General features: G+C 37.5%; 1 long non-coding RNA gene across 2 annotated transcripts, besides 1 other annotated feature; it reads right to left on the bottom strand.

Annotated features, from left to right (window-relative positions):
• Positions 1 to 245: part of an enhancer, noted in NCBI's record as "H3K27ac hESC enhancer chr3:6325607-6326107 (GRCh37/hg19 assembly coordinates)", that runs on past the window's edge. NCBI's record gives its function as "activates a minimal SCP1, AML or CMV promoter by ChIP-STARR-seq in naive H9 embryonic stem cells {active_cell/tissue: H9 hESC(naive)}" and the evidence as "EXISTENCE:reporter gene assay evidence [ECO:0000049][PMID:30033119]".
• LOC105376942 (uncharacterized) lies at positions 67,010 to 217,201 on the bottom strand. Of its 2 annotated transcripts, none has more exons than XR_940578.3 (4): positions 216,709 to 217,201; positions 210,820 to 210,908; positions 159,992 to 160,189; positions 67,010 to 69,255 (listed from the first exon to the last, which is right to left on the bottom strand). It is a non-coding gene; the product is annotated as an uncharacterized LOC105376942 (long non-coding RNA). The 2 variants fall into 2 exon arrangements; XR_940579.2 differs by lacking the exon at positions 67,010 to 69,255 and adding an exon at positions 157,297 to 157,383.
• Between the last annotated feature and the right edge of the window lie 71,157 nt (positions 217,202 to 288,358).

Genomic DNA, 288,358 nt, shown 5'->3' with positions numbered 1-288,358 from the left:
TCCTCTATGCTTAGCAGAATCAGAGCAGATTGTGGTATGTCTGCAGGCCATCTGTTGATGCAGTAATTCAAGGGGAGGGAATCTCCAGGAGGGACGGCGTTGCCATGGGCATGTAGCTGGTGTGGCACCCACAGCCCATGGTTTTTGTTTTGCTGAGCAGACAGCTGTGGGGACTACTTAACTAACTCTCCCTTGACCAGGTCTCCTTCTGGTGGCTGCCCCAGAATCTGGTCTGACCTGCTAGTTTTTTCCAAGCCTTCTGCACCCAGATTGCTGAGTTATTAGGTGTTCCAGGCTGTGGTGCTCCCTTAGGGACAGGTTGTGGCTAGCAGGCAGGTCACATTCTTCCTAGACTGGCCTTGTAGAGGGAGGCATACCCAGCTACCACACCAGTCCATAAACTTGCATCTCACTCTTCTCAGTGTTCTGAGAGTAGGGACTCTTCCTCCTCTCAAGTGCCAGACACAGATTTCAGCTCAGCACTCCTGAGCTCTAACCCTTGGTGTTAGGACTGGGCTGTCAGCTTTTGTCCCCTGGATCCTCAGAGTCAGTCTGTGCTATAAGGGCTGATGTGCTCTCGGGATACCAGCAAAGTACTCAGGCTGGGCAGTCGATGCTGTACTGTCTATATGTTCTTGCAGGAGTGTTCAGGCAGGAGCCTTAGACAGGTGGGTACACAGAGCCAATGTGTCCCAGTCTTGCAGGAAAGACAGCCCTACTCTCTCCTGGCCCAGAGTTAGTGGTTAGAGTCAGTTCAAGGAAGATGGAGAGCCTTAGGGGATGGGCACTCATGGCCACATTTTGCTACAACAGCCCCATGTGCAAAACTCCCTGGGCTACGTGCAGGTTCCAGCTCCATCTCTGCCTACTCTCTGGGTATAGATCCTGCTGCCAATTCAAATGTCTATGGAAGTCATGGGATCTCCTGCAGTGAAGATCCCCGAGGTCTAAAAGAGAATAAGTTGCCCTGCCATCGCTTCACTCAGCCTTCCTTAAGAGCTGCTTAGGATCAGGAGCCAGTTCTGGTGCTCAGCGACCCCGTGCAGGGCTCCCAGCTTCCTTCCTCTTTAGCCTCAGAGTCTGTGTCACTTCTCTGTTGGCTCTCAGAGTTTTCTCTTACAACATCTGTTCACAATATGTTAGTTTACTCAATATTTTTGTCTCTCTTAGTGGAAGAGGTGCTTCCTGGCTGCATCTAGTCAGCCATCTTGTGCTGAATCTGGTCTGTAATTTAAATCTCTGAGCTTTCAAGAGTCAAGAAGGCACGACTGTCTTTGTGGAAAAAAGAAGAAAAGATACAGGGCAAAATAAATAATTGATGTATTAATGCATTCTCCAGTCACACATGCGTACTCCAAGGGGAGAATATGATTTGACTTTTAATGTCATATAAACAACTAATGATCATAACAATGTCACTGCAAGAGGACTTATTTTTATCTTACGTTTTTACATTGGTATTTATTACCATAGGTAAAAAACCTAACATATGAGTCTCTGTAAACACATAGACCACTGAAAATATGCTTTTGTTTATTATTGCATTGGCAACAAAAATATATTTTGAGCATCAACTCAATAATAGATCTTTTCTAGAAACTAAAGTTTAGTTCTAGAAACTAAACCAAGCAGATGAGATTCACTACCTTCATGGAGGCTTCAGCTGCCAGATGAGATTCACTACCTTCGTGGAGGCTTCAGGTGCAAGAAAGAGAAAATACAATAAATGCATAAAATGCCTGATACCTTAAATGATGAAAGAGCAATACAAATATAAAGCTATAAAAGAACAAATGTAAGAAAATTAATTAGGAAATGAGCTGTTCAGGAAATTCAAAGTATTTCTAATTCTGGCTAATATTGCACATTAACATTCCTTCGGCAGATATTGCTAATTATTCCCGGATATCTACTTCCTAAATTTTGCCAGGGCCTGTGGCTACCAGTTAGAAACCACTTTCCTTCGCAGCTAGGTGTGCTAGGTGGCTATGCTTTGTCCAGTGGCACATGGGTGACATGTGAGCAATTTCTGCATTGAGTTCTTAAAATCCTGCTGCTTGCCTCCAACCCACTCTCTTTTCTTTTCCTGCTTTTTCAAAATTGTTATAGATGGAGCAGTCCTTAGACCTGAAGAGACAACAAAATTCAGGGCCACTTGGCATCCACCAACTTCTCACCTCTGCATCATGTGAGACAAACAAACTTCTTTCTTATTTAAGTGTCTGTATTTGGAAATGTCTTTGTTAAAGCAGATTTGCAGCACACTAGCACACCTGCTGCCCCAGATTAATTATTATCAGTTCCCCATTTCATGCTTGAAAGTGTCCTGGATTAGACAACAAATGACATAATCACTATAGCTCTAAACACACAAGTGGTTATTACTATATCATGCACTCATTCTCCAACCTTGAGAAATATTTTGCTCCATAAGCATTATTATTCAACTATGCTATTTGTTATAAGAAGCATTCCCATATGTGAACACACTGAAGGGCAGAGAGTGATGTCTTTTTATGTTTTGAAAGTGAGTCCAGACAAACTCTACAAAGCCTTTGAAAATAAAGACAGGACAATAAAGCAGCTCAGCACAATCTTTATTCTTGAAAAACATGGCTTTCAGAGTTATGAAAAACATGGCTTTCAGAGTTATATTGCCATCTTAGAGTTGCAGTGGCTTTCAACTTGACGATTGCCTGCCTACTAAAAATTTTAAGAAAATCCAGTGACTCCATGGGGTCAGCAAGATCCTAGCCCAGAGTTAAAAGCAAGAGCAAGAAATGAGACCAACCACGGTCTTGGAGAAGGGTAGGACTTTTAAGAATTAGATTGCATTTGAGAATTAAAGTAACTTAGCACTTTAAACATTTCTTGAAGATCTTGGGTGGAAGGCAAAAATCATATGACACAACACTGCAAATCAGAACTGGAGACAAATGTTGAAAACGATTAAGGACCGTGGTCCTGTTCTTGCTTAGGAACATGTGGGCAAGACTACCATTCCTCCCTTCTCTCCAACAAGCAACACTTCACCACCACCTGCCTTGTGCCCATCAAGACTAACCTTATGCCTTTTATTCTTGTTTTCATCAAGCACTGGGAATCCCATATAAATCTTCAGTTTCATTTTCAATTTCTTTCCATGCATTCTCTTTTCTTTGTCCTTCTACTGCCAATGTCCAGCTCCCAAAAGCTTTATCAGTGTGCTGGAACTGAGGGTCATGTATGAGCAAAACCTCCTACATTCTCAGTCTCTGTGCTGAGTGTTAATTTTACCTTCTTGCTGACACCTGATTTCCATTTAAGAATGCTGCTTCCTTACAGTTCTCTCAGTTGGTGACTTTTTTTTCCATATTCTTATTTATACCTAGAGGTGTGTAAGGGTTCTCTTTTATATTTATGATTGTTTTCAGATATCTCCTTCCTTTTTTCCTAAAAAAATCCTCAGATTGGAAGTTTTAACCATTAGACTACATTAACCATTACCCAACCTTTTCTGGGTTATTTCATATTTTAACTCCCTGGAGATTTTATCACCCAATTTAAAATTACTTCTAAATTCTCTAAAATTACTTCTCTAAATTCTTGGTAAATTAAATATATCTGTGAGTGATTCTTCTAATTCCTTGGTCTCTCAATTCTTTTACTTCCTTTGCTCCAGAGATGTTGGTCCAAGATTTTGTTCCAATGCATAGTAATTCACTCTCACTGGTATTTCCTGGGTCTTAATACTAATAAATGTATCCCTCCATAATATAATTTAGCTACCCCATTCAACAAGTAACATCTATCTTTGTAATATGCCTAATACAGGATTTCTTTAACTACAACTGCAGTCCTTTGAGCCTACCAACTTTTTAGTCTTTTTCATTCTCCTCATGTCCTTCTTCCTACTTTAATGAGCTTCATTATATTCTATGATTAATTATTATAATATTTCCTTTGTATACATGCTCAATTTCCTTCTACCTCACTCTACTTGTTACTCTTAGCTTGTACAGCTTCAATCTTGATTAAATCAGATTTTCTACTTATTTGGCACAGAGAAATTATTTGAAAGAACACACAATGTATTACATGGTCTTACATTTTCATGACCACTATCTTAGTTTGGTTAAGCTGTTCTAACAAAATACTATAAACTAGGTGGCTTAAAATTAACAAAAATGTATGTCTTACAGTTCTGAAGACTGGAAAGTCCAAGATCAAGGCCAACTCAGAGTCTGATGAGGAACTCCTTTCTGGCTCATAGACAATGCTTCCTTGCTGTTTCCTTACATGGTGGATGGGTCTAGCTAGCTCTCTGGGGTATCTTTTACCTCAGGCACTCATTCTATTTGTGAAGGTTCCACCTTCATAACCGAATTACTGCCCTATCTCTTAATACCGTCACCTTAGGGTTTAGGATTGCAACATATAAGTCTGGGGGGACATAAGCATTTAGACCATAGCAACAAATAGTATCAGATAGTCCCTTAGTGCTTTCCCAAAGTAAGCACACTATGGTCCCAAGAGCCAAATCTAATCCATTGTTTGATTTTCTTTTTAAGTTTTGTTAAAACATAGCCACACCCATTTGTATATGTATCTATGGCTGCTTTTGCTGTTATGCAGGGCTGAGTAGTTGTGAAAAAAACCAGATGGGCACAAAGCATAAAATAAAATATTTATATTTATTATCTGATCCTTCACAGAAAGTTTGCTGACCTCTTTTCTTATTTATTCAGTCTCTCATTCTCCTGGAGGACAATTTTTAGCCTTGTGTATCTTCTTCTTAACTTTCCCACCATACTTTCTGAATTCTCACTTTCAACTGATGCTTTTGATTCAATTTTATTTAGTAAAAAAGAAGCAGTAAACATGGAAGATCTACATTACCACCATTTCTCTTTCTGCCTACTACTATGTATGTTAGTTTAATTGACACTTTTTGTTTCAATTGACAATTTTCTATTTGTTATTACAGAGAAACATGCATGCTGGCATTTGCTCTAAATCCACTTTCCTCTAGTCTACTCAAGATTGTCACTCTAGCAAATTAATTATTTACTCTACTGAGTTATCCATTTTCCCATCTTTACTGGATCATTCACTTTAGCATACAAACATGCTGCAAATTATTTCATGTTCAAAATTTCTTCATCTGACTTTCATCTAGTAACCTGCTTTCCAGTCCTTGTTACAGAAAACCTTCTCAAAAGGGCTGTCACCATCTCTATATTCTCTTCTTGAGCTCATTTCTCTCAGACTTCTCCCATTCTCAGTCAATGGGAACTCAACTGAGTGAGAATGAAAATTTTCTTATCGGGATTACTCAGGACCTCCATCTGCTAAATCCAGTGGTCAATTTTAAGTTTTTCTTATACCTGATCTACTAGCAGCATATAATAGAGTGAGTCCCTCCATTTTTCTGCAAAGTCTTTCTTAAGCAGGCTTCTAGAACACCATACTCTCTGATGACTTTCTTCTTACTTGACCAGCCACTTCTCTTCCTCTCCCTGACTGCTCCACTTTAATGCGACTCAAACATACTTCACAGAGCTCCGTACTCTCTCTTTGGGTCACCTCATCCACTCTCATAGCTTTTGGTACCATCTCTACCTGATAACTCCCAGACCGCTCATCTGAAGTCCAGATAGAGACAACCAACTATCTAAAGGTTTAAAGGAAACTTCAAATGTTGCATGTCCAAAATCAAACCCCTGACACTCATCTACCAAAATGTGATTCTGCCAAGAATCTTACCTATCCTAGACAGTGGCATCTCCTCCCACCTGGTTTCTGTGGCCATAAAGGCTTCATTCATCTGGGTCCTTTTATATCTTATTCTTTCTTATGGCAGAAGCTAAGTCCTTACAGTGGACTGCAAGGTTCTAGGATTTGACTCTGATCCCCTCTGTAAGTCACCTCTAACTATTTTTCCCTTGCTCTATTTGTCCCAACTCTATAGCTCTTGATTTGAACTTCTAGGAATGTTTTGACCTCAGGGCCATACTTATTTCTCCTTCCTATATCCTACTGACACTTCATAACTGGTATTTCTGCTTTATTTTTCTTCTTATTTTTAACACATTCTGGTGTAGTTTGTTTTAATAATATATTTTTCTCCCTCCACCCACTAGAATGTAAACTTTATAAAATAAGAATTTTAACATTTTGTTTTTGTCATTTTTTTCAGTGAATTATCTCCTGCACTTGGAATAGTCTCTGTAGAAAGCTTTCATGCCATATTTCTTAAATTAAAAAATGCATTAACATTCATTAAAGACTGCAAAAGTCAGCAGGCATAAAAAAATGATGGAGGAGAGAGAATAAGATGGTTTTCTCAAAAAGACATCCTTTCTGGTCTGACCCTGAAATGCTAGTAAATACAATTAGTCACAAGGTTGTGTGTGCATATTTACTAATTTATATTCTGTTTAATAAAGTATAAGCTGTCAGTTCTGAAAGCTTTTGTTATGGGACCGGAAGTGGAAAATCGGCTGCCTTGCATATTTTCCTTCTTGTGAGTCGAGTTTGGGAGAAATCCCTTATGGTTACACTGAATATGTTCTATTAGGTTGACTTGGCTTACAGAGTAGTTTACAGGCTTTTAATTCGCATTCACTATGTCTAATCCAACATATGTCTAAGCTATAAAATGTTCCATTTTTCCCCAGGAAAAAAATGGATTATCGATCATGCATCTGCTTGGGATGGTCCAGGTTGCCTTTGAAAAAATCATGTAAGTAAAGCCCTCACTATCACAGGAAGAGTCAAATGATACAAAACAACAGCTTCTATCAATCTGTGGTATGAAGGTGTTCATTGAAATAATCAATCTCTGAACACTATTTTAGTGGATGGACAAGAGACACAGCCCAAGAGTTTACAAGATTGCCATTTTAGTGCAATTGATTCATTCACTTACTGAATTCATTTCCACTCAATTCTCCAACTAAAATTTTTTGTGCGTCTACTACATGCCAATCCACTGTATAAGGAATTGTGGAATTAATAGGATATATATATCCTATTGCTTCTGTCCCTCTGGAGAACCCTGACTAACACACTATAGAAACCAAAAATTCCTGTCTTCCTATTCCACCCATCTGATGCCCATCCACACAATGCCAGAAAACAATTCTCTGGTTTTGAGGCTTTCGGACTTGGACTAAGCCGTGCTACTGGCTTCTCTCTTTCCCCAGCTTGCAGGCAGCTTATCGTGGGACTTTGCCTTGTAATCATGTGATGGGATGTGGTAATAAATAAGACTTCATAATGAGTCACCATTATTATGGAGTTTAAATTCTATTAGATGAAAATATAATATGCTAACAAAAAGAAAATGTCAAATAGCAATTGTAATTTTGATGTACATAAAATGGTGATGTGATTGATTGGAGAGCTACTATAGAGTGTTTCAGTGAGTCCTCATAACGATGAGTTCTAATGACAAGATGAGGCCTAAATGATCAGGAGAGAAATAAGAAGGTATTGGAAAGGATTATTCCTAGCAAAAGGAACCATCAGTCCCTTTGGACTAGGTACTAAGACTTCCAAGCAGGAATAAATACTAAATGTACAGGTGTGTACATTTATGACCAAATAATAGATTAGCCACTACAAATCTCCTCCTAAAGAAAACTTCATTAAATATATATTAATAAAGCAGACAATTACTATAGAAACATGGGCAATGCAGGCCAATAGAAAGTAGTTAAACAAAAACCATATATATTACCACCACCAAAAGATAAGTTACAATGTTCTTTTTTTTTTTTTTTTTTGAGATGGAGTCTCACTCTATTGCCCAGGCTGGAGTGCAGTGGTACAATCTCAGCTCACTGCAAGCTCTGCCTCCTGGGGTCATGCCATTCTCCTGCCTCAGCCTCACGAGTAGTTGGGACTACAGGTGCCCGCCACCACGCCCGGCTAATTTTTTGTATTTTTAGTAGAGACAGGGTTTCACTGTGTTAGCCAGGATGGTCTCGATCTCCTGACCACATGATCTGCCTGCCTCGGCCTCTCAAAGTGCTGGAATTACAGGCGTGAGCCACCACGCCCAGCCAAGTTACAATTTTCTATGAATATGTAATGTGTGCATTTTTATTTATATAATGTGATGAGCATACCTTATTAAATGTATTGTCTCTCTCTCTCTTTTTTTTTTCTTTTTGAGACAGGCTCTTGTTCTGTTGTCCAGGCTCGAGTGCAGTGGTCTGATCATGGGTAAAGCCCTAAGGCCTCTTCCTGCCTCGGCCGCCTGAGTAGCAGGGACTACAGGCATGCACCACCAAGCCTGGCTATTTTTATTTTTGTAGACACGGGTTCTCAGTATGTTGTCCAGCCTGGTCTCAAATGTTATCCAGCCTGGTCTTGAATTCCTAGGCTCAAGTGATCCATCCCCCTTGGCCTCCCAAAGATCTGGGATTACAGGCATGAGCCACTGTGCCTGGCCATATTATATGGATTCTCTAAGAGGAAAACTCCCATTAACCAGATTCCAAGTTCGGTGTTTATGATTATGACGGACTTAGCCAGTAATTCTGGAATTCTGACAGTGGTCTACCAACTTGTATCCTACAATCATGGCAATATTTTTCAATTTTGATTTAATTTAATTTTTGTTCATATTAAACACTTACCTTATGCAAATGTCATAACTATATGTGATTATTAATATTAGGTGTCCAATTTGACTGGATTGAGCGATGCCTGGATAGCTGGTGAAGTAGTTTGTGGGGGTGTCTCTGAGGATGTTCCCAGTGGACACTGACTTTTGAATCAGTGGACTAGAAGAGAAATACCCACGCTCAGTGTGAGTGGACACCATCCAACCAGCTTCCAGTGTGACTGGAACAAAGCAGGCAGAAGAAGGGGAGTAATTAAATTGCCTGCTGAGTCTGCTTGCTTTTTTCTTCCCATGCCATGCCAGATGCTTGGCTTGCTTTCCTCCTGCCCTTGGACATTAGACTCCAAGTACTTTGGCCTTTGGACTCTGGGACTAGCATCAGCAACCTCCCAGGGGCTCTCAGGCCTTCAGCCTCAGGGTAAGGACCGCACTGTCAGCTTCCCTAGTTTTGAAACTTTTGGACTCGGACGGAGCTATGCTACCAGCTTCCTTCTTTCCCCATTTTGCAGATGGCTTATTGTGGGACTTTGCCTTGTAATCAGGTGAACCAATTCTTCCTAATAAACCCCCTTATATAAATGAGAATTTGTACAAAAACTAAAACATGATACTCATATTTAAGACGTAGTGCATCTAATTTTCATATCTATAGTGCACAATGTAAAAAGATGCACATGCCGTCATTACCAAAGCTATTAGGATATTGTCTTCAGCCATTTGAAACTTTCTTTTTTAAACAAAAATTTCAAACTTATTCTAGGCTAATGCTTAGGTCAGCTGGAAACAAACTACATAAAAACTCAGGGTAGAGATTCATCTAACATGGATTCTCCCTTTGCAGGTTCTCTCATTTCAGCAAGTAGAAAGCAAAAGAAACTTGTTTGAACTGCTTTGTTGTTGTTGTTGTTGCCATTGTTGTTATTTGCTTAATGGGAATTCTTTAGCAAAAGATCTAATCAGTTATTCGTACTGATTGGTTAATTGGAATGCATTTAACCAAGTGCAAAACATCTGGTCAATTTGACTCTATTATTTAAGCTGCCAATTTTATTTTAAAGAAAGAAAACTGATAGCCACACTTGCATCATTACAGCCCCAAATTCCTAAATGGTTTGAATTACTCCCTTTCCTCTTTTGGTGAGAATGTCTGGTAGACTTAGCAACCAGCATAAGTATTCAAGTTCAATTATCTAAATAGAAATGGTACCCCAAATTTGTGTACTTCAAACTAAAACAAAGCCAGCAAGGACAAGAAAACATGTTGCTAAAAATAGTTGACTCTGTTCTGATCTCTCAAAGCAGATGGACCGGACCATGGTAAGGGTGGGGAGAGCAACCTAGGCAACAGGCTTGCTCCATGATTGCTTTAATCCCAGCCCAGCTAACACATTACCTCAGAAGAAAGAGCCTCTTTCTCTGCCCATTCTAAGACTTATTTCACATAGTCATTCTGACTAGTGAACACCGAACAATGCAATTTGCAATTACATGAAGTATTAACCACATTGATCTCACTAGTATCGGTGGGAGAAGTGCCCAGACATTCTCAAATGCATGCTTGAACTGATCATCAAAAATCTCTACTTCCTTTGTTACAGCATTTTTTAAAAAGCTTAAATGTGAATGTAAAAATGCATTTTTGTCAGTTTCACACTTCATTATTTCACTCTGGACAAGAGTAATACCAGTAGCTGCAAGTAATTTTACATGGTTAATCTCCCCTGTTACCTTCATTTGATAGAAGATGGTACCTAGGCTTGGAGGGGCTAAGTAAGTAACTTGTGCAAGGTTAGAGAGCTACTAGCTGATGGAACTGAATTCAAGCTTGTGTCATCCAACTCCACAGCAAGTGTGATTAGCTGCTGTATTAGAATGTTCATGAGAATAGAGATCTGAAAACACCAGTAATAATTTCAAGAGTGTGACGATGCTTAGAAATATATTTCATTAATTTACATTAAATAATTAGAGGTTAAGCATTCATTATCCAAAAAGCTTGGGACTAAAAGTGTTTTAGATTTTGGACGTTTTCTGGTTTTGGAATATTTTCGTGTACATAATGAGATATCTTGGGGATGAAACGCAAACGTGAATTCATTTATGATGTTTCATATATACCATATACACACAGCATGAAGGTAATTTTATACAATATTTTAAATAATTTTGGGCATGAAACAAAGTTTGTGTACATTAAATCATCAGAAAGCAAAGGTGTTGCTAAGCTGCCAACGTGGACGATTGGTTGTTTAAAATCATCAGAAAGCAAAGGTGTCGCTAAGCTGCCAATGTGGACGATTGGTTGTTTAGCATCACCATCATTCCTGACTTGCAATTTGTATGCTCCTGATGAGCAATCATTTTCTTACATTTATTCACATATAAGTACTTAACAGCAAAAATATGACATACTGTTATTATGGCAAAAAATGTGTTCAAGGTGACTAAGCAGTACATTAGCATCACCAGAATACCTGTATCAGCTGTTAAACAATAGCAACAATAAATGGGAGGCTGGAGCCAAGATGGCCGAATAGGAACAGCTCCAGTCTACAGCTCCCAGCATGAGGGACGCAGAAGACGGGTGATTTCTGCATTTCCATCTGAGGTACCAGGTTCATCTCACTAGGGAGTGCCAGACAGTGGGCGCAGGACAGGGGGTGCAGCGCACCGTGCGTGAGCTGAAGCAGGGCTAGGCATTGCCTCACTCGGGAAGCGCAAGGGGTCAGGGGAGTTCCCTTTCCTAGTCAAAGAAAGGGGTGACAGACGGCACCTGGAAAATCGGGTCACTCCCACCCTAATACTGTGCTTTTCTGACAGGCTTAAAAAACAGCACACCAGGAGATTATATCCCACACCTGGCTCGGAGGGTCCTACGCCCACGGAGTCTCGCTGATTGCTAGCACAGCAGTCTGAGATCAAACTGCAAGGCGGCAGCGAGGCTGGGGGAGGGGCGCCTGCCATTGCCCAGGCTTGATTAGGTAAACAAAGCAGCCTGGAAGCTCGAACTGGGTGGAGCCCATCACAGCTCAAGGAGGCCTGCCTGCTTCTGTAGGCTCCACCTCTGGCGACAGGGCACAGACAAGCAAAAAGCAGTAACCTCTGCAGACTTAAATGTCCCTGACAGCTTTGAAGAGAGCAGTGGTTCTCCCAGCACGCAGCTGGAGATCTGAGAATGGGCAGACTGCCTCCCCTAGTGGGTCCCTGACCCCTGACCCCCGAGCAGCCTAACTAGGAGGCACCCCCCAGTAGGGGCAGACTGACACCTCACATGGCCGGGTACTCCTCTGAGACAAAACTTCCAGAGGAACGATCAGACAGCAGCATTCCCGGTTCACGAAAATCTGCTGTTCTGCAGCCACCACTGCCGGTGCCCAGGCAAACAGGTTCTGGAGTGGACCTCTAGCAAACTCCAACAGACCTGCAGCTGAGAGTCCTGTCTGTTTGTTAGAAGGAAAACTAACAAACAGAAAGGACATCCACACCAAAAACCCATCTGTACATCACCATCATCAAAAGTAGATAAAACCACAAAGATGGGGAAAAAACAGAGCAGAAAAACTGGAAACTCTAAAAAGCAGAGTGCCTCTCCTACTCCAAAGGAACGCAGCTCCTCACCAGCAACGGAACAAAGCTGGATGGAGAATGACTTTGACGAGTTGAGAGAAGAAGGCTTCAGATGATCAAACTACTCCGAGCTACAGGAGGAAATTCAAACCAAAGGCAAAGAAGCTGAAAACTTTGAAAAAAATTTAGAAGAATGTATAACTAGAATAACCAACACAGAGAAGTGCTTAAAGGAGCTGATGGAGCTGAAAGCCAAGCCTCGAGAACTACGTGAAGAATGCAGAAGCCTCAGGAGCCGATGCGATCAACTGGAAGAAAGGGTATCAGTGATGGAAGATGAAATGAATGAAATGAAGTGAGAAGGGAAGTTTAGAGAAAAAAGAATAAAAAGAAATGAACAAAGCCTCCAAGAAATATGGGACTATGTGAAAAGACCAAATCTATGTCTGATTGGTGTACCTGAAAGTGAAGGGGAGAATGGAACCAAGTTGGAAAACACTCTGCAGGATATTATCCAGGAGAACTTCCCCAATCTAGCAAGGCAGGCCAACGTTCAGATTCAGGAAATACAGAGAACGCCACAAAGATACTCCTCGAGAAGAGCAACTCCAAGACACATAATTGTCAGATTCACCAAAGTTGAAATGAAGGAAAAAATGTTAAGGGCAGCCAGAGAGAAAGGTCGAGTTACCCACAAAGGGAAGCCCATCAGACTAACAGCGGATCTCTTGGCAGAAACTCTACAAGCCAGAAGAGACTGGGGGCCAATATTCAACATTCTTAAAGAAAAGAATTTTCAACCCAGAATTTCATATCCAGCCAAACTAAGCTTCATAAGTGAAAGAGAAATAAAATACTTTAAGGACAAGCAAATGCTGAGAGATTTCATCACCACCAGGCCTGCCCTAAAAGAGCTCCTGAAGGAAGCACTAAACATGGAAAGGAACAACCGGTACCAGCCACTGCAAAATCATGCCAAATTGTAAAGACCATCGAGGCTAGGAGGAAACTGCATCAACTAACAAGCAAAATAACCAGCTAACATCATAATGACAGGATCAAATTTACACATAACAATATTAACTTTAAATGGACTAAATGCTCCAATTAAAAGACACAGACTGGCAAATTGGATAAAGAGTCAAGAGCCATCAGTGGGCTGTGTTCAGGAAACCCATCTCATGTGCAGAGACACACATAGGCTCAAAATAAAAGGATGGAGGAAGATCTCCCAAGCAAATGGAAAACAAAAAAAGGCAGGGGTCGCAATCCTACTCTCTGATAAAACAGACTTTAAACCAACAAAGATCAAAAGAGACAAAGAAAGCCATTACATAATGGTAAAGGGATCAATTCAACAAGAAGAGCTAACTATCCTAAATATATATGCACCCAATACAGGAGCACCCAGATTCATAAAGCAAGTCCTGAGTGACCTGCAAAGAGACTTAGACTCCCACACAATAATAATGGGAGACTTTAACACCCCACTGTCAACATTAGACAGATCAACGAGACAGAAAGTTAACAAGGATACCCAGGAATTGAACTCAGCTCTGCATCAGGCGGACCTAATAGACATCTACAGAACTCTCCATCCCAAATCAACAGAATATACATTTTTTCAGCACCACACCACACCTATTCCAAAATTGACCGCATAGTTGGAAGTAAAGCTCTCCTCAGCAAATGTAAAAGAACACAAATTAAACTGTCTCACAGACCACAGTGCAATCAAACTAGAACTCAGGATTAAGAAACTCGCTCAAAACCGCTCAACTACATGGAAACTGAACAACCTGCTCCTGAAAGACTACTGGGTGCATAACGAAATGAAGGCAGAAATAAAGATGTTCTTTGAAACCAACGAGAACAAAGACACAACATACCAGAATCTCTGGGACACATTCAAAGCAGTGTGTAGAGGGAAATTTATAGCACTAAATGCCCACAAGAGAAAGCAGGAAAGATCCAAAATTGACACGCTAACATCACAATTAAAAGAACTAGAAAAGCAAGAGCAAACACATTCAAAAGCTAGCCCAAGGCAAGAAATAAATCAGAGCAGAACTGAAGGAAATAGAGACACAAAAAACCCTTCAAGGAATTAATGAATCCAGGAGCTGGTTTTTTGAAAGGATCAACAAAATAGATCGAGAGCAAGACTAATAAAGAAGAAAAGAGAGAAGAATCAAATAGACACAATACAAAATGATAAAGGGGATATCACCACCGATCCCACAGAAATACAAACTACCATCAGAGAATACTACAAACACCTCTACGCAAATAAACTAGAAAATCTAGAAGAAATGGTTAAATTCCTGGACACGTACACTCTCCCAAGACTAAACCAGGAAGAAGTTGAATCTCTGAAGAGACCAATAACAGGATCTGAAATTGTGGCAATAATCAATAGCTTACCAACCAAAAAGAGTCCAGGACCAGATGGATTCACAACCGAATTCTACCAGAGGTACAAGGAGGAACTGGTACCATTCCTTCTGAAACTATTCCAATCAATAGAAAAAGAGGGAATCCTCCCTAACTCACTTTATGAGGCCAGCATCATCCTGATACCAAAGCCGGGCAGAGACACAACCAAAAAAGAGAATTTTAGACCAATATCCTTGATGAACATTGATGCAAAAATCCTCAATTAAATACTGGCAAACCGAATCCAGCAGCACATCAAAAAGCTTATCCACCATGATCAAGTGGGCTTCATCCCTGGGATGCAAGCCTGGTTCAACATATGCAAATCAATAAACGTAATCCATCATATAAACAGAACCAAAGACAAAAACCACATGATTATCTCAATAGATGCAGAAAAGGCCTTTGACAAAATTCAACAGCCCTTCCTGCTAAAAACTCTCAATAAATTAAGTATTGATGGGACGTATCTCAAAATAATAAGAGCTATCTATGACAGACCCACAGCCAATATCATACTGAATGGGCAAAAACTGGAAGCATTCCCTTTGAAAACTGGCACAAGACAGGGATGCCCTCTCTCACCACTCCTACTCAACATAGTGTTAGAAGTTCTGGCCAGGGCTATTAGGCAGGAGAAGGAAATAAAGGATATTCAATTAGGAAAAGAGGAAGTCAAATTGTCCCTGTTTGCAGATGACATGACCGTATATCTAGAAAACCCCATTGTCTCAGCCCAAAATCTCCTTAAGCTGATAAGCAACTTCAGCAAAGTCTCAGGATACAAAATCAATGTACAAAAATCACAAGCATTCTTATACACCAATAACAGACTAACAGAGAGCCAAATCATGAGTGAACTCCCATTCACAATTGCTTCAAAGAGAATAAGATACCTAGGAATCCAACTTACAAGGGATGTGAAGGACCTCTTCAAGGAGAACTACAAACCACTGCTCAATGAAGTAAAAGAGGATACAAACAAATGGAAGAACATTCCATGCTCATGGGTAGGAAGAATCAATATACTGAAAATGGCCATACTGCCCAAGGTAATTTATAGATTCAATGCCATCCCCATCAGGCTACCAATGACTTTCTTCACAGAATTGGAAAAAACTACTTTAAAGTTCATATGGAACCAAAAAAGAGCCCGCATCGCCAAGTCAATCCTAAGCCAAAAGAACAAAGCTGGAGGCATCACACTACCTGACTTCAAACTATACTACAAGGCTACAGTAACCAAAACAGCATGGTACTGGTACCAAAACAGAGATATAGATCAATGGAACAGAACAGAGCCCTCAGAAATAATGCCACATATCTACCACTATCTGATCTTTGACAAACCTGAGAAAAACAAGCAATGGGGAAAGGATTCCCTATTTAATAAATGGTGCTGGGAAAACTGGCTAGCCCTATGTAGAAAGCTGAAACTGGATCCCTTCCTTACACCTTATACAAAAATTAATTCAAGATGGATTAAAGACTTAAATGTTAGACCTAAAACCATAAAAACCGTAAAAACCCTAGAAGAAAACCTAGGCATTACCATTCAGGACATAGGCATAGGCAAGGACTTCATGTCTAAAACACCAAAAGCAATGGCAACAAAAGCCAAAATTGACAAATGGGATCTAATTAAACTAAAGAGCTTCTGCACAGCAAAAGAAACTACCATCAGAGTGAACAGGCAACCTACAAAATGGGAGAAAATTTTCACAACCTACTCATCTGACAAAGGGCTAATATCCAGAATCTACAATGAACTCAAACAAATTTACAAGAAACAAACAACCCCATCAAAAAGTGGGCAAAGGTCATGAACAGACACTTCTCAAAAGAAGACATTTATGTAGCCAAAAAACATGAAAAAATGCTCACCATCACTGGCCATCAGAGAAATGCAAATCAAAACCACAATGAGATACCATCGCACTCCAGTTAGAACGGCAATCATTAAAAAGTCAGGAAACAACAGGTGCTGAAGAGGATGTGGAGAAATAGGAACACTTTTACACTGTTGGTGGGACTGTAAACTAGTTCAGCCATTGTGGAAGTCAGTGTGGCGATTCCTCAGGGATCTAGAACTAGAAATACCATTTGACCCAGCCATCCCATTACTGAGTATATACCCAAAGGACTATAAATCATGCTGCTATAAAGACACATGCAGACGTATGTTTACTGTGGCACTATTCACAATAGCAAAGACTTGAACCAACCCAAATGTCCAACAATGATAGACTGGATTAAGAAAATGTGGCACATATACACCATGGAATACTATGCAGCCATAAAAAATGATGAGTTCATGTCCTTTGTAGGGACATGGATGAAATTGGAAATCATCATTCTCAGTAAACTATCACAAGAACAAAAAACCAAACACCTCATGTTCTCACTCATAGGTGGGAATGGAACAATGAGAACACATGGACACAGGAAGGGGAACATCACACTCTGGGGACGGTTGTGGGGTGGGGGGAGGGATAGCTTTAGGAGATATACCTAATGCTACGTGATGAGTTAATGGGTGCAGCACACCAGCATGGCACATGTATACATATGTAACTGACCTGCACATTGTGCACATGTACCCTTAAACTTAAAGTTTAATAATAATAAAATAAAAACAGTAAATGATGGCAGGCTTTTTTCTCCACTTACAGTGTTTTTTTTTTTTTAATTTAAAAGGTTACTGTATACTTTATTAATATTATTTTTTTTTAGATGGGAAAACATCAGAAATAGCTGAGGGACCAGAAGGTGTATCACATAGGGATGAGGAGGCATTCTGCTGGATGGCTTTTTAAAATGCTTCTTCCAGACTCATCTGTCTTAGTAACAACAGTTTTGTCTTAGAAGACTCTCTGATTTTATAAACTGACATGACTTCTTATTCTGTTACAACTCCATGCTGCTCTAATCCTTCAACAGGTCCATCACACATTTTTCCTATGTTGTCTACAGGCACTTTTTCTGCAGTGTTAATAAAGTCATTTTTATCATTGCTATTATTACGATCATCTAGATTCAAAAGCATATTGGCTATGTCACCATCAGTGAATGAATGAACAACTGAAGTCTCATTATCAATGTTAAACAAGTTCTTCAATATTCACTTCTTCCAGCTTACTGATGGACTCTGAAGGTGTATTTTGTGCTTTTGTAAGGAGGTTAGACATCAGTTTTTTTCGTCACGTGATGTATGGAATTCTTCAAAGTTACTACCTCGTTCATCATCACTGAACATAGTCACAAGGCAGAGGTTGTGCCAGACATGCACAACTGTGTCCTCAGTCACTGTGTTCCAAGCACTGGCAATGGTATATGTGGCATCCTTCATGCTAAAGTCCTTTTGAAAACCTTCCAGACCCATGTCTCTGTTCACTGCTGCTAGCGTGGTATTCAAGAAAATACTTTTATGTTTACTTTTCATTGATCTAAGGAGATCCTGGTCACATGACTTAATAGTCACGTTTGAGGAAAAGTATATGACATAAACATTTGTTTTAATGAGAATTTCAGCTGGAAGAGGAGCAGAATAGTTGTCAAGGGAGAACAAAATATTGCAGTCATCATTCAGTCCACCTTCCCTGCAGTGAACATGAGCCACTGCTACAAAGTATTTGTGAAACCAATCAGAAAAGATATCCCTGATAATATTTGTCTATGTGTTAGCATAAAAAATGGACTGGCAACACGCTTACTACTTGAAAACAGTGAGGCTGCAAGCTTTTGTCTATCACAGCAAGTTTATGTTTATGTCTGTCTGCTGCATTCGCACATCCCAGCATAGTTATTCTCTCCTTGACATCCATAATTCTTATTGGGACTGTCTCATCTGCTAAACTTGGTATCTTTCTGAAGCAATAATGCCAAAACAGTGATGTTTCATCAGCATTATAGAGTTGTTCTGGCATCAGATTTCATCAACAATGACTTTGGTAAACTTGTCAATGAAATTCTTCACTGATTCATGATCAGCAGATACTTTATCAACAAAAATCTTTAAAAAATAATGCCACATATTTTCCTAAATTTTCTGCAATCGGCCTGTTGAATATTTAGGTTGCTTTCAATTTTCAGTTCATTGTTATATATCTTTGTCTGTTTCATGATCAGCATGCTCTTAAGTGGCACGTGTTCACCGTGACTCTGACATTTCAATACACAATTGAGATCTTCATTTTTAGCTATACAGAGTATTTTAAAAAATGTTTTTTAACTTATGTTCATCACTTTCAGCATAAAACTTCAACGGTTTGTCCTTCTCTTTCTTCAGGTCATGTACAATAGCCACTCCAACACCATACTCTACTGTAAGGCATTTCAGATTGATACTGCTGTCCAGTTGTTCTCCAACAGCTTGACTTTCTGTCCTATAGATAGACATAAATGTTTCCCCTTTTTAAAATCCCTGTTACTAATTAATAGGGGTATCTGCAGGTCTGTTGACCTTTTCAACAATATCTTTTATCACAGAGAACAAGCAAAACAAAATGAGTAATGCACACAGATCTTGTCCCCATGTAGGGCATTGTGGGGAACCTACCACTAGTGTGTCTGGCCTGCACACATGCCATTTTAATATCCTTTGTGGATGTATTTCCATGGGGAAATCTGGGCTGATGTGGCATAGATATATCACAGATGAAGGTGTTTTTTTTCCCTTGGGGAAACTGAACAAGCTGCGCCATTGCCTGCATTTTGACTGCGAGGTCAGGGGTAGAATTTTCCATTTGTGGCATCATGCCAGGATTCAAAAAGTTTCAGATTTTGGAGCATTTCAGGTTTCAGATTTTTGGATTAGGGATTCTCAACCTGTATAGTCATCATATGCTTTTATCAGTTATCAAATGAAATTGTGAAGTCTATTCTATTTTGAACTACTTTATGTTATACCTGTCTTCCCCAGTCTTGATAAGCTCCTTGCACATGTTTCCATTAGCAAGGCCAGGTGACCTGTTCCTCCTCGATCTTGAGCTCTGCAAAGTCAAAGAATTTTTTCTTTTTCTTGTGTCTCCAGTAACTGTCACAGTCTTGGAAGCATAGTCGTAGAGTCTTAAATGCAGTGAAATAATGGGTGCTGAATAAATTTTGCTACTTACACTCAGAAGAATAAACAAGATGACCTTTGAGTATCTCCCAACTTTGTTATTTCTTAACACAGGTCTTCATAGAAAACTTACCGTTTCTAACAGCTATTTAAAACACTGAAATGTCTTACTAGAGTAATACATTCAGATATTTAGGAAAGTTCATTAGTCAACTTTAATATAGCTGAAAATGACTATTTCTCAGCATGATTCAGCAATTTTCATATGTTGGTATAGCAATGGGGTTGGCAAAATTAAATACATATATTAATTTCCTAATGATAGGATAACTATTCTTAGGCAAATAACAGGGTTTTTAAATGTTCACCTGACACAGGGTCTGAGAGCACAGAAACCCTTCACATAGTTCTGTTTGTGTGTGTGTGTGTCCAAAAACAGAAGAACATGGCGCTGGAATCAAACTTTTTATTTGAAAGCTAAGTCCACCAACTTCCAGATATAGAAACTTGGCACATTTTGGAAGCCATTTGCCTTAGTTTTCCGTAAGATGCTTGTGGGGATCAAATGAATTAAGCTATGTAAAGCACTTAGCACAATGTCTGGCACAAAGACCTTAATATAATTTGTCTAACTTCATGTCATTTTAAAATTCAGAATATCAATAATTATGAGAATTATCCCTTTTTACATTTGCTTTAGAACTACAACATGAAAAGACAACTACACAACAATGGCACTTTTGTCTCAAAATGTGTTTTCTGACTACAGCTTTATGTCTGAGTTCAATGAAAGGGAAGGTGAGGGGATCTACCACCTGTCAAGCATTGTCCCTGTTTGTGTGAACTTATCTAATCCTCAAATAATCTTCATAAATGAGGCTTAGAGAAATTAATTTATTCAGAGTCATCCAGCTTGTCAGTGGCTAAGTTCAGATTTAAACGCAGGTCTCTCTCATTTATTAAACAATTCTCTAGAGCAATGTGTTTCATTAGGTGGGCTGAAGAGCTTTTAGGGACACTGGAGTTATTGCAACAGGTTATTTAATCTACACGTGCAAAAAGTACTGTCTGCAAACTGAAGTGCTGCTATGTTTCATACAGACATGAAACAGAATTTTAGCATGCTGTTAAGAATAAATACAAACATAGTATTTTAATAAATTCATAAAATCTTGTTCTTATGTGGCACTCAACTAACAGATCATAAAAATAAAACTGTCATCATGTAGAGAGATCCATGAAATTTTTCATTTAGAGAAAGTTATAAGGCTCTGCTACAGATCTTCCTGTAAGACATGGAGGAGAACTACATAACTAGAGGGAACAGAGTCACAGTTTATATCATAGAGAAGACTTATAATGGACCTAGAAGAAAGGTGAGGCTCAATATAGTAAGTGTCTACCATCATGGATTTTTATTGAATGAATAAATGAATGCATATGTAGATTCACATATAGAAACAGAAATGGTCAGTTTGTTTAAAGTTGTGGAACCTGCCTAAGAACACTTAGGATGACTTCATTAGCAAGGAAACTATAATTTATCTCCCCTTTTCCTGCTCATGAGAAGATCTAAAATAGCTTTCCCCAGAAATGTCCATTCCAGGAAGGTGAGAATTTGTATTTCTTCATGGAAAGTTTTGTGTGGTCAAGTAAGTTGGCAAATGCTGTACTCTATAGCCATCTTTTGGAGATTTGCCAGGCACATAAGTAAATTCCAGGCTCTGAGAAATCTTATGGTTAAAAAAAAAGAAAACTCAGAAATTCTCTAACCTGTTTTATCACAGAAGCCCATTCTCCTGTAACACCTATTAGCCTTCTGCAGAACTAGTTATCCAAAGTGCATAATTTGGTAAACAATCTTCTACATCATTCTTATCCATCAAGGTGCCAGTCAGTTCCCTTTTGATACTTCATGTGATTAGGCTATTAGTCTTTCTAGTATTTAAAGATGAGGGGGGCTATTAGATAGTCTTTCTAGTATTTAAATTTGAGGAGGTAAACTCTCTCACAGAAAGGAAACATGCAATTTCTAAAATGGGTCTATACATTTCAGAAGCTAGAAAAGCAAGACCCCTGGTCTTTGTGATGAGAGCTTATGAGTATCCAGTCAGTGGCACTTCATCTCACTAAGTGCCCTTTCTCTGTGTGTTCAGTTGTGTGCTAAGGTTCACCTTCCCCAGGGGAAGATAGCTCTGGGGATTGTTAGCAGGTCACACAGCTGAGTCAACTGCAAAGCTGCTAGGAGGAATGTAATGCTTTTGCAGGTTGGGGAAGAAAATAAACAAAACAACTACTCCTGGGAAACCCTATGACCCGATATAATCGGTAGCAGGTGCCACAAACTTTCCACTATGGAACCTCTCTTTCCACAGCTGCTAGTCTCTGAAAGCCTTGCAGCTGGTGCCACTTAACAGAGACAGGGAGGCTTTGAGATCTTTCCAGGACCTACTGAGGTGTTGAGAGCAAAGATGTCTGTTTCCAGAGGGTGATCAAAGTGATACCTTCCAAATCCATTTAAAGAAGGTATGACATCCAGGTGTATGGCCTGATCCCAGGATTCCCTAAGAACATAAAAAGCTGAAGGAAAGCCACAAGCTGATATGCTCGGATCTTATCCATAAACCCTCAAACTTTTGCTTATTGGAAACTACATTCTCTGGACTAAGTCAGCTCTGTTGAGAGGTAGAAAGTGAGGAGCATAATGTTCTCTCCTTTGCCCCTCAGTGAACTTACAGCTTATTTTGGTAAGATAATGTGGATGCACTTTAAATAGATAAATTATTATGCAAAGCAATTCATCACTAGCATCTGGCAAATGGAATGGGTGCAACTGCCAGAGGAGGATAGTCCAGGTGGGGAGAATAGTTTTGAGCAAAAACTGGAAGGAAGAAATACATCAGCTCAGTGGAGAAAGAAGAGTTTGGATGTAGAGAAGTTTGAAGGGGAGACATGATATGAAAATGGATCTTGGATATCAGGCTAAAGAGTGCAGTGTAGGCATTAATATTTAATAAACAAAAAATGAGCTAGCTCCATCTATCTCTAATGTTACACCCTCTTCCCCTAAAAGCATAATCTCATTGCTCTGTTCATACCCAACAATACGCTATTACCCACATACATCATGTTTTCTCATGCTTTTGTCTGTCAACACTATTCTCACTCTTTAGAATGACGATTCTAACTTTGCCTCTTGCTGACTACACCCTATGGTTTAGGTAACTCAAATATTCCAGGTGAACTGTTATTCAATACAACTGAGGTCATATAGCACCAATGCTCAGATTCCCAGAGTATTTAGCTCTGCCTATGTGATCATTAGCCATCAGCCCCCTCTCAGCATCTTTCCTGCTATTTCTAAGAGTTCTCATGAGACGTGTTCGCATCACAATTTATTTTTTATTTTAATCTGTTGCCCACAGGCCAAGTACTCTTTGGAGGACTGTCTCTCCTGCTGGTGACTGAGCCATCATTCAGCAGTGACCATGCTAAGCTCTCAAAGGGCCAGAGCTCATGAACTAGGAATAGCAGGGTTGGGGACAGGTGGTGTGGGAGAACAGGCATTGTGCTAGTTTTTTCTCACCCAAGTTTTCTTTGAGAAACTGAACTTAAAATTATTAAGCCATACAACAAATTTCTCGGCTTTCATAACTGAAAAGTTCATTCAGTCGTGGCTGGATTCAAGACCTTGCATGATGTCACTGGGACCTGAACTTAGTCACTCCTTCTATGTCCTGGCTTTGAGTTTCATTTGTCTGCTTCAGGCTCAGGCACATGTACAGCTGCATCACCAGCCACAGAAGAGCTTCTCTTTCACAGGCATGTCAAAAAAATGTACCGAGATGACCTCTGCTTTACCTGCCTTGTTTCACATTCCCAACCCTGAACCAAAAGCAATAGAAATGGAACATACTGACCAAATAGGATTGTATCTTGTTTTACCGATGCACCAAGGGTGAATAAATCCTGCCCCTCCTTGTGAAATGAGAAAACCCTGCTTCCTAATAATAAAAGAGAAACTTGGCGAATATTACCACAAAATTAATAAGTAGATGTGAACGAAATAAACATATTTCACTCCACAGTATAATTCTTTGACATATTTTGAGACGGCTATCGGGGCCAGCAAACAGAAGTTGCCTTGCAAAGCTGTCTTTTGTGGAGGAGATTTACATCTGTAGAGAATTTGCCTTAATGCAGCCAGTCCTTCTCTTGTCCAAATCCAGGAAAGATTAAATAAGAGTCTGACACCTTTAAAGGTATGAAAGAAAATTTACCATCCATTCTCTCTGAGGGCTGCTACTTGTGAGGTTTCTTCTACATAAGACAATCTTTGCTAGCTAAAATTAACTCATGATGAATTAAAGATTTAAACATAAAACCTCAAACTGTAAGAATCCTGGAAGAAAATATAGAAAATACCATTCTGGATGTCAGCCTTGGGAAAGAATTTATGGTAAGTCTTCCAAAAAATGGTAATAAACCCAAAAATTGACAAGTGGAAACTAATTAAACTAAAGAGTTTCTGCAGAACAAAAGAAAAGATCAACAATGTAAATAGACAAGCTACAGAAAGAGAGAAAATATTCACAAACTAAGCATCTGATAAATGCATAATATCCAGAATCTATAAGAATATTAATCAGTTGAATAAGCGAAAAACAACCCCATTAAAAAGTGGGCAAAGGACATGAACAGACACTTCTCAAAAGGAGACATACAAGTGACCAACAAACATGAGAAACTGCTCAACATCTCTAATCACCAGAGAAATGCAAGCCAAAACCCAAATGAAATGCCATCTCATACCTGTCAGAATGGCTATCATTAAAAAGTAGAAAAACAACAGATGCTGATGAGGATGCAGAGAAAAAGGAATGCTTATACACTGTTGGTGGGAACACAAATTAGTTCAGCCACTGTGGGAAGCAGTTTGGACATTTCTCAAAGAACTTAAAACAGAACTACCATTTGACTCACCAATCCCATTGCTGAGTGCATATCCAAAAGAAAAGAAATCACTCTACCCAAAAGACACATGCACTTGTATGTTCATCATGGCACTATTCACAATAGCAAAAAAAAAAAAAAAAAAAAAAAAAAAAAAAAAAAAAAAAAAGGAATCAATCTAGGTGCTCATCAATGGTGGATAAGAAAAATAAAATATTGTACGTATGCATGGTGGAATACTAAACAGCCATAAACAGAAAGAAATAATGTCCTTAGCAGCAATATGGATGCAGCTGAAGGCCATTATCCTAAATTAATTAACACGAGAACAGAAAACAAAATACTGCATGTTCTCACTTATAAGTGGGAGCTAAACACTGGGTACTCATGGACATAAAGATGGCAATAACAGACGCTGAAGAGCACTAGAAGAGGAAGTGGGGAAGGGTGGAAAATCTAACTGTTGGGTACTATGCTCACTTCCTGGGTGACAGGTACAACTGTACCCCAAATTTCAGCATCATACAATATACCTATGTAACAAACCTGCACAGGTACCCCCGAATGTAAAATAAAAGTTGACATTCTTCTAAAAAAGCAAAAGAAACAAAGATGATAACAGCCCCTTTCTGAAACAAAGCCCTTCCTTGCTTGTGGACAAGACCACCTTTGTAAAACTAGCAAATTAGCCACAAGATTATAAATGGTGCAGGGGAGTCATGCAGCCAGAGGTCACAAGATTCCTGAGCTCCCCAATTGCTCCTATAGATAACATCACAATTGTAAAACCTAAGATTGATGTTTGAAGTATTTTTGAGACCCTCCTTTCTGATGGACCAGCTGGCAGCACCCAGACAGTTGAACTGGCTCATCTGGTCTTGTAGCCCCCACCCAGGAACTGACTCAGCACAAGAAAACAGGCTCTGACTTCCCATGATTTCTTCTCCAACAGAAACAATCAGCATTCTCCATTCCCTAGCCCCCTTCTTGCCAAACTATCCTTCAAAAACTCTAGCTCTGAATTTTCAGGGAGGCTGATTTGAGTAATAATAAAACTCCTGTTCTTCCACTTAGCTGGCTCTGCATTGTTTAAATTTCTTTTTGCAAAAACCTGCTGCTATCAGTGCATCAACTTTTCTGGGTAGCAGCCAAGATGAACCTATTGAGTGAGTACATAGGTTTTATTATTTATTATATATATATGATAGCGATGCAGCTGTACATATGCCTGAGTCTGAAGCAGACAGACGAAAATCAAAGCCAAGACATAGAATGAGTGACCAAGTTCAGCGTGTGATGAAGTCATAAAAGCTCTTGAATCCAGCCATGACTGAATGAACTCTTCAGTTATGAAAGCCAAGAAATTATTTTTATGACTTAATAATTTTAAGTTTGGTTTCTCAAAGAAAACTTGGGTGAGAAAGGAGTTAGCTCAATGTTTGTTCTCCCATAAGACCCATCCCCACATGTATAAAAAAGAGAACCTATGTACTCACCCATGTATGTGTGTGTGTGTGTATATGTATTACATTTAAGTGTATACACATATATTACATTTAAGTGAACTGTAAAATATTATAGATTTATATTGTAATCACAGCAGAAACCTCTAACAATATGCAAACATCTAGAGCTAAAATGCTAATAAAGGGATTGAGTAGAATACTTAAAAATAGTTAACCCAAAAAGAAAGAAGGAAATAGAAAGATGAACTAAGAATAGATGGGACAAATAGAAAAGAAAGAGAAAAAAAGTTAGGCAAATGCCAATCATAATATTAATTATATTAAACACAAATAAGATACACACACCTTCAAAGAGGTGACGATCATAAGATAATATTAAAAAGTGAGAGCTATGTGCTGTCTAAAATAATTGCACTTTAAATATAAAGAACTAGATGCCTGAAAGTCCAAGGATAAAAAAAGTTAAGCCGTTTGAACAGTAAGCATAAGAAAGATTCTATTAACATCAAAGTGGAACTCAGAAAAGCTGATTTTTTTAAAATGTGAATTATCTTATAGTTGAGTGAAATATTCTATAAATATTAATTGGGTACAGCTGGTTGATAGTACTGTTCAAGTCGTCAATATTCTTACTGGGTAGTAAGAATTCAAGTGAAATTGAAAACTAATATTTTGAGATTATTATTAGCATTTTTTAGCAATAAAGTGTTTTCAATTAGGGTATTTACATTGCTGTTTTAGACATAATGCTATTGCATTCTTAATACACTACAATATAGTGTAAATATAGCTTTATGCACTGGGAAACCAAACTATTCATATGACTCGCTTGATTGCAGTCATTTGTTTTATTGCAGTAGTCTGGACCCAGACTCACAATACCGCCAAGTGTATTAGGGTTCTCTAGAGGGACAGAACTAATAGGGTAGTTGTACGTATAAAGGGGAGTGTATTAAGGAGTATTGAGTCACACAATCACAAGGCAACCTCCCACAATAGGCTGTCTGTGCAAGCCAATCCGAGTTCCAGAGCTGAAGAACTTGGAGTCCAATGATTGAGGGCAGGAAGCATCTAGCATGGGAGAAAGATGTAGCCTGGAAGACTAAAGCAATCTAGTCTTTTCACGTTCTTCTGCCTGCTTTTATTTCTGGCCACGCTGGCAGCTGATTAGATTGTTCCCACCCAAATTGAGAGTGGGTCTACCCTTCCCAGTCCACTGACTCAAATGTTAACCACCTTTGGTAACACCCTCACAGACACACCCAGGAACAATACTTTGCATTCTTCAATCCAATCAAGGTGACACTCAGTATTAACCATCACACTGAGGTATACTTTGAAGCCTTTTGTGACTTTGGGTCTTTCTATGAAGAATCGATTTTGGAAGTCACATCCTATGACTATCCTTGGAAGTCACTTAGCATTACTTCCAAAATACTTTGTTCACTAGCCACCAAGTCCAGCTCACATTCACAGAATAAGTAGATTTAACTTTGAAGAGAGAAGTATCAAATAATTTGGGGACAAACTTTGAAATACTGCACTTGACAAGGAATTCGAACAAGGGAAGTTTTGTAAATATTTAATGGTTTTTGGTTAACATACCTTGATTCTCTATCTCACAATGAAGGATTTAATCATGTTTTTTTTTTTTTTTTTTTTTTTTGAGATGGAGTCTCGCTCTGTCGCCCAGGCTGGAGTGCAGTGGCGCGATCTCGGCTCACTGCAAGCTCCGCCCCCCGGGTTCACGCCATTCTCCTGCCTCAGCCTCCCGGAGTAGCTGGGACTACAGGCGCCCGCACCACGCCTGGCTAATTTTTTGTATTTTTAGTAGAGACGGGGTTTCACCGTGTTAGCCAGGATGGTCTCGATCTCCTGACCTCGTGATCCACCCGCCTCGGCCTCCCAAAGTGCTGGGATTACAGGCGTGAGCCACAGCGCCCGGCCGATTTAATCATGTTTAATGGTCCTGGTATGCTTGAAATCCTTTGTCTATAGATTTTCCCATTTGTTAGTGTTTGGATGGGCACTGTCTTTATTTGCTTCTGAAGAGAATGGAGACTAATGAGAGAGTGTATTCCAATCAATGCATGTGCAAACAGGCCATTCAGAGAATTCAGTATGAATGAAATATGGGACATAAATGAGGGGATAATGGCAAATGCAGTCACATAGATAGTACCCCACAGTTTCTTCTCTTCTCCTTTCACCTTCAGTTTTTGTCATTTTTACTTTTACATTTTCAAGGGTGATATCATTTATTTTCTATAACCATAATTGTTTTGTAATTTGTAAGTTAATTCTTTTTTTCTTTTTCACCTTTTATTTTAAATTCTGGGGGTATTAGAGTAGGCAAACTGGATACCTAGACATGAGCCCCTGAGAAAAAGGGGGTCTGGAAAATCTCACACCTCAGTGATCTCCAGAAATATGCATGCTAGATATGAGCAGAGAGCAGAGGAAATACCTATGCAGGAAGGAACGCCCCGTAAGATGCCCAGTAATCGCTCACTCTGCAGTCAGTCTGTCCGAATGTAGCTAGCAGCATGCTGATAAAGAAGGAAGAGGACAAAGGAGAAACTCCTAAGAGATACACAGATGAAATAAGTATAGATTTGACCTCTATACAACCATCCTGGGGTGGCGGTAATGAGCAATGCAGCCATTAGGTAGAATTCACATCTAACACCGGAGCCATGCATGTGAACCAATTAATAGTAAGGGAGGATCCCACAAGCTTGGGGTGGGAACTAGGTAAGAAAAAGGAGGGGACTTAAGGCAGAAGTGGGAAAACTAGATAAAAAAAAAAAAAAGTTGAAGACTTAAGACAGAGTTGGGAACTTCAAGGAAAAATCCACCATCATAAAAACCCAATGCAGAACCCTCGGGGGCTGCTGGCTTATTCTGTTTCAGTAGCCTGCTCTGCCTCATCTTTCAGAGTGTACTGTCTCTTTAAATAACCTTTCTGCTCTTTCCCTTTAATAAATTCGTTTTGGCTAAATTGTCTCTTGGCTGAAATCTTTCTCCCAAGATGACTAAAGACCAAGGATTCCCCCACTTCCTGGCAGCAGGGGTCCATGTGCAAGTTTGTTACAAAGGCATGTTGCCTGATGTTTGGAGTATGATTGACCCCTCATCCAGGAAGTGAGCATAGTACCCAATAGGTAGTTTTTCAACCCTTGTCCCACTCCTTCCCTCCCCCATCTTTTATTCCCCAGTATCTATTGTTCACATCTTTATGTTATGTGTACCCAATGTTTAGTTCTCATTTATAAGTAAGCACATGTGGTATTTGTTTTCTGTTTCTGTTTCTTCACTTAGGATAATGGCCTGCAGTTGCATCCATGTTGCTGCAAAGGACATAATTTCATTCATCTTCATGGCTGCATAGTATTCCATGGTGTATCTGTACCACATTTTCATTATCCAATCCACCACTGATAGGCACCTGGGTTGATTCTATGTCTTTGCTACTGTGAATAGTACTGCAATGAACATAAGCGTGCATATGCCCTTTTTGTGGAATGATTTATTTTCCTTTGGGTATATAGCCAGTAGTGAGATTGCTGGGTTGAATGGTAGTTTGACTCAGCTCTTTGAGATATCTTCAAACTGCTCTCCACAGTGGATGAACTAATTTACATTCCCAGCAACAGTGATATTAATTCCTTTCTCTCCACAGCCCTGCCAATGCCTGTTATTTTTTGACTTTTAAATAAAAGCCATATAATTGTTGTAAGATGGTATCTCATTTTGGTGTTTATTTGCATTTCTCTGATGATTAGTGATGATGAGCATTTTTTTATGTGCTTGTCGGCCACTTGTATATCTTCTTTTGAGAAGTGTCTGCTCACATCCTTTGCCTATTTATTGATGAGATTATTTGGGTTTTTTGCTTGATTAATTGTTTAAGTTCCTAATAGATTCTGGATACTAGGCTTCTATTGGATGTGTAGTTCACAAATATTTTCTCTCACTCAGTAGGTTGTGTGTTTATGCCATTGATAAGTTTCTTTTGCTATACAGAATATCTTCAATTTAATTAGGTACCACTTGTCAATTTTCAGATAGCAAAACAATATTAACTATTCAAAATGAAGTATAAAATGTTTTAAAAGTCAACTTGTTCTATTAACTTCTGAAAAAACAGTCTTGAACTCTTCAACTATAATTACAGATTTGTCTGGTTTTTCCTTTTAGGCTTTATTCATTTCTGCTGCACGTATGCTGAACCTCTGCTTTTAAGTGCATGCTCATTTGAGTTTGCTGTATCTTCTTTAGGAAATGACACTTTTTTATTATTCCTCTTTATTCCTGGAAATATTTTAAATTATAAAGTCTGCTTAGTCTGACATTAACATAGCCACTTCAGTTTTCCTTTGATGGGTGTTCTAATACTATATATTTTCTCATCATTTTACTTTAATTGATCAGTCCTCATAGTCCCTTGTATCATTCTTATGCCTTTGCAACCTCATAGTTTAGCTTCCACTTATAAGTGAGAACATAAGATGTTTGGTTTACCATTCCTGAGTTACTTCACTTAGAATAATGGTCTCCAATTCCATCCAGGTCACTGTGAGCCATTATTTTGTTTCTTTTTATGGTTGAGTAGTATTCCATGGTATAGGTGTGTGTGTGTGTGTGTGTGCACACACACACACACACATATATATATATACACACACACACACATATTGATTGATGGACTTTTTTATCCACTTTGATTGATGGACATTTGGGCTGGTTCCATATTTTTGCAATTGCGAATTGTGCTGTTATAAACATGTGTATGCATGTATCTTGTTAGTATAATGACTTCTTCCCCTATGGGTAAATATTCAGCAGTGGGATTGCTGGATCAAATGGTAGTTCTACTTTTAGTTCTTTAAGGAATCTCCACACTGGTTTCCAATAGTGGTTGTACTAGTTTATATTCCCACCAGCAGTGTAAAATTGTTCCCTGTTCACTGCATCCCCATCAACATTTATTATTTTTTTGATTTTTTGATTATGGCCATTCTTGCAGGAGTAAGGTGGTATCGCACTGTGGTTTTGATTTGCATTTATCTGATCATTAGTGATAGTGAGCATTTTTTATTTGTTTGTCATTTGTATATCAAAATGTATGACAGTACCTTTTGAGAATTGTCTATTCATGTCCTTAGCCTACTTTTTGATGGGATCTTTTGCTTTTTTCTTGCTAATTTATTTGAGTCCTTGTAGATTCTGGGTATTAGTCTTTTATCAGATTTATAGATGGCAAAGACTTTCTCTCACTCTGTTGGTTGTCTGTTTACTTGCAGACACATAAAGAGACACATCAAGAAATTCAAAACTCACTGCACTTTTTTTTTTTTATAAATTTGACATTTGACTTTGGAAACATCTTACTTCCTGTCTTTCCAAGTACCTGTCTTTTGACTCATCTGTGAGTATCTATTTTGCAGGATTGCTCCTGTTACCAATTTTTTTATTAGTCGGGGCCCAATCAAGACACAGACAGCACTGCAGTTATTTTAACGGAAATAACTTAAGGATGCATTTGTTTGCTGGGTAACTAAAAAGGCAAAAAGAGAGCATTAAAATATTGTGAAGGCTGCAACTATAGGAAATGGCTATGACCCGTAGAGCTGAGGAAACAACAACAAAAAAAAGAGGTTGGAAATTTTAAAAATTAGTAGCTTGGAGCAGAGGTCTGAAATTGGAGCTGCAACTTAGACTTCTCAGGGGACAACATCATTCAGCTTGTGCTGGTTCTCTGAGCTCAGAGAGGATGAGCCCATGGGGTTGTGACCCAGATCCCTGAGGATGGAACACTGACTAATGCTGATATCTCTGAGAGAGGCACAATAAGGCTGAGTCTGCAAGAATTAAAAAGAATGTGAGCTAGATTCCTGAGCTGCCATAGGAATGAACTTATTTGCCACTGCTGGGTGGAGAAGCAAGGCTGGGGCAATGCTGATAAAGAGCGTGTTAGGAGCAGGGAGCAGACATGAATCCTGCTGGAAGGCAACAAGGAGCAGAAAAGAAGGAGAATGTCCTTTCTTCTCTTCCAGCCTTGAGTCTTCCTCTAGAACCCCCAATAGTCATGGCCTAATAGGGAGCCAGATGGAAAGGCAGAAAAGTAGTTTTCAGACTTCAAGCCCAGGCATCATCAAGTAGAGGATAGAAGCATGAATTTGGAGCTGAGAGACCATAGCTTAATACGTGCACACCCTCCTTGACATTTTCATTTTCCACTTGATTGAGAAGACCTTAAAGGCAGCAACACTTCTTATTCACTTCTACTTCCTATGTGTCTAGTGTGGTGTCAAACTGAAAGGGGCATTCAATTTTTTCTTTCATTTAAAATAAATATTAAAGTGTATATGTGAGAAAGAGACAGAGACAGGCTGGCAGAGACAAGAGAGAGTATGTACTATGTGCTGGACATTTTCTTTCAGTTGACTGAACAGTGAAGAAAACAAATGCCCTGCTTCGATGGAGTTTATATGCTCAATAAGTGTTGAATTAATAAATACCTGATACTGCCAATTTCTCCTCTTCTCTAAAATGTTTCCCTACAAGCCACATTGCCTTGCCTTCTTCTACCTCTTGATGGTGCCTCTGGGGATCCTTGGTGGCTCCTCTTTCTACCTCCAGTCCTAGACATAAATATTTCTCAAGTTTCACTTGCCATGCCTCTGCTCTTTCCTTTCTCTGCTCTCACCCTCTGAGATCTCATCAATTCTTACAGATTAGACTGTCATGCGTATTGTCCCAATTCAAATGCTTCATCAATTGCCTGCTGGAAATGTCAATTAGGACATCCACCCGTAACTTTGAACTCAGCATATCTAATGAAAGCTCATCTCCTCTCCCCTTGAGACCACTCATAAATAGTGAAGGTAAATTTCTGGCTTTAAGAATTTCACAGAAAGAATTTCAGTTTATATGTATGTATATAAACACATATGTGTGTATATATGTGTGAATAGATGTATATGTGTGTGCGTATACATGTGTGTGTGTTCATATACGATGGATGAACAAAATATATTTTCTACTATGAGCTGTGGCCAAAAATATTTGAAAGCCAATGGAGTATATGAGCTCCAAATTCCAAGAACTTAAAAACATGATATGTTAACATACCTTAAACTCACAAGAATTCAATTATTATAGCAAAATTTATAGCCATTCTACCATGTATTCTGCTGTGCTAAGTGCTGGGATCACTGGTGATGTGCTTGTTTACTGTTTTTTTTCCTGATGAGAAGGCACCTTTTCCCAGGGTTGGGCGGCACCCTTTCCCAGGTGCCTTCTCATCAGGAAAAGAAACAGTAAACCAGCAAATAGGGCAAAATAACTTGACAGATATTATATATTTATATATGATTTAGATGTTTCTGCTGTGGCCCAATATATGTGTTTCTGGAAAATCTTTTGTTGTACAAAATTGAACATGAAAACAGCAGGGCTTATATGACTAGTAAAAATCAGAGTAGATCAACACAATATTTTAATCAAAGCAATAACAAAAACAACAATTTATATGCCACCTGATAGCTTGGATATCCTAGACAAGCTACTTTGGCAAATTATAAAAGTTCACATAAAAGAACAGCCTTGGAGAGCTGGCTTGCAGGTACTGAATAAAAGCAGCAGATAGAAATGGAGCTCTGAATCAGCAGGGTTGTTGTTAAGGTGAACAGAGGAGGAAGTGAAACCTGTCTTTAGCAGAGAGTCACACAGGCTAGGGTTCATACCTCTGTGAGGAAGGAGACTGAGCACACACATTTATTTTTATTTTATATTTATTATTTATTATTTTATAATTTGTATTATAATTTGTATTTTATTTGTAGTTGACACATAATAATTGTCCATATTTACATGATATACAGTGATATTCCAATGCATGTATACAATGTGTAGTGATCAAATCTGGGTAATTAGCATATCCATCATTTATCATTTCTTTGTTTTGTGGACATTTAAAATCTTTCCACTATCTTTTTTGGAAATATAAACCAAAATATTATTTTTAAATGTCCCTTTCTTCCCTAAAGCTCTTCAGCCCTAAAGTAGAACTAAAATATCTCTGTGCAGCAAGTCGAGCGTGGAGCATTTCCTTTTTTCTCGGTAAAGTTTTAAACTCTGCTGTAGTTATTGTGTCTCTCCTTGCCTAGAAAAAAATCACAAATGAACAAACACTCTTTCCCCACCAGAATATCACTATGACTCCCCTGTCCATATGTCTACCTTGTTTTGCCTCAAGTCTGTGGTGCTGGCATAGTTATTAATAGCACCCCTTTCATTCTCAAAAGTATCTGAGTTTGCACCACAGATTAAATGGCCATCCTAATTATTTTGATATTTAACAATCTATTGTAGCAGGGAAGACTGAAAATTCTGGATAATAGGTTGTGATCAATGCAGTGATAATATTAAGCATGTGTTGATAGGACTAACAAGAAAGACGCATGTAAAACGTTTTAGCACTAGCTTCATGGAGAAGACGTTTAAACTGAACCATAAGAGGGAACCGCCAGAGAAGTTGTTGCCAATGGAAAAGGAAACAGAGGAAATTGCCTGTGCAAAGTCTCTGTGGTGAGAAACAGTCTGGCAGGTTAGAAGAACTGAAAGGCAGCCAGTGTAACTGGATGTGGAGGGAAGGGAGCCAAGGATGGTGGCTTGAACTTAGGTCATCTCAAGGTGGACAGTGGGTGCCATGAGGAGGTTTGGAAATACAAATGGCAGAACTTATCAACAGATTAAAAGAGTCATAAGGGAGAGAAAGGAGACAGGATGACTCCCGAGTTTTTAGAATAAACTCAAGAGATAAGGATTCGATTTCTAGCTCTCTTTCTTAATTCTTAGATATTTTTAGTGAGATCACTTCCCTCTGGGACTCAGTTATCACATCTACGAACAGAAGACGAGCCATATGATATCCAAGCATTCTACCAAGTTTGGCATTTTACTATTATAATTGCATTTCTCTAAGCACTTGGTTCATGTGCATATTGGGGCATGTTCCTTCATGCGCATTCGTCCCTTTAAAGGAGTAAATAAAACATTTATCTCAACAAGTAAACTTATCCTTCTGCACATTTTCTCAGTGTAATTCCTCCAGGTTTCTCTCTGTTGTAATGCATTTCTTCTCCTTCCCCTTTAATTCTAAATCTACTCCTTTTAGCCTTTCAAACTTGGCTGGGCTTTCCATAGATGGGAATGAAGATTGGCATAGATAGTCCAGAATCAATTGGCTTTTACCACCCACCTTAAAAAAATAACACAGAAAACATTAGCAAGCAAACTGGAACCCTGACGGAAGGTCACCTCCCACTGCATTCTACTGCTGATGAATCTCCCTGGAGTAATTTGATTAAACACATTCAATTTACTTTGCAGAGACAGGCTCTGCTTCTATTGGCACTCACAGACTCTGGGGGGAGTTTTCAACATTTAAAGAAATGTGTCTATTTATTTAACAGAGTTTTATTTTCTCCAAAAAACAATCCTGCTTCAATTACTCTAGCGTATTCTTTCTAGGTACCTAGAAAATGTACAAACTAAAACCAAAGTGAATGTACGTGTACACACAGGCATATAAGCAAGTTTATGCCATTGTTGCTTTCAAGGCTAGATATTAAAGTGCATTGATAAAGCACACAGTGGTGCTACTGAAGTAGCGCAGGCTTAGAGAGGAGCTGACCAGAGAACATAAACACTTTAAGTTTCCAGTCTTCCAGCTTTTCCCAGAGGAAATGCCCCCAAGGCAAAAGGAGAAAGAGTGAATTAAGAACAGATCTGTTCAACGTGTGATCTGAAGACAATGTGCTTTATTTAAAACTGTTGATTCCTGAGCCCTATGACAGAATGGTTGATGCAGAATCTCAGGAGGCAGGAACAAGGTACAAACTTTCTCAATGGTGTACGTGTACGTGTACGTGACTCATCTGAGGATCTTGTTAGAAACATAGATTCAGACCCAGGAGGCCTGGGATGGGGCGGGAGATGATGCCTTTCTCAAAGCTCCCAGGTACTACTACATGCTGGTAGTCCATGGACCACACTCTAAGGAACAAGGCACTCAAGTTTGGTCACTAATGTGAGGTCTAGTAATAGTGTCCTGCCATTAGCAGATTCCTCTTGTCAGCTTCATTTCAAAGGTAATTGACTCACTGCTGAAGACCTGAGGAGCAATACATAGCGGAGAATGCTTCAGATCATAAGACTCATTAGAAATGGTTCAAAAAACAATATGATCATTTCTACAATTTGAAAATGCCTATGCAATTTATCTTAACACATCAAGCATAGAAAGGCTCAGCGAGATTTCATCCACCTGTCCAATTTATTTCCTGAGCAATCGTTGTCCAGCATTGCCTGTATCACCTTTGTTACTATCACAGACAGCAAAGTGGCACAAGCTGTGAGTCAGACTTTGTAGTCTTTGATGAAGGAAAATTCAGCTTCTCAACACTGATTCTCAGCTTTTTATCACTGATGGCCCCTCAGCAAAGTAAATTCAGTCTTAAATCAGACAGCCTTTTATGTTAACACGGCTGGGAAGGGCAAGAGGTACCTGCAATATTAGCATTTATTCTTTTTTTTTTTTTTTTTTCAGATGGAGTCTGGCTCTGTCCCCCAGGCTGGAGTGCAGTTGCGTGATCTTGGCTTGCTGCAGCCTCCACCTCCCAGGGCTCACTGCAACCTCTTGCCTCCCAGGTTCAAGTGATTGTCGTGCCTCAGCCTCCCAAGTAGTTGGGACTGCAGGCGCCCGCCACCACACCTGGCTAATTTTTGTATTTTTAGTAGAAACAGGGTTTCACCATGTTGACAGGGCTGGTCTCCAACTCCTTACCTCAAGTGATCTGCCTGCCTCAGCCTCCCAAAGTGTTGGGATTACAGGCATGAGCCACCGCACCTGGCCCACATTTATTCTTAAGCTAACTCACATGCTGCTCTTTTGCTGTGGCATTTTAACATTTGAGATGCTGGCTTCCATGCTTGCACTATTTTTAAGGAAAATCACTTCATCTGAATGTGCTCACCAACTCCTACATGTGTTGATTTTTTGCATAGTACTGACTGAAGTTGCCAAAAATAAAGGTAGGAACTAACATTGATCAATTTCTAATTAGGTAAACAACACCTACACCTTTATCTGATGTAACCTTCATAGTAATACTCTAGGTATGTTTAGCTACTTCCATTTTCAAATATAAAGAAACTAGGCCAGCAAGCTTAATGGAACCAGTAATGGAACTAGTAATGGAAATAATGGGAAAGTCAACTCAGGCCTAGATACCTCATTTTCAAACCCACATATTCCTCTACAGGTACCTAGGCCTTCCGGATACTAGAATTAAGTGAGATGAGATGATATTAACCACTGGTCAGAGATTTACAGGCAATGTTTATGTAGGAGACATTTGAGCAAAATGGTCTCAAAAGATTCTTTATAATTCTAATATTCTAATACTTTGTCAACACATGAATAAAATATTTTCTTCATTATGGATTGTAAATAACGTGTTCCACTGAATCACACACAAACTTAATTAAGTAAGCTGACAAAAACTTAATAAGTGATTTAAGTTAGAAGGAAGTAGAACAAAACAAAGTTTATCCTAGAACATCAAAATCACCAATAAGTGCAGGATAAAGGAGACGTCATAGTTTGGGAACAATTTATGTTAAGAAAACAGGTAAATAAAAACCCTGGGTTTATTTGACCACAAAGTCAATATTATCCAACAATAAAATATGTTTTCTTTAAAAAGCCAAGAGTACTTTAGGGTCATTTAATGAAAGAGTAGATTAACTTCCGTATAGAGAGAAACAGTGTTGCTAAGTTCTGAACTAGTTATACTGTAAAATGGGTTTAACAGAGTAGGAACCCTGTTTTTCACCTGTAAGGATCTGAAATTATAATGATGCATGAAGTTCTTGAACAATAACAAAGTACATTTTAAAAATCAAAATCGGTCACTTATATCTAAAATAGTGTGAATCAAGGATTCCAAGCTCAAGTGCTGGTGGGGAAGAGGCAGGTAAGATAATTGAGTACAATCAACTTCGTAGAGATTGGGATAAACTGGGGTATACTGTTCTCATGGAGAGGAAACCTGACCAATACTTCAGATAATCAATGCATTGGAAGTAATTAGCCAAGGTCAGTTTGTGAAAATATCAATGAACAGAAATGACCACTTCTCCAAGGTTATCTCACATAATAAATGTACTGAGTAATGATTTACCAGATTACTGGTTCATCAGAAATTTGTTTCTATTAACCAACTTCTATGGATTAGAGCAATTTGTGTTGCTTGTATGTTCTAAAATCAATCTTTGGAATATTTTTTGTACAATTTGAGAGGAATGAGCTTCTTCTGAATTTAGATTTTAAGTGCTGCGCGTTGTTCCGTGTGTAAAAGATTTTATCAATGTTAGGTAGGGCAGGTATCTCTTTTCTAATTCATTTTCAATTAAATCCACTGTGTTTTGTACTTTTCTCATTTAATGGTTTTGCTTTCTTGAGTGGGACAAAAAGGAAGGGTTAACAACTAATGCATGGGAATTAGGACTTGAAGTATCTGCCTGAAACAATAAGAATAGTCGTAATTGTTTTAAGGGATTGTTGGAGAATCAAACCAGGCAAGTTATCTTAAAGTTCATAGTAATTAGAAAGCGAGCAATAAATGTACAATTAGGCATTCATTTCTTCATCTGCCCATAGAGAAATATCATCTATGTATTCTTAGAAAAGCAAGGAAAAATTGCTTCAATAAAATCTTTGCATTAAATTTCTCATAATTCATATTTCTACTCTGTGCAGGGAAGGCCAGGCCTCACAATGCCAAGAAGAAGCCAGTACTATAAAGATAAGAAAGAATACTAACATATTTGAAGCAGAAACAAAAAAAACCCCGTCATTTTAGGAAGTTTTTTAAAATGTATGCAAACATGTCACAACCTGATTCTTTAACAACAATCTTAATATGTTGATAGAAGATTTTGAAGGATATTCACTAACAAATACAGAGAGAAGAAATAGAATGGAGTGCTGCAGAACAGTAACAGATGACAAGACAAAAGATGGAGAAGGGAAGATAGCAAAAAGTAATTCCATTCCAGGTGGATTAGACATTGAAATGTTTTTAAAATCTTCTATACCCTTTAAGATAGAATATTGAAAAATATGCTTATCATATTTCCACAAGGAAAAGTTTTCTAAAGCAGCCATAGAAAGCACGAATATAAAGGAAAAGATAAGTAAGTTTAACTACAGAAATTAAATGGAACAAAGGACAGCCTTTACCAAGTCCTCAAAAAAGCAACTGCTTTAGAGAATGGATTTGCAACCCGTATCAAAGAAAACTGATTAACGTCTGTTGTAGTTAAAGAACTCCTCCAAATTAGTTTTAAGAGGCTAATAATCCGTTAGAGACGTGAGCAAACAATGAATGAACAATTCCCAGAGGAAGAATCCTGCTTGGACTATAAATACACGCAGAATATTAATACCAGTAGTTATTTGGGACACACAAATTTTAAAAAGGTAATATTTCTCTCCCACTAGATTAGAGAAACTTCAAGGAAACTGACAACATCAAGTGTTGGATAAGATGAGGGAATAACGATCATGCAGTTTGTATAAAAAACAAATACTTTAGAGAATATCTTGGCAAAATTCGCTTTCATTCTTTCTTTGCTATGTCAGAAGAACTCTTCTAAAAGTACATGTAAAGACATATGCAAATATATTTGAAACAATATTTATGGCACTAAACATTTGGAAAAAATATTATCATCTAAGTAAGAAGAAAGACTATCCAAATAACCAAAATGTGGTATGTCACCCAATAGAAGACCATATAGCAACTACCGTAAAGAACTCAGCCTACCTGCATCAACTCGGATGATTCATAAACACATTATTAAATTTAAAAAACCTAATGATGATATATAAACCATGCACTATTTTTAACAATTTTCAAATATAATAAAACAATAGTAAATATCGGTTTTTGAGAGGCTCTTGTGGAATAAAACCAAAAACCTAGGCAAGAAGGAAGGAATGCAACTTCAGCATAGCAATTACCAGGAGGAGTATGAATAGGACTTCACTGTTTTTCTCTGTATTCAAAATCTTTTATTTCCTCCAAAAATATGAAAAGTTTATACCAAACCATTTTTTTAAAAACCGAGATAGGTTTATAAGTGTTTCCTTGTATTTATCCTGATATTTTCCAAATGAAATATTTGAAATAATTCATAATTAGAAGGGAGGGGGAGAGAAAAATGAAAGAAAGAGGGTTGTAGTGTGAGACAAAGTAAATAGTCAAGAGAAAGACTATGACTAGGAAAGAAGAAATAGAGATTAAAAAAAAAAAAACAAGAGAGGGCATGGCGGTTCAGATCTGTAATTCTAGTACATTGGGAGGCTGAGGCGGGCGGGTCCTTTGAGCTCAGGAGTTTGAGAACAACCTGGGCAACACAGTGCGATCCCGTCTCTGCAAAAATACAAAAATTAGCCAGGTGTGGTGGTGCATGTTTGTAGTCCCAGCTACTTGGGAGGCTGAGGTGGGAGGATCCCTTGAGCACAGGAAGCCAAGGCTGCAGTGAGCTGAGATTATGCCACTGCACTCCAGGCTGAGTGACAGAGTGAGACCCTGTCTCAACAACAACAACAACAAAAGAGCCGGGGTGTGGGGGTGGGAGGCATGGGAAAGAAAAAGAAATAAAAGAGAACAAGAACAAAAGGATACTGTAGCGTGGAACAAAGTCTCAAGCACTACCCCTTGGTTGGGGCTCAATTTCTCCCCTTTCTTGCATCCTTTTTCCGTTTTCCCCAGGTTCTTTTTCATAGGACTTAAAAATATGCAACATACTTAAAACCAAGCTATTTTTGCAACCTTATCTTATACACAAATGTGTTCACATGTTATAGTCTGAAATAAAATCCTCTGAGGAAGCCCCACAGCAAGTGTGTGCCGTGAAGCAGTGTTGCTTCATGACAAGTTAAGGACAGAAACTGGGCATGTTTAGAAACTTCCATAGCAATTTGACAGAGTAATTGTATGTCCCTTGTCATAACAATACAAAGTGTAGGCTTGTATTTTACATACCTTTTAATTTCATTGTTCTATTATGTTATGTTTATTATATTTTAGAGGCATCTGCAACAGGTTGAAAATTTAAAATAATAATAAAATAATAATAATAAGGGGTTTTTGAACAGATTGATAAGCACTACTCTAAAAATCAGAAAAACAGAATTGTTCCCTTGGGGGATGTGTGCGTGCGTGTGTGTGTGTGTGTGTGTGTGTGTGTGTACTCACACACGTGGAAATTTGAGTTTAAGGAGGGGCTGTTGTTTCTCAGTGCTCCCTGGAGTACTTTTATTCATTCTTAGGTCTAAGTTAGTCACGGAAAACCTAAACAACCAAATAAACTAAAATACCATTAATCCATTCCTCAACCGAAAGGACCTTTACATTTAATTTACAAACACCTTTACTAAGGATTAGGAGAGAACCGAACCATCCTCAAACCAACGAAAATGCAGAGCCGCCTATACCTGCTTAGGAGACTAAAATCCAGCCTGTTTGGAAAGCCAGTGTTGTCCAGTGACGGGATTTTTTTTCTTCCACACTACATCCCCTTCCTGTGACTTTCACCAAGAAAGCACTTTCTTCAGATCTTGAAGCAATGCTCTTCAGTTGCTGGCATTGCTAGCAACCCCTTCTTCAGGGAGGATGACCAGACAGGAAAAGATAGCAGAGTGCTTAAAAGTCTAAGCTTTGGCGCCAGATCAAACTAGTTTCGTAACTGGCCTAGGCTACTTTAGGTAATTTTTGGAAGAATTTTTTAACCATCCTGGGCTTCAGTTTCCTAACACATAAATAGAAAAGTGAGGATAATGTACACCTCTCTCAGAAGGTCACTGTGAAGAAAGAAGCAGCTGATATACAAAAGTGCTCTTCTCAGTGACTGAAAGGGTCAGTTATTACTATTTCTACTACACTATTATTATTATTATTCTATTAGGAGCCGTGTCTGTAACCATCCCTCAGGAGAATATGGGTCATACTCAGAGAAAGAATAATATCACTGTGCATTTACTCCAAATTATATAAGATATAAATTTTTAGCAGTTGAAAGTTTTGAGAAACTTGCAATAAAAGCAAATTCAGCAAACATGTAAGAATTATCTTCTGGGATTTTACAAACTATCATAGTTAAGGGTGAATAGACACTCTAGGCTGCTTAAGAAGTCAAAACATGAATCAGTGGGTGAACTTAAAGGGTGGCAGGTTTTGAATCAAACAAATGGCTTTCTTAAATACTAGAATTCCAATACAGAGAAATGGATTGATACACAAGGGAGTACACCTATATACTCATACAAACATACATACACACAAACACACACACACACACACGCATACAAACAGAGAAAAAGAGAGAAATTTATATATCAGGCTATTTGGAATGCTTTCCATGTAATATATTGTCTCATTCAGTTTCTCAAATGTCTTGATATTTTCTACTCAGTAGGTAAACCTGGACTTCAGTTCCTTTTAGGGATTGTTTGCTCTATTTGCCCCACTGTTCTGAGAAAAGTAATTCTCCATGTAAATGCATGTTACAAGTCACTGGAAAACTCCAGGCATTCTGTTTTTTCCTGCTGCACCGCATCTTGGAAATTGCCCACCGTTGTGGTTCGGCTATTTTAGGAGCAGGAGCAGAAGGCAGCCCTGCATTTTCTGTGAGAGGGCCCCATAGGCTTCATTAGGGCAAGACATTTCCCCATGAATTTCCACCTCTTCCACTGAGACTCCAGCTCCAAGCTGCTTGTGGCTGGCAGAGGAAAATGAGAGAGATTTGAAGGCATCAACAAAGCTTCCCTGGCAGGCAGAAACCTGCCTTTGACACAAAGCTATGGCTTGCTGTATGCCTAAGATGTGGGTAGGCACCAACTGATTTTAGCACCTGTATCATGATTCTATTATCATAATTGAAGCCCTTACAATATGGAAAAGTGGCTTACTACCTTCAATAGATTCATCTATAGAACACTAGAAAAAATAATCTTTATAAGATCTTCTTTATCTTTGAGGAAAATTAAACTATTTTAAATTCTTGAACTTTTTGTAAACCAATACAAATGCAAAGGTGAAGATTTATATAAAAATAAAAATCATAGAAAAAATCACAGAAAGTTTAAAACTGAGAAATACTTTTAAAGACTTTAACTTAGTATTTTACATGAGAAAAGTTTCTTTTTTAAATGACTAAGTGTGAGTTTATTTGAGCCCAATGCCTGAGGATGGTCACCTGGTAGAAGATTCAAGTTGCCCTTAATAAACACTCCTGAGTAAAGTTTTTGACTATAACAAATGTTAAATGTGTATTTGTCAATAAATCTAACCATCAATCAATGAATTTTAAATTTCTGTCAAATTATAACTAGTCACTGTAACACCTATCCATGATTTAGTGAAGATCCATCTCATTAAAATGTCAAGGCCTAAAATGAAATGTTAATAATAGTCATAAATAATTTACATGTTAAAAGTTTATTTTGTGCCAGGCACAGTGTTAAGTGCTTTACGTGACAAATCACATTTAATTTGCACAAAACTCCTATGGGGTAGGATGCAAAATTAATGTTCCCCTTTTATAGACAAGAAAGCATTTATTTGTTCACACGTGTCAAATACATCGAGTTGGTTCACAACTAGCTATGAACCCATGTCTACCTGAATCTAAAGCTTATCCTCCAAACCACTATGTTGTAGTCTGAATGTGTCAGTCGTACTATCTCAATTTGAATTTGTACTTACTGAGTAAACTGGTATGGAGGTACCTGTTAGGATTTATCCCTCAGGAGTCACTTATTTAAGTAAAAATCCTAGAAAGCCTAACTCAGCCTGGAGGGAGTGTCTACATGCCCCCAGAGCCATACACAGCATCAGGGAGGATTGTGTCTGAGGCATCCAATCTCCTCAACTGCTTGGGTGTCATCTTGCTGTTCTGCTTAACTTGTACACGCAAGAGGTTCATAGCTATTATCCTAAGTAAGTTGTAACTGTGTTTGTATTCTCCCTATAACTGGGCTGGATTATTCCTGAGCTCCTGGGATCCTGGTTGGTTTCATTGCTTGTGGACTTTTTATACTGCATCTTGAACTCTCAGCTCTGTAGAGGCTTAACTGACCCCAGGTAATCTTATTCAACAAGTCAAGGGAGAGCCATTTTATTTGAATTTCACATTCACAGAAGATTTCAAATGTACAGTTCTGACATCATCTGCAAATAGTGGAGACACATCTGCAGGACTGATACATTCGCAGGACTTGAGCATAATATGCTTATCATACATCTTTAAATGTGCGTTCCATTACCTGACCATGCCACTGTAATGTATTGACAACTATTTTTAAGAATTATGTAACTATTATGTAAATTGTATAGTCAAACTGCATTATACTTTGTGTTAAAATTATTTTTAAAGAAAACTTTTAAATTATATCAGCTTTGGTAGCCATATTTTGGCATTTGCTGTTTTTTTAGATTCTTATCTATCTCAGTAAAAGCAAGTGGCATGAGCTTCTTTCGTCTTGTAAAGAAACTTGTGTATCTATCCTTGAGTTCTATATGCACTAACTCATAATGCAAGGGGCAAGCCTCAAGAGGGGAGTAAAACACAATGATAGGAATAAAGAAGGAAAACTGGTGGCATGTCATAGTTATCTTTCTTACTAAATTAGAATTTCCTTGAGAGTAGGCATTCTATTTAATTTTTATACAGCCATCATGTTTTACAGAATGTAAGTTTTTATTCTGTTTCTACTTGGTGGGTTCTGAAGGATGATTTAGTCCATTTTATAAGATATAAGAATGCCACACACTGGGTAATTCATAATGAACATGAATTTGTTTGGCTCATGATTCTGGAGGCTGGAAACTCCAAGAGCATGGCACTGGCTTCATGATGCATCATCCCATGGCAGAAAGCATAACAGCAAGAGAGCAACAGGAGGCTAAACTTCCTTTCATAACAAACCCAATCTGGTGATAACACACCTACTTCTGGGGTAATGACATTAATGTACTCATAAAGGCAGAGCCCTCATGACCTAATCACTTCTTAAAGCCTCACCTATCAAAATTGTTGCAATGGGGATTAAGTGTTCAACACATGAACTTTGGGGGACTCATTCAAACCATAGCATTATGCCCCTGGCCTGCAAAATCCATGTCCTTCCCAATGCAAAATACAACCATCCCATCCCAATAGTCCCCAAAGTCTTAACTCTTTCCAACATCAACTTAAAAATGAACAGCTCAAAGCTTCATTTAAATCAGATATGGGTGAAAGGGCACAATTTATCCTGAAACAAATTATCTCCAGCTATGAAGTCAAAACAAGTTATCTTATTTGGAGATAACTTGATAACTTGTTTAAAATGCAACGATGGGACAGGCATAGGAAAGAGACAAATAAGCAGAAAAATGGGGTAATTGATTGCAAATAAATCTAAAATTCACCAGGGTTTACAAAATTAGATTTTAAGACTTCAGTATATACTTTTTTGACTCTGTGTCCTGCCTTCTGGGCACACTGTGGTAGAAGTTGGGCTTCTCAGGCCTCAGGCAGTCCCACCCCTATAGCTTTGCTGGGCTCAGCCCACCCAGCTACTCTCATTTACTGGCATTGCAAGCTGGCAGCGCTGCAGTTTTGGGGTCTCAGGGGTGACCTCTCTTTCACTGAGTGGCCGCAGTGTCCATTCTCACTAGGGCATTATCCTAGTGGAGACTCTCTGCAGAGGTCCCATTCCCACAGCTATGCTGGACGTTGCTCTAGTGGGGGCTTTTGGCAGTGGCTTTGTCATGCAACAGCTGTTTGCAGCATCCTTTGCAATCTAGGTGGAGGCCACAATGAACCCACAGTTCCTGAATCCCACACACCTGCATAATTAGAACCACTTGGATGTTGCCAAGGTTTACAGCTTGTACTTTCTGGAGTGGTGGGTTGAGCCGCACCTGGATTTAGTTGAGCCATGGCTGGTGCAGCAAAGGAGGCTGTGCTGGAGTGTGAAAAGCATTGTCCTGCAGCAGCACAAGGCAGCAGATGCTGAGATCCCACAGACACTTCTCTGGAAACCTTGCCCTGAAGGTCCTAGTTTGCCTTGAAGATCATTTAAATGTTTTCATGGTTATTCTTTGATTGTCTTGATGAACAGAACTTGGCTTCCTTTTACCTATATTAATCTCTTTAGCAAATGGTCACTTGTTCATATCTTTGGTTTGCTCTCCTAAAGACTCCTTTTCATTATTTACATGACCAGGCTGCAAATTTTCCAAATCTTTTCACTCTGCTTCTCACTTAATTCAACGTTTTGTTTTAAATTATTCATTTCCTATGGTATCTTACTATATGTGGTTAAAAGTAGCCACACAGCTCCTTCAATATTTTGTTTAGAAATTTCTTTGACCAGATACACTCGTTTATTGCTATTAAAGTCCACCTTCCATAAAGTGCTAAGGCATGAACATAATTCAGCCAACTTCTTTGGCAATTTATAACAAGGAAGGCCTTTACTCCAGTTGTTAACAAGATATTCCTCACTTCTATCTGAGACATCACCATAATGGCCTTTACTGTGCATATTTCTAACGACATTCAGGTCACAACCACTGAAGTAATCACTACAAAGATTTAGGCTTTCCACAGCTCTTGTCTTCTTCTGAGCCTTCACTATAATTTCACTTAATGCTCCATTCGCGGCAATCTAGGCTTTTCTAAGTCTGCTCCTCCAAATTAATTCAGCCTCTAACCATTACCCAGTCAAAAGCCATATTCACATTTTAAAGTATTTGTTATAGTAATAGTCCTGCTTCTTATTATTAGTTTTCTTTCTTAGTCTGTTTTACGATGCTATGAAAGAAAACCACAGACTGAGTAATTAATAATGTACAAGAATTTACTTGGCTCATAGTTCTGGAGGCTGGGAAGTCCAAGAGCGTGGCACCAGCCTCCGGAGAAGGCCTTTGTGACTGTCTCATGACGAAAGGCAGAAGGGCAAGAGAGGATGAGAGCAAGAGAGGAAGAGAGTGTTAAACTCACTTTTGTAACAAACCCACTCCCACAATAACAACATTAATACATTCATGAGGGAAGAGACCTCATGACCTAATAACCTCCCAAAGGTCCCACCTCTCAATACTGTTGCGCTGGAAATTAAGTTTCCAACACACAATCTTGGAGGACACATTCAAACCACAGCAATGACAATAAGCTCTTCTAATCTCATCAACTTTATTCACAGGGAGACTTTAATGGGACAAATTATATTTTACCCAGTTGTAATTATTTCAAGCTTTTTTCTACCCTCTCTACAGTAAGATAGAAGCAACATATTGGAGTGCCAGAAAAAGACAGCAACAAGATGCCAAAAAAAGTGAAGATGGTAAAATTATTGAAATAAAAATATGCGTAAGACATGACCAGCCATTTCCTCAAAGCAAATACACTGATTCGAAAAGAGTACATGAAAATAAATTAAACATATTTAACCATTATATAAATGCAAACTAAAACCACAATGAGATAACAATGACAGATAATGCATGTATCAGAAGGGCTAAAATAAAAAACAGTGACAACACCAAAGGCTGTCAAGAATACAGAGAAACTGGATCACTCATATGTTCCTGTGAATGCAACTCAACTCAATGATTTGGCAGTTTCTTTAAAAACTAAACATACCACTACCACTTTACCCAGCAATTGTATTCCTAGGCTTTTATACCAGATAAATGAAAACTTATGTTTACACAAAAACTTATACACAAGTTTTCAAAGAGGCTTTATTTATAATAGCAAAATATTGGAAACAACCCAATTTGCTTCAGTGGGTACACAGTTAAACTGCTATATTTACATACAATGGAATAGTATATTTTCAGGAAAAAGGATTGAAATGTTGATACACACAACACATTGGATGAATCTCTAGAGAATTATGCTAAGAGAAGAAAGCCAATTCTAAAAGGTGACTGTATTAGTTCTTTCTCACGCTAATAAAGACATAATCAAGACTGGGTAATTTATATAAAAAAAGAGGTTTGATGGACTCACAGTTTCACATGGCTGGGGAGGCCTCATAATCATGGCAGAAGGTGAAGGAGGAGAAAGGCATGTCTTACGTGGAGGCAGACAAAGGAGCATGTAGAGGGAAATTCCCCTTCATAAAACCATCAAATCTTGTGAGGCTTTTCACTATCACGAGAACAGTATGGGAAAACCCATCCCCAAGATGCAGTTACCTCCCACTGGGTCCCTCCCGTGACATGTGGGAATTATGGCAGCTACATTTCAAAATGAGATTTGGGTGGGGACACAGCCAAACCACATCAGTAACATACTGTATGATTCCATTTGTAAAATATTCTAAAAATGACAAAATTATAGAAATGGAGAAGAGATTAGTGGGTGCCAGGGATGAAGGTGTAAGAGCTGGGTAATGGAACTGTTGTTTGTCTTAACTGTATCAATGTCAACATTCTGGTTGTGCTATTACAGTATAGTGTTAAAAAATGTTACCAGGGAAAATTAGATATAGACTACATGAGATATCTTTGTATCATTTCTTACAACTACATGTGAATCTAAAATGATGTCTACTTGAAAAAATTTAAAGAAAAAAAGGGCTTTAAATATTTTCAGTTTTGCAGGCCATGTGGTTTCTGTTGCAACTACTCACCTCTGTTTGAGCAGTGTGAAAGGAGCGATAGACAAGAGTAAGTGGATAAACGTGCTGTGTTTCAATAAAACATTATTCACCTAGACAGGTAGCAATAAGATTTGCTTCATGGCCTGTAGTTTGTAGATGCCTGCCCTCAATTAAACAACTCCTAGAAAGATGATTATATGTAACCCTTAAAAAATATCATACACCTGGTCCAATTCTAGTCATGTTGCATTCAAAGAGACAATTCAGCAGCCAGAAGAGAAATTTAAAGAATGAATACTTTGTTTATATTTATAATACTACAAAAGAACATTTATATACTACAGCAAATTCTCCATTTCTCTCCTTTACATTTTTCTTGCACATTGTAGGTGCTTTTTCACTTCTCCTATTCCAAATTCTTGAAAAATTCCTTTTTAATCTCCTGCTCTCATGGTTTTAACTCTTTCTATGTCTTTCTCCCCAGTCTTAATAAACAGATTGGCAAATTATTTTGCTAAATCACCCCCTTTCTCTGTTACCCATCTGGTCCTGTTCTCCACCCATAACCATCAATTTTTCATTAGCCCAAAAGAACAAATCTGTCCAGAAAGATCCATCTTTAAAGAAGGGGTGAGGGGAAGAAAATGAAATAGCAAAGTAACAAGACTCCATAATGGTGGAGGGCAAGGTAAAAATTGGCAAAAATCCGTACATTAACCATATCAGTCTGTTCAGGTTGCTATAATAAAGTATCATAGTCTGGGTGGCTTATAAACAACAGCATATTTTTTCCTCACAGTTCTGGAAGTCTGGAAGTCTAAGATCAGATACTAGCATGGTTGGGTTCTTGTAAGGGTCCTCTTTCAAGTTGCAGACCGTGAGCTTCTTGCTGTGTTTTTACATGGCAGAAGGAGCAAACAAGCTCCCCTGGCCTCTTTTACAAGTGCACCAACCCCATTCATGAGAAAAGAGCCCTCCCAAAAGGCCCTACTTCTTAATACCATCACCTTGGGGATTAGAATTTCAATACATAAATTCTGAGGGACACAAACACTCAAACCATAGCAAGTAATTGTTGTGATGCCTCTGAAAATCATAACTGGTTTAAGTGGGTCATACCCACCTATTTAAGAATGCCTCTTGTACAGGTAAGCTGTTCATAGATTACTGTTTTAACAGTTCTGTACTACGCAATGCTACACACTAAGTGCATCAGGACAAATTCTTATGACATACGTGGATTGGAAGATAACTAATCCCACATTTAATTTTGTTACAAGAGGGTAAGGAAGTTTTTTTTTTTTTTTTGTCTGTTTCATATTTGTTTTTGTATAAAGTCTGATCTCTGTGAATCCAACAAATTTAGCCATGGAGGGCATTTTGTGTTTATTATGAATGATGACACCCTAAATTCCTTCTTGCATGTTACAAGTCCAACTCTCACTTTAAACCCTTTGGCACTGCACATTTTCATCCATCTTGAAATAGAATGCCCTAAATCGATGAAAGAAAGAAATGAGGCAATCAAATAATGCCTGTCAGAAAACGAGATATGCACAGCATATTTCTTCTCATTACTGCATATTATGAGGGCTAATGACAGAGATGAATATCTCTAGTCACAGCCACTTATATAGGAATTTACATTTAAAAGTAATTGCTATAGAACATAATTGGTTGATTAGGTGTTCTCAACTCCTTAGGCCCTTTTCAAACCTTAACTGTATGATACATGGCAGGCTTTCAGAGGACAAATTTGTGTAAAAAGAAATGTAATTTGTCCCTTATAAATATCAAGTTAGAAAATGTTATCAGCTACTCCACATCCTCCCGAGGCTAGTCATTGCCTTGCACGGTAGCAGTCATTGGTTACCAGGATGGGCGTAATTGATGTGGAGATATAAATTATAGACTTGGTTCCAAATCCATCTAATGTGACTGAGCGATTACATAAGTTACTTTAAGAAAAATCCAGTAACATTATTTTATTAATCTTAGGAATCACAAGTCTCCATATCATTAGGGAGTTCATGATATCCCTCTTATGGTTTCACCTTCTCAAATTTCATAAGCTCCAATAGGCTTCGTATTAGGGGTGGGGGCAGTTGGACTTCTTTTTTTCTTTCTTTTTTTTTTTGGAGGGTGGGGAGAGAGAGTCTTGCTCTGCTTCTCAGGCTGGAGTGCAGTGGCGCGATCTCGGCTCACTGCAACCTCCGCCTCCCGGATTCAAGCAATTCCCTACCTCAGCCTCCCGAGTAGCTGAGATTACAGGCACCCACCACTACACCCGGCTAATTTTTGTATTTTTAGTAGAGGCAGAGCTTCACCATCTTGGCCAGGCTTGTCTTGAACTCCTAACCTCGTGATCCACGTGCCTTGGCCTCCCAAAGTGTTGGGATTACAGGCGTGAGCCACCGCGCCTGGCCAGTTGGGCTTCTATACTGCAACAGGAAAAAAAAAAAAAATTGGCATCTTGGTATTTCATCAGTCCTCTATTGTCTTGCTTTTTGTTGCTACCCAGGCTCTGTGTCATCTATGGGCTCTATCCAGCCCCAAAGAGGAGGGTACACTACTGAGATAACAGTTCAGAGACCTGAAACTCACATAGATAATCCTTGATGTTTCTAGAGGAGACAATCTCTCTACTCAATGCCAAACTCAAACCTAAATACCCTGCCATAGGGTTCGTGGAGTTACATCCCAAGTCATTTTATCCTTCCAATTCACATTCGCATCCTTAAAGCACAGCAGCAAAAAGGACAGAACTAGTGTTTGTACTCTGCACCTCATGGACCTAGAATTCCCAACTCTGCTCTCTGCAGAGATTTGGCTATAAAAGTCAATCAGGCCTGGTGCAGTGGCTCACGCCTGTAATACCAGCATATTGGGAGGCCATGGTGGATGGATCACTTGAGGCCAGGAGCTTGAGATCAGCCTGATCAACATGGTGAAACCCCATCTCTACTAAAAACACAAAAATTAGCCAGGTGTGATAGTGCGCGCCTGTAGTCCCAGCTACTTGGGAGACTGAGGCCGGATAATCGGTTGAACTCAGGAGGTGGAGGTTGCAGTGAGCCAAGATTGCACTGCTATATTCCAGCCTGGGTGGCAGAGTAAGACACTGTCTCAAAAACAATCAAACAAACAAGAAAAACCTCAAACAACAACAACAATAACAAAAACCCCAAAAGTCAATCAGATGTTTTTTCTCCACAGTTAAAAATTAATAGGGCTAGTCATATTCATTTCCTTGGACAATAAATCCACTTTCTCAAAAAAGACTCCCTTTGAGTAATTTGTAGGTGACATAGTCTAAGAAAAGCTTCTTTCAAGTGATTCCAAGGTAATTTTTCTGTTACTACTCTTACTTAGAAAAGAGAGATTAAAAAAAAAAGCCACAAATTTAATCCCAATGAAAGTAATTTGCTACCATGCACCTAGTATTATTTCAGTGAAATAAAGTCTTCCTGCATTAAAGGTATCTCTTATAAACCTCCTGTGCCTTATTGGTGCTTTATTAATTGAGGCTATTTATATATTTATTTGTATCTGATATGGTTTGGCTCTCTGTCCCCACCCGGATTTCATCTCGAATTTCAATCCCTATGTGTCAAAAGTAGAAACTGTAATCCTCACATGTCCAGGGAGAGAGGTAATTGGATCATGGGAGCAGTCTCCCCTGTGCTATTCTCATGATGGTGAGTGAGTTCTCACGAGATCTAATGGTTTTATGTGTTTGACAGTTCCTCCTTCACACTCAGTCTCCCTCTCTCTCTCCTGCTGCCATGTAAGATGTGCCTGCTTCCCCTTCCGCCACGATTGAATGTTTCCTGAGGCCTCCCCAGCCATGTGCAACTGAGTCAATTAAACTTCTTTTCTTTATAAATTACTGAGTCTTGGGTATTTCTTTTTAGCAGTGTGATAACAGACTAATACAATATCTCACTTAATTTCACACATTTTATAACCTGAATTATTTCATATTTTCAATCCTCGCATTATTTCCTCTCAATGAAAGTTAAGAAAGGTCTCTTCCAACAGAACATTTATTTGTGTTATGTTTGTCACCATGTTGGCCTGCCCAAGAAGATTCCTAGGCAGGGCCTGTGCCATTTCACCCTTTTATCCACAGTCCTCGGCACACTGCCTAGCACTTTAAGATGTTAAGCCATTCTTAGCAAAAATGTGTTCATTTATGGATAAGAGGGAAGACAGACAGAATAGAGAGAGGGAGAGGGAAGAAGAGAATGAGGGAGGGAGGTAGCCATAATGATTTATGCCGTTGTTTCATGTCATTTTAGTCTCTAGATATCTTCTAATCAAAATAAAAATAAATTCTGGAAAGTAACAGTGATTATATTATTAGTTGCAAAGACATTGATGGGGAATTCTTTACCTGATTTTATAGTAGCGACAACTTCCTCAGTAAGATGGATACCAGTAAGTAAAGCTGTCAATAATGGAAACTAGAGCATGACAGAGGGCAGGTGTGACCAGCAGACCACAGTCCAAGGACTTTTGTACAACTAAGGCCACTGTGAGATTCCAGACACAGGGATGAATGTCAAAAAGCGGGTAGGAGAGTTGAGAGGCTAGGGAAAAAAATTACTGATAACTCTTCCTCCTATGTACCAGCTTATGAACTTTGGGCTTAGAAGTAACGTACCCATCACACAATGCATCCTGTCTGTTTCATTAGGTGAAAAGGAGCAATGGATGCCAGGAATGATTTAGGAGGAGGATCAGACTTGGAAACAGAAGAATTGGGCTTGGGAATACCTCCACCACTTCCCTACTGTCTGTTAGCTTACCTGAACCTATAAAAATGTACATAATCATAACAGACCTCCTAGGGCTGTTGTAAGTACAGAATCAAATAATATACCTGAAGCCTGCTGATGAATGTTCAAGCACTGGGCAGACCCAGTGAGGTGTTTTTGTTGCCCGGAGATAATTGAAACTAAAATCACTTTTGAGAGACAACTGAAAGTTTTCACACTTTGATCTCGTATGTATAATTTGGAAAATTATAGTGCATGGTCAGTTCTGAAACAGAGGAGGTAACTACTTATCTTTGACTTTCAAGGATTTGGGATGAAATTTGAAACCAAAAATCAAAGAATTACCTTGTGAAACATGCAGAAATCCCAGCCCTTAGCTGTGAAAAGCAAACTCATTTTAACTCTGAAATCCCCCACTATGGGAAATTTCAGAATATTCTCTTTGCGTAAAAAATGCACTGATTATAGACCAGAAACCACTGTAAATTCCAATTTCTGAAAAAGAAAACTACCCTGTGGGACAACCGCTATTTGTTTTTCTTTTAAAGAATAGGTGGTTGATTAAGACAGAAACAAATGCGCGTGGTGGCTCTTTAATTCTCACCAAAAAAGATCTGCTAATGACTAAACAAGTATGTGTAGCAGTTGAGTCTCTGGAAATTAAAAAATCAGCTTCACACAGACTTTCCAGAAATGAAACATCATGTGTAGCTAGCTATTCCTTCATTCTTACTTAAGTCACTAAGTGTTAAGTATGTCCACCAAAACCTATTAACAGCTAGAGAGTAACTGATAAGAACAATATTCACTACAACTGAGTAGTTAATGGCACAGACTTTACCAATCTCAGATCTGAACATATGGTCAAGATTTGATATCTGCCACACAAATGTGGGAATGTTCTTTTAATCTGAAAGTCTCAGTCTCATCCATAAAATAGGGATAATAATAGCCACCTCATAGTGTTGTGAAGGCCAAATGAGGTGGAGCAGGCAGAGCATTTGTCACAATGCCTGGCACAGGGTAGGTCCTCAGTAAGCCTTAGCTATGAAAATAAACACACTTAGACCTAAGCATCCGGGTATACAGCCCTAAGTTAGCCCACAGTACTATCATAATACAGGTCGATGCTATATTTGCCTTCATAATATGTTTCTACCTATTGAATTCTAAAGGTAAATTTCTTCCAAATCATCAAGCCAAATGGACATTTCAGAAAAAGAAGCTGTGACTGTCCTATAGATTTTTCTAATTATGAGTATGGAAGTCCCAAGCACAGGTTAAGTAAACACCTTGCAGCCAAGAACCCAAATATTTTGGTTTGTGTGCTCAGTATTGAAAGTTTGAACATGAAAGTTAAAATGGAAAGAGAATTTGGCAAATCAGTTTCCTTCTGACAGTAGGATGATCTCATTTCACATACGAACCCATTTAATGACTTGAGTCACATAACTAAAATCAATCACGTATTTTACCTAATGTAATCTAGTTCAACCAAGAAAGAATTACCATAGAAGACCTGGGCTTACTGCTGGAAATAATACTAGAATACAAAATGTATTAACCCCACAAAAGAGCTCAAACTCATGATGATTTTGCATTTTATTTCTGAAATGAATCGTAATTACCTGTCCCCTTACACCTGTTCAACCCTTTACTCCCAAATAAATCATAGGAACATGGATTGGAAATAGCCTTAAATAAAACATATTTAATGCAGCAAATACAGCACCCCAGTCCACGTAAGTTCTGACAAATATAGTCTTATGATTTCTAACAGCTTTGCAGGAGATGACAAGTGCCCCTTTGAAGCACTGTCATTGTTCCATGTTGGAGAATGGAGTATACTGGTATACAAGCTCTCCCTGACTGTGGCTAGATGAAATGGCATTGCCCAGGAAAGAAATAATGGGACAAATCATTGCTATAAACACAACGTTATAATATTCTACAGAGCTTCATTATAATTCTTTCAGCATTTTCTCACTCTATTTTGGGGCTCCTCTATTCTATTACACTGTATTGCTGCCTCAAGTTTATGGGGCTCCCTATCTCAGGATAATATCTCCAAAATCACTAACTTGCCTGGAAAAATTAATGCTTCCCATTATTTCATGTAACTTGAGAATCAAATCAATGTGGAATGAAACAGATCCTGCTGCTTACTAGACATGAGAACTTGAGCAAATATCTTAGCTTCTTTGTGTCTTTTATTCCTTACTTGGGATAATATTGTTCTGATGATGAAATGAAGTAAGAATTCCAGAGAGTCCAGCATAATGTCTAGGATGTCATGATGTGCCAAATAACCAATAGTTTTCTCTTTTTTTTCCACTCTGGTTCATAACCCAACACTCCCAGAAATTTTATCAGGCTAGATTCTGGAGAGGTAGATCTTTACAAATTGAAAGTCCATGTTTCTGATTAAAACAATGGCCTGCGTCCAAAAATAATGGTAAGAGTATATACTTCCTGGTATCACATTTTACATGTTTAATCCCATTCAATACTCTCAGAACGCTTGTGAGGCAGATATCAACATTATTTCTTTTATAAAGGTATAAAAGCTGAAGCTCATAAGGGTTAATCATTTGCCTTCTGTCTCCCAGCAAATAAGTGAAAAAGTTAGAATGCGAACTTAGCTCTCTCTGCCTCGAACTCCTTCCTTATTTGTATATTAGTAGTTACTGAGTAGTAACGTAAGAATTGGGCTCCAAGCAGTATTCTTTAAAGTAGAGCCCTTGAAATCACCTGCATCAAAATCAATTGTGGTACTTATCAAAAATTCAGATTCAGGGACTATCTCCAGTCGTACTAAAGCAAAATCTATGGGGCTTTGGGACCTCACATTTTTCACTTTTAGTAAGTTGTCCAGACGTTTCTTCTGCTAAGTAAACTATCAAAGGCTTTCTTGTAGTCTATTGCAGATGTCTGTCTTAGTTATCTTGGGCTGCTATAATAAAAATACCATAGACTGGGTGGCTTAAAGAACAAACATTTATTTCGCACAGTTCTGGAGACTGAGAACTTCTAGAAGCATTCCAGGAAATTCCTTGACTGGTGAGGGCCCTCATTTTGGTTTGCCATCTTCTCATTGTATCTTCCCATGGGTGGGGGGAGAGAAAGAGAGAAAGAGAGGGATTGAGAGAGAGAGAGAGAGAGGGAGAGAGCACTAGTGCTCTGTATCCTCCAGCCACTTATGAGAATACCAATCCCAACATGGGGGCTCCACTCCCAGGATGTTATCCAAACACAGTTACCTCCCAAATACTTTATCTCCAAATACCATCCCATATCTCCAAATACCATCCCATCTCAACATATATCCAAATATATCTTCAAATACCATCCCATCTCAACACATACATTTTGAGAAAACACAAATATTCAGTCCATAGTATTCTGCCCCTGGCCTCCCAAAATTTATGTTCTTCCCACATGCAAAACACATTCATTCCATTGCAACAGCCCCAAAAGTCTCACCTAGTTCCAGCCTCAACTCTCAAGTCTGAAGTCCAAAGTGCCATCAAAATATTATTTAATTCAGATATGAGTGAGAGGCAAGGTAAAATTTCCTCCTAGCTGTGAAACCAGATAAGTCATGTGTTTGCAAAATACAATGGTGGGACAGGGATAGGATGAGTATGTCAATTCCAAAGGGAGAAGAAAAAAAGTGGTGATGATTCCCAAGATTAAAGTTTCACAGGAAAAACTCTATTAAAGCTTAAGGCTTGAGAAAAATCCATGTTGGCTTGAGGGTCTGCCTGTGGACCTAGTGGATTCATTAGGTCTCACCCCAGGGCCCTCTCTGCTTAGCTCCTGTTCCATGAAGTCTAGTACAGGATTGGCCAGTTGGTCTCTAGTGAAGTGACAAATGTCCACAGGTTTTACTCAATTAAAAAATAATTGAAAAAAAATAAAAGTTTGCAGCCCTAAAACTCTTTTGGTGCCACAAGCAGAACAGCAGACTGGATTTTCCATTGGTCCTTATTTCCACGTTTCTACCCAGTGGAGAACTTGGCAGTGTAGGATTCTAGTTTGCATACCTACATACATAGTCCAACAGAAATATGCAGGCTTAATTATTTTGCCCTTTTCATTACATTAGAAAACTGTGTTTCAATTATAGGAGAAAACTTTCTTCTTAAGAAAGAGATGGAGACTGATAAGAATAGATACTACACTGGATTGGTGGCTCATGCCTATAATCCCAGCACTTTGGAAGGCCGAGGCGGGTGGATCACGTGAGGTCAGGAGTTCGAGACCAGCCTGACCAACACGGTGAAACCCCATCTCTACTAAAAAATACGAAAATTAGCCATGCTGCTGGCAGGCGCCTGTAATCCCAGCTACTTGGGTGGCTTAGGCAGGAGAATTGCTTGAACCCAGGAGGCGGAGGTTGCAGTGAGCCGAGATCATGCCATTGCACTCCAGCCTGGGCAACAGAGCAGGACTCTGTCTCCAAAAAAAAAAAAAAAAAAAAAAAAAAAGAAGCAGAAAAGGAAAGAAAAGAAAAAAGAAAGGGATGGAGAAGCTGGATTTTAACATTTCTTTCTTCTTCCTTTCTTGTCTTCCCAGTTGTTTTTTTTTTTTTTTTTTTTGTAGAAGTATACTTACTTGCGGAAAACTATATTACTCAGTTAAGTAGTTTACATTTAAAGTTAAGGCTTTCAATGGGGAACAAATATGTCATGAAGACTCTAAAATATTACTGTGAATCAGCAAAAGGCAGTTCTGGGTTTCAGGTGCTAGAAATGTACTGAAGCATATATTACAGAGTCTGTGCTACCAAAAGAACATCCCGAAGAAACAAATAGATCTATTTATCCTGAGTCCTGCCTGCTTCAGCCTGCAAGATGTGATTTGCTGAATGACAGAACTTATTTCTATGAACTAACAAAAGCCAGAAAGGGGTCATTAGGGAGCCAGAGATTGCTGAATTTCCATTCCAGACCTTGAACTGCATATAATAAATGGTGAAAGGGAAAAGATGCAAAGACCAAGAATCATTGATTGGTACTTTTGTGAAGATGTTCTCATAACTCAGGGAAAAGATATCGAAGTCTTCCTTCTTCATCCTCCAGAGGCTTCCTGACTCAGTGAGTTGAAAGGCAAGTGAGAAAACCAGCAGCTCTGGAGGACTGATTTGGCTTGTCACAAGATCTGGGTCTAAAGACAAATGGTTCCCTCAGCTTGAAAATGGATGTGACCAAGCTAACCATCCTTTTGTCTCCTGGGTTAGGAGGTGAATGGGAGTTACCTCTAAAGGCAGACAAAAACCTATTACAAGCAGTGGATGAAAAATATTTTTAGAAATAAAATGAACTAAGCTGGACACAGTGGCTCACGCCTGTAATCCAAGCGCTTTGGGAGGCTGAGGTGGGCAGATTACGAGGTCAAGAGATGGAGACCATCCTGGTCAACATGGCGAAACCCCGTCGCTACTAAAAATACAAAAATTAGCTGGGTGTGGTGGCGCGTGCCTATAGTTCCAGCTACTCAGGAGGTTGAGGTAGGAGAATCACTTGAACCCGGGAGGTGGAGGTTGCAGTGAGCCGAGACTGCACCACTGTACTCCAGCCTGGTGACAGAACGAGACTCCGTCTCAAAAAAAAAAAAAAAAAGAAATAAAATGAACTATAGTGAGCATTGGTGGAATATAGTCTTCAGTTCCTGGAGTGGGTGATAGTTGGCCTAGGTCAATCAGCGTAGGCCATCCTGTTACAAACAGTAATTTGTTCAGGTCCTTAAACATTCAGGACATGGCACTTGCCTAGCCAGAATGCCAGATATTTTTATTCATCTGTCTGTCTGTTTATCTATCTATCTATCTATCTATCTATCTATCTATCTATCTGTCTTCTGTCAATCCACCATATATCTCTATTCAATCACTGTATTATGAAAATTATCAAACATCCCACACAGTTAAAAAATTCTATCCCTTCTTATTTTTTATGCATTTCAAAATAAATGTTTGAAGTCAAAGACCTTCACTATAAATAATACACACTTAATTATTTGATTTTAAATGTTTTCATCTTCAGATATAAAATTTACATGTAATATACTTGCAGATGTTTTCTTGCGGAATAAAAAGTAAAGGAAATAAAAATTTAAATTTACATAGAATAAAATGCACAAACTTCAAATGCATATTGTCTACATTTTGACAAAAGTGTACATCTCTGTATCACAAACCTTAGCAAGATATTGAACATGACCAGGATCCAAGAAAGTATTCCCACCCATGCTCAGTCAAATCTTTTCATGCTCCTTTGGAGATGACCATCGTTCTGATTATTTTGCACCGCAGTATGAGTTTTCTTTTCTTGAATTTTTGTGTAAGTGGAATCACACACAGCATATTCTTACGTAAAGCATCTTCTAATTAACCTCATATTTTTCAGGTTCATCCAATGATGTTGAATGTGACAGTAATTTTTTTCAACTACTGTGTAATATTCCATTATATGAACATATCACAGTTTGTTATGCATTTGCCTGTAATTTCTATACCTAGGGTGTTCCAGGTTTTTGAATAAAGCTATCAAAATTATTTTACAATAAGAGTGTCAGCGTGCATAGGAAAGTCTTCTCCAACGGAGAGGAGCTATTTTAACACTAACATTGTTTAGAATTGACAGAGCGTAGTGATAAAAAGCAGGCTGATTTTACTCATTTTTATTCTTGTTCTTAAATTCTCTATATACAATGCAACAGCTTGTAGCTTGCACTTAGGACAAGCTGTTTCCACTGCCCACCACATCCTCTGTTTTAGAACATCACTGACTGACACCATATCTGCTTGGTTTATTTTTATTTGTCCACTGTCTAGTGTAGTGTCTGGCACATCCTTGGCTCAATAAATACTTATCAACTTGCTAAATGAATGATCTTTAATTCACAATGGTAGAGAAAAGCAGGAGAAATCAAGTGACCCTTCTGTTTTTAAAGTCTATATTATACCCTGGTATACTTCTCTACTAGAATAAATATGCCAAAACATGAGTTAACACTTTTACTTTCATGAAAATACTTCTCAGAAATTCCCCTGGAGATTTTTTTTATTTTAGTTAGGCAAATCATATCTCGTATCATTATATTTGACATTAGTTTAAGTGACATATTACCCCAGTTTTTGGAAATTTAAAATGCATTTCCATTAAATGAGTTTTTTCTAACCGTTTAACTCCAGCTCTTAAAAAATAGCCACAACTTATTTTCATAGTCTTCAGAGGAATTTTTACCTATGTAAATAAGTGGCTTAAGTTTCAGAAACTTAATTTGAAATATTGTATTTGGCTATTTTCAGGGCTGTCTTTACTAAGTGAGAGAGCCGATGTAAAATGTCACCATATATTTGAACAAATACAAATTGTATTCTTAAAATTATACTGAATCATTAAGTGTGCACAGATAATAACCAGATATTTATTTGTAATTAATATGCTGTTATATTTGAAATCCGAATTTCTTGCATTTTTCTGATCTCCTACCTGTGTTTTTTCAACAAATAAATTACTTTATGTAATGCTTCATTAAGGGAAATGGCTAGCAAATGCACACAAAACACAGAATTGCTCTTTCCCTAAAATGAGCACAAAATTACTGCTGAAGATTTAAAGACAAAATTTAGGATTTAATTTTTTATAATAAAGGAAGGTTGATTGCAGACTGTGGATTCAAACATTCTGCTTTTCAGACCCAGTCTCACCATTTCCTGTTTGTATGAGCTTGAGAAAGTTACTGAACTTCCTGGTGATTTATCTCCTTTTAAAGCAGAGGTGATATACACTGAACCTAAGTCATAGGATGGTTGTGAGTGCCAAATGTGTTCGTACACGGACCACACTCAGTATGAGGACAACTGAGTGCTGGGCACATGAAATGTGGCGATGTCCTCTTGCTTACTATTGTTTTGTCTTTATCCCTTGAGAGCAGAGATGTATTCTTTACATCTCGCACACATTCAAAGTGCTCACAGTTAGTAGGTACTTAATAAACACCTATTGATTCATCTACACTCACATTCCACAACAACTACCCCTTGTACGTGACCTCTATCCACACCTCGGCACACCTGGTATGTGTCAGAGCCTCAGATTATCTCTTTCAATGTTCAACATCCAACAACCTTTCTTCAATGTCAACAGGCAAGGTCTGAAGAATTATAGAACTTTTACAGATAAAGTCATTGTGGCTTTGAAAGGCTGGAGTAGTATTAATGGCTTTCTGGGTCTGAAACTCTATCTCTTCACTTCACACTCTGTTCCCACGCAATTACATAATAGCTAAATAAACAGGGTCAAGGCTTTTTTACTGTTCTACTAGTGCCCCAAAAAAGGAGTTTTACTGCATTTAATAAGTTCATAACATCATAAGTTTGGTAGAAATTCCCCTGCCTCAAGTTTTACTTAAAAATTGAAGAAGTAAAGTTATTCAGAATAGATTATCATGTTCAGTAAGCTAAGAAAACTGGCTTTTCCTGAAATGAAATATGCAAAATTTGCCTGAATGTTTGAAATTTAAGACCATACCATGTAGGCCCCTGCATTTCACTATCTTTGATTTCATAGGCAAGATAAATTCTCCAAAACACATTCATATATCTCCAAAGAACAAAATCTTCTCAAATTTATTGGACTGGTTGTGTCATATGCCATTTGATTTCAGTATTGCCACCTTGCTTTCTTAAGGATCATACATAGACAGAATGTTACACAAGTGTAGTATTGAGACACATTGCCATACATACTTTCCTGAGTCCTATTCAATGGTCAAATGTGGAAGGTGAAAATAAATATATAATCCTCAGATAGGAAAAAGAATCAGTGAGGCAGAGAATTCTGAATCATTAATCTTTGGCCTGCTTGACAGGCAGGGAAAATGTAAGCTAATGATGTGTAAAAGGTACAAATCCATTTCTAGATTACTATCTGTCTTCAGAATGATGGCTCAGAGACACCCAAAATGAGAAGGCACAATCTGGCGAGACACACATGGCTCTAACATCTTCCCTGCCATCTTTTCTTTTTCAGTGGGTAAACCCGTTTAAAGAAAACATATTTCACATCTAGGAGTAGGAGGGGCTTTGTGATTTAGGATATATGGTGCCTGATTGTAATTTTTTAGAAACTAGAAATCTAATATGCAGAGAGAAAATAAAACTACTTAAATATCATCTGAATTTGAGTTTACAATTTAGAAACAGCTGCATGTTCTTCTGTAATTTCTTTAAGCCTCCCACTTGGGCAACGTCTGTTTACATACCACATGTTTTCCAAGTACCTTTTTCTATTCATCTAATCTGTTCCAGAATAAGACAGATTTTCACTAAAATAGGGTTTGGTTAAATATGAAATTGTCTCCAATAGTGGATTCGTGTGTCCAGATTATTAAACAATCCTGACATGAGACTCAAGCCTGTGGTTGGGTTGTTCCCCTTCTTTCTCCTACTGTTCACTCTTGGGTTACAATTTTTCAAGAAAACAAGAGTGAAACGTAGGCAGGCACAACTTCATAGGTGTACAAGCTGGAAAATTGCCCTATTAAAATTGTTATTCATTTTATCTTTAAACTTGTGCTTTGCATGTGAAGTCTGATGAGGCAAGAAAGCAGGTGCATGAGCAAAGGATATACATGCAATATGCACCTCTGCCACTGTTCCATGCCACCCTATTTGCATACAGTGTCATTAATGGCCCATAAGCACAGAATTCCAATGGACCTACAACATGTGAGAGTGCAACCGGACTAAAAGTAAATGCAAGGTAAGCATATTTTATGATTGAGTGAGTGGGGTGTTCTCATTTCTGAGAAACCACACCTTCTGTTCAAACTAGAACTTGCTTTGAAGACAGAAAGAAGGCAACAGCATTCTAAGAGACATGAGTGGCTAAGAAATCTGTCATGTATTTCCTTACTTTATATGACTTTATTAATAGCCACTTATGGAAAACTGCTGACACATAAGAAAAGGGAAATAAAGGGCAACACATAGTTTCCTTTTTTTTCAGTTCCTCCTTCCTCATTTCTAAGCCAAAGATAGCATTGATAGAAGGTGTGCGTATCAAATTAAATAAGAACAGGTGAATTAGTTTATGAATAGTCTCTATTCGATTCTTCAGCTAAGAATGAAATACATATGCATATAAGCTGGAAAATAGTACTTGTGTAATTTTCATTATTCCATCTATAAGTTAATTGCTTCTACATTTGCATTTAAAATTGGCATTGTACAATATAAAGATGAATGACAAAAGCCATGCTAATAATGTTAAAATTTAAATTTTTTACTTAAGGCTTTAACTAATGAATAATCATGACAAATGAGAGTAATAGTCTGCAAACTAAAAAAAAGCTGTAGATTTAGTAGCTTTAATGGCATTTTTACCTGGTTTTTGTTTGTTTTTTAAGGTGAGGATCTGAACTTTCATTTTGCACAGGAAATGATACACTACCCACATGGTCCTGAATGAATGGGAATCGTTTTAGCTATTAGAACAAAATACTATTCCTAGAAAGAGTTGTAAGTGTTTTGTGGATCCAAGAGGAATATATTAACTATAAAGTAGATGATTTAGGAAAAAAAAGGAATTTATATAATCTCACTCCTCCTTCAAAACTGTGTTCTGCACAGTACATAAATTGGCCTTATTCTGTCCTCATCTTATTCTAAGATCTCTATATGTCACTAACTAAAACTAGCTTTGAATATTATTTAATCAAGGTCAAGAACAATGCTGTATTGGTTTGTTTATTTTTAGGGGGATGACTTAAAAGTTTTAAATGATGGCCAAACTCAACTCCTGATAAACATTTTGTTGTCTCTTCCCTTTGTCAGGAAACAAAATGTCCCAGGAAAGGTGGAGTGGATCATCTTGGTAGATTAACTTGTGATCGACATTACGTCAGATGGTTGGGAATGTAGATTTTGGCAGATTTCCATAGATATAAATATCATATTCAGAAACAAGCATATGCCAATCGTTGTCCCATATAAACCGTAGTTTTGGATATGCCCATGATAGGCCCTGCACCAGAGCTTGCTTTCTAAGCTTAAAATTTTTTTTTTTTTTTTTTAAGGAGCAGTAGTAAAATTGTGAATGAACAATACGAAAGGATTAGAAGCTGAGTAGCAAGCAAACCTCATGGGCCCATGTCCTTTTATTAGCGAACTAATGTTCTATGATATTCATTCAAATATTTGCTGAGCATCTGCTCTGGAAAATGTACGATGGAAATTCCAAGAATGATGACGGTAGCTCAATGGGTCAGGAAAGATTTGGGAATGATCACATCTCTCTATATAAGTCAGCTTTATTTGTATCCCAGTTGTTAACTTATTTCTCCACTTTATCTTCAATGAGATTCTAATCAAAGTAGAACTAGAATAATTATATCTAAAACAAGCAAAAATATTTTTGCTGCACAGTAGAGCTCTAATCAAATACAAAGATAGCATATTTCGGAGAAAAAGTAAACCAGCAGGAGTTAGACTGGAGCTTGAATGCTTCAATTGCCTACTAATGTGGATTAATTCTGGCTGTTTCATACAAAAATGCATAGACAATATCACAGGAGAAGCATGCGTGCCTGAAACAAAAACAGGTAGGCAAAGTGGCCCTAACACCAACTCCAGTCTTCTAAGAACATTTTGTTTGAAAGAAGGGGTGAGTGGCTTTACATAAAAAATAACAAGAAACTCCTGGAGAAGAAAACGATAGGTCTAGAAAAATAGAGAATAAAGTATAAAGGGATTTAGGAAGCTATCAAAAAGATGGAGGTAGATGACTATAAACAAAGAGATGTAAACAAAAGAAGATAACAATTACTATGAGAAACGCAATTACAGAAGAGTATTTTTAGGAAGATTTTCTGTGTATTGCATGATGCAATTTCTCAACTGTTACCTCTTGCAGAATTCTTTTGTACAGATTCACGTTACTTATCAAGGCCTCGTAAATTACCATTTGAATTTATTTTCCAATGCAACATTTTACCTTAAGGTGGCTTGTCATATTTACATCAAACTGAAAAACACAGTGAAGAAGATAGAAGTAGGCAATGCCCATGGCAGAGAATAAAAGTAGGGGAGGTTAGAAGTTAACAAATTGACAACAGAGGAAACGAAAAAAAATGCGAAGAAAATGAGATTTCACCGTCTTAGGAGGACAGAGCAGGTAGCCCCGTAAACAATCATACAATTCTTTGAATTTATAGGAATTTAGAAAATAGAGTGGGAGAAAAAGAGGAAAACACTAAAACCTTAATTTTGCCCTACTGAAGACAGTTCAGTGTATTTAGAAAATTATCTGCCAATGAATAAGTCAAGCAAAATAATGTAAAAAAATAAACAGGCTTGGGGGTCAAATTGAATTATACATCTTCCACTTGCTAGTTATTTTTCACTCTCTTTGAGAGTCCGTGTTCTAGTGAGAAATGGATAATCATTCATATTTGTTGGTTTAGAGGATAAAATGAACAAATATGCATATTAACGTAGAACAGTGTCTAACACTAGCTCAATAGATGTTAGATCCTATTATTAATTTTTTGAGAAAACATTGTGACCTCATTCATTCAGAATTTAGATTTTCTAGTTTAGAAAATTAATATAGTACATATACCACCGGGGGGGGGGGGGTCTCAGGCAGCAATCCATAGTTGAATATTAATATTTCTGCAGCCAAAGTTATGAATATACAAAATATTGTTTAAAATAAGTATCATAGTCTCTCATTAGATGAGATCAGTTCTTATTGCCAGATAAGTTATAAAAACAAAACCAAAAATTGTTTTTCAGATTCTTTTTCAATTCTATAATTATAGATAAAGGATATTGAATCTGAACTTAAGCCATGGTATCATTTTCGTGACATGATATGATTCATTCAATTATATGTTTTCGACCATCTTCTTGTGAATCTCTACCACACCAATATCACTACCATATCAATAATGGATATGAACTGAAAGGAAAGTGAAAATAAATTTTATTTTGTATACTCCTTAAGAAATTCGAGGCAGGTGGATCAATCACGAGGTCAGGAGATCGAGACCATCCTGGCTAACATGGTGAAACCCCGTCTCTACTAAAAAAAAAATACAAAAAAAAAATTAGCCGGATGTGGTGGCGGGCGCCTGTAGTCCCAGCAACTCAGGAGGCTGGGGCAGGAAAATGGTGGGAACCTGGGAGGCAGAGCTTGCAGTGAGCTGAGATCTCGCCACTGCACTCCAGCCTGGGCAACAGAGCGAGACCCCGTCTCAAAAAAAAAAAAAAAAATTAGTAAGACAATATAAGATTTTTCTAAAATAATGAAAGTATTTAAAAGATGTAAATAATATAAAAAATTTAATGACATGGAACACTGTTTAACTCTTAAATGAAAAAGCAATTTAACAAAATTATATAAACTTGAATGTTTATGCTAAAATGGCAAAATATGGATATCACTAAATAATGAGATTAGAAGCAAGGTATATTTTTAATCTGTTTTTCTGTGTTCAGACTTTCTACAATAAGCTTTGTTGGTTACATTTTTAGATATTTTAAGGTATATAAAGTGAGCTGGGAAACTAGAGGGGAGGTTGACATAGGAAATATTTTTGACACTGCTATAACAAGATGTGGATGGAACATTGATAATTCCCCAGCGAAATTGGCCAATACTGAATGACCAAGTTGCCATTTAAGAAACACTGTATGTGATGCAATAAAGATGACTTTAAACTCTTTGGCATTTTTCCCGTTGGCAGAGGGGGACAATTTCTTCTTCTTTTGAATGTGACTCACTTATAACCATACAGTGAGATATCTGAGATGAAGTTAGAAGACACCTGGCAGCTTTTTCTTTGATTTCCTTGAATATTTGCCTTTTAGCTGCTCCCTCTTGGGACACCTGTCTTGGAACAAAGTTGTCATGCTGTGAGACTCCCATTACCCATGGAGAGGCCACACGAAGGTGCCCCAGAACAGCCAGCAATTTGTTACCAGCTGTGAGAGTGAGAGAGCTTGAATGTTGCAGCCCAGGCAAATCTTCAGTTGATGATGATAGGCTCAGCAATCTGGAGACTTCCTGAGCCCTCAAAGTATGAGAGAAATAGAATAGTTATTTTAATCCATTAAGTTTTGAAGCAATTTGTTATGCAGCCAGAAATAACCTTGAAAAGATCAGGTGCAATGTCCTTGCTGAAGTCTTATCCCAAAGCACAGTTATATAATCCCTACTGTTTGTACTTCTAATACAAATAGGAAAAACTAGATGGTCAAGTAATCAGGAGGATTTTTTGCTGAAAAGCTATCATGGGATTCCAAAAGACAACATTTTTTTAAAAAAGACCATAGACATATGCAATTAAATATATGCTGGAATCACTAGGGAAGTTTTCCCCAATCAGCATGTTTGAAGTTTCAAAATTCACCAGAGGCACGTCACTCTCACTGTGAATCACTGCATGCATAGTTTGAGAAAAATTATATTAATGCAATGCATAAAACTTCCCCAAGGGCTGTTTATTAATTATTATCCAACTTTATAACTATAGTAATAGTAGAAGATGGAATTTTTTTTCTTTTCAATGGGCTTTTGCTCTCTCCTTTTTAAAATCAAAGAAAGGCATATTTGATTAAAATCTACTCTCTAAGAATCAGTAAAATACTGATCTGTACAACCACTACTTTTTAAATGTCTATTACAATTTAATTTCTGAGAACAGAATAGAGTAGAAATGTAGAGCAAACTTCTTGTTTGAACATGGATCTATTCAATTCCCCAATTTGTAGGGTGCTGACATACCACAGAGATAAGCATGTAATCTGTTTATCTACTTCTAACCAGTAGAACTTTCTACCTTATTTATAGGCGTAATTCTTTCAGGCTCCACAGACAAAGACAAGAATAAAAACTCTGAAGAGTGACTGCAGCAAAGGCTGATTGAGAATACAGCTATGAATACTTTTCTTACTAATAAGAAGAAATTCTTACCAAATTCAAAGTCAGAATATTCGGAGGACTAACTGTATACCTTGCAACTAGATTGCTTTGCATTCCTTTTGCTTTTTGGAATGGATTTATTTTTATCAAACTTGGCCATAATACAAACATGTCAAGAAAACCTGCTTCCCTCTATCTATCCAATGTCTTTGAATCCTAGAAGATGAAAATTGGAAATAACAGAGGTTTTCTAGCTCTGTGTTTTTAAAACTCTTTCTATGGATTTCTGTGGATTTTTTTATAGGTTCCAAAACTTTTGGATCTGCATTTTTTTAAATATATTTCACTTACTTTAAACAATGTAAACATAATCTATATTAAAGATACATAATTATTATATTAAAAATCCAATCATCTGGACAGACATCTGACAGAAGAAGATACACAGATGGCAATTAAGCACATGAAAAGATGTTCAACATTATGTATATTTAGAGTACTGCAAATTAAAGCAACAATGAGATAGAACAACACTCAGCATACTCTTTTCCTATGAAGTTGCTGAACCGTTTTGCAAAGGGTCTGTATCATTTTGCATTTCCACCAGCAATGAATGAGAGCTACTGCTATTTCGCATCCTTGCCACATTTGGTGTTGCCAGTGTTTTGGATATTGGCCGTTCTAATGAGTGTTGCTCTAAAAAAAAGAAAAAAAAAAAAAAGTTAAAATTAAAAAATTAAAAATAGAAAAGCAATAAAGAAAACCTATATAAGCAAAACTGCCTCTTTCAAAAAATCCTTAATGTTTATCATTTTTTAATCTTTTAGGAGATGATCAAATAATATTTTCATGATTAAATATGTGTTAAAATATACAATGTGTAGTTGTTTTACATAGAGTGGTTAGAGCCAACTTCTCTAAGAACCTAATATTTGAGATGAGCTCTGGATAATAAAAAGAACCATCCAGGCCGGGCGCGGTGGCTCACGCCTGTAAACCCAGCACTTTGGGAGGCCGAGGCGGGCGGATCACGAGGTTAGGAGATGGAGACCATCCTGGCTAACATGGTGAAACTCTGTCTCTACTAAAAATACAAAAAAATTAGCCGGGCGTGGTGTTGGGCGCCTGTAGTCCCAGCTACTCGGGAGGCGGAGGCAGGAGAATGGTGTGAACCCGGGAGGCGGAGCTCGCAGTGAGCCGAGATGGCGCCACCGCACTCCAGCCTGGGCGACAGAGCGAGACTCCGTCTCAAAAAAAAAAAAAAAAAAAAAAAAGAACCATCCATTCAAATGTCTAAAGGAAAAGTGTCCCTGGTAGGGTGACATCTTTACAATGTAAAAACAGGCATAAGCTTACTTCTAATGTCTGCGTAAAACAATAACCTCGCCAGTATAATTTGCATATTAGTGCTCTCTGTTTTGTTTCGGTTTATTTTATTAATAAACTATATTTCTTAGAGCAGTTTTGAGTTCACAGTAAAATTCAGTGAAAGGTACAGAGTTCCCATATATCCCCTACCTCTACACATGCACTACTTCCCCACTCTCGACATCCCACACAAGAGTGATCCCACACAATTGTTCCAGTGGAAGAACCTACGTCGACACATTATTATCACCTGAAATTCATAGTTTACAATAGCGTTTACTCTTGGTGTTGCACATGCTGTGGGTTTGGAAAAATGTGTAATGATATATATCTGCCATTATAGTATCTTACAGGGCATTTTCACTGCCCTAAAAGTTGTCTGTACTCTGCCTGTTCATCCCTCTTTCCCCCAACTGGTGACAACCACTAATCTTTTTACTGATTCGATAGTTTCGCCTTTTCCAGAAAGTCAGAAATCCTTTTCAAATCGGCGTCTTTCATTTAGTAATATCTAAGTGTCTTTTCAGGGTTTAATAGCTCATTTCTTTTCGGCACGAAATCATATTCCACTGTTTGGCTGTACCACAGTTTATCCACTCACACACTGAAGGACATCTTCGTTGTTTCCAAGTTTTGCTGATTATGAATAAAGTTACTATACACATCTGTGTCCAAGTTATTATGTGGACATATGCTTTCAACTCCTTTGGGTAAATACTAAGGAGTATTTTTTTTTTTTTTTTTTTTTTTTGAGACAGACTCTCGCTCTGTCGGCCAGGCTGGAGTGCAGTGTCATGATCTCAGCTCACTACAACCTCAGCCTCCTGTGCTCAAGCAACTCTCCTGCCTCATGAGTAGCTGGGATTACAGGTGTGTGCCACCACGCCTGGCTAATTTTCATATTTTTAGTAGAGATGGGGTTTCACCATGTTGGCCAGGCTGGTCTCGATCTCTTGACCTCAGGTAATCCGCCTGCCTTGGCCTCCCAAAGTGCTGGGATTACAGGCATGAGCCACCGCGCCCAGTGTTAACTTTTATCTTTTTTTCATTTTGTTTACTTGGAGTTTAACTTGCCCTTCTTTTACTCATTTTTTTTTTTATAGGATAAAGATTTAGGTTGCTGATCTAAGACTTTCCTTTTATCCTAATAAGTACATTTAATGCTAAACTTTTCCTGTAAGGACATGGTTTTATCTGCATCCCCTGAATTCTGAATGTAGTATTTTCATTTTTAAGAAGCTCAAAATATTTTTTTACTTGCCTTGAGACTTCTTCTTTGACCAAAGGGTTATTTAGACGTGTGTTGTTTAATTTTCTAATGTTTGGGGTCTTTCCAGGTATTCTTATTTTATTAATTTCTAGTTTAATTTTATTATGGCCTGAAGACACATTTTGTATCTTTTTTTTCTTTAAAATATACTATGGTTGTTTTGTACCACTGGATATATCTATCTTGGTGAATGATCCATTTTAACTTGAGAAAAATGCTTATCATTGCATGGAATGCTCTATAAATGCTAAGTTGTTTATACCAAGTTCATTTACAGCATTGTCCAGGTCATTGCTCTTCTTTCTGGTTTTCTGCCTTCTTATTATATACTTCGATGAAAATGTTAATAGCTCCAACTACAACTGTGGGCTCGTCAATTTCTCTTTTCAGTTCTATCGGGTTTTGTGTCATGTAACTTGAAGCTTTGTTATTAGCATTAGATGCATGCACCTAATAACTTAAACAGGATTGTGTGTTTTCTTGGAGAATTGACTTTATCACTGCCTAACATGTCTGTATATCTTTGATACTATTTCTTGTTCTGAGGCGTATTTTGTCTGATACTGACATTGCTACTTTAGCTTGTTTTTTGATTAGTGTTTGCTTAGTACATCTTGTTTCATCCTTTTACATTTAATTGATCAATGTCTTATATTCAAAGCAGTTTTCCTATGGATAGAATATAGTTGGGTTTAGTTTTTTTATCAATTTGACAGCCTCTGATTTTGTAATTACAGTATTTAGACCTCACATAATTAATAAGATTATTGATATGGTTGAATTAAAATAAATCTTCACCGGGCTTGGTGGCTCATGCCTGTAATCCCAGCGCTTTGGGAGGCCGAGGGGGGCGGATCACCTGAGGTCGGGAGTTCCAGACCAGCCTGACCAACATGGAGAAACCCTGTCCCTACTAAAAAGACAAAGTTAGCCGGGTGTGGTGGCACATGCCTGGAATCCCAGCTACGTGGGAGGCTGAGACAGGAGAATCGCTTCAACCTGGGAGGCAGAGGTTGCCCTGAGCTGAGATCACGCCATTGCACTCCAGCCTGGGCAACAAGAGCAAAACTCCGTCTCAAAAATAAAAATAAAATAAAATAAATCTTCAAGCTATTTTCAGTTTATTTCATCTCTTTTTCCCCCTGTTTTTCTGCCTTAAGTTGGATGCACATTTTTTATTATTCTATGCTATCTCCATTATTAACTTTTTTTTTTAGTGGTTGTTTGGGGTTAACAATACACCTCTGAAATTAATCAGAATCTTTCTTCAAATGTGTAGTTTAAGGACCTTACAACAGTATAGTCTCAGTTTCTTCCTCCACACTTGGCACTGTTGTTGCCATATATTTTACTTATACTATGTTATAAACTCACAATATTGCTACTATTTCTTACTTAGAGAATCAGTTATCTTTTAGAGCAATTAAAAATAAGAAAAAGAAATATATTATTTTACCCTCGTGTATTTGATTTAGAGCATTTGACATTTTTTGTGTAGATTCCTGTTTCATCTAGTATCCTATTCCTTCTCCCTAAAGAACTTTCTTTAATGTTCGTTGTAGTGTAGGTCTGCTGGCAATAAATTCTCTCCATCTTTGTTACTCATGAAGTCTTTATTTTTCCTGTGTTCTTAAAAGATATTTTCACTGGATATAGAGTTCTGTGTTCACTTTTATTTCTTTCAACACTTTAAAGCTGTCACTCCATTACCTTATGGATTGAATAGTTTCTGATAAGAAGTCTGCTATAACCCTTAAGCTTTGCTCATTCTTTTATTTTTTATTTTTTCTTTTTTCATTTTTATCATTTCCACCCGGATACCTTCAGGACATTCTTATTGCTTTTTATTTTCAACAGTCTGAAGATTATATGCACAGGTGTGAATTTTATTTTTAATCCTGCTTGGTTTTCACTGAGATTATTGTGTCTGTCATTAACTTTGGAAAATTCTGTTAAATCTTTAATAATTCTGCTCCTTCTCTTTTTGTCTATTATTTTGATTACATGTGTCGTAGATTGTCTGATATTACCCCACAGCTTTTGGATGCTCTGTTATTTTTCACTCTTTATTCGCTTTGTAATTCAGTTGTGGTAATTTCTACTGACCTATCTTCACGTTCAGTGAATCTTTCTTTACTTGTGTCATCTCTTCTGATTAGCCCTTTGGAGGTGATCTTTATTACTGCTATTGTGTTTTTCCTTTTTAACATTCGCAAGTAATTTTTTACTTATAGTTTCCATCTTTCTTCTAAAATAGCATTTGTTCTTGGATGTTGTCAACCTTTTCCATTGGTAACTTTAACATATTACAAATATTTTAAACTGCATTTCAGTCCCCAGACGTGTGTCAAATCTGAGTTTGGTTCTGCTGATTGATTTGTCCTTTTGGGGAATGCTTTCTCAGTTTTTAAAAACTTCTGTTTGTGTCTTTTTATGCTGAGTAGTTTTTTGTTGTTGCAGGTAAGGCCACAGAGATTGGGGGAAGCAGCTTTTATGCTCGGAAAACAGCATTCCTTTTCTTCTGCTGGGCATTTGGTGTAGGTCGTTTTTCTTAACTCCTGGTCAAGAGTTAAGCTGGGTTTAGAGGTTCGTTGTTGCTTTAGTCATCTTGAGTACACCACAGGCTTCAAATTCCTTTAGAGATATCTTATGTTTAGGGTAACAGCTGGTTTTTCCAGAGGGCTTTCGTCAAGATCACCCTGAATTTCAGTTTTAGATCCTCCATTCATGCTGTGCCTCAGTGGGAGTCTGTCTCTTCCAACTCTTCTGGCAGTATTTCATGGTTACTTGCTATTCAATGCCCCTCAGCCTGATGATGGGGATCAGTGGGGAGCATACACTGGTGATTCTGATTAATCTTCTGCCTTCGGAAAGCACTGTGTTCCTGAAATCATGGTGTAGCCTATTCAGTGTTCCAGCTTTTTCTACCACAGTGGTTCCTCTTGCACGTATCCCTACCTCTCCCTGGTAATACAAGGGTTTGTTTTTGTTTTTGTTTCTTAGTCCCTTTTTCCCATTACCCTAGGGGAGATGGTTTATGTTGCCATTGCCCCTCAGATTAAAGCTTTTCTTTCCATCCAGGCAATGGGGAGAAGAGCACAGGGGAGTTCAGTGACTCTTACACAGCAGCTGTTATCGCCCTTTATTATTTCAGCCCAACAAGGGAAGCTTTATCAGCATCTTCCACGGTCTTCCCTGGGCGCAACTGGTGGAGTTCAAGGTAGAAAAGGCTGTGAGATTATGTGAACCATCTCCCATACGACATCCCTAGGGGTTGAAAACTCTCCAAGGCCTTCACTCAAGACCCACCGATTCATCAACTATTTTTACTTCACTCAGCGTCGACGAGAAAGTGGGGATATAGTGGTGCTCAGAAGTGACTGAATGCGGGAGTTGAGACTGGAATTCCAAAAAACTGCACTGTCCGCTTCCCACCTGGACTGAAGATCAGTAGCCATTTCTTTCCTTTAGGCATACTTTTTTTCCCTTAGAATTGAAATTCACCTTTATTAATAATAAAAAACACAAATTCAGAAGTAGGTTAGTTCACTCACATATTATTTCAGTGAGTATTATTGCACAGTCACACCAAATAGTTCATTTCTCTTTGTTACAAAAAATTATTTGTTTGTAGCTAAAATATGTTCATGCATCATTCCTTCTACTCCTACCCTCAAAATTCCATTGTCTTTTAAATTCCATTTTCTTCTTTATTGTATTTGGAGTTCCAGGTGGTATATCTGCTGTTACTCACAAACAAATTACTTTTCTATGGCTTAACAGAGGCATAATTGAATATAAAAACAAGGTCTATAAAGTAATTTCAGTACTCTAATACAACTCTGATTTCATAATGATAGAGTAAAAAGCACAAGAGTGAAAATTCAAGAGGACTCAATAGCCATGTAAAGACCAACTGGCAGAATGAGTGAGTGTTAGTACATAAAGGCACATCAGAAACAGTGCCTTGTTGTTTCCCACTTTTCCTAAAACATGTAATGAGAGGTAATAAAATGGAGGCATTTAAAATGTTTCTGCAGCTTTTCAAGTGATTCTTCAAACTTTCTTTACTCATCAACATTAATGTCAGGGATTAGAGAAATGAAATAGCTACAATAACATTCAAAATAATTTTATAGAAAATTTTATTTATTTAAAAAGTCTTCATTAAAATGTGTTTTCTTATTCCCAAATCACCTTTAATATTTTCATTGAATTAACTCAGAGCATATATAACTCCAAAAAGTCAAAAATAGAGATTCAGTTTTATAGTAAAGATGGCCAAAGGCTAGGTAATAGAAACTTGCTGAGGTATTCTGGCTATTGTTGTTAAAATCCTGATCAGCCTGGATGCTGAAACTCTCCACCATAGCACGCTTATGGACCCATCATTGCACCATCTAATAAACTGGGTCACCAACTCTCAACCTTTTAATTTTTTCTACTGAATAATAGATTTCAGAAAATACAGACAACTTATATAGTTGCTTCTCAGAGGGATCAGACAGGCAGTAACTCTTCAGGGTTTCCAGTGGCTCCTACCAGGGTTTGCACCCAAAGTCACCCAAATTACAAACAAATTACTTTTATATGGCTTAATAATTCCAGTATTTAGGTCCACGGTGGCCATAATGCACCAAGGGCAAGACAAAATCATTTTCATTTCTGCACCACCAAATCACAGTTTATCTCAGATATCTATTATCATTCATTATAAAGGATACAACTCTGGAGCAGTCAAATAGAAGAGAAGCATGGGGCAAGGTGTGGCGGAAGTGAAACAGAGCTTCCATGCCCTCTCTGGGATGCCACTCTCTTAGCACCTCCATGTGTTCGGTGTTCATCAACTCAACTGCTCTATATTTTTTCTTTTCGGTCATAAAACAGTTGCTTATTCATACATTTTTAAATTTATCTTAAAGAAAATTGATATGTTGAGGAATGTTATTATATATAAGGGGTGCCAAAGAAAAGATGAGAGGACACCAAAAAGACACCTTCATCTTAACTTCTTTGATCAGATAACATTTTTCTTCCCCAGGTGTAACTTTTTCTGAGATTTAATGCTTCCTGAATCATGTGCTATGGGAAAAACAGTGATAGAACTTAAGGAAGTATCCTTCATACCTATGAATGAAAAAAATAAAATTTAGTCAGCAAGACTACAAACCCTATAACCCTGCAATGAGTATCTCAAAAAATAAATTTTCCTTGAAGTTTTAGAAACACTAATTGACCATTGTAAGTAGGAGAGGTAATGAACTCTGCAAAATGCATATACCACATGCCCCAGGTAAGTAAGTGCTTCCATCACAGATTTGTTTCCCTCAAGGCATCTGTCTCTCCCCAGATTTTCTTCTAGTTGATTGTTTTGAGATTTCAGCTCAATCGCAATTTCCATAAAAGTTATGAACTTGCATTTTGTCTGACTTTTTTCTTGTAATTGTTGGGACAGCACTACTTCTGACTCTCTACTGTGGTAGGCATTGTGTGGGAAATAAAGAGAGAAAGACAACATAATCCCTCCTGACAAAGATGCATGCATTAACAAGGAAAGTAAGCCATAGCCAAAGTAAAAGTATCACCAATTTGGACCCGTGACCTTCCTAAAGAGACCATCTAAGACTTCAATGACGAGATAACATTTGGGCTGGACCTCAAAAATGAAGAATTTTATCAACTGGAGAAGCATGGTGAAGATGGTCTGGGGGAAGGCAAGGGAATGAATAAAGCCTAAGTTGGGGGGATTCAGAAGATGCCAGCTTAGTTGATGTATAAGACCCAGGAAAATGTGTAGTGGCAATAAGACTGAGAAAGGGACTTGGGATCATGTCATGGAGAGCTTCAAACCTGAAGCAAGACAGTTTGCATTCTTTGTGTCTATCCCTACACCCTAAATCTTCCCAGGGGAACCCTTTTATAGTAGGCAAAAGATCTATTTCTAGAAATCAATCTGAAAGTCCAAAGATGTATGAGCATTACAGGAAAGTAAAGTAAAAAGGGGGTGTCTTCCATCTATTCAAATTCTGAGCCAACTATCACAACGACAAAAAACCAAATACAGCAGGTTCTCACTCATAGGTGGGAATTGAAGAATGAGAACACGTGGACACAGGAAGGGGAACATCACACACCGTGGCCTGTCATGGGGTGGGGGGGAAGGGGAAGGGATAGCATTAGGAGATATACCTAATGTAAATGACGAGTTAGTGGGTGCAGCACACCAACATGGCACATGTATACACATGTAACAAACCTGCATGTTGTGCACATGTACCCTAGAACTTAAAGTATAAAAAAAAAAACAAAAAACCCAAAGTCTGGGAATGTTCCACTGACAGCCAAATATGTGAGCTCTGCAACGCAAGTCCTTGTCTGGCCAGATTGTGACTGCATACCAATTTCATTTTTAGCATGCTCACCTCTCTCCCCAGTAGACCCTCTGTGCTGAAACTCATGCCTTCCATATGTTCAGCAGATATATTAATAGGGCAATGATACTTTAAGCAGAGGCTACTGCTAGTACTTGTTCTTATCTGTGTGATCATGAGTAACTCTCAGAATAAAGTGGAATAGCATTGTTCCAGGACTCATTCAAGCATATAATACAGTTCCAGTAAATTACAGCAGGCTCCTACTGAGAGTACCATTTGGTTAGTTATTTTCTTGAAAGGGTTGGACCATTCTTTTTACGCACTTTGGTAGACAGGCTTCTGCAACCTGGGATGTATGGAGTTAGATTTATGTTTTCCTTGAGGTATCAGCAGGGTGCATCAGTACCTGCATCCATTAGCATTGTCTAAGGGGTGATTCAAGGGAGAATTGAAGAACCGCCCTCTTTACCTGCTGAGAAGCATAAAATTCTTTCTTAGAGAATCAATGGAACCATGACTTAGTAAGTAGGAGTTATCCATCTATTCCATCTGCCTTTGCATTAAGGCTTTACCTCATCTTCAAAATCCCCTGTTAAATAGAAAATCCTGGCATGGTAACATGTAATTAATAAAATCTCTTCTTCATGGGGCTTAGCTTATTATAATAGTTTGCAGGGTTTGCTTTTCTTCCTTAACTCAGTTGAGGAATGATGTTACTCCCATTAATGCCAGTAGCTCACTAATTATATCATCATGAGAATGAAATAAGAGGGGGAAGAAAAAAAGGTGGAGAATATTGATAATTATATCTAATACATTGATTGCTTATCATGTGCTAGATTTTATTTCTAATTAATTTTAAATATTGTCATCTGAGCATCTCAATAACTTCACTGGTTAGGAACTATTATTATTACCATTTTAATTAGCATTGATGATTAAAGATCTTAAATTTGTTTTTGTTTTTGTTTTTTTTGAGACAGAGTCGCATTCTGTCACCAGGCTGGAGTGCAGTGGCGCAATTTCAGCGCACTGCAACCGCCGCCTCCCGGGTTCAAGCGATTCTCCTGTCTCAGCCTCTGGAGTAGCTGGGACTACAGGCATGCATCACCACACCCAGCTAATTTTTGTATTTTTAGTAGAGACGGGGTTTCACCATGTTGGCCGGGATGGTCTCCAGCTCTTGACCTCATGATCCACCCGCCTCGGCCTCCCAAAGTGCTGGGATTACAGGCGTGAGCCACCATGCACAGCCAATTGTTTTCTTAAATTACACATTAGGATGATGGATATGTTAATTAGTTTAATGCAGTGATTCACAATGTACATGCATGTCAAATCATCATATGGTACATCTTAAATATATATCATTTTTGCCAATTATACATCAGTTAAGTTAAAAAAAGTTAAATAAAACAAACAGGTTTTTAATAAATGACACAATAGGGCGTGGCAAAATCAGAATGCACCTCTCTATCTGATTTTGCTGTGTTATTCTGCCTCCTACTGGGGGAAAAAGCATTCCATCATAAAGCTGCTCAGGATGATTGATACATCAAAGTGAAATTTTTGAGAATTGATACTTATGAGAATATTTCACTGAATGGGGACACAAAGAGGAATGCAACCATCCTCAGAAGTGGCCTAGGGCAGGAAGAAGAACTAGAACTCTAGGACACATCACTGTCCACTCCCCAGATGGCTGAAGATCAGCAGCTATTTCATTCCTTCTGTGTGTTTGGCACGCATTTCTTTAATTTTATCTTGAAGAAGTGAGACATGTTAAGGAAAACTAGTATAGACAAAAGAAAGCAAAGAGAACACTAGTCCACACCGAAAAGACATCTTCAGTTTAACTTTTTAAATCAGGTTCCCTTTCTGGGGCATACTTTTTTTCTGAGATCTAATGATTGATTTCAGAGGAATGAAGCTTTTCATGGATCATGTGTTATGGAGAAGACAGTGAAATTGAGGGAGCACTCCTCACACTTATAAATAAGAAATGTAGTCATCAAGACTACAAAACCTATCATCTCAGGCTGATTATCTCAAAACAAAAATTATCCCTGAAGTTCTACAAGTACTTATTGACCACGGTAAGGAGAGGTAATGAACTTTAGAAAAATGGATGTACTTCCTAAGAATAAAGAAAATAGTCATTTATCCATTTAACTGGCCAAGGTAATTTGTTTGGCTGTTTTGCTCTTCAGAGTGTGTTCATATATTTTGTGGTAATGATTTCACATTATTCAGTAAACAAAATTAAACTAACTAGTTTTCAACGGCAAAAATAAACATAGCATTTGAAGAACTACCCCTTTTGTCACTATTATCATCATCAGGTAAAAATTTCTGGGCTATGTGCTATTACCCATTTTTAAAGGAAAACATCTGACAATTCCTTCAGATTTTTTCCATAATTAAATATTTTTCTTCTTATCAAATAGCTTGTTTGCCATGTTTCTTCAGATTTTTTCCATAATTAAGTATTTTTTCTTATTATCAAATATTGTTTGTTTGCCAAGGTCAGAAACACAACTCACACTTGTTTCAAGAAAAGACAGAAAGAGGAGAAAAGGAGAGAGAGAGAGAACAAAGATAAATTATTTGCTAATGTAATTAAACAAACAATATGATTGATAGTTTACTGGATTCAGATAAAACTGTATCCAGGCATTCGAACCAGTCCTCCACTCTGTCTGTCTCTTCTGCCTTTTCAGTAATCCCTCTCACCATTCTCCTACCTTTTTTCCCCTCTCTGTCCTGCTTAGCTTTCATTGACTTGATTTACTAACACGCCCTCAACACATACTACAAAACATGTCTCCTACAAACTCCAAGATTATATAGTTCTTACAGCTTAAATCTGGGAAAGATACAGACTTTCTCAATTCTGAAAAAAAAAATGGATGCTGATTAGTCTTGCTTGAGAAGGAGCTCACGCATTGTTCACTGAAAGTCTTTGAAGGTCTATTCTTGCTCATGTGTTCTCTTTTGACATGTAGAATCTTGAGAGAAAACACTTCCAAAATCACCCAGGAGAAACAGATGCAAAACGCAATGTTTCAGGGCAGAAGAAGACAATACCAGTCATCTTTTAATCTACTTTAAATAAGAGAGGCAGTCTCTTCTAATTCATCTATTTCTACTTGGGTCTGTTTGGTGCATGTAAAGATGTATCCATGCTTACTTTTAATCAATAGCTCCATTCTCTTTATTACTAATTATGAAATATCCAGGTATTATAATATACGCAATTTGGATTAACACAATTCACTTTGAAGAGGCTCATATTCTCTCGGAGAAGACAGATATCATAATTGTGGCAAATTCAGTGGTCTTAGGACCACCAATACCATATGAGTTTGGGGGGAATAAAAAATACCACCATGTTCAATGTACACAGTAATTCTAAAATGCATACCAATAAATTAAGATGCATACTTTCTCATGGTCCAATACAGTGAGTAGAAAATATTACTGTCAGTAATAGGAAATAAAAGAAACTTGTAGGAATACTATAGGAGTATATTATAGCTAGCAAATAATTATTCTAGCATAATCCAGAAAAGCTGCACAGTGGAATGACATTTGACATGCTTGGATAATTTTGGAAAATAAGAGAAATCATGTCATGGGTGTTCAGAAAGCTTGATGCAGGTATACAGTTGGTCCTCTGTATCCATGGGTTCTGCATCAATGGATTCAACCTACCACGTATCAAAATATTTTTAAAAAGTGTGTCTGTACTGAAGAAGTACATACTTTTTTGTCATTATTTTCCATATGATACAGTATAACAGCTATTTACGTAGCATTTAAACAGTATGTATTATGTATCATAAGTAGTCTTGGGATGATTTAAAGTATATGAGAGGATGTGCATAGTTTATGTGCAAATACTACGACATTTTATATCAGGGACTTGAGCATCTGTGGATTTTGGTATCCAAGGGAGGTTCTGGAACCAATCCCCATGAATATCAAGGCATGACTATACTTCACTTTAAAAAGAACAAAATTCATACACAAAAATTTTTAATATCATTTAGCCCTGGTATGTCTTAAAAGCAAAGACTATGTTATCAGGAAACTCTAATCAGGAGGAAATGAAAGACAAGAGTGTTTCTTCAATCATGAAAATGAACAGCAAATGAAGTTAGATTTCCACATTTCTAAATTTGCCTCAATGTCCTCATCCACAGGAGACCATTTCTTTTCAATGAAAAGGCTCCCTCCAAATGAAATTGAGCAATAAGCAGGATTTCTATTGAATTTTGTGATCTAGGCATTTTTAACTTCTGTGTTAAAAAGATAAGTGACTTCCTTGGTATGGATTCCATATTTTAATGGATACAGTTTTTGTGAGGAAAAAACTCACTTGTTTATATAAACACTGTATTTTGGAACTTGTTTTAAGTGAGATGAATGGAAAGACATTTTACATCTTTAGTGTACACACAGAAATGCAAATCTGTAAGTCTAGTAGTAGATTTCAGAAAAGTTGACTAAAGAGGAGAAATAGTTTTGGATGAAAAGCTCTGTGTGTTTTTTTGGAGCTAATATCAAAGATAAGTTCGTTAAATACATAAGCAATGTAATGAAAACAAGAAGTTTGACAAGACTGAAATACATTGGATATTTTTTAAGAAAACAGAACTGACAGCCATCCACTCACCATAATAGAAGTGTGTTTACTAAACACAATGACAGAGGCAACTCCATCTCAGAAATAAATGCAGTGCATTATGCTCTTTAACAGTGTCTTCCAACTACGTGATATTTTATGTGTGAAAATTATACAGGGAACAATTGCACGTCTGCTTCTGTGTTCTTATAAATAATGAAGGGGAACTATTTCTTAATGATGTAGACTCTCACAAATGTGCTCAGGTCAAACCAATTGTGACCCAATTTTTCAAAATTTCAAGGCCACCCTTCAGCTCCAGTTGTGACATAAAATATTTATGGGATTGATGAAGGAACTGAGGATCTTTCAATTAGAAATACTCTGCCCTACTGTTGTGAAGCACAGAGCATGGAAGCAAATCCTATCATAGCTTTGCAGTTGTCTGGTGAGAGGGGGTCAATCAGAAAGAAACAACTTTATTCATTGGTAAAACTGATCAGAAAACAAAAATAAAACTTAATTGTGGATCAAGTCACATGAAATCAGGTGCAAGCAAAACTCATAAGCAGCATTCAGTTTTATCCAATCAAATCATAGTTCAGAAAGAAAATGGAGCTCTAAAATTCATAGTACTGTATGGGTTCCTTGAAGCATTGAAGCACTCTGAAAACATGCCTCAGTAGAATTTTGTAACATCAAGACAGAATGTTGAGCCTCCTATCTTCCTTCTCTGTTTAACCAAAGCAACTCTGCTTTTTTGTGTGTGACGTACAAGGCTCCCATGAGGTTTTCACTGGAGGAAGGGTTCCATGGCTTTAAAAACTTTGAAGTCAACTGGCCAATATCTCACAAAGTATAGAATAGTGAAGGACTTGCTAGAAGTCACAAATCAATCATTGATAGAGATGAAACTCATGTCTCCTGACCACAAAACGTGTGTGTGTGTGTGTCTGTGTGTGTGTGTGTGCTTGCTTGTTCATTATTTTTCCTCACTCTGGCCAATATTTTGTAAACTTGACTTAAATTAGAATCACTTGAAGACTTCTTATAAATTCCTATACCCAGGGTACAAAACGGTCCCATCATTCAAAACTTCTGGGAACAAGACCAAGACCCCGCATGTTTTTTGTTTTTTGTTTTCGTTTTTGAGGAACAAGGAATTAAGCCCCAACAGGAGAAATAGCAGAGTTGTTGTGTTTTTTGTAACATCTTTATTTATTTATTTATTTTAAGTTCTTGGGTACATGTGCAGGATGTACAGGTTTGTTTTACAGGTAAACGGGTTTGCTGCACCTAGCAGGCCATCACCTAGACATTAGGCCCAGCATGCATTAGTTTTACTGATGCTCTCCCTTTACCCTTTGCTGTCCCCCAACAGACCCCAGTGTGTGTTGTTCCCCTCCCTGTGTCCATGTGTTCTCATCATTCAGCTCCCACTTATAAGTGAGAAGATATGGTGTCTGGGTTTTTGTTTTTGTTGTTTTTTTTTTTAGATGGAGTCTCACTCTGTTGCTTAGGCTGGAGTACAGTGGCACGATCTCAGCTCACTGCAATTTCCACCTCCTGGGTTCAAGCGATTCTCCTGCCTCAGCCTCCCGAGTAGCTGGGATCACAGGTGCCCACCACTATGCCCGGCTGATTTTTTGTATATTTAGTAGAGATTGGGTTTCACTATGTTGGCCAGGCTGATCTTGAACTCCTGACCTCATAATCCACCTGCCTCGGCCTCCCAAAGTGCTGGGATTACAGGCATAAGCCACCGCGCCCGGCCTGATGTTTGGTTTTCTATTCCTGAGGATAATGACTTCCAGCTGCATCCATGTCCCTGCAAAGGACATGATCTCGTTCCTTTTTATGGCTACGTAGCATTCCGTGATGTATATGTACCACATTTTCTTTATCCTGTCTATCATTGATGGGCATTTGGGTTGATTCCATAAGACCCCTATTTTTCAAAGCATCCCAGGTGATCCCAATGTGTAAAGTGAAGAACCAGCACCCTCAGCAAAAATTTTGATTCTATGTTTCTCAATAAACAAGTCCTAAGCTGCCAAAACTTAAGCACTGAGTGATGTCTTAAGGTCTCAGTTTTCCCTTTAAAGCATGATGAAACTGGATTAGATCCGTGTTTTTTAGCTCTGCCCTTGGAAACTCTTATGATTTCTGAAAACACATTCTGAAGGGAATGAAAACAGTAGGACAGACAAGAATAGATAAAATTCGGGAACTTTAGCCCACCACCCACCTTTATCTTTTCCCAAAAACATTCCTAAACTGAGATTTTGTTTGAAGAAAAAAAAATGGCTTTTTTTTTTTAAGGTTTTAACATTACAGGGCTAGACTCCTTAAGTTTCTTCTAAATTTAATACCCAGAGATGGTAGAATTCTGTGAAGAACTAATCAATTAGCGGCTTCAAGGTCAGACTTCTTTACTTTTCTTTTCTTTTCTTTCTTTTTTTGGAGACCAAAAAAAAGAAACAAGTCTTGCTCTGTTGCCCAGGCTGGAGTGCAGTGGCATAGTTATGGCCCACTGCAACCTTAACCACCTGGATTCAAGCAATCCTCCTGCCTCAGCCTCCAGAGTAGCTGGGACCACAGGCACACGTGCCAGCATGCCTGGCTATTTTTTAAAAAAATTTTTGTGGAGATGAGGTCTCCCTATGTTGCTCAGGCTGTTTTCAAACTCCTGGCCTCAAACAATTCTCAGCCTCCCAAAAAGCTGGGATTACAAGCATAAACCACTGTGCCTGGCTGAGGTCAGAATTCTTGAACTAGTGTTTACAGATCTCTCACGCTTACTAGCGTGTTCTCGTCACATACTGGGGAGAAAGGGGTAGACCTAGAGAAGCATTAATGTTAATTACCCCTGGTTACCTAGTACTTAATCCAATCCTTCCTTCTAGATACCTGATAGCTTCTAGGGACACCAACTATGCAAGTTTACTCAGGACTGTCTAATTTAAGCACTGAGAGTCTCAAGTTCCAGGTAATCAATCGCTCAGTCCTGGAATAGTGGAAACAGCCATTGGATGACTAGCAGAGAGCTAGGGGCAGCTGTACTCCATTTATGAATTCGTCCCACAGACTTCTGTGTCTACCCAATTCATGGAATGCAGGGGCCTGGATAGATGAGTTGTTATAACCAAGAAATCAGCCATCTCCTTTCTTCTGAAGGTCTTTGGAGGGCGTCAACAGTAGCTATATAGAGAGAAGAAAGCTATAATAATCCATTATGTTTGGGTAGCACTTAGGTAATAAAGGCAATTTCCAGAAATAATATCTCACTGAACTGGGCTTTGTATATTTTACATTAGAAAAGAACTTTCATTATATCAATTTCTATAACTTCCTCAAGTCGGCACAATATGAGCCTTCAGACATGTATGCATTGCTTCCAGTGAGTATATACTAAAAATCCTATTTTCTTCCCTTCTTGTTTTTCTCTCAGGCTTCTAGTCTATCTTTCTTTCCTATTTTATTATTATTATTTTAGTTTTGGAATGTGTTTCTACACTTGAATTGTTCTGCTGTGTCAGGAAGTCTTTATGCCTAATGTTGTGATACTTTCTCCTGCCTTCCTCAGCATAGCAACAGTAATTCCTGTCATTTGAGGGCTTATTATGAACCAGGTACCGTGTTAAGCAGCTTTGATTACATTATCTTATTTGATGTTCACAATAATCCTAGGGGATTAATATTTATATTTTTCTTTTGCTGATAAGCAAATAATGGCTTTGCAAAATTAAGGATCTGGCTAAAGTTTACATGGAAAAAAAAGCAAAAGTAGGATTTGAATTCCTGTAATCCAAATCATCACACTAATTTGCCTCCCCAAACATATTCATGTTGCCATGTGCTCCTACTTCTTCCTATACTATTTATCAGTTGCCTCAAAACATGCATCGCTCCTCACAACCACTTTATGCTGAATTGGGCAGGTATTATTATTCCCATATAACAGATAGGGTGACAGAGACACAGACTTTCCTAAGATGAAAAGACCAGAGCCAAGAATCTTAACTCACTTAACTCTTTAAGATGTTTCTAAAAATCAAAATTCTGTTGCCTCTGGGAGGTTTAGGAATGAGTTTTAGGAGTTTATGAATTCTCCTAGACTTTATTTTAATATTTCCTGTCTTTAGTTCAATAATAACAAGAGACAACCATATAAAGAATTCTTTATCATTGTGGTCTAATAAAAATTTCTGTGAATGTAAAAATATTCCATATAGAAATACTACCTATATGCATTGTTTCAATATGGTAGTCACTAGCCATATGTGGTTCTCAAACATTTTAATATGGTAATGCAACTGAGGAACAAAAATTTTTAATTGCACTTAAATTCAGTGTCAATAGTCACATGTGTCTAATGGCTACCATGTTGAACAGCACAATATCTAAATCAGAGGTCCACAAACTACAGCCCATAGGTCAAATTTGGCCTGCTGACTGTTTTGTCAATAAAGTTTAAGAGGAACACAGGCACACATTTTTATACCTTATCTATGGCTGCTTTTGTGCTACCATGGCACAGTTTAGTAGTTATGATGGAAGCCATGTAACCCTCAAAACCTAAAATATTCACTATATGGCTCTTAACAGAGAAAGGTTGTCGACCCCTGGTCTAGATGGCCACTTCCGGTATGCCTAGCTTTGCATTTGTGTTTACAATAGTCTTGTGCCGTTGTAATTTGAAAAAGAAAAAAATGTGATAGGAAAAATGAGTAAATCACAATAGCACAGGCATACTGAATGCTTAATAACCTGCCCCATAGATGTCAGTTCTATATTCAAATAGCAATAGAGATAATGAGTTGGTCTCAACTTTGTAACCGTTTACTATAGAACATTAATAGAAAATATGATGGTACTAAGTACACAATTAAAATTTTTTCTGTCCCTAATTTATTCACTAACTAGATTGGATATTAATGTAATTTGGATTTTTTTTTTTTTTTTTTTTTGAGACAGAGTCTCACCCTGTCGCCCAGGCTGGAGTGCAGTGGCGCGATCTCAGCTCACTGCAAGCTCCGCTTCCTGGGTTCATGCCATTCTCCCGCCTCAGCCTCCTGAGTAGCTGGGACTACAGGCGCCTGCCACCGCGCCCGGCTAATTTTTTGTATTTTTAGTAGAGACCGCGCCCGGCTAATTTGGATTTTAATAGTACTGTAACACTACCATTACCTTCAATTAAACAAGACCTTTGGGTGTACATACATATGTATGTATGTATGTATGTTAAAAGCAGCACTTGAGCACTGATCAATAACAGAATTTGGGTTAAAGATGAATTTGAATACCCTAAATTTAGCTAATGTTATTCATGTTTTATATAACACCTTATAAAGATAAGCATTAGTTTTGTCCAAGAAAAAAACAACACAGAAATAAGTTAAGTACCAAAATAGACCTAAATTTCTATATTCCTCTTATTAACCTTGAAATTTTGTTTCAGTCAAACAAGATTATCTATCACATTTAATTAGTAGTGGTTATTTGAAATTTATCTGATTTATTTATTTATTGCATTTATTTTGTACATGTATTTCACATCTGCAAGGAAAGGAAAAGAAAAAAGAAGACTGGGAAAAATAGATGTGAGTGGAAAGTGATACAAGACATTGACAGTGAATTCAAGGGACCCTCAGAGTTTGAGAATTTTCTGATTTGGGTGCATCACAGAGACCTCTCTCCTGAACTCTTCTTTCCACCCTTTCCTGTAGTTATAATGACTTTAGAATGAATATGGAATCACAAGCTTTATAATAAAATATTTCTTATAAAATTTAAAAACTTCTGTCTGTAAAATATTTGGAGATGTTCAGATGAAAGAGACAGTGCAAGAACAAAGTATCATTATGGTTAATAAAATTGCATAAATAGCTGCAGTGACCCACAAAAGAAGCCAGGTTTAGAGTTTCACACCAAAGCAAAAAGCACCAGACATTGAGCCCTTTCTACAACCTCCATTTTGCTGAAAAGATTAAAAAACGCTTCAGACTTTTGCTGTAGTCATAATCTGCTCACTCGATAAAAAGCAGAGATGGAAATATCCCCAACCTACTGCCACAATCTATTAAAATCGCAACAAGAGGTGATGATTTTTCAACTAACTGATTTTATATTATTGGTATAAGTAAGATATAAGCAACATTGTCACAAGATAGTCAGCACAAAAGGTTTTAGAATATGAATAGGAAAAAAGAATCTAAGCCCATCTGCTAATTTAGGATGACATCTGATCACCAGTCATCAGAACATTATTCTACATTTCATACTATGACATTTTATAATAGGTTTAACCCTTTTTTCATAATACCTAAAGTGAGTAAGAAATAAGATCTAAGAAGATAGTTTAGTTATAACTCTGTTAACAAATGTCTAATGTTCTAGAGGCTAAGAGAGAGAGAAAACAGAAGAAGGGAATTATGGACCTATTTCTTGAGCTCATAGTTAATCACTAACCCTCATTTTTAGGCTCACCAAATAAATCTCCGCCCAATTCCCACAAAGAATGTAAGAAAAAATATCACAAATTATTTGACTCATACATAATATTAGACACCATTTGATCCTGCAGCATCAAGCTTTTAAGAGCCGATAGAAACAGTAAGTATCTTGGAAGTATGTCCATTACTAAATTTTGCTGAAAAATGTCTTTCCTACACTAATAAGGAAGTACATCTCCTAAAGTTATGTACATACTAAGTGTTTCACTTCAGAGATGCTTCCTTTATACTATACTAAATAAGAGATTGAGAATGGTTACTCAATTGCATATATTAAGCCTGATTGATGTTAATCCTTTTTATACTTAATAAATCTCCAAATCATTGCTATTTAAGACTTCATCATATAAGGAATAGGAAATGTTTTCAACTCTCAAAAATGCTCAAGGGAAAAAAAATCTACACTCACATAGAAAAAAAAAAAACATGCATACTCATATTGAAATAGGAATGGAATGTTAATGCATTAAATCTACAAATAAAATATATCCCAAATTATTGATGTTTCAGTAAGAAAGTAAAACTCCATTAACCTTTTAAAGGGAGGTCACACTGCACCTATATTCAACTTGGAAAAAAATTATCCCAATTATTGACTGCCTAAAACTGAGGTGATGGAATTATTCCTGAGCTCCATGGTTTCAAGGCTATTTGGTTTGATTGGCATGGGTATGTGGGGAGCTTCCCTGAGGTGCATACATTAAGCTCTCTTGCACTGAAATAGAGTAACCATTGATAAGGATGCTAAGAATTCCATAGTTTTAAATGCAGACATTTATAGTTCTTAACTGAGAAAAAGGAAGCTGAAGAGAAGGGCTCGTTTGCTAAAAATCAGTTCATGCCTACCATGTGACAGTTACTCTCTCAGGTATATAGTTCTGAGTAAAATCACATGCAGTTTCTGTCATGAATAAGTAGAGAGGAGAAATAAATATAAATCAAGTAACTGGCATATTGTGACATACACACACAGAAGATAAAATGACCACAAATACTATCAAAGCAAGTTATATTTTGCCAATAATACATAATATGCGCAATTCAGCCTAGTCAGAGAGGTTAAAGTTAATGCTTCAAGGAAGAACATTCCAAGCAGGGTAATGTAAAAGTTGAAGAAGGAAGAAACACGAAAAGCAGCTCAACAGTCAAAGACAGGTTTATTTTGGAGGAAAAACTCGAGAGGGGCTTTTGGCCAAGTTAGGTCAGGAGCACTCTCTCTTACAGACTAAGAGTATTTAAGGGTTCAGGGTGGGAGAGCTTATCATAGGCTCAGAATGTTTGTCTCCTTGTCTTGCTTATCTGGGAGGAAGAGTTTTGTATCTGTTGCCATACATCTTCCTGCAGCTGCAGGTATACCCAGAGAGTCTACCTTATCTTCCCTACCTTAGTGCACTTAAAGGGGAAGGAATGTGCTTACTAGGGACACTGTTTTATTGGGGCCCATTGTATGAGTGTGAAGTTTGGTGGTTACCCAAGAGACTTTCCCACCTCCCTCTGTGCCGGAGCTCTCTTAGCTATGTTTTACTGTCTGCTCTTTCTGACTGCTTGTTGTTTGAATAGAAGTGATTTCCTTTAAATTTATGAGGTTAGAAAGGGAGCTGGAACTTAAAATGGTGGTGGTTGTCCAAGATGAAGGTGCTCCTGCTCTGTCAGGGAGAGTGGTATATCCAAAGGTACTGGGACAAGAGAAACAATGGCATATTCAAATGGCTGGAGGAAGTCCAGTGTTGTTAGAGAGGATAGACTAAAAAGACTCATGAAAAGCAAGTGTCTGACTTTAGGTTTCTAGTTAAACATGTAAACAGCTCATAAGTCATCTCTCCTGTCCTTGAACAAACTGGCAAATCACACTTCTTCTAAGATCCATGGAAAGTTGAGATCACAAGACAAACTATCAATTCAAAAATAGGAAAGACAAGAAAATAAGGATAAAATTTACCAGAAGCAAAAACTATAGCTCTCTTCTGGCAGGAACACACAAAGCTTAATTGACTTATTGCTAAACAATAGGTATGGACTAATTGATAGAGAAAATCTCATGGGGGGTCATCCTTAGGGGAACCTCCACACTTTTTTGTGAGTATTACTTCTAAAAGTCCCACATTTTCATGAGTTTTACCTCTAAAAGCCCTCACCAGCTTCTCAGGATGATGACTGCACAAAAATCCCCTCTTGTTTTTGGCAGGAGGAGGGGAAAATTTACCATTTGAAATACATCCAGAGCATTATATTCTCAATTAGCAAAGGCTTGTGTCATAGAAAAAAATACTACTAGAGCCAACAACCATGAGCTAGAGCCTAACTGACACAGAAAAATGGAAATGCCTAACTCCAGGACCTTTGGACATTCCTATTACACTTAAGCAGGGAAGGGGAGGAAGAGATGTGAGAAGCACCTTGAAGAGGTACAGCCCACTAAAAAACCAATGCCTGATTACAGGAATATGGAGTGGCTTTCCTCCCCACACTGCACTACCCCATTAACAAGGCTTCTGGATAATAACAGGATTACAGCTGAAGAAAAGCAGAAACTCAGGCTCCAGTTCAGAGAAAGTCTCTAGGAAAACATAAAGGTAACAGGGGAGGCAAAAGCAAGGACACAGAGGAAATTTTAGATTCTAACATCTACAGGTATAATAACAATACACCTGTCTAACTACTAAATGTAGTCTAACTAGTGGCCAGATAAAAGTAAACCTCACTCAGTAGCCCTTTTCCCCAATACATCATGTCTGACATTCAAAAGTCTTGCAAGGCATGCTAACAGGCAAATAACACAGTCTGAAGAAATGGAGCAAACACCATAACCGGATTCAGATATAGTACAGACTGTGGAAATAATCAGACTTGGAATTAAAATAACTATAATTAATATGCTGAAGGTTCTAATGGGAAAAGTGGACAGCCTGTAAGAACACTTGGGTAAGCATATTGGTAGAAACTTTTAAGAAAAAAAATCAAAAGCAATGCTACAGAAATGAAGAATGCCTTTAATTTTGATCCATAGATTGAACACAGCCAAGGAAAAGATTCAGTGAGTTTGAGTTTATGTCAATGGAAACTTAGCAAACTAAAAATAAATTAAAGAGAAAAATAGAGCTTAATATTCAAGAACTGCGAGATGATTACAAAAGGTGTAACATATGCACAATGAGAATACTAGAAGGGGAAGAAAAAAATAGAGGAAATATTTGAAGAAATAATGCCCGAGAATTTTCCAAAATTAATAGAAGCAAGCGAAGTATAGATCCTCAGATAACACCAATCAAGATAAATACCAAAACACACCAAAAAAAAAAAAAATCTATACCTAGACATGTCATATTCAAACTACCAACATTCAAAGACAAAGAGAAAAGTTTTAAAGAAGCAAGTTATAAAAATGTTGCCTATAGAGGAACAAGGACAAGAATTACATTGGACTATTCTTTAGAAACCGTGACATCAAAAGTGAGTGGAGTAACATATTTGCAGTATGGAAAGAAAAGAAAAACCAAACCACCATGGCACATGTTTACCCATGTAACAAACCTGCATGTTCTGCACATGTATCCCGGAACATAAAGTAAAATAAAATTAAAAAAAAAAAGAAAAGAACAACACCTACTGCAACAAAACACCAAATGATAATTCTGCATACAGTCAAATGATCCTTCACAAATAAAATTGAAGTACTTTTTCAGACAAACAAAATTGAGGAAATTGTTACCAGTGGACTTACCTTTTAAGAACTGATAAAAGAAGTTCTGCAGAAATAAGGAAAATGATGTGTCAGAAATATGAGTCTACAAACAGGAGGAGCATTAGGGAAGGAATTTTTGATTTATTTATTTATTTATTTTATTTTATTTTTGAGACGGAATTTCGCCTTCATGCCCAGGCTGGAGGAGTGCAATCTCAGCTGACTGCAACCTCCATCTCCTGGGTTCAAGTGATTCTCCCGTCTCAGCCTCCCAGGTAGCTGGGATTACAGGTGCATGCCACCACGCCTGGCTAATTTTTGTATTTTTAGTAGAGATTGGGTTTCATCATATTGGTCTGGCTGGTCTTGAACTCCTGACCTCAAATTATCTGCCCGCCTCAGCCACCCAATGTGCTGGGATACAGGCATGAGCTACCATGCCCAGCTATTTTTTTTTATTCTTAATTGATCTAAAAGATGACAGTTTGTTCAAAGTAATAACAGCAACAACATACAGGGTAATGATTGATAGCTTATGTAAGTAAAGTGAATGACAGCAATATTTAAGGTATAGGAGGGAGGAACTGGAAACTGTCCTTTAGAGGCACATGCAGTACACATGAAAAACTATAGTATTCCATTGGTCTATGTGTCTGTTTGTGTACCATGCTGTTTTGGTTACTGCTGCCTTATAGTATAGTTTGAAGTCCAATAATGTGATGTCTCTGGCTTTGTTCTTTTTGCTTAGGATTGCTTTGGCTATTTGGGATCTTTTTTGGTTCCATACTGATTTTAGAGTAGTTTTTTTTTCCAGTTCCATGATGTTGGTAGTTTGATAGGAATAGTGTTGAATCTGTAAATTGCTGTGGGCAATATAGCCATTTTAATGAGATTGATTATTCCAATCCATGAGCATGGGATGTTTTTCCACTTATTTGTGTCGTCTCTGATTTCTTTTAGCAGTGTCTTGTAGTTCTCCTCGTAGAGATTTTTCACCTCAGTGGTTAATTGTATTCCTAGGTATTTTATTCTTTTTGTAGCAATTGTAACTGGAATTGCATATTTTTTCTTTTTATTTGATACATCGTTGCTGGTTTGAATGGAATTGCACTCTTTATTTGGTTCTCAGCTTGAATGTTTTTGGTGTATAGAAATGCTACTGAATTTTGTATATTCATTTTATATCCTGAAAATTTACTGAAGTCATTTATCAGTTCTAGGAGGACAGATAACCCAGAAATGAAACAGCACCGCTACAACCACCTGATCTTTGAAAAACTTGACAAAAATAAGAAATGGGGAATAGAATCAATAAATGGTGATGGGATAGCTGGCTAGCCATATTGTAGAAGTTTGAAACTGGACCCTTACCTATTGCCATATATAAATTTAAATGTAAGACCACAAACTGTAAAAATATCAGAAGGAAAACTAGGAAACACTCTTCTCCAAATCCGCGTTGGCAAAGAATTTATGGGTAACTCCTCAAAAGTAATTGCAACAAAAACAAAAATTGATAGGTGGGAACTAATTAAACTAAAGAGCTTCTGCACAGCAAGAGAAACTATGAATAGAGTAAACAGCCTATAGAATGGAAGAAAATATTCACATACTATGCATCTTACAAAGGTCTAATATTCAGAATCTACAAGGAAATTAACAAATCAACAAGAAAAATTCAATAACCCCATTAAAGAGTCATCAAAAAATATGAGCAGATACTTTTCAAAAGAAGACATACAAGTTCCAACAAAACATATGAAAAGTGCTCATTATCACTAATTATCAGAGAAATGTAAATGAAAACCACAATGAGATACCATCTCACACCAGTCAGAAAGGCTTTTGTTAAAAAGTAAAAACAAACAAACAAAAACACAGATGCTGGTGAGGTTGTAAAGGAAAGGAAATATTTATATATTGTTGGTGGGGATGTAAATTAGTCCAGCCACTGTGGATAGTAGTTTGGAGATTTCTCAAAGAACTAAGAGTTGAACTATCAGTTGACCCAGGAGTTCCGTGGCTGAATATATACCAAAAGGAAAATAAATTGTTCTACTAAAAGGACACATGCACTTGTATGTTCATCAGAGCACTATTAACAATAGCAAAAACATAAAATGAAGCCAAATGCCCATGAACAGTGGATTGAATAAAGAAAATGTGGTACATATACACTGTGGAGTACTATGCAGCCATAAAAAAGAACAAAATCATGCCCTTTGCAGCAACATGAATGCATCTTGAGGCCATTATCCCAAGCAAACTAATGCAGACAGTCAGATACTACATATTCTCACTCATAAGTGGCAGCTAAACATTGGGTATATATGGAGATAAAGATGGAAACAAAGATACTGGGGTCTAGTAGAGAGGGCAAAGAGAGAGGGAACAACGGCTAAAAAATTACCTATTGGGCACTGTGCTCCCCATTTGGGTGACAGGTTCAATCACATCCTAAACCTTAGCATCATGCAATATACCTTTGTAACAAACCTGCACATAAAACCCCTGATTCTAAAATAAAAGTTGAAAAAGAAAAAAATATATATACATAGTGTTAATTGAAAGTGGACTTACATTAGTTATAAATATATATTGAAGTCTTTGTCAGCTAGGGCTTCCATAACAAAAGACTTGAGCAACAGAAATTTGTTTTCTCACTCTTCTGGAGGCTAGCAGTCCAAAAAGAAGTTGTCAGTATGACTGAATTCTGGTAGGGGCTCTCTCACTGTGTTGCAGACAGCTGCCTTCTTGCTGCGTTTACATGGAGGAGGGGGAGAGAGAGAGAGACAGAGATAGAGAGAGAGAGAACCAGATCTCTGGTGTCTCTTCTCATAAGATGCTAATCCCGTCATGACAGTTTCACCCTCAATACCTCATCTAAATCTAATTATCTCCCACATATCTATCTCCAAATACCATCAAGTTAGAGGTTAATGTTTCAACATATGCATTTTTCGGCGACATAATTCAGTCCATAGCAACTGCGATCTCTAGGGCAACTACTAAATTATTTTAAAAAGAAATATAGGCTAAGAGAGGAGAAAAATTGAGTCACATAAAATACAAAATTAAAACCAAAGATGGCATCGAATCCCCATCTCCAATCAGCATATCAGCAAATAAAAAGTGGCATTTTTATTCTTATATGACTGTTTTCTGAGAGAATAAGGAATGTTATTTACTAATCCTCTTAAAACATCAATTGGTTATAAAAAGCCAGGAGTACAGGAGGGCAAAACAATTGCAGGGTCCACAATGACTTGACCTAGGGTGATAGCAGTGGGAATTAGAGATATGAGCAGATTCTATTAGCATTATTTTATGTCTTAACAACTTTATTTTCTCCCATTTAAAAATGTAACAATAGCATATTATATAACAGTCATACTGAATAGTTGAACATTTCCAAATATTTCTAGCCTCTCAAAACAGTAACATATTATCATTAACATTACTCATGTCCTTAAAACAAACAAAGTCCCTGAAATTTAAAATAGCTAAACAAAATAAAAGGGAACGGAAAAATTGGACTTCAGTGTAACCAGACCTAGATGACCTACTATGTGTTTTTTAAAGGTGTAATAACTAATTAGCAAAGGTATATTCCTTCAAATTATGCAATTTATACCAGATTAAGTTTTGATTTTGAAGATCTTTAAGAATGTATGACATAAGAGCACATGATAGATATTTGTACATCCAGGTTTATAGCAGCATTACTCACAATAGCTAAAAGATGGATGCGACTGAAGTCCAAAAACAGATACATACATAATGGAATATTATTCCGTTTTAAAGAGGAAAGACATTGTAAAACACACTGCAACATGGAGGACCCTTGAAGATAATAGGCAAATGGGAGAAGCCAGTCACAAAAAGACAAATATTGTGTAATTTGAGACCTCATATGGTAACTAAAGAGGTCAAATTAATACATACAGAAAGTGTAACGGTTGTTGTTAGGGGTTGGGAAAAGAGGAAAGTGGGGATTTATTGCTTAATGGATGTGGAGTTTCAGCTTGAGAAAAAGAAAAATTTCGGGAAGGATGATGTTGATGGTTGCACAATAATGTGAATAATGTGAATGTACTAATGCCACTGAATTGTAAACTTAAAAATGGTTAAAGTTTATGCTATGTGTATTTCACCACCATTAAAAAATAAAAATATGGCCGGGTACGGTGGCTCACGCCTGTAATCCCAGCACTTTGGGAGGCCGGGGCAGGCGGATCACGAGGTCAGGAGATCGAGACCATCCTGGCTAACACGGAGAAACCCCTTCTCTACTAAAAATACAAAAAATTAGCTGCGCCTGGTGGCGGGCGCCTGTAGTCCCAGCTACTCGGGAGGCTGAGGCAGGAGAATGGCGTGAACCCGGGAGGCGGAGTTTGCAGTGAGCCGAGATTGCGCCACTGCACTCCAGCCTGGGCGACAGAGCGAGACTCCGTCTCAGAAAAAAAAAAATAATAATAATAAAAATATAAAAAACTTCTGGAGCTGAATGCCGTTGATGGTTTTATAGCAGTGTGAATTTATTTAATGCCAGTGAACTGTACACCTAAAAAGGTTAAAATGGTAAATGTTATGATATGTGTATCATAATATGCATATGTCGCACAGTAAAAAAGTATATGTATATGTTACTACAGTAAAAAAGGTCCATGAACATTGAACAGGACAGAGAGAAGGCAGAAAATAATGCAGGATAAAAAAGGAAATATGTGCAAGTCAATTGATTTTTATTTATCAGCAATGAACGACTGGAATTTAAAAATTAAAACACATTAACACACAAATAATTAACAAAATATGTGTATTTAACAAAATATGTAGATGATATATATGTGGAAAACTACAAAATTTAAGCAAAGCAATCAAAGAGGATCTGAATAAATGGAAAGCTGTTATATATTCATGATTAAGAAGTCTCAATATTGTCAATATGTCACTTCTTACCAACTTAATCTATAGATATAGTGCCATCTCAACCAAAATCCCAGCAAGTTAATTCATGCATATGGAAAATATGATTCTAAAGTTTATATGGAGAGGCAAAAGTCCCAGAATAGCCAACGTAATAGTGAAAGGGAAGAACAAAGTCAGAGGACTGACACTATCAGACTTCAAGGTTTACCACACAAGTACAGTAATCAAGACAGATGGTATTGGTGAAAGAACAGACAACTAGATCAGTGGAACAGCAGAGAGAGTTCAGAAACAGGCTCACACAAATAAAATCAGCTTGTCTTTGACAAAAAAGCAAAGGCAATTCCATGGAAAAAGTATAGTTTTTTCAACAAATAGTGCTGGAACAACTGTATATCTACATCGAAAAATAAATATAGACAAATAACTTACAACTTTCACAAAAATTAAGTCAAATGAATCATGGACCTAAATGTAAAACTGTAAAACTTCTAGAGGATAACAAAAGAGAAAATCTAGGTGACTGAATTTGGTGATGACTTTTTAGATAGCACATCAAAGGTAGAATCCAGGAAAGAACAGTTGATAATTTGGGTTTCACTAAATTCAAACACTTCTGCTCTGAAAGACATTGTTAAGATAACAAAAAGCTAAACAAAAGATAACTAAAAGATAAGCTACAGGCTGGGATAAAATACTCTCAAAACACACATCTGATAAAGAATTTATCCCAAACATAAAAAGAATTATTAAAACTCAACAATAACAACACATTTTAAAAATGTGCAAAAGATCTGAACAGACATCTCACCCAAGGAGACATACAGGTGGCAAATAAGCACATGAAAAGATGGGCAACATTATATATCCTTAGGGAATTGCAAATTTAAACAATATGATACCATGTGTAACTATTAAAATGGCTAAAATCCCAAACATTTACAACATCAAGTGCCAACAGTTTGCAGAGCATGAGGAATTCTCATTCATTGCTGATGGAAATGCAAAATGGTACAAAATCCCCCAGTTTGGAAGACAATGTGGGGGTGCCCTATTAAGCAAAATATGGTCTTACCATAGAATCCCAGCAATCATGCTCCTTGGCATTTAGTCAAGTTTAAGTTGAAAACTTATGCCCACACAAAAACATGTACAGAAACATTTATAAGAGCTATATTCATAATTGTCCCAAATTGGAAGCAATCAGATGTACTTTAATAGGCAAACGGATAAACCACCTTTGATACATCCATACAATCAAATATTATTCAATGATAAAAAGTCACAAAAATACACAAAGGAAATTTAAATGCATATTACTAATTGGAAGAAGCCAGTCTGAAAAAGCCACCTATTATATGATTCTAACCATATGATATTCTCGAAAAGGCAAAACTATAGAGAGAGTAGACAGATTAGTGGTTGCCAGGATTCAGAGAGAAAAGGGAGATGAAAGGCTAAGCACTGGAGATACAGGGCAGTGAAGCTGTTCTGTGTAATACTGTAAGTGTGGATCATGACATTATGCATTTGTCAAGAATCCATAGCACTGTGTAACCCAAACCATGAACCCTAACATAAGCTGTGAACTTCTGTTAATAATAATGTAATTATTGGTTCAATTTTTAAAATATGACACACTAATGCAAGATGTTAATAATATGGGAAACTATGTGATTGGATGGGTGGGACAAGGGTACATGGCAGCTCTCTATACTTTCTGCCCAATTCCTCTGTAAATATAAAACTCCTCGAAAAGAGTAAAGTCTATTAATGAAAAGCAACAAGACTAGAAAAATAAAGATTAGGTCATGTCAGATTTTGTAGACTGCATGGAATTTTGTCTTACTCTTAAATGCAATGGAATAGTAAAGGTTTGTCAGAGACAAGGAGGGAAGAATGGTCCAATCTATATTTCAAAGAGGTAATACTGCCTGCTCTGCGCAGAAAAGTTTGGCAGGTGTGTAGAGTGAAAGTGATGATAAATCACCAATAAGATGATTGCAATATTCCAGGTGTGAGGTTAGAGTTCATGAATGACAGAGATAGAGAAAAGTAGATAGATATGAAATATATTTAGAAGGCAAAATAAAGAGAACTCAGTGATTCATGCTTTCATGTAGTGTGAGATGAACATAAGCGATGTAAAAATGTTGGCTCCTGGGACATTTACTGAGATAAGTCTATGTTAGTGTTCTAGGGCCGCTATAACCCATTACCACTAACTGGGTGGCTCAAAACAACGGAAATTTGTTTTCTTGAAGTTCTGGAGGCCAGTTGTCAAAAATCAAGGTATAAGCAGGGTTCCCTCCGAAAGTTCCGTGGGACAATTGTTCCGTGTCTCTTCCAGCTTCTGGAAGCTCCAGACATTTTTGGTTGTGACAGCAGAATTCTAATTTCTGCCTCTGTTTCCACATGATCTTCACAGAAGGGCTGTGTCTTCTCCCTGATGTCTTTTATGAGGTCACCTTTGATTGGATCTAGGTTCCACCCAGATAACCCTAGATTACCCCATCTCGAAATTCTTAACTTGATTACATCTGCCAAGACCCTTATTCCAAATAAGCTTATGTTTATAGGTTCTTGATGTTAGAATATAGACATGCCTTTTTGAGGTCCACAATTTAAAAACCACTGCGTTAAGAACAACTAAACTTTCATCAAAAATTTGGTGTCGGATTTTGAACCTATTAAGTTAATGTGCCTTTATGACCACTAAGAGAAGACGACAGGCAGGTAATTGATTTTGTGAGTTTAAACTTCAAGGGACAAAGAGAAGTCAAACATATAAATGCAACATCTACATAGTTTATCAACTTCTTTAAAAATGACCAAGAAAACAGAGAGCACACTTGTGTTTTTTCTATATAATTTGTGAATTTTAGAAATAACTCAAGCTACTTTTCCAAGCAGATAAGGTAAGCCATTCTAGTGTACAATGCATGCTCATGATCTTATCAAATCAAAAACACAGGGATTTATTGAGGTATTTCAGTGAGATGTTTACTTTATTCCTTTGAAATTGGGGTTGAAATGCTGCATTATAGCAAGAAGAGTTCGTTCTGAGACTACCAGGAGAGGATACAGAACTTCCAGAAATAGAGGTTGGCAAAGTAACATCACTCAGAGCTGAAGAGATGAGAGGAAGTTATGCTTCGTCACAGGAAGAGAGACAACTTTTTCATAGTGTGGCCATTTTTATCCAAATGGTCTTCAAAATTATTTGAAAATTAACATGCCGAAGTAGACCAAATAAAATACAATTCCCCCACTAGTTCACCTGCTAATGCAATGTTGAGTATTTCCAGAATGTATTTATTGAAGTTTGATTTATATAACTGAATAGGCCTTTATTTGTTCAATTCTTGGCAAACATTGGCAAAAAAGCATTGCAATGTGAAGCTCTTCAAAACAGATCTTCTCTCATTCCTCTTTCCAGTCTTATACTATATGCTTTAAATTACAGTCAGATCTGACTCCTGGCCATGGGATAACTTAGGCCTGCATTTCCACCTTTAAAATTCTTTGTTGATACATTAACACCAAATGATACGCTTTGCCTGTGATTTTAGTTTTCAGTCTTCAACAGTTTTAATCTATGTTAAATGCCATTTCCTCCAGCAAGCTTTATCCATCCACTCCTAATACACTATCTTCAGCCCCATTAAAAGTTGCTCTGTCTCTATTTAGTTTTTCCAGAATGTATTTATTGAAGTTTTATTTACATAACTGAATAGACCTTTATTTGTTCAGTGATTTGGCACACATTTATATTTGCAAGTTGCCTAATAAATACACATCAGATAAAAGGGACTTCGTTTAATCATCTTTTTTATCTTTTATTTTTCTAAATAACTTCAACTTTTATTTTAGATTCAGGGGGTACATGAGCAGGCTTGTTACCTGGGTATGTTGTGTGATGCTGAGGTTTGGGGTATGATTGATCCTGTCACCCAGGTAGTGAGCACGGTACCTAATAGTTTTTCTATCCTTGCCCCCTTCCCTCCCAGTATCTGTCGTTCCTGTCTTTATGTCTGTGAGTGCTCGATGTTTAGGAGGTTTAGCTCCTACTTCTAAGTGAGAACATGTGACGTTTGGTTTTCTTTTCCTGTGTTAATTCACTTATAATGGCCTCCAGCTGCATCCATGTTGCTGCGAAGGGTATGCTTTTGTTCCTTTCTATGGCTGAACAATGTGAGCATTTCCTTTTCTCCACAACCTCACAAGCATGTGTTGTTTTTTTGACTCTTTAACACAAGCCATTCTGACTGCTGTGAGATGGTATCTTGTTGTGATTTGATTTGCATTTTTCTGGTGATTAGCAATGATGAGCATTTTGTCATATGTTTGTTGGCCCCTTGTATGTCTTCTTTTGATAAGTGTTTGTTCATGTCTTTGGCCCAATTTTTATGGGGTTATTTGTTTTTCACTTGTTCAATTTTTAAATTCCTTACAGATTCTGGATATTAGACCTTTATTGGATCCATAGTATTTGAATATTTTCTCCCTTTCTGTAGGTTGTCTGTTTACTCCATTGATAATTTCTTTTGCTGTGCAGAACCTCTTTAATTAGGTCCCACTCGACAATTTTTGTTTTTGTTGTTTCTTATCCTTATGTCTTTAGAGACAGCAAAACTGTACTTGAAATCTGCACTTATCATGGCCACACAGTATGTAACATTTCACCCAACAAGACCAGGAGCCTATATCTTCTTTATGCAAATCTGAGTGGGCTGTGTGATTGCCTTGACTTATGGAACTTAGAAGTGACGCAGTGCCAGCATCTGGACCTAGGTCTTAAGACACTGGTAATACCTACTTCCTGTCTTTTCAAATGCACAGTCTTGGAACCCAGTTGCCATGCTGTGAGGAAGAAGTGATATGAAGAGGCCCATGTGGAGAAAATATTCCCTAGTTGTCCACCAACATGAAATTGCATACCGTCTAAGTAAGGTATCTTGGAGGTGGATTCTCCAGCCAAGGTGAGCTCCTGGGGCTGACACTACATGAATAGGAGAGGAGTCATTTCTTCAAGTCCTGTTCCAATTAAAGATTGAGAGCAAAATAAGTGGTTGTTTAAGTCAGTAAGATTTGTCCAGACAATGGGTTATAAGCAGAAAAGACACATCAATTCTAGGCCACAGCAACTAATAGCTGTTGCAAGAGGCCCTTCCCATCTCTCTATTCTGTCAAGAGGGTTTAGATGAGACTTTTGTTGAAGCCTAGCTGACTCTCTGTTCAGAGATTCCTGAGGCTTAGTCTTTATTTTAATACACTTTTACAATAGAGAATCTTGAGAATGTTGGAACTTAAAAATAAGTTTTCCAACTGACTTACAAAAGAATAAAACTATTTAGGAGGACAGAGAGGATTGTACAGTCAATATACATATTGGGATGGGGAGAAAATTGAATTTGTCTTTCTGTGAATGCTGCTAATTATTTTTGGACTATCAAACTAACTTAAAAACCTATCTAAGGTTACAGGTGCAATAAACAAATGAAAATAACAAACAAACAAAAATCTTAAACCAGTGCTCTGATTTGATTTTTTAAAACAGGACAGAAATTTTTCAAATATAAATGCATGCCTTGTATGTTTAAGTAAAATATTTTAAAGAGGCCTTGCTGTTATTTTTTAAAAACTTACTATGGAAATTGTGAGAAGTTGCAAAGGCTGTCAGGCTGTGGTAAGCATGAACTAATTACCAAATATTTTTAAATTTGGTAGAATTGAGAAGGCCCTGTACTTTCAAAATGTTTCATGATTCCAATAAAATTATTATGCTGTAGCAATAATATTAATCTCCCCTCTCCAAAACAAAACAAAATAACAAACAAACAAGCAAAAAACCTCATCGAGGACACTTTTTTCCTGGGGAATATTTATGGTACAAATAAAAAATAAAGATATGTTATCCCTGATTCTTTTCTTGTTGCATCTCCAGAACTCATTTCCATCTCAATAAAAGGCATCTTCGTTTACCCAGATAGTTGGCTCTGCACAAAAATATCTTAAGAGTCCTCATTGATTCCTCTTTTCTCACAGACCACTTCCAGTTTGACAGCTCCAACTTTAAAACACTATCATATCCTACCGTATTTTCTACCCATGATTCCCATTCTGAGGCAATATCACGTCTCCTGTGGAAATTACAGCAGTCTCTGGCCTAGAGCACTCATAGGCCTTATGCAGTCCTCTCCACCCAAAAGCTAGAAGGAATTTTTTTTCCGAATATAAATCAGGTAGTTCATGTCCCTTCTCTGGTCAATACCTTCCAATGGAAACACAAACCCCTACCCTGGCTCACAAGGCCCTGAGTGATCAGACACAAACCCACTTCTCCAAGTGTATCTTCTTTCACTTCATGTTTGACTAATTCCCTTCTAGCCTCATGGGCTTAAGCACATCCCACAGGTCCCTATCCAGAAATACTCTTCTCCCTGTTAACCCCTGGCTCACTTGGTCCATGAGTCAGCTTAAATGCCACACCTCAGAGAGGATTCTTGGACCACTGTATCTAAAACCACAGCACACTCTCTATTCTTTTCCCTATATTACTTTTTCTTCAATTATCTCTCCCTCAACACAATGAATAAATCACTCTGGGTATTTTTGTTTACATTTATTAAAATGTAGGTGTTATATTGCTTCATTTTTATGAAAAGTATACTATAACTTCAGTTTTTTAAATGAAGAATATATTCTGAAGATTTCACCATAACAGCAGAAAGAAATATTCCTCATTATTCATCCATTATGTTTATGGCTTCTTCTTCCTCTCTTAAGTTGTAACATTCCTCCGTTGCTTATGTATCCAAAGGGAACAAAGAAGAAGAGGCCTTTGGTCAGTGACTCATTCTGACCATGGCTGAGACACTCATTGAGGTAGGACCACTCTGCATGTGGCATGCTCTTCCTCCATGCCAAATGCAGGAGCCTATCGGAAGAGGGGGCACCATGAATAAGGAAGGCACAGGTCCTTCCTACTCTCACAGCAGTGGCTCTCTCTGTACTCCCAGTCTTAAAGGATCCATCTTGTAGGCCTATCTCACGCTTCTCCAACCACAACTTCAGAGTTCTCCCCTTCTGAAAGAAATCATCCACACTGCTTCCATGAATCTAAACTTTCACTGGAACAGTTGATTTATTCTCCTTCCAGAGCTGAAGGATACAGAGGCCTAACTCTCTTCCAGAGCTGAAGGATACAAAGGCCTAACTCTCTTCTGTGGAGGAAATAGAAAAGGTAATAATTTTTTTTTCCTCTGATGGAATAATGGCAACATTAAATGAGACAGCAATTAGTTTTGTTTTAATTTATCCTTATGTGGAAGTAATATCACAGTCAATGGCCATTCACGTTATACAATGGATTTAGTAGGGTTAAGGACAGAGAAATTTTGCCTAGTTCTAGACTAGAGGAACTCGCTCTACTTCTGCTTATATTTTTCTGAAAAGAGTACCATAAATGAGGTTTTTAAATTCTTAAAGATACTAATAATGGATGGAAATAGATCAATTTAAGTCTGTAATGAAATGTCAGACAGATCAAGTAAAATTGAAATGATATCTAATACATTATAAGAAATTGCCATGTGCTGGTCAAATAGCTGTGATTTGTATTACTTATATAGAAAGGAACTTGAGACTTAAGGGATTTAAACACCTTTCCAGCAGCACAAATTTAGTAAATATATCAAGGTTAAAATTGAAACTCATATATCATATTTTTCTCACTATTAGTGATTTTCTTGAATAAAATGAATACTTGGATACTATATGAGACAATATCATAATGGTCTAAATAAATTTCAGCTTAATGACATCATTTTTAAACATTAATAAAACTGCTATTAAACTTTATGCCACTTTTGGGAAGTCGGGGCTCAGAGCTAAATTAGATTTGATTTAGAAACAACAAATATTTGTAATGTTTGGCTCCTCAAATGTCCTATATTGAATATTAGCTGATACACTTCAATCCACACGGCCTATTCTGTTGGCTGGCTTTCTTTTCTTCCTCTCTCAGTCTTGAGCCTCAAGATCTGTGCCTATAATATCTTCAATATTCATATGTTTGAATTTTCTCCTCTTCAGTCAAACAGCAACCATCACATCTTATTAATCAGTCTGGCGCATAACCTCTGACAGATCCAACCACAGTGACTTCAGCAACAGAAAAAAAAAGTTCAGTGGATTGCTCAATAATATTTAACTTTTCGCTAGCCCTTGAGTCATTGGAAGTTATATGTACGCTTTCAAAGTACCTTTTATAAGACAAAATAAAAATAATGGATATATATAGATGTGTATGTGTATATATATATATATATAGATGTATATATATAGATGTATATATATATAGATGTATATATATAGATGTATATATAGATGTATATATATAGATGTAGGAAATTTTAAGAAAGCTGTAGCAACTGATCTAATAAACATTAAAATGAAGGATTAATAATGGACACACAGGCATTTCTTCTAAAATTTAATCAACCTTCTTGTTGAATATCATGTTTCTTAAAACTGGGTTTTTAAGCATTAATCGACAATTATTTTTTCAAATAATAATTTAATAATAAGTTCACAATATTATTTCTCTCACTGATTTTTCTAATTTCTACATACTCTTGGCTTTTATTAAAAAATAGTTCTTGACACTTAGAAATTATGTAAAGTCATTATTTGCGTGGAGGATTTGTTTTGTTTAATACCATTGTCTCACAGACCTGTGCTCTCAGGATCAAGTTGTTTATAGGGTAAGCATCTCTGAATAAAATGCTCCCTTTCTCTATTTTATCCTTGCACATAAAAGATTAGGATAATTCTGAGTCACATCTTTGTCTCCTCTAAAAATCACCATGATAGCTCCCTTGGCTACCAAAGAAATCCAGGTTTATATTGCACCTTGCAGTCTACAATTTTTCTCTATCATTTGCCCTGTTCATTTGATCTTTGCAACAATTGTGAGGCAGAAAAAAAATGAGTCTCAGAAAAGCTGAGATCTCCTGTTCCATGACATACGTTTAGGAGATAGATGGCCCAGGACATGAGGTCTGACCAAGTTTTCCAACTCCAAATTAGCCCTCCTTTCCTCAGCATTTATGTCTGAGAAAAACACCAAATAAGGTGAAGGTGACAAACAGGTTCATAGTAAGGTTAACAATCAAATCAGTCTAGCTATTACTGACAATAAAGTTTTACTGAAACACAGCCACACCCATTCATTGTAGATGCTTTCATCACACAATGGCAGAATTGAGTACTTGGGATTAAGATTTTATGGCTCACAGGACCATATTTACTTTAGGACTCTACAGAAAAATGTTTTCTTACCTGGCATTTATACACACAGACATTTATATACCTGGAGCAATGTGATCAATTTATTAAGAACTTAAGCATGGGTGGAACTTACATTTGATTGAGCTTTGTTATTATTGAGAACTATAATGTTTGGAAAAAGCTCTCAGAATTTTCTTAAATTGAGCCTCCCTTCCCACTCCAGTTGCTATGTAATAAAAATGTATGTAAAATAGTTTATGGTCTGTGATATACAAATCACTATTCCAAATTTCTATACTAATGATGTAAGACCTATTATTAGAGATATAAGAATACTTTTTAATGGAAATTTGCTTGAATACTTTGTGTAAGAAGTGTGAAGTTAATATAATCTAAAATAGTTCTTTTGAGAAGTGTCTGTTCATATCCTTTGCCCACTTTTTGATGGGGTTGTTTGTTTTTTTCTTGTAAATTTGTTGGAGTTCATTGTAGATTCTGGATATTAGCCCTTTGTCAGATGAGTAGATTGCAAAAATTTTCTCCCATTCTGTAGGTTGCCTGTTCACTCTGATGGTAGTTTCGTTGGCTGTGCAGAAGCTCTTTAGTTTAATTAGATCCCATTTGTCAATTTTGGCTTTTGTTGCCATTGCTTTTGGTGTTTTAGACATGAAGTCCTTGCCCATGCCTGTGTCCTGAATGGTATTGCCTAGGCTTTCTTCTAGGGTTTTTGTGGTTTTAGGTCGAAGATTTAAGTCTTTAATCCATCTTGAATTAATTTTTGTATAAGGTGTAAGGAAGGGATCCAGTTTCAGCTTTCTACATATGGCTAGCCAGTTTTCCCAGCACCCTTCATTAAATAGGGAATCATTTCCCCATTTCTTGTTTTTGTCAGGTTTGCCAAAGATTGTATGGTTGTAGATATGCAGCATTATTTCTGAGGGCTCTGTTCTGTTCCATTGGTCTATATCTCTGTTTTGGTACCAGTACCATGCTGTTTTGGTTACTGTAGCCTTGTAGTATAGTTTGAAGTCAGGTAGTGTGATGCCTCCAGCTTTGTTCTTTTGGCTTAGGATTGACTTGGCAATGTGGGCTGTTTTTTCGTTCCATATGAACTTTAAAGTAGTTTTTTTCCAATTCTGTGAAGAAAGTCATTGGTAGCTTGATGGGGATGGCATTGAATCTATAAATTACCCTGGGCAGTATGGCCATTTTCACGATATTGATTCTTCCTATCCATGAGCATGGAATATTTTTCCATTTGTTTGTATCCTCTTTTATTTCATTGAGCAGTGGTTTGTAGTTCTCCTTGAAGAGGTCCTTCACATCCCTTGTAAGTTGGATTCCTAGGTATTTTATTCTCTTTGAAGCAATTGTGAATGGGAGTTCACTTATGATTTGGCTCTGTTTGTCTGTTATTGGTGTATAAGAATGCTTGTGATTTTTGCACATGGATTTTGTATCCTGAGACTTTGCTGAAGTTGCCTATCAGCTTAAAGAGATTTTGGGCTGTGATGATGGGGTTTTCTAGATATAGAATCATGTCATCTGCAAACAGGGAGAATTTGACTTCCTCTTTTCCTAATTGAATACCCTTTATTTCCTTCTCCTGCCTGATTGCCCTGGCCAGAACTTCCAACACTATGTTGAATAGGAGTGGTGAGAGAGGGCATCCCTGTCTTGTGCCAGTTGTCAAAGGGAAAGCTTCCAGTTTTTGCCCATTCAGTATCCCATTACTGGGTATATACCCAAAGGATTATAAATCATGCTGCTATAAAGACACACGTACACATATGTTTATTGCGGCACTATTCACAGTAGCAAAGACTTGGAACCTAGCCAAATGTACAACAGTGATAGACTGGATTAAGAAAATGTGGCACATATACACCATGGAATACTATGCAGCCACAAAAAATGATGAGTTCATGTCCTTTGTAGGGACATGGATGAAGCTGGAAACCATCATTCTCAGCAAACTATCGCAAGGACAAAAAACCAAACACCGCATGTTCTCACTCATAGGTTGGAATTGAACCATGAGAACACATGGACACAGGAAGGGGAACATCACACTCTGGGGACTGTTGTGGGGTGGGGGGAGCGGGGAGGGATAGCATTAGGAGATATACCTAATGTTAAATGACGAGTTTAATGGGTGCAGCAAACCAACATGGCACATGTATACATGTGTAACAAACCTGCACGTTGTGCACATGTATCCTAAAACTTAAAGTATAATAAAAAAATAGTTCTTTAACTATTGGGCAGCTCTAATGCTTGAAAGTTTCTTTGTATTGCCAAAAACTTATATTTTAATGAAAATACATCAAACACTGGCAAATCTTGCAATAGCTGAGAAGAATTTAAATATATTTTAGGTTCAACTAAAAGTTTTTAGAAACGTACAATATTCAAGGCCCTGAAATAGACATGTTAACATATTGTGATGATTAAATATGATTATATATGTCAATGTTTGTTATATTTTCCCATTTTAAAAATTAGAAATCAATTTCATTATCACTCTGCAAGTAAGTGATAAGATCAGAATTTAAATCCAACTTTTCTAGGAATTCAAATCTGAGGCTTTTTTTTTGCCCCAGTGATTTTCTACTTTCTGGCTTTTTTCCATGCTATTTTTCTTTATCTACCAGTTATCCACTCAAAACTCTTGTTTTCTCTCCTTCCTTTAAGTAGACAAAATAATGGCCCTTTTTCTTGTCTAGCTGAGCTTTTGTCTATCTGACCTATTTCCTTTTGCAAAATTATGAAAGCATAGAGCCTCCATATTTGTTAAGTCCTTTCTGGTGTTACAGGAATTTGTACTTTTCAAGTATTAGCTCTGTCCAGATTCTATCCTGATATTATTTTGAATAACTGCTCAGTGATGTTAGCTATGCCTTGATTTGTTGGTTCATCTAGTTGTCTGATATATATGTATTGAACATCCTTCAGTATCCACCCAGGACTAGGCACTAGGAAAATACAGGAATAAGTAAGCCATTGCCCCTGCTCTTAAGAACCTTAACATTTACTCTGAGTGAAGAAACTAAATCCTAACTGAAACAGGTATTGAATTTAAACTGTCAACCCTTTCTCTAAGGGACTATTTCAACAAACAGAAAATTGGGAAAATTATTAATAATATGAATCACAATATCTAACATTTTATTGGGTAATTTTTCTGTTTCAGCCATTGTTCTAAGACTTTATGGAAATTATTTCATTCATTTCTTACAATCATCTAAAAAGGTGTTGTTCTTATTATCCCTATTTTACAGATGAGGAAACGAGGGCATAGATAAGTTAAATAATCTACTCTATAACCTGTAGAGTACACAGGCTATTTGTGAAATGTCCCAAACCCTTGGACAAATAAATCAGAATCTTAGGTAATGTTTACCTGTGCATTGTTTTTTTTTTTTTTTTTTTTTAAAAAAAACTTTCCAGATGATACTAATGTGCTATCCAAATTAAGATCCATAGCTTTTCTCAAATCTCTTTCTTTCCTATCCTAAAGGTCTGGTGTGTTCTAGTCCTTAAAACATGAACTTTCCGGTCTCTCTTGTGGAAAGAAGAAAAGCTCCTCTTTCATTAAAGCTTTTACGTTCCAATGTCAAATACGGGTATAAATGATGAGCTCATAATTAGGAGAACACACTTTTTCCTCTCAACCATGATAAGGTTGATATTTGTCCTTGGACAAGGCTTTTCTGCCTTGGAGGAATTCAGTTTCCTCCTGCCTGTAAACTTTCTGGGAGTTTTTAAAAGGACAGAGTTATGGACCTCATTCTTTTGGATTTGGGTGTATCAGTCAGCCCAGGGTAGATTTACGTTGCAATGATACCAAATCTCAGTGGATTAAAACAAAAATCAATAAAACCTTTCCCTACCTATAAAAACTTTGTAGGATTTTTGGTGTGAGTGGTAATGACAGCGAATTAAAATAACACTGAAATTGGTTGGTATGACTTCACTGGAAGTCAAAAATGACAAAAAAAAAAAAAAAAAAAAGGCAATTACCAGAGTCCACCCCTCCTGTCTCTTGTTAAAGATCAGCTACTCATCACGGGAAGCAGGTTGTCATGGTAACGGAAGTAAAATGGGCATGTCATAGAAATAATGGGCAAGAGGTTATTTATAACTTCTTTATTAATATATTTTTCTCAGCCCGGTATGGAACATTGCCTCACCTGTCCTCTCATGAGGGAAGGATGTTTTTCAACATCAATCAAGTCTCCCAAGGAACCAGCCTCTCTGTCTTTTCTAAATTAATCCAGAATTTTGAAAGGCTACAACCATAGGCTGAGTATGGTGGCACCAAAAGAATTGGGCATATCCAAGCTGCCTTAGGCAAGGAGAAGTTAATGAGGCAGATGAGAAACAGAGTTCCAAGCAAAACACCACAAACAAAAAAACAACATGGTGTTCCAAAAAAAAACAACAACCATGGAAACACAGGAAAGCATGATACATTTTGGAAAACTGCAGTCATTTCCTATGGCTGAATAGGCTAGACAATATAAGACCTCATATATCATGTTAAAAAAATTTGTACTTTGTCTAGAAAAACAATTTTAAGTTGACTTGCTCAAAGTTATACATCGAGTTGAGAGCAGAATATTGATAAGACCATTTGGCTCTCCTCATTCCTAGGTTAGTAGACATGTTCGTAAAGACATATGATACCTATTTAATAGCCATCTCAAATGAGGGGACACATCTGTATGAAACACTGATATCCTAATTTCAGTGTTTGACATATTAGTGAATTGCAGCATACACTGTCCAAGGAGTAAACATCACTCACTTAGATCCTTAATTTTTTATTATTGGCATATATTAAGCCCCTTTGAAGCTGGAAAATACATGTAAATACATTCTTTTTTACTTTTTTCTTTTCTCACTGCAAATGCTAAAACTTCTCCCCTGCCATTCCAGAGACATTTAGACAACTACTATCCCTTTTATTTGCTTCATTGCTGAGTCTTGACAACTTCAATGATATCACCAAAAACTGCCACAACTCTAGGATCACTGTGTTGTGAAAATTCCCATTAATTCACTCTAAAGTGCAACTCTTTAAACAACAGGGACATATGTTTGATATTTTAAAACTCACTAGCAATGGCAAAGTAAAAATTCACCAAAAATCTAATATTAGTCAAATACTAACATTAGGCTTCAGCAGCAAAGACCAGTCATTTCTCATGAGCTGCAAATCATCTATGTATCCTGTCTGGAGACATTTTCTCTCAGGTGACAGTCATTTAAACCAAGAGGTGACATTATGTATAGGATGAGAGGGTAAGCAACTATGAAGCTTCTGACTTACAGGCCTTCCACTCTCCTGTTACATGAATCAATAATGAGTTGAGCTGTCGTTAGCAGTAGCAATGGATTTATAAGAGTATAATACAAAAAGAGCTTTTCAGAATCCTGAAGCATATCAGGGTGTAGAGGTAGGGGTAAGATGGCAAAAATGGAGACGTAATGACAAGTCTGTTCCATTCCCATCTTCACCATCTTGTCCAGAGGGTTTGCATTAAAGCAGGACAACAGAGGAGAAGAAGGGGGCCAGCTACAAATATTGTCATTTGACAGGCAGGTCCATGAAGCCCTCAACTGATACATCTTCCTCTGTAACCCCAAAGTTCAATGCCCTATCCTCACTTAGGTATCTTATAATTTATGTGATCCAGAAAATGAATATGCAAATGGCAGTTACTCTAATCAGATCAAAAGCAATAGTCACACAAAACAAACACATTTATGTTTAGTATGAGAAAGAATAAGATAAATTAATTACTGGTCAGTACTGTTATTAGGGTTCTCTAGAGAAATAAAACACACACACACACACACACATTGATTATAAGGGAAGAAAAGAAAGAAAAAGGAAAAAGGAGAGTGAGAGAGAGACAGAAAGATTGAGGTTTATTATTAGAAATTGAGTTACCATGTAATTGCAGAGCCTGAGAAGTCCACAATCTCCTGTCTGCAAGCTGGAGACCCAGGAAAACTAGCGCCAAGGCCAATCAGAAAAGCCAAGGTTATAAATCCCAGTTTGAAGGCAGGAGAAGATGAGATGACCCAGCTCAAGCAGTGAAGCAAGAAAAAAGGGCAAATTCCTTTTTCCTCCACCTTTTATTCTAGTCAGACTCTCAATCGATTGGAGGATAGGTACCCACATCGGAGAAGGAATTCCACCTTATCCATCTCCTGTGGAAACACCCTCTTAGACCCAGAAACAATGTTTAATCAGGCACCCCAGCCCACTCAAGTTGACACAGAAAACAAACCAAGACATATACTATCTTGCTTAGTTGCACACACCTTTATTTTCACTTTTTTTTTTGTCCATCCCAAGATGGAAGCTTATTTACTCTCAATAAATGCTTTCTAATAGCTATTAACAGGTGCCCCACATTCCTTGCCTAAATTCTACCCCTATCTCTAGCTCTGTGTTGTCTAGTTTTAGGATATTGGAAATGAAAAATAAAGAGTTAACAATCTACTATACAGGTCTCCTGCTTCACACCTCCAAGACACTTCTCGTTTTCTATACTTGGAGATGAACTCCATGGTAACCTATCAGCCAAGTGCTGATGTAACATCTTACAAAATTCACACTGACACCTTCCCATCACTGTGTTAGCTTCTCTCCTCACCCAGAAATGTCTTTTTATTTTAGAGTCACCCATTCCGATATCAGGGTACAGACAAATAAGACCCTTCTAATATGCCCAGAGACAGTTAAGCCCACTGTCCACTGTCTACTTGTATATACCTTTAAGAGACACAAACAGAACGTTCATCCCTTTATCATTGACCATAAGCTTGTTTTTAAAATATTTTTTTGTTTTGTTTTGTTTTGCTTTTTGAGACGGAGTCTTGCACTGTGGCCCAGGCTGGAGTGCTGTGGCACAATCCTGGCTCACTGCAAGCTCCGCCTCCTGGGTTTACGCCATTCTCCTGCCTCAGCCTCCTGAGTAGCTGGGACTACAGGTGCCCAACACCACGCCCGGCTAATTTTTTGTACTTTTAGTAGAGATGGGGTTTCACCATGTTAGCCACGATGGTCTTGATCTCCTGACCTCGTGATCCGTCCGCCTATTGTTTTTAAAATGTTTTAATTTTTTTTTTGTTTTTAAGCTTTATTGAGGTGTAGTTGATATGTAAAAAGTGCTCATATTTAATGAATAATACATTTTGATGAGTTTGGGTATATGCATATACCCATAATACCATCACCACAATCAAAGTACTAAACTAAACATCGATCACCTCCAATTTTCCTGTATCCTTTTGTGTTTTGTTTTCTGTTAAGAAAATTTAATATGAGATCTCTCCTCTGAACTTGTTTTAAAGGGTACAATGTCATATTATTCACAATAGGTATTATGCTGTACAGCAGATCACTAGAAATTAATCATTTTGTATAATGAAATGCGAAAGACATTGTGTGACAACTTCCCATTTCTGTCTCACCTCAACTGCTGGCAACCACCTTTCTATCCTCTGCTTTTGAGTTTGACTCTTTTAGCTTCCTCATACTGATTCTTAAGGGTAGCCATTAAATGCATTCATCTTTGTGTCCCCAGTCACGACCATGATTTACATGTAATATAAAAGATCCCTCAAAAAAATAGTGGCTGAATAAATAATGAGAAGATTAAGTAGCTTTGTGAAGTCTCTTAGCTTCTTCATAAATTAAACTTAGACTGAAATGTCTCAGAATTCTCTATACTAGCCCAGAAAGGATGCATTGTTTAAGGTAAATACCACCATGGCCAAATAGGTTTCTTTTAAACTCTGTCTATTGAAAGATTCTAACACTCTACCTTTTACCTCCTTTATTAACATCAGACATTTTAACACATTATATGAAAACTTAAAACATTGCATGTAGCCAAGTCTGCATAAACTGACACCACAACAGAAACATACTATTTCTTGGCAGGGGGGTGGAGGGAATAGACTTCAGGACGGTTTATAAGCTCAGGCCCCAGACACAAGCTACCTGAGTTCAATCTCCAGCTTTACTTCCTAAAGAAGACTTTGGGAAAATTGCGTAGCCTCTCTGTGCATTAATTTCCTCATCTGCAAAGTGGCATCAATTCATAGGATGAAAGAAGTGACCAGTGCATAGGATTGCTATAGGGATAAATAAACTAAGGCATGGAAAACAGCAAGGAGCCAGGCATGTGGCTTTAGATGTTATTAATAGTCTGAGTATACCATAATGTGAGAGCAACATTCACAGTGTATGTATGATTTTCCACATTAGATGTATGAGAATGTCCCAACAATCCTTTCGTAGCGTGTCCTGCTTTTGCAGACGTGTTTTCAATAACATGATGCTCCTTCAGACAGCTGCTGTCAGAATCAAGCCTTTCAGCTGCCCTGCTTCCTTCCCAATTTCTACCGGGTATGCTACCTGATATGTTCTCCAGCTGGCAGTTGGAGAATCGATAGCTCAACACTACCACCCTCATTGGCTAATTTTCTGCATTAGTTCCCTGATGAAAGAAACAAACACAGAATTCAACTGAAACTAATTCTTAAGGAGATTATGGTAGGAATTGTCCCTGTGGGACATGGTCAGAGAGTGCTGTAAACAGAACTAGCCTCTCTAAGGAATAGAGTGATTTCTATTAACCTGTAATAGTCTCCAAATTTTGTTCTTTGCGGCCATGTGATTTAGAAAAAAGAAACAGAGGTCCGGGTGTCCGGATGCCACTTTCCTAACTTAGGACCTCCATGATTGAGCAGGAGTACGTATATGCAGTGTTTACAGTCCTAGCTTCCTGCTTACCACCTAGGATGAGCTCAATACATGGTTGCTGAATGATTGAACTAAGGTGAGTCCCTTAACACTGAGTTTCTTACTCTGTTATCACACTGAAGCAAAGATACTACCTGAGACTGGGTAATTCATAAAGGAAAGAGGTGTAATTGACTCACAGTTTAGCTTGACTGGGAGGCCTCAGGAAACGCACAATCATGGCGAAAGGGGAAGCAAACACATCCTTCTTTACAGGGCAGCAGGAAGGAGAATTAATGAGGGCCTAGTGAAACGGGAAGCCCCTTATAAAACCACCAGATCTCGTGAGAACTCACTCACTATCACAAGAACAGGATGCGGGAAGCCACCTCCATGATTCAATTATCTCCACCTGGTCCCTCCCACGACACGTGGGGATAATAGAAACCATAATTCAAGAGGAGATTTGGGTGGAGACACTGCAAACCATATCACGGAGGTTTTCCCTTCTGAAAAGAGAAGTGGTAATACCTAATTTGTAATGCAGTATTGGTGACATGAGAAAATACAAATTTGGGAAATGTGGATGATGTTGAAGCATTTTAATTTTCTCTTATCTCTCCAATCAGAGTTTATTCTACAGACACTATTTTTACACACCTCTTGTGAATTGGAAGGAGGTAGAGAACCCCGATGTCACAGAGTACATTCGTCAAACTTCCGTCAGCCTTGTCCAGAGAGACAGACCTTGTTTCAAAAGGCACATATGACTTCAAATCTAATAATTCCTGTCTAACTGGTGACAGACCTAATTATGCCAGTCCAAGTATATTCACCACTTATAAACCAGCACCCAAAGTTTTTCCTTTTCATTCTTTTATTAAAACCGTTTATTTCTGTAAGAAAGACTTGAACAGTAGTCTAAAGGTTATAGTTGTCGTAGCAGTAGTTGTTGTATTTTAGCAAAATAATGGTGATAATATTGAAGACAGTAATGACAGTAAGTTAATATTGAACAAGCTCCTCTTTTGAGCTAGAGGCTGCACACTTGCTATGGTCATCTGGCGTGCTTGTTCTTCCAGCATTGATCATCCCTTCTTCATCCTTTCTTGGTGAAGGTGGTCTAGGTTGCCCCTCCCTGCTCTCTGGTAACAGGAATGAACATTTAACCTACACCCGGCCAATATGCACATGCCCATCCTCCTGGCAATTTAAGCCTGATGATTTCATGAAATAATGAAAATGAGAAACTTCTCTTTTCCCTCAATTTGACAAAAGAGAGGATACAAGCCTGACTTGCTGGCATGCCTTCCATTACATCACAGGGATAACTCATTTGATGAAGCAAAAGAAACTACAACCAAGAAATAGAACAGATTTCTGATTTCATCCTTTGAATTCCTAGAACCAGCTGTACCAGAAGCCAACTAATCAGGTGCTTTTAAGCCATATGAGCCAATAAAGCTCCCTTTTTACTTAAGCGACTTTGAACTCAGTTTCTCTCATTTATCACCTAGAGATCAAAATTGTTGGGAGCAAGCCCCCCAAAGTCTGGCCATAAACTGGCTCCAAAACTGGCCATAAATAAAATCTCTGCAGCACTGTAACATGTCCATAACGGCCCTAACACCCAAGCTGGAAGGTTGTGGGTTTACGGGAATGAGGACAAGGAACACCTGGCCCGCCCAGGGTGGAAAACTGCTTAAAGGCATTCTTAAGCCACAAACAATAACATGAGAGATCTGTGTCTTAAGGGCGTGTTCTTGCTGCAATTAATTCGGCCCATCCCTTCCTTTCCCATGAGGGATACTTTTTGTTAATTTAACATCTATAGAAGCAATGCTAATGACTGGTTTGCTGTTAATAAACACGTGGGTAAATCTCTGTTCGGGCTCTCAGCTCTGAAGGCTGTGAGACCCTTGATTTCCCACTTCACAGCTCTATATTTCTGTGTGTGTGTCTTTAATTCCTCTAGCGCCGCTGGGTTAGGGTCTCCCCGACCAAGCTGGTCTTGGCAAAAATAGCTATCCCAATTTTTTTTAAATCAAGAATGACCATACAAGCCATGGGACTTTATCACTCTATGGATTTAACATTCCTACCGAATTCTCATGAAGGCAACTTCAAGAAACTCCTACAGAATTTGTATCAAAGTACATAATTCCAGCCTCCTGAATACCACACTATGCATTATTGGGTTGCTAGACAAGATTCTCAGGATCATCTTTTACCCTTCCAAAATATATCCACCAGCAGTAATTTGAAACTGTGAGTCTCCATTTCAGGAAGTCTATAAACAAAAATATTTTAAAATTCTGCAATAAAATACAATTTTGAATATGTGATGCTCCTCAAATATAAGCCTTGTATTTAACACTGATTTATGGTTGAATTGTAGAGAATGTGACTGGGAATCAGAGCAATGGATTCTGGCTTTTGTCCTAGTAGCTGCAAGTTTCAGCAAGTCACTTTACTTCTCTTATTCTCTGCTCTCTCACTTATGAAATAGGAGTAAGGGTAATAGCCACTTCACATGGGAGTAGTAAGAATCACAGAGACGAGCAGCTAAACTTCGCTGGAAAATGTCTGGGAGCCACTCAGCCATCATGTAAGAGGCAAAAACGTGCAGCAATATCTCTAGACTTAGCTGTCCACTGTACAGAGGAGGAAACAAAACATCAAAAGGGTGAAGGGATTTGTCTAGGTTTATTGAAGTAGCCGCGAAGCTGCCCAGAGGCTCCCTAGGTTTTTCTCTTTGCTGTGTTTTTGAACTTGCATAATCAATCCATACATAATCTTTCTTCGAATCCCATTCTCTCAGCAACATCCCTGTTCTGTGAACTACCTGAATGTTGTTTAAAATGCTATTTTTTAAGTCTCTACTCTAATATGTTCTAATTTTGAGTCTGAAATCAGGCCCAGATATCTGAGTTTTTAACAACCAGGCCTGGAATTTCTGATAAAGGGAGGCCACACACCAAACTTGGAGCAGCATTCAGTCTATCCTATATGTTTGAAAAGTTAAAAAAAAAAAATCATTTTCTCTTGGTTTATAATTATCCTAAAGTATTTAGATTTAAAACTGACAGGTCCTGGCCACATGCACTACAAAGGCTCCAAGAAAGATCTTAATATAAAAATTCTTTGGAGAAAATCTCCCCGTCCAGTGCACATTATGAGCAAAATTCCATTTAAAAATTGCCTATACTTCAGGAAACATGTGAGGTAGTATTATTGTACTCTTCATGTGGCTAATGTTAGAGTCAAGAGAAGGTAAACTGAAAAAAATATATCATTTGTCTGACTAATACTGTAATTGAAAACCACCAATTCCTGCAGAGCATTTTGTATCCTCCTGCAGCTAGGCATGTGGACTATAAATTAATATGCTGCAAAGCAACAAGCTTTCTGAATGAATGAGTGCCTATGTTGCTTAAGGAAAAACAGCTTCAAGCGTTGTTTATAAATATTCATATTTTCTTTCAAATACTGAATGCTACTTCTTTATTGAATTTTTAGGAAACAAAGCAATTTTTTAACCTACAACTTAAAGGAAACTAACATTGTGTTTATTCAGAATTGAAGGGGACCTGTGTCAAAATGTTTTAACAGAATTTTATTCACTTTATTTCCAAGTATTTTTGGAAGACTGGAATGAAGGATGAGCAGAGTACTTGTTGTTGTCCTCCTTCCACCTTTCTAGTTTTCCATTTGCGAGCATTATGGCTTAAATTCAACCTGTAAAGCAGAAAGGAGCCATGGAGGTAATCTGCCCTGACATCTTGGCTTTATCTGTAAAGACGAGGAGGGAGGGTCACATCAATTCAGCAATGGAGCTGCAGGCACCAAATCAATTACATCAGTCAGATTAAACCCAGAACTTCCTCCTGAGCCAATTTTTCCCATTTCCTGAACAGAGCTTCCCAAAGGAGAAGAAAAAAGAAGTGAATAGCTGTTTTCTTGAGGCCAAGGACTTGCCTTGACTACATGGTCCTTTGCTTTCATATTTGGCACTCTTAGCTGAGTAGGTTCATACTATTTGTATTAGTCTGTTCTCATGCTGCTTTGAATACCTGAGACAGAGTAATTTATAAAGGAAAAGGGTTTAATCGACTCACAAATCCACATGGCTGGGGAGGCCTCAGGAAACTTACAATCATGGTGGAAGGCACCTCTTCACAGGGTGGCAGGAGAGAGAGTGAAGGCCAGCAGGGGAAATGACAGACACTTATAAAACCAACAGATCTTGAGAGAACTCACTCACTATCATGGGAACAGCATGGGAGAAACTACCCCCGTGATAGAATTACCTGCCACCTGGTCCCTTCCACAACACGTGAGGATTATGGGGATTATAATTCAAGATGAGATTTGGGTGGGGACACAGCCAAACCATATCACTGTTCTATCCTGTGGCAGTGCTAATATTATTTTTCAAAGACAAATGTATCCCATGGTGAAATTCATTAGGTTCCTACAAAAAAATACCGCTTCATACTTGCATCAAGTTGAAAAGCATGTTTCTCTTTTGTAAGGTAATCAACTGAAAGTAGATTGTGGGGAGATCCCCCAGCTCAGATGACCAGAGCTCAGAGAGGCTAAATGCCTTGGCTAGACTCCTGGCTTATGTTGCAAGTAGATTTATGACTCGTGGTACCTGCTCTTGTACTGAATTGCCATTAAGCAGCCCATTTCACATGGCCAACCACCACACAGGACATGAGTCCTTTCTATACAGGTTCAGATGATATCGCATCTTGAATCAGTTTGTTTCTCTAGATTACTCAAGGACTTTGAAAAGTCACAAATGCATTGATCTGATGAAAAGATCCCCTAATACATAAACAGAGACAATATGGACTTTTCTAGCCGGGCCTTGACAGTTACAGTCAAGCTGAGCAGGACGAACAACATATTATTGCCTTGCTTTGCAGTTTCTCTTTTCTCATTTTGGTCTAAAAAACAGGTAGACCAAAATCATCCTCATATAAATCAGTCGCACCTATCTGAATTCAGTATCTCTGGGCTATTTGACCTGTAGTCAGAGAATCATAACTTGTATCTTAGCCAACCATAAGACTGGGAAATCCTAGGCTTTAGCCTCATAACAGAGGATTTTCTTTGAAGGTTTATTACTCCTATTCTTCAGGTGCTTGCGAGAATTACCCACCCTGTTGTTCTAACAGTACACAAAGACCACAAATTGAAAGGAAAATATCCCTTTGTTTTCTTCTGTCCCGAATCACTAGCCATTAAAAGGAAAAACTCAATTTTTACCCAACCTCATAATAGTGATCACAGGTTACAATATAGTCTTTAAAATGAAGAGTAACCTTGGGTCCAGATTTATACACAGTGTTGGCTGACAGGAGGAAAACACTCCCACACACATATACTACTCTCCTTTGGATTAAGCCTGAGATATAGAGAGCTAAAAGAATTTAAAATGAAATTGAAGTAAAAGTAGAACTTTCAAGGAAAATCAACAGGAGTGGGGGAAGTGGAGAAACAGATGGCAAAAGAATAGAGCGATAAAATTGGACACTGGTATGGACAAAACCGTATCTGTTCTAACTTCTCTGGAATCTGCCCTACAAAATGGGAATGATATTACTTTCCAGATCATCAGGCAAGATATAATGCATATCTGCTTAGCTGTTACATTAAGACAAAGACATATTGGTTGCATTGACTTTTTGTAATATTGATTTGCCCTCCCTTTCTGTAATCTAAGTACTTGGAAAACTAGTAACAAAGTCTCTTAGGAGGCATTATGGAAGGAATTGATTAATATTTGCTGCCATGTAGTCAATTCTGATTATTTATCATGGTCACTTTCTAAATCAGCACTCAAGCAGATACACACACTCCAGTGAGCCTTCTGGGTATTAGTTGATGTACAGAAGTACTTTGCTCAAGCACAGGGTTTCTAAGGAGAAACAAGTTACTTTCTTTTCAGAAAGATCAGGATTCTGTTTTTACCCATCAACACATTCTGCTATTTGTAAAGCACTGACTAATAATATTTTTCTCTTGTGCATAATTTCAGATCAAATAGCATTGTATGACCTGAATTTAAGATGGGATAAATATACCTGGGTAAAAAGCCAAGCAGCACTATTTATGAACTGGGTGACCTTGTATAAGTTCTTAAACCTCTTTGAGCCTCAATTTTTTAAATCAATGAAATTCAGTAGTCACTACCTTATAAGGTTCCTGAGGCAGGTGAATTGGAAGCCTCAATAAATGTTAACATTATGTTAGGTTTTTGGTCATTATTTTAGGGTCAACATTCTGCTTCCACAGAGGTTTTAGTAGAAATAGAAAGTAAACTTTCAGCATATGGAATGGCCTCCTCAAAACTGACAACTAAGACCCCTTTAACCAGGAGTTGTTAGCTTTGTCTGCATATTGGAGTCACCTAGGGAGCTTTTAAAATTCCTAGTATTTAGTATGTCTACCAAGCCAAAGAAATTGAGATTCTCCTGGGCTTGAGATTTAGGTATCAGTATTTTTAAATGTTCCCCCGGAAATAATTCCAATTGACGGTAAGGTTGAGAATTACTCTTTTAAAAATATTGGAGATCATGTAGCCCAGACCAGAGGCACACCCTGTGGAAGGTTTTCTCCATGCCTTCTGGTATATCTCTTTCTATGGATTGATTTCTCTGAAAGAGAATTGGAGTCAGTAGGAATCTTCTTACTCCATCCACAAAGTGCAACGATCTTTAAACATTTTGTGATGGCATTTTTTCTCATTGAACTCTTCCATGAGAAAACAGTATTCTATTAGAATAAAATAATTTATGACTTATGCCATTGTATTATTAAATTAGTAACAAAATTGGGAATCTTTAGATGAACACAAACTTTGTATGTGGGTGTTTTGATAAAAAGTAGCCTCTTTTGGACTCAACATCTCAATTATTACTGTGTTTATTGTTATAGCATAAAGCCAAGCAAATTTTGATTTTCAAAGTATTCCTTGACAATGGTAACAGCTTTTTTTCTCTTATTTGTATTTTTTTAAAAAACAGTTGCAATCATGAGATATTCTTTAATTCACTAAATTAGATAACCGAAAGGATATCAGTACTAGGGGATTGTTTCAAATGTGTCTACTAAAAACACCTAACACTCATATGTCATAAATATAAGTTACACAAGTACTAAAATTTAAAATAATTGCTTAAACTATTCAGAATATAATTTGTCAGGGACTGACAAGAGAATTCCTGATATGTAGATAATGTTCTTAGGTCTTGCATAATATTTAAGAAAATGTAATGCCCATGAACTATATAATTTTGTGTGAGAGGATATGCAATTTTAAAGTAAGTGGACATGCAAAAGCCTTAGATTAAAAAGAGAGAAAAATATGGCCTTACAACATTTCCTACCAATGTATATATTTTAAAAGTAAATAAAAACTCAAATATATGCATTAGGATGGAAGAAGCAGTTTCATTCAGAAGCTGGTACTGCTTTGCTTAAGTTAAAGCATTGGTAGTTGGCTGAGAATGGTGATGAGTGACTGTAGTCCCCAGCTACTCAGGAGGCTGAGGAAGGAGGATTGCTTGAATTAAGGAGTTTGAGGCTGCAGTGAGCTGTGATAGCACCACTGCATCCAGCCCGGATGACAGAGCAAGACCCCATCTCTTAGGGAAAAAAATTTTAAAGCATTGGTAATTTCCAGTGTTTTAAGTTTTCATATGATTATTACACATGTTGGTTCATTACTTAAGAATTCAATTTAATGAGATGCTTTGATAACCTCAGGAGTATTTCATGAGAACTTCAATCAGAGACATTCATGGTGAAAATTACTACTAATATCACCAGCTTATAAAAAACAACATTGACAAGCTAGCAGGCTATGTATGCCATGGTCCTCATTTACATTCTTACACATTACTCAAAAACACCCTTTCGGGAAAGTACAATATTTATTCCTGAGATGTCAACATTAACATGTACAAGACTAATACCCTGCAAACAGGCCATCCCCAGAAGGAATCTATCTTATTTCTAGCAAAACAGGAACACTTTTGGAGGCCAACAGATGGACCCACTGGCTCGGGTTATATTCTGCCCCACCTCTGGGTTACCTTTAATCAGAGCCAAATTGGCTTCACTGAAGTTCCCTGTTTTGTATTCACAACTGCTCTTTCCCCCCAACAAACTCTTTTTTTTTCCAAATGCTTCAAGTTTACCCCTTTTCTGCTTTTTTTTTTTTGAGATAGCAAGTTATGTTTCCCACGATCATGCTACCCTCAGGTTTACTTAACATTAAACCCTGCTTTTGCTTGAGACTCAAATTCTCTCAAATGGATCACCTTTAATACAAACAACATGTTGACTCCTTGTCCCCAAACTCATCTTTTGGAGGGACAGCTTTTAAAGCTAAAAAGAAAAAGGAAAGAAAGAAAGTTATATTTTTATAAAATGTATAAAGACCATCGCTATTAGGTTTGACATATAAAACTAATCATACGCTTTCACTGTCCCTGTGTAAAAGAAGACTGAGAACTAGCAAAAATAACTTAGCTCCTTGCTCCAGCAAATGCAACTCTGGAAGATAAGGCTTTCAACTAAATAAAATAGCATCCTTTTCAAGACTGAGAGCTTCCTCATCGAGAGTCACTTCAAGAGACTCACCTTGCTATGTCCACAATTCCAACACCATTATGTCATAAACTCAGTCTCATTTCATGCAGTTCTCCCCCTTGCAAGATCAGCTTCAAATCATCCACAGCAGATCCTAAATCACTGTTACCTCTGAATCCCCTTTTTCAAGACATGACAGATATTCTATCAATGTGGCCTTCTTCCTTATGCAATAGGCTTAAGATGCTAAGTTTTGCTTGATCAACAGGTTTTTCTAATGGTCTTCTGGAGAACGGGAATGAATAGCCAGACTTAACACTTTAAAAATGGAAAAAAAGAACAATGAGGTATAAAAGTGGTAAAGGGCACGAGCAGGTAATTTATAAAAGAACCCCATAAAGTCATGGAATACACTCAAAAGAGGGAGAGTATTTCTAAATAATGCAAAAATAAAAGATGAAATACAGATGAAAATACACAGAAAACATTCAAACTTAGTTTCTTTTGAAGGGCAGGATTTCCACAATCTGAATGAGAGGTGGATGACACAATCTAATTCGTTGAGGCCAAAAAGGTCGGGACTACTACAGAAAATTAAAATATCTGGTGGGGTTAGTAGGACAGTCTTGCAGGTCAAAAAGAAGCAGGTTACAAAGAGCTGAAAAGCAGATCGTGAAGGGTCTGGAGTTATTCTGAAGATATAATATAAAGCAGATGGCAGTCCCATACTTGCACTTCATTCTCAGGTTGCTGTTTAACTCTACAGGAGTCTCTGCCTTGTTTGCTCAGGTGGGCTAGAAGGTCCATCAGGACAGGGAAGACAGGGATTTTGCTGTGAAATATAGCATCCACCATTCTAAGCTAGTGCCCTAGACACAGAGATTTGAAAGCATAGACTGAAAAAAGTGAATACAGCAATTATCTTTTACTAGTGTCTGGTATTTGTGCAAGAAATTCATAGCAGCTTAGTGAGGGAGGGAGGCAAGGCGAGTCTTCTTCCTTGACAAATGATCAAATTACGCTTTCAAGAAGAACAGAGAAGCAATTGTGAACCACCTGCAATGCGGTCCTGTGTGTGCATGTGAATTCATACTTGTTTATGCCTATATGTACATGTATGTACATGTATGCACACACACTTTTCTTGTTAGTGCTACAAGTCTATAAGGAAGGTTTTGTTGTTATCTTTTCAAAAACAATCTGATGCTTAATTGATATCTTTCCAATCTCAGTTGGTGGGGCTGACACTGGAACTCAGATTGCCTGACTCCTAGTCTGGTATTCACTTCATTATACCATGTTCCTTCCTTTATCTTGTCATTTTCTGCAGCTATTTTCTAAGACTGCTTTTATTTCCCTTCCTCCAAAGCAGAAACAGATCTAATATTTGAGCCAATCTCCCTTGACATGTCCTGGGCAGACACTGCCAGTTGTGCTGACTTACTTATGGTTTTAAAGGAAAGAGACCTTTCCACTGGGTACAGACTTAAGACTCAAGAATACCTGGACTCAGACCCCTGTCTCCAAAGACAGGTGTGTGTAATGTTCAGCCTGTAAGTAAAACCTGGGATGTGAATGTGCTTTTCCTAGCAAGCTTAGACAAGCTCTGTGACTCTAGTTCAAGCTTCTGTCACCAGCTTCTTACAAAAAAAAAATATAATAATATTTTGAGAAGACACCCAACTATCAAATGTATTCAATTTCTCATAAAACTGGAAAGAATTTACCTTCACTGGCATTTTGCAACAGATATGAAAAGTAGGCCTTTTTTAGGAGAGATACAGAGGTTATTTTAATAAGAATTTCTAATTACAGCAGCATCAAACACCCTGCTTACGGAAAAAGTCTGAGTTTAATCAGTAAATAGCATGGATTCCACTGCCCCCTGCCTTATCTCACTTTTCACTGACTATCAACTCTTTTATCTGCACCTTAAATTTCTCCTCATGATTACATAATCCTTGACATATAGTAGTTTGCCACATTTTTAAGTGATATGTTTGCAAAGCACGATATGATGAACTATCTATCTCCTTTTCCAAACGAGCTCTTGAACATTTCTCTATGTCAGCAACCTTAGCATCTGATTCATAATAGGACAAATATGGGTCAATTAATTAATTTTAAAAGATTAATTGAGAAGTGGTATTTAGAACCAGAATTTTCAAATGCTATCCAATGTATTTAAAAGAAATATACCAACCCATCAACCCAAGGTCAATAGTTATTTTGAGATACCTACTGAATATAGTCATAAGTAAACCAGTGTAATTTCAGGCAAAAGCTATGAGTTAAGATGTAGAAGGAGAGCAGGAAATCTGATTTTCCTCTATTTTTAAAACCCACTGTGAGCTTTAATCCACACAACAGCAAAATTCTTTCTATATTCAAAGCTCTGTCTAATCATTCAAAGCAAGTTAGAAAATAGGGCCAAGTTACTAGATTTCTCTGGTCCTTCCTAACTTGGACAAGAAAAATACATAAATAATAGAGATTAACAGATATAGGGCTGGAAGCTGCTGGCAAGTCAATTTCCTTATATTCTTTACGGGAGGAATGCAATCTTTGACCATATCTCCACTGAACGATTATTGACAAGAAGAAAGGTTTCTTTTATTCCAGCATCCTACTGGGAACTGAATTAAGACCCACAAATACTTAACCTCTGCTGCTGGGTCCACATTCTTATAGGCAAAGAGAAATAAAGAGGCAGAGCTACCCCAGACAATTTTGCTTACAGGTCAGTTTAGCATTCCTTTTTATTTCCAATGAATACTCAAGTTATTAGAAGACCAATTCCACTTCTAAACCTACTTATGTATCTCAATACACTTATACTGGAATAGCCATTGTATATCTGCAATGTGTCAGTTACAGTTTTAGGCACTATTGCCTCCATGAAGAACAAGAAAAGTTTGTTTCTTACCTTCATGAAGGCAAACAAACGTTTCATCATGGCTAGCTCTGGGCTAGGGTTATAAAGACCTAACAGCAAATCAACTGTTCCCAGGCTGCTTCTCTATGCTTTGAGTAATTTTAGAAAGGTAGAAATTAGTTTTAAGGGTAAAGAGTTACCAGCGGCTGCCTTTAAAAAGACGTCTTACAAAAAGTAGATTAGAGGTTACCAGGGGTTTGGGGAAAGGAGAATAGGGAGTTTCTGTTTGGGGTGATGAAAATTTTTGGAAATAAATAGTGGTGATGATTGTACTAAATGAATGAATGAATAAATAAATAAATAAAAGGACATCTTAGCCTGATAACCAAGGCTCACGGGCACTTATTCACAGAAGATATGCCAGTCCAAGAGTACTTGGAATTGGAGGATAAAGAAAAAACTAGTCATCCATCAGGATTTCTTAGTTAAATTTACAAGTCCAAGAGCAAAATAGCAAGAATTTACTAATGTGTTTATTTGGAGGCATTTTCTGCAAATAGTACATATGCACACAAATATGCACATGTATATATCAAGATGTGCTGAATTGCAGGGGAAATTTTCTCCTCTCACCTGAGGCTGTTCCCTGGGAGCCACATCTAGACACTGGTTAACATACCAACAAATCACCATGGCCTTTTAGAAACTGTGTCTTTAAAAACCATTCAGGATCATGCCTGCACTGTGACTCATAAAGAAAAATTGGTAATTATATACCACCCGGAGTTGCAAAGCAGAGGTATGAGGGGTGTGTATGTGTTTGTGTGTGAAAGAAAAATCCAGCGGAGGCATGAGAGGAGGGGTAGGATCTATTTTGTGTAAGCCTACCATCTTCATACTAATTCCAGAGAAAAGAAAAGTTTCAATAATGATATGAGTTGAGAAATAATAGGTCTATAATTTTTCATTTAAAAGGGAAACCATGGTAAGCTTCCTGCGAACTTTCTATGTAAAATGGCAAGCTGAACTCAGAAGACAGGGTATTCACGGTCCTATTTAGTTTCAGGATTCATTTCCATTTCCATGGTAATTCTGCCACATAAAACTGCAACATAAAACTGCATTACTCCTTGTAAGAGGCCTTTCATTTGTCATGTAAACCTGTAACCCAAATGGTGCCTCCAACATCTGAGTCCAGTCCTAAACGCACAGCAAACTGGCTAATATATTTATTTTAAATCAATAGTGTCACTACATTTTAATAATAATGGCATTCTTATTTGGCATTTTATTTGCTACATCAATTCTAAAGTCCTATTTTATTAGCTAGTATGGGCTTTCTGAGTACAACTGCACTGGTGCTGCAGAAGTCAATAAAAGTAATAAATTAAAAGTACAGTCAGTCATTTTTCCTTTGCTCAGCTCAAGAAATCCCTGTGCAGCCCTAACAGAACGAGAAACCCCATGCTAATGTCCTCCACTTATGTCACTGTTAAAAATAATAATGGAATGAGACTCTCTATTAGACTGGAGTGTGATTCAAGAGCCATTTGAACCTCCATCACCATAAAGGAATATTACCTTCAGGTTATTAATATTCCCCTGGGTACTTCCTCCAGTGAATGCTCACACTTGACCATTCCATTCTGAGCCCCTGTCAGAGGGCCATCTGATCACCATTGTGAGTGACATAAGTCGGAATCATGGCTTTAGAGCTAAAGGGAGCTTGGGGGTCTATATACTCCAATCTCTTTCTTTTAAAAATGATAGTAGAAACCTTGGTAGCTTAAGTGATTTATGTAAAGTCAAACAGAAGTGAAGTTGAGAGGAGGTGCAGAGATTTTGCTCAGATCCAGGCAGTTCCAGACAATCCACAAACACACTGTTTTACTACAAAGAATAAATATTTTCAGCATTCCCCAGAGGTGTTTTCTAAAGATCATCAGTAAGCTTTGAAGTTGTAAATACACTGTTTTAATCAGTTCAATTGAACTGTGCATCAGCAGTTGTTTGAATATTACTCAAATATAAGTTTAATTGTAGAGAGTAATTCTACATATTAAATCCTAAAATAGACTAATTACATTCATTAAATCATAAGAGATGTTGAGTTTCCTATTGAAAAATTAACATTTCCGGCAATGTTTTATGTGACTAAATGTTTGGATTGTATTGGTGGTGAGTGCATATAGTATGAGTGCACTTATTGGGTTACCTCTAGGGATCTTGGAAACTATAACCAAGACCATCTGTTTAGCTGCCTAATGTGGGATCCAGAATTTCCAAATAAAAAGGGAACCAATCCTTATCAAAGCATGACAGCCATCTTGAACAGATCCATAAACCTGGTATGAGTGACTTCATCTGATGATAAATTATTTCCCTTATCCCCTCCTAAGCCAATTGATGGCCAACTCTGTGTCCTTTGGAAGCCAGTTGGTGCCTTAACTCTTTGTTCAAGGGGCATATCATCCAAGAAGCACTCATATTACCCTGGCCCCCTGTTCCACTTTTCCTCTGACCTGGAGCTAGTTTGGGTATCCAGGGAAGGTGGATATCCAAAGCATTTGTTTGCTACAATCAACACCATTTTAAATGGCATCATTTGGTGTGGGAGTGAAATGCCTTTTTAGATTTAGACTAAAGCAAATGTCTGTAAAATCTCCTGGTACTTCTTTAAAGTCGTGATGTACTTAATATATCAGTATGTATAGCCCCCGAACAACCAATATTTACTGGGCACTTATTATGTTTCAGATAATAATCTAGTTGTCATATATGATATTGAATCAGAGAGAGAGAGAGAGGGAGAGAGGGAGAAAGACAGAGAGAGAGAAATATCCCCTTTATAATGCTGTCTCTGCAGTGGACCCAGAGAGCTTTCTATGATACCACATTGCCAGAATCTGTTGAGAAATACTTAGAATATTATTTCCTTCACTGAGGGTTTATATAGCAGAAATACAAAGTTTCCACATTGTGATATGGCACCTGAATTTAATCAAGAAATGATCATTAGAAGGCAGTTCTTCATAGGTGCCCAGCTGTTTAGCTGTTTATATAATGTGTAATTATCAGTGGTCATGTCTCTGAAATTGCCAAATTTGAGGACCAACCTAATGGCATATGTATAATAGGACCAGGATTTGGGGAATCCCAGTGAAAGTTTTAATGCATTTCAAGTCATGAAAATAAAGTCTTTCAATAGTTAGATTTGCTTGGACTTATATATAGGCAAAATGGAGCTTTTCAACTTGTGATATTTTTCTTGAGTCTTTATGGTGAGCTGTTTCTAACTAGGAACAAATCTGGAGATCAACTGTTCTCATCCTCTGCCAACATCCCTACAACATATGACTAAAGATCACCAGATGGTCATGCAGTTTCGACTTGAATACCTTGAGTGATGCATCACTTACTAACCTCAGAATAATTGTTTGAGTTATAAGCATGATAGGTTTATGTTCAATTAAACAATTATGTTAATTGTTAATTATGTTCAATTAAACAATTCTTTACCTTATAGTTTCTGCAGATAAGGCCATACAGAAGAAATATGACCATTTCATCTTGACATATTGTTACATTTTTAAAGACAACTGTAGTTGTAGCTTCTCTGAGTAGTCTCTACTCCAGGCTAACAACCCCTCGTGGTCCCTGCTGCTATATGGAAAAGGAAAATATTTACATGACAAAAACTCTCATGTGCCACAAGACTTGCTTCACATTTTCTTCTTCTTAAATTTTACTTTTTAATTAACGTATTAATTTTCCTAATTAGAAATAAACTATAATATGTTACTAGGGAGGATTAATACCCTAGCCTTTGCTTTTATCAACAAATATTACCCTTCACTTGGTAACTTGGATATATCCATTAGTACAAGCCAGCTCAGCCCTTAATGAGTTTACAGCCTTAGTATAAAAGCCTTCCATCCATCCATTCATCCATCCTTCATCCATTACTTCATTCAGTATGTATTGAGCACCTACTATTGTGATCAGCACCAAGAAGGCATTTAGGGTTCGGTAGCATACAAGACAGATAAAGTCCTTTCCTAGTAGAACTTACATTTTTTATAACATGAAATGATCAAATAATTAGAGTCCTGGAAAAGGTTTGGCTTATCATCATTACAGAGCAAGACACATTTTAATGGAAATGAATGAGAAAAGGAAGTCTGCTAAATGCAACTTGTGTGAAGAATGGGAGATCCTTGGTAGAGACAGGGCAGCCTGCTAGGCAAGTTAGTCTGATACCATTTATTGAGTGTCTACAGCACACAAAATAACTGGTCCGGCAATAGTTCAGAATAGACGAAGATACTGGAGTAATTCCCTGAAGAGACAGAGAGAGAACAATGCCACCTCATTTTATACGCAACTTTAGAGTTTGTAAAACATTTTTATATAACAATAATAATACATAAATAGATCATATTTAGTTAGCTGGAAATATTTCTACCCATCTTGTGAAAGGAGTCATTAAACCCATCATCTCATTTAATTCGTATAGCAACTATGTGATTTAGCAAGACAGAGAATTGCTAGGAAAGCTCTAGAGGTTAGGAAAATAGATCTCTCAAGGAAGTTAAGAAGCATTGTCCACACTCTTAGTAAATTGATGGGGCCTGGAAATTAAATCAGGCCTTCATTCTAACTCACGATTTTGTGTTTTGTTTTGTTTTTGTTTTTGATATAGATGAGCACCTACTTAAATCAAATGAGGCTAACTCTTATCTCAGAAATTTGAGTCTTGACCAATGAACTACTTATAGGCTATCCTACCCAAGGATAAATTGGGAACATTAGAAAATAGTGAGACATTATTGAGTGCTGTTTGGATCGTCATAGAAATTATCCTTGGGAAGTGCATACTCTTGCTTATGGCAACAATGTTGAAACATACTTATACTACGTTATGATCTGAGAGTTTTATAAATGAGGGTTTCTCTGCAGTTAGGCATGTTTCACAATAATAAGGATACAGTACTAGGATGTCATCATGATCTCTCAGATGTTTTCAACTTCAGTCTTCCTAGTGGGATAGCAGTGCTTTTTAACGATATTTATCTTGTGCAATTAGACATCTCAAATGTCAGATGTTTTTATCAGAAAAAAATGAAAATATGCAAATAAATACATGATGCCTAAAGCAGTTCTTTCTTGGGCTTAATTCCACAAAAATATTCAGCATTTGCTGATGATAATAGCTCAGCAGGTGTTAAAAAATTTGTAAATGTTGAGTTAGTTATATTTTTAAATATTTGTATTTTTCAATTCACAGGGCTAAAGAGCAACTTAAATATTACGAAAGCACTCTATGTTTACTTATTGAGTTAACAATTTAATAGTATAGTACTTGTCTATTCTACTAGAAGTTTATTTAAGAAAAGAGTTATACTTCATGAGAAATATCCAAAGATAAGTCAACATCAACAAATATATATTTGTTTATTAGAGGAAAAAGCACATTTCTTTGCTAAAATAAATAATAGAACATATTACTTGAAAGTCACCTTGGAATTCCACTCAATGATTAACATGCAAAAGGCCTGAAGTAAAAAGGACAACCCATGAGTGGAATGATAAAAATATATCTGGGGGAGGCATCACAGCTGCCACTGAAAAATACTCCTTAATCCAATTCTACAAACATTCATTGAGCAACCACTATGTGCCCAGCACTGTGCTTAAAGTTGAGAATACAGGATCCCTGCTTACAAATTATTCCCCAAGCACAGAAAACAAATCCTACCATGATAATTAAACAAATTATTATAGTTATGCAGAAGACATTCAATCTGACCAGTTTGATACTTCCTAAAAGAGATGACACTTGAACCAAATGGTGAGAGGCAAAACGGGAAACAAAATTCCAGACAGAGTAAATAATGGAAACAAAGGCCTGGAGGCAGGGGAACGTATGGTACTTTTACAGACCAGTCTGTTGTCTGATGTAGTTAGAAACAAGGGGAATATGGAGCCTGGGATGGCAGAAGGCGAGGCTGTGGGTGGAGGCTGGAGCTACATTGTACAGGACGTAAATATTAGACTTAAGATATACGCAGTTGCTTCAGAATTGTTCACATAATTTTACAAGGGGAATAAAATATTCATCCTATTCCAAAAGCAAGGTTGAAAAATAATATCCATCTTTTAGAGGCAACATCTTCAATATAGCTGAAGAAGCATTCTTGTTGTTTGAGAGGCTTGGAGGTAAAAGAGAATTGGAAGGTTTTAAAACCTATAGCAGGGATGGTAACACATAGAGGTGTATGTATTCTGGAAATAAATTCTGAATAAGGTGCATATCAACACACTGAAAAAACTGCTGACTTTCCTCTAGACCCCAGAAAGCACACAGAAGAATGCTCATGGTACAAGATGCCCCAAATTTCTGGAATGTAATTTATCTTCTAAATATAACAATTTCCTCATCAGTAAAAAGGGTTAATAAAGACACCTGTGTCATAGGTTGTTAGGAGGACTGAAGAGGATAATGTGTGTAGGGAGATGGTGAGGGTTCTATCAATGTCATGTCTTAAAATATTGCTATTATTCATTTTGCTTGGGTTTTTTTAATACTTATGTGTTTCTGAAGCTGCACTGAATTAATTTGTATAATGTTTTTGTTTTATTGCTAAATAAGCTCTACAACATTTGCAGATCGTACCACACTTTATGTTATGCACATATTTAAGTAACAGTAGAGAAAAATAACACTCAGAATGTATAATATCTTTTCCACTAAAAAGGACCTATGCCTATCACTTGGCCATAAACTCTAGGATGGTACTGATACATTTTAGTCATTTTTGTATCCCCAGTGCATTATAGACTTCCTAGTGCATAATACATTTTTGTGGAAAGAGAAAGGGGAAAAAAAAGAAGACTGGAAAAAGAAAGAAATTCATAGTCCATCTTAAAGTATGAAAATGCATGCTATTCTCATTTTTCATGGTAATGTAGAAACAAAAAAAGAGGAGTCTAAGCTGAAACTATACAAAAAGCAATCTTAATAAATAAAAAGGAGAAATTACAATTGTTCTGTAACTTGTAAACATCTTTGTCAAAACAAAAACCTCTCTTACTAGCATTTATGAATATATAAAGAAATAAAAAAGCAAAACTAATATTTATTTAGTACACTGTAATTAAAACATTAAACAATTGAGAAAGTGTTCTATTTGTAAATAAAACTTATCAAGACAGGACCTCCCCTTCTGGAAAGATGAAATAGATATTTTATATTCTTATTTTCCCACTAAGTGCAACTAAATTCTCTGTAAATTATATATATGAAACAAACATAAAGAGACTCTCCTAGGTGGAGAAAAGAAGACAAACCAGCTAGGGACCTTACTACCCAAGGAACATGGTGGTGAGCTCCTGGGTTTTCATGTTATCTCTTATATCCCACGTATACCCCAGACTGGGAGAAGGAGAAACCAGAGATTTGGAAATACCAATGGGCACAAACAATTAAAATCAGCAAGAAAAGCTGCTCTCTAGCCAAAGGATCAGGAAAGGGGCAACCTAGTAAGAAAGAAAGTTTTGAGACAGTAACGGTACTACTCTAGCTCAACATATCAGAAAAAAAAAAAATGAGACCTTCACCATTACTCATCAAAGGCCAAGTGTGAGCTTAGACTTCCAGGTTGGATGGCCCATACCAAGGGACTCTAATTCCCCAACTAGGGCTGAGTCAGAGAAGGCCAAGTAGGAGGCTGGGACTTTCATCTCACCCAGGAATAACAATGATCCCCTTCTCCTTACTGCTAGGATGATGTCAGAGGAGGGCTGATGGAGAATCAGAACTTTAACCCCCTCCCAGTAATAAAGAGGAGCCCACCCTCTTCAGGTGTCAATGGTGATTGAGTCTTCACTCATCTGTGGGAAGCTGGACTTCACAAGGCAGTAGCAAAACAGCAGACCTCTTTCCCTTGATGGAGGTGACAAAATCAAGCTAAACCAAAAAGTTTAAATAAGATCCAGCAACTCACAATGAAATACCCAAATGACAAAGTTTCAATCAAACTCATGTATCACATCAAAAACACGGGAGATCTAAAATTGAATGAAAAAGACAATCAACAGATGCTAATACCAAGATCACAGAGACGTTAGAATTATCGGAAAAGAATTTTAGAATTTTAAAGCAGCCATAATGAAATATTTCCAGGACAAACTACAAGAATGGTTGAAACAAATGAAAAAATAAAGTCTCCCCCACAAAATAAGGAATCTCAGTAAAATAATGGAAGACATGAAAGAGAACCAAATGGGCATTTTAGAACTGAAAAACACAATAACCAACATAGAAAAGTTAATGGATAATGGACAATGGCAGAATGAAGGGAACAGAACAAAGAAGCAGTGAACTTGAGGATGGAACAATACATGTTAATTACCCAATCTGGCCAGCAGAGAAAAATAAACTTCAGTTTATTCTCAAACGTCAGTGACTTGTGGGAGATAAAAGATCTAACATTTGTGTCATTGGAGAAAGAGTGGAAGGCTAAAAAGTACTCAAAGAAACAATTGCTGTAAGTTCCAAAATATGGCACAACACATAAATGAGATTAAGAAAACGCATAATTCCATGCATAATTAACCCAAGAAATCCACACCCAGATACGTCATAGTCAAACTTCTGAAAAGTAAAGATAATAAAACAGATGTTGAAAGCTACAACAAAGAAATGACACCTTACCTCTGGGGGAAAATGATTTAAACAGCAGAGGATTTCTCATCCAAAATCTTGGTGGTCAGAAGGAAGTAGCACATTTTTCAAATACTGAATAAAAAGAACTATCAACCCAGATTCCTACACCCGGAGAAAATATGCTTCAGAAATGAAGAGGAAATCAAGACAGTTTCAGATGAAGAAAAACCAAGATACTTTATCAACAGCAGACTTACCCTAAAATACTGGCTAAAGGAAGTTCTCTAAACAGAAAGAAAATAATTTGTTTTTTAAAAAAGGGAACTTGGAACATCAGAAAAGAAGAAAGAATGCAATAAGCAAAAAATGTGGATAAATAAATAGATTTTCCTTGTCTTCTTTTATCTTCTAAATTAGATCTCAACATGGAAAGCAAAAGTTGTAGTATTGTCTAACGTGGTTCTACTGTACGTGAAGAAAATATTTGTAAAGGGACGTAGTGAGTGGTAAGGTTTCAACTCTTCGCTTGAGCAGGTTAAGTGACTAAACCAGTGGACTGCAATAAGTTATGTATATATTTAGAGCAAGCACTAAAAAAGCTTCGCACAGAGAGACACTCAAAAACACTACAGATGTGTCATACTACAATTACAAAAACAAGTTCAAGTAACTCACAGCAAGACAGAAAAAAATCAGATATGCGAAAAAAACAGAACAATCAGAAAACAATAAATACAATGACAGACTTAAGTCTCAACACATTAAAGAGAAAAGCAAAAACTATGAACGACGTTACAGACATAAATTTAGCAACTTAGGTGAAATAGACCAATTCTTACAAAACACAGACTATTATAACTCCCCTAGTATAAAATGATCATTTTAATGGCCATAAGAGCTATTAATGAAATTAAATATTTAATTTAAAATTCCCCAAAACAGAAACATCTAGGCCAAAGTGATTTCACTGCAGAACTCTACCAAATATTAAAAGAAGATTTAACATCAATTATACACCATCTCCAAAAAATAAGAGAGGAGGAACATATTCAATTTGTTTTATTCAGTTAGCATTACTAATACCAAAACTAGGCAAAGATAGTGCCTAAAACAAACAAACAAAACACAAAAACAAAAGCTGGGGACCAATATCCCTCATAAATATAGATGCAAACATCATTAACAAAATATTAGCAAATAAAATTTAGCAATATATTAAAATAATTACATGCATTACCAAATGAAGTTTATTCGTGTTATGAAAGCCTGAATCAATAATAATAATAAAATCAATGTAACCCATTATATTTACAGGCGAAAGAAAAACCACATGATCATATCAACTGTTGGTGGGACTGTAAACTAGTTCAACCATTGTGGAAGTCGGTGTGGCGATTCCTCAGGGATCTAGAACTAGAAATACCATTTGACCCAGCCATCCCATTACTGGGTATATACCCAAAGGACTATAAATCATGCTGCTATAAAGACACATGCACACATATGTTTATCGCGGCATTATTCACAATAGCAAAGACTTGGAACCAACCCAAATGTCCAACAATGATAGACTGGATTAAGAAAATGTGGCACATATACACCATGGAATACTATGCAGCCATAAAAAATGATGAGTTCATGTCCTTTGTAGGGACATGGATGAAATTGGAAATCATCATTCTCAGTAAACTATCACAAGAACAAAAAACCAAACACCGCATATTCTCACTCATAGGTGGGAATTGAACAATGAGATCACATGGACACAGGAAGGGGAACATCACACTCTGGGGACTGTTGTGGGGTGGGGGGAGGGGGGGAGGGATAGCACTGGGAGATATACCTAATGCTAGATGACGAGTTAGTGGGTGCAGCACACCAGCATGGCACATGTATACATATGTAACTAACCTGCACATTGTGCACATGTGCCCTAAAACTTAGAGTATAATAATAATAATAAAAAAATTACCAAAAAGGCATTTGACAAAATTCAACTCCCATTCGTGATTCAAACTCAGAAAAACAGCAACAGAGTCAATCATCTTCATCTTGATAAACAACTTGATGTACAACAATCTATATGTAATATGATACCTAATGGTGAAAGACTAAATGGTTTTCTCCCAAGACTGGGAGCAATGCAAAGATGTCTGCTTTCATAATTCTCATTCAACATAGTGCTGGATATTCTAGTTGGTGCAATAAATCAAGAACTGGAAATAAAAGGCATGCAGACCAGAAAGAAAGAAAGAAACTATCCTTATTTAAAGATGATATTATTGTTGACATAGAAGATCCCAAATAATCTACAATCCACCTGCCAGAAGCAATAAGCAAGTTTAGAAAGGTTGCAATATATGATTTAAACATATATAAATCAATTGTATTTATATACACTAGAATGAACATCTGGACTCATAAATCCGTAAATTAAAATACAGCACCATTTACAATTGCTGAAAAAAAGTAAACACTTAGGTGTAAATCTAACAAAACATGGATAGGCTAGTATACCTTTATAGGTTTCGTCAGTATACAAAATGTTGATGAAAAAAATAAAATAAGACCTAAATAAATAGAGAGACATACTATATTCATGAATTGGAAGAGTCAACATAGAAAAAAGAATGCAGAGAAACTGGGTCATCAAATATTGCTGGTGGGAATGTAAAATGCCAGACAGTTTGAAGACAGTTTGGTAGTTTCTTAACAAGTTAAACCTACAGCTATTTTATGACGTAGCACTTGAACCCTCAGGAACTTATCCCTTAGAAGTGATGACTTATGTTCATACAAAACTAGTATACAAATGTTTATAGCAGCTTTATTGATAATAGTACCAAACTGAAAACAACCTAGGTGTTCTTCGGTGTATGAATGGTTAAATGAACTGTGGTACATTTATACCACGGAATACTATTCACCAGTAAAAAAGAACACACTATTGATACACACAGCAACCTGGATGACTTTCCATAGAATTATAAAGAAATCTAATTCAAAAGTTTACATACTATATAGCGTCATTTACAAAACATTCTTAACATGACAAAATTATGAAAATGCAAAACAGATTGGTAGATGCCACAGCTTAGAGAGGGGTGGGGCAGGAGGGAAGTAGGTATGACTATGACAGAGCAATATGTGGAATCTCTGTGCTGATGGAGGTGTTTTGTATTTTGACTGTATCAATGTCATTACACTGGTTGTGATTTTTGTATTACAGTTTTGAAAGGTGTTGCCTTTGAGGGAAACTGAGTAAATGATACAGGCATATTTCTATGTTATTTCATACAACTAAATGTGAATCTACAATGATATAAAAGTTTAATGAAAGCTCAGTAACCTAGAGTAGTCTGAACAGTCCTTACCTTCTGGCCTTCTTATTGTATAACTTGAGGAGGAGTTATGCAATGGAGGGATGGAGTGAGCATTGTTTTCTATGTCTTGGGAAATTGTCATGCTCCTTTTCATGTTTGAATCAACTTCCAAAATTTTATCCCTTGTGTTTTCAATGTCTCGAAATATTTATAAGAGTTTTCTTTTTAATGGAAAGTGGGGTTTTTTTGTGTGTTTTTTCTTTTTTTCGGCCATTATTACTTCCTCTGAGACATCTTTTTTCATTCTGACATCCTTTCTCACTGATGTCAGTGCTGTATTTTATGAATTCCTCTGCCTGCATATCCAGAGTCTCTTGAATGTCTGCAGTGTCAACATTCCTATTGTGAGCTATTTCTTCTATATCTCCATTTATATTCCAGTCAAATTTCACTTTGCACATGATTGGTTTTCATATCTTTACTGTACTTTCATTTTTGTTGGCCAATTCAATTCCCTCTTTCCATTATCCATTTTTGTAAAATGTCCCATGAGTTTATCGCTGAGAAAAGGAAGCAACCCAACTACACACTTTACTGTCTGTACGTGAAATAAACAACAGATAAGCAGGTTCAGCCATCCACAGAAGTTGAAAGAAGTGATGTGACTGGCCAATCATTATGATGTACATCTTTTCCTTATGTAGTGATTTGTGGACTGTAGAGTTAGCGGCAAAGTATTTACTTCATGCACTTATTCATGGTTCATATGCCATGGCAGCTGAAATTTTAGCTGTGTTGTTGGAGGACTGGCATCATTTAACTAAACTGTGGTAACTGAAACTCTTGCATATGACTCTTGCTAAATAGGGACTGCCTGTAATTTTCTTATGAAATTACTAAACCTATCTCCATAGAAGCCTGCATCAGAGGACAGATGTCTGGAGCCTGCAGACAAGGTATGTAGAAGTAATGAATCCACTGAAACCAAATGGAACACACAACTTGAAATCTTCTCCTGGCCTCCTACTTGACTTTTCTCACCCTGTAGTCTTGGTTTGTCTCTTCTGGGTACTGTCTTCATGGTCTACCTAGGCCTAATCCCCTTGAGGAACTTCTGGTTTAGAGGTATCATAGGGAAAGCTGGACTTTACCCTGGTGCCCTGAGGCCAGGGCCTCTTCCCTGCTGTAGGTCTCACTCCTCACCTGGAGTTAACTACAGCTCTCCTTAAAGGCCTGCAGTCAGGCCCAGTCTCCTAAAACTCAAGACTTGTCAGTTACAGTTCTGGACTTTAAAGCAGAGTGGTGCAGACAAAACCATACAACAAAGCCCAGGAGCCCTGATTTAGACACTCTGAAGGTAGATCGTCCTTCCAACAAGATTAATGGACAGCTTTCTGCTTACCACTTTCTTATCGCCTCTTATGATGAAAGGCACAAGGAGATAAATTGGAGAAAACTTTGCACAGACACTAGTTTACAAAGTCAAAATATTGAGATAGAAGCTGAGAGCTAATAAAAGAAAAACTAAATCACCATTTGTGATTTTTGGAAAACATTCTTTCGGTGGAGGCCTGTAACACTTCACCAATATAACAGACTAGATGTTAAGACCCATCTCCTTTTCCAGACACTGCCATTCAATACCCAGAGGAATTTGGTCACAACAGGTCTTCTTTAATATTCTGGTTCTTCTATTGGACTATAGGAATAATAGTCCCTGGTCACTTCCAAAGTAGTAGTCAATTTTAAATATGTGTATTATGCCATACATCTCTATACAAGTATTTCAGACCAAGAAACAAGGTTTATGTTTATAACACGCACTCTCTGAATATGCACCCATATTATCCAAATACTTATGATATTAAATATGAAATACCTCAGCTCTTCTAATTGAGAGTAAAGAAAATGTGATCATTTCTGCATACACATGACATGCTCATACAATAGCTCACACATATTAAAGATTCGATGAATTTGAGGGCATGAATGTGTGAATAAAGTTGCAATTCCTTTTTTCTGCTTAGCTTGAAGGAGGAGAAAGATAACTTTACATCATTTCAATCAGTAACAATAAACATATGTAAATTAGCTAACATGTATAAAGAATTTAACAGGAAACCTTGCACCTAGTGAGTCCTGGGTGGGTGGTATTTATCATTGATGATAGTTTCTTTGCTTTTGGAAGTGATTCTTCTCATTTTGTTCACCACTGCCTCTGAACACGTGATGCTCCCTTCCTCCCTCCCTTTGTTGGACCATTTTGACATATTAGAAACTCCTCATACCGTAATTCAACCTCTTCTGATATTTTCAGCATTCAGTCATTTCCATGGCATAGACATTCAATGTTAATGTGTCACACCAGCTGACTGATGACAGAAATGACGGCAAAGAAGGAATCCTTGGAAAACTTTAAGGTAATTGATGCTTCTGTAGGAAGGGAATGAAAATAGAAAGTAGCTAATATTTCAAACTCTTGGAAGTGGAAATTACATTGAATTATGCCAATCATGTAATGAATAAAGTATGAAAATGACTTAGTGATGAATGAAAATGCTGTAATATTCTTCTAGTAATTTACAGAGCTGATGGCTTCCTCTGCATTATTCTGTCAAGCCTCGATGTACAGGATATAAAAAGCAATCTAGTCTGGGAGGAGTGTTGGTGGTGGGGTATCATATTATATATATATATATCTTTTTTTATGTATATATATTTTATATATGTGTGTGTGTCATAACGTGTGTATATATATATATATATATATATATGATACCTATATGAGTGTACTTTTATAATGCCTTCAAAAGACATTTGATTGTGACATAGCACTCAAAGTGACAGGGGTTGCTCTCTCAAGTTTTGTCTAAATGACTGGTACAACTAATCAAGGATTTTCATTTTTAATGGGTATAATCAATTGTAGATGTCTTCAGCTGATGCCAAGGACTTATTGGCAAGTCACACTGCACTATGAGCTTCAGGTCTGGTATTTCCTTTATATATCAAAATGCTTGAGATGTACACGAAGAAACAGAGTCGTTGAACAGTTTTCCTAAGATCATTCAGCAAGTGATTTCACTTCAGGTTTAAGTTTCTGAATTGACTCTACTTAAATTATTGTACTCTTAATCTGTACAAAATATTGCTTTACATAAGCCCTAATGCTCAGCCCAAATAAATAATGAGCACTAAAGTTTTGACGGTATCACAAATAAATTATTGTTTCATAATGATTAAAATTTTAAATTGAAATTCAAAAACTATGTAGAGACAGGGACTGTTTCTCTGTAGTGTTTAAATTCTCAAGTCATCAACCTTGGTTATAATTATATTATCTTTTAATCATTGACAATTGAAGAATTTTTTTTATGATAAGATGTACCTCTTACCTCCTCCAAGTTTGAAATGATTATCCTTATATCTAACCCCTATAACATTCTCTGTATATTCTCTTAATGGCATTTATATTATTCATACCTTAAATTATGATAATTCATGTTGAGATATTATCTTCCTTCTGGACCTTACACTACCTAATGTTCCTTAATATACAACTTTATATCCCTCTTAGAGTCAATTTCAAGCCATCCTAATAGTAGGATGGCCAAGAGAGAATGAATAAACAAAAATTTGTTCTGCACATGTATCCCAGAACCTAAAGTAAAATTTAAAAAAATTCTTTTGTGTTTTTTCCAATTGTGCTTTAATTATAATTTATCAAAGCAATAACTCTCACAAAATTTTATCTAAGGCTTTAACCTGGATAACAAAGAAAGGTCTTCAACAAATGGAAAGATAACAATAAAAAATTGCATCCTGTAGGACTTTCTTTTCAGAGAAGTAATTATTGAAATATATTTTTGAGCTAAGGATTCTAATTTATTAATATTCCATGTTTGTCTTAAACTAACTCAAGGCACTGTACAAATCACTCCCCACCTGGTTAAGTCCCTAAATGTTACTTAAACTGGGTTCGGTTTCTGAAAGAAGTAAAGTATTTATTTAACAATTTTCTACATAAGAAATAAAATTGAAAATATGTTAAAACCTATCCAAAACTGGTGATGTTACATATAGCTTACAAACACTTAAGGATGACAGATTTAAACGTAAAAAGATCTTCCTTCTCATTTGAACATTACTAATCTCATGGAACCTTTGTGTCATGTGATATTCCCAAATTTGAAGTTGTCTTCAGATGGATATACTCAGTGTTGTATTTCTGAGCACTGATAAAGTAGAATCCATATTTGTTATAGAAGGAATTAAGACTAAATCTTTTGAACTTTGGAAAATCCACCTGGGAGAGACCTGAGGGAAATAAAACTGGATGGATTCCTATTGGAATAACGTTTTGTAATCATCAGAATGTGGTCAAGAATGGTCCCTAGGCAGCCATCATATGGCCATGAGGGTCTCTCTGCCTACACACATTGGGTCTGAAGTTCTGTTAGAAAATACTGGGAGGTGTTCTTTCCCATACTTAGCAAACTCTAATTTAGGTGGTACTTAGTTATATGGAGGGTCGCAAAAATTGGAAACCACCGTTTTGAGGTAGAAGACCCAACACTTACAGTGATTTTCTAGTAGACTCTCACTGACACAATCTTCCCTTTGTAAATCAAATTCTTAAGGAAAATGACTCAAGCTTGCCAAATTCCATTTGATAAAGTACTTCTCACCACGTTCGTCTCAGAGTGTTCCTTCAAAGAAAGATACCCCCAAATGATTCTTCGATTAATAGAAGCTTATTAGCACACTATATTTCTAGAGTCAAACTTCCTGAATTTGAAACCCAACTCTCATAATTTTAACCATGTGTCCATGGACAAATTTCCCCACTGTAAAATGTGGATAACAATAATATTCATCTCATGAGATTTCCGCAAAGAATAAATTAGATAATATGCGTAGAGGACTTAGAACAGTGCTAGGCATGAATGATACTCTCAAGAAATGTTAGCTACATTCACGTCGCCATAAAATTAAACTTGACAAACACTGCATACGATAACCATGTAAACATATTAAAGGCTCTGAAAAGTCCTTAATTAAATTAATTTTTTAACTCAGCATAGCCCAAACTCAAATAGTAAATAATCTAATGACTTACTGAACTATTTTTCAACAGAATATTGTAGTAAAAACTATTCCAACATTTTTTGCTGGTGCCAAAACCAAGTTCATTATGAGATCAATATAATCATTATTCCTAAGAAACATAACCACATAACCATCATCTCAAAAAAGAAGCCACTCTCACTTTAAACGTATAATGGTTTTATCACTTTGGAAGAGAACTGTGTGGCAAAATCTACAAATTACAGGACAAGCTGCATGAACTGAGACAGGTATGTCCCCCAAAATGAATTTTGAAGCACCCTTCAGAAACCAATCAAATGCCAATTCAAGTGTCCTCTGTCACTGAACACGTGAATGATCCATTAGTTTGCACTTTTGCTCTAATAAATTACTTATTTATATGTTACACTAATAAATTACTTATTTACATGTTACAGAGAACAGGCTGATGGCCCTGCATTCAGCAATAAAACAAGGGAAGACCCAGACTTTTAGCTATTGCCTAGGAAAGGTAGTCGGCCTCTAAGAACAAACGCAAGAATAACAGCTGCCTTTAATTGAACATTCAGTAGTTCTAGGCATCTCATGTTCTTTCTAGTCTCACAGAAATCTTCAGGGTGGGCATTATAATCTCCATTTTACATGGAAAGTAATTAAAGCTAAAGAAACAATTGAATTACACAGCTAGGAATCCAGTAACAGCTAAGCTTGTATTTAGACCCAGGTCTGTGAGACGGCAAAACTAGTGCTCATTCTTCTATATTACACTGACTATCCATAAAACGAGTTTAAATTGTTCCTTTCTGACATTTTAATTTTTATAGAACTATCTCTTTCTTTTTCCTATAAGAATGAGTCATGTAATTTTTTAAAGAAAAGGAATTGTATGCTTTGGGGGCAAGATTCTGAGGAAGTAAATTCCTGTGGACAGGTGTCCTCTTCTTAAGCTAATCTTGAGTGAGAGTGTTTAGAAACACAGAAAATACTGTTGTGGCAGCTTTTAAATGCTAACTAGATATGGTTAATTTTAGAAGGCTGTAGTGGGGGCTAAAAAAGTGGACAATCAGATTTTGGAACCTGACAGTTGGCCTGAGGCCTTATATTGTAGGAGGTTTTATTTCTCCAATAAACCCAATTCTCCCTGGCAAATTCCTTCCTTAAGTTAGATGGTTGGGCCCTAATATTTTTGCCGCTGCAGAAACTCAACTTATATAAGCTAATGGAAAAATTGGATAAGCCATATGAAATTCCACATCACCACCAATATCCTAAGAAATGCATCTGTTTCTAAAGATAGTTGAAGGGCAGCTGTTGAGTGGAGAAAACTAACCTTTGATTATGCATTATCAAAGACTGACTTAGAGAAATGAATAAACTTGACAGCAGTCAACTTTAAGGCTAACCTTGCATTGTACTAAGACAAATAACAAGAGAAATGGAAAAGGGCTTTTGTGACTTCTGTTTCTGAATAACATTAACAGACAAACTTAAATTACATATTTGCCCAGGATAGACTGGTAGGATCTACAGGCTACATGCACCTGAAGATTTACAGATCAATCAGGGTGATCATCATTAATATAGTGCCCATGGGGAGAGGATCAATATTCTGGCTCTCATATTTGATGTAATTTATGCTAATGGCTGTCAGTGGACTTGCTTAATAATTGGACTATAACATTAATGAACTGTTATTGATTTACTGTGATACCTGAGGCTATAAAATTATAATTTACGAATAGTTATTGAGTAAAGGATGGAGTCAGAAATTATATACTGATAGTGGCCCAAAGTGCATACGTAATATGAAGATGTAATAATAATATGGAGATAATCTAAATAAAGAAACTAAGGAGATGTAGCAAGTTGGAAACATGGAAATCCATCAACTTTAAGGGAACACCACAGCTCTATTTAGATAGAGACTGATACCCCCAGGGAAAAAGATGAATATCTTGAGATTGCCTAAAACTGGCATCCCAGGACTAGAGTAGTTCAGTGGGCAATGGAGGCAGTTAGACAAGGTCTTGGAGTGCTTGGTTGTGTGTGCTGCCATTTGCAATGGCAGTTTCATCTTGAGGTTGGCTGTCCTCATGAGAGTAAGATGATTTTCAGCAGGAATTGGGTTTGTAAACTTGTTTCACATGTAGTAAGAGAGAATATGTCACTTCCCGCAGTCTTTAAATGGAAGCCCTGAACTTGCTGATTGGCTCACTTGTGATTATTCCCTGGGCCCAGCGGAATAACATGTACTGAAGAAAACTTAGGCTTGGGTTACCTGAACCAATGATGATTACAAAGGGGTGCTACTATGTTGACAAATTTTGACAAATCAAATTTCACCCTTGTGGAAGTGGGTTTAACCTCATCAACAACATATGGCTATGGGCTGTCGATTTCAAAAACTATATTTTATAATGGTAAAAACATCATCTCTTTTTATTCTCTAAAACTCAAATATATTTGATAGAAACATAAAGAAGGGAGTAGTGAGATGGGAGATATTGACTGTATAGGAGTAATTAACATCTGAAGGATAGTTTCCATTACATGACAGATGAGTAAGAATGCTATTTCTCCCAACAATGTTAAATTCATACATTCATACACACTTGCATACATACACACAAACATACATACACGTGGAAGTTTAAGTATGTTCAGATATCTCAAATATCTTAATTGATATTTTTTAAGAACTTCTGTGTCCCCCAGTTGATATGATGATTTATTAGTGAATAACCTCATCGGTTTAAAAAAAAGATATGAATAGCCTACATTTCTGGGAATAATCACTTGAATAAAAGAGAGATATCCACTCAAATTAATTTACAAATGTAACCTAGTATAACTTAGTTACATTCCACAGGAGACATTTAGGGAGGTTTTCCCTTACAGCCCATATTAGTAAACACACGAATGTGACTGTATCATGATTAGCTTTTCCCTACGTATTTCAATTTGTGATATGGGATTCGAGAACAGATAGAAAAAATGATTAATTTCTTCTTAAATTTTTATCAAACTCTCAATATATGGTCCCTAGGTCAAGCTGTCATATGATTAAGTTGGTAAAATTGGGAGTTCATGGAGGCTATAGTAGAGCCAGATCTTTCCCAATTCTGGAAGTAATCATCTAAAAACAAACTTCTCAGAATAGTATAGTACATCTATCCCCTGGGATTAGCCAACCAATCTCAACTGAATATACTGAGAATGAAATCAGCACTTATTAAGTGTTAACAAGTGGGGATTAAGCCATTTTGCTCTTTGGTTAAATAAAGATTGTGTAGAATGTAAAAACAAAAAACAAAAAGCAAATACTAGCAAAGTGAGGCGACAACCCTAGTAGAATTCCTAGTGAGCTACAAAGAATCTTAAAATAATTGTGTTACACAACCAATTTTGATCTCTCTTTTATTTTACCGAAGATCTTTAGCTTAGCTATTAGGATGAATAATGAATGCTCTATTTCTGTATTTATTTATTAAATATATGTTTTAAGGAACTATACCAGATATTGGGGGAGAGGTATAAACAAATTATTTGATTACATAGAATTTAGAGTTTACTGGAGGAGACAATTCTTAAACAAGATCACTAGCCAGTTAACCAATTGCAATGGGTAGTGTTAAAGGAAAGCTGAAAGTATTGTAAGTCAGTATGGCATAAAAATACAGTTTAGACTGAGGGCAGGAAGAAGAAGAAGAACTCTTAGAAAGAGTGAAATTTAAGCTGAATAAAAAAGAATAATGAATAAATAATAACAATTCAAGGTTAGAATTCAGGTGAAATGCAATCCATGAAAATAAAATGGCACAATTATTTTAACAGTTTTCAAAACATCGAATACTCCAAAAGTGACCAACTAAATATATTTAGTATCATTGTGAATTCATGGAGTTAAACATATGTGCTTCAATCCATTAAAGTTTTTACCTTTTCAGCTCATAAATCAAGAAGAAATGATAGAATTGGAATATTATCCGGCAACTCTTAATTAATTAATGGATAGTGGCATTGATTAGCAATGTCTGCTAATAGCACAAATGGAGATAACCAGACATCACAGGTCTCCTATGAAGTATTCTTGCCAAAAAGTCAACCTAAATATAGATTCAAATGGCAAGTTACACAAAATACAGGAGACAGAATAAAATATTAAAGGACAGGATAGGGATGCAATCAGCCAAATCTACAGTATGGAAACCTCTACAGGATAAACGATCTGGTTTCTTAAGCAAATAGATTTCAAAGAAAAACAAAGAGAGATGCAAAGGAAGCTGATAGTTAAAAGAATCACAACCCATGGAACTTATTTAGATCAAGATTCAAACAATCTTAAAACACAAAATAAATTTTATGATGACATTTAAAAGACGATTGGATATTTGATAATATTAAAATTATTGTTAATTGTTAAAAAATAATAAAATTGCATGTCCAAAGGTCCTTAAATGGGAAAGAGAATGGGAACAATTTAATCAAGGGCATGGCATAATTTAGACAAGGTGATTTTTTTCTTGATTTATTATCCTATGATGATCTCTCTCCACTTTATTTCAGAAGTCATACCAACCTGTATTCAGGAATCCCATACATGCTAAATAACAGATCGGGTATTTTAAGTTAAAAAAAAAAAGAATTCACTTGCAAAGTCTGGAATGTTGTAGTTAGACTAGAGGAGAAAAATAAGAAGCTATTCTGATGAACTTGTAATACAAAGTTTTACTTGTGATGAATTTTCAATTTGTATGGAATATACCTTTAAAATATTTCCATTAGTATAGCCAATATGGATAAGAATAGGGGTTCCTCAAAAAATTAAAAATAGAACTACTGTATGATCTAGCAATCCCACTACGGGTATATATACAAAGGAAATGAGATCAGTATGTTAAAGAGATAGCTGCACTCCTATGTTTATTTCCACATCATTCCCAATATCATGGTATAGAATCAACCTAAGTGTCCATCAGTGGATAAATGCATAGAGATGATGTGGTATATATTCATTGTGGAATACTATTTAGCCATAAGAAATAAGACAATCCTGTCATTTGTGATAACCTGTATGACCCTGGAGAACATTATGTTAAATGAGATAAGCAAGGCATAGAAAGACAAGTACCACATTATCTCACTCATACGTGGAATCTAAAAAGGGTGATCTCATAGAAGTAGAGAGCAGGATGGTGGTTACCAGAAGGTGGAGTAGAGGGGAGGGAGGGTTGGGAACATGTTGGTCAAAGAATACATAATTACAGTCAAATAGAAGGAATAAGGTCAAGAGCTCTATTGTGCAGCAGGGTGCCTGTAGGGAATGACGACATATTGTACTCTTGAAAAACACAAAAATGGTGGATGTTGTGTCCTCACCACAGAAACAGTAACTATGCGAGGTCATGTATTTGTTAATTAGCTATATTTAACCACTCTGCAATGCATATAGACTTCAAAACATCATTTTGTACACAATAAATACATACAATTTCATCTACCAACTTAAAAAAGTTTCTAATTCTGTCTATTGAAAATACCCAGAATCAGAGTCAAATCAGTAGCAAAACTCATAACACTGGGAGCATGGCCTCTGCCATTTCTGATAAAAGGAACTGGGGAGCTTTAAAGAAATAGCTGGGGTAGAGAAATTACGAGATAGGCCTGGAGAATATGCTTAAATCAGAAACCAAGGAAATTATTGAAACTACTAAGGTATGTTAAAGAACTCAGCATCTAATGTAAAGAGATTTCCTATGGCCCAAGATGAGAATTTGAGCACAAATAAGAATAATTGCAATTACTGAAATACATCAGGTATTTTACAATTCTTAAGTTCAAAATAATAAAAACGAGAGAATTTTTTTTCTCATTTTGGAGAGGAATGATAGTGAACCAACTTATTTCAAAACTGGTAAAGAAAACATGAGTTGGGACAAATTAGGGGACTTAATCAAACATTTAACCCATCCTACTTATATGAACTATATGCTAGGGTAGCCAGATACTTAATTAGAGGATGTTTTCTTCATAGATTGGAGTAATTTAGGCAGCTAGAGCTTTAATGTAAACAGTATACTACCATATATGGTAATAATAATTGCACCCAAGAATTAATGAGTGCTTTACTAGGTACAGGGCACTGTACTAAACATGATGTGTATGTCATGTGCTTCAGACCCTATCACAAACTGTAGGTTAAAACCATTATAAAAGTGAGAAAACTGTCATTTAGAGAATGTGTCCCATACATCCGTGAAATACTTGAATTGTGAATTAAATCATTCAACCCAGGTTATCTTACTCAGTGGCCTGCCTTTTTAACTATCTTGAATACCTATGATTGAAACAAGTCAAGAAAGTTAGGAAAGAAGGAGAAGGAGTGCCTATCCCTCTCTTTGGGGATAAAGAGAGGTTTTCAGGAAGAAGTGATGCCTAAGCTAAGATATAATGGATAGTTGTATTTATTCACAAAGGAGTGAGGGAGAACATAGAAAGAGCATTCTACACAGAAGGAACATCTAGAATGAAGGCCTGCTAGCTTGAGAAAAGATGACGTATCAGTCAGTTACTGTTATGCAACAAACCACCCCAGACATCAGTGGTACTTAGCTTTTTGCATATGTGGGGTTCATCTAATCGATGTTATGCAATGCTGGTATTGGCTGGGACCGGTCATGTGTCTGTGGGTCTCTGCTCCGTGTATCTCTCATCATTCACCTGGTACAAGGCCTTTCTCTTAGCAATGGCTGAAGAATAGGCGGGAATATAGAAGCAAGACAGTGCTTGAGAACTAGAGAGAAAAGCAGTGCGCCATCACTTCTGCATCGGTCTGTTGGCCAAAGTTATCAGCGGATTGAATGCAGTGGTAGAGAATTACACTAAAACCAGAGAAGGCACTGCAGTTTCATTGAGAGGGTGTAGATAAGCGAAAGGGTGAATAGTCAGGGCAATCACGAATGCAAATATAATGCACACAGCTAGGAACTGAAAGTGGACATAATAGCTGCCACTAGAGATGCTGGGGAGCTTACAAGCAAAACAACTGTAGAATTTAGCCCAAAGTCTATGTTAGTGATGTTTGTAGGGAAATGCAAGATGGTAATATTAATGCCACTACACTGGAGCAGTTTCCTCTTTGCAATATCCAGGGTCCTTCTTTTCCCTCTCATCTTGTAATGGTCGTCCTGAAAGTTTATTTCTCAAATTTGTAAATTCTCTAGAAACCAAGGTGTCCCTGAGGCCACTGCACCACCAATGCACTTGACTGTGTACTGCTAATCAGCGTCTCTGTTCTTCTACTTTTACTAAATGACTCTCAATGTGTACCAAAGTGATGGGAAGAGGAAACAGCATTTTCTGTTTCAATGGTGTGCACGCTATCCTCTAATTCAGAAACTTTCAGCCTCTTGTCACAGAGCCAGTTCTCCTGACCACACACCTTGGTTTGAAAATCACAACATATGGCCTGTTTCTAATCACTTCAGTTAGGGAAGGTGCTCTTTGATTTTATCTAAATTACAGTGCCCAAAGTGTAATGAATTTGCTCTCCCTTTCCAGTTGTCACAGGGAAAACCAGCTTAGAGAGTATGGGAGAGGTTTAAAGCTTAGAATGAGAAAGATTCAGTCAAGTGTCATTTTCAGAGGGAAAATACATTTTTCCTTAGTCACAGTCAGGCTTTCAATTCTGGAAATTCTAAAAGTATTTCCATGTAAGACACTTAATTACATTATTATTATTATTATTTATTGTTTGCCCTAATGATTTCAAAATATCCAGAGATGAATGGAATTCCTTTTTCAGAAATCACAATAAACACCTAAAATCTTTCCATCGTTTTAATTCAAGCTGATTCTGTGATATTCTATCATTATTTGTGACTTGAGGGCGGAGAAAATGTCTCTGAGGCAAAAATTGTTTTTTAACCAAAAATTATTTCATGTTATTGTTTGTGAGAGCAAGAGAGTATAGACACATAGGATTGGATTTAAGAACTGGTTTCTTATGGGCTACGGAGCCATGGACAGACAGGTTAGAATCTTAATATACATATTAATAAGTGAAAAAAGCCAATCTGAAAAGACTACATACTATGTGATTCCAACTTTGTGATATCCTGGAAAAGGCAAAACTATGGAGCCAGTAAGAGGACCAGTGGTCACCAGAGATTGGTTAAGCACAAAGGAATTTTTGGGCAGTGAAAATACTCTATATGATACCATAATGGTGGATACAGGTCATTATACATATGTCAAAACCCATAAAATGTGCAACACCAAGAGTGAATCCTAGTATCATCTATGGACTTTTGGTGATACTGATGTATTAATACATGTTTATCAATTGTAACAAATGTACCCACTCTAGTGGGGGATGTTGATAGTTGGGGAGACTGTGCAGTGGTGGGGGAAGGAGATATATGGAAAATCTTGGTACTTTATTCTCAGTTATGCTGTGAACCTAAAACTATTCTTAAAAAAATTAAGTCTTGAAAATGGTTACTTTGAAGTTACATAAAAATTCGTGAAAATATATGCAAATACAAATAATAAGAAAAGAAAAAAATAGTATCAGACATTTTCAAGTAAATAACTCAAACAATACTAAAATATAATGTAAAGTGAAACCTGAATAAAACTTAAATCCTCATCTTTTTGTGAAATTTATTTGGACCGATTTTCTTGACTAATAACCAATACTTTACACAGAATATATCAGTTTATTTAAATGTGCTTCTTTTCACTTTTTTTCATCTCAAGACACTTTAATCTACCCATTCCCCTTTAAAGTTTGATATGCCTTCTGGCCGGGCATGGTGGCTCACGCCTGTAATCCCAGCATTTTGGGAGGCGGTGGCAGGTGGATCATTTGAGGTCAGGAGCTCAAGACCAGCCTGGCCAACATGGCGAAACCCTGTCTTTACTGAAAACAAAACAAAACAAAACAAAAATTAGCCGGGTGTGGTGGCGCATGCTTCAGTCCCAACTACTCAAGAGGTTGAGGCCGGAGAATCGCTTGAACCCAGGAGGCAGAGGTTGCAGTGAGCTGAGATTGCACCACTGCACTCCAGAAAAAAGACTCCGTTTCAAAAAATGAAATGAAATGAAATAAAATAAAATAAAATAATATAAAATAAAAAAAGCTTGATATGCCTTTGAAAATCTCTTTTGATCTTCAGATACTTCCTCTAGCCCTTTAATTTCCTTATAATTTACCTGTTGAATAATGTCAGTAGTTTAGCCAATCTATCTTCTCGGTTGGGATCTTGCTGACTGCCCAATCATGGTGCAGAGCAACATGTTCCCCCGTCCTCTGCATTTCTTGCAAATTGGCAGATGAATCAAGGGACTTGGTCAGAATCAGGTTCAATTTCTTTGGCAAGATTGATTATAGGTGGTCATTGTGGAAAACAGCTTGGCAGTTCCTCAATGAAGTTAAATATAGAGTTTTCATATGACTCCATTAATTCACTTCTAGGCATATACTCAAGAAAATTGAAAACGTCCAAATGTACATCCACATATATGTACATTTTGTAGAAAATATACATAGCAGCATTATTCATAATATTCAAAAAAAGTGAAAAAACTCAAATATCTATCAACTGATGAATGGCTAAACAAACAAAAGTGGCATATCCTTACAGTAGAATATGTTCAGCCACAAAAAGTGAAGTCCTGATCCATGCCACAACATGGATAATTTACGCTAAGTGAAAGAAGCCAGTCACCAAGGTCACAAGTTTGTGTGGTTCCAATTAAATGAAATATCCAGAATAGGCAAATCTCTAGAAACAGAATACAGATTCGCGGTTGCTGGGGTCAGGGGTGGAGACTGAGAGGGGCTGCTGATGGAAAACAGGTTTCTCCTTGGGGGGTGAAAATATTCTGGAATGAGATGACGGTTCACAACTTCATGAACACACTAAATACTAAATGCATCCAAAAGGTGAATTTTGGGTATGTGAATCATAGCTCAACTTAAAAAAAAGATGGTGTCACAGCAAGTGCCTAATGCCTTAAAGTCTTTTTAATGATTTTAGTGCGTTTTGATGCTTGAAATCTGGAACCATTAATTCATTGGGGATTGCAAAGTGGTGATATTTTTAAAATAAATTTTTAAAATAAATTTTTATTTTTATTTTTTTAAATAAAATTTTTTTAAAAATAAATATTTTAAAAAATAAATATTTATTTTTATTTTTAAATTATCAATTTTTAAAATAAATAATTGAGATTCTATCATCCTTCAAAAAAAACCAGTTAGTATATGTGTGAACCACACACACACACACACACACACACACACACACACACACAATTATTAATCCACAAATGGAAACCTGCTTAATAGATTGTAATCTGTTGCAAGTATTATCCTTTTTAAAGTTCATATGATCTCATCTTTGGCCAGTGGGAACCTCTACAAATAGGCTCCTAAGTTCATTTGACATAGCCATAGTAGTTTTTATTTTATATAGCTTCCTCATTCATTTTGTACATTTTCTGTGTTAAAACTGGAATCAGCCATTTCCCCAATAATTCTTGATTTCTTGCAGCAGGAAATGGTATTAAAAAAAAAACACAGTCTCTTGAGAACGGGCCATGATGACAATGGCGGTTTTGTGGAATAGAAAAGGGGGAAAGGTGGAGAAAAGATTGCGAAATCGGATGGTTGCTGTGTCTGTGTAGAAAGTAGTAGACATGGGAGACTTTTCATTTTGTCCTGTACTAAGAAAAATTCTTCTGCCTTGGGATCCTGTTGATCTATGACCTTACCCCCAACCCTGTGCTCTCTAAAACATGTGCTGTGTCCACTCAGGGTTAAATGGATTAAGGGCGGTGCAAGATGTGCTTTGTTAAACAGATGCTTGAAGGCAGCATGCTCCTTAAGAGTCATCACCACTCCCTAATCTCAAGTACCCAGGGACACAAACACTGCGGAAGGCCGCAGGGTCCTCTGCTTAGGAAAACCAGAGACCTTTCTTCACGTGTTTATCTGCTGACCTTCCCTCCACTATTATCCTGTGACCCTGCCAAATCCCCCTCTCCGAGAAACACCCAAGAATGATCAATAAATACTAAAAACAAACAAACAACAAAAAAAAACCACAGTCTGAAGTCTTAAAATGCTCAGAGTCACTGGGTTGGTTGAGGTTTCAGAACTCTTTCAGGATATATATATGCGTATATATATAGAGAGAGAGAAAGAGAGTACATATCTTTATCTTTGTATATAATACATATCTGTGGTGTGTGTATGTATATATAGGTCTATGTGCGTATACATACACATACATTTTCCTAATATCTTCCTATATAATACATACCTGTGGTGTGTGTGTATATATATGTGTGTATGTGTGATATGTGTATATATCAGCGCTCTGTGTCTAGCTAAAGGATTGTAAATGCACCAGTCAGCACTCTGTAAAATTGACCAATCAGCACTCTGTAAAATGGACCAATCAGCAGGATGTGGGAGGGGCCAAATAAGGGAATAAAAGCTGGCCACCCAAGCCAGCAGCGGCAACCCGCTCGAGTCCCCTTCCACACTGTAGAAGCTTTGTTCTTTTGCTCTTCACAGTGAATCTTGCTGCTGCTCACTCTTTGGGTCTGCACCACCTTTAAGAGCTGTAAAACTTGCCACTAAGGTCTGTGGCTTCATTCTTGAAGTCAGCGAGACCACGAACCCACCAGAAGTATATATATCCTACATAACACAGGTACGTGTTATATAGGAAGATAAAGATATGTACTCTTATAATATACTTTAACTATATATAATTGATATATATGACCTATACTCAAATATTAAATTTAAAATACATCTTGAGTTCACTTAATATTTCTATTTATTTTTTCAGTTTTCTTCTTTTGTTGAGATAGGGTCTCCTTCTGTCACATAAGCTGGAGTGCAGTGGCTCGGGCATAGCTCCCTGCAGCCTTGAACTCCTGGGCTCAAGCAGTCCTACCCACTCAGCCTCCTAAGAAGCTAGGACGACCGGTGCATGCCACAGTGCCTGGCTAATTTTTAAAATTTTTTTGTAGAGACAGAGTCTTGCTCTGCTGCCCAGGCCAGCCTTGAACTCCTGACCTCAAGCTGTTCTCCCCCATCAACCTCCCGAAGTGTTGGGATTACAGGTGTGAGCCACCATGCCCAGCTCTAATATTGCTATTTAAAACACAAGGCTACAGGATTTAACTCTGCCTCTTGTATCTCACATATGTGTCTCCTTTTTTATACATCTGCAATGTGAAATATGCTTTACTTGGACACAGACAATGGTAGAAGTAAAATATCTAATACTCATTTACTTTTTTCTAAATTATACTCAGAACCATTTCAGAATAATATACTAATAGTGCTGCCATCAATCAAATTCCTAAGAAAAAACAAAACATTTTGGATCTGCATCCTCCAATCTCTTCCTCATCCATTTGTGGTTATGTCATATATATCATATCATATATATATATATATATATATATATATATATATATATATATATATGGTCTGAACATGCAGCCCCTTCACTGATGACTTTAAACAAACAGGAAAATGTAGAAAAATTGTGAATTATATTATGTATTCATACATCATATATTTCCTTAATGTCTTTTTACTCATTATTAAACATCATGCTCCACTTATAATCTGCTGGTGGACAAGTGTATCTGGTATTGAGAGGTGAAGCCAGCTGGGCTTCTGGGTTGGGTGGGGTCTTGGAGAAGTTTTCTGTCTAGCTAGAGGATTGTAAATGCACCAATCAGCGCTCTGTGTCTAGCTAAAGGATTGTAAATGCACCAATCAGCACTCTGTAAAAATGCACCAATCAGCACACTGTGTCTAGCTAAAGGACTGCAAACGCACCAGTCAGTGTTCTGTGTCTAGCTAAAGGATTGTAAATGCACCAATCAGCACTCTGTAAAAACGCAGCAATCCGCGCTCTGTGTCTAGCTAAAGGATTGTAAATGCACCAATCATTACTCTGTAAAACGGACCAATCAGCACTCTGTAAAATGGACCAATCAGCAGGATGTGGGAGGGGCCAAATAAGGGAATAAAAGCTGGCCACCCAAGCCAGCAGCGGCAACCCGCTCAAGTCCCCTTCCACACTGTGGAAACTTTGTTCTTTTGCTCTTCACAATGAATCTTGCTGCTGCTCACTCTTTGGGTCCACATCACCTTTAAGAGCTGTAACACTCACCATGAAGGTCTGTGGCTTCATTCTTGAAGTCAGCAAGACCATGAACCCACCAGCAGGAAGAGAAACTACAGACATATCTGAACATCTGAAGGAACAAACTCCAGACACACCATCTTTAAGAGCTGTAACACTCACCACGAGGGTCCGCAGCTTCATTCTTAAAGTCAGTGAGACCAACAGCCCACTGGAAGGAATAAATTCTGGACACAGTATGTTTTATCATCTGTAGGAAAGATGTTTTACATCTTAATATCTTTGTTTCTTATGATAACTTTGTATGGCATTTGACCTCAAAATAATATTCTGTGAAATATTTTTATGTGAATGAGTTGTCCTGAACTTTGGAAGGGGTCATATCTCAGAGTATCATTTAAAAAATTTTTTTTGGTAATCGACGCACAATAACTTGTACATATTTTGGGATAAGAGTGATGTTGTGGTATATATAATGTATAGTGATCAAACCAGGATAATTAGCATATCCATCATCTCAAATGTTTATCATTTCTTTGTGTGGGGAACAGTCTATGTTCTCCTCCTAGCTGTTTGAAACTATGTATTATTGTTAACTATAGTCCTCCTACAGTGCTATAGAACCCTGGAACTTATTTCTCCTGTCTAGTACTTTTGTAATTCTTTAGCAAACCTCTCCCTAGTCCCCTTCCCTTTCCCCTTTCCGGCCTCTAGTATTCTCTGTTCTACTTATTTGTTCTATGAAATCAATGTTTTTTAGCTTCCACATATGAGTGAGAACATCCAGGGTTTAACTCTCTGTTCCTAACTTATTTCATTTAGCATAATGTCCCTCAGTTGTATTCATGTTGCCGTGAATGACAGAATTTCATTTTTTAAGGTTGAATAGTATTCCATTGTGTATATTAATATACACCACATTTTCTTTATCCATTCATCTGTTGTCAGATACTTAAGTTGATTCTATATCTTGGCTATTGTGACTACTGCTGCAATAAACATGGAGGTATTGTGACTACTGCTGTAATAAATATGGAGGTGTATCTTTTTGATATACTGATTTCCTTTCCTTTAGACAAAAGCCCAGTAGAGGGATTGCTGGATCACTTCTAACTTCACAGAGGTTGCTCTTCTGTGATATGTGCACAGTGTTCAAAAACATGAGCGCTCACTGGCTGTGTTCTTCTCTGGACTTTGATCTAGACCTTCTTTATCCTTTTTTTTTGTCCTTGTTCTGCTCAATATTGATTCCACCCCAGCTGTTTCTTTTCAATTTGAGGCCCTGTCCTGGAAGGGAGTGCTGAAAGGTAAGTTTTGAAAGTCCATGGCCTGCTGTGAACTCGTGGGCTCTTTTGTTTACCCTTTCCTGGAGATGCCAAAACTCTCAGTGTCGGCTGTTGTTGACTCAGGCACATGTTGGCCTGCCTGAGTCCCAGCTGGCTTTTTTGGATTTCTCTGTTTTCAGAATTCTCAGGTTCCATCAGACACCCCATTACTTTCCTCCACATTTTACTACCATGAAGTTTTTATGAATATTGACAGTTGCCTTTATCCACAGTATTTTGGAAGTTTTGAAAACCCTTTCACTTGTTTTATTTATAAATGATATTATGAGGTTTTTGGTTTTGTTATTTATCAGTCAAGTATGTTTTAATAAAAGGATTTAGAGAGTTTTTAGCAAACAACGCCACCGTGGTTTCCATCTTCCCAGAATACTGCTTATTGGTTTCTGAAAGATCCAACTTATTTAGAAAGAACTCTAACAGTGTATGTGCAAAAATAATCACTTAGAAATAACTGGAAAAACTAAATTTCTTCAAATGCCCATATTACAAATTTATCTGACCATAACTTTGTGAAAATAGTTGGAATTTTAAACAATCTCTAGAAGGACAATCATTCTTTGAATTCCTATTGACTTTGTAAGTATAATATGATCACCTCTAGATAATCTAATCAGCGATATCATGTGATTTACTCGGTATAGTGACATGTCTGGAAACTACCCACTGTAAGATTGATCACGTTTTCTGTACTGGGAAAAGTTACTGTACCGTTACAGAAAAGTTTCAGAACAATCTTTTAATCTTCCCAAAATCATAAGGCTTAGCTCTGAATAAAACCTTTTTTATTTCCACGTTCCTTCAGAGATTTTTGTTTGTGTGCTCTTGTTTAAGTCTTAGTATCGAATAGCTTCATTAGATGAAATTTGACTGAGTTCTCCATTCTACAGAGTTATTCGTACACTTTCAGCAAACATGATAGAAAGAAAAGTGGTTGTGTAAAAGAAAGAGTGGACTCACTTCCTCAAATCTGAATTTACCCTTCTGTAAAATACAAAGGACAAAAAAATGAAATAATTAGCATGAGACTTCTGACTAGAAATTAAAAAAGAATGTGATTTGTTAAATATTAAATACTTAATGTAAATTCCAGTAACGTCTGCAAGTAATACTATTTCTGCTAATATTGGAATTTTTCATATTTCAGGTTTATGCTAAACTCTTTTTAAAAGACTTCTTTTTGTAAATATGTTGTCATTTTTTTTTCTGTGGTACCGACTGATTAAAAATGGGGCATTTTTAATTCACCTGCTACTAAAAATGTGTCTTATGTTTCTGTGGAAACTTCCGTGAGGAATTCAGGAAACATTAGAACTATCAAACTCACCACAGCATGGAAACATGAGGGCATTTTACATTTTGTGAATGCCATCATAGGAAGTCAACAGCCACGGCTGTAATTGCGATTTAAATAGGATTCTTTTTCTATATTTTACCATGAAATCTCAATCTGCCCACTATTTTCTATTTTCTACTGGAGTATAAAGACAGGTCAAATGAATTTCTTTGACTTACCTTGAGTTCTATTCCATTCCTCTTCTATTCTGCTCCTATTCGCCTTGTCTAATCGGTGATCCACACACATTCTGCCTCTTTGTATATCTCAGCAAAGACCTTTCTTCCAGTTGCTGTACAAATATTGCCAAGTCTTTTCCATGTAAAGACAGATTCCACAAGAAGATTTTCTGGGCAAGTTATCACACAGTTCCAGGACTGAGGAATGGAAGAAAAAGCCATTACAGGCTGAGGATTTGAGCAGCGAAGGTACAAGCCCTCCAGGCCCATGCAGACTCTTAATGAGACAAGTTATACAGTGGTTTCTCTGCTGCAGCAGCTTCATTGGAGTGAATTGTTAAAAGGGAACACTTTTCTGGTTTGGTTTTGCATGGCAGCTAAAAATGGCAAAAAACGTCCCTTCTTTTTAAGTTCAGGTTCATAAACTTATGAAAAAAATAGACAAAAAAATTAATGGATGAGTTTGCCTATATACCTTGCACCCAGTAAAATTAAGTTCCCCAAGTGGAAATATTAGAGATGTGTTAGATGTAAAACTAGAGAGAATGATAGAGCTAGCCCCCAAGGACAAGGCACCGGCGGATTAGCCCCATCATTCTCTTTGGGGTTTAGTGAAGGGAGGTTGGACTATCTTCCATAAACAGACTCTTTGAGCAAATGTAATCTTGCTTTATGTACAGTGATAAGCATTGAGTTGAATTCTATTCCACCTATTAAACAAATTCTGTAAGGGGAAAAATGTAAGTTGATGTAAATTTTTAAAAATATTAAGCTCAACATTCAGTAAACTGTTGCATATATTTAAATAACTTATCACTGATCTGAACTTTGCAGTCATAAGGAATATACCTTGTCATGCTATTTAACTTGAAAGTGCAAGGGAACACAGCAAAAGCTTCTTCATTTTTAACCAGTTGGATGCCACCATTTTTCCTATTAGAACTTTTTCAAGTTCTCTTACAAACCACTTAGGATTTGCTGACTACAAAAATTCTTTATATCAAGTTTTGTAACGAAATTCTGAAGGAGGAATGTTCCTTTGTTTTCTTTTTAATTTTGAATCACAGTACACACATCAACTGGGAATCAGAGATGTTTTTCAACTAAGTTCATTTAAGTTACTGCGGCAGCTGATCTTCCATTGGAAGGGATCAGCCCACAAAAGCAACAAAATTTGAGCCAGGAACAAACGTATTATAGAATCTCCAGGCTCCAACCTTGCAAATTTTCTTTTGCACAACCTCTGTGGCTTACATTACTAATCTGTCTCTAAGCATTAACTCTATTCATCAAGAGCAAAACATTGTTATTCAGCATTCTCTTGAAATGTCACTATCTTGTCCAGGTCAGATAAACTTGGATAAAATCTTCTTTCAGGAATTTTTGTAGTGCTCAGTTTCCCACAGAAAGTGCATCCTCAGTAGCTAGACGTAGATTTAAGGTGTCTAAATTGCTTTATTACTTGAAAGTGTTTCTTAAATCTTTAAGGCAATTTAAACCAGCTGTGATGAAAAGAAATCGTCATTCTGAAATTTAACTCTTTTGTATCAGTACTTTGCATAATTATTCCTTTATGATGAAGGCCTGGGAGAAACCCTTAAAATTATCCAATACAAAAGTCCGAATTTTATAAAAGAGGAAAATAAGGTTCTGAGAGGTTAGGATCACATGGAAAGACAAGTTCACAGCAAATTCCGTATTTGCTGCTTTAAACTGCCAATATTCATGGATCAACCAGCTGAGATTTTAAGATGAGAAGAAAACAGTTCTGGGGGCAGAAAATTAAGGTTTGAATCTTAGCTTTCCCACTCAATAGCTATATGACTTAAATCTCAGCTTTCTAATCTACTGTGTTAGATTACAAAGAAATATGGATTTGGAATTGTTAATTAAATTTTCCTGCCTTTGCTTGAACAAGAAGCTCAGGTAGAGTCATTAGTCCAAAGAACCCCTGTGGCATTTTTCTTCAGAGTCCATGGCAAAGATTCTGTTGCTTTTTTAAAAAAAACTTTTTCCTGATATATTCTTTTTCCTTTGAATCCGCCTCTTCTCATGCCAACAATGAAAGAGCCAGATTTTTACATTTCCCAAGTTGCTTGAGGATGCCTCTGGAAGCTGCATGATAACCAAAGGTGAAACTCCTGCTGGTTAGCCACTGAGCCTGTCTTTAGAGAAGTCTTTACAGCATTGACCTGTGAAGATGAAATCTCATCCACAGAAATGATTCATTTCTGCCTTCAAATACATTTAAAATTTCTTTAAAGGGTTTAATTTTTTAAAGCTCTAAGTAATTTTAATTCTAATTAATGTCTTTACTAAATTTTTAAAGCTTTATCTTCTATTTACTGTTAATCAAGTTTTCAAAAAGGTATTCACGTATTTTATCTAAATTGATAACATTTACTTTTTTTTTTTTTTTTACTAACTATGGGTTATAAATTATGTGAAACTATAAAATCTAGGCCACTGTTTTAGATAGGTTAGCTCTTAATGTTTGCCATTATTCATATTTTTAAAATCTCAATTTTCAGCTTCTTTTGAAAACTCAAAAACTCAGGTGACATCTTCCATGGTAGCATATGGCTGGTTCCACCTGGCTTTCATTCTTTCAGAACGGACAAATACTCTGAAATTCACCATAGTTTTCCCCCAATCAACTCACACATAGATGTCATTTGTTAACTTCTGTGGACATTTGCATTTGCAATATATTCTTTTCAAATGGGAAAAAAAAAAAAAAAAAAAAAAAAAAAACTGAAGGCCAAGCTAACTTGCTCACACTTTTCTTGGGAAACAACTCCAGGCCATCTGTGAGGAGAAAATGCAATTTTTTAAATGTCAAAGCACTTTGAAAGCACCAGATATTAGCAAAGGCCTCTTATGTTACCTGTATTATATATACAAGTTTAACTGTAACCCAGTCAGATTTAGCCTCAACCAAGAGGGAAGAGTCTTTTGAATGAGAGATAGAAGAGCAAAACCTAGACAATGAATCATCCAACTAAAAATAGGCAATATATTAAATAGTAATTTTCAAACGATGTCAATTCTGATGTAAACAATTTGTCTAGAAGTAGAAAAAACAAAACCACAGGCTCTAAACCATCCAAAGACTGTTTGTGTTCTGTGGGCAGTGTTGCGGCGTTTTCATGTGTTTATAAATTCCTCCCATTTCAGGGATGCCCCATGACATTTACAACAGAGGAATCCCCTCTCAGAGAGACTTTCTGTAGTGATTTAAATAATTCCACAACAGTCAGAGGTTAGCTAACAGGAGTTTCTGACTGCTCCTTTATGGAATGTGGTTGGTCTGTGTGCACGTGGGGTGTGTATGTTGGTTCTTATGGAAATCCAATTACTGCTACGAGTCTTGCAGAGATTAAAACATTCTTAAATGATCCCAGCTTTTACGTTCACTTAGCTGTACAGAATTATATCACAAGAAGATATTCATAAAATAGAATAACTGTGAATCACCGTGTTTATTGCATAAAATGAGAAAAATCTTATTAGTAAACAGAAATCTAAGGAATTCAAGTAATAGAGCTAGGCATTGTTTTAAAGAGCTTCATTTGGATACAATTTATATATGTTACAGTTCATCCACTTAAAAGTGTGTAATTCAATGGCTTTTAATACAGTCACAGATCTGTACAAATTTTACCACAATCAAATCTAGAATATTTTCATTACTCCCAAAAAAAAATCCCACACTCCTTAGTCATCATCCTCTAATTTCCCTATTCCCCCAGCTCTAAGCTACAAGTAATATATTTTCTGTTTCTATGTATTTGCCTATTCTGGATATTTTATATAAATGGAATCATAGAATGTGTGGTCCTCTGTGACTGGTGTCTTTCATTTAGCAGGTTTTCAAGTTTCATGTGTTTGAGAACGTACCAGTAGGCATTCGTTGTTATTTAAATTTACAATTTCTTCTTACACATTTTGCATCCCCTCTTAATTTTTCATGTGTGAGATTTTATATATATGTCTATGTGTACAGACATGTATATGTACACATTTCTATACACATATTTCATTTTTCCAATTATAGGAATCATTTTAGCTGAGTTAGGCAGCTCTAAAATTAAATCATTAGTATGTAATATTATTACACATATTATTATGCAAGATGCAGAGGAAAGGGTAATATAAATATTTAAGTGCCAATAACAGATGTTGCTGGTGACAAGGATGGGGCAATTCTATGTTTCAAAAAATACATTTGCACAATGGAAATAGAAAGCAGCAGGTTCCATGGACTTCAATTCTGTATGTGTTTTTAAATTATAATTAGCTGGGTAGAGGGTTCGATTTACGGAACAGGAGGAGATTGTCCTCTTCAATGCCTGCCTGAATATCTCCTTCCATTAAATTACAGGATGACTTGTTTTTGGAGTTTCATCTCTGGCTGAACACTTTCAATGTGTCACAGTGAACGCAAACCGCTTCCACAAAATAGCTTTGATGTGGTGGTGGATTAGAGAGATTTTTAAATTGCTGCTTGGGCTGAAGATTAAACCAGTTTTAAGAAATTACTGACTAATACCTAGTTTTATTGGAACTAAATTCAAAAGGCTGTTTCCAAAATAAATAAAGAACAGATAAGCCACCACATAAAGCCAACTCTTGTGTGTGGATGTGTCCTTTGTCTCAGAAACCGATTTGAGAGTACAGATTTTTTCAAAACAATAATACTTCATTCATATCACTACACATATCCCAAACCAATTGATTTTCTAAAAAATAAACTACAAAAGAATGGGGGAAATTAACACAGTTTGCAAAACATGAAAATTTTACTCTATGATACATAACACAAAGCATATTCTTCTTCTTTGTTATTTTAAATTGAATGAATAATCAAGGGAAAAAATCAAGAGTTTCGATCCCTGGATCCATGTTGCAAATTATTTCCTTTTAAGTATGTGTTCCATAATTCAAAACCTGGTCACATTTTGCTTCCCACTGACATCTGAGGTGCAAGGCTTGCCAGGTATGCCCATATGACGTCCACCTCTCACTTGGAGTCTAGCTTTCACTGCACTCCCCTGATAATACTGTAGCAAATGCTGGAGATTTGTGATGTAGTTAGTCCACACTTTAATGCCTTTGTGATACAAAGAAAACCCCATTCCTGTGGTGGATTTTTGTTGGGGGATGTTGGGAAGAGCTTTCAAGAAGCCAGTTGAAAGCACTGCTCTAATAAGTTAACAAGTGAGCTTCCCATGAAGTTAGTTACACAAAGCCCAGGAGGCTCAGCTACCTGTCAAACACATAACTCAGGATTCCGGAGACATCCCTGCACTGAATGATTTGAGGTCAGTCTTAGATGTGAAAATGGTAAAACTTTTTATGTGTCATCAACTTGACAATTGTCAAATATCAACCTGACAAACTGGGCACAGCTTTCCCCTTCTTATTAATATTAACACTGAGGTTTGAAGTACTTGGCCCACAGATGTGCAGATAATAAGGGGTGCAAACGTATTTTTAACCAGGCCTCTAAAATTTCAAAACAAGCCAGATGATCATGCCATACTTCCTCTCAAGCTATACACTGGATTGTCCCCATGGTTGGGTTTGATCTGATTCTGCCTGGCCTTGAAATCTGATATTAAGCTAAAATTTGGTTAAGCTTAAATAAAATAATTTTATTGCTTACAAATACATGTAAAGACCTCATAACCTAACTAACCAATATTTTAAATCCTTGGCCCTATTTTTAGATAAAGAATCAAATTATATGTGGCAAGGACTTTTGCTCACCTATCCAAACCTTTCCTCTTCTCCTTCAGATTAAAAAAAAAAAAAAAAGAACACACACACACACACACACACACACACACACACACACACACAAACACACAAAACATGATCAGGATAAGGTGACCTCAGGCCTAGGAGAAAAGCCACATTAGTCTAAATTAATTACCACGAGTTTTTCTGGCAATTATTATTGATTTGGGTGGGAAAGGGGCAGATATTCAACTTAAATTGACTTAGAATGAATGAAAAAATGCTATTGGCAGATGTTTTGCAACCATGAGAGGATCCAACTTTAGGGTAAAACCTGAGCTGAAGACAGCAGAACAACCTGTGTCCTTAATATCATTATACCACTATTGGTATCATCCTTAGAACCTCTCTTACCTCTTAAATTTTTGCTGTTTGGACATAATAACTTGATTTATTGCTAGACCAGTTTGAGCAAGGATGTTTTGTTACTTGCAGCCTAAAACATTCTGACTGATACATATGTCATATTTTGTTTTAGGAAATTTAGTCATTGGTTATATTTGCTAAATTATTTGTTTCTCCCTGGAGATGCTAAAACTTATTGGATAGGTTATTTTTCCATTTTCTTACTCTTCAAAGAGTATCCAGAACATACTGTACAAAATTTAGCTGAGCAAGGAAACAGCCAAACTATCAAACAAGCAAATTCCAAGTTTCCAATTCCTAGGAAAAAAATTAAAGAGCTCAAAATGAGAGGGAACTGGTGAGTCAGGCAGTCCATACATAGTGGCTCGGGATAGGCTTTAAGGGACTCATCTACCTGGTGTAGCTGCCATAATCCTTTCAGAGTTAGATATTAGCTAAGGGCCCTTGCCAGATTCTGGTTTGGGTATGCACAAGCTATTCACCAGTAGTCCTCTCACATAATCTCTTTTGAAAGTGACAACATGTTGCTGAATATTTTTATCACCCATAAAGGAACTCCCTACCCATTAGCAATCACTCCCCAGACCATCTCTCAGCCTCTGACAAATACTAACCTATTTTGTGTCTCTATAGGTTTGCCTAATCAGGACATTTCATATAAATCAAATTGTATAATAGGCCTTTTGTGCCTGGGCTTCTTTCACTTAACAAAATGAATTTAAGGTTCATCCATGTTGTAACATTAATTAGTACTTCATTTTTATGGCTGAATAATATTCTATTGTATGTGTACACCACATTTCTTTCCTCATACATCAGTTGATGAACATTTGGGTTGTTTTCATTTTTTTGGCTATTATGAACAATGCTACTACAAACATTTGTGTACAAATATTTGTATAGACATGTATTTGGATCTCTCTGTGGTATATAAATAGGATTGGAATCTTGTGTCATATAAAAACTCTATGTTTTAGATTTATTGAAAGACTGCAAACTTTTTTTTAATCCGCTGTACCATTTTACATTTGCACCAGGATTATGTGAAGGTTCTGATTTCTCTACCACATATTATTATCTATCTTTTATATCGTATCCATCCTCATGGGTTGGAAGACATCCCAGTGTTTTGATTTACATTATTTACACGTTCCTAATTACTAACAATGTTAAGAATTTCTTTATGTGGCTATTGGCTATTTGTACTTTCTGTGAAGAAATGTTTATTCAAATATTTGGCCAGTTTTTGATGATATTATTTGTCTTTTAGTTGCTAAATTGTAAGAGTTCTCTATACATTTTGGATACTAGATCCTCACCAGATATATTACAGTTGATCCTTAAACAACTGGAGTTTAAACTGCATGGATCCACTTATACAAAGATTTTCTACCACCTCTGCCACCCCTGAGACAGCTTCCTCCTCCTCCTCAGGCTGCTCAACTTGAAGATGACAACAAGGATGAAGACCTTTATGATAATCCACTTACAGTTGATGAATAGTAAATGTATTTTCTCTTCCTTATGATTTTCTTAATAGCATTTTCTTTTCTCTAGCTACTTTATTGTAAGAATATAGTATGTAATACATATAACATACAAAATATACACTAATTAACTGTATAATCAGTGAGGCTTTTGGCCAACAGTTGGCTATTAATAGTTAAGTTTTGAGGGAGCCAAAACTTACATGTGGATTTTTGACTGTGCAGTAAGTCAGCACCCCTAATCCTGCATTGTTCAAAGGTCAAGCATGGCAAATATTTTCTCCCATGTTGTGGGTTGTCTTTTTAACTAATTTATAGTGTCCTATAAAGCACAGAAGTTCCCAATTTTGATGAAATTCAATCTATTTTTTATTTTACTGCTTGCATTTTGGTATCATATCTAAGAAACTATTGCCTAAGCCAAAGTCATGAAGATTTACATTTCTGTTTTCTTCTAAGTGTTTATACTTTTAGCTCTAATAGTTAGGTCTATGGTCCGTTTTGAGTCAATCTTTGTGTATGGTGTGAGGTAGAGTTCAAGCTTCAGCCTTTCCCATGTAGGTATCTATTTGTTCTAGCACGATTTGATAAAAAGACTATTCTTGCACTATTGAATTGTCTTGGAAAACTTTTTGAAAATTGGCCATAATGTGTGAATTTGTTTCTGTAGTCATCATTAGAGTCAATCAATGTCTATTCTGTGCCAGTACCACACTATCTTGATTACTATGCAGCTTTGCAGTAAATTTTAAAAATCGGGAAGAGTTAATCATCCAAATTTGTTTTTTTACCCTAAATTGTTTAGGCTATTCTGTGTTCTTTGTATTTCCATGTGATTTTTAGAATTACCCTGTCAATTTCTATTAAAAGGCAATTGTGATTTTGCAAGAAATTGCATTGAGTCTTTAGATAAAGTTGGAAAGTATTGCCATCTTAACAATATTAAGTCTTCTAACTTATAAACATGGAATATCTTTCATTTATTTAGCTCCTTTTTAATGTTTTTAGTGGAATAGTTTATAATGTACAGGTCTTACGTTTATTTTGTTAAATTTATTATTTAATATATTATTCTTTTTTACATGATACAAATTTAATCATTTTATTAACCTTATTTTCACAATAGTGCATAGGAATATAAATTATCTTTACATATTCACTGTTTTACCATGCAACCTTGCTGAACTTAACTCTCATAGTTTTTTAATTAATTCCTTATGATTTTCTATATACAGGGTCATGTCATCTGCAAATAGAGATAGGTTTACTTTTTCCTTTCCAATCTGGGTGGCTTGAATTTCTATTCCTTTTAAGTTCATCAACACAAATTTATAATTATTGTTTATGCAATTGACTTTAAACAGATACAAGATAAAAGTATTTACAAAAATATGTTTATGTTGTCTATTTATATTTAAGTACATTGTTATCCTTACTGGTGCTTTTTATTTATTCATGTGGATTCAAATTATTGCCTAGTGTCCTTTCATTTCAGCCTGAAAGATCCCCCTAGTATTTCTTATAGAGCAAGTCAGCTAGTGACAAATTTGCTTAGTTTTTGTGTATTTAGAAATGCCTTGATTTTTCTGCTATTTATGATGGATATAGAATTCTTGGCTTGGTGTTGTTTTTTTCTGCTCCCCACAACCCCCATCCTGGCTTTCAACAGTTTGATTGTGATGTGTCTTGGTATGAATTTCTTTCAGTTTATATTATTTGGAATTCATTGAGCTTCTTTGATGTGCATATTAATGTTTTTAATAAACTTTGGGCTTTGGAGTTTTTCTGCCATGACTTCCTCAGTCTTTCTGCCTCTTTCTCTCTATCCTTTTCTCTGAATCTCATATTATGCGTATGTTGGTACACTTGGTCTCTCATAAGTCTCCGAGACCATTCATTTTTTTTAAAATGTTTTTCTTTCTGTTCCTTATGCTAGATAATCTTACAAATTCAAGTTCATTGATTCGTCTGCCTCTTCAAATCTGCTATGAATTTTTATTTCAGTTATTGTACTTCTCATCTCTAGAATTTCTATTTGATGCTTTTAAAAACAACTTTAAGAGCTATGAAAAAGCTATTAATGGCTTTATCTCTTTATTTGTATAGCCTTTAGTAAGATATCATTCTGATCTTTTTCTTTATTCTTTGTAACCTTTTGAAAATAACTAATTTAAAATTCTTTGTCTAGGAAGTAAAAACTTTGGGCTTCCTCTGGTACAGGTTCAACTGACTCCCTTTTCCCTGAATATGGGCCTTATTTTCTTGTCTGTTTACATGTTTTATAATTTTTAAACCTGATAATTAAAAATAATATAAAGTTATAAATGTAGGCATCAGATTTTTTCTCCTCCCCAGGATTTATTGTTGTTGCTGTCTGTTGCGATTATCGTATTGTTTGGTTAGTAGCTTTTCTGAACTAATTTTGTAAAGCCTGTATTCTTTGTTATGTCTAACTTACTAGTCAGCTAATGATGTCTATCAGCTGTAACTGTCCTCATCTTTACCAAGTGACTGTGTACATCTTGGATTATGCCTTCAACTCTCAGCCAAATGTTTTACAGCTCTGATTTGGTCATCACTTCCTGCTTGTACAGAATCTTGTGGTTGGCCAGAGGTGACAGCTTAAAACCTTACCAGATCTTCAGGATGCACACAGCCATAGGCAAGTGCAAAGGCCTTCATATGCACATAGCCTTCTAGATTCACAAAAATATGTCAGAGCTATTCAAAGTCCCCTATGGATCTCTTATTGCCCATCTTTCTCCTTTCAGCTTTGTGATTAGTCTGTTGTTGTCTCAACTGTTACCAACCATCTCTGGTATTCATAAGGTTAAACAATTGACCCTGCTTGCTTTTTTGATAAATGCTTCTGGAGAAAGGGCTGTTTGCACTGGTTAAGTTCCAAGTCAGGTCAAATAAATGTGGTGTTGTGAATTGGGACTTCCAGGGAACTCTCAGACAGGTCACATTATGACAATTCTCTGCGGATTGGGTATTGAAGTAGCTCAATATAGTTCCGCCCCCTCCAGTGGCTTCCAGGATACTGGCTTTCACTATGATGATGGACTGTTAGTTTACAAGGCTATTGCAGAGCTGGGGAGAAAAGATGAGGATAGGGCAAGTTAGAATGTCACAAAGTCTTCTGTTTGAGGTTAAGAAAACCATTTTTTCTTGAAACAACACTTCTTGGATTGCTATAAGTTTATGATTCATTTCCAGAATTCTGAAAAAGTTGATTCTGACAAGTTTTGCCAGTGTTCTCTGCTTTTATGGAGGGAAGAAATTTCAGAAAGCATTTATCTGACATTTTGCTTTGATTTGCATCATCATAGCCATTTTAAAAGATGTCTCTGATACATCAATTCATTGACAATTATAAAAATTGGCTTCAATATGTTAACATAGCCATATTCATTGGCTCTTAGGATATTTTGTTATGTTCTCTGTATTCCAAGGCTTAATTAACATTGGGTCTGCGTAAGTTTTTCTTTCCAAGGTTCTTTTTCAAGGGACACAATCTTGTTTAGGTTAAAAATATAGAAAAGAATCTTATCCCCAGAGAATTTATGGTTGTTTATCACGTGTGTCAGAGTCAGATATAGGCAAGAGGAAAAAAGGCCTAAAACTGTGTTTTGTATATTAAAACCAACCTTAAAAAGCTGAAAGAAAATGAACAATAGAAAAAGTCTGACAAAAAATCACTTGTATACAAGTGACTCTGTACATCTTGGATTATGCCTTCAATCCTTAGTCAAACGTTTTACAGCTCTAATTTGGTCACCACTTCCTGCTTGTACAGAGCTTGTAAAAATCTGGATGATATCATTTGGAGAGTTAATCAAAACATTATTGTATTCTGGTGAACATTTATATGTTGTGTTGTTGAGTTTGTGTACGTTTGTGGCCATGAATGATTTATTTTCCTAACATGCAAAGTTTAGAAACCACTATTTCCCAGATTTGACAAGGTAGCCCATGGTACTATACTAAGCATGTTCATGCCTTTATTCATTTAATCTTTGTAAGAATCCATAAATGGTAATGTTATTATGGATGATTAGTATGGAACTCCGTATGTTTAAGTAACTTGATTAAAGATATACATCAAGTAATTGATAGAACTAATATTTGAATCGAAGTCTAACTTGGTGCTCCTTAGAGAGTTCTCAACCGCTCACAAATTCGAAGCGTCAATCAGAACTCTCTTCTGTGAGCACTCTAGACTTCATTGCTTGAAAACCCGTAAAGAACCTAATATTTGCAGAGTTGTGATCTCAGAAGAATGAGCAAGGTTGCTTATAGTACAGTTAGGGAGACAGGTGGTAAGTAATTATGCAGATAATGTTGATAAATGCTATGTAGAAAAATGAGACATAAACATGAGGGTGTAATAGAGGAAGCTAATTTAGATTGTGGGATTAGTGAATGATGAGTTGAATATGTGACATTCACACTGAGCATTGAAGTGAGAGTAAAACAAAACATATAGAGGAAACATTAGGTTAGAAGGAGTTCTTGATAGGCAAGAAACAGAAAAAGTCAGGATAAATGAAGCACCATTAGTGATGGAGGACCAAAAGGAAACTGAAGAAATAGAAAAGCAGACATCACGCTGGGATTTACAGGCTTTCATAGCAATGTTTACTTTCCTAAGAAAATTAGGAAACTGCTAGACGTGTTTAAGGAAGACAGTAACATAATTAGATGTGCACTTTGAAAATATTACTTTGAATTACTACTTCCTGAAATATTTTTGCAACATCTTGTGGGTCTATAATTATTTCAAAAATCAATGTTTTTTGTTGTTGTTTTCATAAGGCACAAAGAAACAGAAAAAAAAAATACTCATTCCAACTGTAAAAAATGAATTGACGGGGATAAGGTAGAATCAGGGGAACCAGGTCAGATGCTATTACAGTGGTCCAGGCCAGGAGTAATGGTGCTCTAGCTGAAAATATTAGAAAGAGCAGTGGAAAGAAGGGGGAGATTTTGAGATAGGTGCTGGAGGTATGGCCTATGTGAGGAGGACAAGTGAGAGTGAAATGCCAAGAGGAGCTCTCATGGGTACCCTAATGATATCATTTTGTGAGATGGCTAAAACTGGAAGAGAAACAATGCCACTAGAAGGCAACTAGAAATTAGATTTCTTATGTGTGATATTTGAAATGCCTCTAAAATGTCCAAATATTGATATTAACCACACAGTTGGATGTATAGGTTTTAATTCAGAAGGTGTAAACTTCCAAGTCTTCAAGGCATAGGTAGTAAAGTCATGAGTTCATCAAGGGTAATAAGGTAGAATGGAGAAAGGAGGACAACACCAAGTTTTAAAGAACAATAATACAGTTAGGCACTGTATAAATGCATTTCAGTCAATGAGGGACTGTATATGTGATGGTGGTCCCATAAAATTAGAATACTGTAATTTTACTATACCTTTTCTATGTTTATCTATGTTTAGATACATAAATATTCACCATTTTGTTACAATTACCTACAGTATCCAATACAGTTACAAGCTTACAGGTGTGTAGCTTAGGAGCCATAGGGTATCCCAAAAAGCCTAGGTGTGTAGTAGGCTATGCCATCTAGGTTTCTGTAAGTACAAACTATGATGCTTTCACAACAAAACCACCTAACAACATGTTTCTCAGAATGTTTCCCTGCTGTTATGCAAAGCCTGACTCTATTTAAAGACTAGATCAATTGGGAAGGACCATCAAAGGAAGCTGAAAAAGTTTGGCTAGTAAAGGGTTTATATTCTAGGACAAAAGATTTACTAGCCAAGTCCAGCCATCAGCAATTTCTTGGGGTTAGTTACTGTGATTTCATAGGAACTGAAACATGCAAAGGGGCAGCAAGTTTTACTGCCTCGGTGTGTTCAAGATCTGTAATGAAGTGTTTCTACTGTGAGCAGCGTGGAGAAGCTTTTCATCAGCACTTGGCTTTGGCAAGTAGTCCTCAGAAGTCCCAAAATATTGAAGTGCCAACATCCCTTTCGCTGCTAGAGTCCCTTCTGCTTGAACAGATCCAGAGATTGGAGATTGCTAATTTACTGCTTCCTGAGGCTTCTTTGGACAGTTGAGACTATTAGAAAACTCTTCCTTATACTCAGTTAAAATCTGTCATCCTGTGGCTTTCATCCACTATCCTAGTTTTACTCCTTGGGGTCATACACAACTGAATTCCCTTTGTAGCATGACAATGTTTCAAGTGTCTGCACAAAACCATTGTGTTCCCCAAGACTTCCCTGTTACAGGCAAAATGTCACTGGTACCTTCTATCAGTCCTCATAGGACACAGTTATGAATCAAATTAAGTATACTGTGTTCCAATTTATAAAACAAATATTTGTTATGAGGGAACTAACCCTGATAATAGTCATAGTGATTCAAACTATTTATGTTACAAATATCAGACTTCTCCAGTAGTTTGAACAAAACCAAGTAATAATAACTTTTACATGAAGGAGATTCCACTTGATCTAAAATATGAAACTGGCTGGATATACTAATATGCTATGGTAGGGGCACAAGTAGATGAGCATAAACAGGAAAGCATTTGAGGCTGGGCTCTTGTCTTAAACATTATATAGAGGAACTATTTCACACCATCATTAGCTAAGTTTCTAAGGGGTGTTGGGTTAAAATTACAGATGTGACCTGAGCTTCGACATTTACATCTATGCCAGATCTGAAGCGTATGTGGCTCATGTCTGTAATCCCAGCACTTTGGGAAGCCAATGTGGGCAGATTGCTTGAGCTCAGAAGTTTGAGACCAGCCTAGGCAACATGACGAAACCCCATCTCTACAAAAACATACAAAAAATTATCCAGGCATGGTGGCAGGTGCCTGTAATCCCAGCTATTCGGTAGGCTGAGGAGGGAGGGTTGCTTGAGGTAGGGAGGTGGAAGTTGCTGTGAGTCAAGACCACTGCACTCTAGCCTGGATGACAGAGTGAGACTGTCAGAAGGAAGGAAGGAAGGAAGGAAGGACAGAGAGAGAGAGAGAAAGAAAGAAAGAAAGAGAGAGAGAGAGAGAGAGAAAGAAAGGAAAGAAAGAAAGGAAAGAAAGAAAGAAAGAAAGAAAGAAAGAAAGAAAGAAGAAAGAGGAAGAGAGGGAGGGAGAAAGAGGAAGGCAAAGCATTTGAAAGATATGTTAATATTTCTTCCATAGACAAAACACAGGCGTGCGTGCGCACACGCGCACACACACACACACACACATCCTTCTTTAAAGGGCAGATAAAATATTATTTATACGTGCTAATCATTAAGTCACTTTTCTCCTTTACATGAAGTGGCCCTCCTCAAATTTTCCTTTGAGTTTGATGTGGTAGCTTATTTTTGGCTCCTTGCCAATCTTGATGTCAGGTTTTTAAAACATACACTTCAGATCTGGCATAGATGTAAATGTCGAAGCTCAGGTCATGTCTCTAATTTTAATCCAACACCCCTTAGAAACTTAGCTAATGATGGTGTGAAATAGTTCCTCTATATAATGTTTCAGACAGACAATATCTGTTGATAATATGCTATTTTTCAGACCCTGTGACTGGCACTGGAAAATGCATTTGTTCTTCCTCATACATGGTTTCATCTTTATTTTCAAAAGAGGCATTATTTCTCTCATTTTGCAGATGAGGGAACTGGCGCTCAGGAGGCAGAGGTCAAGACCCAGTCAGCCTTTATGATGTAAAAGTTGCTACACTCAGTTCTCAAAATACACATTTGAGAGTGCAGTGTTGGCTACTAGTCAAATGCAGCAGCTTGGAAATCTAAGTGCTTTGTTTTTGAATTAATGATCTAAAACTTGGGAACTGTGCGATTTTTGTCAAGTCACTTAACCTCCCTGTGCCTTGGTTTCCTCATACAGTAAACAGAATATTAATATCTATGTCTTCATTTACTGTTAGAATTGAATGTGATGTATGTAATGTACTTTCAGACATTAAATTCTGATACTTGGTAAGCACAGAATAAATGGTAACTAACAAGAATAAAAATGCAGATTTTTACCCTTCCTGTTGAGAAGCCAGTTGTATATGTCAACACAGAAGAAAAGAACTTATCTTCCATTTCCCATCTCAGAAGAAGTATCTTGGACAACACCTCATTTTCTCTTTAATTCCAAGTCATATGTGTCAACCTTCTCATGTTTCTTACCTTAACGAACTATAGAAATGATCCCTGAAAGTATAGTCTTTGTTTCTTACCTAAAATATGTATGAGCACTGCTGTGTTGAGAAGACTTCATATAAATTCACACAAACTAGTAACTTTTTCTCCAAATACTACATAACTCAATGAATATAATTTTCTCTGAGGCATAACACAGGTAGGTTGTGTTGAAGTTATGTTAGTCTCACTCCCTGAGTCATAAAATAAGACTGTGATGCCCAAATGGAAAGTGAAAAATACAATTTAGTCATTTGTTGGGTATTTCATCAAGTTCCTTGTTTTAACTCAATCAAGTGACCAAACCTGTAGCCACTTAATGTCCCACACATTCATCCACATTAAGTGAGAGGTGAGACATTTAAACTAAGTACTTGTAGTATTTTAAGCAAAACAAACTGAATTTTTCTTATTTTCAGTGTCTTTGACATGACTTAAATACATTCTGTCTAAATCTGTTGGAATGTGGTCCTGTAAATGTAACAGGGCATTTTTGGCAGGTGTAACTAGAGACTGCTACTGCAATCATGCCAATCATCCACCCATTGCACTACTCAGTATCTTTTTATATCTATTCCTTTCCTTAGGAGACTTTCTTTGGTAACTAGAGAAGGAGAGGAAAGTTTTAGTCAAGCTTAGGACAGAGAGGGGAAGAGAGGTAAATAGATGGGTAAGTTTAATATCCAAGAGGGCAGGGCCCTGCTTCTTTGGCCTCTCCTGTTCACTGCTATCTGTAGCACCTAGGACAGTGCCTACATGTCTGCCTGCTACAGCAGGCACTCAATTCAATCATTTGTTGTGTGAACAGGTCCCTGAACCCTTAAGCTACAAAGATGCAGGAGGAAGGGAAGAGAGATGAAGAAATTAAAAGAACTGATTAAGAAAGACTTTGGATTTTATAGGCAGACTTGTTCTGACACCCAGATAGCAAAGTATATTACACAGTTGGTATAGAGGTCAATCTCTCCATCTCTGAATAAAATCCATCACTCTTCTGATGTCCATGGACCTGGGATTTTGGGCACCATCTGGACATGATACCCTTAGTAGACATGTTGACATTATCATGGTGGCCGGTAGAAGTGATGAGTTCTCTTTAAAAGCCTTGGCAACTTGAAACATGGAGTGGAGCATGAGTCAAAACACAGAGCAGACTCCTGTTTGGCCACACACATAAGCATCCTTTGAGATAATCTCGTTGAAAATTATAAGATACTCTTGAGGGGACATTTTTGGCAACCAAACTTGTGTGAGTTAGGGTAAGTGTTGGCTCATGCCATAAAATCAGAATATATGAAAAAGCAACAACCAAGTTTGCAATCACAGCTAGCAGTTTCTTGGACCTAGGGGTCTCATAATCTTTGCTCTTGGATTTCCAGTGATTTGGGAAAGCAAACTTGTGCTTATTTTCAATTCTCACTGTTAAGTGCTGTGAACTTCTGGAAATTTTTAAAAGATAACGTTCCTTGAACTGTTCAGCATTCGTCTTTGAAAATCTCATGTAAATTTGATGCAGAATCCATGCCCCAGTTCTATAATTCAAAAAATATTGTGACAGAAACACTAACATTTCCTCAACGTCAAACACTTTAAAAACTTGGTTAAAATGTGAAAATCATCTTTGAACTTTCAACTTTAATGTGGCTGTTTCTAAGAATACAATGTAACAAATATTATTCCTTTTGTAGAAAACTGTTCCAGGCTCTGTACAGGAAACTGCTTTCTGGGGTTCTTTAGTGACAGAGTTATTGGAAGTGACAAGTGATACAGATTAGCCATGCATTCAAGGAGACATCTGCCATTGGTAATCGCTAATCACAGACCAGGGAACTTCACTTCTCCATACAAAGATATGGTATGTTGAAAATGGCCATGGATTCATTGCACTTCCTCCCGTCAAGAAGTTAGTATTATTTGCCTATCATGCATTCAATATGGGTGGCTTTGAGACTCTCTTTGAATAACAGAATGAATCAGAAGAGACTCTATCTAAGGTTTAAACCTAAGCCTCAAAACACCTTTAATTTACTGCCTTTGTACTCTTCGAATACAACTGGCATGTGAATAAGTGTGGGATAGCCTTCTTAAAGATAAAAGAACAAGTGGAAAGAGGCACAGATGTCCCATATGAGGCCTGAAACATGTGAATGTGCACACCTCAAAACATCCATTCCCAGTTAAGCCATCACAGACCAGAAGAAGTATTCAGATAACCCACAGATTTGCGAGAAATAATGAATGTTGCTTTAAGACACTACATGTTGGGCTAGTTTGTTATGCAGCACAAGCTAACTCATACCCAAGATAGAAAGAAAGCAAGAAAAGTAGGTAGCTTGAAAACATATTAGGACCCTATGCTTGGTGGTTGAATTATATTTTCTTTACTTTTTATTTATTTATTTTCTGAAATAGTCTGCTGTGTTACCCAGGCTGGATTGCAATGGCATGATCTCTGCTCATTGCGACCTCTGCCTCCCAGGTTCAAGTGATTTTCCTGCCTCAGCCTCCTAAGTAGCTGGGATTATAGGCATGTGCCACCATGTCTGGATAATTTTTGTATTTTTTTAGTACAGACAGGGTTTCGCCATGTTGGCCAGGCTAGTCTCAAACTCCTGGCCTCAAGTGATCCATCCACCTCAGCCTCCCAAAATGTTGGAATTACAGGTGTGAGCCACTGTGCTCGGCCATATTTCCTTTACTTTTGGTTTTCCTTTTCCTCCCCTTTTCTTTTGAGTTCTTACCAAAAAGAAATAAAAAAAAAAAAGAGAGAGGGGAAGGAAGGAAAGAAGGAAAGAAGGAAGGAAGGAGGGAGGGAGGCAGGGAGGGAGAGGAGGAAGGGAGGGAGGAAGAAAGGAAAGAAGGAAGGAAGGAAGGAAGGAAGGAAAGAAGGGAGGGAGGGAGGAAGGGAGGAAGGAAGGAAGGAAAAGGAAAGGAGGGAATGAGGAAGGAAGAGAAGGAGGAAGAGAAAAGAAGGAAGGGAAGAAAGGAGGGAGAAGAAGGAAGTGTGGGAGGGAGAAAAGAAGAAAGGAAGGAAGAAAGAAAGGGAAAAAAGGAAGGAAGGAAGGGGAAGGAAATGAGAAGGAAGGAAAGAAGGAAAGAAAGAAAGAGAAAGAAAAAAGAGAAAGAAAGAAGAAAGGAAAGAAAGAAAGAACAAAGAAAGAAAGAAAAGAAAGAAAGGGAGGGAGGGAGAGAGAGAGAAAGAGGAAAGAAAGAAAGACAGAAAGAAAGAAAGAAAGAAAGAAAGAAAGACAGAAAGAAAGAAAGAAAGAAAGAAAGAAAAAGAAAAAGAATTATGTTAATAAATTTTCTCTCCCATTTTTAGCACCTTATTTGACCTTCCCTTCCTGCCAGGTGATCTAGCATCAATTTCAAGATGCCTCATGCCCCTTCCAATTCCTCTGGCCTTCTCATGAAGCACTTCAACTACAACCCTAACTCCCACCTTTATTTCTAGTTGTTTGTCTAATTCCTGATGAGATTAGTGCTTCCGGAAGGGTAAGATAAATTTACCTGGGACAAGATATTGATTGTCAATAAATCTTGCATCTTTACATCATCAACTAGACTTTAGTTGATTGAGTTGAGAAAAACATGATATTTATCATCAAATAGATTTTCATTCAAATCCCCACTTTCCACCACCACCACCATTCCACTCCTCAGCAAAATAGCTTCAGGCATGAGGCTTAAAATCCCTTAAATCTTAATTTCCTGACTCATTAAGATGGAGTTACTGTCTACATTTGAGAGTACAATTAAGCAAAAAAGCTTCCACCTCACTGGTGATCACAAAATATTATCAATTGCTTTCTAAAATGTTTCTAATAATCTTCATTCCTGTAATTGTCTACATACTTTCTGTGTTCTCTAGTTAGATGGTAGAGCCCTTCAAACTGTGTTCATATTTTCAACCTTCGTATCCCTGGTGCTGAATAGTGTTGAACACCTCATGAATTCTCAAAAAATGTTTGTTGACTGAAATTTTAAAATAGTAGAATTTCCATGCATATTGCAAAGATGTTTTAAGACTGATTATCTTCTGCTCCCTTCTGAAATAGGGGTCCAATATTAGCTAAGACAGTCCAATAAAAGCCACCATTATTATATCTTTGCTGACATTGTTCTAGCTGAAAGACAAAGCTCATCTACATTATGTTCACACATTCCACTTAGTATTTTATACTTACAAAGATGGTAACAATTGTAATCTGATTAATACAGTAAGGATCAATGAAAGATACTACCTGGATGATTTTGCCATTAATAAGCCGTGCCATAAAATGTTAAGCATATTGCTAACATATTTAATTTCTGCTTCTCTAAAATGAGAACAGTAATAGAATCTGATTTAAAGGGTTATAACTATTCATTGTGATAAAGTCAAATAAAAACTTACAGTGCGCTGCTTGGAACACAGTAGGTGACCAATAAAAAGTGCTTCTTCCAGAATACAGACATGACTTTAGGAAAGACCTGCCTAATTCTTCAAATAAAATCTCTTCAAGTGTGCTTAAACTTGTGCTAGGGAAAGGACAAACTAAAAAGGATAGCATTTTTTTCTAGGTCGTTAAAGTTAGAAGCAAATGTCAAACTCATAAAAATGGTTTATCGTAGTGACAGGAGACAGATACAAAAAGGTTTTCTATTTGTGGAATTTGACAAATCCATCTGTAGGATTATACAGATCCTTGTCATAAAAAGTAATGCTGAATAAATTCTTAGTCCTAAGTATTCTAAAATTGTAAGCAATTTGATCTATAATACATAAATTTTGAGACATGGTGCATGGATGGCAATTTCTAGTGTCAATCTAATTACATATAAGCTTAAATGGAAGCATATCAGTTAGTTTCTAAATCCACACTCAACGAATCAGGGGATGTTAGTACAGACCCCTATTTTCAATCTAAACTTTTGTTCATAAGCGCTCCCCAAGTTATCCTAACTCATTAAATGGTCAGGTCTAACAAAATGAACACACGTTAAAGGAATAAATACAAATACTAACATATATGAACTTCAACAAATGTCATTTTAATGAGTTGAAAGCCCCATGAAAAGAAATTCGTGCAGAAATATTATATTGACTTATTCACAGGCAAGAAACATATTAGCCAGGGCTTGATTTTTGTAATGATCAAGTCACATACAGAGGCATTAGCAGGAGCATATATTGATTTTCTGGTCATTTTAGGACGTTCTTGATCTCCCCTCTATTTGGGTGATTAGTGATGAGGCATATGACTTATAAATATGTCTTAGGAGGGTAGATTCATTTTAAGACATAGTTACATAGTACTAAAATTAATAGGTGAATATGTACAAATGTATTCACAGTGGGATTCATTTAAATAGAGAAGTGTTTGTGCAATTAAAGTGTGATTTGTTTTCATAAAAGTGATCTATGCAACATTTTTAGAAATATATTACAAAAGTAAGTAGTATGCATAAAAGAAAGAAATGTCAGATGAAGCCTTGGAAACCCAAAGATCTATTAGGAATCAATTAGGGATGTCTGTCATACCTGTAGGAGCAGGAACCAGTGACATGCATGCTGTATATTTGCTGATTCATTAAAAGTCGCTGGGAGTTTGTTATACTGTGAATTTGCACTTATTCTCCTTAACTTTTGATTTATTGGTCAAATAATGGATTTTTAAAAGAGCGTCCAAATGGAAGGATAAAGGAGAAAATTATCACATGATTGAGTGCATAGGATGACGCTTCAACTTCCCTCTTTGCTGTGGTTGACAGACAGGGACAGGAGAGGTTGTCATTTCTCTGTGGCTGCACATGTATGTAGGGTGATGATACACCCCAGCTTTCCCAATGCCATCCCATTTTATACCTATTGTACTGGCATTTGTCTGGAATTACTAATTTTATAAGAAAGTAGTATTGTTTACAATTGCATTAAAATAATCATGGATGTTTTTGGTAGACCTCTACTTTATCCTTTCAGCTTCTGCTAGGATTTGTCTAGCAGGGTGTGAATTGAGCAGTGATCACATTTCTCAACTTAACATGCACTCAAAAACCAACAGCATAACCTATCTTACTTGTAAATGATATTATTTTACTTAAATGAACTCTAACTAATAATTTAAATCCCCAGGGAGACATAGTCCAGAAATCCAAATACGCTAAAATGATTGAAATTGAATCCAAATAAAAATCACAAATGGGATCTAATGAAACTAAAGAGCTTCTGCACAGCAAAAGAAACCACCATCAGAGTGAACAGGCAACCTACAGAATGGGAGAAAATTTTTGCAACCTACTCATCTGACAAAGGGCTAATATCCAGAATCTACAATGAACTCAAACACATTTACAAGAAAAAAACAAACAACCCCATCAAAAAGTGGGCAAAGGACATGAACAGACACTTCTCAAAAGAAGACATTTATGCAGCCAAAAAACACATGAAAAAAATGCTCATCATCACTGACCATCAGAGAAATGCAAATCAAAACCACAATGAGATACCATCTCACGCCACTTAGAATGGTGATCATTAAAAAGTCAGGAAACAACAGGTGCTGGAGAGGATGTGGAGAAATAGGAACATTTTTACACTGTTGGTGGGACTGTAAACTAGTTCAACCATTGTGGAAGTCAGTGTGGTGATTCCTCAGGGATCCAGAACTAGAAATACCATTTGACCCAGCCATCCCATTACTGGATATATACCCAAAGAATTATAAATCATGCTGCTATAAAGACACATGCACACGTATGTTTATTGCGGCACTATTCACAATAGCAAAGACTTGGAACCAACTCAAATGTCCAACAATGATAGGCTGTATTAAGAAAATGTGGCACATATACACCATGGAATACTATGCAGCCATAAAAAATGATGAGTTCATGTCCTTTGTAGGGACATGGATGAAGCTGGAAACCATCATTCTCAGCAAACTATCGCAAGGACAAAAAACCAAACACCGCATGTTCTCACTCATAGGTGGGAATTGAACAATGAGAACACATGGACACAGGAAGGGGAACATCACACACCGGGGACTGTTGTGGGTGGGGGGAGGGGGGAGGGATAGCATTAGGAGATACACCTAATGCTAAATGACGAGTTAATGGGTGCAGCACACCAACATGGCACATGTATACATATGTAACAAACCTGCACGTTGTACACATGTACCCTAAAAGTTAAAGTATAATAATAAAAAAAATCATAAGAAAGCCTAAGGCTAGACTCAACCAGTATTTTTTCAGAGCTTAAAAATTGTTAAGGATAAAACTAGAAAGTTCCACATCTTCCATAAACCTTTGGACCACTAAGCCTGAAGCACAGCGTCCACATAACCATATTCTGAACTAAAGGCAAATTGTGTTCCGTACTAGAAGTCACATTTCAAGCATGAAAATTTGAAAGTAGAGCATTTCCAGTCATGGGCGATTGGAAGTATGTCGTGAAAGGCCCTAGGTGTATATAACCTGGAGAAAAGATTAAAGAATCAGCATAGCTAGAAGAAAACAAATTGGACCCTGATTCAAAACTCAACAAGCCACCTCAAAGTGCTACACAAAGAGCTCTGTTCTGTGTCTTTACTTACCCATTTACCCAGCAAATGTTCATTGAGCATGCACCACATGCCGGGCATTGTTTAAAGCCCTGAACGTATGGAAGCAAAAAGGCCAATGGGATTCATAATTCCATGGAACTTACATGTTAGTAAGAAAAGGAAATAAACAGGTAAGACAGATTATTAAACTTCAACCATACCTTGTTAAGTAAAATAGCCAATATAATGCAAAAGGACTGGCTTTGGGTGAAATCTGCCTTTGTTAAGGAAGGTATTGCTGAGGAGCTGACACCTGAATGAGAAGACCTCTGTCTTCTAACATGCAATGGGATGGGTGTGAGTGAAAAGCATTTCAGGCAGGAGACCCAGGGGGTTCAGCAGTTCTCAGAAGGGTATGAGTTGGATAATTCGGGAAAAGAAAATATTGGATTAGGTAATGTTTGCATTCTTGGATAATAGGAAAGATGACCAAAGAAAGAGAAAACATTTTATTTTCCTTCCATAGTAAGGTCCATGAGCTCCAAAGATATCCAAGGCAGACAGTATTGAGCCTACACTTTGCAGCTTTTATAGAAAGCACTAGGAACTCATGTACAAAACGTTAGGGCTCAGAAAGTTCAACTTCTCTGTGAATATGCTTTTCCCCGAGTGATCCTCCCTCTTAAGAAACGTCTTCATCAAAAATTTCCATTAACCCTTGAGGAGGCAGAGTTAACCATGGCAATGTTAAGGGAGAAGTTACTGAAGCAGTTGATGTCAGAGTTAAGAGAACAATGTTCTTGCCTTTGGCTGTGGCCTCAACCCAGATTCATAGTGTGGAGCTCTCGATATGAGCAACAGAGTGCTCACGCTTTCATGCGTTGACTGGGCTGCAGCACTGGCTTGCCTCCCTCACTATGTGAGCACTCTTTCATACTCGTGGGTGGCTGTTATGCAGGGGAATAAAAACATCTGGTTCTGTATTACTAGTGAGAACTAAATTTAAACTAGAGGATGGAATTTAAGTAGACACAGTTTAGTTTAACTTTTCCAAAAAAATGTATTCAACATCGAAGACAAATTGGCTTGTATGGTAGTAAGTTTTTCATCCTTGGACACATTAAAGCCACAGCATTTTGGATTTGTTGATGAAGTTGCATAAGGCAGTCTTCTCCTGGGAGAGAGTTTGTTTTAAATGACCTCTATGGCCCTTTCCATCTTGAAGAAGCTGAGAAGGAGTTTATTATTAAGTAATTTATTGCAAAAGAGCAATTGGTTGCCAGAGAGAAAAAATACATCTCTTTGAGGTGCCTGAACCATAAATACATCATAAACCCAGTCTGTGTTTACCAATGATTAAAAAAAGGATATTGGTTGGTTTGAAGGTTTATAAGATGCATATATCCATGGATACAAGTCATAGTTACATCTTTTGGGTCCCACTGGTTCTTTCTGAAATGTGAGAATTTTAAAACCATGACAACAAATCCCAGTGATTCTCAATCTATTGGCTCCAATATCTCCCTTTGATAATAAATTTCTTATAAGGCTCCTTCACTAACTCAAAATGAGATTCATAGATAATATATTCTACCCTATATACATAAGTTCAAAACAAATAAATAATGTCATAACTGTACTCAAAGCAAAAAATAACATCAATGTATAATAAAATAATATGCACTTCAATATGTAAATAAATGGACATAACTACACTAAAGGCACAAAGAAGTAGTCAAATGTGTGTCCTAAATGTAGAATCATCATGAGTGTGACTGTAACAAATGCAGACGGACTCCAGGGTGTTGTATTAATGAGTTAAAATCTACGAGCTTCATTGCCATTGGCAACTGAATTTTCTGTAATGACAAACAACTGTTGGTAAAGTTCCCAAACAAAACAAAATACAATCTTCCCTCAGTTGGTAGACTAGTTTCATCTTTAGAAGATTCAGTATATTTTGAAGCCAGTAAAAAATATTTTCCGCTTATATGCATGATGGCCTTAAGTTCTGATTTCAGATAATTATGGACAGAGTAGGTCAGGTGATATTAAAACAGTTATTCAAGATAGAGGACAATTCTTTTTGATTCTTGATTGCATAATTTATTGTAGAACATCTGGTATCCCTGGCCTCCATCCATTAAATGCTTCTCCACCTGATTACTATGAAAATCCAGAAAAAAACATCCACAAATTTTCAAAATAGCAACCAGGATAAAGTAGTAGCTTCTTTGAGACTAGGACAGCCATGGTTTGGACACCTTTCATTAATTAGCTGCAGAAAGCTGCTAAAGCCAAGTGACAACGTAAACAATATGAACTTTCTGAATCATTAAAAATCAATTGCAGCCAAAACACCATGGGAGCCCTAGTCCTAACTGATCCTAGAAGGCCCTTTGTTGAGGAAACTGACCCAGATGCTATAGCTGAGATTCGAGATAGCTGGAACGGGGCCTCGCAAATAAAGGACTCATGCTTGACATGAGCAAACGAGGATTTCGTGTCCATTCATGCAACTTTAGAATCTAGGCTACCTTGAAAGTCACCTATCTGCCTGGTTAGGTGTTTGAGTGTTTGTGTTAGAGGTAAAAACAGGTAATAGCCCAGCTTCCATTGGGTTTAATTTGGTGATCTTGTTTCACACTCAACCCAACCACAGGAAGTGGTTTATTACCAACAAGAATGTAAAGTTTTCATGATTTAATAATTTCATTATCACCAAATGCTACTTTTGTCAGTGAAAGCACCAATAGGAGGTCCAATAGATAGTTAGTGCCTGAAGGAATTGTGGAGATAATGAAGGTGTAGGGAAAATATGAGAAAAGAGTCATTTTGTCAACATTTAACTCTCAAAAGAGCTCCAGAACGAATGGCCAATCTGCTTCTTATTGCATATCTTCACACAGATACATTCTTTCAAACTGATAACTGCTGAAGCCATTGGGGAAGCTATTTTATTTCCCTCTAAATTTTGTCTGTTAGCAAACCAAAATTTCCAGATTTGCATAGAAGGGATAAAACTTCAATGAATGCATGCCAACGTTGCATCAGCTGTTCTCATTTTCAAAATCCTATCCAGATTTTTTTTCATTCCACCCACAGAAAAAGAGGAAATATAGTCAGAAGTTGCTTTTGCAGCAATGGACAAAATGTTTTTCCCATTGCAGCAGCATCATAGTGTTATATGTGTGTGTATGTGTGTGTCTGTGTGTCTGTGTGTCTGTGTGTGTGTGTGTGTGTCTCTGAGAGAGAGAGAAAGAGACAGAGAGAGAGACTGAAGACAGAGAGAGACAGAGGAAGACAGAGACAGATAGATAGTTCTTGGAAAACAAAACATCTGTTGGTATATGGCTTTTTTAAGGAAAACTTTATAAACCACTAATGTCCTTACTGCAAAATAGATCCTCACATAATTACAGTGATTTACAGTTTACAAAGAACATTCACAAACATAATTTCATTTCATCATCACTGTATAGCTGCAGTAGAGGTATTATTGTCCCCAAATTACAGATAAGTCAATTGAAGCTTAAGTACGTTCATAACTATCCTTAAACCACACAGCCAGTGTGTGGTTTAGAAGACCAAAAGGTCAAATATTTGACTCTAACTATAGTGCTTTCGCTTGTTACTTACTCATACAGAGTTTTTAAAATCAGCTCAGCAGAGAGGCCCAAATAGATATAATAGGTAAAGTTGACCAACCAATTTTCAGATTATCATTTCATAAATATATTTTGAAGATAACTAATTTCTGTATCTAAGGAAAATGATAAATTATAAGAATAAGATTAAAATGTACAGAGGCAACTAGTTGAATCAATTTGAGGACAAGATTGAAGACTTTAAAATCTCCCCGTCAGGAGAGACAGGAGCAAGGTATCAAATACCCTGTGATTTTAAACAACATTTGATGATAACGGTTAGCTCTGTGAGAATGTGTGTGAAGCAAAGAGTAATAAGATGTCTAATGTATTTTTTACAATTAAGTCCTTTTAAAATATAATATTACAACAGGTCATGGGACATATTGAAAAATACTACTGTTTTTCTTTGGTTTTCTGCTCTACACAGAGAAGGAATGTCTTTCAATGTATAGAACACCCCTTAATCACATCTTGAAAGTAAACTTGGCAGGAAAGGATGGAACAGTGAGCTATGTAATAGAGACAGCTTGACTGATCTGTTGGCTGCATTGTATTCCAGAATTACAGAATCATGAGGTTACCCTCGAAAGCAGTTTGTTTTAAATGGTCACCAATGTCTGGTCTCTAAGACATTCCTAACTCAAGATGGAGAGGATTTCTAGTGCATATCTGCTGTTAACATGGTATGAGCTTCTCAAACTTGGCATGGCTTCTTAGAGTCATCAGGTCCATTGCCCTCATGTGAACTTAGCCTGCACTAGATGTCCAAGAACTCTGCCTTAAATAATCTCTACCATGTGCTAGGCACCGGGCTAAGTGCCATTATGCATTATCCCCTTTTTGTCCTCACAGATTCTTCTGGGGTGGTGTATTAGTTAGGGTAATCCTAGCAGCTCTAACAAATAAAACCCATGACTTTGGGCTTCATAGAGTACAGATGTATTTCTCATGGAAAAACCAGGCAGACGTTTCTATCATGGCCAGTTTTCCTCCATGTAGTAACTCGGTGACCAAGACTTCTTTTTACTAGGGGAGTCTAAAATCTTCTAAAGCAGGTGTCAGCCAACTCTGGCCTGTGGGATAAACCTGCTGCCACCTGCTGTTATTACGACCCATGAGCTAAGAATACTTTTACAATTTTTAACAGTTTTTTTTAAATCAAAAGAGATATATCATTGTGACACATAAAAATATGAAATTCAAGATTTAATTCTCCTAAATAAAGCATTATTGGAATTCAGCGATGCTTATTTGTTTACAGTTGTCTGTGGCTGCTTTTGCACTACAACAGGAGAATTGAAGAGTTGCCATAGAGATTCTATGGTTTCCATACAGAAGCCCTTAACAGAAAAAGCGTACTGACCCTGACTCTGGAGCTTCTTCTAAGAGAGAACTCTAGACACAGAAGGAGAAGCGTGGAAAACATACTCTAACCCAAAGCTTGGAGAGGTGTGTGGCTTGCCCAAGAGCATCTGACTTCAAGTTGCATGCCCAGGATTCAAATACAGATCTCTCTAACCTCAAGGCTCCAAATCTTAATCTTGTTTCTTTACTATTAGATTCTCAAATCTCCCTACCAGCGCATTTATTCATAAATTTTCATAACGTATGCATCTTTGGGAGATCACTGATGTCCGGACAACATGCTTCATCCCATGATTTCAAATTAATCTTCATTCAGCTCTAGCCATGCTAATAATAACTTTGAGAAAACAATGAGAAATATCTAGTAGAAAATAGAAGAAACCAGTATGGTTCTGCACATAAATGACTACGTACCCACCAGTTAATAAATCTTCAGAACAATAGCACTGCTTCCAATAATGTGTTATGTTTCAAAATGATTAACTTTTAATAGTATTATGTCTCTTGTGTATAATGTCTCAGATCCCATGGGGTAAGCAAACCAATCTCCATGTTACTGTGAAACAGAACTAAAATATTAAAGAATTTTCTGGTGACTCTGAGGAGTTGAATAGCTCCTATGGGACTGCAAAGTTAATTAAAATGAGCATAGAATTGTTATACTCTATTATGACACAATTATGTTCCCCTTACATCCCCCACCCCCACATTAAAGACTTTACAGTGGAGGTCACAGTGGGAGAAACAATTTTTTCCAGCTTTGATTTCCAATGGAATGAGTTTAGCTCTTTTTTTAGGTATACATTATCAGAATCTAAGCCTTATTTGCTTGGAACTCCTCAGCAATAGCCACCTAATGTATAGGGAGATAAAAGAATTAGAAAGAAATGCTCATAAAATGCTTGTAATCACCATTGCTTTAGGCATTCTCTACCTTATATTTAGACCTTCAGAACAAGGTTGGACAAATTGGTCAATGTGAAAAAGTGGTAGAGACGATATCAAGATTTTGATGTACAAGACTGAGCAGTTAAATAGGATTTTTCCTTTGAAATACTGTGTTTAAAATTAGACTTCAGCTGTCTTTCCAGCATTTGTAATTGTTTCCTGACACACATGTTCTATCCCCAATAAATAAAATATATGAAATAAGGCTTTTATTTATTTAGGGCAACTTATTCTGAGGTACAAAGTAATAAGGGTACCAGGGTCTCCCTTACATATGCTCTAAGGTACAAGTAATACAGTTTCTTCATTCTATTGGCATAGAAAGGGTATAACAATCTGGCTTCCGAGAAGAACCAAGTCTCTTTTAAGGTTAATGGGAAGTACTATGCTGTGTCCACTGTGTCTGGATAGATCTCAAAGTTCATGAGTAAAAACAACTTATCCTGCATACTTAGAAGTGTATATGTTATCTCATTTATTACTTGTAGCAAATTATCCCTATTGTACAGATCGGGGAGCTGAGACTCTGAAAGCCCTAATAACTTTGCTAGGAAAACATGCTTTATTTATGATAGACACAGAATTTGAACATACAACTTCCGGGTACACCATGTTGCCTCTGGCGTAATGGCCATTTATTCTCCAGCTGTATTTCACTTCACCCTACCCATCGGTTCTTCCCAGAAGCCACAATAGAGCATGGCTCGGCGTTTGCAGGTCAGTGGTAATGGCCACATATACCTTTCAAGCCTACCATATCAAAGAGCTCACACTCAAGCACTATATCAGTAGAAATCTTTGTAGTTCTAGGCATCAGAAAAATGGGCTCAAAGTAGAGTTTTAAATGAAGGTAATTTATTGACACACATAATTAACAGAAGAATTTACTTCTGACAAGCTTTGACTCATGATGTCTCTAAGGACCTGGTTTGTTCTTTTTCTTTTTCACCTTTTACAAAGTGCACTTTATCCCAAAGTGTAGTAGTCCTTTTGACATTTTGGGAAGATAAACAGAAACCTCCAGAAATGCATGGTATTTTTCACACTGAATAACAGAGGAAGCAGCTGCATCACAACCATCTTTATGAATCTCCTGAGATGCATTTTGACTAGACGACCTTATATCACATGCTCAACCTTGAAGGGATTTTTCTTGCTATAGGGGATGAAATATGCCACTTGTTTGGCTTTGGTCACATGCTCCAACCTTGAAGTGTGGGAGAGGTCAATTTCTGGAAAATTACATAGACTCAAATATAATCAGGGACGACTTAGAAGAAAAAGGCAGATGGATGATAATGAAGTGTATCAGTCAGAATAGGGTAGATCATATTGTGGTTAAAAAATGATCCTCAAACCTCAATAGTATAAAACAACAAATGTTCGTTTTGTGCTAATCTTCCATCATCACTAGCAGGGAGTTCTGTTGTATGTCATCATTGATCTCACTCCAGGATTTAGGTTGACAGAACAGCCATTTTCTAGAACATTGAAAAATAGTCTAGGAGAGGGAAAAGAAAATGTAAAGAAGCATGCCTCACTTTGAAGGACTCTTCACAACAAACTGGATCTCAGATTATTGACCAAGGCAAGACACACTGTCACATGTAACTTTAAAGGGGATGGGGAAACACAAGGCTACCATGTTCCTGGAAGGGGAGAGCTACAATGTTTGTGAGTGCCTTCATAAGTGCTCTAGGACATAACCAATAAGCAGCCATTACGTCTGTCCTGAGTTGGAGAAAGAGAGGATGTTCTGAGTTCAAACACCACCAAAGAATATATGGAGAATAATATTATAGACCTGAAGAATGATAGTGATAGCCCTCTGGGTGTCTTGGAAAGAAGATAAATTGCTCTCAGTTGCTCACGGAATTCTTAACCTATGCACTGTTATTTCCATTGCATGATAATAGTGCCTCACAAGGTTTAGATCAGGAGGATCAACTAAAATGCCAAAACTATGTGGAGCTAGGAGGACATAAAACTGCTTTATCTTCACTTGCACGGCTGGACAATGAATTCAAGTACCTGCCTGACATTCCTTTATAACATGCATACATTCTACTTACCCAGGGGCTAATGGGAAAGATCAAATCGGAAGAAAGCAGGGGCTAGTTTTGAATTTTAACTTGAAACTACCAGTAATTCTAAGATTTGAGAAGCTTATTTAGATGTTATCAGAGTGCACTGTCATTGACCTTATTTTTTTTATTCTAACAAAAACCAGAAAAGTAAATAAATAAATAAAACCAAAAACCTTTTTGTGAAACTTTTGTCAAAAACATTTTAGCTTTATAATTGTGATTTTAAATTAATCTAGAGAAGCCATTGAAAGGATAAACAAAAATAAATTTAAAACACGAATGGCCTAATAGAAAAAAAAAGAACTTTGAGATATTGCCCAACAAAGAGATCTGGAGGGCAGCATCTGATGAGATAAATAGGAAAGGAAAATTCAAGATTCAATCCAAGCTTCCTTTAGAAAATGAGCAATAATGCCTATACAAGAAAAACATTATTTGCAATGTTCCTGTTTCTTGTAGCAAAGGGAAATGAGAATCTCAATGACTTTGGGATACCCCATCACTTGAACGATGTCATACAATTTTATGAAGTGGAAAATAAAATGATCCAAGGGTCTTTCCATGTTTATATGCTGTATTCAGGATCTTAAGGAGTTTGATTACCTACTCTAAGATTCTTCTCTAATGATATCTATGTAATTAGCTGTAATAGCTTCTTCTAGTCTATGAAAAATATGGACTCAATCTTAAGCACTTAAAAGTGTATATTTCTTACTTCATTCAGCAAATATGAGTTATATTCCAGTCATGCATAGCCACTCTTATAGGAGTTGGGGGCAGAGTGGTGAATAATACAGACAGGAGTTAACTTTTTTTTTTTTTTTTTTGAGATGGAGTCTTGCTTTGTCGCCCAGGCTGGAGTGCAGTGGCATGATCTCGGCTCACTGCAACTTCCGCCTCCTGGGTTCAAGCGATTCTCCTGCCTCAGCCTCCTGAGTAGCTGGGACTACAGGTGTGTGCTACCACGCCTGGCTAATTTTTCTGTGTTTTTAGTAGAGACGGGATTTCACCATGTTGGCCAGGATGGTCTCGCTCTCCTGACCTCATGATCTGCCTGCCTCGGCCTCCCAAAGTGCCGGGATTACAGGCATGAGCCACTGTGCCTGGCCAGGAGTTAACTTTTCTAAATGCCTTTCTTATATAAGCAAGGAATAAGGATCCTGGGAATTGAGCCTGGGCTTATGTCCCCTGTTCAAAAATCAGCTAAAGTTGATTCATGATTGTCGGATTTAAGTCAGCATTCAAGGTCAAAGAGAGTGTTGGGACCACAGAAAACCTTGAAAGTGAAAGAGGAAAGAAAGATAATCTAAAAGCCTAGGTGGTAAGATATGCAAACAGGAGCGAGGAGACAAAATAATACTAATAGCTAATGATTACATCAAGCTGAGTAGGAACCTTGCATAGAGCTAACTTTAGTGTAGCAACTCATTCCAACCTCACAAGAGTGGTATAAGGGAGAAACTTTAATTATCTCCACTTTACAAATGAGAAAAGAGACACGGAAACTAAGTAAGGTACCCAAGATCATAGCTATCCGTCTGGCTCCATAGTTTGTGGTCTTAACCACATGATGCAACTAACAAAAGCAAAACGCAACAAACAGATTCATCTCCTGTTTCCTAGGCCTGGACTCTTTGGAATTTGGAGACGTTACCTAAGGCATTAAAAACATAAACCAGGTTTTGATGTATGGAACATTTGTGTCCACTTGGCTACAGAGGAAGTAAATCATTTTTTTTCTGGACAGACATTTGATTAATCTAGAAGCACTGGAGATTAACAAAAGCTGCATCCACATTAGACCTGTTCCAACAATTTGAGAATGCAAGTTTTCTTACAGTAGAGGCAAAATATCATATTTATCCTGATAAGCATGGAGTTGAAAAAAGAATAAATGACTATAGAATAAGTGAAAACATAAATGAATGAACTGTAAATTACTTTAGGGTTTAACTAATTTTTCTTTTTATAGCTTTTACATTATTAAGTAATTATTAATGTTCTTTACAGAAGAGTTACAAATTTTTCAATGATGCAGAAATAACTGTTTTATAATTCCTCAAACAATTCAGAATATCTTAGGATGCCTGTGGAGACATACCACATAGTATAATCATACAACGGTAATTCATTGAGAGGATTCATCAGCTCAATGCAATGTGTCTAATTGAAAACCTATTCCTGCACACCCTCAATTATTTTTGCAACTTTTGCCCTATTTCTAATGCTCAAGCTTTGGGATCAAAGCAAAACAACAACAAAATCCCACAGATATAAAGAGAAAATTTTAGGCTTTTGCCATAGTCAAGAGCATGTGTGTGATCAAATGCTAATGAAAAGTTAATGAAAAGCACAAGGTCCCACATTCTCAGGCTGTTTCTTCAGATAAAATACAGGATACCCAGCTAAATTTGCATTTTTGAAAAGCAGTGAATCCTTTTTTAGAATGAGTATGCCCAAGCATGACATGTGTTTTTATTTGCTATCTGGCCATGCTGCCACCAAGGCATAGGAACCAGGGGCTGCACTGGAAGAACACTGAGGTACCAAATGTGTCTGCCTGTAATTCTCCTAGTGCCTGTTATTCTGCGGCCCTGAATAAATGGCACTGCCCCCCTGAGCCTCGATTTCCTCATATGCAAAGTGAGAAGTGTTGGACAAGTTGAGTCCTGAGGATCTTTTCTTCTTAGATTCTGGTAGTCTGTAACAGTCTGGACTACATGGGAAGAAAACAGATATGATGTCATTGCTTTTAAAATGCCCTGTGAGGCAGAGAAATAAATTATGAATCATTCACTTACTATTCTCTCCAAGAAGAAGAGAAAAAGAACAACAAAAACAGCAAATGAGACAGAGGATGAGGGTAGCACACGGCTGTCTTCTGCAGAGTTTCAACCAGATAAGAGAGTGCGCCCTGGGGTGTGCTCATCTCAGAAAGTCTCCTGTTGGCAAAAAACTGTCATTCTCCTCGGAGGTTACCATTTGTTCCACCCACAGGGTTCCAAAATTAAGAACTGGCCTCTTTCGTGAGGGAAAATGATTTTAATGCATTTATAAGGAGTGCAAAAATGCAGAGATGTAAGAAAAATGCTTCTAAAGATATATTTGCATTTATTTAGTAGATGGAGGGCTGAATGTAACTTTTACCTCAAAATTTATGAGATTTTTTACATTTTTTTTTAATTTTATGGGGTAGTAGACAGTAGCAGGATTCAGCTTTGCCATTGCCATTTGTCTAACTTGGGAAGACTGATTCACACCCCTCATACTGCTTTCCCTATGAGTCCTGCATGAGGGATCACGCCATTGTCTTCATTACTTCATTCTTAATAACAGCCCAGCGTTTCTCCATTCTGACTGGAGGCAGACCAGAAATGCAATTAATTGCATGAAGTACATACATAAATAGAATACCAGCAATTCTTCCTTTTCTGGGCATTAAAAATAACATTCTCCAATTTCTATGTATGTCAGCACCATTTCTTCTCCACACTGTGGAAAGGAAATCTGGGGAAATCTTTTCATAAAAACACCATGAGCACAAAGATGCAGGGCTAATTTGGGAGACTCGCCATGTGGCATAGAAGAGACCCTGTGAATTTTTTTTTTTAATTGGGGAAGTACCTCACAACCAAACACGGATGTTTCCTGAGTTAAGTGGAGTTTTTCTCCAGAGACTACGTTGTTAGTGAAAACTGGCTCAGTTGAATCATGAATGAAAGTCTGTAACAAAAGACCCCACACCTGCCTGATCATAATGGAATACAAGTTAGACTCGGGAGACAGGCAGGGTCCACTTCTTTAGGCCACTGGGGACTGAAGAGTTAAACCACATACCCTATATTAAGTTTGTACTATTAAAGAATTACAGTTTCACATAATCTTATAAAATGCCCTGCATGTCTTCTGTAAGCCTTCACCCTTGTTCATATTTCCTGGGCCATATCCACAGGAAAGCTAACAGGATGGAATCAGAAGTTACAATTCTAAAGCAGAATTTCTCAATCTTGGCACTATTATCATTCTGAGTCAAATAATTCTCGGTTAAGGGCAACTGTCCTGTGCATTGTAAGATGTTAAGCAGCTTCCCTGGCCTTTACCCACTGGGTGACAGTACCACTCTTTTCCTCTACGTGTCCCCTGCACCACAGCATGACAACCAAAAATGTCTTTGCACTCTACTAAGTGTGTCCCCAGAAAAGTGAAGGTAAAATTAGCCCAAGTCAAGAACCACTGGACTAAAGTCATGCTCCTGTAGGATGAATTTAATCTGTGAAAGAGAGGACTAAAGACTCTCAGGAAGAAATTTAGACTCTGGTAAGAGAAGACCCACAAGTAAGTATATACAAGGTGTCCATATTTCTTTCCTCTGTGTTGGGCCATTGTCATAAAGACAACTTCATACAAAGTGTACAGTTTACTCAGGCACTATAAATATTTAAAGCAAAAATGTGTTAAGAGATTATAAGGATAATTTTTCTTTCTCCAGTCAGACACTTTATTTAAATATTGTCTTCCCGACTATTCACCCTCAATTTGATCCATAACTCTTAAAAACCCACTGTTTTCTACATACAATAATTGCTTTGATTGGCCTATCTATTCCTTCAAGATCTAGCCTCTGCCTGCTCTTTCAAGCCTCCTCTCCTATTTCCACCTCACATTCATTCTCCAAATGCATCCATCTTATCACTTTGTCAGTTTCTCAGCCTGGAACGCATGTCTTCCCATGAAACTGTGAGCTTGTTGAGAACAGATCTGATGCATTTCATCTTTTACTTTCAACACTTAGCATAGTCTCCAGCTTAGTAATATTCACTGTTTGCTGTAAGAATAAAATAAATGAATCCTAAGGTTCCCTGAAGGACTCTTAGATGGCATTGCTCATTTCTCCCAGAATGCAAGTCATCTCTGCTTCTTTCAATCATTTATTTCCTCTTTGTAGTCGAAGTTAGCTATTGAGTTGGTTTAAAAAGTAGGGTGTTCTCCATTTTCCCCTGAAAAATCTAGAACTCTACTTATTCTTCAGAAAATAAAAATAGGCTTCTTGTATATTTACTGTCCTGATTAATTTTAGATTTTCTATAAAGTGTCTGTTGTATAATGAGTCAGAGATTAAACAGTGAAAGGAGAAACTCTAAGAACTCAGGCGCACTAAAACTCTTCCAGAATTAGGTATTTTGCATATGGTGGTGGAGCAAAGAAACCAGAGTGATATGAAACCAAAATAATTAGATGTTTAACTTAAAGAGAGTGCATCAACCAAATAAAAATATAATTTGTTTGGAAATAAGACAAAAATCATTGTGAAAAACTAAATAAGCCACTTTACTAATTCATTAGGATAGAATTCTGTATTTTTCTTGCTGAAAGAGGACTCCCTCTCAGCCACGGTCCTCTTAATTTCAAAATTTGAGAACCATACAGTGACCTTAGGGGCCAGCTAGGTCAGTCCTCTCCTTTATCCAGAGAGGAGACTGGCTATACGAAGATTCTAGTTTTAAGAATAAATTAACATTTATTTTCCTCTTTTCACACCACATTAACAATATTTTGGTATAAGAGAGAACGGACGATGTAATCTTCCTATAAATTCCCTGTAGCTATTATGAGCCAAGAAAATTATCTAAATAAAGTCCAGTGGCAAAGAAAGCATGAATCGTGAAGCCTAGGAATGCCAAATGAAGCCATGTTTCATCAGTTCCCAAAATTAATCCTGAATTTCATCAACTCATGCAGGCTATGTCCAAAGAAATGTGCTAGGAGTCACAGTGACTAGAAGAAGGGACTGAAATAAAATGCCAAAGTTGTGTTTTATTTGCTAAACATGTGTACTTTGGATTGGGAGGCAATAAGAACACGAAGACCACCCTCTAGCTAAAACTAGGTTTGGCCTAAGAACCACCACAGAATATTATCGTGCAGTAGGTACCTTTTAATGTAGGGGCTAGCAAACATTTTCTGTGAAGGGCCAGATAATAAATAATTTAGGCTTTGCAGGTTTATGGTGTCTGTTGAAACTATTCAACTCTTCCCTTTTATAATAATAAGAGAGCAGCACAGATAACACTTTAACAAATGGGCGTGGCTATGTTCCAATAAAATTTTATTTATAAAAAACAAGCGGTGGGCCAGATTTTATGTAAGGACCATAGTTTGCTGCCCACTGTTTTAATGTATCAGGCAACCAAGAACTGAGAGCACTGTCATGAAATGAAATTTAGTTTCTTATTCTCTTTCTAATTTCTCAATAGATACATGTTTGCATTTAATACCTCACAGCCATTAATTTAAAATGGAATCTCCAGTGACTCTGAACTGGCAATTAGTTAAAACAAGGTAAACTTGCAAAGTGCCTGTCAGTTAGTTATCTGATCTGCATCAATCCACACACGTTAAGTCAGTGAGAGAGCAGGAATGTAATTTTCCAGAACACGTAACTCTATTGCTCTGCACGCTTCTAATGAGAAAAAGTTAATTATTTTATTATCTTAACATAAACCTTCCCAAATTAAATATTTCCAGGGTTATAAACTGTTTGCCTCCAAACTTCATTAAAAGCATAAAACCAGCCATTTCACTTTTGCAAACTACAGTCTTGGTTTTTTCGGTGTTCAAATAAAGCCTTCACATTTTTTAGAGCCTAATTTTTCTTAACATAAAAAATAAGCCCTACCGACGTTGTTCTCCTCGTTGATGGTCAATATCACTACTTTCTGTTGCTAGAGGGGTCCAGAAATTGGAAAAGAAGCTGGGATAGTCCTTACGTATTACACGTTTGCATGTTGCATATATATATATATACACACACACACACACACACACACATACACATACACACACATTAAATATTCCCCTTATAAATGGAGATTAATACTATTTTCATTATCAACTTTTTCGTAGTTCTTTCTTCTGAGCTAAAAAATCTAACACTTTTTTTCTTTGAAAATACTGTACTTTAGGATCTGCCAAAATTTGTTCTGACAGCACCATTTGTATAAGACTTTTCTCTAATGTTCTTAACCTCACGGGATTAAGTTTTAGGACACATAGAGAAATGAAGCAAATAATACTGTTATCCTATTCTTTTCTTTTTCTTCGGTTGTCAAGAAAAGCCACACTTATTTTAAACTAACAGGGACAACTAAGTCACAAGTTATTATTCCATGACCAGCAGACTTCATTCCTTTCCTTTCTACAGGGGGAGAGATCAAGCCAATTTTTTTTAACTCTGACTCCTTGTTTCTGATAATATGAAATCATATTCAAACGCTTTCATTTTACAAAACTTTAAAACACATCTCACTTGCTATTTGCTATTTCTTCATTCTCTCCCTTTTTTTTTTTTTTTTTTTTTTTGAGACGGAGTCTCGCTCTGTCGCCCAGGCTGGAGTGCGGTGGCGCGATCTCGGCTCACTGCAAGCTCCGCCCCCCGGGTTTACGCCATTCTCCTGCCTCAGCCTCCCGAGTAGCTGGGACTACAGGTGCCCGCCACCATGCCCGGCTAATTTTTTGTATTTTTAGTAGAGATGGGATTTCACCGTGTTAGCCAGGATGGTCTCGATCTCCTGACCTCGTGATCCGCCCACCCCGGCCTCCCTAAGTGCTGGGATTTATAGGCATGAGCCACCGCGCCCGGCCCATTCTCTCATTTTTTAAAATCCTCTATTCTTCACATTATTTGGTGTCAAGCCATGACCAAATCTACCCATGCTCCTCTTCTTGTTTGAAACTTTTAATTACTTAAAAAAAAAATAATAAGTAGTTTTGGAATATGAGTGGCAGAGGACAGAACAGTAATTGCTGCCTGCAACAGAGGCCCTATCATAGCAGCTGACTTCACATTCAAAGACAGGATGTCTTCTCACCTGCTTGATGACTCTCCTCAAGGAAGGAGTTGTGGGCCAGTAGAAATCCAGTTCTAATTCCTTTGCCTTAAAGAGAGGTTCACGGCAATGTCATAGGGCTCCACGGTTTCCCATATAAACTTATATTGAGGTTCTTCATGCCTTGTCCAAATCCTCAGGTTTATTATGTGTCCTTATACTAGGGCCTCAAGAATTGCTTGCAGAAGGAAGAAAGGTAAAAGAATGAACGCATTCTTTGATTCATAGGATTACAGTTCCCATGGTACAACTGACCGATTGTATGTTTAATCATGAGTTGCTTTAAAGTCTAAAATGCATAAGTTGCCATCTGGAATGGCTCTTAGATTAAATTGGACAGAAAAGACATGATCGTCCATCAGTCACCATAACCTGATGAATGAGAGTAGGAGATTTAAAAGAGGATACAAATGAATATCATTTTTCTTTTAAGACTTTCTCAATGTACTCCATTTTTATTTTCAAGTCTTTAAATGTTGAGACTCTTCTAAGCACCCAAATGCTGTATCTTACTTTTTGTTTGTTTTAATGTCAGAAAACTCTTCACACTCATGAAGGGGTGGCACTAGGAAATATTTGAGAACAGCTGCATTTTATTCACAGTTTAAGACAACTCAAGGTCAAGGGTGTACATCTTTTCTGAATGGGAGAAAACAGATCTCTGAAAAATCCAGCCTCAGTTTATCTCAAAACCTATCTACCATGGCCCTATCTAGGTGAGCTGGCTGCAGTGACAAACTATAGAAGTTTGTGAATTGTAGAGTGTCAAAAACTAAAAAATAACAAGTTTCTTTTAAGTTAAAAAAAAAAAAAAAAAAGAGAAACTTGGTTCCCAGGTTTTTCAAATGGAAAGGCCTTATCAGAATTCGTAAGACAATGTGAGTTCCTACTAGGCAAAGCTCATGTTCCTGAAGGCCCAGGGTGTCTCAGCTTTGGAAGCTGCTGCCTATTCCTCTTGACAAGCTCCGTCTTTACTTTCACAGAAGAAAGGAAAGCACAAAAGGAAGACAGAGGATTATTCTTTAAATGTTCAGAAAAGTGAAGAGACATTTGGTTTATCATTATGAATACGCCCACCAGCTGCAGGTAGTAAAATTTAACATTTGGCCATTTAACTCCCAAAAAAGATCCCCCAAGGGTCAGGAAGGCAAACCTGGAAAACATTGAGAGTTGGCAGGTCATGGAAATGACCCTCAAACCTTGGCTATGCTTCCTGGCTCAAGTATGAGAGAAATTTGGCCCCCACAGCAAAGAGAGAAGAACGTGAGGTAGCACTGCATTTCATGTGGGTGATGGGGGGGTGGTCAGAAAATCTAGGGATCAAAATAGATTTTTAGGAAGTGTCCTTAATGATGAAAATAATCAAGCCAGGGCAATTCTACATTTAAGGGCATAAGGCTAATCTTTGGGATTTTGAGAAAATAGACTATTTCCACCAAATCATATTAAATGAAAAATGTGGTCAAGTAGTATTTGGAATCACGGGGTGGGGGGAATCAACTTCTACAGATTAGCTCACCATCTAGAACAGGCAGAGGAGGAGGGGTGTGGGCATGATAAAGGAGGACAGAAGTGTCAGGATGATTTCAAATAATTGAAATGAATAAGACATGGTTCTTATTCATAAGGGGTGTGCACACAATATAGCAGAGGAAAACAATATGTCTATACTGAAAAATAATGGCCACCAGGAAGGGAGCTAACTTTAATTGACAACATGCCATGTGTTGGGCACTGCATTGAGCACTCAATGTACCTGACTACATTTGAATTATCCTATGGATGGATAAAATCTTCCATTTTACTGCTAAATAAAATGCCACTCAGAGTTGTTTAGCAAACAAATATACTTTGCAGGATGCACTAAATATTACACCAACAGGTTATTACAGAGCTTTTAAAGGAAAAAAAGAGTTTGATTCCTGGAGAGTCATTATATATACACACAAACACACACAAATATACATTCATCTATAATATGAATTATTTGAAACATGATTCTATGTGTCTACTTAGTCACAGATATTTGTTTGGGCTTTATAACAGTTCTTTTCTATTTTACAGCTCTGATGGAGGCTGTAGCGTGGTGTTTATCATGCAAGTCAGACTTGATGAGTTCAAATCCCACCTCCATCGCTCACTAGCTCTATGTCCCTGAACAAGTTATTTAACTTCCTTCAGTCTTGGTTTCCTCGAGCATAAATGAGTGTTAGTGGTATCTACCCCATAAGTTTGTGAAGATTAGTAACGTAAATATATTTAATCCTCGGCACAGTGACTAGCACATACAAAATCACTCAATAAAAGCTAGGTATTAATTTTGTCTATTTTCTTTTCTGCTCTGTCGCCAATATTTACAGCAGTATCCATCACAGAGAACACAATCAATAAATATTTGCTTATGAAAGTTATGAATTTATTACTCTCTCCTGCAATTTTTTTTTTCTGTAAAGATTTATCCACCCATTGTCCACTATGGCAGACATGTACAAAAGGCATGGAAGGGTTACCTGTTGTCTAAATTGACCTGCTTTATGTGAAGAGGTGCTAGGCATTTCTCTGGTGTGAAAAAATAAGAATCAAACAACACTTGAAGAAAGGTGGCAGGCCTCAGTGCTGAATACAGCCTGTACCAGCTTTGCGAGCAATATGTTCTCTTTCAGAGAACTCAGATTCCATTAACTCAAGGTCACCTTCTCCCATTGTGCCTCTTGGATGTCTTCCCTCCCCAGACACGGCAGGGATGACTGGAGCAAAAAAAAAGAGGAGAAACAGAGCTGTAACTGCACCCAATGAGTCAACAGGACCATGGTGTGAGCCTAGACACCTCAACATCATTATTTTACTCACTTACAGGACACCCAACATTATTATTTAACTCACAGGAAAGTGAAGAAGAACAGGAAAGGGAAAGGCCATGAGTGTATGAACATGAAGTATACCCAGGCCCAGAGTCCATAATTCTAATTGTTTATACAGAGATAATTAGCTGTCTTCATTTGTTCTATTTAAAGGATTACACGCCATTGCAAAGAATTCTATTAAAATGTCCAAACTCTTTTTAATGGAGACAAAGCTAACATTCATTAAGAAATATCCATGGGCCAGTGTTAGTTTTTCATTCACTGTCACATTTAATCCTCCCAAAATCCCTTGGAAGTGCTATCACTCGAGTTTACAAATGAGGAGACTCAGGTTTAGGTGCATGAAATAAGCAGCTGAATCACCCAACTAGCAAATAATGTTGCTGTTATACCAGGTCAGCCTGGCTCCAGAGTTCATATATCATAATCTTATAACATGTAAACATCCAGGAATTTTGTGTTACTAATTACAGTTTGAAATACGCAAACCTCCGAAGGATTTGGCTGTCTTTCTTGGTATATGGAATTTTTATTTATGTTGATCTTTGTGGAGAAGGGGTGTTGATCTATACTTAATCTCAATCAATCTACATTTTATGTATCAACGAATGCTTTCCTGAACGCCTTTTAGGTATCTGTCTAATCTAATTTGACTCATTAAAGAAATTTGTTATTAAATGGATAAACAAAAAACTTATTATAGATATTCCTTTCATTTAAAACAGCAGTTTGCTATTCACCAATCTGTTCTCCACCTATTAATTCATTCACCTTAAAACAAATCCCTAAGGAAAATTGGTTTTCTCCTGCCATTCTCTAGTTGAAAGCTTAGGGATACACATAATTTGTTAATATCACAGCCAGTACCCAAGTTCCTGTCCCCTTCTACCTCAAGCCCAGTTCTTTTTTCCCTGATCACAGCAACGTACTATGGATGACATTGCACTGGAAACCCATGCAGCACATACCATCTTCTCCATCAGATACTTCCTGTCAGCAAATGAGCATAAGAATAGCTACTGGATTGCCGGTTCAGCGTAACTAAATATTCATCATAAGTTTGCACATTAACAGCCATACACAATAATTAAACCCAAATTAATTTCCTCAGTTAATATATGCCACAGAATTAAGTTAAATCTCAACAGAAAACAGAGCAGACTGTAACTATTAATCCTCCCAATGAGCAACAATAATTATTTTTGCCAACAGTTATTTCATTTGCATATATAATGTTACAGCACACATTTTTACATACTAGTGATGATTCTCTCTGCTTTGCCAGATTGAGATTTTAGAAGTATGAATTCAGATACTCTGTCAGCAGAAATTTCCACAGACCTGGTTCAGGAACAGACTGTTAAAATTTGGAGCAGCCAGATTCATTAACATTGCTGCTGTAATTCACAATGGAACCCTGTAATTACAAACGTGCGTGTGGAATTAACAAATACACACACTACGAATAGTTAAAGACTAATTTCATGATATATGAAATGTGTCTACAAGTTGCATAAGAAATACTTCAAAAATTAATATGTCTATTATTCCATATAATTATTTTGGGGATCAATTATGGTTTTCTCTGACTGGAAAATTATGTTTATAAAAATTCATTGATTTGTTTTTAGCAAATTCTTATTGGGAATCTCTTCCGTGTCCAGAATTGTACCAAACCCTGGAAATACAACAATGCAAAAATAAACACAGCTTCTTTCCTCAAAGAGCTTGCTTTTAGTGGCGGACAGGGAGAGCTACAACTAGTAACTAACCAGTTAATTCCAAAAGTGTAACATGCCTATTCTAGGGAACAAAAAGAGAGTTTGGAAAACTCACATGAATCTGCCTCTCATTAGATTGTGAAAATTTAAACAAGTCATTCAGCCTCTCTAGACTTCAGTTTCATCATCTTAGAAACTGATGTGAGAGTCAGACGAAAGAATTATAACAATTATATTAGCTTTGCTCACTGTGTGCTCTCTATACGCCAAGAACTGTGCTGATATTTTGCACATATTTTCTCAGAAATAGAGGGAGAAGTAGCATACTTCTCCCTCTATGTAATCTGCAACCGGGGCATTTATTGAAAAATTGAAGAGTAACCAGTCTTTTTCATTCCCAATTACCAGCTGACTTTTTATGTTTTAACTGATAACTCAGCCATAACAACAACCAAAAAAGCATAATGAAACGTTTAATAACAAAAATATTGTCTCTAGTGAGTGCAGTTCTGCAGTTTTCACTGAAGCATATGTTATTTCTAGGAGAAACATATGTGAACTCCAGCACGGAACTGTTTATTGGCAACTGATTAATATTTCCTTGGCTGTGAGTTTAGAGGGGAGTTGAGAGTTCTTATAAATAGAAACTAAAGGATTATCAACCTCTTACTATTCAATTATTGATTTTTCTTACGGCAATAAAAAAAATCTGTGACTTTGGGCTAGGAATAATAGCTAAAGAGTAAATAAAAGAATTATCTATCTTATGGTGTCCTGCCAAATAATACGTTTCAAGAAATGATTACATACTGAATTGAACAGACAAAAAATGGATACAGAAAGAGAACACTATAAAAAATACCCTGGAGTTAATTGAGGATTTCCCTGGTTGTAGCATACTGCTATGATCTAGATCCTATAAAATGTTTACATCCAATGTTCCTATGAATCCTTACACACAAACAGAAATGCGGCTACCACATAGAGTTGCTCTATTTGCAAACACAATGGATTCCAGTTTTTATCTTATGAAATGGGAAGGAATTGACCTTCTGGTCTTATGCATCACTTCCGCCTCCTCCGCAGATCCTCTTTTTCCCTATTGTGTTTATTTGGCTGCCTTTCCATCATCCACGAACCAGTTCTCCTTCCAGGGTCTCCTGGGTTTTGTATGGGAATCAATGTGGCTTCAGGGAAGTATATTTTTTTTCTGGAGTCAGGTCTAACCTAGGCAAAATGTGCTTCTCACCCCACTGGACAGCTGTGAATATGTGATCTAAACTGTTTAAATCACTGATAATTATTTTCTTTTTTAACTCTATGTTTTGTTTGCTTCGTTTTGCTGGGAGTGCATGTACAGAGGCATTCTCTTTTTTCTGCTGTGTGTAAAGAGAACACATGGCCACAGGAGACGCAGACAACCATCTAGGGACCCAGGGAGAGCTAGCCTTAAAATGTAACCGAGATTAAGAAAGGCAGAGGAAAAACAAAAGAAAAAAATATAAACGAAAGAAAGAAATGACAACCTCATTGTAACGGTAAATCAAGTCAAAATGGAAGCCAGAGGCACCAGTGGGCTTTTAAAATTACGTAAGCTAATAATTTCCCTTTATTGTTAAGCCAGTTTGAGTTGGCTTTTCTGTTACATGCATTGTGAACATTCTTCTTATACAAAAGCATACTAGAAAGGCCCATGAATCCATAAATCCTTTTGTACATGTGATAATCTTCCTCTTCCATTTCTCAGACTCTTGGGACCCATTTGATTTTCCTCCTCCCATCCAGGGGTGAATTTAAGTATCTAAATCAGACAAGAACCTGTGTTCTAGCCTTGGATCATTGACAGCAATAATCAAGACCATCACTGGTTTTGAAGTCAGATATGTCTGATTTCCAATCTAGCCCTTTTCAGTTATTGGCGTGCATGACTTCCCTTGCCTCTGCCCCAATTCTTCTTAGTAGATATATTCGTATATTATGGTGGCCATAACAAAGTACCTGAAACTTAAACCACACAAACGGATTATGTTTCATTTCTGTTGGCCAGAAGCCTGATATGGGTCTCACTGCCCTAACATTGGCAGGGCTGCATTCCTTTCTGCAGGCCCTGAGTAGGATCCATTTCCTTTTCTAAAGGCCTCCCACATCCCATGGCTTTTGACCTCTTCTTCCATCTTCAAAAGCAGCAAGAGTAGGTTAAGTCCTCCCATCACCTCATTCTGACCTCATCTTTTGCCCCCCTCTTTTACTTTTAAGGACCCTTATGATTACATTAGGATAGACCAGATAATCCAGGAAAATCTCCCTACCATAAGATCAGCTGATTAGCAACCTTAGTCCCATATACAGCCTTGACTTCCCTTTGCCATGTCAGGTAACATAGTTACAAATTCAAAGGATTAGGATGTAGACATCTTTTGGGGCCATATTCTGTGTACCGCAGTAAAATGTACTTCCTTGCAGGCATGCTGTAAAGATTAAATGGTATAAAGCATGCAACGTGCTTTGTACACAGTAAGTGGGCAAAATTACAACTAATATTATTAAGCCATGCTGCATTCATGAGAGATGAAGGGAGAAGTGAGATCTAGTCAGTTATTTAATCTTCCTAATACAGCCTGTGGATCATGGTCCTAAGACCCAGTAAGAAGTGTGTAAAGAGTCAGCACAACTTCTTCATTCCCTGTGTTTCCACAACTTCATTCCCTGTGTTTCCACATCACCTTATCCCCAAGTGGTCACCATACTTGCCATTCTCTCTCTGTGTCTCTTCCCAGTGCCAGGATTTCTTGCTGCGGGTCTCACCTGGGTCTGTTCGAACTCTTGGCACACTGATTCCAGATCTTTCTTGGATCTTAACAAAGCAAACCTGAACTGATCTAATGCACTCTGATAAATTATGAAGCCAACTGGCTCAGGATGATGATAGCTAACACCCCTAGACATACAAATTATTACCTTTTAACAAAAACTCCAGGGCCCTAATCTTATTGTTCTTTAACTGAGCTATTTGAATTTCACCTCCACGACATTTGCCACAGCATTACTATCATACTTCTGTTATTACTAAAGATTTTTAAAATCGTCCCATTTCAAGGAACTTATTTAAAAAAAAAAAAAACACTTTGTATCACCACTTAAAACAAAAACAAATAAAAACTACTATAATTTTCCGTAAATAGAGAGCAATAAAGAAAGATAAGGAAATGAAGGCAATGCCAGATCCAGAAGACTATTGTTGCTTGCCAAGATTCTGAGCTGAGAGGGGTATTAGAGTGGTCAAGAAAACCCACGAACCCAGGTATCCCTCAACATGGAATTGATCATAAATTGTGGTATAGCCAGACAACAGAATATCAGATCAAACCCTACAAAGCAGAGAGAATGTATATACTACAACCATATGCTATCATGCGGATGAACCTCACAAACAGGTTGGCTTATAAAAGACAGACACAAAAGAAAATCGGTTCTATGACTTCACCGCACTTACATAAAGTTCAAACCCAGCGGAAACTAATCTTTGGTGGTAGAAGTCAGGTTCGAATTCATGTTAGAGGTGGTGATGACCAGGCAGGGACACAAAGGGGACTTCATCGAGTTGGCAAAGGTGTTTGTTTGTTTTGAGAGAGTCTCGCTCCGTCGCCCAGGCTGGAGTGCGGTGGCGCGATCTCGGCTCACTGCAGGCTCCGCCTCCCGGGTTCCCGCCATTCTCCTGCCTCATCCTCCCGAGTAGCTGGGACTACAGGCGCCCGCCACCACGCCCGGCTAATTTTTTTGTATTTTTAGTAGAGACGGGGTTTCACCGTGTTCGCCAGGATGGTCTCGATCTCCTGACCTCGTGGTCCGCCCGCCTCGGCCTCCCAAAGTGCTGGGATTAGGGGAGTGAGCCACCGCGCCCGGCCGGCAAGAGGCTATTTCTTAACCCAGCTCCCGATATGTGGACATGTTTATCTTATGATAATGCATCAAGCTGTACACTTAAGATCTGTGCACTTTAGTGTACGTATGTCAGATTTCAAAGAAATGTTTGCTTTCAAAACATCTCCACAAACACACTCTAGGAACAAACTGAGTTGTGCTCCCAGTGGGATCTAAAAGATTCATCCCCACAGTTTTAAAAACACGACTTTCAAGGAATAAGTTCTAGTGTTCCATCGTACGGTAGGATGACTACAGTTAACAATCGTTTATTGTGTATTTCAAGACAGCTAGAAAAGAAAATATGGAATGTTCCCAACACAGAGAAAGGATAAATGATTGAGGTGGCGGATTACCCCGATTACCCTGATTTGATCATTACACATTGTATGCAGGTATCAAAACAGCCCGTGTGTCCCAGAAATATGTACAATTATTATGCATCAATACAAAATGGAAAAAAATCTCCGAAAAAATAAAAATAACATAAAAATCATTCTCTCAAGTCAGATAAATGACGAGAAGAGTCTATACCACCGACCAAGGCATCTATCTCTGCCTACAACCGTTTCCCCTAAACTGAGCTAGTGAACCCTCCTCTATGTTTTCAGAGGACCACGGGGCTTACTAGGATCATAGCATCTGTCTCTGTATTTGGTATGATTATTTTCTACCCCCTTTCTCCAAACCAAGAGTCCCACGAGGTCAGGAACTAAGCCTTTAACTGTAGGGCGTTAGCCCCTAACAGGGTACTTGATATATAGGGGGTTGCTCTGTAAGGATCTGTGGAATGAACGAATAACGGTGTGATTCTGTTGCAAGACATAAACTGTGTAGAGTTGGCAGGAGAGAGAGAAAAAAGGTGTGTATCTCACTGAGGGGAACGATTGCACACAAACCCTGACACTGGCACATTTACAATTTTGAGGAGAAAGGAGGACTGGGATACTAATAATCAGCTAGGAACCCTTTGGAGGACAGATGCTATTACTTTGCCTTTAAGGAGGCTTGAGTGGAACTGTACAGGGCCTGGTACTTTTTACTATTTAAAGGACCCAAGGTAGTGCTAGAGCTGTAATGTCAGTAATGAAAGCAAATGTGTGAGCTGCTTGGACCTATTAAAGATAAGTCATTTCAGGTGCATTGAGAATAAGTGCACATGGAAACGTGGAACTATCTCTTTTTTTTAATCCTTGCTGGGGATGAGTCAGAGAAAGAAGGATGTCTGAATTCCTCAGATAAGGTTCCAAATGCCTTTCAGCTACCAGTTTGCAATATTTTGTACTACAGGAAAAATCAACACTTGGTGTGGATAAACATGCCAAATTTAGTCTGATCTGAATGCTACAAAAGCCCCCGTGTGCTTAGCCAGGTGCCTGATATCAAGTAGGCACTCAACAAATGAAAGACTCTGCTAGCTCCAACCCCTGTCTTCTTGTCATTAAGAAATAAAGAAGGAAAGAAAGTACAGAAGAAATGATGTACGTAAAGTACAGAAGAATGGATGGAGGAAGGGAGAGAAAGAGGGCAAAAGAAAAAATGGAAGCACAGTACATTTCAAGTTAGTGGATTCAAACAAAACACTTTGCAGGTTTTGCAAAAAGGCAAATAAGAAAAGAAATTAAACCAACAAAGTGAACTGTAAATGTGTTCCATAATAAGAGATGATGTTCTTAAATTAGAGCTAATGATACTAACACAGATTGAAGAGGAAAAGACAAATGATGATGACAATCACTTTATTGCCCTGTGCTATGCACATTTTTGCTCAAATGTTCAGATATCAGAAATGTTCTGAATACTGTGAATCAAAGAAGGGAGTAGACTGTGGAGAGATGCGCTAGACTGGAAAGCCATCACCAGTGGAGGGGGTTCCTTCAACACCCTATTCTTCAGATGTGGGAAAACATGAAATGAGAAACAAGGTTACTCATGCCATAAAACAAGTAAGAATGCCTCAGTGTTTATATTTCATCAGAGAGTTTTTATAAAACCTGTGGTCCAGCAAATCAGAGATAATATCATCTATATAGCTCACAATTCTACATGTTCTTGCTTATTTATTCATTGTGGACAACCTACTGATAACCTTTGAAAGGAGATTTCTTACTGTTGTCCATGATTTTACACTGCAGTTCAGTATGTAAGATAAATGCAACAGCCAAAGTGATTCAATAAATGTGCGGGATGATGTATGGTTACGTTCCAGTGGTAGGTTGTATTGCTACTCACCAAAAAATCCCTCTCTAGCTTGCTTCTCCCTGAGGGTGGATTACATACTCCTACTGTGCTGAACTCAAGATGTTTTATTTTGGATAATCAAAAGAAAGGAAAAGTGATAGATGCCTTTTCCAGGGAGAAACACTGATGCTGAGCTGTGGGTGCCATGTTTCTTTTCCCGCTGGCACAGCAATCACAATGTTCCCCACAGGAGCTGCTCCATCATCCTAGGTCCTAGAGTAGGATGTAGAGCAAAGCCCCAGCTGACCCACAAGGAACATGCAATGCCCGTTGTTTTCATCAGCTACCGAGATTGTTTGATATGGCAGAACGACTTAGCTTGCACCAAATGGTATCCAAACGAGGCAAACAAAAATCAGAACCAAATATATAAATGCATTCATTGGTCCAACAAATAGGTATTGAACACATTCTATGTTCTGTCTGTGTTTGTTTCTAGGAGTCAAACTATGGACAAGTTCGTTATCTTCTACAACTAGAGTTGTAGAAACTCACAAGTAAAGAATCAAAATGGATAGAAAAAATAAGAACTAGTGTTTGGTAGATCAGTGGAGTGGCTATAGTTTACAATAATCTTCTGTATATTTCAAAATAACTAAAGAGAATAACTGTTTCTAGCACAAAGAAAAAACAAATATCAAAAAGTGATGGATATCCTAATTACACCGATTTAATCTTTACAAATTACATGAACTTACTAAATTATCACACATATATCAAAAATATTTACATCTATTATGTACCAATGAAAAATTTTAAAGAAAAAATATTAGAAAGAACTCACATGGGCTCAAGAATTCCGGAGGAAGATCACATAGAGATTTGCATCATGAACAGGACCTTATTCGATAGGCATGTTTGGAGAGGGCATTCCTAATAGAATAGATAGAAGCACATAAGCAGGGGTGTAACTAAAGGAGAGAACCTGTGTAGGGAATTAGTGGGCAGGAAATTGAGAAACAATCAGGGTTGAGCCAGAGGAAGGAAAATCTTTATTATTAAACAAAACCTTCTGGAGGCAATGGGAAATGAAAAGGTTTCGAGCATGGTAAAAATCAGCATTTGTAGGTACTTTGAAAGAGGTCAGAGAGAGAAAATACCGGATTGGAGCAAAAATCATGGGGATGGAGCCAAGTCAACTTTTTTTGTCTTAATATGACTTAAGCAGAATTTTTGGTGTCATCAATTTAAAGTTATAATGCCATTCTGTTAAAATTATGTATCAAGGTCAAAATTTTCAATCTCACATTTCATAACCATTAACCATGTGTACCCTATGAGACGTATATCAGAGCACTCTGCCTACCATGAATACACAGTATATGTTCAGGGATAACAAAAACATGACCATATGGAAGCTTTAAAATATGCCAACTAATGTTTACAGAAGACCTACAAAACTACAGGAATTTTTAAAATTTAATCTTCTTAAAACGTAATGGCTTATTTGCTTCCTTGAGTAAAAAATGCCCTATCTTAAAAAATTTATTGGTTGCTTTGAATGTAAAGCAAATATCAGTTAAGATTGGGGTCAGAATGACAACTAAGACATGGCACACTTACTTATTGAAAACTATTACATTATTTTGTAAAGACAGGGTCTCACTATGTTGACCAGGCTGGTTTCAAACTCCCAGCCTCGTGTGATCCTGCCACCTTGGCCTCCCAAATTGCTGGTATTACAGGAGTGAGCCACTGTGCCCGGCCTGGCACACTTGCTTTTAAAATGATGGGTGGAGGAGACAATGCTAAATGTCCATTTCATTTTCCATTTTCTGGGAACAATGGAGTACTTCTCAGACTCCCTTGCAATTAGGCCAAAGTTGTGTGATTAAGGCAAGTGCATTGGGAGCAGCCGAGTGATTTACTTTTGTGTAATTCCAAACCCACAAAGGAATCTACTTTCCTACCTAGGAGTTCCTTATACCTACTCTTCAAAAGCATTAATTTACAAAAACTTTCAGAGAAAGACTAGATTAGCAAAGGATACAGGGGGGTCTGGAGCACTTAGCACTTCAAATGCAACCAGATAAAGAGAGGCATCCAAGGCAAAGCAAATAAAAGTATCTTTAGAGGAGCAATAATCATATACAAATCAAAATAGTTAGGTCATTTGAATTCTAAATGCATAACCATATGGACTGATTCAAAACATTTATAACTTTATGTTTATGTAATAAAACAGAAGCAGTTTAGTTTTAAATGAATGTTTCTCTAAATTATGGTGTAATCTGTTTATGAAAAAAATATGTTTGAGGATTTCTGAACCCCAGAATTATAAAAGGTACTGTGAATTTGCTATAATTTATTGAATTCCAAGTGCATTATATGGTCCACCTCTTGTCTTCAGAACAGCCCTAACTGATAGGCATATATTACTGGCATTCCCAATTTACCCAAAAGGAAATAGAATCTTAGAGAGATAAGGTAAATTATGAAGTTTCCTGCAACTGGGAAGACATAGTGAGGGGATCCTAGCCCGGGTCATCTGACTCTAGAGAATACACTCTACACCAAGCTTCCCCAACCCATGGCCCATGGGTCACATGTGGCGCAGGACGGCTTTGAATGAAGCCCAAAACAAATCTGTAAACTTCCGTAAAACATCATGAGATTTTTCTTTTTAGGAGCTTATCAGCTATCATTAGGGTTAGTGTATTTTATGTGTGGCCTAAGACAATTCTTTTTCTTCCAGTGTGGACCAGGGAAGCCAAAATATTAGATGCCCCGATCTACAGTCTATACAACCACCCCGTCTTTCAAGATCAGCTAATCTTGAAAAGCCATTTTATTTAAATAGATGAGCCATTAGCTCTCAAATTAGTTTCTTCAGCAGAAGCTAAATAAATGTCCAGAATATAATTTAGCCAGCCATTATGGTCTCTAACATCTCAAATGAAGTCCCTGAATATTTAAATGTTTCTAAACCACTACTTTGTTACAAAAGGTATACCATGGAGTCACTCAGAGGGACTGAAACATGTTCGCAAAGTGTTCTGATGGCCCAAAACCAGGTGAACATGTTGGCAAAGTATTCTGATGGCTCAAAACCAGGTGAACACCCAAGATAAAGCACCAAAGGCAGTTAATTTTAGATGGGTCTGAAACGGGGGTAGGGATGCACAACCAAAAAAAAGAAATTTGCAGAATCTTGAGGACCTACAATTCACAAGATCCCTATTTAGGACCAAGGAGGAAAACACAGGGACCAAAAATCAATTGCATATCAAGAAGCTTCAGGAAGTTGTAACCATGATTTAAACAAATCCTTGCAAATGCTAAGTGGTTCATGCAGTATTTCCCTGAGCTCATTTTCTCTTGCAAGGTTCAGAATGTTACTCTCAAATTCGTGGTAGCTCAGGTCCCAGTTCTTATTTCATGAACAGACAGGAAAAAGAGTGTGTTTGGGATTATCTGGACCTATCAAACTCTCATAGAAAACTCAGGCCCAGCCTGCTGATGATGAAGATGGGGCTGTTTAATACAGTGCTAAATCCAGTCCCCAAAGAGACAGGTTATTTGGAAGTGCTTCAACAACACTCCCACTAGAATGGCATGTACTGTGCCTTTTTTGCCCATTTGAGTATAAATTCTGTGATAAACTGTTTGTAAAATCTTTTTTAAAGAGTACAGTCAGTGACAACATCTTCATTAGAATTTTACCATGATGTGAAGCAGAGTGTGGAGCATAAATTATGGCTGGCTTTCCAGAAATACTTTCTGGTAACTTTTTTTCTCTGGATAAAAGGATGTAAATGCCCCAGAAATGCTTTTGATGAATCCCACAGGCTTTAATGAGTATTTATACTATAATAAACTTTCTTCTAATTTTAGTCACTCTCCAAGAAACAAAAAGTTTCCTTTAACAGATTCAGGCTTTATAAGAGCATTGGTATATGATCTCATCTCTTTATTAATATTCTGTTTTGAAATTGAAGATAAAGATAGTACTGGCACCATTGGCTATACCCACTCAGAAGCAGGCTACATTCTTTAAAAACTTGCAGTGGACAATCCATGAAGGAACATAGCAAATATTGAAAATGTGTATTTTTTCTTCAATTAATTGGAAAAAGTCGCCATAATCATTTTCAGATTTAAGAAGAATTAGTAGTCCGTGAAAAACTGGTATCTGTGACAAATGTGAAAACTTTGAGTGACATCTATAAGACCATGGGGTGGACAGAATCAATATGTGTCTATACCTGACACTGGACAAGGCTGTCCCAGTCTTCAGGTCATGATTCACAGTGTGTCCAAAAATCACAATTGGTTCAGAAACCTGCTCCAAGTATTTTTTAGATGAATAATTTCTGAAAGTCATGAATGCTTTAATATCATTTAGCAAATCAGAACAGATTAATTCTGTAGTAAAATTCCCTCATTAACTCATACTCAAATAAGTTGTTTTGAATGAAAGCTAAAAGGGTACATTGCAACCTTATATGTAGATGTCAAAAATTAAATGTATCACACTAGACAAAATGCTTAAGTTATCAGAGGGAGGAGCCAAGTGGTCAAAGATAAGACACACGGAGTTTGGAGTCTAAAGGATACAAGTCTTTGTCATTGCTGCCTCGAAGACCCTGGACAAGTCCATGCCCAGTCTTGGTCTTAGCAACATCCATAAAACTAGACATTTGAACTAGGGTTGACAAACAATGCCCATGGACCAAATCCAAACCACCACCTATTTTTGTAAATAAAGTTTTATTGAAAGGCAATCACGCACATTCATTTTCACATCACCTATGGTTGCTTTCCATCCATAATGGCAGAATTGAATAGTTGTCAGAGTGACTGAATTGGACTGCAAAGTCTAAAATATTTACTATACAGACCTTGAAAGAAAAGGATTGTGGGCTGGGCATGGGGGAGTCATGCCTATAATCCCGGTGTTTTGGGAGGCCAAGGTAGGAGGATCACTTGGGGCCAGGAGTTTGAGACCAATCTAGACAACAAAGTGACATCCCATCATCTCTACAGAATTTTTTTAAATTAAGTTTAATTAAAACAAGTTTTAATTAAAATAAAGAGAAGAAAGATTGTGAAACCCCTGAGTTAGACTATGAGATCTGCTAGATTTCATGCAGCTCTCAAATGCCTATGCACCTATTCTATGTCATGCCATTCAAAAGTTATTCCAAATGTCCCTCTTGCTTAAACTTGATATAGTTTAAAAAAAAAAAAAGCAATAGAACAGCAGGATTGTAATACTGGTTAACAGAATTACTTAAAGTCTATCAAACCTCCTTTCAAAGCTCAGTTCTGCCACTGGCCTTGACATCCCATTCCTCTCTTCTATAAAATGGGATAACAACTATATATTATGGATGTTGCAGAGCTTAAATGAAAAAAAAGTATGTAAAATATTAAACATACTGTATGACACAGAGTAAGTGTTAATTAAATAGTAGCTTCCATTAGTACTACTACTGAGATAGCCTTTGGTACTATAGCAAGAGAAACAGTGCAATGACTCACTCATTTATGCCTTCCTTTATATACTAGCTGTTTGGTGAGAAAACCGAAGGAAGACCCTTTTACAGAGAAAAGCATCAAGTCCATTGCCTGCGTCTGATCCACACAGCTCCTTTTCTTAGTCTGCTATGTAATCACAGCCAAGGAAATTTCTGGTCATCTTTAAAACTGAAACACTCTATGCATTTTTCTGCCACAGTGACACTTAGATTTGAGTAAAATGTTGGTGGATCTAGGCCAGGCGCGGTGGCTCACGCCTGTAATCCCAGCACTTTGGGAGGCCGAGGCGGGTGGCTCACGAGGTTAGGAGATGGAGACCATCCTGGCTAACACGGTGAAACCCCGTCTCTACCGAATATACAAAAAATTAGCTGGGAGTGGTGGCGGGCTCCTGTAGTCCCAGCTACTCGGGAGGTGGAGGCAGGAGAATGGCGTGAACCCGGGAGGCGGAGCTTGCCGCGAGCCGAGATGGAGCCACTGCACTCCGGCCTGGCAGACAGAGCCTGACTCCGTCTCAAAACAAAACAAAACAAAACAAAACAGTTGGTGGATCTAGAAACAGTCTAAGACTTCTTGAGGGTCCGGAGAAATGCTGCCAGGAAAAACCATGTGAGTGAAGATATTCACTGAAATCAATAATCCCTAGATCACACTAATCCAACCTTACAGGTAATAATGTAAAACCTGCTGGCTAAGGTGTTCCAAGTTATCATGCCCAGAGCAGTCATAATTTGGTTCCAAGCATCAGGCTTCTATTCTATTTTGTGGTGCTTTATACACCATCTACGAAAACTACTGCTGAGACTTCCAGGTCCCTGACTTCTGAATGTATAAATCATGTCAAACTATCATTTCTACCCCCATCCTAGTGAAAATGCAAATAAATAAATAAATAAATAAATAATAAATATCCGCTATGCATCGTTTTTGAGGTAGTGATTTTCGCTACAAATGACTTAAAGCAATGTTTTCCAAAGTAGCAAGGATGAAAGATGTTTGTTTCTTTTTTCTTTTCTAGTCCATTGTGCTCTGAGCCTTTAACAACATAAATTACTAGTGAAAAATGAAATGAAAAGGAAACGAGATACAAGATAAACCCAAGTCCAGATTTGTTATTTATTAAATTCAGGAGACACAAAATTGACTGTCAAATTGCTCTAAAATTTTCTGAGTTCTATATTTCTGTACTTACCTCTTTGCAAACCAGGGTAACACCAAAGGTTGTTGCCTTAGCCACGCCAAAGGGTTGGGGTGGCGGCAGCCCGCGGCAAGAGAGAGAGACGTGGACCCGACCGAGAGAAAAAAGGCTGTAGGCTTTACTGAGCAGAATGACAGTACAAAGCTTCCACAGCGTGGAAGGTGTCCCGAGCGGGTGGCCAGTGTTAGATTTTTTGATCACCTTTTAAACTCTTTAAGGCGGGAAATATGTGCAGCGGGAAGATGTTACCAGAGCGAGAAACAAAGACAATTAACATGTCTCAGATCTTGAGGAAAACCGGAATTGCAACTTAAGTTTTATCTACTTTATGACCTTGCAGCGGCATGGCAAAGGAGACAGGATCTCTCAGGATTGTACAAACTGTGTTTACAAGGAATTGGAATTGGGAGCATAGATAAGGTCTGCTGGTCACAGAAAAACAGGCTTTGAACATTCCTTTTAGTTTCAGGGGAGGGGGAAGGGAGAGAGGGAGAGAGGACACAGGGAAGCTTACAGCAAAATTTTCGCTGTTTATAGCTTTCTTGGGGAAGAAAACACATGCACAAATTCTGAGGTTAGGAATATTTTAAGCATATATCTTCAATATTATTCATCCAGGACCAAAATAAGTCCTGATGCAGGAAATGAGTGAGTTTCACAGCTTTCTGAGCCCCTACTCGACCCAGGAAGCCCAGCTGGCACCTCCTCTCACCAGTAACCAACAGTTGGTAGCCCTGTACTTGTTGGCATTCTGCCTTTTGAATAGAGGGTGGGCAGATCTGGAATTTGCTGGGCTGTGATGGTAACTTGGGATGTCCACAATAAGCCCAGGATGGAAGAATAGCCTCTGCCAACCTAGCCACAGAGGCCACGTGAAACAACATGTGGAATCAGGGAGCAGGGGCAGCCAAATCAAGGGAAAGGTGGTTGTTTCTGGTTTACACTATCCATTATATGGTCTAGATTTTGTGCAATGAGCATGTAATTACTTACCTGCATTAGAGTGTTAAACAAAATTTTGCAGAAGGCCTCTGACTTGGACTAGGCTCCTGCACTAAGCCTAATAGACCAAACCAATATGGCATTTACTACAGTAGCTGAGCTTTATTAATTGCAGGAGGCTCTGTAACCAATTTACCAATTAAGTGATAACCAATTAAGTCATCTCTACACTGCTCTTTGGTTTCCTATAAGTGAATGGAATTTTTTGCATTTTCACTAGGGATCACCTTATTGGTGGGATTTCTCTGAACCTTCTCATGTTCAGAGGTCTGTCTCATCCGTGAATCAGTTTCGCTTTGCTTTGTTTTATTTTTCTTTGCTCAGATTAAAGTTTAAACTTCCTAAGGGATTTCCCTTTAACAGAGTTTTCAAAAATGCAAATTAAAGACTGATTAAAGCACTTTAGCACTTTTTGTTTATCTTTAGAAGTGAAATGCAAAGAGTGAGGCCTTCAGAGCAAGCAATTCAAATGTTTCAGGTTCTCAAAAAGCATGTGTTCAATTACTGTTTTTTTTTTTGTTGTTGTTGTTTTTTTCATTTTTACTGAGCACACAGAAAGTAGTTTCAGTGCTAGGCAGTGAAGGTACAACAGTAAATGAGACACAGTTCCTGCTCTCATGGGACTTACAGTCTGGTTCAGAGAGAGACACCTAAAAATTCATTAAATTCTTACAAAATCTATGCTAGAAATTTCTTCAGTGTAAAGTGATAGCAAAGAGGACAGGGTGTTTAATTCTCCCAGAGGGAAAACAGTTTGTCCCCTTTCCCAAAATGTGACTCCTTTCTTAAGGGTGTTGAGAAATGACAAGAGGTAGAAAGCTCAGCCATGTCATCTGGCACTAATTTTCACAAGTTTGTGTCTAAAACTTATAACCTCTAAAACCAGCACACCCAACCCCACAAAATCCCCATCCCCAAGTGTAAATTCCTGCCAGCATCTACTCTTTACCACATTGAAAATGTACAAAATTCAGGGAATTGTGGGATGATTTCCAGGAAAACTCTTGGGGAGCATTATTTGATGCCCAGGCTCCTGCTGTGTCTTTGTCTATCTGGACAGGAGGGAGCAAGAAAGTCACTAACAAGAACTGAAATCTTGATTGATAGGTCCTAGGGCCAAGAACAGAGTCAAGTAGTACCATATGAATCTCCTATTGTAGTACCATGTGTGACATTCTAATAAAAATGGCATTTTTTTTCCATCAAGTTAATTGTTGTCTGACCCATCGTCCGCCTATAGCAGTGGCAGGAAAAGAGATATGATAACGTTTCAGTGAAATCAATTCAGGCTCCCCAAATCTTCCGGGGAAGACAACCTGCTGTGCTCACTCACCTGGTGTCAAAGAAGGGTTCTAGAGGGGAGTCAAAGAAAAGGAGCTCTTGGGTGTTGTGACTCCGAGCAGAAAATCTGAGCAATGTTTGTTTCCATTGGGATGGGCGATTGTCCTGTTTGACTTAGTTTTATTCACTAGTGCAGTCACACTGTCATTCAAAGAATTAGCTAAACGAACATTTTTTTCCCCAATAATTGCTCATCTTCATGAATACATATGTTAATAGGTCACCTCTGAAGCTACAAATATTGCTCACATGATTAAAAGTGGAGAGGTTCAGGAAGTCACACTGCATGCAGATATGACACAGATGCTTTTCAGTTACTTTTCCAAATATGTGCTACCAGGCCTTGCTCCCATTTTTATGCATGCAATGGCATCCCTGGGGGAAATGGAATTTGGAAGGTTCTAATTATTTATAAGACAATTTACCAAGACACTTTTATATTACTGCCTGGCAAAATCTCACACAAAAAGTTCAGGTATTTGCTTTTACCACTATACCTCTCCAACTATTTATATACCACTTCCAGGAAGATCTTCCTAAAGCTTATCTCTAATTGCATCAATATCTACCTCAAAAATCAATAGCTCTCAGTATCTACAAATTAAATAGTACCATAAACTATTGGGATGCAGTACAGTATAATGGTCAAGAGCATGGCCTCTAAAGTCAGACTGCTTGCCTTTAAATCCTATCTCTGCCCTTACTGTCTGTGTACACTTAAGCAGCCTATTTTATTTCTGTTTTCAGTTTCTTTACCTGTATAGTATGAGAAATTATAAACATATATACATTCTATATATTTAAGCAACTTGTACATTATCTATGCATATGTATATAACAAATTATATATAACAAGTATATATCATAATAAATTATATATAAAAATCACAAATATATAACATAATAAATGTATTTAAAAATATACTTAATAAATATATGCTAAATACACTATGTATAATATATCTTGCTTATTATACATAATTTTATATATGTATACACATGTGTGTGTATATACATATATACAGCATTGTATATACAGCTGTATATACACGTGTATTTATAGCCCAATCCTGCTTCCTTGGTTTTATTTGTCATTTCTTTCTTACACATAACCTAAATTCCAGCCAGGCTCCCTAATTACTATTCATCCAATTCGCCAGACTTTCTAGCCATCCCACCTTTGTTCTTCCTGCCTGGACTATTGAAACCCACAGTTTCTAATTAGAATACTTCTGAAAACTCATCTATCTTTCTTAGGCTCACTTAAATGTGACTTTTCCAGGAAGATTTTCCTGCTTTCTCAGTCAAGTCACAATCTTCTCCCACCTTAGAGTGTCTACTGGAGAGTGGTAAAGAAACTAACTTTGATTCACTGGCAGTGGCTTTATAGAAACTCTGCTGAGAAGAATCAGAGGTCAGATATGACAGAGAATCAAGACTGATTAGTGATGTCTGTCATGAGTGTTAGCAGGGCAAACAGCACCTTCTTGCCATCTCTGCCTATTTCCTTCTGTTTAAAAACATCACCAAGACATTGATTCATTCAACTGCTGTTTTATATGCATCTTTGAACTGTGTCCTGTCTCTTTATACTCCATGAAGGAACAGCCTCCATTTTATTCAAATTTGTATTTTTTACAATGTGCAACCCAGTGTCTTGCACAGCACATGAGCTTACACTTTGTTGAATTAGTTTGAGTTGTCCAGCCTTACATTCTCTTTATTTAACTCAATTCACTTTTTATTTTGCTTTGGGACTGACGCATGTCTCAGCCAGTGAGCTTTTACTCTGGAGACCATGTCAGGTCATGTCACCCTGTATGCAATCCTGCTTGGCTTGGACCTGTGCTATCACAAGGACCAATGGATTCTGACAGCCTCCTAAAACCTACATTCACTCATCTTGCTCTTCTGTCCTACATCTGCATCTTTGTAATTCTTCTGGCTTATTCGTGTATTAACTATATTTTCTTATTTTCTGGATTCTTAATGCTCTAGCATCTGGGGCCTTGCTGATGAGGAAAAGAGTGCCTATCACAGGGCTAGCCAATCCTTAAAGATAGCAAATAACCCATCCAGAGTGCATCTTTCACATGCAAACTAACCAATTCAGAGCACATACTCCAACTACCTCTTTCATGTGGCCTTTATACTCCAGGAAGCAACATTTCCCTGCCCTGCTCATCCCAAGGCCTGATACCAGACAACTAGAGACAACCCCTGGACCCTAGAGTTCACTAAAATTATTTAAACTAGCCAGTTCCAAGCCTGCTGACCCTGCCTTGTCTTTCCCATGAAAGCCACATCAAAGGCTCCCGGCAACGCTTTCCCCACACTTTTTTTGCCTCCTGGTAGACCACAGCCAGCGGGTAGACCAGCCTGGAGCTTCCTCCCATGGCTCTGCATGCTGTGGCATATCCCCTTCTCCCAGGGACTGTGAGTAGCAAATGATCATTTTCTGTTAGCCTCACCATACCTGAATGATAATAAAACCTACGTTTTAAAGCAACTTGCCTTTCTGTATTCATGGATCCCCCTCTCTTTACCCAGTCTTCTATCCTTCCTTTCAAATCACATGAGTCAATCATTACGTGCCTGGAATAGCCAATTTTTAAACCCTTTCCCTCATCAGTTGTGAGATAACTATATGCATCTTTCTCTCTAAATCACCTTAAAGGACTCTCTCAGCAGGAGCCTGCTCTGGTTTATTCCCTCCTAGGATAATACCATTAGAGATAATCACATTTTGTAGATACCATCTCCAAAGAACAATTGCCTAAAGAGTCCCTATTGAAGTATTTTTCATTTATAACAAGATCTTATGATAGTTAAAAATAAATACAGCACTGAAAACTAATTCTCTGAATATCTAATGCTGTGAACTGTCATGTAGATCAACACACACAGTATGTTTTGGGAAATTTTCCAGCAGATCTAACATTTCTTAATTCTATTTCTTAGTTTTCTATTTTTTCAGAAGAAAAAAGTGTATTATTCTACTAATTAATGGACTTGTACATCTTAAAACTTAATCTTTATTTGTAATAATAGTAATACACAGAATTTTTACAAGTCTGTAAGAAATAATAACAACCTGAATCTAAAATAAAATAAATTTTTAAAAAGGAAATAATAGCAAGAGACATATCGGAAGAGAGCATTTTCATTCGACTGCTCTTCGTCACCCTCCTCACCTACCTAGTTAACCACGTTTATCTCTTATGGTATTTATTGCCATAAATAATCGTAATATGCTCATATTGCTATTTCTAAGTTTACTAATTTTAAACATTATGCATTGACTTTATATTATAGCAGTTAAGGCTTTGTTTTCCTTAGATGCATTCTTTTCATCCCTTATGAAATCTGCTTGCTTTAGGCCCCTTCTTCTAATTGATTTACATCATAATTATCAATGAAATAAATTATCAGAATTTGGTTATTATCTATTTTAATGCTGTTCATTTCTCAAAAAAATTATGCAGTATTATTACTATTATTTTCATACAATGTTTTGATTTCCCGTGGTTCATAACTATATTTTAAAAATTATTTTTATTTTTTTATACAGCTATGCTAATTTTTCCTAAAACATTCAAAATACATGCAACATACAAAAGCCTCTCCATATGGTTTTCCGTTATGCCATTTATATCATCTCAATTGTTGTCCTTGGAGAACTTCCTCCTGGAGCCTTTTGTCCTTCTGTTCCAAATGGGACTGGTGTCTCCGTGGGCCTGCTATAAAGATTCCATCCTGGGTCTTTCTGTCACCATCAACTGAACTTCCCCCTCGAGAATGCTCTGTTTCTTGAATAGGATGTTTTCCTTTGTCTTGATTTGTTCCCCCATTTTAGTAAAGCACATATCCACAGCTTTCCGAGAAAGTTTCCGAAAGTAAAAATGTCTGAGATTTTTCTTGCCTTAAAATGTCTTGATTAAACATACTCTCTTAAGACAGAGTTTAATATTTTCCTTCTTATAGTGAGAACATTGCTCTGTATACTTTTTAGAGTTTCCTGACAGTAGTTCTAATACCTAATCTTTGGTACATAAGCTGTTGCATAGTCCTCCTTTCTTCTTAGTTAAAAAAACTAACATCTTCTTAATCTTATTAGTAGGTCAGAGAGATTTTCTTGCATAATTTTTTTAAATTTCACCACTGTTTTCTTCATTCTTTTTTTCTTCAACATTATTAAATAGATGCTGGAGTTTCTTGATTCACCCTATAATTGTTTCATCTTTTCTCTGCTGCAGTCTTTTTGTACACTTTTTGACATTATTTTTTCAAACTTTTTACTATTTTAAATTTCAGTTACTAAAGTTATCATTACCAAGAGGGTTTTTTGTTGTTGTTGTTCTCAGAAGGTCCTCTTATTATTTCATGAATGGAAAATCTCTATTTCTCCAAAGATCTCAATTTAAACTGCAAATGCCTTTGTTATCTTTATTCTTCCAAGTTTACCATTTTTCCCTGTTTCTTTGTGTGTTTTGATCACTCTTTCATGTTGAAGATTTACCAGCAATCTTTGCTAGGGTTTTTTCCCTGTCTATTTAATTTTGATGAAAAGCTACTAAAGCTATTGTAACCCCACTGAATGTTAGCCAAGCTGTGGACTGTAAATCACTTGAAGAGTGATCTACTGGAGCAGGCTCTGGATTTCTGTGTTTATACCCCCATCTCTAGGGAATACGCCTCTGATCATGGTATTTGAGAAAAGAGGGATAGGAAATCTTAGAACTCTGGATGTGTGCTTAGTTACTCTTTCATCAGAAATCCTCCCCTATGCCTGGTATCTCTGAAATTTTCTAGGAGAAGACAAGGGCAGGCAGTGGGAAGTGGAGCTAGGGTCTTGGTATTTAATTTTCCTTATAAAGATTAGTCCTTCCAATTCCTGAACACCTCTGAGTTTCTGAAAGATGAACTGGCCACTTTTTATCCATAACCTCCTATATAAGTGCTGAGTCTTCTCTTTCTCTCCTGAGTTTCATTCTCATCAGGGACCATTTCTTTATCCTCACTCCATCTTTCAATATGGGTTGAGAGTTCTCACCTGCTATTGTCTCTTCTCCTTTCCTCATTGTGCTGGTAGGTCTATATTTATTTAAGGCCTTTACTTTCACTTTATTAGGGTGTCAGCAGTAACATAAGAAAATAAATGTGCATGTTCTTATATTATACTTAATGTAAAGATAGCTGTGTATGTTTTAATGGCTAAATTGTTAAAGAAATGAGCTATGACTGTTCACACGTGGGAAATCAACGAGGTAAATGGAGGAATATCCGTTCCAACACATAGATCGGGGTGTCCCAGAAGCAAGATATGGACCATTGCATAATATCATTTAGGAAATTTCTTAAAAATACAGGCCAGATTCCTGAAGTATCATATTCAGAACATCTAGGTGGTGAGAAAGGATTGGTATATTTAATAAATTCCCAAGTAATTTTTATGTTTAACTACTTATGTGGAAAGACTATTCTGTCATTTAATACAAGAGAAAAATTCCCCACTGAATTTAGTCATGTAATTTACAAAGTAAGAATGCCTCACATTGACTTAATTTTTTTCCACTGAGCTTTAAAAAATGCAAGAAAATTACATATACATATGTAAAAATACATAGCCTTCTGCTATGTAGCTTTTTATGTGTTCCCGAAACACTACAGTGATGTAAGTAGATTCCCCATTATATAGATGACTCAATAATGATCAGAGATATTACATCATTTGTCCAGTTAGGAAAGCCTAAAAATTATTTAATGGCATAGAGGTAGGAGTAAGGAGGCTGGAATGAGGTTGGCCTGCTTCAGATGGAGACACGTACAACCACATTGAGAGCTAATGCAAGTGCCAATTGGAAAGAGATCCAGAAATCCTGGCGGAGATGGGAGGTGGCATGGAAACTTAAATAATATGACTATGGAACAATGAAGCTGATGGTCTCTTATGCCAGCCCAACTGCAGAATCCTGACATTGAAAAGACTGAGGAGTGTAATATAGTAAGATGATTCTCTTCACTTACCAGGAAGCTACTCATGTGATCATTTATATATTTTAAAAACACATGTTCTGAATGTATTTACTCACATTAGAACTAAATAATAAGTAAATAACACAGTAAACATATATCGATGCTATCATTGATAATACTCTTATCTTTTCAAAATAATGAACATGGTCACTCATTGTGATGTACTTTCTTATTTGATCTTCACCAAAACCTCTTGAAATATATACAGCAGTCATTATCATCTCTGATGTTTCATAACAGTGAAAATATATTCATGTCAGAATTATTTTGGTTGCAATGGCCAAATTCAAGTTAAGCTAATAGAGAGAATCGATTAGCTATATTAGTTTAGAAGGGTATTAGGTAAGCTTAAAGGGTCAAGGAAAATAGTATGCTTGTTAGTTTCTTATCTTTTTCTCTCTCAAAAAGATATTATTTGTCTTGTTCATGTCTTGTCCTTATCACTTTTTGTAAAGCCTGTCACTTTTAAGGCACTAGTTATTAATAAATAGTTACCGAAGAAATGAATTAAACAAATATATTCTGAGCAAAATATCAATAATCATCTTTATAGGTACCTATTTGTACCATAAACAACTACACTTAAGTAAAAAGTACTATAAAAATAAACTATCATACCCTTTTTACATTAAAAAATACAACAATGGAAAGGCATATAAGTTTTATAAAAACACTGAATTGGAACTTTCTATCAGAAAAAAAAAAACCTGCACAAGAACCTGAAAAGCTAACTGGAAAAATTATTAAATTTTTTTAATGGAATAGATAGCCATCTTAAAAGTCTGGCAGTGACTTCTTACAGATTGTAAAATATATTCAATTACAAACATTTTCTTTTCAGCAGAATCTGATTATACTAGCAAGACGATATTTTGGATTAAACTTTGCTCTTCCTTTACATTAAGGGAAGATTTAAGGTAGGCGTTAATGAGTGAAATTATATTTGAGGTACAAGAAGAACAACCAGGGGAGACATAAAGACAGAAAAGCTTAAGTTACATTTAGGTCCCAATAACTAGCTCAGTTTCGGAGGAGGCTGGAGGAATTGGACAAAGTAAGTGCTTACAATGAAGAGTCATTCTCTGTAGGTTCCTGAAGGTAAGGGTGACAGGACTGTTCTTGGTTTTATAGCTGCTCAAGGATTTTAAAGTAGGAAATTGCTATTTAGGAAGAATAATGTAGCAGCAGTGCTTATAAAGGATTGGTGTGAAGAAAGTAGCACCTATTGAAGTACAGACTAGACCATGGAAGAAACAACTGACGTCTAGGCTAGGGGAATGGATGCAGGGAGGAAGCAAGGAGGTGATGGTTTCAAGAGACCCTGAGGGTGTGGTCAGGCATGAGGAAGAAATGACAGTAGACATGAGGACAGACAGATTTCTGAGTCTTGGCATTGCTGCAGCTCATCAGCTGATCACCCTAGACTAGACACTCATAGTTTTCCCCCGACCAGCAACTTTTTACATTACACTTTTAATGATTCCATGTTCCAAATCCCATCCACATAGGGACCACGTGTCCCAGGCCTGGCCAGTCACAGTTCCCTATTTACTTGGCATCAGTGGTCCCATGACTCAAGCAGGGCCAGAGGCAACCTTTCCTGGGATTTATATTTTGTGCTGAAAGAAATTCTTTCCCCCTGGAAAAGTTCCCTCTGCAGGAGAAAAATTATTCCAGGTAGAAGAAGAGAGTCTTAAGTAAATAAGTTATCAGTACCAGTCCTTAAGGTACACGTCCATGATTTTGTGAGTTGCCCCTATATCATTCTTAGCCACATGAGACAGTAAGTTTTTTTTATTAAAGTTTAAGTTTTATTTTTGCCACTTTAAACCAAAACAGACCCCAATAATGCATAACCTCCTGGTGCCAGTTTCTGCCATTGTGATATGGCAGGAGTGCACGACATATCCTGCAAATTGTTGCAAGACATGTAGAAACCATACTCTATTATTTACTGTCATCTATTATCTTTTATTTACTACTATATATTATCTTTTACTTACTATTATGCATTATTTACTTTACATGTAAAATTCTATACTCTGAGTACATGTTAATTTTTTACCACATTACTCAAAACTATTGTAGATGCACTTTAATTTTGCTTTCTCTAAGGCATTTATGCACCTGGTGTAAAAGAGTAAGAGTGATAATGATAATGATTTACAATACCAGCTTTTGCTTGCAGTGTTTTATAAGACCATTCAGCTAACAGAAGTTACAGAGCTGAGATGAAAACTCAGGACATTTGATTAGAGAATGTGCTGTTAGCTAGTATCCAAATCATCATCAGATGTAAAATTTCAAAAAGGAAAAGGCATAGTATTGTCTTCCTTAATATACATTCTGACTACATCAGATGAATTAGACTCTGGTTTCAATGGCCTAAAGATAATTCAATTTTTGTGTCTGCGATAAAGTTAAAAGTTGAAAGTAAGTTGTCAGAGTGGTCTATTATGGTTTTTGCAAACTGTTCTTGATATCGTTCAATTAACATGAGGAGTTGGAATCATGACTCAGCTATCTGAAATTCCATCTACTTTTTCTTCCCATGGAAGTAATTCCATTCTAAGGCCCTTTAACTAGACAGACGATATCAGGATATGGAAGACTGACTCTAAAACAGAAATTAATTAATCTAACATGGTATGAGAGATTATATTTTGAAGTACAGGATATCATCTTTTATACTTGAATTATCCACATTTAGAGAACAAACTTTTTCCATTTGGTGTGTCCACAAAAAAGGCTGCAGGAGAAATAAATTCAATGTTTTGCTATTAATTATTGGGGTTGCTTTGAGATCTAAAATAAATTTTTTTGTCACACAGGTATCATTAAATAGCAAAAATACAGTCATATTTCATTAAAAGTATATTTTTTTCAATCAAATGTTAAGTCTCTCCTCTCTTTTGTTAATTTTACATGCTTGCACAGGCAAAGAAATTATGAAATATTATTTGAATTCCTAATACAGGCCAACTAATTGTGTTAAAAAGAACAAATCCAGCCTGATGGCAATTATCCATGTGAAAAATTAGTTTTCTTAGGAGGTGGCATTGTGCAATTTGGCTTCTAATTGGTGTATGGCACCAATTAATGTCTAACAATCCAACTAGCAAATGAAAGAAAATTTACTGAAAATAACCAAGTAAAATGCCATGCTTTGGTAGTACAGAATAATGGCAGTGTTTGTCTCTCATTCTTTTAAAAAAGTTGTATAATATGTAATTGTTTTGTCTTGCTGTTTAGGATTCATTTACATTTTCTTCTGGCCCTGTCATATCCAGTAGTTTTTGCTAGGTTTCCAATTAGTCAATTAGCCATTGATAGGCATTCAATCACATTTTCCTCTGTGCAATGCTCTGTGATAGGCACTGTGACCACCACAAATTCAATCAACACTCATTCTTGCTGCAATGTTTCCAATCTCAAGTCTGATGTCTCTTTTTCCAGACCAGAAGCTTTCTCTGCCTGTCATTGTAAAATCAGTTTGACATCAGTGTTTTCACAGCAACTTGTGGTTATTTCTGTCTTGTAGTGATGGTGATGATGATGGTGATGATGATGATGATGCCTAATATTTTTATAAGGTTTATTATGTGCCAGTTATTTTTCTAACAATTTTACATATACTAACTCATTTAATCCTCATAAATTTGTGAGTATAATTATTATTACATCCTCATTTTACAGAATAGGAAACTGTGGCATAGAAGAGTTAAATAACTTTCCCAAGGCTATGAAGTTCACAAGTGAGAGAGTCACACTTCAAACACAGACTCTCTCCTTGCAGTGTTTGTGCTCTTAGCCACCACTCTACAATGTCTTCCTCTAATACGTCTCCTGAACCAACCTCCATGTAACTAGCTCAATGGATGAACTGAAAAAAAAATATAATTATCAATGTGAAAAGAAAGTGGTCAATTTCATGACAATATAAATTAACATAAACACTTCAGAATGAAAAAAGCAAGTTACCAAATTATGCTATAAAATTAGATAAGAATGAGACATTTAGAAATGAGGTAAAATCACTAGACTCACACTCAAAAAGTAACAAATAAAATAAATTTACTCACATATGTTTATTTTAACCTGAAATAAAACGTGTAAGGTACAGATATATATCTCTCCTAAAGTATAGATACATAACACATACATATATATGATTTTAATAAATCCACTCTTTAACCAATATTTAACAAAGTGACTAAGTTCCTATCCTAATCATGTTGGCTAACAGTGTTTCTGCCTTTCTCAAGTTCATCAACTTCCTTGTGTCTTTCTCCCATGAGACCCTAAGCTGCTCATTTAACATTTAAAATGACTAGCAAGGTTTTTACACATACATGATACTGAAAAAATATTCTTTGGATGTATGGGTATATGGATAGGTAGGGTAGGTATATTATAATGGAAGACATAGTTCAGATATGTATGCCTTCTAACTTTCATGTTGAAATGTAATCTTCAATGTTGGAAGTGGAGGGCCAGGTGGGAGGTGATTGGGTCAGGGGGCCAGATCCCTTATGGCTTGGAACTGTCCTCGCAATAGTGAGTGAGTTCTTGCAAAATCTGGTTGTTAAAGTTTGCAGCATGCCTCACCCCCCAACACACATACTCTCTCTCTCTGCTCCTGCTTTCTCCATGTGAAGTATCTGCTTCTGCTTTGCCTTCCATCACGAGTAAAAGCTCCCTGAGGCCTCGCCAAAAGCCAAACAGATGCTGATGCCATGCTTTCTGTACAGCCTGCAGAACTGTGAGCCAATTAAACCCCCTTTCCTTATAAATTATCCAGCCTCAGTTATTTTATTATAGGAATGCAAGAATGGCCTAACACAATGGGCAAAGAGAAGTAGGGTGGAGTTAGAGCATAGAAGGTATAGGTAGCTGAAAATAGTAAGGAAAACTTAGACCAAATTCCAAGTCTCTGTTGTGTTGGAAAGTTTGAGGATCATTCTGAAAGCAACTGGGAGCCACTCAGTTATGTGAGGAGAGGAATAACTTGATCACATATCAATATTTTATTTAAAAAACTCTATGGTGATGATATAAGACGAACCAAATAGCGAAGGCATGAGGCACGGCAATATTGAAGGTTTGGTGGCCATAGGATTATGCCTAGCAGATCTCCAAGTTCAGGAAGCTGAATTGATCAAGGACCCCAGATGCCTCTGGAAACCTTTCTGGCATTTACCCTAAATGCATTCTTCCCGCAGGTTGCTCACAGAGAATAACTAATCATGGAAGGAATACCAGGCTAGGCCTGCTCCTGGAAACATGAAGTTCTCTGATGGCTTACTTTGATTCTATGACTCCTTGATTGCCTCGTGAACTATCCTTAGGTGCAGGACAGTCTGAAACACTTTATGCAACCTCATCACTCTCTCTTTCACTCAGGGTCAGATTTGCATCACAGTCTGATGACTCTCAGCCCTACTTGACTTCCTCCCCATTGTCAGTGATGGCATTCTTGCAATAAAATCTTTGCACATTTCACCTTGCCTTGGCTTCTACTTGGTTTAAACAAGCTCATGAGAACCAACACTTAAATTTGCAGGAATTTTGCAAGCCAGCTTTTAAATATAATCATTATCAAAAATTACGTTATGGAAATCTACAAGTAGATATATTAACAAAAATGTTACAAATATGTTAAACTCATCGTTTTCTAACTTATTATTCTATTATTTATGCTTTCGATGTTATTTCTAAGAGAGCAGATAATATACAATATAATGATGTTCTGCTGCACACATGTCGATCACATGGATATTTATGTCGTGGAAATCAATGAATGCTACAAATCAGTGTTCGTTTTTTTCTTTGTTTCTATCGCCTTTTTATTTCAAACAGCCAATTGTGAAACACTTGCTGACACACCACTTATCTGCATCTCATAGAGGACCAAAAGAATATGGTCACAACAAAAGGATAACAGAGAGCCTTAATCAAGTATCTTTTTTTTTTTTAACATTTTTTAACATAGCATAGTCTTTATTTTTTTTTTGTAGACTAAAATTGTACATATTTAACAGAAACAACATGAAGTTTTGAAGTATATATGTTGTGGAATGACTAAATTTAACTAAATAACACATGTATTGCCTCACATGGTTATCATTCTTATGGTAAGAACACTTTGCATTCACTGTCTTACCATTTTTCAAGAATAAAATATATTATTAATTATGGTCACCATGTTGTACAATAGATCTCTTGAGTTTATTCTTCCTCTAGCTGAAATCCTGTATCCTTTGATCAGCATCTCCCTAAATCCCCCACCTACCGACCAACCACTGCAGCCACTGGTAAGCACCATTCTACTCTCTACTTTTATGGGATAAACATTTTTAGATTCTACATGTGAGCAAGCTCATGATGTGCTAGTCTTTCTGTGCCTACGGCTTATTTCATTTAACATAATGTCCTCCAGCTTCAATTATGTTCTTGCCAATGACAGGATTTCTTTCTTTTTATGGCTGAATAGTATTTCATTGAATATATCACATTTTCTTCATCCATTTATCCATTGATGGACAATAAGTTTGATTTTATGTCTTTATTATTGTGAATAATGCTTCAATAAACATGGCAGTGCAGATACCTTTTCAACACACTGATTTCATTTTCTTTGTATATATACCCAGTAGTTGGATTGCTGGATTATATGGTAGTTCTGTTTTTAATTTTTGAGGAAACTCTATACTGTTTTTCCATAATGAATGTACTACTTTACTTTCCCAACAATGTATAAGAATTTCCCTTTCTCCACATCCACAATAGCATGTGTTATCTTTTGTTTTTGATAATTGCCATTCTAACAGGTATGAGGTAACATCTCATTGCAGTTCCCTGATGATAAGTGATGTTGAGCATTTTTATCACACACATATTGGCTATTTGTATGTCTTCTTTTAAGAAATGTTCATTCAGGTTTTTGGCCCATTATTTAATCAGGTTATTTGTTTTCTTTCCATTGAGTTGTTCACGTTTCTCATGTGTTTTTGATATCAACACCTTATTAGATATACAGTTTGCATATATTTCCTCCCATTGAGTAAGTTGTGTTTTCACTCTATTTAATGTTTTCTTCGTTGTGCACAAGTTTTTAGTTTGACATGATCCCATTTGTCTATTTTTTTTATTTTTGTTGCCTGTTCTTTTGATGTCCTGTCCAAATAATCATTGCCCACACCAACATCATAGAGCCTTTCCACTATGTTTTCTTCTACTAGTTTCATAGTTTCAGGTCTTATATTTTTTTTCAGGTCTTATATTTAAGTTTTTAGTCATTTTAAGTTTATTTTTATATATGGTTTGAAATAAAGGTCCAATTTTATTCTTCTGTATGTGAATATCCGGTTTTCCCACCATAATTTTTTGAAGAGACTGTCTTTTTCCCATTCTGCATTCTTACCACCTTTGTTGAAAATCAGTTAGCTGTAAACGTTTGTATTTATTTTTGGTCTCTATATCCTGATCCATTAGTTTGTGTGTTTGTTTTTATGTCAATACCATACTGTTTGTATTACTATAGCTTTGTAGCGTATTTTGAAGCCAAGTAGTGTGACGCCTCCACCTTTGTTCTTTTTGCTCAACATTACTTTAGCTATTTGGTTTTTCATTATGGTTCCCGACAAATTTTAGGATTGCTTTTTCTATTTCTGTGAAAAATATCATTGGTATTTTGATAAGTATTGCATTGAATACATAAATTTTTTTGTATATGATAGACATTTTAACAATATTAATTCTTCCAATTTATGAACAGGGAATATCCATTTATTTGTGCTTTTTTATTTTATTTAATCAATGTTTTATAGTATTTAGCGTGCAGATCTTTCATCTCCTCAGTTACATTTATTTCTAAGTATTTTTCATAGCTATTGTAAATGAGATTGTACTCATAATTTTTTACAAAGCTTGCTGTTAGTGTTTTAATATGCTACTGATTTTTTACGTTGATTTTGTGTATTGCAACTTTAATGGTTTTTAAAATTGATTCCAGCAGCTTTTTAGTGGAGTCTGATATTTTTCTACATATTTAGAACATGTCATTTACAAACAGGGGCAAGTGAAGTTCTTCCTTTCCAATTTGGATGACTTCTATTTCTTTCTCTTGACTAATTGTACTGGCTAGGATCTCCAGTACTAATAGAAGTGGGAAGAGTGGGTATCCTTGTCTTGTTCTGGATCTTAGAGAAAAAGCTTTCAACTTTTCCTATTGAGTGTGATGTTAGCTGTGGGTTTGTCATATATGACCTTTGTTGCACTGAGGTAGATTTCTTCAATGCCTAATTTGTTGAAAATTTTTATCATGAAAGTTTGAAAGTGTGCTGAATATTGTCAAATGCTTTTTTTGTATCTTGAAATAATTATATAGTTTTAGTTCTTCATTATGTTTATGTGATGTATCACATCTATTGATTTCCATATGTTGAACCATCCTTGAATCCTTGATATGAATCCCACTTGATCACAGTGAATGATCTTTTTAATGTGTTGTCAAATTTCGTTTGCTAGTATTTTATTGATGATTTTTGCATATATGTTTATCAGAGATATTGACTTGTAGATTTCTTTTCTTTCTTTTTATTTATTTATTTTTATTTTTATTTTTATTTTTGTAGTGTCCTTGTCTGGCTTTGATATCAGGGTGATGCTGGCCTCATAAAATGAGTTTGGAAATATTTTCTCCTTTTTAATTTTTAATAAAAGCTTGAAAAATGGCATTAGTTCATCTTTAAATGTTTGCTAGAATTCAGTAATGAAGCCATCAGGTCCTGGGACTTTCTTTGATAGGAGACTTTTTATTACTGGCTAAATCTTCCTCCTTTTTACTGGTCTGTTAAGCTTTTCTATTTCTTTGTAATTCAGTCTTGGTAAGTTGTTTGCATCAAAATTACCTATTGTTCACACATTATCCACTTTGTTGGCATATAATTGTTAATAATAGCTTTTTACAATCTTTTGTATTTCTGTGATATCAGTTATAATGTTTCCTTTTTCATTTGTGATTTTATATATTTGCATCTTCTCTCTTTTTGTCTTAGACTAGCTAACCTACCATGGCCTGACCATCACCTGATGAGGGAACCCTCTCCTGCCCTGGCAGGTGATGGGGAAACCCTCTCCTGCCCTCCTTTTGCCTGACTAGCTGTCTACTGTAATAATTGCACTGCAAGAAACTGGGAAAACAAGAACAAACTAAGCCTAAAATGAGTAGAAAGAAGAAAATAATAAAGATCAGGGCAGAAATTAATGAAATAGAGACTATGATAACAAAAAGATAAACAAAACTAAGAGTAATTATTTTGGAAAGATAAACAATTCCAATAAATCGTTAGCTAGTCTAAGACAAAAAGAGAGAAGGTGCAAATAAATAAAATCACAAATGAAAAAGGAGACATTATAAATGATATCACAGAAATACAATCTTTCGTATTTCTTGCTAAAATAATAATTGGTTGCAGCTGGCACCAGGGAAAGGCGGTTTCCCAGTAGATAGAGAAACCTGAAACTGGTAATTAGTAGCTTCCTGATAAGATCTCAGGAGTTGGGCCAGTTGACTTAAGCATGCACATTAAGAGGCAAAATGGCAGAATTTAAGTGGTATATGACCTTCCAGGGACATTCCACCAGTAAAGGGAAGAACACCTCTAGTGAGCATGCATACAACTCCAGTAAATATACTGCACATACTCACCTTCTGAGCACTAGCAGGCAACTGCCCATGTGGGCAACCCATCCCAAGGGGAGAATCATGGGACAAGGGAGCAAAGACCTGGGAAGTATGCCAATGTATAAAACCCTAGTCAAAAGGTCAAATCATGCACTTGTCCTTCAAGTAGCCTGCTTGGCCCTCTCCCAAGTGTACTTACCTTCCTTCTCTTCCTGTTCTAAAGCTTTTTAATATACTTTCACTCCTTCTCTAAAACTTGCTTCTGTCCCTCCTTCTGCCTGTGCCCCTCAGTCAAATTCTTTCTTCTGAGGAGTCAAGAATTGAGGTTGCTGCAGACCATAAGAATTTGCCACCACTAACACAATGTTGTAATTTGAGATCTTTCTTCTCTATAAAGTATTTATTGCTATAAACTTCCCTTTTTAGAATTGCTTTTGCTTTATCCCCTAGGTTTTAGTATGCTGTGTTTCACTTTAGAATTTTTTTAAAAATTATTTCTTTTAATTTATTTATTGATCCATTAATTGTTCAGGAACATATTGTTTAATTTCCATATATCTGTGACTTTTCCAAACCACTTCCTGTTATTGATTTCTACTTTCATAACACTGTGTTTAGAAAAGAAACTTGCTATGATTCCGATCTTCTTAAACTTGTTAAGACTTGTTTTGTGGCTTATGACATGATCTATTGTGGAGAATCTTCCATGTGCTGCTGAGAAGAATCCAGCTACTGGATATAATGTTCTATATATACTTATTATGTCCATTTGATCTTCAGTGTAGTATAAGTCCCATGTTTTCTTATTAACTTTTTGTCAGTTTTGATAAAAATTAGATGTTCAAATCTCCTCTTTTAAAAATGAGATGTTCAAGTCTCTTTAATGTATTGCAGCCTCTTTCTTCTCAGATCTATTATTTCCTTTATGTATTTAGGTGCTCCAATGTTGAGTGTATATATAATTACAATTGTTATATCACCTTAATCAATTGACCTTTTATCATTATGAAGCAGCCTCTTTGTCCTGGGTAAATACCCGCGATTCATCGTCTCACGCGAAGATTAAGGACATGGACATACACAAAGAGTGTGTTTAGGAGCAGAGATTTCATATCAAAGAAAGAGAAAGGAGAACAGCTCTCTCTTGTGAGAGAGAGGGGCTCCCAAATGGGAATTCGGGCCAGGAGTAGGAGTGCATCGGCTTTTATAGGCAGGCTTGAGAAGGTGATGTCTGATTTACAGACATCGATTGGTTGGACCAGGTGTGATGTTTACATAGCATGCAGGGAAGCTGGCCACCCCACCCTAATCTTATTATGCACATGTGGTCTTTGCTTTGGCTGGAGCCATGTTGCCTGCTCCTTACTGTACACATGGCTGGCAAAGAGAAAGGAAGAGGGAGCCGCCATTTTGAACGTGCCTGGTTCCAGGTAGCCTTTTCCCATTGGCACAGCTGCCTGCAAATCACCTGCTCAAGCTTCCAGCCTGCTTTTGTATGTCTGCAGCTTGATTTTACCAGCTGTTAGAAAAAAACTGATTTTGGGGCTGCTTTCCGTTAAAAGAGAAACCTTACCAAGGACTTCCTTACCCTTACTCTTTGCCTAATTTCTTTTTAACTCCTATATCAATTATATATAATGACCTTCTTTGTCTCTTTTTACAGTTCTTTTTTAAAGTCTATTTATCTGATATAAGTATTGCTAATCCTCCTTTCTTTTGATTTCCATTTGCGTGGAATATTTTTTCCATCCCTTCATTTTCAGTCTATTTTTTTATTTAAAAGGGAAGTGAGTCTTTTATGAGCAGCATATATGTTCCTTGCTTCTTTTCTCTTGCTGTTTTCAGAATCCTCTTTTTGTCTTTGATTTTTGGCAATTTAATTATAATGTATCTTCGGGCAGTCTTTTTTAGATGGAATCAGATTACAGACCTTTGACTTTCGTGTACCTGGATATTTACGTCTTTCTCCAGGTTTAGAAGGTTTCCTGTTACAATTTTTTAAAAAAAGTTTTCTACCCCTTTCTCTTTTTCTTCTTTAACTCCTATTACTCAAATATTTGCTGTTTTGAGGCTGTCCTATAAATCCTATAAATTTCTTTCTTCCTTTTCACTCTTCACTTTTTTCTCTTCTGACTGTATATTTTCAAGTAACCTGTCTTCAAGTTTAAAGATCTCTCGCTGCTTAATCTGGTCTGCTGTTGATGCTCTCTATTGCATTTTTCATTTTGTTTATTGCATTTTTCAGATCCAGGATTTCTGTTTGATATACAATCTCTCTATTAAATTTCTCATATTTCTTGTTCTGGTCTCTTACTGTTTTAATCATATTATTGAATTGTCTCTCCGTATTTTCTTGAAGGTCACTGAGCTTCCTTAAAACAGTTATTTTGAATTATTTGTCAAGCTGTTCATATATTTTCACTTCTTTAGGGTCAGTAAATGGCACCTGATTTTGTTTGTTTGGTAACATAATGTTTACTGATTGTTCCTGATTTTTGTGCTTGTACATCAATGTCTGTGAATTTGAAGAAGTATTTATTTTAGTCTTTGCAAACTGAAAAGCCCTAGAAAAAGCCCTGTAGCAGCTGTGGCACTAGGGTACACCAAAAGCCAGGAACAGCTTTAGTCATCACAGTACTGCCAGAAGCCTGGGTTCTACTATAACAGGCACAGTCCTAGGGTAGGCCAGAAGCCCAAGGAAGATATATCTGGCATGGCACTGAAACATTTCAGAAGCTCAAGGTCACTGAGGGCTATCTGGGTCCTGGAGTCACTGACATCAGCCTGGCAGTGGGCAGGCAGGAGATCAAGTCCAACAAACAAGCCTGAGGCCTGGAACTGTATGATTCTTCCTGGAACTGCGGCAGTCTAGAGGCTCAGTTTATAGGTACTAGCCTGGAGTATGGGGCCATGGGCATATGCCTGGTGCTTGGTTTTACTGTGGCAGGCCCAGTTGTTGGGGTCTAAGGAAAAGTCTCATGCTCACTTCCCTCTTTTTCCCAAGTGGATAGTATTTCTGTCTACACTGTGCTGCCTAAGATTGGGAGTATAACGATGTAGGTAATGTAAAACTTCCATTTCCACCCTCTTCAATGCATCTTTTCTGATAATTGTGCTACAACAGGGTATTTCAATCTCTTACCTGGTTTTCTTCATTCTTGTGAAGGTATTTATATGCATGAGACTTTGTGTGTGTGTGTGTGTGTGAATAATTTCTTTACAGAAACGATCCCTGGAGAGTTCTACTCCATTATCCTGTTTCACATATCACCTATCAGAAATTTTTAAAGGAAGAAAGAAAATAAAATCAAATACCAATAACACAATAGAACTTAAAGATAAATCCAATTCAATTTCAACATTATAAAAAAAATGAAAACTGAAGCCCAGATTGGCTCATGCTTACATAATTAAACAATAGTGGAGACAGAACTAATTTCAGAGAAATAAAATGAAACAAAGCAAATATAATCTGTAATCTACAGAAAAAGACAAAGTGATATAAACTTTTAGTTTCAAAGCCATTGTATTTTCCTAGTCTCCTTTATTTGCTCTTTTGTCTCAACTGATGTTGGAATAGAGCTTTTTGGAGGAAAAAAGGTCAATATTACTCTTGGACACATAAGTGATTGTAGTTCTATCTTCATACATCTTAACTTAGACATCTGATATGTCAAGTTAAGGAATAAACCAAAACTGTGTTGCCTGGCTGTCTGTCCAATGTCTCAGAACAAAAGTAATTCAACTGCTTCTAAATAAGAACACTTGCTTTGGGATTAAAAAGAAATCATCCAAATTTGGAGATGTGCGACAAATGTTTTGCATGTTATTTTCTTTAACAGGAAGCTGAGTCACTGTCACAGTGATTTCCAGACTTTGAATAGTAACACCTCTGTAATGTTCCATGAAATTTTCAAAATAAAATTTGCTTCAATTCATCTCCATTTTTAAAATATAGCAATTTTAGGGCAAATGTGATTGGTGAAATATACTCCTATTACGTTTGAATGGAGAATTTGAAATAGATGGTGAATCACTTCTGTACAGAACAAACTCCCCTAGTCTTAGAAGCAAGGCTAACAAAAACAGCTGATGGATACCCTGTGATTTTATTTACTTGTCTTCTGCCTGCATCTCAAATCTCCCCCTGGCTGATTATAAATGTAAAGTGCTCTCCAGGGCAGTGGCATTCCAAGTGTGGTTCTCAAACCAGCAGCATCATATGAGAACTTGTTTAAAATACAAATAGTTGACTCTAAACTCAGATTAACTGAATCCAAACTTCTGCAATGGAGTTCAGGAATGTGTGGTGTAAAAATCCTCCAGGTGAGACTGCTGCACAATAAAGGGCGTGAATCACTGCTATTGCTCTTATTATTTAGGTGTCTGATGGGATCTAAGAAATGAACTAGGAAATTGAAGCCTTCTAAGAATGTGCTATTACACAGAAATTAGATCTAAGGTAATACAGGTATACACACACACGCACACACAAACACGTGTAAATGTGTGTGTGTGTATCACATATCAAGAAAAGTAAAACATGCTATTCTTTACCGGATGTTTCCAAATATCCAGGTGCTTTTGGTTGGATAGTGCATATATCTGGATGACCATACAGATTTTTCATCTATCAATCTATCAGAAATCATATAAATAAATTAATTTCTGTTAACTTATTAATTATGACACTCACAACCATGTACACACCATGAGTACTCCCTTCATTTATTTGACTTCAGGGCATTATTTTCTGAGACTAGCGTGATCAAAATTCTTGGACACTGGGAGACTGCTAGAGACTATGGGGAGCTCTCATCCTTTTGCCTTTCACTAGTTTACCTCCCTTACAACACTAAAAAAATGCCAATCTCTAGTGTTTCTCAGCCCCCTCCCCAAAGTGGATTCTCACTATACGTTGGTGGTTCCCAGACTTTGTTCTCCGTTGAGCATCTCATTTAATTATTCCTTATATTCCCACAAATGATTCCGCATATTGCAATATTTTGTCCAGGAAGATATATTAAGCAATACTAACTTTGTTTTCTTAGACCCATTAAAGGCATAATTAAGAGGTCAATCAAAGCTTCTGATTAACACAAGTTACCAACTACTCCCTCAGCATTTTGTTTTATAATTAAAGTTTTGGTAGCCATTTCAATGCTATATTTAAAGATTCTTGCAGAATTTTTTAAATATTGGAAGTAATCCTTTCTTGCCTAATATGACCTGCAAAATCTCAAAGGAAACGTATTTCTCTTTTTGTAATTCTGATGATGGTGTCTTGTACAAATATACTATCTGGGCCCAACTATTCAAAGACTTCTATTGCTTTGCAAATAGAGTATAAAATCCCTTACAGGACTACGAAGGCCTGGTTTTCCCCCTGTATCTTCCTCCCCATTTTCATCCCTGCCCTTGCTCTCTAAATTCTACTCACCCTGACTTTCTTTCCGTTCCTCAAATGGGTTTTCTCTTTATTACCTCAGGACCCTTGCATATGCTCTTCTCTCAACTTGAAACCTTCTTCCTGCTCCCTTTGCTTGTTAATTTCTACTATTTAACTCTCAGTTCAAATATCTCTTCCTGAAGACACTTTCCCGAAGTTTCCTTCTTTGCCACTTCCACAGCTAGGTAAGGTCCCCAAATTATTATCTTTTATTGTTCTGCTTTTTCTTCACTGCAAACTATAGCAATATACTAATGTAATTATTTGATTAATTATTCTCACTCCAGAATGCAAGCTTCATGGCAATGAAAGTCATATTTGGTTTTCTCTCTTTGGTATCCTTAGTATCTACTATGGTGCCCAATACATAATGAGGGTTCAATACATATTAGTTAAATGAATACATGGATAAGTTAGCTGGGCAAATGCATTGGGTTTTTAACTAAGGTTGAGATCACTAGTAATTCATGAATACTCTCATACTGCTGGAAGTAAACAACCTCTGCCTCTCAAGCTGATAGAACTTCAGAGTAATATCTACAATATCACTGTTACTGGATTTTGTCACTTCACATTGAAATTTTTAATGACATGAGAGAATGCTCTTTAAAAAATCTGAGTGAAATGCATGAAATACATTTTTAAATTCAGTGTGGTCTCAAATGTGTGCAAATATAAAGGCATGTCAGAATGGAATTCTCTATCCCCTTTACCACTTTATCTCATCATTGTCCATCTAACTGGGGAGGGATACTTTAAAATGCATTCAAATTGTTATAAAAGACAACCAACAATAAGAACCACGACAATAATAAACAAGTGCTTACTATCTATCAGGCACTATTCCTTATGTTTCATATGTAATTGCAGTAAATCTATAAGTTCTGTTTTTAGTTGGTTTGTTTATAGATGCTCCACGCTACAAACTGTAGGTGTCTGATGTCCTCCTTGTTTGGGGGAACATTTCTTGTGTTCTAGACATGAACGCAAGAGACATAGACAAGATCATTACAATCTAGGACCCTGAATATTACCTAGAGTGAGGGGAGAAAGATGGGGAAGGAGAAAGAAGGTAGAAAGAACAATTGGAAAAGGACATTTGAGGGTTTAATTAAAGAGATTCAATATCATTTGAAAACTTTCCAGGAGGGAATAGTAAAAACATATTTTTTTATACTACAGTTTTGGACTCTAACATAGTTGTCAGTTCCAAAGGAGAACAGGATTATGTTGGTAATAGACTGTGCCCGCATTAACTCCCAGATGTTGGGGAGCAACAACGCCATGCACACGCACATGCACACACACAAACAGATAATTAAGGATTAGAAAGAAATGAACTAACATTCACACTGCTTACCTCTTGTAGAGAGTTTATAAATGATTGTTATTTTATTGTTTGTAATATGTTAATGGTAATAATTTCTAAAGTGAAACCAGAAATTGCCAGAATATATATTTCTGTATGCTATGATATTCTCAATATAAATATAATTTGCTGTCATCGTTGTTTGCCATGTTTATGTGTTCATGCCTAGTTTCAAGGAACCCTGAGAATGTGAATATTATAAACACAGTCAGAGCATAAGCAAATTGCAAAGGGACTTGTGTTAACTCATTAAATCCATGCTCAGTTTAAAGTGCAGTTTAGGTTATGGTTGAACAGGAGCAAAGGGAGAAAGTTGAGGAAATTCAAATTCAGTTAAATAATGCTGTACTTGAGGAAAAGGCCAGCTTTTTGAGCTGATTTTCTTATTTCTTTCTATACAGGCACTCATGCATTCAACAAATTTATTGAATGCCAGCACTGCCAAGGACTGCAGGGCAAAACGGAGCTTAGACTTCAGTAGACTTAGAGAATGTGTAACTTATGAAGGACATCTGATATTCAGCCTGCTCTGAATTGTTTTTTTCCTACCACAATCTAATGATCTTTTGAAAACATCCCCCACTCCTCAGTTACACTAAATCCAGGTGCTTTGAGAAAAAATGAACCTTCTTTAGGGATAAGCACATGACCCAAATCTTGCCATTGATAAAATAATAACACTCTCAACATATGCACACATAGCAGAAATATCAATTAAAATTAATTGTTTTAGAAAGGCATGTGATCCAAACCAATCTACTGAGACTGATTCCTAAATATATTATATGAGTTAACTGTTATTACAAACTAACCCAAAAGTGTAGAATGATTCTAATAAACTAAAATTTATTTCTTGCACAAATAAAGTCCAATAGATTTATTGGAAAAAGGATACATCTTTTGATGCATGAGTTAGTTTTGAGAATTTTAAATTTTATCTACTCTCTTAATCTTACGAATAAAAACATCAATACCCAAAGGCAAAGCCAACTTGTAAAAGAAGGGATGGCCTTTTACTGTCACCAGGATCAGAACTCAAGGGTTCAGTGTCATCTTGTATTCTACCCATGACACTACGCTATCAAACTCTAAGTCAGCACCCAAAACACTCAAACCCTGCTTTTGGTGGGATAGGAACCTCACAAGGAGCTATAACTCTTCCAGTCCATTCAATCCATTCATTCCCCAGGTTTCAAAAAGAGAGGACAAGAAATACCAATATGAGTGATACAAGATCTCTTGAACTTCCTCCCCTATTCAAGATTCTAAATTTCTAATATTAATAGTAAAATTGATGCTATCCCCTCTGAATGGAAAGTGGTGGTGGGGGGATCAAAAACAGAAATGAAGTAGGAGTCCCATACCACAATGTTCAATCCTCCACCACCCAACATCACAAACACACACTTTGAGCAATGTTTAGGGATAGTTGAAGTGGGAACCTGTTGACGTCACGATGTCCCTATTCTAATTTTAATACAACATAAAAACACACTTCTTATTTACGAATTGATATGTACATCTTTTCCTTGTACCCCTTTCCCTTAGGCCTCAGCCCTAGTGTAGTAGATAAAATTATAGAATATAGAGAGAACAGGTGACATTGAGAACCTTGGAGTGTTAAATTTCAGGACATGGAAGTCTGTGAGTCAAACACATTGAAACTGTCAATTCTGTAGGAGGAACTTAAAGAACCCACTCTTCCTTGTTTTCTGTAGCCCTATGGCTCTTCTCTGCAACCATGATTATAAAAGCAATAAAAGAAAGGTTTTCTTTTTTCTCAATTCAGAAAGCCAGTTAGAGGCCAAACTGATCAGTGGCCTTTTATTTTGAGACTCTAAATGAAAAATTTAGTCTCAAACAAATGCAAAACAAATAGATTGGTGGGGGCCTCTTTTTCTAAAGATTGGGTGTTCCATTTTCCTTGAATATTATTAATTGTGTTGAGTAGAAGAGAGTCATCAGAGAATTAAAAGTGCATCTGAGTTTTCTGAGAAATTCTATTTATTCTGAGAAGAAAAAAAAACATCAAACCACTAAATTAAGTGCTTACAAACAGCTCAATGACAAAAACAAAAGGCAGCAGGGTTGCGACTTTGTAATTGCCTATTCTTAGGAAATTAGCATTTAACATGGGAAAAGATGAGGTTTATCATAGCTAACCCTACTGTAGATATTTAATTCACCATGACATTATCAATTATCTCATCGGAGGTTGTTCAGGTATTTCTTGCTACATTTTAACTGCAGGAATATTCAGTTCTATCTTTTGTTCTGTGATTTACAGCCTAATTTACTTGCTATAAAAACACATGTGCTCATGCATTTATCTGCTTCGCTAAGAGCCTTGGAACCATTTGTCTGAGCATATTCCATTTCTTCTTTGCAATGCAAAAAGCCCTAGATAAACTAAGGGATATTTCACCCCTCAGTTTTTTATTTATGGACCATATCTGAGAAGCTACACTAATCAGTCCAAAGCCATTCATATCTGAGGCATTTTCTTATTCCTTTCAGAATCCAACATGTTTCTCTTTCATCACTTACCATCTGCAAAATACAATCAGCATATTACGATGTGCTCTATTATGATATTCTTTAATGGTTCTACACCTGCAATTTTTAATTTGCCTCAAGTAAATTTTAAAGCCCTCAAGGACAAGAGCCATTTCTTTGGCTTCTTTCCAGATATATGCAAGATCCAGGTGCATGATACATATTAAATAAATATCTATTGATGAAGTTCAATAGTTGCATATTGATCTAGATATTGACTCATAGAACAAATCCTTGCTGTATTATACTAAGATCTAGACAGTGTTCTAGATCGCACCTTCACATACTTCATGTGTATCACCTGTGCATTTTGTTAAAACAAAGGTACTAATGAAGTAGCTCTCTGGTAGGGCATTAGATATTGCATTTCCAACAAGGTCTCCGGTTCACAGACCACACTTTGAGTAGCAAGAGACTAGATCAGGGTTGGAAAACATTTCCTGTAATGGGCCAAATAGCAAATACTTTACACTTGTTGGGCCATAGGGTCTCTGACATAACTAGCCAATTCTGCCTTTGTAACACAAAAGAAGCCATAGATAATAAGGAAATGAATAGGTGTTGTTGTATTTCAATGAAATGTTATTTACAAAAACAAGTGTCTAGCCAAATATGTCTTGTAAGCTGTAGTTTACCTACCCTTGGCCTATGAATCCACAAAAGATATGGGCCTATGAAGTTCAAGCAGGGAATATCTATAGGCTTTTACATTCTAAAGTGTTAGTAAAATTAAATATACATTTTCTAGGCACCAGAACATCTTAGTTTTATCAGATAATTAGTAATTTGCATTTGGTTAGCAATTTACCTGATGTAAATGGGCTTGGATCAGTCTCTCTCAGGTTCTGCTAGACTAGCAAAATTAAAAATTTTAATTTTCCAGTGTATTCAGCTGATCAGCCAGTTTCAGGTAAGCATATATCCTTTTTTGCTCCTTTAAATGTGTGTGTGTGTGTGTGTGTGTGTGTGTGTGTGTGTGTGTGTGTGTGTGTGTGTATTTTGTTTGTTTGTTTTGGTTTAGAAAGATAACACTCACTTGACTCTCCCACCACTAGGAAGCACTTTCATGTGGTTGAGAAGATTTTGCTCATTTTATTGGTCTACGAAATGTCCAATAAATTTACCCAGTACTCAATGTCCTGTTTTCTTTATTTTCTCCCTGCCTTTTGCAATATTTCCAGGCTGTCCTTTCCATTTTCATTTCCGTTTTTAAAAACCTGGTTAAGTGTATGTCAATACCTATTTATACCTCCCTGATATGGTTTTGCTGTGTCCCCATTCCAAAATCTCATCTTGAATTGTAATTCCCATAATTACCACACTCCCCATGCATCAAGGGCAGGACCAGGCAGAGGTAATTGGATGATGGGGGTGGTTTCCCCATGATGTTCTCATGATAGTAAATGAGTCTCATGAGATCTGATGGTTTTATAAGCATCTGTCATTTTACCTGTTTGCACTCACTCCATCCTGGCACACTGTGAAGAAGGCGTCTGTTTCTCCTTTGCCTTCTGCCATGATTGTAAGTTTCCTGTGGCATCCCCATCAAGGTGGAACTGTGTCAATGAAGCCTCTTTCCTTTATAAGTGACCCAGCCTTGGGTATTTCTTCATAGCAATGTAAGAACAGACTAATAGAGTAAATTGTTACCAGAAGTGGAGTACTGCTATAAAGATACCTGAAAATGTGGAAGCGACTTTAGAACTGGGTAACAGGCAGAGTTGAAACAGTTTGGAGGGCTCAGAAGAAGAGGGGAAGATGTGGGAAGGTTTGAAATTTCCCAGAGATTTGTTGAATGGCTATGATCAAAATGCTAATAGTGATATGGACAATGAAATCCAGGCTGAGGTAGTCTCAGATGGAGATGAGGAACTTGTTGGGAACTGGAATAAAGGTGACTCTTGCTATGCTTTAGCAAAGAGACTGGCAGCATTTTGACCCTGCCCTAGAGATCTGTGGAACTTTCAACTTAAGAGAGACAATTGAGAATATCTGGTGGAAGAAATTTCTAAGCATCAAAGCATTCAAGATGTGACTTCGGTGCTCTTACAGGTATTCAGTTTTATGCATTCACAAGGAGTTGGTTTGGAATTGGAACTTATATTAAAAGGGAAGCAGAGCATAAAAGTTTAAAACATTTGCTGCCTGATTATGTGATAGAAAAGAAAAACCCATTTTCTGAGAAGAAATTCAAGCTGGCTGCAGAAATTTGCATAAGTAACTAGGAGCCAAATGTTAACGACCAAGACAATGGGTAAAATGTCTCCAGGACATGGCAGAGATCTTCATGGCAGGCCCTCCCATCACAGGCCCTGGAGACCTAGGAGGGAGAAATGGTTTCATGGGCTGGGCCTAAGGGCTTGCTGTTTTCTGCAGTCTTGGGATTTGGTGCCCTGCACCCCAGCCATGGCTGAAAGGGACCAATGTACAGATCAGGCCATTTCTTCGAAGGGTACAAGCCCCAAGCCTTGGTGGCTTATACATAGTGTTGTGTCTGCAGGTGCACAGAAGTCAAGAGTTGAGGTTTGGGAACCTCCAACCAGACTTCAGAGTATGTATGGAAATGCTGGGATGCCCAGGCAGAAGTTTGCTGCAGAGGCAAAGCCCTCATAGAGAACCTCTGCTAGGGCAGTGCAGAAGGGAAATGTGAGGTTGAAGCCCCTAAACAGGATTCCCAATGGGGCACTGCCATTGGAGATGTGAGAAAAGGGCCACAGTCTTCCAGACCCCAGAATGGTAGAACTGTGTGACTGGAAAAGCTGCAGATAATACCAGTCCATGAAAGCATTTGAGAGGGCAGCTCTACCTTGCACAGCCACAGAGGTGAGATGCCCAAGGTCTTGGGAAACCTCTCCTCACATCACTGTGACCTGCATATGAGACATGGAGTCAAAGGAGATCATTTTGATGCATTAAGATCTTACTGCACTGCTGGATTTGGGGCTTGCATGAGGCCTATAGTCCCTTCATTTTGGCAAATTTCTCCCATTTTGAATGGCTGTATTAACCCAATGCCTGTACCCTCATTGTATCTAGAAAGTACCTAACTTGCTTCTGATTTTACTAACTCATAAGCAAAATGGACTTGCCTTGACTCAGGCGAGACTTTGAACTTGGATTTTTGGTTAATGCTTGAGAGACCTAAGAATTTGGGGGACTGTGTGGCTGGAAAGATGGCCAAATAGTAAGAGCTCTGATCTGCAGCTTCCAACAAGATAAACACAAAAGGCAGGTGATTTCTGCATTTCCAACTGAGGTACGTGGCTCATCTCATTGAAACTGGTTAGACAGTGGGTGCAGCTCATGGTGGGCGAGCCAAAGCAGGGTGGGGCGGTGTTTCACCCAGGAAGCACAAGGGGGCAGGGAACCCCCTCCCCTAGCCAAGGGAAGCCGTGAGAGACCGTGCCCTGAGTAATGGTGCATTTCAGCCCAGATGCTATGCTTTTCCCATGGTTTTTGCAACCTGCAGACCAGGAGATTCCCTCGTGTGCCTACACCACTAGGGCCCTGGATTTGAAGCACAAAACTGAGTGGCCATTTGGGCAGACACCGAGCTAGCTGCAGGAGTTGTTTTTATATCCCAGTGGCATCTGGCATGCCAAAGAAACAGAACTGTTCACTCCCCTGGAAAGGAGGTTGAAGCCAGGGAGCTAAGTGGTCTAGCTCAGTGGATCCCACCCCCATGGAGGACAACTACCTAAGATCCATGGGCTTGAAAATCTCACACCAGCACAGCTGTCTGATGTCAACCTGGGATGCTTGAGCTTGGTCGGGGATGGTGCATACACCATTACTGAGGCTTGAGTAGGCAGTTTTTCCTTCACAGTGTAAACAAAGCAGCCAGGAAGTTTAAAGTGGGTGGAGCCCACTGCAGCTCAGCAAAGCCACTGTAGCCAGACTGCCTGTCTACATTCCTCCTCTCTGGGCAAGGGATCTCTGAAAGAAAGGCAGCAGCTCCAGTCAGGGGCTGAGAGATAAAACTCCCATATCTCTGGGAGAGAGCACTTGAAGGAAGGGGCAGCTGTGGGCACAGCTTCAGCAGACTTAAATATTCCTGCCTGATGGCTCCGAGGAGAGCAGCAGATCTCCCAGTGCAGTGCTCGAGCTCTGCTAAGGGAGAGACTGCCTTCTCAAGTGGGCCCCTGACCCCCGTGCCTCCCGATTGGGAGACACCTCCCAGCAGGGACCAACAGACACCTCATACAGGAGCGCTCCGGCTGGCAGCTGGTGGGTGCACCCCTGGGGCAAAGCTTCCAGAAAAAGCAACAGGCATCAATCTTTGCTGTTCTGCAGCCACTGCTGCTGATAACCAGGCAAACAGGGTCTCTATCAAACTCCAGCAGACCTGCAGCAAAGGGGCCTAACTGCTAGAAGGAAAACTAACAAACAGAAAGCAATAGCATGTCCACCCAAAGACCCCATCCGAAGGTCACCAACATCAAAGACCGAAGGTAGATAAATCCAAAAAGATGGGGAGAAACCAGCACAAAAAGGCTGAAAACTCCAAAAACCAGAAGGTCTCTTCTCCTCCGAAGGATCATAACTCCTTGCCAGAAAGGGAACAAAACTGGATGGAGAATGAGTTTGACGAACTGAGAGAAGTAGGCTTCAGAAAGTGGGTAATAACTAACTCCTCCAAGCTAAAACAGCATGCTCTATCCCAATACAAGGAAGCTAAGAACATTGGAAATAGGGTAAAGAAATTGCTAACTAGAATAACCAGTTTAGAGAAGAACATAAAAGACTTGATTGAGTAGAAAAACACGGCACAAGAACCTCGTGAAGCATACACAAGTATCAATAGCCAAATCGATCAAGTGGAAGAAAGGATATCACAGACTGAAGATCAACTCAATGAAATAAAGTATGAAGACAAGATTAGAGAAAAAAGAATGGAAAGGAATGAACAAACCCTCCAAGAAATATGGGACTATGTGAAAAGACCAAATCTACATTTGATTGGTATACCTGAAAATGATGGGAAGAATGGAAATAAGTTGGAAAACACACTTCAGGATATTATCCAAGAGAACTTCCCCAACCTAGCAAGTGCAGGCCAACATTCAAATTCAGGAAATACAGAGAACACCACAAAGATACTTCTCGAGAAGAGCAACCCCAAGACACACAGTCGTCAGATTCACCAAGGTTGAAATAAAGGAAAAATGTTAAAAACAGCCAGAAAGTTCTGTTTACCCACAAAAAGAAGCTTATCAGACTAACACCAGACTTCTCTGCAGAAACCCTACAACCACAAGACAGTAGGGGGGCCAATATTCAACACTTTTAAAGAAAAGAATTTTCAACCTGGACTTTCATATCCAGCCAAACTAAGCCTCATAAGTGAAAGAGAAATAAAATTCTTTACAGACAAGCAAGTGCTGAGAGATTTTGTCACCACCAGGCTTGCCTCACAAGAGCTCCTGAAAAAAACACTAAATATGGAAAGAAAAAACTGGTACCAGCCACTGCAAAATCATACCACATTATAAAGGCCATTGACACTATGAAGAAACTGCATCAACTAATGGGCAAAATAATCAGCTAGCATCATAATGACAGGATGAAATTCAAACATAACAATATTAACCTTAAATATAAACAGACTAAATTCCCCAGTTAAAAGACACACACTGGAAAATTGGATAAAGAGTCAGGACTCTTCAGTGTGCTGTATTCAGGAGACCTATTTCACGTGCAAAGACACACACAGGCTCAAAATAAAGGGATGAAGGAATATTTACAGAGCAAATGGAAAGGAAAAAAAAAGCAGGGGTTGCAATCCTAGTCTCTAATAAAACAGACCTTAAACCAACAAAGATCAAAAAAGACAAAGATGGGCATAACATGATCAATGCAACAGGAAGAGCTAACTAGCCTAAGTATATATCCACTCAATACAGGAGCACCAAGATTCATAAAGCAAGTTCTTAGAGACCCACAAAGAGACTTAGACTCCCACGCAATAACAGTGAGAGACTGTAGCACCCCACTGTCAATATTAGTCAGATAAACAAGACAGAAAATTGAAAAGGATATTTAGGACATGAACTCAGCTCTGGACAAAGTGGACCTAATAGACATCCACAGAACTCTCCACCCCAAATCAACAGAATATACACTCTTCTCAGCACCACATCTCACTTAATCTAAAATCAACCAAATAATTGGAAGTAAAACACTCCTCAGTAAATGTAAAAGAATGGAAATCATAATAATCAGTCTCTCCGATCACAGTGGAACCAAATTAGAACTCAGAATTTTGAAACTCCCTCAAAACCACACAACTACGTGGAAACTGAACAACTGAATGATTACTGGGTAAATAACAAAATTTAAGGCAGAAATAAAGATGTTCTTTGAAACCAATGAGAACAAAGACACAACATACCAGAATCTCTGGGACACAGCTAAAGCAGTGTTTAGAGGGAAATTTATAGCACTAAGTGCTCACAGGAGAAAGTGGGAAAGATCTAAAATTGACATCCTAACATCATGATTAAAAGGACTAGAAAAGCAAGAGCAAACAAATTCAAAAGATAGCAGAAGAAAAATAACTAAGATCAGAGGAGAACTGAAGGATAAAGAGACCTGAAAATTGTTAAAAAAATCAATGAATACAGGAGCTGGTTTTTTGAAAAGATTAACAAAATAGACCACTAGCAAGACTAATAAGGAAGAAAAGAGAGAAGAGTCAAATAGACACGATAAAAAATGATAAAGGGGATATCACCACTGATCCCACAGAAATACAAACTACCACAGATACTATAAACACCTCTATGCAAATAAACTAGAAAATATAGAAGAAATGGATAAATTCCTGGACACATACACCCTCCCAAGACTCAACCAGGAAGAAGTTGAATCCCTGAATAGACCAATAACAAGTTCTGAAATGGAGGCAGCAATAAATAGCCTGCCAAACAAACAAAGCCCTACACCAGCCAGATTCACAGCCGAATTCTACCAAAGGTACAAAGAGGAGCTGGTACTATTCCTTCTGAAACTATTCCAAACAATAGAAAATCAGGGAATCCTCCCTAACTCATTTTATGAGGCCAGCACCATCCTCATACCAAAACCTGGCAGAGACACAACCAAAAAAGAAAATTTCAAGCCAATATCCCTGACGAACAACGATGTGAAAATCCTCAATAAAATACTGGCAAACCGAATCCAGCAGCACATCAAAAAGCTTATCCACCACAATCAAGTCATCTTCATCCCTGGGATGCAAGGCTGGTTCAACATACACAGATTAATATACATAATCCATCACATAAACAGAACCAATGACAAAAACCACACGATTATTTCAAAAGAAGCAGAAAAGGCCTTTGACAAAATTCAACAGCTTTTCATGCTAAAAACTGTCAATAAACTAGGTATTGATGGAACGTATCTCAAAATATTAAGAGCTATTTATGACAAACCCACAGCCAATATCATACTGCATGGGCAAATACTGGAAGTATTCCCTTTGAAAACCAGCACAAGACAATGATGCCCTCTCCCACCATTCCTATTCAACATAGTATTGGAAGTTGTGGCCAGGGCAATCAGGCGAGAGAAAGAAATAAAGCGTATGCAATTAGGAAGAGAGGAAGTCAAATTATCTCTGTTTGCAGTTGGCATGATTGTATATTTAGACAACCCCATCATTTCAGCCCAAAATCTTCTTAAGCTCATAAGCAACTTCAGCAAAGTCTCAGGATACAAAATCAATGTGCAAAAATCACAAGCATTCCTATACATCAATAATAGACAGAGAGCCAAATCATGAGTGAACTCCCATTCACCACTGCTACAAAGAGAATAAAATATCTGGGAATTCAACTTACAAGGGATGTGAAGAACTTCAAGAAGAACTACAAATCACTGCTCAAAGAAATAAGAGAGGACACAAACAAATGGAAAAACATTTTATGCTCATGGTTAGGCAGAATCAATATCATGAAAATGGCCATACTGCCCAAAGTAATTTATAGATTCAATGCTATCCCCATAAAGCTACCACTGACTTTCTTCACAGAATTAGAAAAAACTACTTTAAATTTCATATGAAACCTAAAAAGAGTCCATATGGCCAAGGAAATTCTAAGCAAAAAGAATAAAGTTGGCGGCATCACGCTACCCCTCTGCAAACTACACTACAAGGCTATAGTAACCAAAACAGCACGATACTGGTACCAAAACAGATTATAGACCAATGGAACAGAACAAAGACCTCAGAAATAATGCCACACATCTACAACGATCTTATCTTTGAAAAACCTGACAAAAACAAGCAATGGGGAAAGGATTCTCTAATAAATGGTGTTGGGAAACTGGCTAACCATATGCAGAAAACTGAATGGGGACCCCTTCCTTACACTTTATACAAAAATTAACTCAAGATGGACTAAAGACTTAAAATGTAAGACCTAAACCATAAAAACCCTAGAAGAAGTCCTAAGCAATACCATTCAGGGCATAGGTATGGGCAAAGAGTTCACGACTAAAACACCAAAAGCAATGGCAACAAAAGCCAAAATAGACAAATTGGATCTAATTATATTAAAGAGCTTCTGCACAGCAAAAGAAAGTATCATCAGCATGAATAGGCAACCTACAGAATGGGAGAAAAATTTTGCAATCTATCCATCTGACAAAGGGCTAATATCCAGAATCTACCGGGAACTTAAACAAATTTACAAGAAAAAAAAAAAGCCCATCAAAATGTGGGGAAGGGAAATGAGCAGACACTTTTTAAAAGAAGACATTTATGGGGCCCACAAATGTATTTTAAAAAGCTCATCATCACTGTTTATTAGAGAAATGCAAATCAAAACCACAATGAGATGCCATCTCACGCCAGTCAGAATGGCGATCATTAAAAGTCAGGAAACAACAGATGCTGGAGAGGGTGTAGAGAAACGAGAAAGCTTTTACACTGTTGGTGGGAGTGTAAATTAGTTCAACCATTGTGAAAGACAGTGTGGCGACTCCTCAAGGATCTAGAACCAGAAATAACATTTGACACAGCAATCCCATTACTGGGCATATACCCAAAGGATTATAAATTATTTTACTATAAAGGCACATGCACACATGACTATTGCAGCACTATTCACAATAGCAAAGACTTGGAACTAACCCAAATAACCCATCAATGAGTGATTCTCACGCCGTCTGATGGTTTTATCAGCATCTGGCATTTCCCCTGCTTGCACTCACTCTGTCCTGCCGCTCTGTGAAGAAGGTGCCTGTTTGTCCTTTGCCTTCCACAATAATTGAGAGTTTCCTGAGGCCTCCCTAGCATTGCAGAACTGTGAGTCAATTAAGCCTCTTTTCTTTATAAATTACCCAGTCTTGGGTATTTCTGCATAGCAGTGAGAGAACGGACTAATAGATCCTGTATTTCTTTATTATGATTAATTCCTAAAAACAATTATATAGATGGCTAATTAATCTGGATAATTAACATTGTAGACAATATTTTAATCATTAGAAGTTAGTTCTGGATATTGATTCCAAGGATTGCTGGCAAGATGACCGAATAAGAACAGCTCAGGTCTGCAACTCCCTGCGAGATCGACGCAGAAGGTGAGTGATTTCTGCATTTCCAACTGAGGTACCCAGTTCGTCTCATTGGGATTGGTTGTACAGTGGGTGCTGTCCAAGGAGGGTGAGCCAAAGCAGGGTGTGGCATCACCTCACCCAGGAAGCACAAGGTGTTGGGGAATTCCCTCTCCTAGCCAAAGGAAGCCATTAGGGACTGTACCTTGCACTCCAGCCCAGATATGGCGCTTTTCCCATGGTCTCCGCAAGCTGCAGACCAGGAGATTCCCTCTGGTGCTTATGCCACCAGGGCCCTGGAGATCCAGCACAAAACTGGGCGGCCATTTGGGCAGACACTGAGCTAGCCACAGGAGTTTTCTTTTCATGTTCGAACTTGGCGTAGCCCACTGCAGCTCAGCAAGGCAGCTGTGGCCAGACTGGCTATCTAGAGTCCCTCCTCTCTAGGCAAGGTATCTCTGAAGGAAAGGCAGCAGCCCCAGTCAGGGACTTATAGATAAAACCCCCAGTTCCCTGGAACAGAACACACGGGGGAAGGGGCGGTTATGAGTGCAGCTTCAGCAGAATTAAACATCCCTGCCTGGCAGCTCTGAAGAGAGCAGCCCATCTCCCAGCACAGCGTTCAAGTTCTAATAAGGGACAGACTGCCTCCTTAAGTGGTCCCTGACCCCAATGCCTCCTGATTGGGAGACACCTCCCAGTAGGGACCAACAGACACCTCATACAAGAGAGCACTGGCTGGCATCTGGTGGGTGCCCCTCTGGGACAAAGCTTCCAGAGGAAGCAACAGGTAGCAATTGTTGCTGTTCTACAGCCTCCACTGGCGATTCCCAGGCAAACAGGGTCTGGAGTGGACCTCCAGTAAACTCCAGAAGACCTGCAGCAGAGGGGCCTGACTGTTAGAAGGAAAAATAACAAACAGAAAGGAAAAGTATCAACATCAACAAAAAGGACGTCCACTTAGAGATCCCCTCCAAAGGTCACTGACTTCAAAGATCAAAGGTAGACAAATCCATGAAGATGGGGAGAAACCAGCACTAAAAGGATGAAATTTCCAAAAGCCAGAAGGCCTCTTCTCCTCCAAAGGATCGCAACTCCTCACCAGAAAGGGAACAAACTGGATGGAGAATAAGTTTGATGAACTGACAGAAGTAGGCTTCAGAAAGTGCATAATAACAAACTCCTCTGAGCTAAAAGGGCATGTTCTAACCCAATGCAAGGAAGCTAAGAACCCTCAAAAAAGGTTAGATGAATTGCTAACTAGAATAACCAGTTTAAAGAAGAACATAAATGACCTGATGGAGCTGAAAAACATGGCACAAGAACTTCGTGAACCATACACAAGTATCAATAGCCAAATCGATCAAGTGGAAGAAAGGATATCACAGATTGAGGATCAACTCAATGAAATAAAGTGAGAAGATGAGATTAGAGAAAAAAGAGTGAAAAGAAATGAACAAAGCCTCCAAGAAATATAGGACTATGTGAAATGACCAAATCTACATTTGTTTGGTGTACCTGAAAGTGATGGGAAGAATGGAACCAAGTCGGAAAACACTCTTCAGAATATTATCCAGGAGAAATTCCCCAACCTAGCAAGGCAGGCCAACATTCAAATTCAGGCAATACAGAGAATACCACAAATATACTCCTCGAGAAGAGCAACCCAAAGACACATAATCATCAGATTAACCAAGGTTTAAATGAAGAAAAAAAAATGTGAAGGGCAGTCAGAGAGAAAAGTCGGGTTACCCACAAAGGGAAGCCCATCAGACTAACAGTGGATCTGTAGGGAGAAACCCTGCAAGCCAGAAGAGAGTGAGGGCCAATATTCAACATTCTTAAAGAAGAAAATTTTCAACCCAGAATTTCATATCCAGCCAAACTAAATTTTATAAGCAAAGGAGAAATAAAATATTTTACAGACAAGCAAATTCTGAGAGATTTTTTTTTTACCACTGGGCCTGCCTTACAAAGAGCTCCTGAAGGAAGTGCTAAACATGGAAATGAGCAACCAGTACTAGCCACTGAAAAACATACCAATATGTAAAGACCATTGTGACTATGCAGAAACTGCATCAACTAATGGGCAAAATAATCAGCTAGCATCATAACGGCAGGATCAAATTCACACATAACAATACTAATCTTAAGTGTAAATGAGATAAATGCCCCAAATAGAAGACACAGACAGGAAAATTAGATAGAGTCAAGACCCATTGGTGTGCTGTATTCAGGAGACCTATCTCATGTACAAAGACACACATAGGCAAAATGGAAAGTAAGAGAGACTGTTTGCTATAATTTCCATTCTTTTGCATTTGCTAAAGAGTGTTTTACTTACAATTATGTGGTCAGTTTTAGAATAAGTGTGAAGTGGTGCAATGGAAAGTAATAACAGCAGAGGTTGCAACTCTAGTCTCTGATAAAACAGACTTTAAATCAACAAAGATCAAAAGAAACAAAGAATGGCATTAGATAATGGTAAGGGATTAATGCAACAGGAAGAGCTAACTATCCTAAATATATATCCACCCAATACAGAAGCACCCAGATTCATAAAGCAAGTTCTTAGAGACCTACAAAGAGACTTAGACTCCCACACAATAAGAGTGGGAGACTTTAACACCCCATTGTCAATATTAGACAGATAAATGAGACAGAAAATTAACAAGGATATCCAGGACTTAAACTCACCTCTGGATCATATGGACCTAATAGATATCTACAGAACTCTCCACCTCAAATCAATAGAATATACATTCTTCTCAGCAACACATCACACTTATTCCAAAACTGACCACATAATTGGAAGTATAGAAGTAAAACACTCTTTAGCAAATACAAAAGAATGGAAATCATAACAAACAGTCTCTCAAACCACAGGGCAATCAAATTAGAACTCAGGAATAAGAAACTCAGTAAAAATGGCACAACTACATGGAAAGTGAACAAGCTGCTCCTAAACGATTACTGGGTAAATAACAAACTTTAAGGCAGAAATAAAGATGTTCTTTGAAACCAATGAGAACAAATACACAACATACCAGAATCTCTGGGACACATTTAACACAGTGTATAGAAGGAAATTTATAGCACTAAATGCCCACAAAAGAAAGCATGAAAGATCTAAAATTGACACCCTAACATCACAATTAAAAGAACTAGAGAAACAAGAGGAAAAAATTCAAAAGCTAGCAGAAGACAAAAAATAACTAAGATCAGAGCAGAACTGAAGGATATAGAAACCTGAAAAACCCTTCGAAAAATTCAACGAATCCAGGAGCTGTTTTTTTTAAAGCATCAACAACATAGACTGCTAGCCATACTAATAAAAAAGAAAAGAGAGAAGAATCAAATAGAAGCAATAAAAAATGATAAAGGGGGTATCACAACTGATCCCACAGAAATACCAGCTACCATCACAGAATACTATAAACACCTCTAGGCAAATAAAGTAGAAAATCTAGAAGAAATGGATACATTCCTGGACACATACGACCTCCCAAGACTCAACCAGGAAGAAGTCGAATCCCTGAATAGACCTATAACAAGTTCTGAAATGGAGGCAACAATTGCCTATCAATCAAAAAATGTCCAGGACCAGGTGAATTCACAGCCGAATTCTACCAGATGTACAAAGAGGAGCTGGTACCATTCCTTCTGAAACTATTCCAAACTATAGAAAATCAGGGAATCCTCCCTAACTCGTTTTATGAGGCCAGCATCATCCTCATACCAAAACCTGGCGGAGACACAACAAAAAAAGAAAATTTCAAGCCAATATCCCTGATGCACATCGATGTGAAAATCCTCAGTAAAATACTGGCAAACTGAATCCAGCAGCACATCCAAAAACTTATCCACCACAATCAAGTCAGCTTAAACCCTGGGATGCAAGGCTGGTCCAACATATGTAAATCAATATACATAATCCATCACACAAACAGAACCAATGACAAAAACCACACAATTATCTCAATAGGAGAAAAGGCCTTTGACAAAATTCAACAGCTCCTCATGCTAAAAACTCTTGATAAACTAGGCATTGATGGAACATATCTCAAAATAATAAGAGCTATTTATGACAAACCCACCGCCAATATCATACTGAATGGGCAAGAACTGGTTTTCCCTTTTAAAACCGGCACAAGACAAGGATACCCTCTCTCACCCCTCCTATTCAACATAGTATTGGAAGTTCTGGCCCGGACAATCAGGCAAGAGAAAGAAATAAAGGGTATTCAATTAGGAAAAGAGGAAGTCAAATCACAAACATTCCTATACACTAATAACAGATAAACAGAGCCAAATCATGAGTGAACTCCCATTCACCATTGCTACAAAGAGAATAAAATACCTAGGAATACAACTTCCAAGGGATGTGAAGGACCTGTTCAATGAGAACTACATGCAACTGCTTAAGGAAATAAAAGAGGACACAAACAAATGGAAAAACATTCCATGCTCATGGTTAGGAAGAATCAACATCATGAAAATGGCCAGACTGCCCAAAGTAATTTATAGATTCAATGCTCTCCCCATCAAGCTACCACTGACTTTCTTCACAGAATTAGAAAAAGCTACTTTAAAGTTCCTATGGAACCAAAAAAGAGCCCCCATAGCCAAGGCAATCCCAAGCAAAAAGAACAAAGCTGGAGGCATCACACTACCTGACTTCAAACTATATTACAAGGCTACAGTAACCAAAACAGCATGGTACTGGTACCAAAACAGATACATAGACCAACGGAACAGAAAAAAGGCCTCAGAAATAATGCCACACATCTACAACCATCTAATCTTTACACACCTGACAAAAGCCCACAATTTACTGAAGAACAAAATTACAATGTAATGCTTTAGCTGTGTCTCTAGTGGGGGAAGGTTATGTAAGGATTTATTGGAAATTGGAACTTCCATTTATGGTGATTCCTTCAATGTAGAGACTTAAATTAGGAGTAGGTATGAATCATGACACAACAGTCTAACATTAGTGGAAACAGCAAAGTGAGTATTTTGAGATGAAGTATTCAAAGACTCTTAGGGTGAAAACTGTTGATACTTTCCATTAAAGAACGAATAGGTCTTTGGAGAAGTTCCTGAATTGAACCATTTGCTTAGGCAGGAGAGTTGTCAAAGAATAAAGCATGCTAATGTGCTAATGAAGACAAAGGAAAAGCAAAAGGTGTCAATGTGGATAGCAAGGTGTGGTTTTGGTTTTCTGTGTCTAGGCTCAGTATGTCAGTGGTTTCAGTTCTCAAGTAACATCCTTTAAGAATTTTCTGTTTTAGTGCCCTACCTGGTCTTCATTTAGATATTTTAAAATATTCTAACTGATCCTCCAAAATATCAAAATGTTTTTCAGAGCCTGTGTGGCAAACATTCTTCACATTTGGATTAGAACACCACAGTATTATTGAAATTTCAAATGTTGGAGAGGAGTGTGCAAATACTTGCCCAGTCCTAGTCTGGTAGGTGGGAAATGAATCTATGAACTTTGCAAACCTGTCATAAGGATTCAGGCTAATGACATTAATGTCAGACACTAATTTCCTGATTAAAATAATATTTGCTATGGTTTGAATGTTTCTGCCAAAAAGCATGTGTTGGTAACTTAATCCCCAATACGTTTTCAGAGGTGAGGTCTCATGAGAGGTGATTAGGACGTGAGAGCACAGTGAAAGAATAATGCTACTGTCATGAAAGTGGGTTTATTATAAAAGGTGGATTTTGACCTCCTTTCATTCTCTAGCTCTCTAGCCTTCCCACCTTCCACCATGAGATGATACAGCAAGAAGGCCCTTGTCAGATGCTGGCCCCTCAATCTTTGTCTTCCCAGCCTTCAGAACTGTGAGAAATGGATTTCTGCCCATTATAAAAAGCACAAAATTGATAAGATAATTAAAAATATTTCAATTGCACTAAAACATATGTCCCAAATCTAGCCTTGATGTCTCTGGATCTTAACACTCTGCTCTTCAGAAGTGTGATTTGTATACCTGCCAAAAGTTTTCTGAAGATGCCACAGCTTTCCTGCTTTTACCATATGATACTCAGGTGTGTGCTATTCCTTCAGTGATGCATATAGAGGAGGTTAAGGTCAGTGATCTACAGTCAGACAGCCCTGGGTTTAATGTCCAGCTCTGTCACAAACCTAATATGTGACTTAAATATCTTTACTGCTGCTACCTTATCTGTTGTGTAGGGATAAGAATGCAAACTCTTTTGTAGGGACTTCTGTAAGGACTTAATAAATTAATATTTGTAAAATATATGTGAAGTTCTAAAATAGATACCTATTGATTTGGGGCTATCTAAAAATCTATTAAATCTATTTCTGTTAATAAACCTGAGATTTTACTCTGAAGAGTCATCCATCTCTCATTCCTGGTCCATAAGTTTCAGGCAGGTCCTAAGCTCTTCTTCTACAGCTAAACATGAAAACTAAGTAAAAGCTAATCATCTCATTATATTATATGCTCAATTCGCTTCAGGAATTGGCAAAATGATCAAAGTCAAAGGGCCCATCAGAGCTAACCCCTGGCTTGTTCTTTAATTGTAGGAAAATGGCGTCTGTCGCTAGGTTCAAATCAAAGCTTCGAAGTTCAAAATGCCACGGGCTGTCCTGGCCTCCCTGCTCGCCTGTCCCCAGTAAAGCTTGAGACTGACCTGAGGTCTTGTTACATTATTTGAGACCTTGGTCCAGTGTGTGGACAGTGGTCCCCGATGTCTGTCCTATTCATGGATTCTCAGTTATGTGAGCAGGCAAATCCCTTGTTTCATTTCTTTTACTTGCAATTGCAAGAATCCTAGCTGACACAAAAGGCCTGGCAAATAGTATTTAATACATTCTTTTGTAATTGTTATTTACAGAATTTCTTTGTGTCTCTGAGGGTCTCACCCTTCGATTGGAACAATGTCTATGCAAACATCTAGAAGAAAATGTATTGCTCCTGTATATGTCTGTAGAAAATGGTCATTGCTAGTTTCTCAGCTACAGATTAATATTTGTTGGCTTGGGAAAGAAAGGAAGTAAAAATTACTTTCTCTACTAAGACTTAGTGTGGAAGGAAAATTTGTCTTCTTGTCAGATGAAACATTAGTGAAGTTTTAATCAGATGAGTTTGCTTTCTGGAAATATCAAAAGTATAAGATCTATCCTTTTACAATCTCTTAAATGGAAAAGTGCTTATTAATTGCATCATAGATTTGTGCCTTTTCAGTTTCTGAGTCTTCTTATGGAAGGCAGAAAACCATCCACAGTTAGCTTCCCATGTAATAAATACACGAGTCTTCCTGATGTTGAATCCCATATTGGAAACTGTAGACACTGAAAAAGAAACTTGAGGACAAGCTTCACTTCATCAGTGGATTTCTTTGCTAATTCTCTGGCAGATCCTTTTTCCTAATTCTACCACATAGGTTCCCACTGAGTATTCTGTAGTATATTTTTTTAAGTAAAGAGTGACAGATATTAATGAAATTCAAGAGAAATAAGTGTGTAAGCATTTGTTGGGAGACAGGGTAGTGGTGTGTACTGGAAGCAGATTAAGCTGAAGTCATATATTAAACTGAATCAGCAAAGAAGTTACTCACTGTTCAGTCATCAAATAAGGTGGTAATGTAATCATGTGAGGCAGTTGGGGGTTTCCAGATATTAAGCACAAGCTGTGTTTCCTTCTTTATATTAGAAAGCACAAGGATAGGAACAGACACTAGAAAGCACAAGAATATGAACAGACACTTTTCAAAAGAAGACATTTATGCAGCCAACAGACACATGAAAAAATGCTCATCATCACTGGCCATCAGAGAAATGCAAAGCAAAACCACAATAAGATACCATCTCACACCACTTGGAATGGTGATCATTAAAAAGTCAGGAAACAACAGGTGCTGGAGAGGATGTGGAGAAATAGCAACGTTTTTACACTGTTGGTGGGACTGTAAACTAGTTCAATCATTGTGAAAGACGGTGTGGCAATTCTTCAGGGATCTAGAACTAGAAATACCATTTGACCCAGCCATCCCATTACTGGGTATATACCCAGAGGAATATAAATCATGCTGCTATAAGGACACATGCACACATATGTTTATTGCAGCACTATTCACAATAGCAAAGACTTGGAACCAACCAAAATGCCCATCAATGATAGACTGGATTAAGAAAATGTGGCACATATACACCATGGAATACTATGCAGCCATAAAAAAGGATGAGTTCATGTCCTTTGTAGGGACATGGATGAAGCTGGAAACCATCATTCTTAGCAAACTATTGCAAGGACAGAAAACCAAACACCACATGTTCTCACTCATAGGTGGGAGTTGAACAATGAGAACACCTGGACACAGGATGGGGAACATCACACACCGGGGCCTGTTGTGGGGTTGGGGGATGGGGGAGGGACAGCATTAGGAGATATACCTAATGTAAATGATGAGTTAATGGGTGCAGCACACCAACATGGCACACGTATACGTATGTAACAAACCTGCACATTGTGCACATGTACCCTAGAACTTAAAGTATAATAAAAAAATTAAATTAAAATTTTTAAAAAAAGAAAATAATTTCACCAAAGGCAGCAACATGTGTCTCAGAAGGTTTCACTTACGGTAAAATATGAAGTGGCAGTTTCTGAGTTCAGACACAGCTGAAGAAACCTCAGTACACAAGTGCAGAAAGAAACCTTCTTTGCCTTTAGGTTTTCTGAAAGAAAATAAAAAGTCACCCTGTATTTCCCCCAGCATTCAGGGTAGTGCCATGTGTGAAAAGAGATAGCAATGCTCTATCAGCCATGATGGCCTTAGTGACAGAATCCTGCATTTACAACTGAGAATGATTCTGGATCCTCCATGAGGTGCATTGTCAAAATAAAGTCATATTTTATGGGGACACGAGTTTTGCTCTCAGTCATGGAACAGTTTTCAGGTAGTCTCATCAGTACTTTCCACAAGTTTCCAGAAAAAGAGTCTAATTTCTAATTAAATTGGAATTGCTCATTTCAGAATGGCTAAGTTGAAAGCGTATAAGGAAAGAGTAGGATGACATTTCTTAGGAAGTCTGTAAATCTGGAGCCTTGAATCTTAGTTTCAATTATTCAACTAATTCAGGGTTTTAAAAGCTAACACCTCTTTGTATAGCAGCTCCGTGTGTGTGTGTGTGTGTGTGAAAGTGCATACAAATAACATGATACCCTAGTCATCTTTTATGAATCAATAAAAGAGGCAAGTTAATTAATATGATAAATTCAAGAAAAATTTTATCTGGAAAAAATTTTGCATCAAATGGTCTCTGATGGAGGAGCTTCTAAAAAGAGAAAAAATTCTGGCTGTCTTTTGAATATACAATCAAACATTGGTAATTCCAGGTACCTTGTTCAAATACTAAATCATATAAAAACAATTTATGTTTAGATGGATGTTTCCTTAAGGAAAATAAAGTGCTTGCTTAATTCTGTAATCCTTTGCCTTCCTCAGCTCAGGAAGCTGAAGAGGAAAGAAAAATCTCTCTCTTCTATGGCAAAATTACTAGTAGAGTTTCTATTTAATAGATAATCTACTCACAGATAATCAGTAGGCAATTTGATACATTATTTAGCACTTCAGGAGATCTGAGTATAAGCTCTTAAACAAAATCTAATATGTGCCCAATTAAAAGACAAAGCTTAAATAGTATAATTTTAGCTTTAGGCCTAAACAGTGTAATTTTTAGGGGGAAAATATAAGTATGACTTAGTTTATGATTGTAAGCTGTCCCAAAGTCCCTTTAAGTTAGAACACTGAAATAATTTCATCAACGAAAAAAAAAAATCAAACAGTGAGCATTAAAATTATTTACATATATAACTGAGTATCTATCTAAATGGAATTTAAATTTCCACATTTGTTAGCAGGTCAGTTAAAGAGTTAAATACAAATAATGATCCATGTGATTTAGTCTCCTAAATACCTTTGGCTATAAAATGTGTTATTTGAATATACTGCTAGTTCTGAAGTTTTAAAGGGTTTATTAACATTTTATGTTATTCACTCTGAACTAGAGTAACAGACAAATTATGTAAATTAAACAAAGGACTTAACGTGACTCACGTTCAGAGTGACTGCTTTAAGATAGCACTAAAAAAACACAATACTTCTTCTTAGGCATGCTGCCCATAATATCCCAGAGCTTCGCCTCATTAGACTTTAACTTCATGCAACAAATCCGGCTTTATTTCCAAGCCATCTTTCCTGCGACCCACAGAACTGTTAAGACTGTTAAGTTGGGCACTGTTCCTTTCTTGATCTGGTATTAGAATCCTCTAGGTCTGAAGCTACTTTGTGCAAATCGTGGTGTTTTCTGTTTTCTTTTTTTTTTTTTCCAGCCCATTTGGTAATGAACTGTCAACTTACTGCAGTGCTGAGCTTAGCTTATAGATGCAGAGCTGCAAAAGCTTAGCCTCTGCAGAAGCTGGGTCAATGGGAGACAGTGGGCAGGGGCAGCATACAAATATGTGACTAGTACAGAGAATGGTCTCACTTGGGGTCAAATATATTCTCTCATTTTGTAGAGCCCTGGGTGACTGTGTTTTAACTCCCAAATGTCTTTCAATTATCTGAAAATGAACTTTCTGTTTTGGAGGCAGGTACAGCAGCCAGGTAAAGGCTCAGGCCTAGACTTAAACCAACCTGGGTTTAGCTCCACCGAGAGCTACATGTGCAATCTTGGGCAAGTTAACTGAACATTTTAGCTTCAGTTTCATCATCTGTCAAATGGGGATCCAACTGGTATTTTTTCTCATAAGATTTTTATAAAGATGCCTGTCACATATGAAGCATTCAATAAGTCTATATTTATTTCAGTAAATGTGTATTATCAATGATTTCTTTCAAACTTTGCCTTAGATATTCCTTATCACAAATCACTACTCTGTATTTCTTTTACTATAAATATGTGTGGTATCATGTACTTGCTTTGAAGTTAGCAAATACAAGTTAATTTGAATGGTATAGGTTGTCAATACTGTTGCCAAAATAGTAGTTATGAAATGTATTCAAAACCAAAAGAAAATGGATTTAGATTATTTCCCTATTTTATTAGCTGGTCAGTGGTCCTCTCCCATTACCACAAAAAGTTAATAGTTATCCCTATTTTGCATAGACACTTGGGCAAGTGTTATCTAGATGAGAAAGACCCAGGTCAGTATTGCAGCTCTGGCCCCATTTTAGCAAGACTTCATAGGTTTAGAAGGGTACAAAGAGACCCGCAAACTTGTATCCCCAGCCCAGATGAAGGAGAGAGGAATTAGAAAGGTCAAGATTGGGGAGAGTATTAACTAGTTGTAAGATGCCCTGGGGATGGTTGCTCAGGTCACAAACATACTTCTCTGAGCAGTTTGCCAACCCCAGGCACATGGGTGAGCATCATTAGTAACTTAATGTCCTATGTTTGCTATCCCTGCCTCGAGATGACTCGATCGGAGTAGACACTCTTTTGGGAATTTGTAAATGTGGCTGACAGAGCTAAGCATTTTTTTTTTTTTTTGATCATTTGAATTAAAGAAATGCGGACTCAGGCACTGTGAACCAGCTATCTGCTGTCTTGTGCATAGAAAAGCCAAGAGGGCTCTTCAGAAAGAAAAGATGGAAGAGGAGTAGAAGGGAGATGGTGTGCAGGGCATCAGAGAGAATGCCTGCCTTTGTTTCTGTGGTGCCTTGTTCCTTTTCCTGTCCTCAAGGGGACCAACCTCCACTCTTAGCTTTGCTTAATAGGACGGCTTAAGGCCTTGTAACAATTCCCCACCACCCTCTGCCTTTTTCTAGCCTAAAGCAATTTCAGTAAGTTTCTGTTTCATATGACCAAATTAGATAGGAACAAACAACTGTTCTTGCCACTTTCCTTTGCCCCAGTAACTCAGAAAGATGAGTGTTTTCTAAGAGAGTTTGTTTATTCAATCCCAATAAGAATAAATTATGCCTTATGCCCCACATGAAAAATACGATTGTTTTTCAAAAGAGAAGAAAAAAATGTGAATATATTTGTGTGTGTGTGTCTGTGTATGTGTGTGTGTGTGTGTGTGTGTGGGTGTGTGTGTGAGAGAGAGAGAGAGAAGGTATATGGCAGCCACTATAAGGAAGGTTGTAAAAATTAATAAAAATGCATTTAAATTATTGTCTTCATTATTAAGGTTTGCAAAAATACACCATAAAAGAAAATATCATATAGAGAACCTACAAATCCATGCGCTCATTTTTAGTATTCCATTATACTTACTACAGTTTACCTCACCATGACCCTGGAAGAAAGACCTATCATACCCAATTTAAGGATGGGGCATGAGAAGGCAAGTGAACAGTCCAATGTCACAAGTCAAGTAAATCATCTGTCTTGGATGTAACTCCAGGATACATGACTTTAAAACCTTAGTATTTCTTTTTGTTGTTATGTTGTTTTCTCTGTTTCCCAAAATGTATTCTTTGTTACACTAGTCACAAGGAATATTCCATGGTCCAGCAAATTTGGGAACTGCTGAATACTCACTCTCCCTTTTGGAGATTTACAATGTACTCTTTTAAGCAGTCAGTAAAGAAATGCATTCATCTTGGTTTAACTCAGTGTTTAACAAATATATTTTGTAAAGAACAATTTTAAAGCATCATTAAACTTCGGTGCCAAAAGAGCTATTAATAAAATGAAACATTAATTATTACTTAATTTAAAATTTGGAAATATTGAAGAATAGTGCATAGCCTCTTTTCCTATGTATAGCCAATATTTCTTTTTAACATAATATCTTCTAATCATTAAAAAAATGCCAAAAATACATTAAAGTATTAAAAAAATCAGCTAAAATCCCATGGGCTTGAGACAACTAGTATCACATTTCATTGATCATACTATCATGTGTCTCCATTCATTTCTACATTCAATTATAAATAATTTTGCATAAATTAATTATCACAGAATGATTCATTATGACTATACCCTCCACCCCTTTGCTATTTTTCTCCAACTCCACCTGCAGCATCACACACCTCTAGATGTTAAAAATTTGATGAATAACTTTCCATGATTATACAGATGAGAGAGAGAGATGGTTTGATTGGTATTGATATTGTCATGATAATGAGATAATAACATATGCAATATTCTATACTATTTAACTTTTTTTCTCACTTAACAATAAAATGTGAAAATTCCTCCAAGTTGACTCGTATGGAACATTTTTGGCTTATATAATTGAATAATTCAGGAGAAGATATAGCTTCAGGCATAGCTGGCTGCAGGGGCTCAGAAAATGTCTCTCTCTCTCTCTCTCCCTCCCTCCCTCTTCTTCTGTCTACAATGATTACTTTCTTAGACGCACTTTTCCCTTGATAGGAGCAGAAAGTAGTTTTTGGCAACACCAGGGCTAATTCTCTGCTGAATCGCTTCTATTAGCCAGAAAATGAGTAATTATATCCCAGCATTCCCTACGCTTTCATTCTGACTTTCACTCTAATTGGATGGACTTAGGTCATCTGCTCTCCCCTCAACCAATCTCCATGGGGTATAAATATCCCCAATGACCTTTGTCTTTGAATTGGAAGTTCAGCCTTCACAGACTTAAAGGATCAAAATGAAGATGGTGAATCACCAGCAAAGATATGGCAGGGGTGGGTGACAGTAGTAGGGTAAATGGGGTAAATAGGGTAAATGCCAAAAATAACCAAGGTCCTATAAACATGCTAAAATATGGAGGACAAGGCTGGAAAACATAATATCCCACTAAACACCAATAAAATTTGGCATAGTTACATTTCTCATACTTAGAGGGTTCACTTTAATGTGCAATACTGGGACCAAATGAAACTACTTGCCAAATTCCATCCCTGGGTATTTTGGCCAGTCATCATGTGGCTACAAAGAACTGAAGTGATTTCAAGCTGGTTTAAGTTAGAAGGAACTTTATTGAAAGAGTACAGAAGAAATGTACAGAATCAAATGACAAGAAATATAGCAGATATTAAAGCAGATATTAAATATAGCCTCACACAGGAACTGGAGTTTCTCAATGAAATTATCTAAGATTTTACAATCTCCTACTTTTCTCCTCATACTTGCATCATTCTCTCCTCTGCAGATTAATTTCTTCTCTATTCTTGTAATAAAGATATTTACTCTGTTGCTGATAAAAATGAGGTTTCTCCCCCATTTTGTTCTATCTCTTGTTTAACTTGCCACTGGAATGTTGATTATTTAGTTTTTTATTGTCTTATTTTATGTTGTTATATATTTATTTAATGATTTCAACTTTTATTTTAGATTCAGGGTATACATGTGCAAGTTTGTTACATGGGTATATTGTGTGATGTGAGATGTAGGCTGGGAAGCTACACCTGTCTCATTGCTTCACGTTTTTCTGCCTGCTTTATACTCACTGGTAGCTCATTAGATGGTGCCCACCCGATTAAGGATGGATCTTCCTTTCCAGCCCACTGACTCAAATATTAATCTCCTTTGGCAACAGCCTCACAGACATACCCAGGTTCAATACTGCATCCTTCATTTCAATCAGGTTGACACTCAGTGTTAACCATCACAAGTCCACCCCTTGTCAACTTGAACCCATACCCATCTCCTGAGATCATATATAATCTACAAATAAAGACAATAATAAAGTCATAATTACACCTAACATAATACAACTATCCTCTGTACAACTGGAAATGCACCAATCCCCAATCCAAATACTATTACATAAAGCCAATAATACTTAAATGCTGATATGAGGTCAATAAGTCTTATGTCACATGATAAAGGCAAGGGAAATAAAATGAAGATATGTTCCTAGTACAAGTGTATACATACACAAACATCTTTTTACAAAAGAAGGAGGACATGACAATTACAGTCCTTGTTTCTGTAGCTGGTCACATGGTCATAGCTGGTATTGATGTCTACTTTTTCTATTACCCATTTTGTATTCCTTTTGCCTTCAGCAAACACCTCAGCAGATCATGGTTTTATTCCTGGTGGAGTGACCCAAACCTTCTTTCCTGAAAGGTCTGGGTCTTTTGTAGTCCTGCCTGGATTGGGTTGTTTTAGTTTCCCACTGACCTTACTCACAGGGCATGGTAATACTAAGAGACACCCTAATGGATCTCCTGTATTCCATGAATACTCTTCCTTACTTCTGTTGTAGAGTAGTAGAGTGATTTTATCTTGATATTCCAGGTCAGTCACCCCAGCCAACAATGTAACTCCCTTTTTAGCCTGTTGACTTAAAGGTAGGAGGAGCCCAAAGTGTCCAGGTGACAATCTTAACTTCCAGTTTAATGGAATTGTTGTTATGTCTCCTGGTGGCAGCATTCCTCTCTCTGGAACTAGGAACTCTAGGCCAGCAGAATGTAATGTCATGGGAACAGGAAGCAAAAATTTTGCTAGTGGATCATTAGGGGTGATGGTGAGTGGTGCCACTTCCACTTCCACTTTCACCCCTTGATTCCTGGACCGGTGAATCCTGGCTATGGGAGAAAGAGTACCATATATTGGATGCTGATTCAGAGCATACATGGCCTTCTAGAGAACTTTGCCCTAGCCCTGCAAAGTACTGTCACCTAGGTGGCATTGTAATTTTGACTTCAAAAGGCCATTCCACCATTCTCTCAATCCAGCTGCTTCAGGACGATGGCGAACATGGTAAGACCAGTAAATTCCATGAGCATGAATCCAATGCCACACTTCTTTAGCTGTAAAGTGAGTGTCTTGGTCAGAGGCAATGCTGTGGAATACCATGATGGTGAATAAGGCATTCCATGAGACCATGGATGGTAGTCTTGGCAGAAGCATTCCATGCAGGATAGGCAAACCCATATCCAGAGTAAGTGTCTATTCTAGTGAAGACAAACCTCTGCCCTTTCTATGATAAAAGAGGTCCAATATAATCAACTTGCCACCAGGTAGCTAGCTGATCACCCCAAGGAATGGTGCCATATCAAGGGCTCAGTGTTGGTCTCTGCTGCTGGCAAATTGGGCACTCAGCAGTGGCCAAAGCCAGGTCAACCTTGATGAGTGCAGGTCCATGTTGCTGAGCCCAATGCATAACCTTCATCCCTGCCACCATGGCCACTTCGTTCATGGGCCCATTGGGCGATGACAGGGGTGGCTGTGTAAATAGGCTAAGTGGCATCCACAGAATGGGTTATCCTATCCACTTGATTATTAAAATCCTCCTCTGCTGAGCTCACCCATTGGTGAGCACTCACATGGGATACATATCTTCACAGTTTTTGACCACTCAGAGAGGTCCATCCACCTACCTCTTCCCCAAATTTCTTTGTCAACAATTTTCCAATCATGCTTCTTCCAAGCCTCTGACCATCCAGCCAAACCATTGTTTACAGCCCATGAATCAGTATATAATCACACATCTGGCCATTTCCCCTTCCATGCAAAGTGCACAACCAGATGCACTGCTTGAAGTTCTGATCACTGGGAAGATTTCCTTTCACCACTGTCCTTCAGTATTGGGGGAACCACCCCCGATAATTTAACATAACTTCAAGTAAGTTCTTTTCTATTTTCCCTAAGTGCCAGCTGGTCTGAGAAATAAAGGGAAAGAGTACAAAAGAGAGAAATTTTAAAGCTGGGTGTCCGGGGGAGACATCACATGTTGGCAGGTTCCGTGATGCTCCCTGAGCCGCAAAACCAGCAAGTTTTTATTAGCAATTTTCAAAGGGGAGGGAGTGTATGAATAGGGGGTGGGTCACAGAGATCACATGCTTCAAGGGCAACAAAAGATCACAACGCAGAAGGTCAGGGCAAGATCACAAGTTCAGGGAGAAACTAGAATCATTAATGAACTTCCATGTCCCGCTGTGCACACATTGTCATTGATAAACATCTTAACAGGGTTCAAGAGCAAAGAACCAATCTGACTAGAATTCGCCAGGCTGGAATTTCCTAATCCTAGCAAGCCTGGGGGTGCCATAGGAGGCCAGGGCGTGTTTCATCCCTTATCTACAACTGCATAAGGCAGACACCCCCAGAGCGGCCATTTTAGAGGCCTCCCCCTGGGAATGCATTCTTTTCCCAGGGCTGTTAATTATTAATATTCCTTACTGGGGAAAGAATTCAGCTATATTTCTCTTAACCTTTTTCAGTAATAATAGAAATATGGCTCTGTTCTGCCTGGCCCACAGGCAGCCAGACTTTATCTCCCTTGATCCCTGAAAATTGCTGTTATCCTATTCTTAAGGTGCCCAGATTTCATATTGTTCAAACACACATGCTTTATGAACAATTTGTACAGTTAACACAATCATCACAGGGTCCTGAGATGACATACATCCTCAGCTTACGAAGATGATGGGATTAAGAGATTAAAGACAAGCATAGGAAATTATAAGAGTATTGATTGAAGAAGTGATAAATGTCCATGAAATCTTCACAATTTATGTTCTTCTGCCATGGCCTTAGCAGGTCCCTCCATTCAGGGTCCCTGACTTCCCACAACACTTCAGGAATGTCCTAGAAAGGGGCTGTAATGCTGCAGCTGTCCACTTTTGGGTAGTGTCTGCATATTGTGCAGAACCGTCTGTGAAACAGTCCCTAGTCTTCTCTTCCTCTGTCAACTGTTCATAGGGAACTCCCCATGAGGCCAGCAGTGCAGGCTGGGGGAGAGAGGGCAGGGTGACAGGAGTGGAGACCATGAGCATTTAAGCTACTTCCTCATGTAACATACTTGTGCCTTCAGGACCTGTACGAGTCCAATCACATATATACCACCTCCATTTCATGATGGAATGCTGCTGTGCATGACCCACTTTATGGCTAGATGTGTCAGAAAGCACCCAGTTCATGATAGGCAGTTTAGATCACGTGGTGACTTGATGACCCATAGTCAAATGTTCAGTTTCCACCAAAGCCCAGTAACAGGCTGAGAGCTGTCTCTCAAAAGGATAATAGTTATCTGCAAAAGATGGCAGGGCCTTGCTTCAAAATCCTAGAGGCCTCTAACTGTGATTCACCTATGGGAGCCTGCCAAAGGCTCCAAACAGCAACCCTATCTGCCACTGACACCTCAAGTGCCATTGGATCTGCTGGGTCATATGGCCCAAATTGTAGAGTAGCTTGCCAGCAGCCTGGACCTGTTGCAGATCCTTCTCCTCTTCTGGACTTCACTCAGAACTGGCAGCCTTTCAGGTCACTCAATAAATGGGCCATAGTGACACACCCAAATGAGGAATGTGTTGCCTCCAAAATCCAAGTAGGCCCACTAGGCATTATGCCTCTTTCTTGGTTGTAGGAGGGGCCAAATGCAGCAACTTATCCTTTACCTTAGAAGGAATATCTCAACAGACCCCACACCACTGGACCCCTAGAAATTTTACTGAGGTAGAAGTTCCCTGAATTTTAGTCAGATTTCCCATCATGTGGCATGCATACATCTCACAAATAAGTCCAGTGTATTTGCTACTTGTTGCTCACTGGATCCAATCAGCCTAATGTCATTAATGTAATGGACCAGTGTGATATCTTGCAATCAAGGTCTCTCCGAATAAGATTATGACACAAAGCTGGAGAGTTGATATACCCCTGAGGTAGGAGAGTAAAGGTATATTGCTGGCCTTGCCAGCTGAAGACAAATTGCTTCTCGTTGGCCTTATGGACAGGAATGGAGAAAAAGGCATTTGCCAAGTCAATGGCTGCATACCAGATACCAGGAGGTGTGTTAATTTTCTCAAGCAATAAAGCCACATCTGGTACAGCAGCTGCAATTGGAGTCACCACTTGGTTAAGCTTATGATAATCCCCTGTCATTCTCCAAGATCCATCTGTCTTGTGCACAGGACAAATGGGAGAGTTGAACAGGGATGTGGTGGAAACCACTACCCTTGCATCTTTCAAGTCCTTGCTGGTGGTACTAATCACAGTCCCTCCAGGGATGCAATGTTGTTTTTGATCTACCATTTTTCTAGGTATAGGCAGCTCTAACGGCTTCCCTTTGGGCTTTCCCACCAGAATAGCCCTCACTCTACCAGTCAGGGAGCCAATGTGGGGGTTCTGCCAGCTGCTTAGTATGTCTATGCCAATTATGCATTCTGGCACTGGGGAAATGACCACAGGATGAGTCTGGGGACCCACTGTAAGTCAGACTTGAGCCAAAACTCCATTAAATACCTGAACTCCATAAGCTCTTACTTTAACTGGAGGACCATAATGACGTTTTGTGTCCCCTGGAATCAATGTCAGCTCAGAGCCAGTGTCCAATAGTCCCCAAAATGTCTGATCATTTCCCTTTCCCCAATGCATCATTTACCACTCTGGTAAAAGGCCAGAGGTCTCCTTGGAGAAGGATCAGAGAAAGATTAACTGCATAAATGGTTGGTAATTTAGTGGGGTCCTTCCTTAAGGGGACCTAGCCTCCTCTTCATGCAAGGGCTTCTGAGTCTGTAAACTTGCTCAGGTCTGAAAATTGATTGAAGGGCCATGATTCTCTGTTTTTATAATTCAACTTAGTCTTTTGTCTATTCAACCTAGAAGCTTTCTGTTTGTATAATTTAAGTAGGAATGCAGTAGGCTTTCTGTCCATTTAACTTCTAGGAGCACCATGATTAATTAGCCAATGCCAGAGCTCTGCAAGAGTCAGACTATTCTGATTGCTGTTTTGCCTCTGCTTCCATTACGGTAGCTATGCCCACCTTGCCTTTGATAGTTGAGTGCTTCCAGTTGGCCCCTGCTACCTTGGAATCCAATTATTCCCATTGTATTTAAATTTTATAGTTGAGTGACTGTGGTTCCCACCGTTAGATCTGACATACAGAGAAGAGCAATTACAGGGCTCTTCAAAGATGCAGGTGCTGCCCTCACCTCTATTTTGCCCTCTAGTTCACAAGGCACTGTTCAAGGGTATATCTTCTGGACCCTCCCAGCTGGGATGAGTAGGTCTAAAGTGACTAATCCACTCCACCATCCCAATCTCCCTAAGCCTTTGGATCACTTCCTCCATATTAAACCAAGGGCGATCAGGCATTTTCAGCTCGATCACAGTGGGCCATCTTTTAATCCATATTTCAGCTAACCAAGCTAATAAACAATTAGAACCTTTTATAACTCCCCAAGCTGCAACATTAAATGCAGAGTCCCTACTTAGTAGATGCAAATCAATAAATTCAGCTTGATACAGCTCTATGTTCCCTCTACCATTATCCCATACCCTTAATATCCATTCCCATGCCTGTTCTCCAGATTACTGTTTATATAAATTAGAGAACTCAAACAGTTCTTTTCCAGTGTAGCGCATCTCCTCATAGGTCACACACTCAACCTCACCTCTAGGGACCCGCTAGACCTAGTTATAGGTCTAGAAGCAAATAGAGGTGTTGGGGGTGGCTTCTGAGGTGAATCAACATTATCTTGCCTGGCAATTGCCTCAGGGGAGGCCATCATGGTTGCCTCAGGCAGCGCAGGATTTATCTCCTCAGACAAAGGTGGAAAGGCTGATGGCAGCATGGGTTGGGGAGGGGAGGTTACCACTACTGAGGATGGAGAAGTTGTTCCTTCTGGCAAAGCAGGTTCATCAAAGTTTACAAACTCAGTGTCCCTAGCTTCATGAGGGTCCTCCCACACATCCCCATTCCAAGTTGCAGGGTCACATTCTTTTCCAATCAATGTCCTCACTTTAACAGTAGACACCTGGTGAGGCTGTGCATGCACCTTTCATTGCAAGTCAGCCACTCTCATGGTAAGAGCCTGTGTCTGTTTTTCACAATTTCAGCTCTTTCTGTACAGAAGACAAGACTCTCACTCAGGGCAATCTTAGCAGATTTGAGGCTCGGTATCTGCTTCTGAAGCCAAGAGACAGAATCCCTGAGTCCATCATTTTCTTTCATCACTTTGTCCACTGAACTTAGGAGCAACCAACCAGCTTCATTATGTTCCTTGGTTCTCCACATACAGTCAAAGGTATTATCTATATAAAGTCAATAAACTCCTTGCCTCTCACAAGCCATGAATCAGGAGTTTCAAATGCATTTATTTTGCGTAACTCTCTAAACAGTTCATGCCAAGGACTATCAGTGTTCTCCATACTATTAGAAGTAGAGCACTTAGCATTTTTGGGTCTGATCATATTAAGCAGCCAACTCCAGAAACCCCAAAACCAATGAAAGAACTCCATCCTTAATATTTTGTTCCTCTAGATCCACTCTTGGTACCAAAATCTGTATTAGTCAGGGTTCTTTTAGAGGAACAGAACTAATAGGAGATATATAATATATATATATATATGCACACACATACACACACACAAGTCCTGTATATCATTCATATATACTCTATATATATATATATATATATATATATATATATCTGTACCAAAATCTGTATTAGTCAGGGTTCTTTTAGAGGGACAGAACTAATAGGATACATTTATATTTATATCCTATCAGATATATATATATATATATATAGAGAGAGAGAGAGAGAGAGAGAGAGGGAGAGAGAGAGTTTATTAAGTATTAACTTACATGATCACAAGGTCCCACAATAGGCTGTCTGCAAGCTGGAGAGCAAGAAGAGCCAGTATGAGCCCCAAAACTGAAGAACTTAGAGTCTGATGTTTGAGGGCAGTAAGCATCCAGCATGGGAGAAAGACGTAGGCTGGGAGGCTAGGTTTGTCTCACCACTTCACATTTTTCTGTCTGCTTTACATTCGCTGGTGGCTGATTAGATGGTGCCTACCCGATTAGGTCCAGCCCACTGACTCAAATGTTCATGTCCTTTGGCAATACCCCCACAGACACACCCAGGTTCAATATTGCATCCTTCAATCCAATCAGGTTGATACTCAGTATTAAGCATCACACACATCTTAGATCAAATATACATTCCTAGTACAATCAGCTTCAGCTGAAGGGGCAGTTCACACGGCATCTAAAAAGAGGATATAGCTAGGGCAAAAAGTTGGTCATCTTACATGGACTCAAAACCAATCATTCTCAGACTCCAGCTTGGGGCATCATTGTTAAGATTGCTCCTGGGGCCATCATTTATTAGCTATATGACTTTGTGAAATTTTCCTAATCTCATATGCAAAATGGGGATAATAATAATGCCTACCTCACAGGATTGCTTTGAATAATACAGAAGCTAATAGGCTTAAAAAACTCTTAGATTCATGCTTGACAGCAAGCACTCAATAAACATTAGCTGTTGCTGTGGTTTAAATGTGTCCCTCAACTTCATGTTTTGGAAACTGCTCCCTAATGAAGCAGTATTGAAAGGTGAGCCTTTAAGAAGTGATTGGATCATGAGTGCTCGGCCTTCACGAATTGATTTATCCATTCATGGGTTAATAGATTAATGAGTTAATATATTAATGAGTTATCAAGAGAGTGGGAATGGTGGCTTTGTAAGAAGAGGAAGAGAGACCTGGGGTTGCATGCTTAGCCCTGTCACCATGTGATATTCTACACCACAAAGTCCCCACTACCAATAAGGCTCTCATCAAAAGCAGCCTCTCAACTTTGGACTCCTCAGCCTCCATAACAGTAAGGAACAAATTCCTTTTTTTATGAATTACTCAGTTTCAGGTATTCTGTTATAAACAACAGAAAACAGGCTAACACAGCTGTTATGAGAATGGTAGGTCCAAATACTCTGCAGCCAAAGTGACAATTTCAGACAAAACTCAATTGATGTCCTGAGTGAAATGAACAGTGAGAGCCCTGCAAAGAGATGATCCACAACCTTAGGTCTTAATAACCAGAAGAACAGGGCCTAGAGCTTAATGTTGACACTGGGGGCAAAACTCCCTTGTCCCCATGCTTATGAGCTCCAGGCTGACCTAGAAGCTGCTACTTTTTGCACCACGGAGACCTGTTCCAGCCTGCAATGAATTTGCTGCGTTCAAAACTCTTCTACTAAGCTGCTGAGGCTTTTGCTTGATCAACTTTACATGGCATGAGAACCTGTCCCACTGAAAAGTTGTGGGTGGGTGAAGCCCAACATGGCATACCTCATTAAGGTAGCAAGCAGGAGGCAAGAAAGCCAATTACAGCAGCCTAGAGTCCCGTGCCGGGGCTGGCATCAGAGGCTGCCAGCCTCTCTTGCCTCAGGGCACCAGATAATAACCTCAGAATTGGGACTTGGACAGCCAGCCAAGCTCAGCTTCAACTTCACAGTACAGAGACATAAAAGGCAACACCTTTCAGAAGAGCAAAAATGTCCTGAAAGCAGCAGAGAGATGAAGCGTTTAATAGGTATGTCCTCCTGGTAGGCAGGTGTCAGGAAAAATGGTCTCTGTTTGCTTATTAAATGCTACCACGACAATGAGGTAGAGATGGCACTACAGGCCTAATGAAAATTCAAACCCTTCTTCACAGCCAGGACAAGTGGGTGGGTTTTATTAGAAGAAACTCCACTAACTTGTAAGAGGTTTAGCATACTGAATGCACCACAGTCATGGAATAAAATTACAAAGAAAATGAAGAATAGTTTAATGAATTCACAGACGGTGTTCTTAATGTGGGTAGACAGAAGCAACTGGGCTCCACTTTCACTGTGTGTACAGTTCTGCCTTCCAGTGGGCAATGACAATACACTTCAATATTGGTAGTACAGTTTGGAAAGAATTTTTCATGGCATATGTTCCAATGCATAAGCTTCTTTTGAAAACCAACCCAAATAAAACAGGCTGACATAAAAATGTAAATGAAATATCAAACAGTGCCTGGCATATAGTATATATTCAATAGTGCCATTATGTTTTATCTCCCTTCCTTCAGTAACTTGCTCTCTGAATATGTGTTCCTTATTTATATTTATACTTATTTGTCATACATGTAGATAGTGTAATTATGTGCCCCATAATCTTCCCAGTGCTTTATACCTAAGGATGCGTTTAATCCTAACCACAAATATATAAGGTGGGCTCAATTATGGTCCTCATTTTAATAATAAAGAAACTGAGTTACAGAGATATTAACTAGCTAATAAGTGGTGAAGCCAAGATTTGAAGCCATGAATGTATGCTTTTTATCACTATTAGTCACCTTTTTGTTTTCTGAGGACAGAGGGGAGTCTATTTATCTCTGTTTTATTCAGGCACCACTAGTTCCTGACACATAGGAGGCATTCAGTAGTATATGCTCATTGAACATCAGGAAAAGCCTACATTCCACCGTGCTGGGTCCCTGGCAGAGAACTTTACCACACACACTAAAGGAGTTCAGATTCTCACTTAAGAAGCTAGAAGAGAAAGAGCTCGAAGGAAAAAGCAGCCTCTTCTTTGTCTGTCCCACCAATCCGGATGGAGACTAGAGAGCAAGGGGAATCATAAAAAATCATATAGATTTTTCATTTCATTTACTAGAAGCAAAAGCGAATAGATACTCTATGTTGAATAATCTTGTCCAATTCCCAAGATGTTTCCAACCCTTGACTTGTTTAGTCACTTCTCATGCCATTATGGAACAACCAAATATCTTCTATCAGAATGAATCTTTTCAAGGGTCCTTTGGTTGCAAGGGAATGATCCAGTTTCTGGTACAGCTGGATTTAGGGCTCAAGTGATGCTTTCAGTGTTTAGCTACGCTTTATCTGCCTCTTTTAATTTTGGCTGCACCCCCAGGTTCCTCTATGAACATAGTAAAATGGCCACAGTAGCTCCAAATTTTATACTTTCTTAGCCCTCTGGCCCATGAAAAAGACAGACGTCCTTAGAAATTCTAGCCAAAGTTTTATTATAATGCATAGCTTGCATTGGGTTATAGACCATCTATGAACAAATCAGCATAATCAATTTGGATTAGAGGAATCTGCTGTACAGATGATTTAGGCACTGCCTGATGCTCCTCTAGCTTTGGACAAAGAGGAATACATGGCTGGCACCACAAACAAATACTCCCCAATATAGACAATACATGTTCCTGCAGATCCAAACAACCCTACATGTAGGAAACTTAAGACCAATTTAGATGGATATTGGAGAACTTGAATAGGATATCTAACAGCTCTATTTTCTTTTCATCTCCCCTCCCACCTTTTATGTCCTCGAAGTTTATCTTTCTAAGAACGTTTACATTTGGCTTTAAACTTGCCATTAATGGAAAATCTCATCGCCATGGGCAGGATCCTGAGACACTTAAGAACTCAGAGTCTTGTCATCTTAAAAGAATCATCAGGCAAGGTATATATCTTGAACTATTTGAACTATTCAGAAATGTCTTTTCTTTTTCTCTCTCTTCCCAAGACACCATAATGAATCAATCGCCTGCAGACAGATAACTACACCTCTCTCTCTCTCTTTTATTTTTAGATTCAAAGCTAAGGCTCTTGATGAATTTTCTGTTCAGAAAAATTAAGGCATTCAAAACTGAGTGTGGAGATGATTGCCTATGGTCCCAGCTACTGGGGAGGCTGAGGTGGGAAGATTTGCTTGAGCCCAGGAGTTTGAGGCTAGCCTGGGCAGCATAGTGAGACCCACATCTGGAAACAGGTGATGAAGAAGGCATTTAAGGGGAGTCCTTGAGTTGTCAGTTTGGGGATAAATAACAGGTTACTACTGTACTTTAAAAATAATTGCTATAAACAAATTATAGAAGAAACAAAAGATTTGTTCTAATGTATAAGGATTAAAGATTCATGACAAACATTTGCTACACACCACACGGTCTAAAAGGACATTAACATTCTCTTTGAAGGCTCCTGTGTGCCCATCTTTTGTCCCACATTCTCCCGAGAATTCCCACAATTTAAATTTTACCACATGCCGATATTCCTAACATATTTATTAGTTTTGCAGGTTTCAAATTTACTTAATGAAACCTTAACAACTGTGTTTGACTGTAGCACTTTTTTACTCATTATTATATTTCTGAGAATCACTCATGTTTTGCACATAGCTGTAGTTCATTCATTTTCACTTGATCACATGACTAAACCTTGGTTTATCCAATCTACTCTTGATGGACACTTGGGCCATTTTCATTATTTGACATCTATTAACATGTGTCCTAGTTGAAGAGTGTAATCATTTCTTTAAGGACTATCCCAGGGACTATTTTTCTGGGTCATAGGGCTTGCTCGTCTTCAACTTTAACAAATAATACCAAGTTGTTTGCCAAATTGGTTGCAAATTCTTACTAAATCTTACTAAATCTGTATATTCTTACTAAATCTGTGTGTTTGTGTTTGTGTGTATGTCTTGCTTGCATTAGATCCACATTCTTGCTAACACCGATACTGAAATACTTTTCCTTTAATTAAATTTCTATTCTAGAACAGTTTTAGGTTTACAGAAAACTCATGAAGAGAGTACAGAATTCCCAGTATACCCCGCACCCAGATTCTCCTATTAACATTTGTTACATTTAACAAGCCAATGTTGAAACATTATTGTTTAAAAAGTCCATACTTTATTCAGATTTCCTTAGCTTTTACCTAATGTCCTTTTCTAGTTCCTAGATCCCATCTGGGATACCACATTAGAGACTCATCATATCACCTTAGGGTTTTGGCTGTGACAGTTTCTCAGACTTTATTTTTGGGATAATCTTGCCAGTTTGGGGGAGTAAGGGTCAGGCATTTTATAGACTACCCCTTAATTAGGATCTTCTGATGTGTGTTCTCATGATCTCATGTTTACACTGGGAAAAGACCTCTTCCTCCCAAGAATACATTGTCCCAGCGTAATACGTTGTCCCAAGTGCCATTTTCGCCACATCATATCGAGGCCACATGCTGTCAACACGAATTATCAGTCCTGATGTTAACCTTGATGAGCTGGCTGAGATAGTGTTTGTCAGGTTTCTTCCTTATAACATGACTCTTTTTTCTCTCTTTTCATACTGTACACACTCTTTGGAAGGAAGTCATTATGTGCAGCTCACACTTAAAATGTTGGGAGCTATGGTCTACCTCCTTGAGGGTGAAGTATATGCATAAATTATTTGGAATTTATATATTCAACCATTTATTTATTTACTCAAGCATTTATGTGTATCAGTACAGAGTCCTGAATATTTATTTTATATTTTGTTTATACTCCAATGCTACTTTATTTTATTGCTCAAGTTATTCCAGTTTTGAACACAGAGCTCTTGGAAAGACTTTTCAATTTTGTCAGATTGCTTAAGGACACTTGTTATCTCCTTGGGGTATTTTTTTGTTTTTCTGATTGTTTGTTTTTTGAGACAGGGTCTCGCTCTGTTGCCCAGGCTGGAGTGCAATGGCACAGTCTCAGCTCACTGCAACCTCTGCCTCCTGGGTTCAAGTGATTCTCATGCCTCAGCCTCCCAAGTAGCTGGGATTACAGACATGCACCACCGCACCCAGGTAATTTTTGTATTTTTTAGTAGAGATGGGGTTTCGCCAAGTTGGCCAGGCCGGTCTCGAACTCCTGGACTCAAGTGATCCACCTGCCTCAGCCTCCCAAAGTGCAGGATTATAGGCGTGAGCCAATGTGCCTGGCCTCCTCAGGCCTTAATTTGCACTTTGGTGATCTCTAGTCTGAAGATCACCTTTGCTAATTTTCCTATTGAATTGTGGGTTTTCTCATTGATTTCTTATTTTATTATACTGGATACAATGTTTTTAAGTTAGATGTGTTGGAGATTATCATTTCCCAAATCTTGGCTTCTCTTTTATTTATGGAGTCTATTGATTTACTGAAGCTCTTAGTATTAATGTAAATAAATATTGATCTTTCTCTTTATGCATTGAAGCACTGAGATTTGTTAAGAAACTTTACTTCTTGAGATCATAGAGATACTCACCAAGATAGTCTTTTGCAGAGCACCTTTCACCTAAGTTAAAATTAAATTGTAAATATAATGTGAGCTAGGGGGTCCAATTTTTATTTGTTCCTATTTAGATAATTGTTTCAACACCATTTATTGAGGAGTATTTTGCCAGTGATCTAACAATATTTTAGCTCTGTTATAAATTGAGTTTCTGTGTTTGTATGGGCTCTTGTCTAGGATTTCTATTCTGTTCTCATCTTCAATTATCTATCCATGGTGGAATATCATATAGGCTTAATCAGTAAAGTTATATTTATTTTTAAAATTGCTTTTAGTAAGGAAAGTCCCTCAAACTTGCCATCTTCAGGAGTGACTTAGATATTCTTCATCATTTCTTTTACCATATAAATTCTAGTGTCTTTAATTCCTACAAAAATCAAACCAAAACATAATGAAAGAGTTGATGGAATTTAATTAAATTTATAGATCAACTTGGGGAGAGCTGATTGCAATATGATATTGAGCTCTTTAAAATATTCCAATCCATGTATATGACTTACCTCTCCACTAAACTAGTCTTTATCATGTTTTCATAAAGTTTTAGAATTTCCTCCTAAATAATAGTCTGTAATTTTCCCATCTTTATATACCCAGCATCTATTGAGGTAATTTGGTCCATAGCAGAAACCACATAAATACTAGATAAAAGAAAGAACAGAGAGAGAGAGAGGGGAAAGGGTGGAGAGAGGATGAGTGAGAAGGAAGAAGGAAAAATAAACAGAGCCCATGTCTTAAATGGCCTTGAAAGCCAAATTTGAAATTTTGTCCAGTGTTTGGGAAATCAGTGAAGATTTTTAGTGAGTAAATAAACAAATTCAAATACATCTGGCAGCCTTGAGAAAAATGAATCAAGGAGGAGAAACACTAAAGGTAGCAATACCAGTTGAGAGAAAATTGCAGTGGTCAGATGAGCCATTTGTAGACAGTCTACACTTGTCAAACGGGAATGGAAAGAAGGTGAGAGATTTACATGTTTGGTTTGGAGATATAAGAGAGTTATTTATTTAAAAAGCAAACCATTTTCATAATATTTTACAAAGTAATTCCCTACAATTTATATATAAGACAAATATAAAGTTAAAGCGATTTAAACCTCCATTTACAGTTTTCTGTTCTTCACTGACAATTTCAAAGACTTGTTCAGACATTCATAGGATACAATCATCTTTAAAGGTGAAGTCCCTAAGTGACCAGAGTAAGTAACCTCAGTAAATTGTTTCCTCATTTTATATGGAATAAAGGTTTGATTTAGATCACTGAAGTTCCTTCAAATATTAAATGTTTATTACTATACATTTCCAGGGACAACAACAACTGTAGTATTGAAATTCAGGACTAGCCTAATAGGAGCTTGTGAGGTTTAGAGTTGCAATTTTGTAAGACATGTTTACTTTTTTTTGGTTAGAAGTTATAGGTAAAAAGGATGAAAATTCCTACAGATATGAATGACGACAGAGAGAAAAGATTGTGCTTCACATATAGATTCCTATCTTTCAATTATTCAACACTCCCATAATATTTTACTCTCAAGGCCCAATTAACATTCTACTGCTCTAAGAGAGCAGCCATAGTTAAGCCATTACTTGAAACGTGCTAAAGGACAACCTCAATGTCTGATTCATCTTTGAGCTCCCAATGTCTAAAATGGAGCTTCACACATAATCAATGCCCAATATAGCTGGTGTTGCAAAGAGAACGATTCTATCATTTTACCTGAAAGAGCCAATCATTCATAGGCACATGCTTAGTTGTTCCCTGAGGGCATAATTCAGCGCTGCAAATGGTTATTTCTGCGTGGGTTCCTGGGACCCCTACTAGGTATCAAACGGGTTCTTGTTTAGATCTACTCAAAAATACCCACAGAAGATGTCACCAAAAATAGGTCAGCTTGGCACTGAAAAGTATCAGGAAGTGGTGACAAATTTGTGTTTGTACCATTTGCACAAATATCAAAAACACTTTTGTCAGAAGATCAAAAAACAAAGTACCAGACTTTTTCTCCTTGAGAATGCATCTTCCATAAATAATTTCTCTGTCAGTAGCCAGTAAGTTGAAGCCGGGGGCTAACTTTTCTGTGACAAATTTCTATTGTTCTCCCTCTCGAAATGAAATATTTGAGAAGAAATATCACTTACAATTAAAATCATGTCACACAATTAAAATTTTTCAAGATTAAATTATGGACATTTTTAAACATAGAGCAAAATGGAAAGACTTTCACAGTGAGCACAAACGTACCCACCATCAGCTGGGCATGGTGGCTCACGCCTGTAATCCCAGCACTTTGGGAGGCCGAGGCAGGCGGATCACGAGATCAGGAGATCGAGACCATCCTGGCTAACACGGTGGAACCCCGTCTCTACTAAAAATACAAAAACATTAGCCGGGCGTGGTGGCGGGCGCCTGTAGTCCCAGCTACTCGGGAGGCTGAGGCAGGAGAATGACGTGAACCTGGGAGGCGGAGCCTGCAGTGAGCCGAGATGACGCCACTGCACTCCAGCCTGGGCGACAGAGCGAGACTCTGTCTTAAAAAACAAACAAACAAACAAACAAACAAAAAACACCCATCTAGATTCTACCATTAATATTTTACTATACCTTATTACATAACTACCCACCTATCCATTCCTCCATCCATGTATCAATTATACTTATTTGTAAGTATTCCAAAGTCAATTACAAGCAGTAAGCTTTTCCCTAAACATTTCTGCATGCATATCATTTTCTAGAAAACTGCAGGATACTGCATTGATCATCTCAGCAATTACATGCAGTGAGTGAGTAGTAGTTTCCCATTGTGGGTTGCTAGGCAAGCAACATAGCTCTGTTACCAGAAAGGGAGCCAAGATTCTCTGATTTCTTATGTTTGATGACTAACACTGAACCTTGCTTGATTAATTGCATAGATCATAGTTACCACTGTGTTTCACAAGATGAAGGAGTTCTTTGAAGAGAAGAAAAACTTTAATGTACAATATGTAATTTTGGCTGGTTCATGACCCTCGAGTAAGATTTCAAGACACCTAGAGCAACGTTCTACCCATAGGAGGTGCTTCATTAATAAATTTTAAAATTTGTTTTAATATTTTATATACTTTTCCCCCTCATTCAATACTCATCGAACGTGACTAACTTGAATTATTGTAAACATCTTCAGGGAGCTTCTACTCCCTGAAGCTCTTGCTCACTGCTTCTTTCCCTGATGCTCAGATATTATATAATACAATACAAATATAAAAATCAACTTCTTTCCCTCATTAGCAATGTGTTTCCATTCTCTGCTCCTCATGCTGACATTTTAATTATTGGGTGCACATTTTGCAAGGTCTAATATGTGTAATGTGATGGCTTTTCCTTCCTGTCCTATTATTTTCAGGAGTTGTAGTTTTTGAGTAAAGAAGAGAGAGTAAGTATTAGGACAGGAATCTAGCTAGTTGTTTCAAAAGTTAATACCCATGAAACACAGTTTGGATAACCAGTTTTTTGGTTTTTTGTGTTTTGTAATTTTTTTTGTCTGGCATGTTGATGGTACCTTTCAAATAACAATATGTTAATGCATGTTTTGTTTGCCTCCATTATGAATTCTCAGTATCGCTTTCACATTTTATAGAATAAAATCTAATAACCTGACAGGAGGCTTATCTAGAAATTGCCAGGTTAACAGAATTTTTTCCATTGCTGGGCAATATGTTGGTATACAGTAAGTCTCAGTTTCTCCAAAGTATGTGAGGTAAATTAGATATAAATTTAGTGAGAACAGGGACCAAGGCCGCTTTTGCCAATGATTGGCTGCTCAGCAGCTAACAGAGGGTGTGATACACAGTAAACATTATATAAATATTTTTCGGTGTGCACATTTTAATTATTCTAACTGCAAACCCATTTTGAAATATATAAATGTAACAACATGCTTTCATTTTATAATTATATCCTAAGTATAATAGCCTATAATAACAAAACTTGAAACAAAACCTACAAGAGTATACAGAATAATTACTGAGGTAATTTCCTACGGCTGCTGTAACAAATTACCACACACACTTTGTAGCTTAAAAAATATAAATTTACTCTATTATACACAGTTACTATATTTGTCCGTTTTCACACTGCTGACGAAGACATACCCCAGACTGGGTAATTTATAAAGAAAAAGAGGATTAATGAACTCACAGTTCCACATGGCTGGGAGACCTCTCAATCATGGCAGAAGGTGAAAGGCATGTCTTACATGGGGGCAAGCAAGAGAGAATGAGTGCTAAGAGAAAGGAAAAACTCCTTATAAAACCATCAGATCTCATGAGACTTCTTCACTACCATGAGAACAGTATGGGGGAAACTGCCCCCATGATTTAATTATCTTCCATTGGGTCCTTCCCACAACACATGGGAATTATGGGAGCTATAATTCAAGATGAGATGTGGGTGGGGACACAGCCATACCACATCAGTTATGGAGGCTGAAGTCTGGAATCTAGGTATTGGCAGGCCTGCACATCTTTTTGAGGCTCTAGGGGAAATTATCCCTTGTCTCTGTCAGCTTTTGGTGGCTCTGGACATTCCTGGGGGCTACATTACTCTGATTTCTGCCTCCATTATCATGTAACCTTCTCTCCTGTACCTCGGTCTCTGTCTCTTCTCTGTCTCAAGTTTCCCTGTTCCTTTCTCTTATCTTTCGACATTTGTCTTTGGATTTAGAGTCCACCAAATAATAAACCTCATCTGGAGATCCTTAACTGATTTACATCTGGAGAAAGCATTTTCCCAAATACGGTCACATTCACTGGTTGCAGTGATGAGAACACGGACCTCACTTTTGGGAGGATGCCATTCAACCTGCTACTCATTCGCTATTTCGTTATACACGCACAATACTTGTCATGTGAAATAATACAATTCAAGAGAATGTTGTGCAGCAAAGTTTTTAAATTAACATTTAAAATTAATTTAAGGAACTGACACATATGGATTTATATGGCATATATATATATATATATATATATATATATATATATATATATATTATTTTTATTTTAAGTTCCAGGATACATGTGCAGTATGTGGTTTGTCACATAAGTAAATGTGTACCACGGTGGTTTGCTGCAACTATCAACCCATCACCTACATATTAAGCCCAGCACACATTAGCTATTTTTCCTAATGCTCTCCCTCTCCCGACACCACCTGCCAACAGGCCCCAGTGTATGTTGTTCCCTCCCTGTGTCCATGTGTTCTCATTGTTCAACTCCCACTTGTAAGTGAGAACATGCAGTGTTTGGTTTTTGTTTCTGTGTTAGTTGCAAGGTTAAATTTCTGTTTCTCACTATCTCCACAACCTATAGTGTATCTATAACTCAAATCATCCAAAAACATCACCAACTGTTGCTGCAAAGAAAAATCTATAAATTTCCACCAACAAAGTTAAATTAAAACTACTCCAGATCCTAAAGCTGTACTTCTAATTAAAGAAATACTGTTTAGAACATGTCCTCTAGGAAGCTGAGGGCATTCGGCTCATCTTCGAATTTTTTAAATTCAAAGCTGTTGGGCACAGAGCTGAAATCAGCACAGTTAGGAAACACAGGAGCCAAAGTAAAACCCATATATTTGATAGCTTTATTGGTGCTTTTCTCTCCCTTTAATTGAAAGCACCAAGCGAAAGATATAAATTAAATACCTCTTGAGTCATTTAATGACAGTTGAAATTGGCACATTTTCAATATTTGTATGTAATCGGTAGTATGAATTCAAGCTAATTTATCTTCAGGTTTTTCTCCTTTTCTTTAGTCATTTTCTGAGCTACCTCTGGTTAATGGCCCTATAGGAACTTCACACAGTTATTTGGGTGGCTCGTCAGAAATCCATATACGTCAGAGCAATAGCTTGATATAAATTACATTTGATTTGAAAAAGTATTTCTCATGATTTTTGAGCTGTGAGATAACAGATGACTCTACTTGTATTCCGTGGACATTGCCCCTAGATTGGCACCCGTGATGGTTAATATTGAGTGTCAACTTGATTAAATTGAAGGAAGCAAAATATTTTTCCTGGGCGTGTCTGTGAAGGTGTTACCAAAGGAGATTAACATTCGAGTCGGTGGACTGGGAGAGGCAGACCCACCCTCAATCTGGGTAGGCACCATCTAATCAGCTGCCAGCACTGCTAGAATAAAGCAGGCAGAAGAATGCGGAAGGACCAGACTGGCTGAGTGTTCTGGCCTTAACTTTTCTCCCATGCTGGATGTTTCCTGCCCTCAAACATCAGAATCCAAGTTCTTCAGCTTTTGAACTCTTGGACTTACATCAGTGGTTTGCCACGGGCTTTCGGGCCTTCGGCCACAGACTGAAGGCTGCACTCTCAGCTTCCCTACTTTTGAGGTTTTGGGACTCAGACTGGCTTCCTTGCTCCTCAGCTTGCAGACGGCCTATTGTGGAACTTTACCTTGTGATCGTGTGAGTCCACACCCCTTAATAAACTCTCTTTCATATATACATCTATCCTATTAGTCCTGTCCCTCTAGGAAACCCTGACTAATACAGCACCCTTATGATGGCTGACTGACTGTTTTGGTTTTTCATGCCATTCTGAGCTCCTGTCTTTTTCCAATTTCCTTAGGTATTTTAGAAGGCTGTTAGCCAGATGCTCGCGAAACTTTGTAGAGTTTTGATATATGAAGATGGGGATAAGATCTTTTAGATGTAGTAAACAGGAAGTGAAAAGGTAGAGAAACCAAAGATATCCAAAAGGGCTGAAGAGAGGAGGCAACAGGGACAGGTGGTACATCTGCCAGATGCACCAATGCAGGATGCAAAAAGGAGTGGAAACATGGGATGGGAGTGGGACATGGGAGAGGGAGAGGTGT

Source organism: Homo sapiens, chromosome 3 (genome assembly GCF_000001405.40).
Source record: "Homo sapiens chromosome 3, GRCh38.p14 Primary Assembly".
Taxonomy (NCBI): Eukaryota; Metazoa; Chordata; class Mammalia; order Primates; family Hominidae; genus Homo; species Homo sapiens.
This window is presented reverse-complemented; position numbering and strand designations above follow the sequence as displayed.